This window comes from Podarcis tiliguerta, assembly GCF_965153285.1.
Source record: "Podarcis tiliguerta genome assembly, chromosome: 6".
Classification (NCBI taxonomy): Eukaryota; Metazoa; Chordata; class Lepidosauria; order Squamata; family Lacertidae; genus Podarcis; species Podarcis tiliguerta.
Window position 1 is genome coordinate 33,533,431 of NC_139539.1, and position 287,132 is coordinate 33,820,562.

Sequence of the window (287,132 nt, forward strand, 5' to 3'; positions counted from 1 at the left end):
CCCTCAGGCCTGTTGCTGCACTACAGCCCCCATAAGCCCCAAACAGCATGGCAATACACAGGGATGATGGGAGTTGTAGTCCAACTGCAACAATTGCCACAGGTTCCTGACCCCTGATTGAAGTTAACTGTTGTGTGAACAAGCCAGACTGGATTTGTTTCCAAGGACAGCGCTTTCTCCACGAATATTTCTAAGCACCACTGTTTGCCTGCTGAAGTCTAAGGTACAAATTCTCTGGCCAACATCATCAGTAATCCATCCTGGCTTAAATCATGTGGAGACCAAATCTTTGCTAAATATGTTCAGCTCATTACCAGCTCACATATTTTTGCCCAAAATGTAGCAGTTGCCCTTTGGGGGAGAAGCATCGGTTAGTTTGTTCCTATCTGTACTTTTCCTGTTGGGACAGCTCTGTGCTTTATTTGACAAAATGCAGCCATGTGGCTAAAAGAACTATTAAAAGCATTAAAGCATTAACCTCTCATAACCCCATTTTTCACTTTGTACACATCCATAAGTGTTTAATTGAACTGGAGTTAAACACAGAAAACTTGGAGAAGTCAACTTTATACATTCCCTTCAGTTTATACAAAGCCAGCACGATAAGAAGCCAAGAAGAACTAGAAAGAAGACAGCACCATGTGAAAAGCACTCATCATTTCATTTGCCTCCTTTACCGCTATGATCAAATTTTAGAAGGACTGCTTGGATTTTAAAGTAATTCTGCACGGACAAATTTTGGGGGTTATGCTGCTTTTTATAACAGATTACAGGGGGGTTTTTCCTGCAAAGGTGCCAGTTAAAGTGTGGATGCTTTTACAAAGAAAGTGCTCTGGATGAAAGAATTAAGATAAGTCTCTCAATAGATACTAAGCGACAAACTAGATGTCACTAAACTATGCATGCAACTACATATCTTGTTTTTTCCTTAAATAATTACAGGGGTGGGGGAGACCAATTATTCAACAAAGGAAGACTTGTCTCTTTACTCCCCCACCAAGATCAGAATGGACGGGAATGTAAAATGGGGACATTTTTTCCCTTTGGCTTCTAGCCACAAGAATGAACAACACCCCCCCCCCACGTGCTGCCTTCACAATGATAACTAGGCTCTCCTGCCCTTGTAATTTAGTGCATAGCTGCTTGCTATGTTTAACTACACTTCAAAATTAACATGATGTGATTCAATAAATGCACATATTACATTTTTGCAGAAGATCCACCTGTCTTTTCTCAAGTTTCCATTGGGCATTAATTTCAGCAGGACATTTTGGGACATGCAGGGGTTGGAAATTAATCAGTATGACCATCCCAAAACTTCCCAAAAAATAGTATTGAAAGCGGGATTGTGAGTGACCACCCTGCCCCGACAGCAGCATGATCACAAATCACCATGAATGCACAATGAAAAGGACGTCTGGACGGGCCTTTAAGCATAGGAATGCTGGTGAGCCTTTTAAAAGAAACTGATGAACAGAAGCAATGCAAGCTCCTTTCCCCCAGCAATTCCCTGACACCGATAATTTTTCACCCTCTTAATATCTCTATTGACACTTTGAAGGCAATGTGCTTCTCCTCTCCAGCACTGGGGCCCTAGGGTATCAACATTTTAATTGATCACTGTAGGTATGTGTTTAACAGTAGCTTGATATGGAGACATTAGCAGCTGATAATGTTTATTTCCATGTCAAGGCCAATTTCTGTGCATCAAACTGCTGTTAGAAAAGCAGGCAAGGCTGAACACCCCCTCCCCACACACACCCCACTCACTTTGCAAACTTTGGAGCAACCACAAATAAAAACCCTATGGGGTGTGTGTTAAGCTACAACAAATCCTCTGCATCTGGGCAATTCCTTTGTCAAAAAGGCTACTCCTTTATGTGGGGACTGAATATCATGCACTGCATATTTGCCAAGTGTTAATTTAGCAGTACTGTATCAGGATTGGAGGTAGAGGGCTTGGGTTGTGTGAAAGTTACTTTTGCCACCTTGTTGCTTTTCTTACAGATGTTACCATGCCAAGACAACAAAGACTTTTGTGCTTGATGAATACAACAAAACCTACATCCCTGATCTTAAGTGAACACAATTATTTGCAAATCTTGAGATAAAAGTTTCCTGTCTTCCCAGGTGAGCCTTATACAAGGAGATTCAAATATGTGTACTATGTTTGGTGCAGACACCCAGCTTACTTTCTGTCTTGTGAAAATACAAAAGGAAAGATTAGGTTCCAATTATGGAGATGTACTTCAATGTAACTGAGTCTGGGGCCCATCAGACATCATGCAAGAAAGTCAAAAGAAGCACAGAAAATCTACACACTGAACCCAAGCCAGTCGCTACCTCTTAGCCTAACCTACCTCTGGGGGTTGAACCATGTACACCACCTTGAGCTCCTTGTCAAAAAGGTGTAATAGAAACACAGTAAAAAAATGCAAGGGGAAAGTCTGTAATGCACTGGAAGAGGGCAAGGATGCGTCTTGATTTGAACCAGGGCCTTCAGCAGCTAGTCTTTGTTGCCTTCTGTCACCAGAAGGTTCCTTGACAAACCAGGAAGAAATAGCATTATGAGTTAAAGCTTCAGTACTGGACTGAATACTATCATCTGGACCCCAACCCCATACCCTAAATCCCTGCCATTCAACACCTTGCCATTGGGAAATGCTGCTGAAAAGACTTAATCTGCTTTGTCTTTTTGCTATAGAATTTAACCATTGGCCCATCAACCTCTAGCTCTCTGGATCCTGACCTGCCTGTGCAGCAACTGAGTATCCATATAATTTTAGCAGAAACCAGAAGATTAAACTTTTCATAGCAGGGCACCAGCAGCAGACAACATGATGGGGTGAACCTCCCAGTAGGTGGGTCCCTGCTGCTTGCCAGGGTGAGATGGTGGTGACATTGGTGCATTGCAAAAGCCCCAGTGAGGTCAGTCCTGTGGTCCTGACAGTGCTTTTGCACCACACTGCCCTGCCTGCTGCCTCACCCTTCGCAGTAAGCATCAAAGACTTGCTGCTCTATTATATCATGAATATTTTTAAAATACCAAAGCAGCAATGTTATGCAGTGGGAGAAACGAAAGTATGTATTGTGTGAGAGTTATTGCGCTCTCTCTCTCTCTCTCTCTCTCTCTCTCTCTCTGTGTGTGTGTGTGTGTTACACATCAGGAATTCATAACCTATAATGGATTTTAAAAGTAAGGTGTGAAAAACCATACTTTTAGCATTAGTGGGTGGGATTTAACTGGTACCCTTACACTCACAGAGGGATCCAGTGGCGGCATCTGCTCACAGAGGAGTAGGGGATTTTTGCCTTTTTATCCTTCCATTTGTAACTCTCCGTGACACCACTGGTTCTGGAAGGCCCCTTAACTCAGGAGCTGATTGTCAGGGAGCTGTTAGTGCAGGGGTAGGGAACCTATGGCCCTTGAAACATTGGACTCCCAACTTCCATTAGCCCCAACCAGTATGAGAAGTAGTCAGGGATGATGGGAGTTGGAGCCCAAGAACATCTGCATGGCCTGGAAGGCCACAGGTTCCTCTTATGTTAGCAGATGCCTTTTCTGCATCGTAAGCCATTTCATGAATGCAAGGGCAGCACTTAGACTCAGTCCCCTTAAATCAGAGAAAAACATCACAATACTCAATATAATGAAGGTGTGTTGTACACTTTCTTGGAAAAACAGCCTGAAGATCCTAACTGCAGAAAGTTGGAGCAAGCGTTGAATAAAGGTTTTTCAGTAATACTGTTTTTAAAGACCAATAGGTCTGAGCCATTACAAAAATGTCCCATTGAACAAAGTTAAATGAAGAATCAAGGACACCAGCTATCACTAAGAGTACCTTCTCTTAGCAAATAAGTAACAAAGACTCCAGTTTCCGTAACAGAATGTCTGGTTTTCGGTTTGTTTTTTTTAGAAAACATGAATAGAGGCTGTTTACTGTGAAAAGGAGCAAACAAGAATATTAGATAAGATGACATATTGACAAATCTCAGCCTGGAATTCATTAAACACTTTTAAAGGCAGTATTTAAATAGATAACCAGGGCCTGTCAGGTCAAGGATAGGAATCCATGTGCCATGCAAATATACGAGTCCAACTGTTTACAGTATAGCAAGAAAATGAGGCACAGTCCTTTGAGAACTAGGGCAGGAATGAATAGGCTCAGGGTTCTTTCAGCAAGCTTGTGTGTGTTGCAATGGTCAACATAACTATGACTAAAGAAAGCAGACCATATATCCATCTAGTGCAATACAGTTGACACTGACTGGCAGCAGCTCTCCAGGGTTTCATGCAGGGGTCCCTCTATATACCTGGGATTGAACCTGGAACTTTTTGTGTGTAAAGCAAGCATTCTGCCACTGAGCTAAGCTCTTTCCTAGTTGCAATTCCAGGTTGCACAACTGTTCAGCCAGTTCCTGGTTTTCACATCACAACTAACCTTCCTTGAGTTACCTCCCCTTCTTAACACAAAACTGCTCCAGAACAAGTTTTGAGGATAAGAAGCAAACAGCCCACAGCCAATAGGATATGTTTTTATTCTAATCTTCAAGGTAACAAACTCTGCAGTGACTTCCTTTAGTGGGCCTGGGGTGGGAAGCTCCTGAAATTGTTTTCTGAGAAACATCTAATTGTTTAGAAAATACATTTTTTGACCCTGGAAAGTCATTCAGAAAACACAAAATATTTGTACACAGTCTCTTAACAGTGGACAGATTTCTGGGCCCTCTTCTTGCCATATCAGTCCTTAGATGCAACTGCAAATGACAACACTGCACAGTGGGATTTGTTTATAAAAGCCTTTGTTTACAGAAATCCTTAATTTGCCAAATTCTAGTTTCTTGGCATGATAGTGGTTTAAACGCAACATTCCTTCTATCATTTTGCTCTCTACTTCCATGAGTAGGCCACACTAATATAAATACGGGGGGGGGGGCACACAAACATCCATGTTAGACAGAAGGAACATAAGCAATACTGCCAACGTTTGCTAGAGCAGTCTCATCACCACCCCTGCTCCAGATGTTACAGAAATTAGCATGGGGCTTAAGTTGAATTCTGTATATACTTGTCAGGCCACTGGATTCAATAGGACTTATTTCTGAGTAGACATGGCTAGGATTGCATTGTTGAACAGTTTTTAATTTAACTATTTGCACCATATGAATCCTGCATTTCCTTTCCCTACAATAGATCCCTTTATGAACCTTAGGTAGGAAATGCAAATCTCTTTTCAAGTGACAGCAAGGTTAGGGCATACAACTTCAATTACTGTAGTGAGCAAGCACTCATAACAAAGAGAAATAACAATTAAAAGTTCCACCCAGCCTTCTCTTCCTGTTCTGATTACAATCTTCCATGTGCAGGAGAAAAGTAGTGGAAGTAGAATTCAGTTGTAAACATGTAAATAACACATCCTCTTGGCAACATGACCACTGCCTAAAAAAGCTAATTTGCTCTGTCCTTGTTTTTTGGGACTGAATTCTGGGCTGTTGTTGTATTAAAGAAAACATTAGGGCTAGGAAGATAGACCAACAGGAGAAGTTAAAAGCAAGGATTTGTCAATCCAATTGTGGGGGTTTTTTGTGTGTTTTTTTTTTTTTTTTTTGTAAATACAGGTTTGCTAGAATCAGACTTTGGGAAATTCGGTGCTACTGTCTCCTCAAATCAAGTAATAATTATTTAAATTTTTTTTACAATGCACTTTAAAAAAGGGATCTTGGAACAACTTACAGATAATAAGTAATATAGTCACTGCTCTCAGGTTTGCCAAGTTAAAAGACAAGATCAAAATGCAAAAAACCAAAACAAAACCATATTAGGGTAACACCTTCAGGCAACCAAAATAATGTGCAAGCTTTCAAGTTCTTTTATCCGGCTAGGTGGGGAATCTTTTCAGCCAGACAGCTGTAGTCTCCTGGACATTCTCCAGAGAGCCAGGCACCAGTGGTAAGCAGCCCTAGCAGCAGAAGTGGACAGAACATCAAATGTAAATTTTGCCATTGTACCATAGGCTGGTTTCTACACACCCTCCCTCTTGTCCATCCAGACAAGCAAGAGAAATTCCAATCAAGCAAAAAATACTTGGGAGTTTGAAGCAGGACCTGGATGGTAAACAGAGTAATGGGGGAGGGAGTTGGGTGACACGGACACCACGGAATCAGCATTGGGGCACGCAAGGATAAGAAAATGAGGAGGGTGGAGGAAAACAGAAAGCTTGGGGACTAGCTACAATTCTTATAAGGACTTGCTGGAATGAAAACAGGGCAGTCAATGCAATGACTGTCACTAGATGGCAGTTAAAGGGAGGGCCAGAAAAAAAGCTAGCCTCTCAGCAGAGTTGATGGGACTAGTCCTGCTTCTTTTCTCTACTTCTGCTCCGCAGTTTGAAGGTCTCCAGCCGGCAGAATTTAAAGCAACATTTCATGCTGCAAACTTGGCAGGCAGAAAAGGGATTGTAAACGGACAGCTAGAAGGAAGGCAGGCAGATGGGATAGGTGCGCACATGGCTGGGTAACGGCTTGCTAAAACAAATGGAATTGGAAAGCGCTGCATTTGAACTGATTTTAAAGAGCAGCACAAGCCTACACGTGCCTACTCAAAAGTAAATCCATTGCCTCCAATGCAGTCTCCCCTACCCCCTCGCTGAGCACAGGATTCTCGTTTACAGCGCAATCCCTATACATGTCTACTCGGAAGCAAGTCCTACATGGCAAGTAGGTACAGGACTGCGGCCGTGAATAACGAAATCAAACCCACGGACGGGGTCGCGCGCGACCGATGCCTGCACCAGAACTTGACACGGAGCTTTCAAGCTACGAGGCTGCGCCTGACAACTGATCTTGAGCCTTTGGCTCCTGCTAGCGGAACCGCCGGGCCCCTTACGAGGCCGCAGGCCGCAGAGATGCTGCAGGCGCAGCCTTCCCCGGTCGCTGCTCCGCCAAAGGAACAGGAAGGCTCCACCTGTTGGATTTCCGCAACCCAAAGGGGAGCCTCGCCGCCTGCAACCGGAAACCGGAAGTTTCTCCGGAGAGCTATGAATTTCCCTCGACTCGGAGAGGAAGGAAACTTCATACCGGAAGCGGCGGCAGCGGCCGAAGCGCGGAGCCTGTGACCTCTGCGCCCCCTAGTGTGCCTCGGAGCCGGGACCCTCTTCGCTGACGGCCGGAGGGAGGGAAGCCGGAGCGGGAGACGCGGCCGGAGGGGTAAGTAGGAGGGCGCGAACCGGGGGTCGCCTCCTGGGAAGGGCGAGGGGCTGCCTCGGGGTCGCCCGGGACTGGGAACGGCCGCAATGCTATGTTGCCTCCTTTCTCCCGTTCACTCCATGTCGGACGCGGAAGGTGCTGCCTCCCCGGGAGGCCACTAAAACCGGACCCTGCTTGCCTGCCCTTCCTAGGACACAGACCTCCCTAGAGCACACAGAGTGGGGCTGGGGGCATCCGTGTCGTGTGGCCAGTTCTGTGCCCCAGCTTCCTCTAGTGCTTTCATATGAAGACACCTCCCCCCTCCCAAAAAACACCCCACCATAATATTTATTTATTACATTTATGTGGTGTACATGGTTCTCCTCTTCTCGGCTTCATCCTCTCCACAACCCTGTGAGGTAGGTTAGGCTAAACGATGGGGACTGGCCCAAGGTCATCCAGTGAGCTTCATGGCTGAGGGGGGATTCCATCCCTGATCTCCCAGGTCCTGCTCCAACACTCTAACCATTACATCACATATTTCAAAGCCTCACATACTCTGAGCCTGGCTTTGATAGCTCTTGAATCTTAACCCGATCCGTTCTCCTTTCAGTTCTCTGACAATGGCATGTACTATAGAGAAGATCCTGACCGATGCAAGGACCCTACTGGAAAGGCTGAAAGACCATGACAACGCAGCTGAGTCTCTCATTGACCAGTCCACCATGTTGCACAAGCGGGTTGTGTCCATGAAGGAGGCCGGCACGCCTCTTTCGCACAAGGTGAGTACGGACCCAGCAGCGTCGGTGTGAAAACGTGGGTCGGGGTGAGTGGAATGTTGTATTATTAGACTGCTCTGGGTTCACATGGACCATCTTTTCTTTACAAGTATCAAGAGGACGGAGCTGAGCTGAAGGACATGTCTAAATACAAACCTCATATTCTGCTATCTCAGGAGAACACTCAGATCAGAGACTTGCAGCAGGAAAACAGAGGTGAGCATTGTGTTAGCGAGGTAACTATGAGCCCTCAAGTGACTTGTTTGGCTGCAAGGGTTAACCAGAACATAATGCAAGCCTGCACCACTTATGATTGTCTTGAACTGAAGGATGTAAAGAGCACCCATGCCTGTGTGTTCTAGTCACAGCTCTAAACAGGATTAGTCCTTGGATATGGTTGCTCATTTCACAAGCACCCTAATCCTAAACATACATACTTTAAGTTCCATTGATTTCTGTGGGACTAATGTCTTAAGTTTGACTACTGATCTAATTTCTTCATACAAAGTGGTGTGTAGCACCTGATGAGTGCCACATTTTGTGCTGTAGCACAAAAATATATCTGAATACTGCCCAAATATTCTTCTCAGTATCGGCTCCTTACTCAATTGCATTCTTGGTGAAAGTTGTCTTTAAAGCTTGACAATAAAATTCTACTATTTCTGTGGCCTGTACACATTTCACCTACAGTCCTTTTTTTAAAAACTGGCACCCATTTACTTTCTTTAACCTGATCACTTTCCCCACTGCCTCCAAAATACATTCTGAACCTGAATAGCATGGCAGTATTGATGTTTATGATCTATTACTGTATCTTAAACTTCATGAATTGATGAGTTTTTCTTCTAAAAATTTAGAAAACTTCAGGGTGCTGGGGCCAGTAAAAGTTCCAATATATTTTAATTGATAGCTTCAGCCAATTGTAACTCATCTAAAAATTTAAGTTGTTCATGTTTTGGGGCTGAATTAACAACTAAATTATTTGAAATGCAGTTTACAGCCTTTGTGTACTGGACATTACTGTACGGTATGTCAGATGCATCGGCTCTTGAGAGCATGATAGCGACAGTAGGATTTCCCAAGACTGCCATCCTGAACAGACACATCTTGAACAAAATGGGGCTTATATCCAAGTAGATGTACACAGTATTGGTCTGGAAACAACACTGAATAAGTGCTGGACATATATCCAGAGTTTGAATCAATAGGTGAAGTACTGTACAGTTAAGGAAGGCCAGACCCATAAGGAATTTCTTGAAATTTCAGAAAATTGAATTCTTATTATAAGAGTAAGAAATTGTGTTCATAAGGCACCAGTGGGCTAAGAAATGTAAGGATTTGAAAATTATTGTATGTATAGAAGATGGAAAGGTAGGATGCACAGGGAAGTTGTACAGCCTTAATGTGATCTTAGAATATGGAGTTTCTTCCTAGTATTTGCATTGAATTTGTGTTATATTTTTCAGAACTGTGGGTTTCTTTGGAAGAACACCAGGATGCTTTGGAACTTATTATGAGCAAATATAGGAAACACATGTTACAGCTGATGATGAAAAGAAAAGATGTGGATGCTCAGCCAATTTTGAAAGTGCATCAAGCTCAGTCTGCAGTAAGGAATTATTCTATTATTCTTTTTATTCCAGAAAGAAGATAAGTTTCCAATAGGAAGAAAGATGAGTGGCTTAGTTGTTGTGCTCTGTTCCAATGATTTTTTTTTCTTGCCTCTTTTACATTTTCCTCAAGTTTGTTCTCTGAAACTTCTTCCTTCCATTAGTGTTCACAGCTCACAAGTGCCTTTTCTTTGTAAAATAAAGTGTTGCAACTCAGCCACAAGGTACCTTCTTTAGAATTCTTATAAAGAAAATTACCTGGTATATCATTCATATATATATATATATATATATATATATATATATATATATATATTTGCAGTTCTTTGTGACTTCAATATTGTAAAATGAGATACCTTTAATTTGTTTTTGTACTGCTTGCAAAAATACAAACCAGTTATAAGATCCAAGAGATTCTCACCACCACCACTACCTTAAAGCAGCCAGTATGTTGTAATTAATTCTGTCAGATTGCAACCTGAAGATCTGACCTTTCCTCTTAAACCTTCTGGGATAGCAGGAGAACATGCAGTTCCAGTACCTCCTGCCACATTCTGTAACAATCCCTCTCCTCTGTTTGTGACAGCAAATGAGACTTTGGTTTTACCACACAGCCAGTTAAGGGAACCAACATGGGAATATGACAGAAGGCACGGTAGAGCAAAGTTCAGGAAGAAGCTCAGATGTACAATATGGCAGCACTAGGTCCAGTGAGGGAAGGATGTAGATATGACTCTTTGGTTCCGTGTTCTTTTACTTTTCTTTGGAAATATCTGATTTAACTTGTTTTTCTTTTTATTAGTTTATAATTTTGCTTTCAAATCTGCTTACAGGAAATTGAGAGTCAAATCGACAGGATCTGTGAGATGGGAGACGTAATAAGAAAAGCTGTTCATGTGGACAATGACCAGTATTATAAAATACAAGAAAAGCTAGCACAGTTAGAGGTAAGATGCTGGACAACTGTAGTTGGGGATAGAAAACGGGGAGGCTTGTGCCTAACATTGTCAAAGGGTTCTTTCAGCCTCCAAGCCTAAACGAAAGTTGGTTGCTGCTTTGTTAAAAGCTAATGCCTGCCTTGAAGTTCTGCTGTGCTCTTGGTACAGCTGATGAGATAGGAAAACTGGCAGCTGAGCATCATGAAAGTAGAATCTGCACTTGCAGAATCCTGCTCCATATCAAAGCCCTTAAAACTGCAAGTTAAGAGGCCGCAACTCTTGGAGTCAGGCTTGAATTACTGAAAATTCTGTTGCTTCACTCTGAAATGAGACACATGAATTTACTGGAGGGAAAAGGGTAACGCTGCGTAGTATGAAAATACGGTTTCAAGTTAGCAATTAAGCAGGTTCATTGGGGGATACAGCATTCAGTAGAACCTTACGACTAGGTACAGCAAGGAGCACCATGCAACCACTGAAGCTTTCTCACATGATTAAGAAACAGCAGTCGAGGTGGATAATGAAAATCTTAGCTTATCCCTCCCCTTTGAAAGTCAGGTAGGTGTTAGTCTGACGCAGTAGAAATATATTTAAAAAATTAAAAAAATGTCCAGTAGCTCCTTAGAGATCAACTAAGTTTGTTCTTGGTATGAGCTTTCATATATGAAGAAGTGTGCATGCACATGAAAGCTCATACCAAGAACAAACATAGTTGGTCTCTAAGGTGCTACTAGACAATTTTTTATTTTATTTTATATATATATTTCTACTTTGAAAGTCAGTTGCAGAGGGAGCCTGTGAGAGTAGAATGGCACTGGATGTGGACACTGAAAAGCAAATAAAATGAAACTTATAGTTCATTTTATTTTCCTTTCAATTCCCTCCTTAAGGAACTGCCATGACTCCAAGCTCCTCAGGCATGTGCCAATAGTGCTAAAGTTTCAGCACCTCTAAAAATTATTACTATTTTGTGCACTTCTTTTTACATGAGTCCGAAGGCAGTTTACAGACATACAATAAAAACAGCTAAAATAGTTTTAAAAGCTGAATACAATTAAAGATAGGTTTAAAAAAAATAATGCAAAATAAACCTCTAAAACAGAAACCTTTTCATCCAACTGGAAAAGCTTGTTCAAACAAAACTATCCTCAGTTTCTAGAAAGTACAAATAATGGGTGCCTGTTATACCTCAATAGGGATGTTATTCCACAAAACAGGATTCAAACTCAGTTTATTAACCCTCATCCAACCCATCACTGCACCCAGACTGTGGTCTGGGGTCTATGCAACCACTCCCAATTCTGATGTTGCAGAGAAATGGAGCTTGGTATCACCACAGTACTGATGACTCCTCACTACAGTTTATTGTGGGAGGAGCGGGTAGTTTTCCATTGGCAAGGAGGAGTGTTGCCAGATGGCCCTAGGGCCACCTAGTCAGGTGGAGAGCTGCCACCAGTGGTTCTGCCTAGATAGCCAACAGAAAGTTCTTAAACAGGATGTTTTTGTTTGGAGGAGGAGGAGTTTGGATTTGATATCCCGCTTTACCACTACCCTAAGGAGTCTCAAAGCGGCTAACATTCTGCTTTCCCTTCCTCCCCCACAACAAACACTCTGTGAGGTAAGTGAGGCTGAGAGACTTCAGAGAAGTGTGACTAGCCCAAGGTCACCCAGCAGCTGCATGTGGAGGAGCCGAGACGTGAACCCGGTTCACCAGATTACGAGTCCACTGCTCTTAACCACTACACCACACTGGGGTATCTGTGGCTTTCGATGTTCTGGACCAAAGCCCCATGAATCCCCTAAGGGGTCTAAATTCAACCACCCCATTCCAGGGCTTCAGATGATCCATAGTGGGTTCACCGCTCCCCTCCACCCCACAGCACCCCAGATCATTTGGATTTCTCTGCATTTATGTGTAGGAAACTTAAGCAAAGCCTCCATTTTTAAAAAAGACCAAACCAAGATCAATTACTGCAGCCTCTCCAAATAGTTGCTAGATATTTTTTTTTTCTAGCTGCCTTTAAGGGAATCTTAAATATGAAGGTACAGCATTGTTGTGAAATACTATCTCACCAAACCAGCAATATGAGGATAATAACACTGGATAGCTTTTGTATTGGCACCATTTTAGTGTATTTTTTAAAACTTCATTCTCCAGACAAGTTGGCCTTGGTTTGAAGAAGCATGCTGCTGCTAAATTAGGACAACAATTTAAGTCCTGGATTTCTCTATGAGCAGTTGTCCCTGTTTGTCACTCTTAATGAAAGATAATCATGACATGCAAACCAGGAAACCAATCTCCAAACAAAGGATCTGTCAGTCTGATATTATAGTCTGGCCATATGCGTCCTTTTGCTGTAGGAAAACAGCTTCCACAGAAGATGGGGATTAGAGTCCTGCTCTTTAGGAAAACATTCAGGATTGGACAGAATGTGTGTGTCCCCCTCCTGATAAACTGGACCAATCAATATCTTAAGTGGCAAGCTTATAGAAAGCCACTGAGGGAGTCTTATGTTAACAGAGTTTCGCTTTGGTCTAAACACTAAAGCACTGAACAATTTAGACAGAACCAGGAATAATAAGGTGGCTACTTGGCACCCATGGGGTGATCCTGACTCTCTTGAAAAATTCTTGCAGACCATTTAAAGGACATTCAAGGTTGGTGGTCAATAAATAACTAGGCCAGGAAGCTGTGTGTGTGCTTGCTAGGTTCTTGTTGTCATGGCAACAGAGAAGAAATACATATAAGCCCCAGGCTGTGTCCAGAATAGGAGTTTGAGCAGTTCTTAAAATGGATGTTAGATCACCAAGCTGGCAATTACCAGTCAACTTGGCCAACACAGGTTTAGTACAACACAACCTGTGAAAGTGCTGATAGAAATGGACCTGTAAATCATTAATGTTTTCTCTTGCTATTTTTGTCTAATAAATGAGACCAATATTTATTTGTTTATTTACATTTGCCAAGGGTCTGGATTTAGTACTATCTTATATTAGCACTTATATAACTGTCACTGCTTTGCTCATATGTTTGAAACTGTTTTTATTGGTTTTATAGCTTGAAAATAAAGAGTTGAGAAAACTCTTAACAATCAGCAGAGAATCTATCGAGGTGAGGCAAGAAGAAATGCCTGATGATGCTTCTCAATCCACAAAACAACTGCCTTTAAATAGTTGATCTCTGAAGCTGGTAAACTGCACTGCAGGAAGGAGTGTGCTTATTTTACAAGCTGTTCTTTTAATTCCCTCATGTCTCCGTTTGGGTATCATTCCAGCCTTTTGCTATATTATAGACTGTGTTTTGTGCATAGCTGCCGAAATGACTCCCTCTGCAGGCTAAGCTTTGCCCTGCTTAATCATGCACAGGAGTAGTCGTGCAGCTAAAGTCCTAAGCAAATGCTTTCTCAGGGTTATCCTTGTTTTCAGAAATCTCAGTTGGATAGGACAACTTGATCACTTTTGGCTTTTCCAGTGTAAGTACATTTCTTTAAAAGTCAGACCTTTATAGGAAATGCAGCAAAATAGTCCGAACAGACTTATTTTCTTAGAAGTTCATTTACTTTCAAGCAAATAATGCCTAAGATAAATTGTCGTGGAGAATTTAGGCACTCTCGTTCTTAATTTGATTTAATTAAAAGTCTAAGCAGTATTTTGGTTCCATTTAACTACTGTTTACCAAAATTACTTGTCTTTAAATACATCAACCAATATAGAAAGTAATGCACAATTATCTGTAAAAGTATTCTCTGAAACCCTACATGTGCACTGGCTGCACACAGAGAGATATCATAATGTATAACAGAATCTTGCATTTAGAACCCTGTCTAGCATGCCAAACCATTATGGAGGTCCTTGAATGCCTCATGTATTTCCATCCATTCCTCTTTTCCCTCTCCCTCTCCCTCCCCAACGCAAGGAATCTGAGCTCATGTTCATTCACTGAGCAGAGGTGGCATGTACAGACCACAAATTCCTTGTAATTGCTTGTCTTTGCATGCATGTTGAGGGTCGGGGGGGGGGGGAAGATATCTGTTAAATCCCTTGGAGACTCCTCTGTGTGCAGGCATTGCTCTTGCATGGGGAAGAAATCATGCCCCATCTATTCATGTTTACATAGTACTGAAATGATCTAGAATGATGACTCTTCCAAAAGCAGCATCCTTTGGAACTTCATGCTAAGTATTTCAAAATTTACTCTTTGTGAGGTATTGATAGTAAAATGCTGCTGTTTCTAGATCTCCCCCCCCCCCTTTCTTCTACTTGAGACTTCAGATGGGTGCTGCGTGGAATCTTGTTTGTGTACTTTATTGAAGATCTTGTCTTCATGCTGAGTAGTTAAGGAAAGCATTCACCAAACAGACTTGAAGACAAATTATAAAGTGATTGTATAGGAACCTAGCCAAGTCCTGTCTTCATTTATAGTGCTCTGCAGTTTATTGTGTGTTCTTCTTAGCTGCTCGCTTGCAGACTCTCACATCCTCATACCTGATAGATTCTATGACTGTCTCAACATTGTGCTTGTGATTGTAGAGCTAGAACTGGAGACATGTCTAGCCTGTGTGGTCACATCTGTATAAATGTATTTGTCCCCATAGCATGCTTCCATCTTGTACAGCATATTGCCTATTGCTAAAGTGTTGTAAACCACAATGAATGGGAAAGAAGATATTTCAATGTTTCTGCTTTCTGCTGGTAAGTTTCAGAGTAGGATCGATTGCTCAGTGTTGACTTGAGCTTGCGGCACATGTCGTTTCTCCATGTTTATCATTTCCCCCCATCAGTGTGGTGGAGAGGAGAGCCGGGTTTATTTTTCAAATTCATCTTTTGGTGTTTTTAAATCCTTACCAGTCAGTTTTACTTTGAAGACTGAGCTGATAAAAGAGCTGCTGCTTTTGTGCATTATGCAAACATAACCTAATCAGCAGGACAGATTCACCTGTATATCATCACTTTGCAGTGTTATGCCTTAAATATATGCCATCAGTGCCACCTTCAGAATCAAACAGGCTCTTGTTATGAGCGGCAACATGTGCTTAGTCCGTGCATAGATTCTGGATTATTTTGTAAATACCCTTGAGGGATGTTACAATGTACATAAGTGAGTTACAGAGCTGTTGCGCTATTGTTTGCCATCTTATCTGCCTGCTCTGATCAGTGAATTCAATCTTGTCTTTACCTCTCAGGTATTAAATATGTATATTTGTTCATTTTCCTGAAATAAATGTTTTGAGGCAATATTATGTGTTGTGGCACTTTTTGTACCGTGGGTAATTTATGGACTTACCTTACCATTGGCCAGTACCATTGTTTGCTGATTAACCACTTGGACCATTGCAAGTTACGTTCTGTATTTATCTGCAAATTAGGCTGAGTAAAGGGAACTGAAATTGGCATATGCTGGCTATAAATAGGTGTCTAGTGCAACCATGTTTATCAAACCAATTAAACCCTTAAGAATTTCATAAATGCCTATATTTAACTTGGTAAAACCAAGTTTTATTTCAGTCATTGGCTGAAACAAAATGTACACATTCTCCTTCATACATGAGAATGACAAAAGCGAGCCTGTTTTCAAACCTAATTAGTAATTAGCTTTTCTCTAAAATACAGTCTAGGACACACAATATCAAATACAGTTAAGTAAAAAGTACAATTCAAGCTGTTTCCACTGCAGCAGTACAATCCTATACATATATACTCTATGAGGCCTCCTCTCCCTCAACTACCACCAGGCAGCAGCCATTCCATCAGGCTGCCACAGTGGGAGAGGTAGGAAGCAGGGCTCATTCCATCAACCAGCCAAAAGACCAGCTCCATCAGGTGCCTCTTGCCTCTGAGCTGTTTCTAGGCCAGCTGGTCATTGTGAAAACTAATCTTTAATAATTGGCACCTGAGTTGCTTTTTGGTCATTTCTCCCTTGCCTCTTGTGTTTTGAGATGGTAAGCCTGCAGGCAAGGTCTGTCATTGATTATATGTAAGCCACTCTGTGAACATTTTTAGCTGAAGAGGGGGGGGTACAAATGCTCCAAAAAAATGAATTGTTTTTATTTAATTTGGGTCTTTGAGTAAAGCAAGGTTGGGAAACCATTTTTAGCCAAATGACATCATATCCTTTTGGGCAACATTTTGGGACTTGTGTGCAAGTCAACAGGTCTGGAAGGAAAAGTGGATTGATGAATGGAGGTAAATGTTACAAAGGGTCACAGTCAGCTAGTTTCTAAATGCACACGTACTTATCTGGACGTAGGACAGAGGTGTAAGAATGCATTCCAGCCAGGCAGAAACTAATGCAGAGTGAAGCAGGGCCAGGGAGGGGTGTGTCTTGGAGAGAGTTTCGAGGCCCAGATAAAGGAGCTTGGCCTGAAGTTCTTCCCTGGGCTAAAACAACATAATCAAAAGTGTAAATGTCAGTCAGTATTAGCAACAGGAGATGAAAATGCCTTCACTTGCCAGTAGGTAAGGTAAAGGTAAACAATAGCATCTGTGTAGAGAGACGGCCAGTCAATCCTCCCTAGTCCAGCAAAGAGAGATCCATGACATGGAAAATACATCAGATATTGTATCCTTTGGAGAGTATTGTCTGGTTCACACCTGATCATGACCCCTTCACCATCTGTAGTTTAATTGGAGATGTAGCCATTGGAAAACAAGGTAACCTGCACCTTTGCCCTTCAAGAAAATTACTTTGGGCCATAATGAATTGAATGTGGAGATCTATCTATCTATCTAAAGAGAGCAATTTGGTTAGGCATTTAATTCTAACTTGCAAACACAACAGTTTGTGATAATATTTGGCTTCCTCTAGCAGCTTTCTGCTATCCTGCTAGGCACTGGCTGAAATTAGAAGGGAGAGAGAACCTGACAAAGTAGAATGTTCAGTATTTTTCAAACAGAAACAAGTTTGTTTCAGGTGGCAACTGAGTAAAATTATCCTTGCCTCTTATATGTACAAATGTGCTTTCTTTGTTTATCAGCCTTTTCCTATAAGTCATGTTTTGCAAATAATCTGTGGCTTCCTACCTCTCACAAATCAAGAATCAAGTTTGTCTACATTTTTCATAAGTGTGCCTCTAGCTGAAAATTGCTTTGCAGTTAACAGCCACTGCAAGAATAAAATAACACCTTTGTTTTAGAAAATAGGCATTCAGTTACCAGCCCAAGATTGCACCTAATTTTACAGTGATGCTCATAATGGTTTGGACCTAAAAGTAGAGTGCTTTGGCTCATAATAGGGGGGCTTGTTTGCACTCTTCATTGCAGCAACACCATACACCCTTAAAAATTATCTCCTGAAGGTTGGAGAACGATCCAGTGGCTTTGGAGGGTGAGGAGAGACTACATTTGCAGAGGGGGGAATCTGCAACCCTATCATGAGTGTGCAGAAATACCTTCTGTGTGTGCATATTGGGACTGGAGTCCAGGCCTCGGATTGGTTCACTAAAAGCACTGCCTTTGAGTCAATAAGGATAGGGCATCCCAACCTGCTTCAAGGGTTATGTCAACAGCCACTGTTGCTAGATATGGCATGCCAATATCCTGCATAGCTGTCACAAAAAGTAATTTATGTGCGCTCCTAAATCCAGTTAAGGAAGTTGCATACCATATTTTGCTGATACATAGTAATTACTATTATGGAGTTACAATTATAATCCAATGCAACAGGCTAAACTAGTCTGACTAGCCTTGGTTTATTTACTCTACTTCCAAGCAAAGTGGTGTACCATGCAATGTTGCTGTTGTGTGGGAGATGATAGATAGATGTGTGTGTGTGTGTGTGTGTGTGAGAGAGAGAGAGAGAGTGTGTGTGTGTGTGTGTGTGTGTGAGAGAGAGAGAGAGAGAGAGAGAGAGAGAGAGAGAGAGACTACTATGTGACACCTTGCGCAGAGGACCCAATTTGTTTGTGTTTTATAGAAAAGGGAACTGGAGGCTTCTTGGTGGTCAAAGGTGTAGGAAGCTGCAATTCCAATTTGGGGATCAACTGTAGCTCAGACAGAGCATCTGCTTTGCATGCAGAAGGTCCCTGGTTCAATTTCCAGGTGGGACTGAGAGAGGTCCCTGCCTGAAACCCAGGAGAGCTGATGCCAGTCAAGGTAGACAGCACTGAACTAGATGGGCCAATGGTCTGACTCAGAATAAGGCAGTTTCCCATGTTGCAGGTAGTTCTACAGATACTCTTATTGTAAATGGAGGCAGCCACTCAGTAAGCTAGAACTAAAAAGGTAGAGCCTATAGGCAGCTCCTAAAGTGCAAGGATGTTTTCAGCATGAACCTTGAGATATTTGTGGTGGTGAACAAAGGAGGATTTAAAATGTATTAGAGGAGGAAATGATAGCCCTGTGAAACATTATAAATCCTTTGTTCGCTGTCTTCTTGTCTCCGTTCATTTTTCTTACAGCCACCCCGTTCATGTGCCTTTTGCTTCCTCTGCATAAAGAATTGTTAATTCTTCCTCTGCCATTCCCTTTTTCTAGCCCCAAGTATTTTTGCAGGGGCCTTAGGGCATGCCCAAGCAGCTATTCCTCTGTGTTAATGAGACTCTCTGCTTACATAGGTTATTACACAAGCTGCTTTGACTCTTCACATTAGTCTGCAGCTGAAATAGCTTAGTTTAGACTGCTCAACCTGCCCTATCAATGCTTCTTACTTCCAGGAAAAATAAGAGTAACGGAGGGATGAGAGGTGTGGAAAAGCACACTATGCCAAACTAGGAAAGCTGACAATAGTTATGCCAATGCAAGGTAATTCCCAGTGCCTTAGGCTACAAATCCCTACACATCATTCTGAATTGGACACATCTACCCATCTTACGTGAGGGAAAGGAAGTAGATGCAGGGCTGGCTGAGGGAAAGGACAAGATGGTTAACAGGTGAAGCTTATTCCTGCATGGAGATGGGTATAGCTTCCCCTGCTGAATCTTGTGTCTGTTGTGCAGCTGCTTAGAAGTACAAGAGGCATGCAAGAAAATAAATAGTAGTGGTCGTAGACTGTGGCCTGGAAACGGCCGGCATTGTAGGCATGTGAAATTATGCGGTGGGGTGGGGTAGGTGGTGCTAGCAGCCAGCCATATGCCTATAGACATCCTGGCAATGGGGCTAATAGCCATAGGCATCTGATTAGCCAATATTGGAACAGGATGCTGGGCTAGACCGGCTCTTGCGTGAGGGATGATGGGAACTGGGAGTCCAGTCCAGCAACATCTGGAGGGTCATAGGTTTTCCGTCCCTACTCTAAAACAACTGGGCAGTTCACATCCTTCTGCGGTGGGTTTGTAGTGTTACTGTGTCATTGTGCTGGTTTGATTAGGCGCCTTCCGTTTGCCGGGCCCATGGTTCTCATGACCTTTGTTACACATACACCCATCTTTTCACATTTTGCAATAAAGATGCAATTCGTGCATCTCAATATCGCAGGGCGTCCCTTTAAGCAGCGGCTGCCCCGAAAGGCGGCCAATAAGTAAACAGAGAGCAAAGGCGCGCATGCGCTTTTGCGCGGCTACTTATCCCGAAGCCTCCCTTAGAGCCTGAGCTCCCGCTTCCACCCCCCCGCCCGGCCTTGCTGCGCACGCGCGGAACCGCCCTCCTCTCTGCCCGCGAGTCTCGCGAGAAGCCGGGATTTATTCCTACGTGCTGTGCCGTGCTGCTCATGGCGGCGCTGGAGCGGGGGCGCTGAGCTGTTGGGGTAAGTGGGGTTGTCCCTGCCGGGAGGCCGGCAACCTCCTCTGCCCGCCCGGCGCGACCTTGACGGTGGCGGGCAGGGAGAGCCGAGGGGGCTTGGAATGTCGCCTGTCACTCTGTCCCAGGGACCAACGGTCTAGCGCGGGGGGAACCCCTCCCCCACCCGCCGTGTGCCCTGCTCGTTTGACAGACGGGCGCAAAGAGGCGGGGGGGGGGCGGGAAGGGAGGGAGAAGCGAGAGAAAGGGAACCTTGCTGGGCCGAGCGGGCTCCCTCGCTCTCTTCTCTCCCCAGCTTCCGTTTGTCTCCAGGCAGGGGCCTAAAGAGAGGGAGGGAAAGGGAGCGGACTGGTGGGCCCGAACCCCGACATCACTACGGCTCCCAATGTGCACCGCGCGACTGGCCTCCCCTCGCAGGGGCCGCTGGGGCTTGGAGTTCAGGGGCGCGGTGCTCTGGGCGGCCGCGGCGATGGAAAGCACTCCAACTCCCGGCGCGGCGGCTGTAAGCTGCGCGGCCACTGGGCCTTCTGGGGGGTGGAGTCCTGGCACCTCGTCTTCGGCGGAGCGGAGTGGGAGACGGGAACTACCTCTCCCGGCATGCAGCGTGCGGGTGCGGGGAGGGGAAGAGGAGGTCAATCTTCCTTTGTGTGAGGGGGAGCGGTCGCCATTTTCCTTCTCTCCCTCGCTCTACCCCCACCGCGCCCCAGCCTCGAGAGAGGGGCAGATAGTGGACACGCCCCAGGCGCCTGAGGGGAAGAACGTGCCCGTCGGTGTAACCGGCCGGAGGGGCGCCCAGGGCTGGGTTCCGGCCTTGGCTCGCCCCCAGGCGCAGCAGGGCTGGGGCTTTGGGTTTCCGCATCCTTTCCTTTTCGGATGCGGACCCCCGCCCCGCAAGCGTTAGATCGCCCCTCAGTAGTAGGAGCCACCATCTTGCTGCCTCAGTGCCATGTGCTGTGGCTTTCTTTAATGTGATGCTGCGGCACAGGGTGGAATGGCCACCCGTAGCTCCTTTCGCTCATGTGGACAGCGGTAACGAAGCTGAGGAAACAGACGATTGTCTGGCACCGCTCTGCGGGCGTCAGAAATCCGTTTTGAGTGCTAACCTTACAACTAGGCAATTCAATTCATTTGCTGCAATATAGAACTATAAAGCCATTGTAATCGCGCATTCAAATCTCTCAGAAATATTTTGAGGCTTTCTTCAATTATTATTACATGCTGCCTAACCAACATATTCGCCCTTTAGGTTATAAGCTTTAAATATGGGTGCAGTCTGATCCGTAAGCCCCCTTTAAGAATAAAGCCTTCTTAATTCTATTGATGCCTTTGATTTGCTGGTGACTTTGTCTCCAAACGATTACTATTTGCTGATTTACTCAGTGGGAAAGGGGTATATAACAATACTGAATAAAAGCGATATTGAATTGCAATGCACTCCTGTGTGTGTGCATATATATATATATACACACACACACACACTCTCTCTCTCTTGGGAGTAAACCCACTAAATTTGGTGGTCCTTTATCCTAAGTATATATGCATGGTTACAGCTGAAACCCATACATGTCTGTTCAATAGGATTGAACACTCAAAAATTACGTTTAGGATTGCATTCAGCCTCCTGTATAATTTCCTTTAATTACTGCTATCTCTTAATTGCATGTGGATTCTTCTGATCTTGATTACCAATATTATATTTAGCTGATACCAAACAATGTTTTCAAAGACAAAACTCTTTGGTAGATGTCTCTGGAAACATGTAGCAATGCCTTGTTAGTGTTGCAATCTAAATATGGCTGCCACAGCTTACATCAGCTGTGTAGACAATGTACAGAAAACTTGACTCATGTCAACAAAGTACAAAAAAACAAAGATCACTTAAGTCATAAGGGGGGAATACAATTGAACTTGCTTTTTACTGTGCCTAACTTGAGCTAATCCTTTGTGGATTTATGTGTTATCCCAGAGTCTGCTGCATTGGAGGCTTGGCAGCTGCACTGGGTGTTTGCCATTGGGAGGAGTATTTATAGCAGCTGAGCTGAAAAGTAAAGAATTTAAAGCACAGACATGCACACTACTGATTTCACTGAACTACAGTCCAATGCTTCACAACATGGGAGGATCAACATATTTTGCCACCAAGTACAGGGAATAGTTAGGTTTAAACTGATTTAGAAGCAAGCCCTTCTGAGCTTGGGAGTTCTGTGTAAAATATGCATAGGAATTAAGACTACATTCAGTGGAATGGGCACTCTTAAGCATGCTTATATTGAAGTAATAACTTTGTTTTAGTAGTACAGCATAACAGCATTCTAGATTACACCAGCTAAGCTAAGCTGGTTCTATTCTTACAAAAATGTTCAATTTTCTTATCCTGCATGCTGACCTTCCTACTTTGATTGGCTAGGAGAGATTTGGGATGTTCCTTTTTTGCCTTACTAAGTTTCTTGGTCTGTTTTTAACTGTGCTAACTGTACAGCAACAATAATATATGGAAACACTTACTATTCAAGAGATGTTGTCTTTCCTCCATGATATGTTGTCTTTCCCCAAAACATTGTGGGTTAGGAAAGACTACAGAAGTATAAAAACAAAGATTTGGGGTTTTTGGTTTTTTTAAACAACTATTTACTCATGTTCTCTAGCTCTTCCTGCTCATTCCCCTCTCAAGATCACAATCCCTTTTCACTCTCCTTCCCTTTATGTTAGCTGGCTCAGCTGTTGCACAGCATCATTCTGCATTCCATGTCCAGTGAAGTTTGGATGCTGGAAGAAATTATCACTAGGGCCAGATTTATCTATCCGTTACTGTATCCTGACTCTATCATATAGGAAAAGAAATATGTAGCCCCTTCATTAATGAGAAAATACATTACATAGATGCTATTGATTATTTATTATTAGTGTATTATAAAAGACAAAGTAATAAAAGCTAGTTAAAAACCATAGTTAGAATACACCAAAACATATGTCTAGAGACAATGAATGAAACAAACACTAATAGATTACTGCTGGATAAGTGTTTAATGGTTATTGTATTTGTTTAAAAACCAATTAAGAATTGTGTGGTTTGGTTTTTAAAAAAACACACTCATTAAGACCAGCAGTAAAATACAGTTTGCCATGGCAGTGGCCCAGTGGTCAGTATTGTCTGCACCTTAGTTTTCAAAGTCCTGTTTGAATAGGAAGGTCCTGGCCTGCCAGCGGAAGAGGAAGCCAGTCTAACTTCTCTTGGGTGGGAATCCCATAATATGGGAGCAGGCACAGAAAAGGCTCTCTTGTGTCTCCACCAACCATGTTGGTGGAACCGAGAGAAGGTGTACACCTGAGGTTCTTAGCACCCAGGCAGGTGTGTGTGTGTGTGGAATGTACTGTTTCTTCCTAGTGCATTGGGATTGGAAACAAATTCAAATACACAACTTAAAATATAACTTTTGCATTTGTCTTCTGCTATAACTGGCAGGCTCAGGATGAAAAACAAATGAAAACAAAAATATACTTGCATGTTTCAACTCTTAAATCTTTTAGCAGTGTTCTTTGGTATTGGCCCAGATAAACTGCAGGGATTGGTTTGGACAAGCAGTTTACAGCAATTTTTTGTGCTACCTGCGTAGTAATGCTTGTTGTTGATATTATATAATAGCTTTAAATATTACAAATTATTGTACTTTTACGTTAGAGCATGATAATATCAACATTTTTAGATTACCATACTGCTTTCCTAGAAAGCAAGTAAAAGTTCATTTAGGAAAGAAATAGACATTTCACATATGCTTTTGCATCTCTGTCGCGATTCGTGTTTGTCTCTGATCTCTGTTCCTGAAGCAACAGGAGTTTATATTCTAGTTGTGAAAATGTTCACAACTCATATACATGCTTATAAACGTATTGAAACTGGTTAAGAAGGCCTGATTAGTACATAAGCATTAGAATTTACTAGTAATTTCTGAGATTCTAACCAGATGTTATGTTCAGTGCAATTTAGCATTTGAGCTTAGTAAAAAGGTAGAAGCTTTCTTCAAGCATTAGTAAAACTTTGGAGTTGTGAGAAAGATCTGCTCAGAAGGTTGGGATCACATCTGTTAAGTGTCCAAAATGTCTAAAAGTTGTGGCATAATAGACTTCTTATTTGTTTGTTTTCTCTCCAGTATGAAGTGTAACAGAACAGAATTTACCACCTGAAACTGCTGCTTCAAGTTCAGATCAGGAAAGGAACACATCACATCGTAACAACAAAACAAGACCAAAGAAGAGTAAAATTTACACTGAAGACACAACACTTGATCTGAAACAAGAAGTTTGTGCCTACTCAACAGCTTCAAAAGAGCACGTCCCAACGCTGCTAGTAGTCTTTGTTTTCTTCAGTGCTGTGCTGAAACTGCCCAGTGCAGCACCAGTTATTCCTTATTAGCTTGATAGATCACTTGTCTCTTGCTATCTCTTTTTTTTAACAATAGCAATCTTCAAACTTTGAAACGTGTGCTGAAACGAAGAATTCGCGAATACTACTGAAAGTGCAATATTAGAATATCACTGCGAGGTTGGTGCATGTACTCGTTAAAACAGTAATAGATACTGGAATTAAAACTACTGTTTGATATGAGTTTAAATAATGCTTTTATTTAAATCCTGACTGCCTTCATTTGGTCAGAATATCAAAAGCAGAGCTAACATCTGGCTGTGGTGCTTATGTTTTTAAATGATTCGAGTTCATCAGTATTGCCATTTGGTTATATTTGCTGAGCTAACTGTGGAATGCAATCTTATCATTGTAGCTATTTCATTAAGCTTTCTGCTACTATTTTCCAGTTTCTCCCTTTTGAAATCAGTTTACTCTAATGCTATAAGTCTGGATCTCAAACTTTCTCCATATCCTTCTCCCAATTACTAGAATCGGTCAGTGAGTCTCCATTTCATAAGCTGATAGGTTTAAATGTTAATTGTCTGCTATAAGGACAGCTGAATTAATAGTAACCATGAGTTCAGTTAGCATCCAGCTTCTGCTCTCCATTTCAGAACCCCTCTTGAGGTAAAATAAAGCTATTAAATGCTTCCTTAACTAGCACATCAATCCCTTCTTGTCTTAATATGTTAGGAGGCTGCCAGAATGGCAGCTTTTTATGACACTGGATAAGTGGCAGATATACATTGACAAGGTTGTCTTGTTTGATTTTGTTATATGCAGCATTATAAAATTAAGTTGAAACAGGCGTAAAAATATGGCAAGCACCTGGAAAGAATTTGTTGAATTTTCCATGCCGTCTTCTCCCCCTACTGCATACGTTAGTGCCAACCTGGGCAATGCATCTCCAGTCGGACTGAATTTATCACCTTATGGCCAATCAGTAAGTTCTTTTGCCATACTAGCAATATTCTTAAGGGTAAAGCCAAGCTAGCTCAGATGGTGTGATGCAACAACCTCCTTTGAGCAAAAAAAATGTGGCCAGTTTGCAGATTACTAGCAGAATTGTCTGCTCATTTTGGAACCTCTTATTAAACAAAGCATCCAATAACCCTGCCAGAGTGCAGTGAGCAGGCTAAAACACTCTTAATTTGACAGTTTCAGTTTGAAAATCATTTCACACTCACCCCTCATTCCCAACCATTCTTTTCATTGGTCATTGTACCAGGCCTAGTTCCTGTTTCAGGGCAATTGGTTACCTCTCCAGCTGTTTAAAATCAAAACTACCCTAATACTTAGATAATTTTGGGTTTCTTTTGTTATTTCTCTGGTAAACCCCAAAACAGAGAAATCCAAAGCTTCCTTCAAATGGCCAAAGGTAGTCGATTCAAATTTTGATCCTTTTTGAAAATGAGCAGAGTATACATCTGCCAAATTTTCTTTTCTGTGACAACTCAATGTCTAGCTGGAATACGGTTGATAGCTAGTTAGTTGAAACATGTCCATCCTCAGCCTTTACTAGCATGGAAATTGTTCAGGGGTTCTCCCTAAAAGCCTTTAAGATTGGCAGCAAACTACTAAGTTTAAAAGTTTATGTCCTTGAGAGACAATGTGTTTGTTCTCATGTCTAACATAGTTAAATGCTGGGGAAGGGGCTCTCTTCAATCCTCTAAAGACTTGTTTATTATTCAGTAATGAAATGGAAGAGTAGTTGTGATGCCATAAAGCATAATTAGGAAAAATTCTCAAGCCTCAAGATCGTATTTCAAAATAATTGAGGGCTGCCAATCCCTGGCAGCTTCAGTTAAAAAGCCCTTTCAACAGGGCTGAGAAAGACTTTTGTTTTAAATAACATTCAGTAGCACTGAGCTAGATGGACTAATATTCTGATACTTTATAAGGCAAATAATATTCGTAAAATAAGAAAAAAATCCAGAAAAAAAGCTTCTAAAATATCTTGTTCATTGCCCTAAAAACCCTGAAAATGACTGCTACTGTACATCAGTGTAGGAATTTCTTTCCTGCATTATGGATTTGACATAGTAAACAGTAAACCAGCAACTGTTCATGAATACAATACTGGTGCAACATGCTCTGTAGAATAGAGGCCGTAAATTGTTGCTGGAGCAATTTCACTTCAGTTCATCTCTGTGCAATACAGTTGATGTTTGCTTAAATTTATTAAATAAAGGTTGAGGAGAACTGAGACCAGCTGTTATCTTGCTGCCAATGTTCCTGGTGTCCTAAATTTAGTTAATGACCAGTTTTGAAGTGCTCATTACTTGAAATTCAGGTACTAGTCTCTCTTCTCCAAATCATGAGAAGGAAAGAAAGACTTCTCCTGAACCCTTAGGGTTAATGAGCACAGATAACATAGCGTTATCTGTGTAAAATTCCAGTTTTTGAATTGTTACTTTGTGAATGTACTCTCTAGAACCTATGTAACAAGCAGTTTTTCTGTGTCTCATTAATAGTGCCAGTTCTTCTATCCCTTTCAAATGGGAAAATATAAAAGTTATTATAATTCTATCTGGACATACTGTTTGCTGCAGTGCAAGAACATGCAACGTGTTCCAACTCTTAGCTCAATTCATTACTCAGTTATTTCAAATGACACTTCTCTCTTGTGAGTACTTTTGTGTAAGAGCTGGTCAGAGTTCTGGTAGTATGAGCAAATCAGAACATTGTTGGAGAGGAATTGACCTAGAAATAGTGCTTGCTAATACTATTTATACTGTAATCCTATTTTTAAAAAAGAAATTTGGATTGATTGCTTTCGACTTCCAGCTCTCTTGAGAAATGGAATTTGATAATTACTTGGATGTGTTTAAAGATGTGCTAACTATTGACTAGTTATACTGTGTACTATGTTATCACAGCTGTATGAGATGGAGAACCATTATACTGTGTCATCAGATCCTCTCCCCCCTCCTGCAGCTCCCCCTCCTTCTCATCCTTTACCTTTCTCTTCATCTTCTACTTCATCCGGGTCTAAAAAACAGAAGAGGACCCCTCTTTATCAGAGATCTGTAAGTCAGGGCAACTTGACAGACATGGAATCTTAGCATGGGGATCCTTTGCAGTTAACTCATCTCTGTATATGTTCTCACTTCTAACTTCACTGATATTAAATCTCCTCAACAGGTTAAAGGATAAAATTCCACTTGAACCAGCTGGAAATCTTGCTGGGTTCTTAAAAGGTGCTTTCCTGTATCTGTTTCAGAAACTTAATGAAAGCTTGGTCATGTGCGTGTATGTGTTGCAACTTCATTTTATTCATTCTGATAAGTTGATTGAATGTATCTTGCCCACTTAGCTTTATTTTCCTAATTATTCGAAAGAATGATGGCATAGATAATATAAATTCTACTTGACACACTTGTAATAGGAAACAGTTTATAGCAAGCACCTTCTCCAGATGCATTAATTTCTAAGTAGGGAGTTGTTGCATCTTATGTTGCCAAAAAATGAGTTGCAGTATATCTTAGTGCTTTTTGGTTGGCATGTGTACAAGGGATTTCTGTTCTTCTTTCTTTGCAAGAAGAGAAATGACCACTATTCTGTATTTCATAATGTTATCTTAGTGCCTGTACTAGTTGACAAAAAACCAAAGCCTCTTTCAGCCCAATCCTATACTCAGAAAACCCACTGAGTTCAGTGGACCTTGCTCCTAAGTAATTGTCCATAGGAGAATTGCCCACATGGATCTCCAAAAGCTATATGTGGGCTTAGAATCTGGCATTGTCCTTGGTGGGTAGGTCAACTCTGATTAATAATGATGACAGCAAATGGCATTATTTCCAGCATAATGAGTAAGGATCTGTTTGGTTATAACTGTGCTGTTAGACTATTGTGTTTAGAGCTTCTTACACATGGAACTTTTGTACACTTAATGGCTCCTTGGAGTTGCAGGAATTTTAGGTTTGCTTTCTTAAACAGATACACAGGAAACTGCAACATATCTGTAAAATACATGGTCTCAAAATGCATGATTTTGGCAATTTCTTGCCTTGAGCCCTTTGACTTGCATGATATGTTCACTGATTCTTCTAACAGCAAAAGTTAAATGATACCCTAATACTAACTTATCTCTGGATTTGATTTAACTTAAGATAGCAAAATTGTTTTTAAAGCATATTTATATCTATGTGTTTCTAGAAGATTAGTGAGAATTCAGCAGGGCAGTTTTCCCTGTTTTCTGGCATTAACCAATGCATTTATGGATAGCGAAGGAGCATTTAAGCTGAAGGAGTACAGCAAAGAATTATGAAAGTTCATAATATATTAGGCCTCCAGTTCAACAAGGGTAGAGTAGGTGCTAATAGAAATTGCCTTAAGATTAGCAAGCTTTTGTCTTTGCTTTCTTGGTAGCCTTCTTTGGCAAAGGCAAGTTTATACTAATGACTAATTTTGAATAAAGTATTAACTTTATTCTGTATATAATGGGAAAATATAATGCTATATTAACCGCATATAGATAAATCCTACAAGGTAAATGTGGTTTCGTTACTGATGGATCTCAGCTAGACAAATAGTGTACACAAGCTGTGCCTTAGCTGCCAGAAACTTGCTTGCTTATCTGATGCTCTTTAATGCACAATATGTGTTCTGTGTTCCCTTAAGTATGAAAGGTGATGGGAATTGCTTTGGGAGGATTTCACAAGTTATCTTTTGCTTTCAGATGAGCTTTGATCCAAACCTTCTCCATAACAATGGACACAACGGGTACCCCAATGGTACTTCTGCAGGACTGCGTGAAACTGGGGTTATTGAAAAACTGCTGACCTCCTATGGATTCATTCAGTGTTCAGAACGGCAAGCTAGACTGTTCTTCCACTGTTCACAGTATAATGGCAACCTACAGGAGCTTAAAGTGGGAGGTAATTCATCTGGTGGAATTCTCTGGGTTCATAACTGAGGCTCTTTACATGTGTGATGAGGATTAGCACCTCTTAACACTAGAGATGTGTCTGCCTAGTCAATAGTAGTTAAACCAACCATTAGTTGAGAGAGCCAAAGTGAGGCCTTGTGTTTCAATTTATGATAATTTTTTGATTTAGTTTCCTATTTTCTGTGGATTGTTTTTATGTATACTGCTTAGGAATGCAAGTAAGTAATATAGAAATGTCATAAATAAATAAATGATTGATTGATAGATAGACAGATAGATAGGCTTAACTATATGGATGCTTCTATGATGAAGCTATATTGAGTAGAGTATCGTAGAAACTGGTTTCCCATACTGTGTTCTGGGAAGCTCTTTCTTGTTCTTCAGTAGAATGGCTGATAAGTTTGCTCACCACTACAGACTGCTATCAGGGTGGGATGTAGGGCTCATGTTAATCCCCTTATTTACTAACTGCATGGCCAGGCTATTTGTTTCCTGTGTACAGTTAAGTGCTGTTTTTAACTTCTAAAGCCCTAAATGGTTTGGAGCCAGGCTATAATAAAGGCCACTATCTTCTGTATAATCCTGCCCAAGAGCTGAGGTCTTTCACAGAGGCCCTTCTCACTGACCCTTCAAAAATTTCAAAAAGTAATAGTCCTTGAGGGCCATTTCTGGGATGGCCACCACCTGTAAAATTCTGTCTCTCAGGCAACACTTAACTGCCTGTCTTTAGGAGGATAGCTTAAATAGAAAAGTTTTATCAGACATTTGTGCTCTTGCTTGGGCTGCTGTGAGTTTTACTGTGTGAGTTTTCTATTGGTTTTTAGTGCACACTGCTCTGATCTCAGAAAGAAAGAGGGTGATACAAATTATGTAAAATAAATAAATTTTCCATTGCACTGTGTAGTTACAGGAGGCAGTTGTGTGTGTTCTAGAATGCACTCAGTTTCTCTCTGGCAGGGCTGGAACACCTGTGGCTCTCAAGGTCCGACTGAGCTACAATTTGCATAACCCATTACCATTGGCCAAACTGGCTGGGCCTGATGGGAGTTGATATCCAACATATAGAGGGACAGAGATTCAGTATCCTTAAGGTAGAGCAACAGTGAGGCCCAATCTGTGTGGCCTCACACAAGGTAATTATGGCCCTAAAAATTCAAGAACCCTGCTGGATCAGACCAAAGGCATATTTAATCAATTATTCTTCTCTCACAGTGGCCATCGAGATGCCTTTGGGGACCCTAGAATTTGCTTTAGTTTTTTATAACACTTAGAGTTGTTTTGGTAGATGAAGAAATGTTAGAAATGTGGTGGAAAATACCTCCGGTGTCATAAAGTTGTGAAACCAGTGGACTAGAAGAATGGGCTGTGAATGCTGTACAGAAAGAGCCTCTCATTTTGCCTACTCTGAGTTCATGAGCCAGAGTCACTGACCGAGGAGAATACAGTCATGTTTTAAATTGTTATTTTGATCTTAGCATGCACGTGCAAGATAAATGCCACTGACTGAGATCCAGGGGAACCATTTACATGCAAGCAACTCATTGGGTTTTTTTGTAATTTTCGAGAGTTCTAGCCTCAGGCAATCCTCTCTGTCTCCAATATTACACATCCTCAAAAGCAGTCTTAAATTTGCATGCTTAATGCAAATTTAAGACTACTTTTGAGGCTGTGTAGTATTGGAGACAGGGAGGATTGCCTGAGGAAAGGTAAAGGTGTGCTTGCGAATTATTCCTGTTAAGTGTTTCTAGACCGGTCCTGTGTCATTGATAAAACTTCAATTGCTTTACAGATGATGTTGAATTTGAAGTATCTTCTGACCGGCGAACTGGAAAACCGATTGCTATTAAACTGGTGAAGATTAAAACAGAAACATTACCTGAAGAGCGAATAAATGGACAAGTTAGTGGCTATGATAAGCTTTTTCCATGCATGCGATTTGCATCTGCTGTGGTCAGACAAACAAGGGCAGAGTTGAGTGTAGCATGCCTCTCCTTGGTTGCATAGAAATATTTTTCTCAAATTTAATTTTTTCCACTTGTTTTGGCAAGCGCGTAAAAAATGGGGTTTTACCTAACCAAGAACAATTCTTACAGTTAACAAAAGTACTGTAAGATATAAGCTTTGCAGCATGGCATACTGTTGTGGGTTACCTGTAAAGTGCATCCCCAAGTGTATTATAGAAAACTAACAGTCTGATGCATAATGCTGCCTCTGGAAATAATTAGCAATGGATTTTTTTTTGACTGGTAGGTTGTGTGTGCTGTTCCTCACAACTTAGAGAGTAAGTCTCCAGCTGCCCCGGGTCAGAGTCCAACAGGGAGTGTATGCTACGAACGTAATGGGGTAAAACTTATGTATTTACTTAAACTTTTTGACTGATCCTCCAATATGATTTAAACTAAAATACTTGCCAGAGTAGACAGTGAAAAAACTGTACTTGCTTTAAAAAGTTAAAATTTAAATTGCTAAAAACTTATTTATTGAAATAGAAAACATCTGACTTCATGTTTTGACTGTAATTATGAAATATTTTCACAACTTCAGTCTAGAATTATATGGCTAGTTAAAATGAAGCAGAAAAGTTAACTGTTTACTAAAGTCTTCACTGTGACTATTTTTTAGTTTCATAAAATGCTAATAAAACGTCAAATATTCTGCACACTTCCCAAGTTCTGAAACGCAGAAGTTTAAACTAACCAGGACTTTATAAATTTCTCTACTCATAGCAAAATATTAATGATATCAAATTTTAATTCACAGGAAGTGTTCTACTTAACTTATACCCCAGAAGATGTTGAAGGAAATGTACAGCTGGAAACCGGAGATAAAATTAACTTCATTATTGATACAAATAAACAGTAAGTAGGTACCTTGTCATGACTGAATCCATGTTGGCTCTAAGGTAGTAAAGTTCTCCAGAAACTAATGTTACTACTTGAGTTGAAGTATACTTCGCAAACTTTGCAAAGGCCATTCAGATCAAGTTTCTGAAGATGCTTTGTTTTTGAGTGGTTATTAAAATTGCTAGTCAGTTTGTCTTTTTCTTTCATCGACAAATGGATAATCTGCAGTACAGCTATCTAATAGGAAACTTGCTTTTTTTTTTAAGACCTAAATGTGAATGTGTACTTCAAGTGAAGAGATTGTAGCAGTGTGATGTTTTCATCTTAAAATATCCTGGTCATAACGAAAGGAGACTTATGTATTTCCAGTTTGTAGAATAGAATTTAGCACATTAAACATATAAGGTGACCCAGTATTGCACCAACTCATGTAACTCATCCCTCCTAGCCCGTCCCAGTCCCCCACCCAAATCTGCTCTGGTTTCCATATGTCTGGGAATTCCCGGACATGTCCTTTTTGGGGGGGAAATTTACATTTTAAAGCAGATGTCCTGGATTTGGGGTTTAATTTTGTGTGTGCGCGCGCGCGCATGCACGTGCTCAGGCAACCTGGGCTTGGCGGCGGCAGTGGAGCTATCAGGCGATAGCCCTAAAAACATCAATTTTTGTGTCCGAATTTTTACTTCTTGAAATATGGCAACTCTAGATAAACACAACTGGAGTCACTCATAGAATTTAAGAATCATTCTGTAGTTGGTTGTATTGTGATAAGTCATTGAATTATATTTTCCTTGTGTGACCTTCATCTACTTTTTCCCATAGTACTGGTGCTGTAAGTGCTCGTAACATTATGCTTTTGAAAAAGAAACAGGCTCGGTGTCAAGGAGTAGTTTGTGCCATGAAGGTAAATTAACACTTAACTACTTTCTGTAATTTACTTGTACAGTTATGGAACCATGTAGGTGTGGAGGAGAAGGTGTATAGACTTATTCTAGTACTTTTGAGACAGAACTTCCATGTAAGGTTGCTTGGGAGTAAGTCTCATCGAACATTAGATCTTGCATCTGAGAGAGCAGGCACTAGATTGGGCTTTATATAATTCACTCATTCCTCCTGTTTTTATATATGCACATTTTTAGCTGTAGATCTTTCTTATAACTATTAGTCACCAAAAAGAAAAAGAAAAAAATGTTTTATTCCAGCTAGGTGGAGATAGATCAAGATAGCATCTCTTTGCTTAACAATCCTATTTTCTTCTTAGGAAGCCTTTGGATTCATTGAAAGAGGTGATGTTGTAAAGGAGATATTCTTTCACTATAGCGAATTTAAAGGTGACCTAGAAGCCTTACAGCCTGGTGATGATGTGGAGTTCACAATCAAAGACAGAAATGTAAGACCAAATTTCTTAACTCCAACTTAAATTGTAAATGCATGACATTGCAGGAACTTCCTTAAATGTCTCCATTAGATTTGTATGTTGTTTGACCTATTGTTGGTCCTTAACCAGTTGACTATTTGGCTTAATTTTCTGCTTATAGGGTAAAGAAGTTGCAACTGATGTAAGACTTTTGCCTCAAGGAACTGTTATTTTTGAAGATATCAGCATTGAACACTTTGAGGGAACAGTAACCAAAGTAATTCCAAAAGTACCCAACAAAAATCAGGTAGGAAATGTCTTACATTATTGTGTACAGAAATTTATTTGTAAAAGTTTATTTTAAAGTACTTTGATAGTCTGTGACACTGAGCAAATTCAGTAACGGGAAACAAATTGGGTAAATCATTAATGAAAGAGGCATCCTTGGGTGCTACAATGGAAGATGGAACTTGTTCAGCTCTCAGTTGATGTTTTAAAACTGTAAAATCCTGGAAAGCTCTAATATGGCCTTTCTTTTGTACTCTGATCAGAATGACCCGTTACCTGGGCGTATAAAAGTAGACTTTGTGATTCCTAAAGAACTTCCATTTGGAGACAAAGATACAAAATCAAAGGTGACGCTGTTGGAAGGTGATCACGTTAGATTCAACATTTCAACAGATCGGCGTGACAAATTGGAACGAGCCACTAATATTGAAGTTCTTCCCAATACTTTCCAACTCACTAATGAGGCTAGAGAAATGGTAAGTAATTAAAATGCATGCCATGTCTACTTTCATAGGAGTATGTTCCATTGAACTCAGTGAGAATTACAGCACAATTCTATAGAGATCTACTCGGATGTAAGTGTTCTACACAGAGAAATAGGATATAATTACTGTTGCCTCATTTAGCATTGCTGGTACTGTAGAATGATGCTAGATTTATGTAGCAATGAACACTGAAATAGTCCTGAGAAGTTGTCTGAATCTTCAGCATGTTGCATTTCTTTTGGCTACGTGAGGAATTATTTTCCAAGGAAGCCTTTGATAGAAGATGCAGCGAACTGCAGTTTTACAGAATTCTAACTTTAGTTCTGTGGGACGCGGGTGGCGCTGTGGGTAAAACCTCAGCGCCTAGGACTTGCCGATCGTCAGGTCGGCGGTTTGAATCCCCGCGGCGGGGTGTGCTCCCGTTGCTCGGTCCCAGCGCCTGCCAACCTAGCAGTTCGAAAGCACCCCCGGGTGCAAGTAGATAAATAGGGACCGCTTACTAGCGGGAAGGTAAACGCCGTTTCCGTGTGCTGCGCTGGCTTGCCAGATGCAGCTTGTCACGCTGCCACGTGACTCGGAAGTGTCTTTGGACAGCGCTGGCCCCTGGCCTCTTAAGCGAGATGGGCGCGCAACCCCAGAGTCGGACACGACTGGCCCGTATGGGCAGGGGTACCTTTACCTTTACCTTTTAACTTTAGTTCTATATGTCTATATACATACTATAAATACATTTCTATGTGCACAATAGAACATCCTCATTCTCTGCTGTCCCCTCCTGCCCTTGTGCACCCTCAGATTCCCAATCTCTGGGTGGTTGAGATACCCTCTGGAGCAGATTTGGGGGTGGGGTCCTGGTGGTGGAGAGGAAATGGAAGTCATTTATTTTTTAGATAAGTGACCAAGAAATATAATAATAAGCATGACAATGGGAGGGCATTCCAGTGCTGAATTGCTCCCATGGAGAAGGGAGTACATGAAACTTGCATTTGTAAAATAGAAAAATTTCTGATTTACAAATCCCATTTTAAAGGAAATGTGTAGCAGGAATTGCATTGAAATCCTTCTGTTGCCTCTTTCCACTTTATCTCAGTTTTCAGAAAGTTTTGCATCTTAAAAACTGATGTTAAAATTCAGAGAGCAATTTGAGCTTAACCTCAAAGGCTTGCAAGTTCAGAGCCATGTTGGGACTTGTACAGCTAGTTGCACAATGTTTTGAATCCTCCATCTGAGAATACAGTTATTTTCAGTGAATAATGCCTCACAGTTTTTTCCACTCTAAGGAATTAGAGTGAGAAAAGGAAGAAAAAGCTTTGTGGGAAGGAAACAGTTCACTGAGATATTGTCTGCTTGCTCTGGATTTGTCTTAGAGTTTTCCTAAAAACTACCATTTATCTGAGTCAATAAGCTTTTTATGCTCTTCCATTGTAGGGTTTTTCTGGCCGGGGGAGGGGGGAGTGCTGGGCACAATTACTGCCATAGACGTGTCATTATTTTATAACATTTATTTTTCGCTTGGTTCACATGTGGCTTGAGTTCTCTCATTGACTTATTAGGCTGATGACTGTTTTTTAAGGCACGGAGAGAATGCCTAGAGTGGGGGTAGGCAACCTAAGGCCCAGGGGCCGGATGCAGCTCAATCACCTTCTCAATCCAGCCCGCGGATGGTCCAGGAATCAGCGTGTTTTTACATGAGTAGAATGTGTCCTTTTATTTAAAATGCATCTCTGGGCTATTTGTGGGGCATATGAATTCGTTCATCCCCCCCCCCTAAATAGATAGATAGATAGATAGTCTGGCCCCCCACATGGTCTGAGGGACAGAGGACCAGCCCACGGCTGAAAAAGGTTGCTGACCCCTGGCCTAGAGCATTGTGGACTAGATGGTATTCTGTTGTACCTGACAGATATCCTCTAAGTCAGGGTTTCCCAAACTTGGGTCTCCAGCTGTGTTTGGACTACAGTTCCTATCATCCCTGACCACTGGTCCTGCTAGCCTAGGGATGATGGGAGTTGTAGTCTGAAAACAGCTGGAGACCCAAGTTTGGGAGTCCCTGCTCTAAGGATTCTTCAGCAGCTATAGTTACTAACCTATGTGTTGCGTCCACAGGGTGTGATTGCCGCAATGAGGGATGGCTTTGGTTTCATTAAATGTGTTGACAGAGATGCCCGCATGTTCTTTCACTTCAGTGAAATTCTAGATAGCAACCAGCTCCACATTTCAGATGAAGTCGAATTTACTGTGGTTCCTGTAAGTACAATTTTGTGCAATTTAAGTTTACCAACTTCATGTTGCTTCAGGTCATTTATTTATATTTGCTGACTTACTATGCTTCATTATTATCTTTCATCTAGTAAGATCTCAAGATTGCTTACTGTACTAACTAAAGCAGAGATAAAACTTATAATGAAAACAGCCAAATAAAATAGAACAATACAGTATCAGCTGCAGAATTCAGTCACTTTTTATCAATTTATCAATTTCATGACCTTCCTCTTCCAGGATATGCTGTCTGCTCAAAGAAATCATGCTATAAGGATTAAGAAACTTCCAAAAGGCACTGTTTCATTCCACACCCAGTCAGATAATCGTTTTGTGGGCACTATAGAAAAGGAAGCCACTTCTGCCAAATCCACTAGTCCAAATAAAGGCAAAGAGAAGGTAATACTGCCTGGGTTTTTTCTTCTGTTTCTCTGTAAAATAATAACTGAAAACTTCTATAAAGATTAGACAAGGAATATATTTATAAACATTATCTGGCTGAAGATAACAGTTTCCATACTTTTATTTTTCATGTGTCCTTTGATGGGGATAAACACACATATTCCAACAAGATAATGGAAATACAAAAGCTGGTCTTGCAAGTGTGTCTAAACTTGATTTACTTAGTGTGATTGCAAGGTTTGAGTTTTCTATAAGCATAATGTAGATTCTTTTTGGTTGTAGAAATAAACATAGGTGCTGAATCATAGGAGCATCTCTTCTATGAACTTATTCTTATACCAAGTATCTAGTTGAAACATACCAGTTGCATTAATCTTCCTCATTGCTAAAATAGTTTAGGGCTTTTAATGAAATCTTGATTACACTAATGCTAGCAATATCTCTGTTCAGCAGAAACTAGGTAATATATATTTCAGAAACTGGTCATGAGTTACCTAATGAATACTAGTTTCCTGTATAATCCTAAATAGAAAAAGATAGGATAGGCTTTCTTGAAGTTCCAACAGTGAGGCATTTCCCTGTATAAAACTACATCTGTGTCAAAACTAGTGAATTTCATGATTACAAAACTTAAGTATTCAGTGGCAGAAAATATACTATGTTCATACTACCAGTTCACATTTGTATTGACTTTCAGACTGAGGTCTATTGGGAAAAGTTAAATTCCTTCAGTTTTGATCCTTTTATTTCCTCTCCCCCTGCCCCACTTTTAGGAAGCTGAAGAGGGAATAATTGCTTATGATGATTGTGGGGAGAAGCTGACCATTCCCTATCAGGCTAAGGATGTGGAAGGATCTACTTCTCCTCAGATAGGAGATAAGGTAATACGCATACTGTTTTTAAAAATGTAAGAATGCCCATGATTGGGTAAAATACTTCTAGAGACCCTTCTTGGTTTTTGAGTTTTCCCTATCTGTGTTGATTTGTAATTATTACCTCATTACCTCCTTAATATTATTATACTGAGAACTGGTGCATAGTTGTGGCCGCTCTTCAGAAGTTGAGAACCGTTCAGGCTATGAACCTTACACTAACATCTTGTGTCCCTGGATTAAGATTTGTTTCAGGCTGCTTTTGTGTAATACATTTTTTTTAAAATAAGATCTCAACAAAAAGCAATGGTGTCACTGTGAAAGACTGTTGTGAATTAGTATGTGAATTCCTTCTCTTGTTTGGCCAAAAATGAGACTGCTGATGGTCAACTTTAAATGGCATAATAAGAGAGTACTGACTTCAACCCTTGAGAATTGAATAGCCTCAGTGAGGGGATTTTCAAAAGAGAGCTAATACTACCATAAGTTGTTTTCACTTCTAGGAAAAAGCAAAATGTCCCATTAGATTACTTCCAGAAGTGCATGTGATCTTCCCAATCCTTCTAGAAGGCATTTTATTTTGTCTGATATCTTTTCCCTAATAGGTTGAGTTTACAGTCTGTGAAGTGAAGAGAACTGGATTGCAAACAGCTACATCTGTAAGAATGCTTGGTAGAAACTACAGTTCAAAAAGGCTTTTAGGATATGTGGCAACTCTAAAGGATAACTTTGGATTTATTGAAACAGCCAATCACGATAAGGAGATTTTCTTCCATTACAGGCAAGTTGATTAGTCTAAGAGTTTGTTGCACATTAAATCAGGTATGGTACAGGCCGGATGAAGCAGCTTCTACATGGTCCATACAGCAGCACACAGGAGTCTCCATATCACCACTGACTGTTCCTTGAGACTACTAACAGTAATGTGGAGGTGCTCTGTATATTGGAAGGGGGTCCATGTGGTCAGCTCTTGTATCATGATGTCATGTGCTGCAGTCCCCATATGGAAACCGTTACCATCTCATTTAAGTGTGCTCCAGTGGTTCTGAAAAGTGGGAACCTCCTTTGGTGTACATATAACATCTGGAAAGAGGATGAAAATTTCCAGTGAGGGCACAGAATTCTGAGACAGGTGGAGTCTTCCTTCACCAGCCATAACAATTGGTTGAGTTGAATGCCTGCTAGCAGAAGACTCATAATTGGATTTGTGACTGTAACTACTGCTCCCCAAACAGGTTTAGGATGATGTGGCAGAAGCTTTGTTCCACTTGTATAATGCCAGTGCTGGATTAGTGTCTGCATCCCCAGATCTTTGCACACAGTAGCAAGCAAGAGTCCCTGTGCATCCTGCTGTGGAACAGATGGTTAATACTGAGTTGTTTGGTTTGCAGGGTAGAATAGCATGCTTTGTCTGCTTCCTGCAGACTGCATGTTAACCTTAATGTGAAAAAATCTTCCTATAATCTTAAAAAAAATCTCAGGCCTGGGTGCCCTTCAAGCCTCTATCTGGCTCGTACTGTACAGCAGGGACGTCCAACTGCCAAGAAACAGCGATCTACTCCTAGGAAAAAAAAACTGGCAGTGATCTACCTTTGGGCAGGGAGTTCAGAGTTGTTGAGTGTGGATAATTAAAATGAATCGCTCACCAACAACACAGCCACTAACAGAAGAACACTCACCAAACACGACGCAGGGAGAGAACATGGAGGGGGGGAGAGAGAGAGACATGATTCTAAACGTGAGCTATAAGGATCCCACGATCAACCACGATCATCCGGGGATCGACCTGTCGATCATGATCCACCGGTTGGACACCCCTGCTATACAGCAACAGACACACCCATTGGTATTCCGCTGCGCCAGAAGCGGTTTAGTCATGTTGGCCGCATGATGCAAGATGAGCGCCACACCCCATATTCGCCTTTGACTGGACTTAACTGTCCAGAGGTCCTTTACCCTTTACCTTTACAAAGCTTATCAAAAGTATTATTCCAGTGTATGTATGTAACAAGTTAAAGACCTTTGAGTCACTGGCAATAGCAAAATAGTTACACAGTGGTACCTTGAGTTACAAATGCCGCTAACCTGGAAGAGTTACCTCGAGTTGAGAACTTTGCCCCAGGATGAGAATGGAAATCATGTGCCGGCGGCGCAGCGGCAGCAAGAGGCCCCCATTAGTGAAAGCACACCTCTAGTTAAGAACAGTTTCAGGTTAAGAACGGACCTCCAGAACAAATTAAGTTCGTAACTAGAGGTACCACTGTAGCTTTGATATATTGTTCTCTAAACTGGACTACAACTCCCATTGTCTCTGACTAGTAGTTGTGCTTAGTTAGGCTAGTGTGAGTTGTACAGCATATGCTGAGGGCATAGGTTTTTTGCTCCTATACTAGTGACATAAACATCCCCACTTTATATGTGCTGCATATTCACATTTTATAAGCTTATTCTGATTTACACAAATAATGTCTGGTGTAAAAAATACTCATGGAAGATCCATTTGTAATGTTGATAGTGGCATGCTATGGGTGTTGCATAGGGCTCTTATATAAAGTAAACATTTGACCTCTGATTAATAAATGAGGTCTTCTACATGATATGCAGCCTGCTGCACTGTGAACGCTTGAAAAGAAATTAGATTCTCAAGATCATCCCATTTGTATTGGTTTGCTAAAAATGTAAATTTGTTGGGGTGGCATTCTTGGTTACATTTATGCATACTCAAGATTTCTTTATAATTGCTTGCAGTGAATTCTGTGGTGATATCGATAGCCTGGAACTTGGCGATATGGTTGAATACAGCTTATCAAAAGGCAAAGGAAACAAAGTCAGTGCAGAGAAAGTGAACAAGACACATGCAGGTAAAGCTGTTTTTAAATTTCTTTTTAAGTCAAATATTGGTCCTCAAATGGTATGTACTTGGTGCTGACAATTTTGTGGATGCCTGCTTGTTGCATTTATCCCAGGTTTGAAAAACAGGAACTTAATTCCAACCTCGGACTGTTCCACTGTAATGGTTTATTATCCAAAACTAGAAGTGAGAATTAGATCTGTCTTGGTTGCCTGAGGGCAATTCTTGCTTAGAAACAAGGCTAATTAGAAACCTGTTCTATTAGTGTTTTGGATTAGATAAAACTAACACATATATGACATGAAAAGCAGGACAAAGGGGACAAATAAGTTGACAGCAGCTGCAACTTCTACTGCTGCTGTGAAAACAGTAAAAAGCTTGCATTTTAAAACATAGCCTTCTCGCTTGGGAGCCCCACAAAGGATTTTGTCAAGTGTGGAGTACAAATCAATCAATCATGATATCATAATGATGCATGATTGGCAGATGGCTGGCTCAACGCACCTGTCATATTTGGTCTGTGAGGCTGATCCTGATCAGGATCTAGCCCATGGAACCCAAAGGTTTCCTCATCCTTGCTATAAAGTGTTGTTTGGCTCTGTATTCCTATATGGTGTAGGAACCTTATTGTCTTCATATGGGTTGCAGATTCTGATATAAAATATTTAGGAATGCTGTATTGGAAACTGAATAGGAAGGATATAGAACTAAAAAACTTTACCCTATAATTGCCACAAAATGGAGAATTGCACTACTCAATATTGGGAAACACTGCAGTACTAAAATTGATAGTGTAGCTACCCAGTGAGCTTATTTAAACTTCCGTGCTAGAGATGTAGTGTTACATCGTAGAATGTATGTGGGGAGTTACACATTGGAATGTGATCCCATCAGGTTCCATATACAAGGAAAATGTGAAGTGCATAGTTAGGTGTACTTTGTGCCCTTCCCAAACAAATGAAGAAAAGCCAATACTGACAGTATGTGAATGAATTGCTGTTTTCAGAATTGTCAGAGACTTTCCCATGACATCTAGTGATGTACTACTGTGTTTCCAGATAGCAAATATTAGGAAAAAATTATTAAGGGCTAACTTTCTACCTAGATTCCCCCCCCCCCCGAATTTTGCAAACCTGCCACTTTTAGATTTCCATACCTTTAGCCATGATAGGAGAGGTTTTACTTGATACAGGGTGACTCTGCTAAGCTCCATAAAGTTCTTTGGGAAAGATTGCCAATTGTAATGCGGATGACCTTGTTTTATAGTGAATGGCATCACAGATGAGGCTGATCCAGCTGTTTACACGGGTAAAGTAATTCGTCCTCTCAGGAGTGTAGATCCCACCCAGACTGAATACCAGGGAATGATTGAAGTCATGGAAGATGGTGAGTAGTGTGCCTTTCCAGTAGTATGCTGATCTAATTCCATAATTGGTTTTGTACCCTAATGAATCTTTCTAGGAAAGTTGGTTGAAGTGAGACTTGCATGTTACAATGTGATGTCTAAATGACATGGAAGCTGCTACTTGAGAATTTTTAACCATGGCACATCTTTGTGTTATGCTTGCTTCTCCAGGAGAAATGAAAGGTGAAGTCTATCCTTTTGGAATTGTTGGTATGGCAAACAAGGGGGACTGTCTGCAAAAAGGAGAAACCGTAAAGTTCCAGCTTTGTGTCCTTGGTCAAAATGGACAAACAATGGCTTGTAACATTACACCTTTCCGCAGAGCCACCGTGGAATGTGTGAAAGATCAGGTGAGAGGTCTTCTTGAGATGCAAGCCATGTCTTTGCTGTTTGTGTGATTTTTTTGCGTTAGGGCCTCCTCTGTTTAAATACTGGAAGGAAATTATTAGAATTTAACATAGCGTTCTTTTCACTCAGCTAGATTTTGAAGGTCCCAAGTTTGACCTTCAAACATTGAATTAGCTGGATTTATAACTTTCATTTGGGTGTAAAAGACAAGATTACAGTTCTTGAATCTTGATAGAAGCCAGGAAGTATGAAAATATTATTGATCATGGAGAGACCTGTTACAAATATTTTCTCTTTTAGTATCTTATCGGGCGGGGCTAAAATGTTTTTCCAAAAATGAGGTCCGCATCCCCTTTTGTCAGGAAACATTTAAGATGATAGTAGAATCCATTTATTTCCGTGGGTCTACTTTGAGTATGACTATCATTGGATATCACCCTAAATAGTCTAAATTACGTGCTGTTTGTAAATAAATTTCAGCCCTACTTGTAAACAATTTGAGTGCTCATGTTGTGCAATTGATAAGACAATTTCCATTCCTTTTTCAGTTTGGTTTCATAAACTATGAAGTGGGTGACAGCAAAAAGCTCTTTTTTCATGTGAAAGAAGTTCAGGATGGTGTGGAACTGCAGGCTGGTGACGAAGTAGAGTTTTCAGTCATCCTCAATCAACGCACAGGGAAATGCAGTGCCTGTAATGTGTGGCGTGTTAGGTAAGCAAAAGATACTAATTTACCTTACTCTCTTGCAGGGGGGAAACCAAGCAATCTTGATCTGATTTCTTCATAGGAAATTGGCAGACATCCTTGAGCTGCCTCAAGCTGGAATCTTGAAAGTAGCTGCTGGTGAACAAATTATTGAAAATCTATTAAGCTTTGTGTATAGGGGCCTTTCAGTGCCCCTTCTTTCCCTTCTTTGTACCACATGGGATGAGTTAATGCTGAGGCTGTTGGTTTAAAAGGAAAAATTGGGAAAGAAGAGGAGGAAATTGGCCTACCTTGCCACCATATTGTTATACATACTCCATTCATTGATTCTCCTCATTTATAGCAGCCTTCCCCAACGCGGTGCACTCCAGATGTTTTGGACTAGATAGCTGTCATCAGCCTCTGTTAGCACAACCATGCTGGCAAGAGCTGATAGTTATAGCCCAGTAGTGCCACATCAAAGATGTATTTCATGAGCTGATTTCTTTAGCATTCAACATACATCTGTTTGGGTTTTCCCCTCTGTTCGTTAATAAACTTTTAATGTTCTCTTTCTTCACCTGTTCCTTTCAGGAACTCATGTTACACATTTGTAAAGCTTGAAATACTACTGTGCCACTCATTTCCAAAACCTTAAAAAAAAACAGCATCAGTACTCCAGATACTGTGCAAGGACCATTTCCTAAATGTATTAGTTCCTTGAGTAGTTACTCTTTATATATTTTGTTCTATCAGATCTTTAACATCCTATTCTCCCATGTTTTTTGGATCTGCGAAACATCATGATTTGCAATCCTAATGTTTTGTGAACAAATGATCACTCATGCAACATGGCTTACCTGTCCTCTTTTTTTGCATTTTAGCCTCCTTCATTCTCTCCCCCCCCCAAAAAAAAGGTGCAGGGGATTGGGACTCTCAGGAGAGGTCTGGGGTGCAGCATATAGGGACAGCAATGGGAAAACCAGAAATTGGGTGGGGCTATCTTGTGACAGCAAAGCTCCCGATATGCTGTAGTCATGAGTAGGGTTGGGAAAGCCAGGTTTTGTGAGCAGTCTTCTACAGGCAGCTCCCAGTTTACATGGGGATTATGTTCCAAAGCACTGTGTGTTTTAGGTTAATTCATGTGCATTTGAAACCTTTAAAAAAAATTCAAACACCCCATTCCACCCCTTTTTGTGACTTTTGGGGTCACTTCTGGGTTCAGCACAATGTGTGCGTGCATAGTCGTTCATATGTTGGGCACGCCTTAAGTGGTCCCTGCTGTACTTGCATTTGGACACAAACCATTGTGTGCACAAAAATCACTATCGTTTCATTACTGTTTTCCTTCTCAGTTCTTTCTTACCCCATAATTCAGTTATCATTGGTGGGCGGTTTTTTAACATTAAGGCTGAAGCACAGTTATACTTGCCCTAAAGGTTGTAGTATTAGTATCAGTGGAACCACTTCAAAACATTTTGATCTTATTCTACCATTCCAATTGTCATTCTTAGCACAAAATTGTATTTCATTTATTAGCTGCAGTATTTCTTTCATGTGCCTTTCTTGGCACTTTCATGTCTCCAACTTATGCTGTGGATTTCTTGCACTTTTTTGTTGTACTTCATGTTTTTGTAATCCTGTTTTTCTCATATTTTCTTGCTTCCTGCATTCCCATTACTGTTAGCTTTGCATGTGTGCAAAAACAGAAGATAGGCATTTCAAATTCTCACATAATTCCACTTTGTAATTGTGATGGGACAGTAATCATAGTTTATGAAAGGTTTTCACATGGTTTATGACTTCTGGGGGTTGGTTCAGTAGAAAGCTCACTTGCATTCCAAACAGCTTATCTTCTCTTTCACTTTGTATGTATGCTCACTCCCCTCCTTTGCCTCTTGGAATCCTCAGATTGCACATACAGTCTGAGATTTTATCTAGATTTGGGAGAGATGTGGGTCTTTGGGTGGGAGAAACATTCTCAGGGATTCCCTTTACCTAATTTGAAGCCCCCTGCATTGGTCCACAACTTACTTAGTGATGGGACTGTTCAGTACTGGTGTCTAATGAGACATGTGCAAATACAGATGAATAATACTTAAAGCTGCAGTCTTAACTCAGTGAAACTTTCACGCATGCCATGATTACTACCATGAGCATAATATTACTGCAGATTAGGAATGCATCTACCTGTTAGGATGCATTTTGATAATGGAATTTTATCCAACATCAAAACTACATTTGTCATTGTAGGATATCCATATATCTTGCACTGAATTCCCCTTCAAAATTAAACAGTTATTCCAGGGCAGTGTGGAAAAAGATAGTAATAACCAGCATGAATGCTGTTATAGTAGAAAGTTGGCCTTTTCTCTTTAAAAAAACAAAACAAAACATTAAAATACACATCTACATGTTTCCCCTAATGATTTAGTTTGTTTCTATTAACAGTGAAGGTGCTAAGGCCATAGCTGCTCCACGTCCTGATAGACTTGTTAATCGCTTAAAGAGCATTACTTTGGATGATGCCAGCGCTCCTCGTCTAACTGTTCTTCGTCAGCCAAGGGGACCGGATAATTCAAAGGTATGTTATAGGATATTTGCCTGATGTGTGGTCATAACACTGGGATTTCCGCTTCTGTGACATACTGGCTAAGAAGCCAAGCAACTTCCGTTTAATTGGTAGGAATTCTAGTAAATTTTAATTATCAGCAAAAGATGGAAGGACATAAAAATACTTGAGGAACTCAATTTTTCCCAAAGGCAGTTGAGACAGGATGCTGGATTTCTTAGGTTGCTGAGACTGTGAGTTGAACATGGAAGTACAAAGGACTTAAATGATAAACTGGAACACAGTGCAAGATTTTAGAGTGCCTCTTGTCTAGTGAGTGTAATTCCAAAATAAACGAAAGAGGAGGATAGAAAATGGTAGGAGTACATGAATGTGTGAGAAGATTTACTTACATATGAGAATGAAGGTAATGGGTCAGCCAAAAACCCTTTGAAAAAAGAGGGATTTGATGGGAGAGAAGAGGTACTAAATGTTTAAGTTATCTTAGAAGACCGAGAGACTGTCAGATTGCAGAGGATTCTATAAGAAAGTGCTGTCATTAGCAGGGATGTAACTGGCAGACCAAGGGCTAAAAAGACTTGGTAAAACTGGAGAGTTTTAACGGTAAAGATGTGAAGCCTCTGCTGATTTGATTTTTTTTTAAAGGATGCCAATGAAGAGATTTGGGGAATATTGTGTAGAGTAGTCTTCAAGGTTGGTGAGGGGACTAAGTGTTGTGTAAATTGCGGAAAAACTCCTCTGTGCTAAAGGGATCTAGTTGGAGAGGGCAAGGGCACCTCACAGAGCTTTAGGTTTTGTAGCAAAATATGATGTGTTATTTCTAGCAAAAGCAGTCAGTGGAGTCAAGAATAGAACTGGAAGGAAGGAAGGCAAGATTGCACGAATAAACAATGCCCATGAGTTTGGAGCAAAGGGGGGAAAGGAGCAAGCAGCTGGCAATTAGACGCTGAGGTTGAGTCAATGGAGGTTTCTATTTTTAGAAAATAGGATGTTTAAACATGGTAGAGACAGACAGAGAGACAGGTTAATAAGGAGTGATAGCACAAGAGGTGAAATAGCATCAAGGGGGCATGTGGCATGATTGGGTGTGGACTGTGGACAGATGGCAGTGGAGGAGAGCATGTTATGAAAATGAATAAAGGATTTCCTTCTAATATGCTCAGTAGCAATATTGATTATATGTGACTGCTTGCAGCTTTCTTTACTTTCCTTATTCATGATTTCAAGTTCCAATTTAAACTCATTCAGTTACTTCACTGTTTACAGGGATTTGGTGCAGAAAGAAAGATCCGTCAAGCTGGTGTTATCGACTAACTGGTCTCAAAGCAAATAACTATGTTGGAGCAAGTGGTGGGGTCTGGTGAAGGGTACTGAATATCCCCATATTCATCCCTTCCAAATTCTAAAGAGCTATTACACCAGTTTTAACACCTTCCTCATGTTATGTTTAAAAATAAATTGATGAAACAGTTTTAAAATATGCACAGTTGCATCCTGGAGAACCTAAGGTGGCGCCTTATAGTATCACGTGTTAGAAGCTTTTTGAATGGTGCATTTAACGCAACTGGTAACTGCAAATCTACTTTGCCTCTTTAAGTAAACATTATAGACAGTTCTACTCTGGTAGACCTTATGAAATTCTGCACTGAAAGGATATACATCTATCTATCTATATATATATTTCCTTAATTCACATCTTGCCAAGGTGTTACAATGCCTTAGCTTTCAGTTGCTTTACTCTCTCTTAAGACAGGAGAGGTTAAGTTCCTGTTCATTCTGCTCTAGTTTTGAGGACCATATGAGGATGAATACACCAACTGTTTATATAGAATCCTGTATGAGCACTCAAACCAGTTCCTTAAGTTGATGGCCAAATGTTAAAATGTTTTGTATGTCTCATTTAAACTAAAGTCCATATAGCAAGCAACGTTATCTCCTAGATCACATTGAAAGTATCTTCCAGAGTAGACTTGATAGTTTTTGTAATTATCTTCAATTAGCATGCACAGTGCAGAATTTCATAAGGATGAGGTGTGCCATCAGTGTGATAACTTAAAGATATTTAAAACAATGCACAAATTTGCTGCTGCTTAGAACACTGCAGCTTCTAAACCCAGTTTATTTTACTGAATAAAAAATTTAAAAAGTTGTGCCTGAAGTGAATACATTTTTTTTTTTTTTTTTTGCAGCCAGCACCCAGTGTACTGTAAAAGAATACTTAGGCTTTCCATAGCTGTATTGAGACTTTCATCAAGGTGAAATAGTTGATGTCTGTGTGCTTTTTTTTTCTCCCTCCAGGCCCCTTCTCTCCCCTCCCTCCCCTTCCTCAGCCACACTTTATCAAGCGAGCAAACTAAATGATTGGTCTAAGTATTACTTTAACCAAAAAGATCAGGAGTTATTTTCTTTGAATAGAGGGCAGTACTGTGTTTTTTTCCCATGTTACCTCTATTCTCAATTTAGGGTTTTTCTTCTCTGGGAGATGCATTATCTTTGTAAAACAAACATTGCTTTCTCCAATTTTTCTGTTAATGGCGAAGAATGGAAATAGAATAAAGTTTTACTGATTTTGAAAAACTGCCTCAATCTTGTAACTCCTTCATTAAGACTATTCCTAGTCACAAAATATACTCCATGTGGTATAGATCAGAGTTGACTAACTTCTGTATTCTCAGGCCATTCTAGACACTTTGTCCAGCCCCTGTAAGGATGATCTAGCTCAATGAAGTGCTGTAACCTACTGGTAAGGGTTTCACTGGTACAGAGCACATGTCCTTGGATGGTATGAGGTCAGATGCTGAGCACAGGTTGATAAGGAACAGTGGGTTTTTCCCCCAGGCGGGTCTCTTGCACACATCCCACAGTGAAATGGATGTCATACCAGTCACACTGGGTAGCTGGAGTTGAAATTGCCATGTCTAAGTAAAATTAGAATATGAATTAAGAATTAGAATATTTCAAGGAAAGTGTTGAGTTTTTAAAAGATAACACTTAAAACCACACTGATTGCACTTTTTTTAAAAAAAGTATAAAAGATTTCAGTTCAAACATTTTGGACTATGAGACAGAATCTTGAGATTTATGCAACATGTAAAATTAAAGATGTTCATACACACACACACACACACACACACACACTCTCTATTCAAACATCTCAGATTTGTTGTTGTTAATTTAGGGCACGTATTCCGATTAAAATTTGCCAGGAAACCTTTCTCACTGGTATGCTGAAATCAAACTTTAACACAACAGTGTGTTTGCATTCCCCACCCCAATAAATTGCATTGCTAAACAGGCAAGCTAATCTTAAGCTTGTCAGGCAATTGCATTAGAAACTCTACACACCACCTCAATGCAGTCATTTCTTGTGCATGTGTCCTAGGGCTGTGCGTATTCCTTGTCCGCCGCTAGGCCCCAACTAGATCTGGCCTGCAAATGGATTTGGGGACCAGCCCTCATGTATAATCAGGATTTTAACCTCTATTAAATGTGCCCAGGAGTGGGAAGACAAGGAAATGCAGCATTTCCTTTCCCCTGCTCTCCTGACCAACACTGTAGAGAGCAGGACTGAACCTTCCACTCAGCAGCAGGTGAGCAAAGAGTTAATTACTGCAGTGTGCTTCACCAGCACCATCTCTGCAGGGAATGCAAAACAGATGCCTGCAGCCAGTAGGATTGCATTCTGTTCCTCAGTTGGTAAGGTTGTGCTGGGAACTGGCAAGTTCAATTCAAAGTGCAATGTGGCAACAGTTTGAAAGCCCTTCTGCAAATTGTGTCACGCAGCTCTTCAATCTTGCAGAGGCTGCTTGCCTTCCCCTTTCCTCTTCCCCTACCCACCTGACCACTCCACTTTCTGAGATCGCCCCAATTCACTATGGATGGGCTGACTAGACACATGGCAGTCTCAACCAAATAGTCAAAGCCCAGATCTGCCCAATTCCGTTTGTGATTGGGTTTCAGTCAGATCTGGTGCACAACATTAATAAGTACATATCATCGTTGTGCTATAAAGCAGGGGTGGATGGATTAGGTTTGTACGCTTAGAACATACAGGGGATGAGTCTACAGTACCTCTCCACAATGGTACTTTAAAACATTTCTTCCCTGCAGTATATTAGGGTTGAGAGAGTTCAGTTCTTGTCAGCCAAAATTTGGGAGTAGCTTGAGAAGTCTGTTGTGGGGAATAAATCCAACTTCAGATTTCTCTGTATTTGAACAAAAACACATTCTTTTCCAATAAAAGTAGTCTACTTCCAATTCCATTCACGTTTTCTTTCATTTAAGCAAAACACTGCAAATTATATAGAAAAAGGGTGCCCCTTTAAATGACTTGATATCAATTACACTTGCTAAACAATAGCAGGTACCAATATTCCACTGGGAACAATGCAATATGATGTCTATTAGATTAGATAAACCAAAATGTCACAAAGATACTAGCATGCCATCAACTTCAGAACTCTCTAAATAAGCCAAAGGCGTTGTCTGAAAGCTTACTTTATTTGGAAGGTGGGGGGTTGGTAGGCAGGAATACTCCTAGGAAAAGCATCATATATCTTCAAATAATGGTACCAAGTGATTAGTTACTTCCATAGCTGATACATCCTCATCATGGGTGGTATTCAACTAAATTTTACACCAAGCAGATGTGCTGAAATTAATGTACCTAACTTAATCTCATGTTTGTTAATTTCGATGGGTCTATGCTTGATTAAAACTGAATTTTTCTACTAACCATAAATCCTTTCTACAATGAAATGATCAGACTGATAAATGAGTTCATAGACACAGATTCTGACACAGATTCTCAGTGTGTAGTATATATGCAGCTATTTGTTTATACAAAGTATAAGTGCTTTGGTAAAAACTGATCACTCTAAAGTTGGTCAACATGTCTAGCATGTTGCCAACTAGATGTTTCCAGAAAGCACAAGAACAGAAATCAATAACAGACTCCTGTTCTGGTGCATGTGTGTACACAATGTAGCTGCTATTACTTTCTCTGAACAGTTTTGAATTAATGTTTTATTTATTAAATAAAATTTATACACTGCTTGATTGTAAAAAAAACCCTCAAAGTAGTTTACATAGGATATTGTTAATTATATTGTAAGAAAGTAACTTTATTTTGGCTATCCTGAATTTAATGAATTTCAGCTTCATTATGTAACTGATTTCAAGTGTTTGTGGATAAAGGTTCTCTTTATTCACTATCTCTATACATGATTTCGTAAAACACTTGCTTATGTTAGGCATATATACTATTTTTGCTATAATGGTGATCACTGGGTGCCCACTGTGATTTTACAAGTGTCATAAAGTACCTATTGGTCATTATGGGTTGGGTGTTTGGTGTAAAATATGTGTTTTCAGTATAGTATCTCCCCCTCTCCTATCTTAAGAGGCTTGACTAGAAGCCAAGTCTAGCTGGATTCAGAGGTGACGGGAAAAGAACTGTAGCACTGGTCCGTTCACATAGTGAGAAAGGGGAAGAAGAGCGAGGGTGGGACACCATGCAAAGAGCACATTTTCACAAAAGCACACTATCTTCTAGTGAGAAGGGATTTTCCAATGGAACCCGTGCTCTGTAAGTGATAACATGTGCAAGGTCTTGCATTCAATCCCCTGCCATGACCACTTTAAAAGGGCAGCATGAGATCATAGTGAGAATATGTAGCAGCGGCTACAATGGACACACAGGGCAGGGATGATGATGTTGGCCTCCATCTGCCTGGAGAATGGAGTGTGACTCAGGGTGAAGTCCAACCGCTGCAAAGTGACCTCCCCAGGGCGCAAGCTTGGGCATTGTGTATGGAGGTCTTGGGCTGCCCAGACGACAAAGCCTCCGTCCCAGTTTTGCTGATGTAGCCCAAATGATGATGATGATACCCCGCCCATCTGGCTGGGTTTCCCTAGGAAAGCAGAGCACTATGTTTGGGACTAGCTTGGCCGTAGGAGGTGCAGCTAAGCTGGTGCAGGAGGTGGCGGCGTACAAGGCGCCATCCAACCATCTTAGGAATCCTACTCCCGATCCGTCTAGTCCAACAACAGACGAAAGGCTACAGTTCAGCGCCACCTGGCTCCATAAGCCACTGCTGTGGTCCTGAAGAAAGCGACTTCCATCAACTCCCGGGGGCTGGAGCGGGCATTGCGTTTGGCTTAGGAGTCCTCTCGGAAAGAATCCGGCGCTGTCCTTCCTTCCTACTTGCCGCAACTGCGGTGGGAAGCGTCGTCCCGCGAGCCCTCCTCCCACCCTGCTCTCGCCAGGCAGCAGGACAACAACACCCATCCGCCCAGCGCTCCCTGCGGAGCCCTTGCTTTCAGTTAGCCCCGCCCAAGCGAGCGACGTCTCCGAATGCTTCCGGCGCCAGGGGATGACGTCAACCGTACGGCGGGTCGGAAGGACCGATCTTGAGAAGGGCGTTCTGGCGGCTGCGGAGCCTGGAAGTGAGGTGAGAGGCGAGTCGTAACAAGGAAAGGGGGAGGCAGGGCAGCCCCGTCTCCCCTTCGGGCTGAGGGGCTGGTCGGGAAGGTGCGGCGCGGTCTTTCTCCGCCTGGTGCCGGGAGACGCTGCCATGGGCGGCTCTTGGTTCTCTGCCCGGGTTGGGTGTGCCCATCCCTTCCGCTGGAGCTGCTTCTCCCCTGGACTTCCATGCGGGCTGCTGGGGGCTCTATCTCAGCGGCTCTATCCGTTTGGGGGCCGGCAGCCTGAGGGCTTGGTGGGCGACCCCCTTTCGCTGCCCTGCTCGTATGGGGAATGGTCCTCGGGGGGCTGCCCGGCTGCCCTTGGTGGTCCCAAGGCGTGCAGAGAGATGGGGTGTTGGGGCTCGCCTTTGCCCCCCTCTGGACATCAGATGGTGGCAGTCGCAGGCTAGACGCGAGTGAACGTAAGAAGAGCCCTGTTGATGGATCAGGCCAGTGGTCCGTCTAGTAGTCTAACATCCTGTACCCACAGTGGCAGGACAGGTGCCTGTGGGAAGCCCGAAAGCAGGACACGGGCGCAACAGCACTCTGCCCACCTGCGATTCCCAGCCGCTAGTACAGTGATACCTCAGGTTGCATATGCTTCAGGTTACATATGCTTCAGGTTACAGACTCCACTAACCCAGAAATATTACCTCGGGTTAAGAACTTTGCTTCAGGATGAGAACAGAAGTTGTGCTCCGGTGGCGCGGCAGCAGCAGGAGGCCCCATTAGCTAAAGTGGTGCTTCAGGTTAAGAACAGTTTCAGGTTAAGAATGGACCTCCGGAACGAATTAAGTACTTAACCCGAGGTACCACTGTATTTGGAGGCGCACCGAATGCTGTCAGTGGAGGTGGAAGATAGCCATTGTGGCTTGATAGCTTTCTCTGCCACAAGTTTGTGTCCTGAAATGTTTACATTTTGACACTAGACACCGCCTAAATCTATTCACTGTATGCTCTGTATTGAAACAACATTTCTGTTTATAAAATCATTTGTATGCTAGCCTTCTGTGCAAAGCCATCCAGTGCAGACTGCGACACCATAAAACCGTACATATACAAAATATAACAGCAGCAGTATTTGCAGCCATTAAAAATCCTACGCTACTTAAAAACAGTTTAAAAAATCAGTATAAATTGCTAATAGACAGAACTCTCTGCACCAAAATTACCAATTCTAAAAGAGCAACCTTTAAGAGAAATTGGACCACAAGAGAAGTTTTTAGGGACGACATAATGTTGAGGCCATACAAATCTGCTAACCACACATGTCAGCTGCACTTCAAACTACAAATTTTGATGTCACACCTCAGGAAATGCAATACAACCTGAGGCCAGTTGTACCTCTCTATCCAGATCAGTCAGATTCCCCATTCAGAGCAGCTCTATGTTATCTGAATTGAGTTTCAGCTGGGTTATCGCCATCCATCTCAAGATTGTCTCCAGTTTCCTATTCAGAAATCATTTACATATTTTTCATCTTATTCTCACATCAGTTTAGGTTGTGCAGTAGCTTGCCCAGCACCACCCAGTAACTTTCTTTCCACTGTAAAAGTTCCTTAGTGGACTTATGCAAGCTGCTGCTCAACCTAAACTGCTTCACAGTGTTGTGATAATAAGGGGACCCTCGGGCCCAGGGGCCATATGTGTCTCTCCAGGCCTCTCTACCTGGCCCACAAGACTCTTCCTAGGCCACACAGACTCCCGAGCCACACCCCTCCTTAAATATTTTTGCCTGTCTGGAATGTGCCTTTCACTTCTGATAACATTTCTTGTTTGCCTGGCTGGAATTAAGAGAGGGATGTGTAACTTACAGTACAAACATATATCTACAGTTGCTACCCCCACTAATATTCTGGCCGTGCTCACTACTGGCATGTGGCCCCAGGCAGGTTGCCATGAAGGGAATGTGGCCAGAGGCTGACCAAGCTTCTCCACTCCTGTGGTAGAGAATGGATTTGAGCCAGTGGCTACCTAGGCTAATAGTGCAATCCTGTGCGTGCCTACTCATAAGTAAACTCCACAGAACTTTCAGGTAAATATGTACAATATTGCAGCCCAGGTGTAGGATCTTACTTATTATCTTACACTGCTGAGCCTGTATTGGGGGGGGGGGGGGTCCAGATCAATCATCCATGAATTCTCAGACTGGGTTTGGCCTTGTTTTGTTTAATTTAACATCTGCCTTTGAGCCTGTGGTAAAGCCCTCTAGGTGACTACTACAGTACCAAACATGGGTGTTCAGAATTTTTATTCTGTCTCTGCATTTGCTATGTGTTTCTGAAAGACACTCTCTCAGAGATCTTGGCTCCGCTAATGTATTTGTCCTGCCAACAGGTCCCTGAGGAGGGCGATGACTGAATACAAGCTGGTGGTGGTAGGAGCTGGTGGTGTTGGGAAAAGTGCCCTAACCATCCAGCTCATCCAGAATCACTTTGTAGATGAATATGATCCCACTATAGAGGTGAGCTCCTGCAGGCATTTTCAGCCTTGGGACCTTATTGACTGTGTGTGTATGATATGAACCTATGTTTCTTGTGTTTGCTTTGCTACCAGCATACAAGAGGTGCAGCATCCTGTCATCAGTGCTAAGTGTTAGAAACCCAGAGTCTCACACTCATTAAACTTATCCCATCTTTAGAGAAGTGGACAGAAAATATGGATTCATTTATCCTTAAAATATCAGAAAGCTCAGAACTTTTTTTGCAAAAGTATTGATATTTTTTCAAATCTGCTTAACTGTTAATCAGTGGTATCTTTTTAAATCATTGAAATCAGTGGGATTAAATTACTGTAGTTATGCTAGCATAAATCCATTGGTTCCAATGGATCTACTCTGAGTATGATTTAGCCACCCAGTATGTGTAACCAAATTAAAATATTTGAGTTTTGGGAATTATTTGGCAAAGAATTGGGAGAGATTGGGGGCAGAGGTTGCTGCAGGATTAAAAGGATGAGGGACAGAGCTCTCCCAGAACTGGGACACAGATTCCTCCCTTGTTCTAAGTTTGGTTTCTGGAACTTTACCAGAAACTCCCATGTTTTCAAAATCTCAACTGATGTCTTTTCTTGTTTGAAAAGAGATTGTGAGGTTCTTCAGTTGACTGAACAAATAGCCCGTAAACAGGCATGTGTGGAATCCCCCAACAGCTCATGCTTCTGGAAGCATGTCATCCTTTAAATCACCAAATACAGTAAAGACTGGAGAAGGGCTGATTTCGAAACTGTGGATCCTCACAGTGTGTTGAAGTGTGTGGCAAACAGGATTTGGTGGATCAGATCGTGCTTAGTCCTGAAACTATATTTCTTTCCCACAGGACTCTTACCGTAAACAGGTAGTTATTGATGGAGAGACCTGTTTGTTAGATATCCTGGACACAGCAGGGCAAGAAGAGTATAGCGCCATGAGAGATCAGTACATGAGAACTGGGGAAGGCTTTCTATGTGTGTTCGCCATCAACAACAGCAAATCATTTGCAGATATCAATCTTTACAGGTAAGCTGTGCTTGCAGGAAGGACGTGGGAAAGGCACAGCTGCGTGCTAGTGCTGAGCCAAAATCCACCGTGGCCCTTGAATAGACTGCATTGCTAAAGCAGTTGGTAGTCATGTCTAAAACAGAGATGGTAACTGGATCCTGCCAGCAGGTCAGATCCTGACCTCCTCCAACCCCCATAGACTGTTTTGACAATTAGGTGAGGGCTGCCCACCTGTCAGTCAGCTGCTATCTGATAAAGCATTTTCATTTGCCTGTGTGGTTTGAAATCAAACTGCGCATTCAAAAGCTCAGGAGTTTATGTACAGCTGAATATGCTGTTCAACAGGTTTTTGCTCAGAAATCAATCAAATACCATTACTTGATCAAAATAGTTCTGGAGAAATAGGGGACCATTGTGATAGCTGCCCTGGCGTAGGAGGGGATGGAGAGGATCATACTTAGGTGAATGAAAGGATGGTTGGAGCACCTTTCTGTTCTCATTACCTGGTTCATATAGTTAATGGTATGCTGATTTGACTTCTATCCCACTTTCAATTCAGAAGGACAGCTTATATAAAATTATGCAATCATGTGATATCATAAGGCTACCTTATGGCATTGCTCTGAACTGCAGGATTTTTCATTATCTGAAGTCAGAAGAGAAGCAGCCAGGTGCAGCTGCTGTGTTTTGGGACCAATGGCAATTTGAACAACATGTAAAATTGAAACATAGAGGCTGTGATCTCTTCCCACCCATTTCTCCAGAGAACAGATTAAAAGAGTGAAAGATTCTGAAGACGTACCAATGGTGTTAGTGGGAAACAAATGTGACTTGCCAACACGGACAGTAGATACCAAACAAGCTCATGAAGTAGCCAAGAGCTATGGGATTCCCTTCATTGAGACGTCTGCCAAAACGAGACAGGTAATGGATTCTTGTGCTTCTGCTTTGCTCTCTTGAGAACTGCCAGCACTGTTCTGGTACACTGATTGAGAAGCCAGCACTAGGCAGGCAGAGGGTTGGAGCTTGTTGGCAGGAGTACTATCCTATAGGCTGCATAAACTTGGAACCTTTTAAAAAAAAGAAAAAGCAAGCACACTTCCTTCATGTGAGGAGTAAGGTTCCATTGATGAAAGTGGAAGCTTATTTTAAACCCTATTTGTCATGTAGGGATGACCCTTTCTGGGGGGGAGTCACAGCTGGGGTTAACCCTTTTCTCCCCTCACCACTGCCGCAAATGCCATGCATGCAGCAATCAGGCCTGAAAAATTCAAATTAATGTCAATAGGAGGCTTTTTTCCAAGCCTACCTGATTGATGTCTTGGGGGCACGTTTGTGGCTTGGGAGGAAAGGGTTAGACTTCCATGGCACGTGTGGCACACACCCACCCCTTTTGGGTGTGGCAATTAGGTTTCAAAAATAACAACAGCACCCTCACGTTGGCTCAAAATAAGAAGCTCTTTTTAAGCCTATTTGCCACACAGGTAGGGGTGGGCTATCTTCAAGGTAATTACAGTTAGGGAGGGAAGGATTAGCCCTCCCCCCATGTGCTGTGTAATACCCACAAAAATCACCTCCTCAACCTCAGCTTCAGTATTTTATTTTCAAGTCCAATGGCTGCTGTTGTTCATTAGTGAATGTGAATGAATGGGGGTTGAGGTGTATGTATGTTTTTATGTGTGAATGGGGGGTGGGTGTATATAAGGGAGAGTGAGGGGGTAAGGTTCCCCTATTTCTTGCATTGATTCTGCCGACTACTGTAATGCAGTCCCCTGCTCGGTAAATTTGACATGAAACCTTTCAAGAGGGGTGTGTGGAGAAGGGGCAACAAAGAAATCCTAGGCCCAGAAGCACTTGTTTCTGACCAGAGTATCTTTCCCGTTCAGGGTGTTGAAGATGCCTTTTACACACTGGTGAGGGAGATCCGCCAATATCGGATGAAAAGACTCAACAGCAGTGAAGATGGGAATCAAGGCTGCATGGGACTCTCGTGCCTTGTGATGTGATCAGGTGGGTGGCAGTTTCTGCTAAACAAGTGATTGAGAAATATGAGGGCACAGCGTTTTTGAAGAAATCTCTTATTTTGAAGGACAGTGATAAAAACAAGTTTTGCAAAGTAGGTGTAGGAGACGGCGAGAGCCAGAAAGCTGAGTGGCAAACTGGAGAAAATGCAGATGAATACCTCGTAAGAAGGACTTGTCAGATTGCATCTTTAAAGCAGGCTCCTACAAAGCTCAAATAGAGAAAAAGGGCTTGGCAAAAATCTTTGGAAACCTCTGACATAGGGGCTGTAGCTTCCTAATGTTAAAGTTCATGTAATAGGTGTCAGGTCTCTATAGCCTCTTTTAAAAATAGATGTTTAAATAACATAAAAATCTACCAGTTGGACTACAGTCTTTCTGACAGGGATAAAATGCCTATAGCCTGTTCCCTCTGCTCTAGCGTCATTATCCTGGGCAAACTCTACAGCTTTCTTGGTTTTTGTGGGTTTGATTCACTGGAAATTAAAGCTGCATGTGGAGTTCTCCTGGGACTCTGCTTTGGCAGTCTTAAACTTCGCCCCGTTTCTGTTATAGAGCATGTAGTGGAGCCAAACTAACACAATGTATCTCTTTGTTTCAGCTGTCAAAAACATCTGGCCAAAGTGCAGCTAGAGGGTGAATCTTAAGTCCACTGTTGCATTTCACCAGTACCCTGGTGCCAGTTCTAATTCTTTTCTGCCGGCACCTGAAGAGAATGTCTCTGAACATCTACCTCTTTGCTCAGCTGAGCAAGCAAAGAAAATCTCCTCTGTTGGTGGTGGGATTTCCCCACCCCCACCCTCTCTTTCTCGGATAGGTTCAAAGAGAGGAACTGGTGTATGAAACTGTAGAGGCCGAATACTTTGAAAGGACCGTATACCTATTTCTGGAAGGAAAGCTGGAGAAAATTGTGATCACACTGTACTGAAAAGCCTGACTCTCTCCACCATTTTTGGACAGGGAAATGCTAGCAGCATGCTCCTGCACTGTATATCTAAAATATTTCTATAGCACATCAACTTATTGCACTTATTTTGGCCTCTAGCCCTTGGCTTTCTTTCTAGTAAGAGATCTTGAATAACCAAGTGCCTATTTGCAAAAGCAGGACAGGCCTTAAACTTACCCTGCAAAGTTCCTAGCTGTCCCATCTTGAGCACCTGAACCTGCCTCGGACCCTTGGTCTGCCTGCTCTTGACCTGCAGTGGGTCTCCAGTGTCCTCCTTCCCTGCTCTGTTCACTGATCCTTCTTAATAGGACTTTCAGGGGATTGAATGTGGAACCTTCTACACGCAGAGCATGTGTTCTGCCATTGAGCTATATCACCTCCCCAGTAATGCACAAGGACGTCTCTGCACCGTTGACTGAAATACACATTGATCTTTAAGACCTGTGGGGAACTCCAGCAGTCAGTCGCCATCCTCCAGTGTTAAATACATTTCATTTAACTCTTCTTGACAATGCTGGAAGCCATTGGTGCCTCTCACCAGGCCCAGTTAACAGCCGTGGATATTAAAACTAACATTTACTCCAATGCCGGTCATAAATCATGGCTCTGCGAGGGCTATGTAGAGAAGATTGAACTGCCCCAGCTCACTATGCACTTCTCTCTCTTTTTTTAAATTCGTTCAACATCTTTGTCAGGCACAGACTCTTTATTTTTGATCTGTGAAAAATGAACCAGGGGGAAACACACTTCATCAAGATTCTATACTTTGAAAGCTCTTTCCGGGTGACTGCTGTGCAGTTAAGCTACAGGTAAAGAGCTAGGGGAACAAAAGGGGAACACAAAGGGATTTAGCCACACAGTTTGATGCTGCTTGGATAAAGAAGTAAATTGCTGTTGTGTATTCAGCCTTACGAACTTTGGAACTGGATTTTTCATGAGCCTATGTGCCCCATAATTCTCTGTTCAAATGAATATTTGCTGGGAAATAGCTGATTGACTAGATAACCACTATTTATTTGAAAGCCATAATATCTGATCCTGGTTCTCATGTCTTGTTCCTGTTTTGCAACTGAATGCGTGAACTGCCTTGATTCCAAAGTGTTCTTGCTTGATATGATGGAAATTCGTACAAAAGTGCTGTCTGTCTGTGATACATACATGTCGTTGCTAGATGTTGTGGTTATTGCATTTATAAATTCTTCCTAAGCGGGGGCCAGACTGCAGTAGAAGTGGAGTACAGGATCATAAGTCCTTTATTGGTGGTTTTATTACGTTGCCATTTTACTGTACAAGCTCCAAGTTGGAGAAATCACTGTGCAATCACAAATAGCCAGAGGGTGGACACCTATTTCCTAAAACAGCTTTGCTCTTGCCTAATATGATGATGATGTATCGTTTCAGAGATGTGCAGTATTCTGAGAGGGTGTTAATATGTCTTGCATCTAGGTAAACTGTTAATCAGGTCTGGGCCTTAAGACATCACAGAACTCCCTTTGTTAAGGGGCTGGTATCACTTAAGCAATAAAGTGGTACATTGTTTAAGTCCATTTCCTTTGTTTTTACGGCCAGAGTTCCTATGTCCCTTTCTATTTGCATGGCATGTATAAATGTAAAAGGTACATTGATGGAGGGGGCAGTATTTGTTGATTTTCTGCTCATCTTGTAGCTGTTCAGGATGTTGAACATAGGAGTACTGCCAGATAAAAGTGGCAGTCCTTGTACCACTTTAGGAAGTCTCCCTCCACTTTTTACCATGTAAAGGTTGTGTCTGCAGAAGCCTGAAGATTAAGTGTCATTTCTGGCTTAGCTTTCTGCATATTAGCCAGCGAAAAAGCAGCAGTGAAGAAGATACTGGCCAGTTTCACACCCATTGTTAATCTGAGTCCACTTGCTGCAGATGATATTCCTTCACTAGACTAACTTTGCATTCTCTAGAGATAAAGCACTCTTCCACCTTCAGAATAATAATTATTATTGTTATTATTGTTATTATTATTTGCCCTGATGAACACCTAATCGATTAACTGAAACTAGTGGTCAGTATTTTTTAAAGCATTTGCAGTATTGTTTTTAAAAATACTATTTGAATTCTTGAATCTGTGGTACCCTGCAGATGTTACATCTTCCCATCTTCCCTGACTAGGGGGCTGACAATTGGGACCCAGCAGCATTGCCTGCCTCTGCTCTGTGCCTTTGTAAGTGGCCAGTTTTGCCACATGTGACTGAATTAATGGTTAGAGAAAGCACAGATATGGAGTTGAAAAGGGAAGAAAGTGCCTATTTGCTGCCTGGTGAATTTGAGTTCTGGGGTGTTTAAATATAATTTTAAAATGCTCACAATGGTGCTTGCCTCTTCAGATTCTCCAGCATAATACAGGATGGTCATAAGCTACGAGAAACAATAGTAATATACATGAGCAAATGGCAACGTGTGCATTAATAAGATCTATACTGATTTTACAGCTAATTGAAGAAAAGCTCCCTTGTATGTTCTTGAGTTATGGGAGTGACACTCTGCCAATTTCCTTCCATTTGGATAGTAGAAAAGGTGTCTTGTCTTAATTGGTCTCTAACATAACTGATTCTGCCACTGTTTTGCTCTTGCTGACAGGCAATCTCATTTCCTACAGCAGAATACCACAGTTAATATGGGGCAGTAGATTCTGTGTGGATAGGAAGCAAGACATGCTTCAGCTGTGATTGCACAACACTGAATGGGCTCTCTCTTTTTAATGAAGTATCAGAACCCAGCATTTAAACATGGCATGTCACCAAAGGACTAATGTCAACTCTATTACTATGTAATCCATTTCTCACTCATTTTGTGTTTTAATCAAATAATGTTTGTAAAAAAATTCTAAAATACATCGATATTATTCCTTGGTGTGTGTGCAATTCTTATTATCCATTTCATTTCTTAACTGCTTTATATTTTTAAGGGGAAAACAAATCTCAAAGCGGTTTGCAACCTTGGATTACTAGTAGTAACTTCTAAGTGGCAAAGAAGTATGAGGCTGCTTAAAAGTCAGTGTAAATCTATAAGTAATGACGGAGTGATCTGAACTGGTCTGAACCCTATATTACTCAATCAAACCACAGCAAGCCTGCTGCTGTGTCATAGACGCTGCCTGACAGTAAGGAAATTGATTTACACTTATCTGTCTTTATCTTCACCTCCCACTTGCTTTAGATAAGTCTCTCATGGGGGAAGTCTCTAGGTTTCCTGTTCTCTCTTCAGCTTAGAGGGTTTTCCCCTTCCTAAATCATACTTTGTAGCTGGACTAGAGATTCTCCATTAGTTATACATGGGTGATGGTGGAAAGTTCCCGAGTAAAGGCTGATATGAAAGCTAGCATGGTGTAGTGGTCAGAATGTCAGACTGGAGGAGATCTGTGCTCAAATCTCCAGTCAGCCATTATGCTTACTTGGGCCAATTACTCAGCATAGTCTTCACAGGCTTGTGAGGCTAAGCCAGAGGTCCTTGAGGAGAGCAACTTGGGGAAAGGCTGGGATGTAATAAATGAATGATTTCTCTTTTACCTTAAGGGGCATCGCTTTTCCTAAGGGAGCACAAAGCTACAATTTCTCCTGTGTCCACAGATTACAGTCTGATTAGTGGGATAAGCCCATCTGGGCAAACAAGACTTCTATTGTTGGGAATTTAGAGCCTATAATCCTCCCTCTGCCAAGCACTTGCACTTTCTGCTTTTGAAAGGGCCGCAGTGGATTCAGTTTATCTTCAATGTGAATTCAAAACTTATTTTGGGTTAGATGTCATGGATGACAAACCCTAGTCTGCTTCTACCTTGAAGTCACATTTTTGCACACGGGTCAGCGGTCGCTAAGAAATGTGGATTATCTGTTCCTAGGTGAGTAATACCTATATGGTGCTTAGTCAGATTTTAGTGGTGTTTGCCACCCCTTTTCTAGGTGCCCAGGACATTGAGACCTTTAATTCCTAGACTCGCTTGCCATGTTGACACATTTTCTCGGATTTGCAAGCTCCTCTCACAGGAGCTCAAGGGGAAAGCATAAATGCACTTTGGTGGGTACTGCAAAATGATAAGCAACAAAGCCAGAAAGGTTTTCATGAGAACACTGTTGTTTTACCTCTCTGTTGAAGAAGTTGTTTTCTGCTGCTCCAGAGAAGCGGACATGGAGCAATGGATCCAAACTACAAGAAAGAAGATTCCACCTAAACATTAGGAAGAACTTCCTGACAGTAAGAGCTGTTCGACAGTGGAATTTGCTGCCAAGGAGTGTGGTGGAGTCTCCTTCTTTGGAGGTCTTTAAGCAGAGGCTTGACAACCATATGTCAGGAGTGCTCTGATGGTGTTTCCTGCTTGGCAGGGGGTTGGACTCGATGGCCCTTGTGGTCTCTTCCAACTCTATGATTCTATTCTAAGTTTGGTTCTGTAGAAGCAGTGTGAAGAAGCTCATTTGAAGGAGAAACACTAACCAGGAAAATGTTATGCAGGACGTGTCCTACCAGCTTTTTTTGAATCGTAGTGGCTGGGTAGAACAATTACAGAACTGTACTGTTGAATTGGTACACTAAATGGGCAGAGGGTTTTTTGTGTTGTTGTTTTTGGTGACTGTAACAGCTCATCCCTTTCCTCTAAAGTAGGAATGGGAAACCTGTGGCACTCCAGATGTTCTTGAACTTGCCTCAGCCAGCATGGCCAATGCTCTGGGAGGACATAGTCAAAAACAACCTGTCAAAAGCAGTTCTCATTCTGCCTCTAAAGCTGCTGCAGGTGTGTTTTACTCTGGTATAAATTATCAGAAAGGAGCCAGTAGAATCTACGTATGTTTACTTCTCCCTAAATACTGGAGCTGGCTGGTGGCTTCCAATGCTTGCCACGCAGAGGAAATTCAATCCCTTAGTTATCTGATATGACCACATGCAAGTGTGACTTGGACAAGGGCTGTTGCTTCAAGAAAGAGTAGTAAGAGCTAGTCTGTGATGTGTGGACTATTTGTGCGAGTGTACAAACAGAAACAGCATTTCCCATACTTCTGCTAGAGATAACAATTAGTTTTTATGAATTACAATCACAGGCAGAGCACTCATGGCAATATCTGAATTAAAATGAAGCTGTGCCGCCAAGAGTGAGACCTTACGTTTGAACCCTGATTGTAGAGTTGGAAGTGACTGTGAGCATCATCTAGTCCACCCCCTGCAATGCAGGAATTACTATTGCACTGGGGAAATGTCTGTGCAGTGCACTTCTCCCATTCGTTTGCTTCCCTCTTTCTTTTTCCTAGTGTAAAGTATGAAGCCTTTACCTAGATGTACCTGAGCTGACGTTGTCCTCAGCTGCCACTTTGTTTCAGCACAGGACCCGGGTGGTGCTGTGGTCTAAAACCACTGAGCTTCTTGGGCTTGCCGATCAGAAAGTCGGCAGTTTGAATCCCCACAACAGGGTGAGCTCCCATTGCTCTGTCCTAGTTCCTGCCAACCTAGCACTTCGAAAGCACACTAGTTCAAGTAGATAAATAGGTACCATTGTGGCAGGGAAGGTAAACAGCGTTTCCATGCACTCTGGTTTCCACCACGGTGTCCCGTTGCGCCAGAAGTGGTTTAGTCATGCTGGCCACATGACTCAGAAAGCTGTCTGCAGACAAACGCCAGCTCCGTTGGCCTGAAGCGAGATGGGTGCCGCAACCCCATAGTCGCCTTTGACTGGACTTAACCGTCTGGGAGTCCTTTACCTTTTACCTTACCTTGTTTCAGCATGGAATATACACATTGGTCTCAGCAGCACCCTAGTTCTGTGCATCAACAGCCGCTTCAGCCTGAATGTCTAATCTCAAAAAGCCTGCCACATCTTGGTGTCATACGTGAAAAGAGCAGAAGCCTCAACTGCTTGGGTCAAGAATCTTGGTCTTAAAACTCTTGGATTTTTGCATATACATGTATGCCAGGAGATGTTAGGCAGTGAAACTTCCCAGCCAAGGAGGAAAATGTACTTTTAATACAGCCCTGCCAATGGGACACAGCCATCATGGAGCACAAGGGTCTATCTGCTCTGCTCATATCCTCACATTCTCTGTTCACCCTTTTCCTTCTGACCCCAAGGAAGCTTAGCTAGTTAATTTGATATTCTGGATAAAAGAAGGCGCAAGAACTCAAAAGAGAATTAACAAGACTGTAGAGCCTGAAGGTCATTCTTGGTTTCAGATGCAAATTTAATGCCGTTGACATTCAGTGCAGAAAGATTAGAAGCAAATGCACTCTTTATAGATAGCCATAGAGTGCAAATAGTTTGCGCATTCAAAAGAGTGAGCCATTGGGCTTGGCTGTAAGGTTTGGTTAAATTGATGGGGGATAAGGAATTTGGAGCGCCTGGTCAGAAGACATTGGTGACTGGAAATAGTTTTCATGCTTGTACATCAGAAGCAAAGCAGCGTTTTAGGAAGGCCACTCAAATACTTGGCCCTGTTTCAGTAGTCATAATACTCATTTCTTGTGCTATCCTTGCTTTAAAATTTGATTTTATATCCCACCATTCTAGCCCTTAGGATGACTAACACCAATTGAAGTTAGTTATAAAATACAATAACATTAAATAACGTAACATCATAAAACAGGGGTAGGTTCAGTAGAGGGTAGATGAAACAAATGTACCCCTGGCTACCACAGAAACATGAGCATCCATTCTCAGGAAGGAATGGAGCCATATAAAGCCATACAATAACATTTCAAAAAAGCACTAAACATATTTGGTATGTATTGATGGATTCAATATTTCTTAGTTTTGCCATGCAATCTTGCTCTAAGGGAACAGAGTACCCACTGCTAGCCTGGATGGATACAGATTTTGAAGAGGCAAAAAACTGCTTGAAAGGACGCTGCAGATAAGTTCCAGTGTTGAACATATCCCAAAGGATTGTGGTGCAAAGTCAGTACTTTTTTTATAAGTACAAATAGTTGTGCTAATCTGGTCTCCATTCAAGAGTCAGTGATAGGTGCCACCTGTGACCAACTCAAAAGCACCCAGTCCTGGCCATGATCCTGGCAACATTCTCTGATTTGTGGTGGGTGGAGCAGAGCTCCCAAATTTACTGCCCATGCATCTCGGGACAAACAGAGTTAACCCCCAAGCCTGTAGCTTCACCTGTTAACAACTGAGACTTTGCCTGGCTGCAGCTTTAAATAGTCTGCTGCGTATTCCTTCACTCCTTTTAGATGAGGAGAGTTGGGTTACAAGAGCAGAGATAAATAGTAAAATGAGTGTTGGGTGGTTGTGCAGCTTCGTTCTTCCACTCGTCCACGCCACACTTGGTTTCTCAGGACTCTCCTGACCTGAGGTAGTAGGGAAAATGCCGAAGGTGAAAGTTCCAGGTAGGTCTAAATTCCCACATAGCCTTAGGCAAGTTGGGAGGAAGCCTTCTTTTATGATGAGGCTGGTGCCAATAGCCGGACTCTCAAGAATGGATTCACAAAGCAGCTCTGATTGCCTATTTAAGTTGTGCAGGGCACAGGAGGTGGAAGGAGTGAGAGCTTGAGCCATTAGCCTTCCCAATATGAGTAGTTTGGATAGACAGTCAGGCAAGTGGCTTTTAGGCCACAGAAGTGAAATTGGATGAGACCAATCGATTCAGCAGAACCCAGTTTTGCTGTGTTAAAAATTTATCAGAGGTTGGATAAACTTATACAGGAGCACCCCTAGACATTGGTGTTTGCCAGATAAAAGAGAAATTGAAGGGTTTTCAGTAACCTTTAATGGCTTATCATTAGCAGCAAGGTAATTAAGACATGCACCAGGCTAGTAGCCAAAGGGGGGTTGGATTTAGCTTCTCTCTGTCGGCTCGTAAAAGACCTGAATAAACCCTCATCGGAACATGTTGCCTTCCAACTCTGTGGTTCTGTGCTGTTACTAGCAGAATAGCAACATGGTCCAAGGAAACTATAACAAAACTGATTAGATTTATTGCATTTTTTGAAGCAGCAGCAGCAGCAGCAGCAACTATCCACATATTAAATCTAAGCCTTTGATAAGCTTAAAAATTACATAAATAATCCTTTCCACTTGCTCTTATTTTGTTATGCTCCTAAAGGAACATTTCTTACAGCAAACAAAATGGATTTAAAAAGTGTTTTGTCGCTTTTCTCTTTGTCCAATATTTCAAGTTGTTATCAAAGGGTTCTGTTCTCTCCCCCCCTCCCACCATATTAGAGTACAAAGATGCTTCCCTTTTAAATAAAAATAATAAATATCCACAGCTCATAAATATTCCTACAATGTCCTTGCCACATGAACAGGTAGCCTCAGGTCTGTTGATTTCATTTGACAGAAAGCGAATGGTGCAATAGTTTCCCTTTGAGTATGACAGTTATATTCAACACACAGACCTTGGTTCCAGTTTGTACTTTTGCATGTTTTTTTAAAAGGTGAAGTATAGGAAGTTTTGCTGCTGTATCCTTTTACTTCCTTTGAGCAAATGAGCTGAGAAGATGAATCCTACTGGTAGACATGCTAATAAATTGTCAGGGGAGAATGAAGAGCATTGTAATGGTAGAAATGCTGAATAATGCCCACAGGTGCCTACTAAGAAGACCTGGACCACATTTTTGTGTTGCACTTTCAACTGATATATCGCACTAACTTTTTAAAAAAACTGTCAGTCTGTACCCCCTTCAGATACAGTGGTATCTTCCATGCTTGGAAACACTCCAGCCAAGGGGTCGTACACACTTCTGCTTGACCTGTGATTTGTAGGCATGGATCTGAACGGTTTTCCTCTTGCCTCGCTCTAGCCCCAGGGAAAACACACTCTCTAGTGCTAAATTGGAGCAAATGTCAATCTGGAGAAAACCTGAATTGCTGTTTGCTCTGATTGAGCGCTAATGAGTGGTTTTCCCTGGGGGAAAGCAGTGGAACAAAATCTAGTCTAGGCTGATTTTCTCCTTACCAAACAACTGTTCTAAGAAGTACTACATACTAGGTTTTAGGTTTTAGAATATTTGTGTGTGGAAACTACTGGACTAAAGGATTATCTTTTCATATTATTACTTTGGCATATATGGAAGGTGGTAATCAGAGCCATGCCCCAGACCACCATATGTTCACTTTTCAGAGTTACCATTTGCAAAGAGAGTATTACATTTGTAGGCAAATGTTCCAAATCATGCATACAAGAAACTATATACCTTCAGATGTACAAGCACAGAGTCTGTGAAAACAGTATTTTTGAATACATGGAGTCATTGAGTTCAGGCCCTCACAAGCCCCTTCCATATGCCCACTTGTATCCAAATAAATGCATGGAAAGGGATATTGGTGGTGCCAATCCCAGGTTCTGAGGTAGAATTTAAAAGGCTGCGTCCGTCATATCAGGATGTCTGGGCAAGTTGTCCCAAATTGCTTTCTTAACCGTTCTTCTTTCCCATTGTAGAGCTGTTAAACTACTATGGTATGTAGAGTATATATTTCTGCAAACATTTGCTCATTAAAAATGTTCATTTCTGTATATAAATGTGGACAAGGTTAAAAAAAACTTTAGGTGCTACATCCTGTGATCTGATTACATTTATTTTATTTCACTCTCAAACAGCAGACGAGAAACGTGAGTATAACTCGGCCTTCCTTGTGCCGCCTGCTGCTTTGTTAAGCAGTTGATCATATCCAAAAGACAAATGATCACAGCAACTCAGCGACTGTCCGTTTCTCAGCAGTCATTGCCAGGAGCTATTGATGTATCTGGGGTGGGGAAGAAAGCTTGTATGGGGCTTGGAGGAAGGAAGGGTGTCATAACGGGACCTGCATGGGGTGTGCTTTCCTCATGAGTCTGGATGATTCAGCCCTTCGTTAAACCTGCCTTTTCAAGGAGCTCAGATACCTTCCTTTGAGTTGCAATACTAGAAAGGAACGCTGGAGCCCAGTTCTCTCCACCAAGTCTTTTACCTGGGCACCAACTAAAGGCAGGGACGTGGGTGGTGTTGTGGGTAAAACCACAGAGCCTGGGACTTGCCGATCAGAAGGTCACAGTTCGAATCCACGCAACAGGGTGAGCTCCCGTTGCTCGGTCCTTGCTCCTGCCAACCTAGCAGTTCGAAAGCACGTCAAAGTGCAAGTAGATAAATAGGTACCACTCCGGCGGGAAGGTAAACAGCGTTTCCATGCTCTGCTCTGGTTCGCCAGAAGTGGCTTAGTCATGCTGGCCACATGACCCAGAAGCTGTACACTCTTGGCCAATAAAGCGAGATGAGCGCCACAACCCCAGAGTCGGTCACGACTGGATCTAATGGTCAGGGGTCCCTTTACCTTTACAACTAAGCTGGACCCTCAAAAGCACCCTGCTTGCTGGGAAAAGAGGAACACGAGTGGATGGTTGGAGTTACTTGGTAGTGGGTCCACTTTGACTCTTGGGTTATATAGTTGGACTCTAAGGTTCTCTGCTCATTAAGTTCCTGGTATATGACTACATTTCAGCCTAAAAACTGGGCATTGGCACAGATTGCCCTGCTGAGAAATGGCTGTCTTTCTGGGCTGCCTGGCTACCGCTGGGTGCACAGCTGAGCATGAGCCACATTGCCCAGCAACCCCTGTCCGCAAGGGCATTTGCTGGGAACAATGTTGCTTCCCTGTTCTTGTGGAATTGAGATGCGGATCACTGGCTGCTTTGACAACACAAGAGGTCTCTAGGCAGGACTTAGGAACTCGGAATAGGACGACGACCCCTTATGTCCAACCTTCTAGTCTGGTGTGAGTGTGGACTTCATTCCCCGCTCAATCCCCATGCACATTGTCTGTTTGGAAAGTGGCATTGCATGAACTTGCCATTTGCATGGCCTCTAGCATTCCCATCTCATTGTCATGATACCCTGTGCCCTTCCTGCTTATTCCACTTGCATATCTCCTGCTGAACCAGATTACTTCCCTGCTTCCTCAATGTCCACCATTAAAGCAGTGCTTGCACAAACATGCTCTTCTGATAGCCTACGTGTGTGGATGGATTACAGAGATTGAGATATTAAATTCTTATAGAAAAACATTTTCTCGGCAGCAAAATAGTCACTGATCACCAAAACATTTTACTATATGAATTTAATGTATCCAGTAACTAATCCCATTATTGCAAGGATTTCCATTTGGGCAATGGAACTTTCCCTCCTCCTCCTCCCCACCCCCGTTTCTTCCCCAAATCTGCTCCAAAGAGGTGGAGAAAACTTCAGAACAGATTTAGGGGACGCTCAAAGAAAGTAAGAGAGGGGAGGTTCTGTTGCACAGTCCAAAGTCCTTGCACTAAGAGAACCACTTCGCTGGGTACCACCCAATATCTCTGTTTTGTTAGTCACTGTAATAAATATATGCTTTTAATATCAATTGCATCCTTCCAAGATCCAGAGCAATACACACATGCGCGAGCACACACACACACACACACACACACCCCTGCAGCCTTTTGTATGATACAGTCGTACCTTGTTTGTCGAACTTAATCTGTTCTGGGAGTCCGTTCGACTCCCGAAATGGTTCAAAAACCAAGGCACAGCTTCCAATTGGCTGCAGGAGCTTCCTGCACTCAATTGGAAGCTGCGTCAGATGTTCAGCTTCCAAAAAACATTCACAAACCGGAACACTCCCTTTCGGGTTTGCAGCATTCAGGAACCACAACGTCTGAGTACCAAGGCGTTCGAGAACCAAGGTACGACTGTACTAAGGCTGCAGTTCTGGGCACACTTACTTGGGCAATGGTGACTTTTACTTGTGAGTAAACATGCATAGAATTGGACGATAAAATTGTAAGTCATAGCCAATGCTGGATTCTCAGCAGAAGTGACTGTCCTGCGAAACACCATAACCTGAAAGGTCTCACAACAAGCATACTCAGAAGGACCTGTACAGATCTGTATAACATGGGACTGTACCGGCATACACCATCATTGCTGACTACAACAAGAAACATCATGCAGTCGTCTCAGGCTGTTTGAAAGATCAGAGCCTGCCTTTTGGAGCTCTGACCCCACAGTTATTTGTGAACACTCCTTATTGTGCACCTTGGGATCTCTAAGCAGAAACATCTGTGACTGTTGCCCTTTCCTGTACACATTGCTCTGTGGCAGAAAGGTGATATCCAGGCTCTGATTTCCACAAAAACGGGCTAAGACTACAATGAGGAAGCCCAAAACAGGTAAGACACTTCTTTTCTAAGTCACCCGGTTTCACATTAGCTTGGAATTTAGCTTAGATCCAGTTCATAGTCCAAAGCAGGTTGCACCCACTATGATGATGCCATCTACACTTACTGGCTGAGAAAGCCAAACCTATCAGTCCCAATTCAGCTTCATTCTTATTCTCATTGCCATGGCATCATACTCAGTGTAGAGAGGCACAAACATTTCCAGACTATGGAGAAACACAGACTCCAGCCATCCAGAATCTAGAGCCATGAGTGGATACCAAGCTTGTCAGTCTTCACTTCCATGAAGCATTTATGCACCCCAACACATCCATGATTCATCACTGGTGTTTCACCTTTCCTCACTGAAGCCCTGGAATCTCACTGTAAAAGGTTATCAGTAGAAGTGCTAAGAATACTACCTGCTTAAAACCCTGCAGCGACATTGGGTCAAAGTAGACTATGTTGAGGCTGATGGATCAATTGTGTGACACATGATAAGTAAGCTTTTTAAATACTCTGCAGCCCTGTAGCTGCATTCTCCCCTACAACTATCAAGCTGCACCCAGGAATGTGGTGCAGGTAAGTCTTCAGTTTCAGAGCACATGTGACATATTGTTTTAGCCTATCAGTTCCCTGTCATGCGTACAAAGAGAATGCAGACATGAGGTGGCCTCTGAGTGTACACAGGGCTGGTGTGCTGAGTGACGCAATTGATCTATCCTCCCGCAGTGACCAAGAGCTGGCCTAGTGACCTTCTGCTTTCTCCTGACAGAAACGGATGATGCCATGCGCTCCTTCGCAGAGAAGGTCTTTGCCTCAGAGGTGAAGGATGAAGGGGGCCGGCACGAAATCTCTCCCTTTGATGTGGAGGATGTCTGCCCCATATCACATCATGAAATGCAACAGCATATGATCAAAGAGGAGGAGAGTTCAAGTGACACTGGGAAAAAGTGAGAGTTCTGTGTATGTGTGCATGCGCTGGTGGGATAATGGGAAACTGGGGCTGAGGAAGGAGGAGCCATGAAAGATTGGATGGGTAACCTAGTAAGGTGTGGCTCAGATAGATCCTGTGCCAGATGTGTGCTGATCACAGTACCTCTGAAGCAGCATAATGCAGGCGCCAGATACACTTGCACTCACACTAAGGAAAGGTGGCAACGAATGTGAAAAGAGCTGGTTCCTGAACCTTGGAAGACTTGCGTTTATGGGAAACTACAGAGTGGCTAATTCCAGTCGGAGCAGCCACCAGCACAGAGTGCATTGTCTGTACTAGCACCCCTTAATCATCAGAGCAGACCAAGTGATTAAATATTTTGATGATTAGCTTAAAGCGAAACCATTTGCTCACGTAGATTTTCAAAACTGATGTGGATATAAAACATTCCCCAAGGCACTTGGCTGGAATTGTTGGAAGAGTAGCATTTGCCCTATGTTTCTAGGCATTGAACAGTTTTGAGCAGATATATTCTCAGCCACATTGCCTTCCTATGGAAGAATGGAGTATTTCCATGTGATAATGATGGCAGATAGGTAGCTTTTCACTACAAGCAAGTGTGAAAGCCATGGTCTTATTTGTCCTTTTGATTTCCATAAGTGTGCCAATTGTCAGTACTACCTGAGCAGTGGCACTTTGCTCCTATTCCTCAGTGACTTACTCTGACCCCATAATTTGTATGCTCTGCTTCCTTGTGGAAATGTCTTTAGATGCAGATTACAAATTTGCTGAAGAAGCTAGTCAATTCAGAGAGAAGGTCCAAAACCACACCAGAAAGATGCTAGTTCTGAATATATTCATAGAATGTATAGTTCAGCTTCATCACAAGTGATCCTTGGGCAGATCACAACAACAACAACAAAAGACAATAAAATGTAATTAAAACATACCACTAACACTTCCTCTTTTTGAATTGGAGGAAGAGATAGATCTTCAGTTGGTGCCACAAAATAGGCATGGTAGGTGCCAGCCAGTCTTCAGGGTGCCATTACTGACAAGGCCTTCCACAATACAGTATATAAAGACATTTGTATATTCCTTTGCTACCCCCCTCCAGGATCATGAAATATCAGCCAAACTTTCAATGTAGCCAGAGCTATGGGAAGTGTATGGTGAACTGACCATGCAATACAGATGATTGCTGCCAAAGCATAGACAAAACTATATGAAATGAGTTTACAGTTGTGTTGCTTTCCTTTTCTTCATCCCTCCTAGGAAGAAGAGGCTCTTGCGGCTGAAGACCATTGCACTGCTTGTTCCTACTGCAGGAAAGTCTTCAACCAAACTGTCCACCTTAGATGAGGTCATCTCCAGCAGCGCTTCGTATCAAGCTGTTCCCAAATTCCAGCGTGTTCAGATCACGGGCGACTATGCTGCAGGGGTCAGTAGCTGGAGGTGCCAAACCATCTCCTATCATGGACGAGCCTATTCTGCTGCCTCTTCTTCCATTTTGTTAGATGTGGTACTCCCAATACTGACTTTTCAGTTGCAACATTGCAACATGGGGGGGGGGGGGAGGTAATCCTCCTGTTTTTCAGGGCTTCTCTGAATAATAATAATATTAAAAAGTCTGTTCAGGGCTGGTACACACCATATATTTAAAGCAGACCTCACTTGTAGTTTGTTAAGGATGCTGGGTTTTGTAGCTCAGTGGTAAACTACAATTCCCAGGTTTCTTTGGGGGTGTTTTAAATGTATAGTGTGTGTGCTAACTGCAAGTGGGATCGACAAGGGAAGTAAAATAAAGTGTGTTCAGAGAATTTAAAAAATAGCCCTCCAAAACAAAAATGTCATGAAGTGGATATAATCAAGCATTGTGCTTACAGAGCACTTGGAAAATGTGGTCCACTCCCCTCCTCCAGCACTGCCTTGAGAAAGAATATCTGCTGGCTTTATGCAGTAGATGGGCAACAAAGGCGCATTTATTGGGCACAAACCCCGATCACGTAGAAAAGGCTTGCTGTTCTTTCCAGATCTTCATCCCCCATACTCCCCCCCATTTCAAGTTGCAAGAAACACAGCCCCGAAATGGAATGGGAGGAGGCAGAGTTCAGTGGCACTCCTACAACTAACCTTAGCTGTGTCCTTAGGCTAGCTGTGTCTGTGTTTTGAGTGGCCTAACTTGAACCTGTTGAGAAATAAATCAAATATGGGGGGATTTGCTGGGTCAAGGGATATTGATGAAATTGAAGTGGGAACATCCTGGTGCTCAAAATAGCTCCAACAGCTGGATCCTGCCATGTCCCTGATCGCCTTTCATTTCCAGCCTTGGTGGGTTATTGGAAGACATGGCTGCTGCTGGAATATACTCTGTACTCTCTCCTTCACTCGAGCAACCATACTGGACTCTATCCCACAGACGGCTCCAGGTTTAAGCAAAGTTCTTGCTGTGGCCTCCCTCCTGGGTGGACTTCCTTTGCAGCATTGCGAAACAGTGGTTCTTCTTTCTTTCTTTCTTTCTTTCTTTCTTTCTTTCTTTCTTTCTTTCTTTCTTTCTTATTGTAAGGAGCAGAGAGGTTCCTGTGAATGACAATATCCCGATGTCGGCCATTTTGTTTTCCTTACCTTGGCCCAGGAGTTGTGATGGCCCAGAGCATTGTGGGGAAAATAAAATGGCAGACGCCAGCTAAATGGCAGCCACTAGAGCTCAACGAGGGCAGGCCCTGCCAGGGACATGGGAGCTGCAATAGCTGCCATGTGCTGACGCTGGGCCTGCTTCATTCTCATTGCTATTGTTATCCCCACCACCACCTCCAACCAGGCATGCTGGGAGAGCACTCTTTATAAGGATCTCACAGTGCAAGAGTAGGGAACGTTAGGCCCATGGGCCAAATGTGTCCCCCATGCCTCTCCATCTGGTCACTGGGATACTCCACAGGCCACTCCCTCCCCCTACCAGCCACACTACCTCTCCTCAGGCTACAGCCTTTGCCAGTCTTGCCTCACACTTTCCATGAGCATTTTGGTTTTTGCATGATTTGAAATCTGAGAATCCCCTTTCCTTGCCTGCTGTATTATCTGTATCATTTATTATTCCTATGACAGACCCTCCAAGGGTCTCTATTTTCCAGGGACAGTCCCAGATTTACAGAAGTCATCCTGGTTTCTGATTTGACCCCACAATGTCCCACTTTTCCTTAGGCTGTCCCTATTTTCACTGGAGAAATGTCAGAGGGTTTGGAATAGGGCATCCCCATTTTCATTGGAGAAATGTTGAAGGGGAAGTCTCTATTTTCATTAGAGAAATGTTGGAAGGTGTGGAATAGGGCTAAACTGCCCTTTTGTGGTTTTCAGCACACCTGGGTTTTCCCCCCTTTTGTTTTGTAATTTCTGTCTTTTTTTATCAGTGCAAGAAGTTTTAACAAATATTTCCACAGGTGACAGTGGAGGATTTTGAAGTGGTCTGCAGAGGCCTGTACCGTGCCCTGTGTATCCGGGAGAAGTACATGCACAAATCTTTCCAGCGGTTCCCCAAGACTCCCTCCCAGTTCTTGCGCACTATTGAAAGTGAGGTGTGGAAGTCAAATGACGACCTGCTTCCAGGTAAGTACCCAGGCAGGCTGTGCAGGCTGTACTGGGTGACTGGGCTTGTGGGTGTGTCCCAGAGCAAGACAGCAGGTGTATGGAGGGCACTGTGGAGAATTGCATTAGCTGCTTTAATCTTTTTTTAAAAAAACAAACAAACCACACTCCTGTCTGTGCAGAGCTGGTGTGCTGAGCATGCAGAACACTTACGAACATAGGGAGCTGCCTTAGACTGTTGGTCCAACTGGTTCAGTATTGTTTACACTGGCTGGCAGCAGCAATCCAGGGTTTCAGACAGGAGTCTCCTCCAGCCCTGCCTGGAGATGGCCAGGGGTTGAACCTGGAGTCCACTGCCTTCCATTCAGATGCTCTACCACTGAGCTATGGGCCTTCCTTACTTAGAAGTAAGAGCACAGTGAGAGCAGCTTTCTGCCGGGGCCAGTGAGAGCCAGGCCTTTGCAAAGACTTGAGGAGAGGAGCTTCCCAGATGGAGTTGTAGAGGTTTGGCACACACACCCCCTCCACCTTGGCTCACATTCTTATCTGAGCAAGTATCGTTTTGGATTTACTGTAATACTGTCAGGTAGTCAGTGAGTCTGAATGACATGTAGCCTTGGCCTTAGGGCTGTATTTCTTGTGCTGGACTTCTTTCCAGTGTGCAGTATCATGCCATATTTTGGCTTAGCTTTGGTGACTCACCCAGTCTACCATTTTCAATCTCACCCCCCTGTTTTCCCATGTTACAAAGAACAGCCTGGCCTAAGTGGAGTTCTCATGCTTCTATCACACAGGCTTGTTCATAACAGGTAGGAATATAGGAAACTCCCTTTCACCGCATCATCTAGCCTGCTGTTGTCTACTGTGACTGGCAGAGGCTTTCCAAAAGACATCTTAGCTAGGGTTCCTTCATACCATCCTCCATCTGATCCTTTTTTTTTAACTAGAGAGGGCTAGAATTGAGCAAGAAACCTACTGCATGAAAAACATGTGCAAAGGGGTATTTTTCTTAGTCTGCACCTGAATCAGACTTTAATTCTCTGGTCTAGACTTCCATGATATCAGCTCCATCTACATACAACATGAAAAGGGGCCTGTGAATCAAATGAGGATATGATGTAAAGCAGGAATAGCCGACAGGGTAACCTTGGGATGCTGTTGGACTTCAACTCCCATCAGCCCTAGCTACCATGGCCAGTGGTCAGGGGTGGTGGGAGCTGTAGTCCAGCAATAAATGAAAGGCACTGTGTTGGCTAGCCCTGGTGTGAGGTATGAAAAGCCTAGGCACCCATTATCTTAGGGCTAGAGCACTGACCGTGCTGCTTCTCCTTCTGCCTTTCTGGACTGCCACAGCAAAAGGCTGCACCTTTGAGGAGGAGGCAGGACTTTCCCATTTCTGGGAATGCTTTTCACTACACACTCAAAACAAAAGATATGTGCAATTACTAAAACACACCTAAGCTTGTTATTAGTCACGCAGAATAAATTGGATTTTAGGATTGTGCTACAAGAGGCGGCATCTTGTTAAAGGATACTCGTGCAGTCGGGAGCCAAAATTAGCTAAAACAAAGACAGAAATGGTAGCAAAAGCATCTGCATGCAGGGGATGGATAGTGGTGGCGTTCTCTCATGGGGATTTCAGCCAGTCTCAGTCCCGGCAGTCATGTGGTTTCCTTAGCTGTGCAGAATTTAATTCTTGTAGGTTGATAGTTGTAAGACAAGCATGCTAAAGACCCCCAAGCCTTTTCCTTTGTCCTTCTCTTGTTCAACGTTAGCGCATTTCCCTCTTGATTTTAGTGTTCTCTCCCCCTGTGAAGAAAGACGAAGATCCCTTCCAGTCTGGCAACTTGCCCGAGAATCTGGGCTACCATGTGGAAATGAAAGAAGGTGTGGTATACATCTATGCTGACAAAGCTGCTGCTGCCAGGGGAGAGCCCAAGGACCTGCCCTACCCTAACCTGGATGTCTTCATTGATGACATGAACTTCCTGCTGGCCCTTATAGCTCAGGGACCTGTGTAAGTGTCTCGGAGGTGTGGCCCCTTCGCGCATAAGCAGGGCCAGCCCAAGAGATCCAAAATCCAAAGGGCACCCAGCCTGCAATGAAAAATGTAACAGTGAGCTAACAACCAATGTGCTTCCTTTTATTGATGCCCAGGGTTTGCTGCCTAAGGTGCCTGCTGCTGTCCTGGGTTTGCCCTGAATAGGAAAAGGGCAAAAGTCAAGCCACCCCAAGGCAGCACGCATATATCCCTGTTGCAATGACTTCTGCTGTCTCGGGTCACTTGCTCTGGAATGTGACCTTTATCAAGCTGTCGTGTGACAGCAGCAGGGTTACTTCTGGCTGGCAAATGTTGGTTGCGTTGGCAAGCTGGTGAACCTGGGCTCGGTCACTTATTCTGCGAGTGGCTTATTCGAGACGATGCTCTTTCCTTTGACTGTTGCAGCAAAACCTACACACACCGACGCCTTCGGTTCCTCTCCTCCAAGTTCAGTGTGCATGAGATGCTGAATGAGATGGAAGAGATGAAGGAGCTGAAGAACAACCCCCATCGGGACTTCTATAATTGCCGTAAGGTGAGGGATCTGTCCAAGGTGTTGCCTCCTCAAGCAGGAGTGGCTGATCTTTGTCACCCTCTGGGGCTGCAGATCAAAGTGGGTGTGGCCAAAGTGTAGATGTGAGTGTGGCCAATATTTTTTTAAAGGGCAAATTTTGCGGGATCATAAAAATTACAGCAAAGGATATTTATTTTATTATGTGAACTGCCATGAGACCTCTGGGTATAGGGCAGTATATAAATTCAAATAATAATAATAATAATAATAAATGGTCAGTATCTTTTTTAATTTAATTTTTTTTTTTTAATGTTTATTCGTAATGGATGGATTTGGGGGTTTGGGGGATTAACAAAACCTTTCGGACCCAGTGCTGCCAGAAGAGAAGTAGTCAGTAAACATATTTTTAAATATTATTATTTTAATTTACAACATTTGGGGGGGCCTTGGATGGCCACAAACCCCCCACACACATGTGGCACCGTAATATTACCATAATATCACATTCTGGCCTCCCTCTGCAAAATCAGTGGGAGTGCATTAAGAGGTACAAAAATGTCTGGTGTCACAGTGGAAGGCCAATAGGGGCAGTAAATAAAATAAAATAAAATACAGCATTTAACTATTATTTTTTAAAGGCAAACTGGAGAGGGTTGTGGGGGATGAATGAGACCTGCAAGTTGTGGGTTAGGTACCCTGGCCTTAAGGTACAATGATGTACCTCATCAGTGCCTCCTCCAATATCATTGCTGTGGTGGGTTCTGTGGGAGGGAGGCATCTGCAGTCACCATCACCTCCTAGGCTGACCTTTCTCTTCTCTTAACAGATCGACACGCACATCCATGCTGCAGCTTGCATGAACCAGAAGCACTTGCTGCGATTCATTAAGAAGTCTTACCGGGAAAATTCTGAAAGGGTTGTGTACAAATCCAAGGACAAGACCTTGACGCTCAAGCAGCTTTTTGAGCAGCTCAATCTTCACCCTTATGACCTGACTGTGGACTCCCTTGACGTCCACGCAGTGAGTCCTGCTTTTCCTTTCCAGTACAGGAGATCTCCCACCCTTCCCCATGGTCTCTGTCATATGACTGGCTGTGGCTAATTACTCCCCCCCCCTGCTGTTGCTGCCCCGCCATCTCTACCTCCTACAAGTATTCTTTGCTCTGTGCATCTAGCCAATGACTTCTCCTCCTCCTTCTCCGTGTCACAGGGCCGGCAGACCTTCCAGCGCTTTGACAAGTTCAACGCCAAGTATAACCCGGTGGGTGCCAGTGAGCTGCGTGATCTCTACCTCAAGTCTGAAAATGCCATCAATGGCGAATACTTTGCCACCATCATCAAGGTTAGAGACTATGGTATGCAAGGGTTTGTGTCTGTGCGGCTGGTAGACTGAGAATAAGGCCAGTTCATGGAAGTAGATCAGGTAATCCCTTTCCCTTTTTATTTCGCAGGAGGTTGGCTCTGACCTGGAGGATGCCAAGTACCAGTACGCAGAGCCACGGCTCTCCATCTATGGGCGTTCACCGGAAGAGTGGCCAAAATTAGCCAGCTGGTTCAACGCACACCGTGTTTATTCACCCAATATGAAGTGGATGATCCAAGTGCCCAGAATCTAGTAAGTACTGGCGGGGGCAAAGTTTGATCAGGTCAGAAGTGCCAAATTCCATGTATAGATCTGATTAATCTAGATTCCTCCTCTTTCATTCATTATGGGCCCCTCCATGCACCCTACCCCTTCAGTACTTCCCTTCTCTCCCCTATCTCCTGGCCTGAAAGTGAAGGTTTCTCTTCCTTTCCATGCCTGTTTCCTAGTGTGTTGCCTATGGTCTTGGGCAGGTGCAGTGGAGTGGGAGAATATTGGATCCTTCAAGGGGACTGGACTCAGGGGATGCCATCTACAAGGATTCTGGCTCAGGTCTTATGACCACTAGTCTCAGGTTCAGTAGCAGGAGCCTGGCTCAGTTCCTTACCTGGTAGTATCATAGCCCTGAGTTTGGCTGGCTCTTCTTCCTCTGACTCTGATTGAGTTCAAGGCCAGGGCCATGACACTATCTGGATTTTCTTTGGTTTCCTTTGGGTTCTATGGGGCAAAGCAAAATGAGCAGGGAGCTGGGACACAGCTGGGACAAAGTATGTGCTTCAGGACTGAGTTCACTTGCTTCATCTCAGTTGCTTCTGCCATTTGCAGCCCGCTTACATTTTCCTTTCTCTCAAACGTCCCACGTAAGTGATGTGGAAATGAGCAGAAGTGTTTCTGTCTCCTCTCAGTGATGTGTTCAGGTCAAAGAACTTTTTGCCACACTTTGGGAAGATGCTGGAGAACATTTTTGTGCCAGTATTTCAGGCGACAATCAACCCACAGGACAACAAGGAGCTGAGTGTGTTTCTGCGCCATGTGAGTACTGTTGCCCAGAGGCACCTTGGGCCTAATCCTAGGTAGTGACAGGCTTTGCTCTTTGAAAGTAGGTGACAGAGTGGCCAATACAGCACCAGAAACCCGAGGGTGTATCTAAGTTAGCATATTGTCAACCAGATCTGGCCAAGGGTCCACCTCACTGAAGGTGATGCCTGGTAGATACTACATAAGAAATGACAACACCTAACCACTACTGGATTCCAGTCTTCCAGCTTCAACAAGGTAGCACCTTGGACAGAGGTGGCTACTCTGTCCCCCTGCAGCAGAGGGTGACTCTTGGGTGATGGGAATTAGAGGTTATCGGCTTCATGTTATTTGGTGAAGGTGGACTTGCTTTTGGAGTTGGTCCCTTCCTCAGAACCAATTGTACGATTTGCAGATTACCGGTTTTGACAGTGTGGATGATGAGTCCAAGCACAGTGGACACATGTTCAGCACCAAGAGCCCCAAGCCGGAGGAGTGGTCCCATGAGAAGAACCCCTCCTATACATACTATGTGTACTACATGTATGCCAACATCATGGTCCTCAATCATCTCCGACGGTGAGTCCCAGCCTGGGCAGAAGGATTATTGCCAGGTGAAAGGCTTCGATTACAAATAACCTGCGCCAACATTTAGTACAGTGTTTCTCAAACTTGGGTCTCCAGCTGTTGTTGGACTACAGCTCCCTTCATCCTTAACTATTGGTCCTGCTAGCCAGGGATGATGGGTGTTATAGTACAACAACAAGTTTGAGAAACCACGGCTTTAGCAGGAGTAACACTCCTAGTTCTGCTGGTTCTGATAAGACCTCCCACTAACCCTGACTAAAGCATATTGCATTTCAAGAGCTTGACGGCATCAATCCTTTGCCTTCATTGATCCAAAGCCCCAAGAGGCACAGTTCCAGGTTCTGCTAGACTTAAATGCTTGGATTCTAACCTGCCTTCTGTAAATGAAACAGAATTCACATCTACATAAAAGAGGTTTGCCGCCTCTTCTCTCCCTCTGCAGCCTCCTGCATTTCCCCAAAATCTGCTCTTGGGGATTGGGGGGCCCTTAGGAATGGTGCAGTAGGGAGCTCAAGATGAAAGGGGGAGTTGGTGAAAGCCACTCCTCCTTTATGTGAACTGAGGACTAAGTAAGGATCCAATCTAGTGTTGGCAAAAGTAATGACTTCATATAATAAGACCAGGACTGCTGAAATAATCTCTCTCAGATATTTATATATTTTTTCCTTTGCTAGTTTGAGAATGGGTTTTATACACCATAATAATACTATTAAAAGAGTTAATGAGACTGGGACCTAACTAAATATTATCTGCAGACAACTGTGATGAAACAAGACAGGTGCTTTTATAAAGAAGAGGAAAATGCTTTAAGAAAGGTCAATTTAATACAAAGAGGCAGTGAAGGATTGCTTAATCCTTTCTGTGCTTGCAGCTTCTCTCAACCAAACTGCACCCCCAATTTATCCCCCCCCCCCCGCCCTGCATGAGTTTCAAACATGTATTAACTTTGTGGGCAGAAAAGCAACTGGATTTATGTGGCTGTGGAGCAGAGAAGTTACAGTACACTCATCTGCATGTTAACATGGATTTTTATCATTCACCAATGCAAAGCACAAAAGTGAAGTCCCTGCTGCTTGCTAATCCCAGCATTACACCAGCATGTTTGGTCCCTTCAAGTAGAAAGCTGTCTGGGGCCATCTGATGGTTGCTTCCTAAATCATGCTAGATGTGTCCAGTGATCTGGGTTTTGCATAAAGGCTGCCTTGTCACCCTCAGGGAACGTGGAATGAACACTTTTCTGTTTCGTCCTCACTGTGGAGAAGCTGGTGCTATCACCCACCTGCTGGCTGCCTTCATGACTGCAGATAATATCTCCCATGGTCTGAACCTCAAGAAGGTTAGTTGCAAGATGTGCTGGGCTGTGGAGATCCCCAGGTGTCCTTTCATGCTCATGTTACACCAGTGGAGTTATCACTGATCCATCTAGCCCATTCTCGGAGCATCCCTTTTCAAGGGAGCCTTGTGACCTGGCAGAACTTGATGGGACTCCTCCACAAGCTGCTGATGTCTCCTAAGTGTTAAGATCCTGCCATGGATGTTTGGTGGGCCCAGAACTGGGAAAGTCTGGATTTTGTACTTGGCATGTGGTGCTGAGAAGTAACTAAGGAACAGTGCAGGCAATTCTGCACTGCATCTAGAGCACAGAGACAAAATGACTCCCATTTAGAAAGAACCTGGAAGCCCATTCTCATGATGTTTGTCGGGAGGGAATAGAGGTCCTGATACCTGCCTCGGTTTGATCTATCCTTGCCATGTCTCTTTGCAGAGTCCTGTGCTGCAGTATCTGTACTACCTAGCCCAGATCCCCATTGCCATGTCCCCACTCAGCAACAACAGCCTCTTCCTAGAATATGCCAAGAACCCACTTCTTGATTTCCACCAGAAGGGCTTAATGGTGTCTCTATCCACTGATGACCCTATGCAGTTCCACTACACCAAGGTAGGCTTTCCTAGGATTGCTGTTTGCTCTCAGAAATGTGAGGGCAGCTAGCGTTCAGGGGGATACATTGCAGCTTCTGCGATAACCTTTGCAATGGCTACACTTTGTATTTCACTTTTTATTCCCCAGGAGCCTCTCATGGAAGAATATGCCATTGCTGCCCAGGTCTTCAAGCTCAGCACCTGTGACATGTGTGAGATTGCGCGCTACAGTGTTCTGCAATCTGGCTTGTCTCATGAGGTATGGTGTTTAATGGAAATCTCAAAGGGGTATAGAGTGCTCCCTGATATGGGTGATTTAGCAGCACCAAGTCACTGCTGTTCTGCTTTGAGCTCCAAGTGGAATAACAATTCTGGTTCTAGACTTCTAACAATCTGTAGCCAAATGATCAGTACCACTTTCCTCAGCTGCCATTTTGGGAAGGGAGGTTCATTTGGAAAAAAATTTTTGGGGGGAATAGTGCTAAATACTGCCTACTCACTGCATCTAGTATGGTTCCTCACTGCAATGGTCTCCCCACTGCAATCTAGGGGGTGGGGGAAAGGAAAAAAAAAGAAAGACAATGCTATTTGGAAAAGGAAGCATTGAAGTAATATAGCCAATTCCTAGAGATGGAAATGGCTAGTTCGAATTCTGTAAAATTTCTAGGCCATCTACACCAGGGAAGACTGTGGAGATTTTTCACTGAATTTTCTGACTATGGAGAGAGGAAAAAAGTGAAAGGTGGAACATGACAGATTGATGTTTTATCTTACAGATGCTTTGTCAAAACTGAGCTAACTAAGTGTGGCTATTCCACAGTATGTACCCTGTGGCTGTGTGAAAGTAGATCACTGCCTCAGGGCTTAGTGGCTGGGAATATAACTAGGGTTGAGCAAACAAAAGAGGGAATATAACTAGGGTTGAGCAAACAAAAGAGGGTACAAGAAAGCAGTGGAAGCAATAGGGTTTTCTTTTTATGGAAAAGGTGATGGGAATGGGAGTCTGAGTGAGGGGGTGGCTCTCATTTACTGTATCATTTCCACAGGAAAAGCTCCATATTCTGGGAAAGAATTACCAAGAAGAGGGGCCTCAGGGCAATGACATCCGCAAGACCAACGTGGCTCAGATCCGCATGGCCTACCGCTATGAGACATGGTGCTATGAGCTTGATCTTATAGCCGAAGGGCTGAAAAGTATTGAATAGAACCATATGGCAGGCTTGAGCAGTGCCATTCAATGCCAGGCAACTGTAGAGATGGAGAGTGAGGGATTATTGGCCCCAACACTGTTGTTTCAAATTACATACAGTCTAAAAGAAATTACGTGCAGTGTGTTTACTAAACTCTTTGCGCTCCTTCATTCTGCGAGCAAGGTGCAGTTTGCGCTGCATCCTGGGTATCTCTTGCCATGAATACCACAAAGATATTTATGTGAAAAGGAATCCAGGAGCCCCTGTTTCCTGGTGTGAACTGTTGTATTTTATTTCAGTGCTTTGTAAAAAAAAAGTAGGAACATAGGGTTAAAGTGATCCACACAGCCCCTTGACAACGATGCAGGCAGGCAACACTGCAGGCACGTTAAACAAGTCATTGTCTCACTGCCGCAAGCCATTTAAAGGGCAAAAGGAGGCCACGTCCACAAAGAAAATGACTGGATTTTGTAGTGCAACAGGCACACTCTGGTCTGTATGAGGGACCCCCAGAGGCTTGATAAGGGCCTTAATTTTGATGCCTCTGATGAAGTAAAAATCCACTGGTGTTGACCCATGCAATAGCACAGACTGTCTCATACTACAGAGCACCCTGTACTTTGTATAGGACAGCAGATATGCTTACATGTTCCACCAACCTCTGTCTCCCTTCCTGGGGCAGAATGCTTATTAAATGATTTCAGGATGATCAGCTGGGTGGATGGGGGTTATAGGTTCTCAGCAGATTGGTGATTGAGTAGAGATTTGCATCCCTATTGTGTTACTGAGCTGGGAAGTGAGGTTTAAAGTTCTTAGCCAGGCCCAGCACCCTGATGAGGATGCAAATCTTTTCCTCCCTGCTCATCAGATTAGTTATCTGGTGTGTGATTTGTAGCTCAGCTCTGCCATGGAGAGGCACACTGCATTTTTTCTACTCTTGTAGCAGAGGCTGAAGCAGGTCAGTTTCTGTTTCACTCAACCCCAACAGACCTTCCCTTTCCCCTCTTGGCTGACACTCAATATTATGTGGCTTCTGGACAGAGGCAGCCCACCCACAAGGCAGGGTGAAGCATCTGCCTCAGGCAGTGGAAGTGTAAGAGGTGGTGTTCTGTCTGCCACATTTCTTCTGCTGCCATGAGGGGGGCATTACAGTGTGCCATCAGGGAGAAGCTGAGTGGCAAGGCTTGAGGAGTGCCCCGATTCCCGCCAGGTTCAGTGGGAGCCAGGGCATGGTGGTAGCAGACATCAGGGTGAGGACACAGTGGGAAGAAGAACAATTCCTGTTTCAGCTCATGTGCCGAAATGGGGTGGGCCACCCCTTCCTCTAAGCAGCCTCTGTCCTCACCAAGCTATCTTGTTTTTTGTTTTTAAATGTTTTGCACTTTTCATTATCCTCATCTGCTTATTTATTTGTATGCCGCTTCCCCATAAGATTGAGTACAGAGTGCCTCACAACGTCAAATGTACAGTATAACAATTCAAGACATTAGAAACAATTATATTCATCATATTGATAAGTACAGAAAAGCAATCCATACAACGTTGTCTAAAACAATACAAATAATCTATAACCTAATTCAACAGTTTAAACTAAGTGTTCCATAGGTAAAGGTAAAGGTACCCCTGCCCGTACGGGCCAGTCTTGTCAGACTCTAGGGTTGTGCGCTCATCTCACTCTAAAGGCCAGGAGCCAGCGCTGTCCGGAGACACTTCTGGGTCACGTGGCCAGCGTGACAAGCTGCCTTTGGCGAGCCAGCGCAGCATACGGAACGCCGTTTACCTTCCCGCTGATAAGCGATCCCTATTTATCTACTTGCACCCGGGGGTGCTTTCGAACTGCTAGGTTGGCAGGCGCTGAGACCAAGCAACGGGAGCGCACCCCGCCGCGGGGATTCGAACCGCCGACCTTTCGATTGGCAAGTCCTAGGAGCTGAGGCTTTAACCCACAGCGCCACCCAACAGGACAAATTCATTGAACTGAAACTAAACGGAAGAGAAAATGACAACAGTACAAAAATAGCATGGCATAGTGGTTAGAGTGTATGACTAGGATCTGGGAGAGCAGGGTTCAAATCCCAACTCAGGCATGAAGCTTGCTGGGTGACCTTGGGCCAGTCACTGCCTGTGAGCCTAATCTACTTCATAGGGTTGTTGTGAGGCTTGAATGAGGACGGGAAGAACCATGTACGCTACCTTGAGCTTCACAGAGGAAAAGGTGAGAGATAAATGCAAATAATAATAATAACATATTTCTGTTTTGTACTTCTGCACACCCGAGCATGCTGTTTCACAGGGCCTCCATTTTGTCTGCTCTTCTCTTGGCACTCAACCACCTGAGCTCAGTATTAGTAGGGAACATACGGAGTATTGTACAGTGGTACCTCGGGTTACATACTCTTCAGGTTACAGACTCCGCTAACCCAGAAATATTACCTCAGGTTAAGAACTTTGCTTCAGGATGAGAACAGAAATTGTGCTCCAGCAGCGTGGCGGCAGCAGGAGGCCCCATTAGCTAAAGTGGTGCTTCAGTTTAAGAACAGTTTCAGGTTAAGCACAGACCTCCGGAACGAATTACCATATTTTTCGCTCTATAACAAGCACCCGACCATAACATGCACATAGTTTTTAGAGGAGGAAAATCCGTAGGCATGCCCTCCATAACACGCACAGACATTTCCCCTTACTTTTTAGGAGGAAAAAAGTGAGTGTTATGGTGCAAAAAATATGGTAAGTACTTAACCCAAGGTACCACTGTATTGCATTTTCCCAGGTACCAAGCAGTCTGTAACCTTGAGTGGAAATGTGTAACAAAGAGCTTTTTCGAACTGGTAAAAACTAATTGTGAATGTGCAGAAAAGCCCATGGTATGTTTCAGCTGTGATCAGATTGTAAAATTATTTCTGACAGCTGCTCTTGTCTCTCTGAACTGTCATCACCACACAAAGTACCTGTTGCTCCAGATTCCTTTGTCTATATTCAGAGTTCTCATAATAGAAAGTTGCTCTCATAATATAAAAGTTGAAGGAAAATGGGAGGGAAACTTGAAACATCAGTTATATAATTTATAGTCATCTTAGGTTTCTGAATTGACATGGGAAATAAGTGAGGACCAGTGTGGTGGTATGATTCAAGTGTCTGCCTGGAATCTGGGAGACCAGGGTTCAAATACCTGCTCAGCTACAAAGCTCCCTTAGTGACCTTGAGCCAGTCACTGCCTTTCAGCCTAGTCTACCTCACAGGGTTACTGTGAAGATAAAATGGGGAGGGAAAAATTCAGAAAACACAAACAGGATGTGAGGCCAAATGGCAGTGAAATCCTTGGAGTACACATAGAGTTAGCACAGATTCTGCCTCTTTCATTTCATGGCTATGTTGCTTTGCAGTTTCGAATTTTCTCTATACCTGGGCGTGCATACATGTGTGTCTGCACACACATATATTCATCATGCCACTGATCTAATCCATGAAAGATTTTCTTGCTGTTGCAGCTGTCAGCTGCCTTACTGGCTGATATTTCATAGTTACACATTGCCACCTGCTGACTGCTGCTGCAGTAACTCACACAGAAGACTTGAATTCACTTCTTTGCTCAGAAGGTTGGATGGTACTGAGGGCTCAAAAGGGGCCAAAATTAACACCAATGTCTCAACAAATGAAACTGATCTGTAGAAAATGTATCTTGAAAAAAGAGACATTGCACATACTTTTGTAAACCAGGAAATCTTTAATAAAAATACATTTTTAAAAAAGAGGGGCCAAAAATTCAAGACTATTCCACATATTGTGGGTGATTAGTGCTAATGAGTGGCAAAACAGGAAGACCTCAGAAGTTTGAAAACTTGAAAAGATAAGTGTCCTACCTTCTGGCCAGCAACGTTTAGCTTTTGTTTTTGAAGCATGGTCATAATAAGCCGCCCTGTATAATTAAACAAAATCCTGTTTGGGCCTCCCAAACCAAAGCCAAACAATTCTACTACTAAGGAGATCAAAGGCAGAGGCTTCAAAATAGTCCCCTGGTGGCCCTACAAGTTCTTGAAGACAGCAGAGATCCACATCTAGGGACCCACCAAATGCAGCTCCCCAGATATGCAATATGACATACTAAGGACTTGACTCCCCCTACATTTTTGTACAAACAGCGCTGCTTTACGTTCTATTGGGAGTTGGAACCCTGGGACCCAGAGTGGCACCAAACTAGGAGGTTGCAGTACTGGCACTAGTCAAGTTGACTGTAATTTGTTTTAATTGATTTTAGTGTTGTATTTTGAAATGGTGGTGACTCACGCTGGGTCCTTATGGTGAAGGGCAGGTGAGAAATCAAACAAATCACCACCACCACAACCACTTCAAGTCTCAGTCACACATCTAATTCACACTTCACTGTTTGGATAGTGACGAATTAGCAGGCCACCTCCCAGCTTAATGAAAATAAACCAAAACTGCTCTAGAAATCACATCTGCACTTAGGCTGAAGAAGCAAGAAGTCCGAAACCACAGAATATCTCATAGTTTATTTTGGGTCCCGCCCCCCCCCCCCCGTAGGTGAAAACCTAATCTGTCTGATAAAAGAGGAGTCTGACGACATATGCTGTTGCCTAAGAAAACTCATGCCACACAAACAAGCAACACCCCCAAATAGTTTCTAAAGTGTAACCCACTTTTCTTCCTCAAATTTAGTCAGGTCAGGAAGGGTAATAGACCTCTCCTGGTGCTGGAGTGGCCTCAACAGGCCAGCCTTTGTGAGTCATGCTTTTGCAAAACAATATTTGAGACTGGCCCTTGGCTCCAGAGAACCCTGCTAGCTAGTCATGTGTTTTGCATTACACAGTGACATCTCACACCATTGCTCTAAACCAATGGTTCCCAATTAGCTAATTACTGAGGACACCCTATTTTTCAAAAGCCAAGCCACTGACTCCCTACTTTTGAAAATTTAGATAACTCTATGGTAAGTTACCTGTGCAAAGCATTTTTTTGAATAAAATGTGAGGTAGCCCCTAATAAGCAAAGGATTTTTAGTATACTCTAAAAAACAGGCCATAAAATTTGTGATATTATCACAAATTGCCTATCCCCAGACAGTAGGAAAAACTTGTCTCCGTTGCTCCACTACAACTGAATAAAAGAAAAGCAATTGTGTCCCTAACTTGCAAGTGTTCTGTATGCAGAAGGCTTTTTATATGAGAGTATTATAATAACAATAATTTATCATTTATACCCCGCCCATTTGGCTGGGTTTCCCCAGCCACTCTGGGGATTTCAATAGCATTCAAACATGCTATTCCTTATGAGATGCAAAACTTTGCAGCATATGATTCTGCTAACTAAGGCATCTTGCACCTTCAAGACATAGGTGAAGGCTTGGTCAGGGCTTGATAAAGTATTGGTGAAGACTGAGTAGAAAACAGCTGGAATTTTGTAATGTTGGTAATAGTAGTAGTAGGAGAAGTTATTATTATTATTATTATTATTATTATTATTATTAAGTTATTTATTTATTTATTTAGTCCTCCTGTGCCCAAGTTTCATCCCTGGCTTAAAGAGATTAATTACAGTAGTTTAATACAGTACCGTACATATTTGGAGTGAGGTTTTTATTCTTGCTGATTACCCAATAGGAACAACCAACTTTTTAATTTATTAGGATTCTGCCTTACATCTGTTTCCTTCCACCCCCAAATGTAGCCACATAGCTTCCCACAAAAAAACCAAGAAAACTGGTATTTAGCAGCTGATATATCGCGCTGTTGAAAAGAAAGTATCGCCCAGCCCTAGCACTAAACGAAATCATCAGAGGGTGAGCTGTTGTGCTAATCATACTGACTATTTGCTAAGCTAATTCCTGTGTTGGACTTCCAAGATGAGTCATGAATCCCAAATTCATAAGGCAAGATTCACTGAAAACCCCACCTACAAGCAGTGGGAGGGTCCTCAAAACTTGATAGCTGTTGAAAGCAATTGGAAGTTAAAAAGTAGAGAGCAAGGGGAAGGAACCCCTTACATTTTTTAAAATAAGCACGTGAGCCGTTTGCACTCTTTCCCCCCTCTCCCTTCCAATCACAAGAGCCTTAAGAAACTGTGTCAGAGGTTTGTGTCCAATCTCAGTTCACTTGCCATCCAGCAATTCTTTCACTAAGTTTCCCCCCTGCCAGCAAGTAGTTGTTGGTTGTCAGCAGAGGCTGGATGATCTGTGGAAAGCTTTCATGGTGCAGTTAACAAGATAAGTGAGTCCCTGTCAGGGGATGGTGCTGCGGACCCCCTGGGTGTGTTCTGCGGACCCCTAATTGGCAACCACTACTTTAAACAATAACCGTGTGTTATTACAACAGCTTGCTGCCATTTGCTTCTAATTGGTTTTCCCATTTGCTGACTTGAGCACTGGGTGAAATGGGCCTCTCTGCCTTGCCGGAGCCCTCTATCCTGCCTGATGGAGTCTCCCATGGGAACAAGAGGGAGCATGGAAAGGTATTTGCTAAGCCTAGCAGAGCCTATCTCACAGCTACACATCCCAGGGTGGGTCACGTGAGCCTAACTGGCTGGTGCCTGTCGGTGGGCATAGTGCCACTACAGCACCTGAGGATGAGTGTGCAGTGGGTGAGCCTGCAGGGCGTTTTGCTCATGGGTGTGTGGAACAAGATTCCAGGTGGTGTCAGTGGAAGCGTTGCTCAGATAATTTCAGCTTTGGCAACAAACGAAAAATTTCTTCCTGGAAGTGCAGACATTGCTTGAGTGCATTCTGAGCAAGATGTTCTAGGGAGCCATCATAATGTATATATTTCAATTGTTTTATATCCGTATTATTTATTGTGCTTAACTTAACAGAGTGCAAATTTAACCTATATAGATTTGCATGTTCTCGGTTGCTGTTTACGTCCGTATTTCTGGTCTGTGAGCGTAATAAATCGATTCATTCATTCATCATAATTATCTGTAGGGTTCATGTTTTTCCCCCCATGAGTTATCATGACAGTGGTTGAAAAGCCTAGTACTGTAGTTGTTTTTTAAAACAAGACTGGAATATAGCCTGAGGGTTTTAAAAAATGCTTTATTTGCCATCTCATGGATGAAAAAATGTTCATCATAAGCTTGAGCCTTCGAGTGTTTTACTGAAGACTCTTGTAGCACCAGTACTCCCATTCCATGATGCAGAGAAACTGCACTGTGCACGTGTTGAAAGTGGACTGTGTGAAGGAAGCCCGAGCGCGCGGCTGCGTGATGATCGGGCTAAGACATCCTCCTGCTCGCCTTTCTGTTCCCTCATCCTTATTCACCATCCCCGGGAGAGACGTGGGTTGACGCGGCGCTGCAACAAGGAGCGCAGGGCGCCAGAATGAGCCGAGCCTCCAGCTCGGCAGCGAAGCAGGGCCAGCGGCGCCCACGTGTACCGCGGGGTGGGAGGAGGGAGAGAGAAGCAGAGTAAGCGGGAGTCCACATAAGGCGAGGCGAGGGCGGGGCTTGAGGCCGGAGCGACGCAGGCGCTAGCCAATGGGGGCTTGGCCAAATGTGCCAGCTCCGGAGAGCGCGTCTGGTGGCTGCTTGCAAAGTTGCGAGCGAGCCGAGGAGCCCGGAGTGCAGTTGGCCGGTGGGGAGCGCGGGTGCCTCCGCTGCCGCCATGGGAGCTGGTGAGTGGGAGACGTGGGGGGCTGTCTGCCTGGGGCCCCCTTGGAGGTATCGCCTGCCTTGGCTCGGAGCTGGTTGGCGAGGCGCCCTCCGGGTTATTGCCCCCTTGGAGAGCCGCTTTGGGCGCTGCTGCCTGCCTCCCTATCTCCCCTCTGGGACACCGAGGCCTCGGGAGGATGAGAGGACCTGACCTGCCTGGGGAAAGATTGGGGCCGGCACCCCTCCCGGTCCCAAGGGATCTCCCCCCCCCCCCCCGTGGGGAGAGGCCGTGAGGACTTAGACACTCAGGAAACAGACAGGCGTTTTCTTCTCTGTGTGGGTCTGGTTTGTTTGGTAGGGCTTAAGCTGAACCCTTCCTCACAACCGGAATCTCTCGTGAGTGTTAAGGAGCCATGGGAAGTAATTCATGGAGGGCGCCTGAGCGTGTGCAGAGTGCCTTTTCTGCAAGCCCGGGATTCAAAGAGAGAAAGAGAGTGATAGCGATTTTCAGGGTTCGTAAACATGCCCAGATAAAATGCTGGTGGCTGCTTGGCAAATACTTGGGATGCCTTTATAAGCTGGTTTGCCTTGCTGCTCTTAACTAATCTGTGTAATAGGGTGCGTAACTGGTGTTTTATACATAATAACAGGACTTGTTAATGATAGTACCGAAAGGAAGTTCTAATTTGCACAGCGCATAAACGATGGGATTTACTGTCACAAGATGTGGTGAAGGCTACCAGCCTGGATGCTTTCTGAGGGGATTCGACAAATAAATGGAAGATAAGAGTAGCAATGGCCACTTGTCATTATGGCTGTTTAATATCTCCAGGACTGGAAACCCTGTGACTTTGAATATCACTTGCTGGAGAATAATGGCCAGAAAAGGCTACTGCTGTCATGTTGTGTGGGCTTCTTTTTGGGCACTGTGAGAAACAGGATGCTGGACTGATCCTTCTTCATAAGTTATTATATTAGCTTAATTGTAATTGCTCAGTTTTGAAGTATTACCAGTTCAGGCAGCCAAATAGGGTGTTATAAAGGAAAATGTTTTGCTATGAGTCTTTTGACTATCCTAAATAATCAGGGCACACATATGCCTTGCTAATTTGGGAATTTGTATGTGCTTGTGGTGTTTGAGCCCTGACAGTTCGCATGCGCACCATGCTGGTCTTACACCCATGCACACCTCTCCCAAAGTTAGTAGTGAGCTCTGCTGTCAGTGCAGGTTGGTGGTGGAAAAAGTTGACTGATTTCTCCAGGAATGCCTTCTGTCCTTCCAGTATAGTTGGGAACTTGGAATTTTGCTTGTGCATCTAGCCCCAAATTAATAAGAAGTCACTGACCACCACAGTGTTGTTGTCAAAGGAATATTTTGCTAATTCTTCTTACTGGGGTTGCCAAAATGGAAAATGTATCCCAAGTCTACCCTGATATTGAACCCTAGTACTATAGCATTTTAGGATGCCATATATGTTATTATTCTTGTGGTTCAAGATTGCCATATGGTCTACTGAACAAATGTTTAAAGTGGGGATTTTCAGATTCCCCAGAATCCTTTCTGAAATACTAATGCTGGTGTCCTCTGAGGAAGATTTATCACTCTGGATTAAATGGAGGCAGGTGACAGCTTTCTGAGTGAAGGTGAAGCCAACACTCTTTGCTCTAACATCTGTGCAAACTCAAAAGGTTTGGGTTGGAGGAGAGTCAAAGTGTCTAAACAGTGGATTCCCCCCCCCTCCCTGCACTGTTTTGAAGCAGTTTCACAGCAAAACCAGGAAATGGAGTAATGGTGTCCTGTGACCTTTTATTATATTTAGGAGAGAATGACAATGGTTCTTTTCCTAATAGAGAAACAAAGGGAAAATGTTGGATCAGGAGTTTTGAATAATGCCGCAACAGCCTGGTTGAGGGGTCAAAAGGGACAGGACTTTTATTGAGTTGTCAGATTCTTCAGCCTGCTGAGGGGGTATCTGTGAGCCTGGATACTAGGTTGCAGTTATGAATTTGAAGAGCAGACAAATGCAAGCAACTGCAACTCTCAATACTGTGGTGGTAGGAAAGATATATTGTTTTGCTGTGTGGAGCTTTCAAATAACAGAGGAAGTACTGAGGTTTTTCCTGGCTTTGGGAGCTTTTTACAGGAAAAGATGTGAAAGTTTTCTGTCCTTTCAAAAAATGCAGAAATATTTTTTCTTTCTTTTCATATGTACACTTGTCAGTTAAAAGAAATATGGGGAAGATGGAGGGAACTCCCTGTTTTGTTGGCTCTGGATTGGCTTGGAAAGTCAGATTTTTTCTCTCTCTATATTTTTGACCCATTACAAGGTTTGAGGTGATGTGGTGGTAGGTCTTCTTGAAGATTACCAATGTCAGAAAACAGGTAAGGTTATTTGCTATCTAAATTTCAGACCTATACGCATTTACTTGGGAATAAGCCAGCATTTATTCCCTTTTCAACTTCCCATTCTTTAAGATCTGCTGATTACTTTTTCCATGTTCCTCTTCCATCAGAGGTGCAAATACCATGTATAAGGGAGAGGGCTTTCTTGGCAGGGACAACCTAGTTATGGAATGCACTCTTCAAAGAGGATCACCTGGCACCAACACTGCTATCATTTTGGCAGCCAGACTTGTAAATAAACCCACAAAAGTTGCTAGTCTGCAAAACCTTTTTTTTAAAAAAAAAATTACTACCGTGCTGCAGACTGGGAAAGGGGATGGAGATAGTGCTGTCCCTCCTGCAGTAACCCACTACACTTTTGTGCTAGGTACACAGGAGGGAGAGACAGAGCACTTTGTGCCTCCTCCACCAGCCTGCACACCCATCTGCAAGCAATTCCATGCATATTCCTGCATCCAGTACCTTCTTACCTCACCTCTGGCTACCAGGCTACTGTTTAAATGCAAAGCACTCCCTAATTAAAAATAAATAAATATTCAGATGTTTTAATAGATTTTATTGACTTAATTGTGCAAGTTGTTGTCCCTTTAAAATTTTATCTGCTGTTTAATTGTGTTTTTTATGCTGCAAATACTGCCTAGAATTTTGGTATGATAGAAGGGTGGTATTGAATCATTTGAATTTAATGAATAAGGTCCCATTTGATTAATGGGACTTACTTCTGTAAATGTACAATGGATCAAAATATAATTGGACAAAGTAGTTTACCATTTTAAACAATTATCTCCTTGCTGAGAGGTAGAGCAGAACTATTGGTACTTTTGCATTTGGGAACTGAGACTGAAGAGAGGGTCTATGAGTTCATAGTACAGTGAAGATTCAAAGCTAGTTTTCCTGGGTCAAGTCTGGCAGGCTTTGTGTGCCCTTTTGAAATAGCCTGTGAAACATCCTTCATAATCACAATTTGTTTGTAGCTTTAGCAATATTATGTTTCTGTTGTGGGTGATGCCTGCATTGCTGCTTTATCTCTTTCATTGGAAAACTGGTTTGTTCATCTGTGGAGAACACTTAAAATGGCAAGGCTGCTTATTCTGCAAAATGTATATGCACAGCCACTTGATCTCACCTTCCATTCATGAGCAATTTTCCAGTTGAGTGGCTGTAGTTGAGGTTTGCAGCACCTGTGCTGGGATGACTGGTTTAAAGAACAGGCCATTTTGTATGGATCATGGAGGTTCTTCTTCCATCATTAGCTTGAGGTATCAGTCTCACAAAACTGTTACATTTCGAATCCCCTAAGGATTTGGCAGTCCAGAGAAAGATTGCTTTGATCTGCCACATCGTGGATTGGCAAGATTAACCCCTACTTAGACATACAGATGTGTTTTACTGGGAATTAGATGCTGTGATGGCTTTAAGTGACTCGTGATGGTGTTATGATAGCATTTGACTCTGATATCTTGTTTTTTAAAAGGTTTGATATTCCAGTGTGATATGAGAAATCAGCATTCAGAATCAGCAACCTTTTATGCGTGCTTGTGGAAGGAGACCTGCAAGCAGTGGCTGTCTCTAATTTTTGTGTTTGCAAAGTGTTGAATGTTAAGATTGTTGGAAGATCAGCCCAGGTAGCTGCTGTACATGGAACTGGGGTTTGTATGTGCGTTATCTTGTCATTCACCTCCAACAGCAAGATTAGGATGATAAGGTTGTTGGATCTGGCCGCAGGGCTGGCCCAGGACATTTGACAGCCCTAGACAAAACCAAAAATGCTGCATGCCGATGCATGCACACTGCTGTACACACACACACACACACACACACACACACGGTCTGCGGTGAGCAAGGGACTAAAAAGAGGTGCGCGGCAGGCAGGCATTTGTGTGGGTGTGCAGGCAGATCCACCGTCCTAGGCAACCGCCTCACCCCACCTCTTGCATACCAGTTTTAGGATACTATTTCCCTTCTCCCATCTTTCGCCCCACGTCCATCTTCTTGCCTGTAGAGTTAAGCACTCCACCACATCTGTTTAGGGGGATTGATGACCAAAGTCTGACAAAATCACTTTTGCTCTGTGACCTTCCTTGCTGGTGCAGTGCAGCTGTCGTCTTGTGCTGAACTGTGAGGAACAGTCACTCCAGTATGAGTTCACATTTGCCATTAGCATAATTTCCTTAGAGGGAAAAGCAGAATGATCTTAGACTCCGTAAACCAGGGCCAGGGAACCTGAGGCCCTCCAGATGAAGTTCTGTTGCATGGACAGTGTTCTGCCCATTAACTACCAACACTTTCTAGTGAAAGTGCTGTGCACTTTTTATCTCTTGATCCTATAACTACATTTCAGAAATAAGCGGGTCTTACTCCCATATAAGTGTGCAGAACATTGCAGACAGGTAGTCTTCAAGAGCATGATCTTGCCTTGTGTCCTTGCAGAGAGCTAAACAAAAACTTACTCATCTAACTGAAGCTCCTTTCTCTCCTAGCAGGAATAGTTTTGTAGTGATGGCTGTAGGATGAAAGGTTTTGGATTTTGCTTTTGGTATAAGGTGCCTGTTTATTTGCACATTGAGATGTTTTAATTGATATAGTAGCAACCAAACAGTGTGCATATTTGTACGGAGGGAGAGTACACAGATTACAGAATAGGAAATGTGATTTAAATCAGTTTGATCTTTTCTGGAAAGTTCCTTGCAGCTTGACTTGGGAGGAGCCAGTAACCCTAGAATGTGAGGGCAAGGATGATGCTCAGAAGAAGCTGTGCAGGATGACTTGTGTAACATGCTTCCACAGTACCATAAGACCCTATTGTGTTGTGTGTTCCCCTGGGAGAGCCCAGCCCTGCAAGTTTGTATCGATATAGATTCCAAGAGGTTGTGTTGTCTCAATGAAGTGCTTCCTTTCTGCTGTTTTGTGTCAACTGTAAATCTCTAGGCTCTTTGCCAAAGTATTAGCCTGAATCTGCCCTGGCCTACTGTCAGGAGGGAAAGGGTGTTAGCTAGCTAGCTGGATTGCTTTATATTCCTGTTCATATCACAGCTTGGAGCAGCAGAGAGCCAGCTTTCTCTCTGTGTGGTAGGATTTTCCCTCTTCCAAGAGGCTCATAGCAGAGTGAACTGGGAAATGATACCTCTGTTAGTTAGATCCTTTGCTGCTGTTAGAAATAACGTATTTTCTGTTTGCATTTTGTTTTCTATTTTATTTTAAATAGTCAAACTTTACGCTTCTGGGGAGCAGGATAAGAAAAATTTAGTAGAATTTTCCTTCTCTGGAACACATTTTTAAACTGGCTTTTTTCTGTATTCTAGAATTGACATTTCTGTCTTGGGGCCAAACTACACATGGCATTAATCACTTGGTTTTACACTGAGTGCAGGATTTTTCTTGTAGAAATGTCTAGTGTGGTATTCTGATGGGGACCCTGCAGTGGGCTGTGGGTGGGGCAGGGTTTTAGCTTTCTCTCTAATGGGATATTTTTCTCTGTGCAAATTGCACTTGTGGGGCTCCAGATGTGATCTGTGACTCCAGGGTGTGGCAGAGGGTGAAGAGCCCACTCCCAAGTCCTGCTCAGAATTAGGTCCCCCATACTGGCTGTTTCTGCAGGAAAAACCCTCCACTCAAAAGGCAAATAATTTGACTGGTATCACATATCTGTTTAAAACTGTTTTTTTTTTAATTGTATTTTGCATTACTGTGACCTGCCCTGTATCTTTTTGGTGAAGCGCAGGTGAAAGTAGTAGTAATAATAGTTGTTATCATTTAGATTATTATTCTGGTTGTTGTTGTTGTTATATTTATACCCCACCTTTCTCCCTGATGGGACTCAAGGAGGCTTACATATAAAAAATGAGAACTGTTAAAAACATAGAAAAAACAATTAAACATTGTTAGAAGTAAAACTATATATGTATATAAAATCTATTTAAAACCATACAAATAATCACAATAAAACCAATAAAAGTTTAGTCTTTATTGTGCTACTTCCTGCCTGCTATGGGATCGAAGTGGGAATTAAGCACTTTTTTTCTTTTCTTTGGGTAGCGCCTGAATAACTTGGGTTCATGGGAACATAGGAAACCGCCTTAGTCAGACCATTTGACCATCTAAGTCTACACTGACTGGCCATAATTCTCCAGGGTTTCAAGCGCTGAGTCTCTCTCTGCTTTACGTGGAAATGCTTGGGATCAAATAGGGGATCGCCTGCATGCAAAACAGATACTCTACCATTGAGCTTTGGCCTTTCTCCAGTACCCATGGCTTGGCTCGATTCTTTTCACCACTTGTCACTCTTGTGAAACTGCCTCACAGTTGGGGCTCCTCGGTTACCTGTGAGACACATGGCCTTTTGACAAAGAGAACTAGAGCTTTGTCCTCAAGCTAAGGAAGTGCTGGAATTCCATGTGCAGGCCAAGGCTGAGAACGCACCATTTCTTTTCCTCTGCAAGCAGGTGCCCCTCCAGCCCCAAGCCTAGCTAGGCAAAGGTCAGGCTTGCTGTTCCTGCCTCTGAGCCACTGACCTACTTTGTTGATGGGAGAGCTGTATATGCTTGTGTGTCTGCGTGTTCCGCTCCCTCCGGAGTGAGAGGAAAGCCAGACATGGAGGACCCACCCCTCATTATTAATGCAATCCAAGCTGTTGGTTTCTCACAGTTTTCTGCTTAAGACTAAGAACTCTTTTGCAAGAGTCTTCACCAAGACTTCCTCAACTAGGGAACAGAAGCTGTCCTCGGATAAGCACAGAAATTTCTGCACAGACTAGGATAGCCAGGTGCCATGGAGGAAAGGGCTCAGATAAACTTAGATAATTGTGTAGGAGGCAGCTTTGAAAAAAGCAGCATTCCTCATTTTTGAAGTACTGTGACCTTGCAAGAAGCATCTGCTGAAATCCAGAGAGAAAGAGAAAGCAGTTTCTCAGTACAAAGAGGCAGGGACTAGTGGTTACTAGTAGGAAACAGAAACCATTGCATAATAAAGCGCTCTTGCTTTTGGGACACTGAAAATTATTCTCTGGTTACATTGAGGCCAATTGTTTTTAGCATTGTATCACCTATGGTTGTCAACTTGTTTCCCCCCCTTTAATCTGACAAGTTTCTTGCCAACCAGAAGGAGCTCAACAGGTGTCACTTTCCTGGGTCTCAAAATATATGTGCAGCAAAAAGCCCCCACCCCTTTGGTGGTGGTAGTCCCAGAATGTTTTGTCAGTGACAGCGGAGAGAGCCATCAACCCTATTTGCAATTTCATTGAAAAGTGACCCAGTTATGGACTCGCCTTTTCCACTTTTAGGACACGTGCAAATTTTCAAATTGAATCAGACTTAGGAGCAATAAGTTCTTCCTATTTATTTCTAGAGAAACCAGCTGTATGGCAGAGCACTGATTAGGTGACTCTTGTGACAATCAATCACTTCCCTTCCATTTCCTTATCAAGCTGTGCAGTTTACTAATTAGCTGGTCCTTGTACGATGCTTCTAAACTGTCATTATGTTAGGTGGGATTCAACCACATACCAGTAAATTTGGATTAAAGCTGACTTGGGACTCTTGTACAACAAGCCTACTTCCCCAAAAAGATCAGAGTCTTTGTGATAAGGAAAGTAACAGTAAAGTCCACTGGAAAGTGTGAGATAACTCTTCCTTTGACACAATGTCATTTTTCCTCCCCAGAAATAAGTCAGAATGAATGTTCATTACACAGCCAAGGTTGTCTATTCTCCTTGTAAACAGGGTGAATACTCAATAAACAGGTCATTCGAAAACACATATAGAACCACAGAGTTGAAAGAGGTCTTGTAGTCCCTCTAAGCTTAACACAGGAAATCCAGAGATGGAGCATCCTTAACAGATGTTCGTCTTTGGCTTGAAGACCTCCTTTGGCTTAAAGAACAGTTCACCAACCCTCTAGGTAACTGTCAAGATCCTGTAACCTTCAATAAGTTTCTTCTCATATCAAACCAAAATCTGCTTGTAACTTAAGGTGATTGGAACAAATCCTGTTCTCTGGGCAGCAGAGTACAAGTCTTTGCCCTGTTTTGTGTGTCGATTCTTCAAATGTTTTAAGAGTTCTATTATGAGTCTACCTCCCTTCATGTCTTCTCTCCTCCAGGCTAAAGGTACCCTGTCCCTTCATTGGATCTCTTTTCCATACCTCTGGCCATCCTTGTTGCTGTCCTCTGGTCCTGTTCCCATTTGTTTATACCATTCTTAAAGTGCAGCACCCAAGACTAGACACAGTGTTCCAGATGGAGTCTGACCAGTGCAGAATAAAATGGACCTGTTACTTCCTGTGACTTGTAATCTGTGGTACAAGGGCACTCCTCACTGTTACCCAGAACATGCTTCCATCAAAAAATAAAATAGGTTTTTATTAAGGCATCAAATAAATATTTAAATACAGGTGCTTTAATAATAATAATAATAATTGTTTGACTAAAACCTTCAGGGAGATGAGAATATCCACACTGGAGCTATAACCAGATACCTGTGTCAGTAGAGGAGCAAAGGCAGGGAGAAGCACAAAGCAGGAAAACCCACAGTGACTGTTGGAGGGAGGGTTTGTCTTAGTTCTTAATGGGTGTTGCAGGAAATGAGGAGTGTTACAGGCACTCTTTTCCACCCGCTTGGCCTGGTGGTCTCTCCTTCCCCTGCCCAGCACTCCATGCCTATTGAGCATGCTCAGTTCTCATTGGGCTATCTTTCCTTCTTCCCCCTCCTTCCTTCCTTCCTTCCTTCCTTCCTTCCTTCCTTCCTTTCTTCCTTCCTTTTCTTTCTTTCCTCCATTTGGGTTTGGGTGGGGTGGGGTAGGTGCCCCTGTACCCAATCCCAACTACATGAAAAGTTTTAATTTCTCACTGTATCTCACTGGGCAACGCTCCCTTCATTGGCTGTCAACATTTAAAAATAGCTTTTCATTGTGAACCTGGGAGTGACCTTTCCAGACAGTGGGATGGTTCCTATATTCTCTTGTTCCAGCCACTTTTTGCTATTTTTTTTTTAATCCTGCTTTTCAGTCATTCTCTTTTCTCCTCCATTTGCCATTTTTCTGTGTACTGTAAGTGTAAATAAGTATAAAGCAAACTGTTACAGCTAAATCCAGTCACATACTGCATAGTGTCCTGTATTTACTGTATCTAGGCACAGTGGTTTAACCATCCCCTGCCTCCTTAAGAACAATCCAGGGTCCCAAGTCAGCCTCCCTTCTTTTCCTTGACCTAGGAGAAACCCTGCTACAGGCCTGCATTAGGAGCCTTGCCAGGGAGTTGCATCAAACCCTGCTAAAAGTTGCTGACACCTGTGAGGAGCCTGCATTTAGTTAACAAGGATTCAACAGACAGCGCATTGTGGAATTTTGGAATACTTTCCAAAGAGCAGTGAGCTGATGGACAATGTGGAGGAAGCAAGAGCCCAGAGGGAGAGAACTGGGGCCTTGCGGTAAAAACCTTGGATGCTGCCCAGAAACTTTAAAATCTGCCTTTTGAAATCAGTGAAAACTGAAGAGCACAGTTAAGTGCTCACTCTTCACTGATTTCCACAGGACAAGTTCAGCAGGAAAAAGTCAAGCTGTAGATTTGCTTTCTCTTTCCTGCATGGGAAGTTCTGTGGCATTTTCTGCTGTCATGATGTGATGGGGGAGGTTCTGTGGCTGTTGAACCTACTGCGGTCTCCGGCTGTGGGTCTAAGGGCAGAGAGTGTCAGGCGTGTGACGGAACGGGGAGGGGGAATTGATGGGTGATGAATTCTGGGGGAGGAACGTTGGGATTAGAGCCGAAACCAGTTCTATCCCTACTTAGTGCCCCAGATGAGTCACTCTTCCTGTGCCCACACCTTTGCTGGGAATGAGTGAAACAGGGTGTTTCTTATGGGCTGTCTATTTACAAACAGTGAACGATATTTTTAGATAAAGTTAAACTTTTATTCCCTCTGGTGGCTCATCCATGAGGATGAGGCGTCATTGAGCTCTCCTGATGCCTTTTGTTGGTTTGGCTTATGGTGAAGGCCTGGAGTGCTATTGAAATGGCTCCTGTTTTCTTTGAGACTATTAGTTAGTATAGATTAATGAACCCTTAACATGCTTAGCTTGTTCCCCATGCACCAAGAGGTGAAAGCATAGTTAAAGTTTAGGTACAGCTTCCCTTTTATAGTACAATGCCTCCCCCCCCCCCGCCACTGCTCCTGTGAGTGAATTACCCTGATACAGTGTGAAGATTCTTTTCGCCTCTTGCGTATTTATTAAGTCACCTGGCTTGAGAGCAGTACATGTGAAAAGGATCTAGGAGTCTTAGTTGACCACAAACTTGACATGAGCCAACAGTGTGATGCGGCAGCTAAAAAAGCCAATGCAATTCTGGGCTGCATCAATAGGAGTATAGCATCTAGATCAAGGGAAGTAATAGTGCCACTGTATTCTGCTCTGGTCAGACCTCACCTGGAGTACTGTGTCCAGTTCTGGGCACCACAGTTCAAGAAGGACACTGACAAACTGGAACGTGTCCAGAGGAGGGCAACCAAAATGGTCAAAGGCCTGGAAACGATGCCTTATGAGGAACGGCTAAGGAAGCTGGGCATGTTTAGCCTGGAGAAGAGGAGGTTAAGGGGTGATATGATAGCCATGTTCAAATATATAAAAGGATGTCACATAGAGGAGGGAGAAAGGTTGTTTTCTGTTGCTCCAGAGAAGCGGACACGGAGCAATGGATCCAAACTACAAGAAAGAAGATTCCACCTAAACATTAGGAAGAACTTCCTGACAGTAAGAGCTGTTCGACAGTGGAATTTGCTGCCAAGGAGTGTGGTGGAGTCTCCTTCTTTGGAGGTCTTTAAGCAGAGGCTTGACAACCATATGTCAGGAGTGCTCTGATGGTGTTTCCTGCTTGGCAGGGGGTTGGACTCGATTGCCCTTGTGGTTTCTTCCAACTCTATGATTCTAAGTCTCCTTTTCAACTCTTATGTATTTTGTGTGAATGAAGAAAAGAGAGAGTACTGCATGTTATGTTTTATTCCTAAGTGACACTTTGAATTCCCTTAAACAAGTTGCATCAGGAAAATTATTAGTCTCTTGAAGAAGGTGTGGGTCTAACATGTGTTTAGAACTGTGTGTGGGTAAAAGTGCTAGTGGTGGGGAAATGAGCAGGCAGGGAAAGGATTAAGCATCCTTGTGTTGCTGCCCCCTGCCAAAATTGGTTTTCCTTTCCTGATCATTCTTCATCAAGCTGTTTTTTTAAATTAAAAATAATATTGGGGTGTAATATATATCCACATGCAATATCTTTGTTGGCTCTAAAGTTCTTCTAACTTTGGTCTTGGTGACTGGGGTCATCTGATCCCCAGTAATGGAAGGAAGCCCTTGCAAAATTAGGACTCCCGGGTCTTTGTATTCCACTGCCCTGAGCATTCAGGTGGGGGTCCTTCAGGAAGGGCAGCTCCTAAAGATGTTTATAAGTTAACAATGATGTTTTGCATTGCCCACCATCCTTTGTGTTGTCCTAGAAGAGGAAACAACTCAACATAGCCCAGTAGGAGAAATATTCCTGAAAGAATTGGGAGGGAGGAAGACAATATGTTACTGCATGCAGCGCATCCCATCCCAGATCACTGAAGATAGATGGCTGATGGAGAAAGAAAGTGTTGCACTCTTTCACTGAGAATCTGCAGTTGTTATACACTCTATACTTCCCCTGCCCCACCGCTGTCATTTTTCCTGTAAGCGACAGTTAATGAATGACGGTGTGTTCTCCATAACAGGACAGATGGTAGCCTTGGTTGGGGCTTGGTTTACATTTGGAAAATGTAATGTGGGTGAAAAAGTTAACCTCCTTCTGCAGGGTCCAGATCCTCACCCCCTGGCTATCTTTAAAAGATATGTAAAGACATAGGAGATTTGTGATCAGATCTCCAACATTTCATCTAGTTTAACCCTACTGTATGTTTTCTTTTGGCCAAAAGTATTGTACCTCTCTATAGGAGCTTCCGGACTGTTACTGTTTTGGGTGGGATTGAATTGCATACTGGCAAATTTAGGTCATGCAATTATAGTTGATTGGGAGGTCTTGCACAATAAACCTGCTTCCCCAAAAGATTGGACTTTTTTCAAGAAGGATTGTGTGAGAAAGTTTTAAGACAATAGCAGTGTGGCTGGACTTTGGTATGTAGTTCTGCAGAATACGTTTGACTGCTTCCTCTTCTCTCTTATCTTGGCTAATTCACCTAATTCCTTGTTCTGGAAAAATGTTAGGTTCCTATATAAAGAGTGTGAATCCATATGAGTCTTTGTTTCACAGGTCTTAGTTCCCAAGCCTATCGAATATTTATTTTGGGTGGACGGTCTTCTCCACTTTGGACACGGATACATTGTGTGTGTGTATTTATGTATGGATCTGTTCAAGGCTTCAAGTGGAAAACTGACACATTTGTGAGGTTTTGAAGTCTGGGAGTGGTATTCAACTAAATTTTATTCAGCATGGACCCACTGAAATAAATGAACCCGACTAAGTTAGGTCCATTAATTTTAGTAGGTCTTTACTGAGTAAATCTTAGTTGAATACCACCCTGCATTTTCCAAATGATGAACCTTGGTTGAAATTTGACAAGGCAGTTCCATGCAGTTCTATAACATTACCTTCTTGCATTTCTGAGAGGAACCTGCTGCAAAAGAACTTGGCCTTTACCCAGATAACTCTGTTCCTGTGACTGCCTCAGCCCATATCCCACTGATTAATGGGATGGAAGAGCTGTCTCAAGTCGGCACTCATGTAGTAATTGGTGCATCCCTGGCCACGCTGGTGCACTTTCATCAGGCATGAGTGATTGGTACTGTCATTTCACTATGGTTGTGATGCAAGCCTCTTGTTTACAGTATTTAGCAATTCTTGCTACTTGCAGCTTAAAGATGCATCACAGGAAGTGCTGTTCGGCTCTTGTCCTTGCCTGGGCTGGCAGAGGTGAATTACGTGCTTCAGAGCCAGCATTTCTCTTCCTTGATTCATCCATAACCAGTCATCTTTGGCATTTGATTTCACTCTTTCCATAGCCACATGGGGCAACAAATGTTCCACTGAGAGGGTGTCTTGGATTGATACCAGCTTAGCTGAGGCCTTTTTCTTTTTTCTTTTTGGTTGGATTTGATGATCACCAAAAGAAACTGGGACCTTTGTTCCTTGAAAAGGCAAGTTGGGATGACTCGGATATTAGCAATGGTAGGAAGTCAGTGTTGGCTTTTAAAGTGCTGAGGGTTCTTCTGATGCCATACTTATACAAGGTCAACGTAAAGCATTACAAGATCCATGCTACATGCTCTGATTAGTTAATGTTGTGGGCATATTCATTGCTATACAATTGCTAAAGTGAAGAAGATGTGAACCAAGTCTCCATGCCTGGATGGGCAATCATTAACAACTTCAGGTAAAGCAAGGGCAGCCAACATTTTTGGACCAAGGGCTGCCCTTACCCTTGGCCAATCCTCTGGGGGCCGCATGCCAATGATGGGTGGGACCACTTTCACTTGCACATAGCTTGGGGCAGATGAGCAGGGGCAATATTATCACTCCATTTCCAATGATCAAATGATCAGTCTTAATGACCAGGGAGGAGTGATTTGCATCTGTGTCAGGAAGCTGGGTTTCACCCACCCCAGTGCTGTGTCTCCTCTCTTTTTCCCACCTTATTGCTACCACTGCCAAACTCAGTGGGGTCTTGAGAGGATCAGAAAAATGTGCTTGGGGGGAGGGGTTCAGATTAGGTTCCTGAATTATGAATTAGCCACTCCTGACATAAACCATTCATTGTTGAAATTAAGCGGATATGGATCGGTGAGTGCACTGAGAGCCTTGTATAAACTGCTCAGAGTTTTCTAAAGGAAGAGTGGGTTATAAGAATAATAAATAGAGGAAATGCATTCTGCTTTGTGTAGAACAGGGGTGGGGTGAAAAATCTGTAGGTGTCCAGCTGTTGTTGAACTCTAACTCCCATTGCCCCCTCCAGCACTGCTAATGTTCAGGGATCATGGAACTTGTAGTCTAGCAACATCTGGAAGGCTGTGGGTTCCCCATCTCTGATGAAAAAGCTAATCCTGGATCTATAATTCTGAATGGTGACACAGCAATTTTTCTCACTGTATTTCACTGGAGCAGGGTTGAGAGATCTTTGATTAGCCAAAGAATGTGACCAATCCTTGCGTATATGAAATACTCTGTTGCATTTTGCAGTGGGCAAGGGCAGTGTTTACAGCCAGGAAGAAAGCACCAGGATCTTAAACTGCTGGTTGGGATGGGTGCTGTGCAGTCAGATAAAAGCTTCACTGACCTCTTACTCCTATGGGAGACAATTTCCTCACAGAAGGCCACTGTGCACAACTGCGTCTGTGTGGCTTGTGTAGGCTGCTCAGCATGCCTGTGGTTTGGCCAGAGAACATTGGCCTTGCAGCTGGCAGGCTGATTTCATTTGTTTTATTCTCACTGAGACAGAATCTCTTATGGGCTATGGGCTGGTGTGCAGGTATCCCAGGATACGAAGCAGCAGCTGTTGCTTTAAGCTTCCCCAGCCTCTCATGGCAAAACAAGTAGCTTTGTGCAGAGATGGTGTGGTGCACCCAACTGGACACGGTTATCTAAATGTGGATTTATGGTCAGGGCCAGCCCAAGATATTTTGCCACCTCAGGTATAGGACAAGATACATAGAGAAGCTAACTGGACTTGCAGTTGAATTTTACTTCAGCAATGTAAATTGGATAGCATCATCCATTGTGTCTGAGAACAGGGCTCTCTACCTTAGGGGGCACACAGTGGGCTAAGTGGCACACCCAGTGCTGCCTATCATCTCCACCATTCCTTGTGTCCCAACCCCTGCTTTCTGAGGCAACAACTTCCCTCTTCCCAATGTTAGGTCAGTCCTGCTTCTGGTATTGCACAAAACAGATTCCACGTTTGTATCCTGCTCATACACAGCCCACTCACCAATACTTGCCTTGGTGTAAACACTGCTGTAGGCAGCCGGTCACATAGGTTGCCCAAGTTACAAGCCCTGGTAGGATTGGTGGGATAGGAGACAGTTGATTTCTGGGGCAGATTCCTAGACTGGCCTGTCCAGAAGAATAGTGCCAGCCAGGAGCTGGTGGAATGCAGGAAAGCAGAAACAAGGAAGGAACTCTTTGATCGAGACTAGGGAGCAACACAAACAAGGCCAGAATTTGGCTGTGTCCCAGGCAATGAAGGAACCAATGGCTTCCTGAGGAGGAAAGAGTTCTGGAACTTGCATTCTAATAGTTCATTGCATGCAGAGCAGGAAGATTCCCGGAACTCTGTTGATCTCTCATAATATGGAGGTAGGTACTCTGGCACTGAGAGAATTGCTGGTAAATGCCTCGTTGGCTAGAGAATGTGTGGGGAATCTACGGCCCTCTGGATTTTGCTGGACCCCAGCTTCCATCAGTTGCTGCAAACATAGCCAAGGAGTGAAGGGAATTGTAGTCCAGCAGTGTCTGGAAGATCACACGTTCCTTTCTCCTCAGCTAGAAAAAAACCTTCTTCTTTGACGATCACTTGTAGCCGAGTAAGATAGTCTTCCATAAACACGGTTTTAACAGTGAGTCCATAAGTGATTGTGGAGGCCAGTTCTGGATCCCCACGTCCTTCCACAGTGGGGACATAGGTTTCCGGGCGGGAGTTGATTATGGTGAGGGTTTGCCAAATGTTCCTTCCTCTTACCACGTTTCTCCCTTTCGTCCTGTGGTCTTCTCTGAGCAGTGATGAAACACAAAGAGACTAGCTTGAGGTTAGTGGTGATAAGAAATGAAAGGGGAAGATTAAAGGTTCAGTTTCCACTCTGGTTGCCCTCAAATAAATGGAATCACAGGTTCAACTCACATGATACTTTTCTCCTGCACACAAGCAAACTCTTTTGTCCCTGGGATCATACTCATTTGGTGGGATTTTGTGTGTGCAAATCCTAAGCAATCTACATGCATGATTGTATAGATTAACCTCAACATAAATTGAGCAGTATATAAATAAGCATCTCCAGCCGTTTCCTTAGTTGCTGTGGTTGAATAGGGCCTACCACTATTGCACAAATTGTTGCCAGTTGTCCCTATCCATTCCTGCTTAATGACAGCTGCAGATTGTTCACATGTAGGAGCAACATCCTGCAAGCAGGGAGATAAAGGGAGTAACAGGGCAATTGTTTCTCTGCTGGGATAAGTCTCTTGTGAATATGCGTTTCCTGACCGCTGGTCTCAAATGAAGCTGAGCTTTGATCTTAATGCTTCTCTTTCCTCTGCCACTTTGCTGAGTGATCCTGCAGACAGCATCCCCTGGGGCTAATGGCCTGGCTTTGAAGGATGGGTTGGTTGTGTTTCACACCTTGCCTCTGAACCTCCATGTTGGAGGAGTGGCAATTCAGCTTTGTGGATATAACTAAGCACAACTAAAGGAAAATTGATTTGAGCTGTGTTATTACCTCTAACCCCTATTCCTCTCCTTCCCCTCTTCCCCCTTCTGTTCTGTCATTTTAGTGCAAGTGTTGGGAATTAGAAGACTGCTAAATATGTTGTTGTTCTTGTTGTTAATTACATTTGTATACTGCCCTGTACCTGTAGATCTCAGGGCAGTTCACAAGTTGAAATAGTTCACTGCAGAGGTAGGGAACCTGTGTGGGAGGATTACAGCTCCCATCATCCCTGAGCATGGGTGATTCTGGCTGGGGCTGATGAGTCCAGCAACATCTGGCAGGCCACAAATCCCCTACCCATAGTATAGTGTCATGTGTTCAGCTGGAGGCAAAAATGGCAGAGAGCAGCAGGTCTGAGAAGGGGTTCATGTTTACTCAATCTGATTTGTTTTATGTATAAATGTTTCGCTTTCAGTACATGGCCTACCTGTGCTCAGGAAAAAAAGACAAGGTTTTGTTGCAAGCCTATGTAATAATTCTAGGAGGCCAATTCCAATTGATATGATTAGTCCCCTGGAATAGGATTCCTCAAAGTGGGGCTATGGATGCCATATTAGTGATGGTGGGAAGCACAGTGGATGAGAACAGGTTGTGTTGGATAGGCTTTAGTCACTGCACAGCTGGGTAGGGTGGAGGAATTTGGGAACATTTAGCTGCTTTTGTTCATTCTTCTACAGTTAGACACATTTCTCAGAGGCAGGCAAACTTTCCTTCTCTCAAACAGTTAAGCACCACAACCAAATTTGAAAAGGGAATCTCAAAAAGTGACTTGGAAAGCTAACGTGGTCACAAGGAATCAATTTGTGCACGTTCTGCTGGCTTTTGCAATTGCAGCCTGGTAATATGAGACAGTGTGTACGTGTGTTAATGCTTTGTTCTGCCATTCTGCTGTGATAGCAGGATTGTTGCAAGGGAGGGTCATGCAGACGCAGAAGTGCCTTCATTGGGTGGGCTTGACCTCAACAATGAGGAAAGCAGCGATAGCCAATGGTGCTGGCAGCAGTCTCGTTTTGGAACTCATGGCTTCAGGAAATTGAATCCTTTTGGGAATTTTCTCATGGAAAACATTTGAAGTGTGTTCTGGCTTTCAGTGCTGGAAAGATATTAGAACTGCCTGTCATGTGGCAAGACCACTTCTCAGCTGCCTTCTTTCGGGCAAAGATGTCAGGAAGGCCACTCTGTTTTTGAGACCCCGCACAGCTGCAGGTGGGTTGGTTGTTGTTGTTTTAATGCATTGCTGATTCATCTCCAGATTTGTGTCATCATTGTTGATGGAGGGCATCACCCATTACTCATTACTGCTGCTCAAAAACCAGCAATGTGAGGCAAACCTCAAAAAGTGTTGGGAAGCTTGTTTGCTGAAGCATTTGAGAATGAATTTGTTGTGCTGAACTTGATACATTTTGAGTATGATATAACTCAGAATTGAAGACGATGGACATTTAAACTCTCCTGCACATGATATGTCATTAACTTGAGAGAGACTTTGCTTCCCTTCCTCATGAAGACTCCGCAGGACTGCATTCCAATTAAAGAAATTTTAGTTGATTTAATTATATGAGTTGATTCGTTGATTGATCTATAGACCAAGGATGGAGAAGCAGATAGTGTTGGGTTTCAGCTCCTTTCATCTGTCACTATTGGCCATGCTGAATGGGATTGATGGGCCTTGGAGTTGAAGGGCCACTGGTTCCCCACCCCTGCTATAGATCAGCATTTCCCAACCTTGGGCCTCCAGCTGTTTTTGGACTACAACTCCCATAATCCTCACCTAGCAAGACCAGTGGTCAGGGATGATGGGAATTGTAGTTCGAAAACAGCTGGAGGTCCAAGGTTGGGAAACACTGCTATAGATTAAATTTGCATATGGTTAAAAATAACATGTTTGAAATTAGAAACATAACTTCCTTTGGGCTATATCCAATGAAGTTGTACCATTAGCTTAAGAATTTCCACCTGTGCCATGGTATTTTGTATTCCCACCCCAGTTTGCTCCAAAGGGTGGGGTATCTTTAGAACAGATGAGGCGGGGAGGTGAGGTGAGGAGATTTGCCTGCACAAAGGAGAAGTCATTATGCTAATGGAATAACTTTGTTGGATAGATCCCCCCTTTTAAAGTAGTGCATAGATGTGCCTTGGGAGAGGCATTCTCTCTCATGTGAGGGATAAGGGGGGTGCCTCATTTAAGATGTAACATTTGTGATGGGTATATTAGTATTTAAACATCTGTAGATGGTTTAAACTGGGGGCTCCTTTTTAGCCAAATAAATGCTTCATAAGTGATTAATTAGATGACCTGATTGGCTCTACTGCTGCTGCAAGGAACACCCAACTGCTGCAGCAAAGGAAGGTGACAAAAACAGCCCTCATTTGGCATCATTTCCCCCCCTGCCTTTTCATACCAAGTGGGCTGCAAAAGTGCTTGGACATTGAACCCACAGGCCACACACTGCCTTGTCACATGGGGCAGGGGATTGAGGCCAAAAATTCACGCCTCCCCGTGCCCTCACACTGCCATGCTAGGTAAGTGAGGCCCTGGACTTTGGGAAGGATGCTCTGGCAGTGTCCCAGAGCCCTCTCACCCCCTTCCCAAAGCTGAGAAAGTACTGACTAGGCTTTGGGAAGGAGGAGGGAGGACTCTGACCCTGTCAGAGCCCTCACAGCTCCTTCCCCAAAGCCAGCACCTCACTTACCTGGCTATCGGAAGGAAGTGTGAAGGTTTGGAGGAAGCATCAAGTGTTGCTGAGGGCCACCCAAAAAGGCCTCGAGGGCCGCATGTGGCCCTTGGGCCATGTGTTGGACCACCCTGTTTTAGGAGAACATCAGTTGCCAGCCATGGGGGACAGGGACAAAACCAGCTGTCCAGTTTTCCAACATCAATAATTTCCCATATGTTGATTTTAAATGTTTGTTATTTTTTGTTATTATTTTATTTACTTCATTTATAAATTGCTTCCAATGAGGCAATCTGAAGCAATTTACACTACAATAAAAACATAAACAGAACAACTGCATATACAGAAATAGCTAAAACAATACACACACACACACACACACACACGAACGAGTCATACCTTGTGTTACAAATGCTTCAGGTTGTGCATTTTCGGGTTGCGTATCGCGCTAAACCTGGAAGTTCCGGAATGGGTTACTTCCGGGTTTTGGTGCTCGCGCATGCACAGAAGTGCTAAATTGCGCTTTGCGCATGCGCAGAAGTGCTAAATCGTGACCCGTGCATGGACAGGCACGGTGTTGCGGGTTGCGAACGTGCCTCCTGCATGGATCACGTTCGCAACCCGAGCGTCCACTGTGTATATATATATATATATATATATATATATATATATATATATATAGATCAGAAAGCAAAGTCCCCACCGGAACACCTATGTTCAAAGCAGTGATGTTCTCTGCAGGTGCTGCGTTATGAAATAAGAGACATAGAATCATGCCAGATAGGGCTGTAATTTTCTTAAATAAGGGAGAATACTGTCATAACCTAGATGACTGGCTGTTGTCATTTCTCCATGGTATTTCAGGAAGCCTAAGTATTTAAGAGCACAACTTCAGAAAAACCTATCTATGCCACAAAACATTGTAAATCAAAAAGCTCAATTTTGTGGAATCAAAGCTGAACAGGAAGCACTAGGTTCTGTCTGTCTGAATAGAACCTGAACATTGTAGTCTCTCTCTCTCTCTCTCTCGGGCAACAGCCCACCTTTATAAAATAATGAATTTACAGCATTTCTTGGTATGTATCAGATTAATCTGGATTACTTTGTCTCCAGTGGCTGAAGAAACCTGTTCTGAACCAGCAAACCTGGCCACAAGTTTCTCATCTGCAGCCTTCAGCGAGAAGGTCTGAATCTGATGCTCTCATTGGTGCACTTACACTGGTCTTCAAGCTGGATGAGCCCTTGAGAAACATAAGCAGCCAATCAGTCAGTTGGTCCTTCTTGCTCATATAGTCTGTCTGGCAATGGTGCTTCACAAAGGAATCTTTCACAACCCTATCTGGATGTGTCTGGGATTGAACCTGGCCCCGTAAACTTTTGCGTGTTAAGATTGTGCCCTACCTCTGCGCTACACCCCTTTGAAAATTGCAACGCCATTATAATAGAAGGAACTTTATTATTACAGCTGGGGTTTTCCCACATGGAAACTAGCATAGGAAATATATGACGGGGTGCGGGGAATCCCTGCATTATTTAGTAAAGAGACAGAACGCTGATATAGCTATATCAGCTCTTCTCCTTGGATTCTGATGTATCTGTTATATTAGCAACTCTGGTTCAGCCTCACCTCAATCTGGGAGGGTCTTGCCAGTTGTTAGAATAAAAAGTTGTAGGTCAAATGTATGGGGTGGGGAACCTGTGACCTTCCATGTGTTGTTGGACTCCAGCATCTATCAGCCCCAGCCTGCATGGTGAATGGTCAGGAATGAGGGGAGCTGTAGGCCAGCAATATCTGTAGTCCAGCCTTCAGACTCAGAAGGTTGCAGAGTTTTGAGTGGTTCCAAAATACATTTGTAAGGTCCCTGCTGCCTAGGGTGTCCTATCGAAGGAAATATCTGTGAGCTGCATCGCTCAGAAAGTATTTGGGAGAGACTGCATTAAATTCTTTTGGAGCGGTTGTCTGCCAGTGTGTCTGACTGCATGTTATAACAGCAACGCTCCTTTAAAATCAAAGACTGGGTCAGCTGCTCTCTGCTAAGCACATTACCAGAAGAGAAAAGTAGACAAAAGTCACTTGCCTTGATGGCAACCACAACTACTTAGTCTGCAAGCCTGTGCAAGTCCAGACATTAGAGTTCTATTCTTCGCATTGGGTGTGGTTTAATAGACGCCCATGCAGGGCTGTGCCTCAAGCAAGAAGAATAGCCAGCTATTTTAGTTAGTTAATTCTCAGAGATAGATGGGAATGTGAGGGGAATGTGAAGTATTTGGGAACCTTATCGGTTTCCAAGAGTAATACACTAAATATGAGTTGAGAAGCCTGCTTTGAGAAAGACGTTTTTCCTAAAGTTGTGAACAGCCAGGCAGTCAAGGACATGTCATAGTCTGGAAAATGTCCTTGAACAGAGGACAGCTGAAGAATAGAGGCAAGGAGGTGCCAGAGGTTCCTCATCCCTCCTGTAGATTTTGGGTGCAACAAACAGCCTGTTCTTTTTTCTTTTTTTAAGCTGCTAGAGTCAGGGGCGATGGGGTTGAACATGTATCGTGTGCCCAGGTTTCCGACAGCAATTACTGTAGGCTAGTTCCATCTTGGAAATGATTGGTGCCTGCTGTTTTAAGTGAGCTGCATATGCCAGGAGCAATCCTGGAAGTTCTCCCCCACCACTGCCAGAGAAAAAGGGTGGAAGACTTATGTGCAAGAAGGAGTTGGGTAGAGAAGGGAGCACCAGTTGGGGGCCAGTGGTGGCTTGCTTTTGCCTTGAGTAGCTGACACTGGCTCTATATCTAGGGTGCCAGGGTTTAGCCCAGTGCCAGAGCTGGGTTTTGGAAAGTGTGTGAAGTAATGCTAAGTAGTGGCTGTGAGCAGTTTCCCTTCACTAGTGAGTAAGCACAGCCCATCCACCCAACTCTCCACCCACCTACATATGCACCAATCTTCATGTATCTTTCCTTTCAAAAGACGAGTCAAGGACGCTGGCTGCCTGCAGTTGGAGGAATGGGAGGAACTTGCTTATTAAACCTAAACTCCCCCTCATTCTGCACATTTGCTGCCAAGGAGCTGGGCTTCCACCACAGATGGTCGGGTCTTCAGCCAGTTCAAAGCTCTGGCAGCTCTCTTTTTAGAAGTTGGCCACACTGTCAACATAAACCGTGAGCATCTTGGTAGAACAGCCTTCAACAATCTAGTACCTTCCAGATATTATTGGATTACAACACCCAGCAGCCCCAGGAAGCATGGTTGGTGGTCAGGGATGATGGCTAACAGGTTACCCATCCCCACTGCACTGATTCCTTGCTGAATTGATTCCTTGCTGGTATTCTCGAGGCAGCTATGCAAGAGGAGGAAGAGGGAGTACTGGGTGAGGAAATGATAGAGGGAGGCGAGAGACAAGATGGAGAACTAGCATTTGATTTGCTGGTGTGCCCATCTGACAGTTCAGCTGTGATGATGGGCTTGCTGTGCTGTGCATCTTCTTTTTGAATTAACATCTGCTTTTGCCATATTGGAGAACTCTTTGAGGACTCTCATAAAAGCAACAGATCCCAGGATGTGTTGTTGTTGTTGTTGTTGTTGTTGTTGTTGTTGTTGTTATTAATAATTTATTATTTGTACCCCGCCCATCTGGCTGGGTTTCCCCAGCCACTCTGGGCGGCTTCCATAGAAACCAAAAATACACTAAAATATCACACGTTAAAAACTTCCCTGAACAGGGCTGCCTTAAGATGTCTTCTGAATGTCAGGTAGTTGTTTATCGCTTTGACATCTGATGGGAGGGCGTTCCACAGGGCGGGCGCCACTACCGAGAAGGCCCTCTGCCTGGTTCCCTGTAGCTTTACTTCTCGCAGTGAGGGAACCGCCAGAAGGCCCTTGGTGCTGGACCTCAGTGTCCGGGCAGAACGATGGGGGTGGAGACGCTCCTTCAGGTATACTGGGCCGAGGCCGTTTAGGGCTTTAAAGTTCAACACCAGCACTTTGAATTGTGCTCGGAAATGTACTGGGAGCCAATGTAGGTCTTTCAAGACCGGTGTTATGTGGTCTCGGTGGCCGCCCCCAGTCACCAGTCTAGCTGCCGCATTCTGGATTAGTTGCAAATATAGTGGTGTTATGTTAAGAAAATATAGTTAATTGGGATGGGGAAAAACAGTCGTAGCTGGCTTGTGTGTATTCTCAGTGGAATTACTGTATGTGTATGAATGTTGCTGCTGCTTTGCCTTTGACAACATTATTGAACAAGGAAGGCCCTCAGTTTTCTTGGTGAAACTGAAGTAACATTTTTGGTGGCAAGTAGGAGAGGATCAAGGTCTAAATATATTTCAGTGAGAAGAAAGGCTCCCCTTTCTTGCCGAGTTCTTTGAGAGTGTGGTGCAGGCCACTTGCACTGGATCAAGCCCCATGCAAAGCTAAGCTCTGAAACTGTAAGGCTCATATGAGACACAGATGTGGCAGCTCTTGTTTTTGCACAAGATCTATGAGGCTATATCACATTATTTTTTAAAAAAATTGATGTCCTGAGTTGTTACCTGTGTGATGTGCTGCAACCTGTAGGAGCTGAACCTGCTTTACATGGTATTACTACTTGACTCAGCTTCTCACGCTCAGCTCCAATCAGAAGATAAGTTAACAAAGATCCACGCTGGTGTTTAAGCCATAGTAATTACCACCACTCAACTGCATTTATATCACTGTAGGTACGCAGGGAGAGCTAATTATTACACATGAAGAGCGCTGTCCCTGTAATGTAGCATATGTTTTCCTTTGTTTCACATTGCTTTTCAACCTTTGATGATGATACTGATAAAAATACTTAATATTTACTTTAGGACAAGGGTGGGGAACGTGTGGCTCTCCAGATATTGTTGGACTCCCAACTGCTTAAGCCAGCATGGCTGATGATCAAGAATGATGTGAGCGGTAGTCCAACAACACCTGGAAGAGCACAGCCCCCCCCCCCCGCCAGCCTCCCCTGCTTTCAAGTGCTTGAGCTGTTTGATGTACATTAGCTTAGTAATACTACTACTACTACTACTACTACTAATTTTTTATTATTTGTACCCCGCCCATCTGGCTGGGTTACCCCAGCCACTCTGGGCGGCTTCCACAGAAACCAAAAATACACTAAAATATCACACATTAAAAATCCTTACAAGAGCATTATAAAGTAGGCCAGTGTAATTATTCCCATTTTGCAGATGTGGGTGGATGGAGCTGAGACTCAGATTACATATTATCTTGACAAATACATATTTCCAAGGTCATGTTTGCTGAGGTAATGTGGGCGTAGAGATACCATTTGCATGGGGTGTTTTGGTAGGAGAGAGTGCTGCTTCCCTGATTAAGTCTTACAGGATTTCCCGCCCCCTCAATCAGACTTGTTTCTGGTTTTGGACCCTGGGCAACTGCCTAATGGGGACCGATGAATTATTATCAGGGAGTATCTATAGTGGGAGGTCTGACTAACAGCAGGTTCAAATGCTTACGGAACCTTCTTTGACTCCGCTGAAGATGTCAGCATGGCAGAATCACCTCCATGATAGTAATAGTTGGAAATTGCTGTAGGATGCCTTTGCTGAATTTTGCCTTTGTTTGCTTCCATCTTTTAGAGGCTGCTTCCCTTCAGAGAAGGACAGTTGGGAGGGGAGGCAACAGAATAGGATGGGGTGAGAGAGCAGAACTTACGTGTTCAGCAAAACAACAACGCATGATAAAATTCTTTCTCTACTGTAAGCACTTCAAGCTCAAGCAGCATGCCTGAATGCTCCCACATGTAAAAACAAAAATCTCTTCTACACAGAAAGATATATCATCATATTTCCTGATGCCAAACTGCATGAAGTACCCTTCTTTTTAAAAGTGGGTGAGTATTTTTTTACATGAGGAAACCATAACACATTGATAGGACACCCCTTCCCCCAGTATGAAATGGTACAGGCTCTGAAAGATCACCTGGTTTTGCTGAGTGTATAGATTAACCAGTCTTCATTTTGTGCCACGTTTCTAGGCACAGGTGTGGGCTTTAAAGCTCTGTGTCTGAGTGTGTGGTGGTTTTTTGTGTGCAGGCGCTTTCTCTAGGGAAAACCCATGCCTTACCGCTGAATCAGAACAAATGGCAATCTTGTTTTCTCGCTATTTGGGTTCCTTTATTCATAGTCTCTCTCCCACCACCACCCCAGCTAGCCAGACCCCCCCCTTGCTTCTCTTGGGCTCCATGACCTCCAGAGATGTCAGCAGCTGTTCCTTTGGGGTGGGGGGGGTGGGGGAGAATTATCACTCAGTGCCAGCCTGTTACTTTGGGGAGTGGCCACATTGTTGCTGCTGCTAATCAAGGCCACACCAGGGTGTGTGGAAGAGGCCGACTCCCAGATGCTCAGGATGCTTTGAGGCAGGCCTATTTATAGTAATTTTCTGCGTAGGACTGGATAGGAACCTCCTGAAACCCTGGAAGGAAGGGAGCCCCAGCTGCTTTGCAAAACAGCACAGCCTGATGGAGGAGGGGAAGGGCTTTCTTGGGCCTGTCAGGGTGGGTCTTGCAAAATGTTGACCATTTCCATCTGGGTCAAAGCACCGGGCAGCAATGTGGGCAGCAGTATGGGTAGGTGTGGGATGCTTGTTGAAAAGTAAAACTAAAATTCAGTGCAAGGAGTTCTCCACAGACTGGATAGCTCCCGCTGTCTCTGATGCCCTTGTCCTAATCAGGACTAAATTAACCATGGCTCATCCTAAGGAAAATGCTGAGGGTCTTTGCCATTTTAGAACCCCCATCGTCAGCACTCATCTGTACAAGTTACTAGAGCTCCCGGTTAAAGAGGGAAGCTTGGAAACGTGATCTGTGACTCCTGAAGTCTCTGAAAGCAGGAACCTTTCTGCACCTGAGGCTTTGCTCAGTTCCCCCTCCAGGTCTCTCTTGAGTGTTGGTAACAACCTGGTAGCTCTGTGAGCAGAGAAAGGGCTGCTGGCTTGAAGACCTCTGCTGCTGGTTTATGCCACTTCTGGTGGGTGGTGCAGTTGTTGTTGGTTGTTTATTTGCTGGTGTCAGAGAACACTTGCTCTGGTCTTGTCCTATGGAGATGGGAAAATATTATCGGTGTTTTGTTCCTGCAGTGTTGTGCAACTGCCCTGGAGAGTGCAACCACAAAGATATATATTAGTACCGGTAAGTACGCTGTAGCAAACCCCAGAACACCTGGTGCTCTTTCTTCAGTTTCTTTACCTTAAGGGCTTAAAAGAGCATCTTGGGCAGCCTTCAGAGGATCTTTACTGGGATCTGAAGCAATACTGGGCCTGGGAGGATTCTTTCACCCACCTGTGCAAATGATGGGAAAACACAGCAATCGCCCTGTCATCACCATGCAGGGTGTGGGGCAGACAGAAGCCTGTGAACCAGCTCTGTTGGGTCCAAAACTCGCCTCTGCCACCTCCGCCTGCAGTGGCAGTGGGTGGGTTGCATCACTGTCTCGACCTGTTTTCCTGTTTGTGAAATACAGACAGCATCAGCCTCCAGCTGTGCCTTGGGACTCGGGAGGCCTTGTTCATCTTTTCAGCAAGTGTGCTGAGTGTTGCTGAGCAAAAGAAGACTGTGGTTGTGGTGGGATTTCATACTGAGGAAAACCATGTCATAGTCCAAGCAAGCATAAGCACTTGTGCAAACTCTGGGGCTGCAGCTCGTTCTGTTGTAACTTAGTCGCCTTTCAACCATGGTGGTTCAGATCCCCAAAATCTGATGGTGGCAGAGGTGCTGCTTTCCCACTGCTTTCCTCCCCCCCCCCTCCTGTTGAGGATCAGTGGTAGACAGAGCTGGAGTGAGCATGGGTGGGGCAGAGCCAAAAAGGAGAGAGTGGGGCCACCCCTTCTCTCTCTTTCTGAAACCCCCTTCTCTCTGTGTGTCTCTTTCCTTCTATCTCCTGCCTTCCCCACCCCGCAGGCTGCCAAGAGAGGAACAGATCACTCTTGCCAGTGGTATGAATTGATTCCTTGCAGAGAATTCCACCCCCCCATCTCCTTTCAGCTTCTCTCTTCCATATCCCACTTCTTGCCTACCCTCCCTCTGGGCTCCCCCCTATTGCCCCCCCCCCCAAATTAGACTATGGGCTGCAGTCCCGTCCCCCCTATGCAATTCCCTGGCTATATTCTGCCTCCATTGTTGGAGGCAGTGTGCCCTTGAATGCTAGTTGCTGAGAATTACAAGTGGGAAAGTGGTGTTGTACTCAGGTGCTGCTTACAGACTTCCCATAGGCATCTGCTCGGCCAATGTGAGAACAGGATACTGGACTAGACAGGCCACTGGTCTTTTCAGCAGGCTCTCTTTATGTTGCCCTCAGTTCTGCAGCCACCCAATAATATGCAGTGAACTAGCCAGAAGTTTCATTTTTTTTTCTTTGCCCTCTCCCTTTGCACATTCTATTCTCTTTATTTCCTGGATTGAAAGAAGAAAGGCTTTTGCATAAATACCTTCACAGTAAGAGCACCCGATAGGTTGTAACAGCAAAAGGAACATAGAAGCGTTCTGTAAAATGAGAATAATAATGACGTTTCAAAATGCTAAGTGCTGTATTCATTAAGAGGGTTGAATATATAGTTAATAGTTACGAAAGGTGGCTGGGTGCAGAGTTTCACCTGGCTGCTTAATTTCTAGATCTGAGGGAAGCTGAAATGGGTGAGGTGTTCAAAACCAATACCTGACACAGCTTGGGAATGTTAGACTTCCGTTTATTGCTCATGCTCAGGAAGTTATTACCTTATGTGCAGAGGCGCACATTTGGTTTGGTTATTTAGGTATATGCTTAAGCTTTTAAGGTATACCTAAAAATATAAAATGTGTGAACAAGGCAAACATGTGGATTGTACACTTGTCAGAGAGTTGGGACAGGCTGGAATTCCAGGTCAGGTGTACATTCAGTTGGAAATCTGGGTTTCCTGCAACGTACAGAAAGACCATTGGAGTAATTTAAACAAACCAACAAACCAAGAGGGTCTTGTGACACCTGAAGGATGGACTGGTTGATGGTGTCCAAAGCATATGTTTTGCACCCCTTCTGATGGATGTCCCGTTTCTCTCTTTTTCTTCAGGGTGCCATCAGAATATGTTTCCCCTTTCAGCGCAGTTGTTGGATTACTTTCCGAACTGGATTTGACTGGAAACCCTCAGCATCTTGACTCTGGAATTACAAATCTCACTCACTGCAACTGGGAGGCAACGTGCTGTGATGTGAACTTACGCTGCCGGCCATGCACCCCACGGGCAGCACAGATCCTGGCTTTTCCCGCACTGCTGTGCAAACCCTGTCTCGTAGCCATTGCCGGAACATAAAACAAAAGATTTCTCAGTGGGAGGGTCGGACTCAAGGGGGTTGCCAGGAGGAAAGACAGAAGCCCCAGGACTTTGGGGTCAAGTATGGTCAAGAGAGCAGGAGACAGACGGTGGGACTTGGGCACAGCAGGCATTCAGAAGGACTAGCAAACATTCAGAGCCTTGGCTTAGATTTCCGGGAAAACTCTCGCCTCTGCTGTGTGACTGAGGAGGAAGAGGAGAGGCTCCAAGAGGCTCCAGAGAGCCCCTTGGTTGAGCAGCTCCCCAATGGTGTTATATCTGAAGGAGAGGATGAGGCGGACTGGCAGGGGGAGAGGCTCCCTCCAGGGAACTTCTACACCTCACGGGAGCTGTGGAAACAGATAGAAGCCCTTCCTCCCGACCAAGTCCTTGCTCTGGCTTTGGACCTGAAAAGGAAGCGGGAAAGCTGTGGCTCAACAGAGAAGGAGCTGAACCTGGCTCCGACAAAGAGCTTGGAGAACATCTACTGTGACGTTGAAGGCCAGGAGGGGCGGCCAGCTATCAATCCGGTACCCAAACCACGAAGGACTTTCCGATACCTGTCTGAGAAGGACCACACAGATTGCCCTAATGGAGGCTATGCCGAGAGGAAGGCGCCAGAACGTCAGTCTAATGGTGGCTGTCCTGCCTCAACCTCTCATGACACTGGGCAGAGAGTGGTCAGCAGAGGAATCCGAAGCAGATCCAAGAGGTGGGTGCCAGGTTGATCTCTCTGGTTCCTCTTATGCAAGTAGGTAAAGGTAAAGGACCCCTGGATGGTTAAGTCCAGTCGAAGACGACTATGGGGTTGCAGTGCTCATCTCGCTTTCAGGCTGAGGGAGCTGGCGTTTGTCCACAGACAGCCTTCCAGGTCATGTGGCCAGCATGACTAAACTGCTTCTGGTGCAACGTAACACACGGAAATGCCGTTTACCTTCCTGCCAGAGTGGTACCTATTTATCTACTTGCACTGGCGTGCTTTTGAACTGCTAGGTTGGTGGAAGCTGGGACAGAGCAACAGGAGCTCACCCTGTCGTGCGGATTCAAACCGTCAACCTTCCAATTAGCAAGCCCATGAAACCCAGTGGTTTGGACCACAGCACCACCCGCTTTGTGGTGGATATTGCTCATTGTAGCATTGTAGTTTCTAATCATTGCGGTTTTCCCCCATCTTAGGGAACAGCTAAGCATACTCTTTTCTCAGTTCCCCCCATTCATTCTTCCATCATCAGGAAATCAGAAAGGTTCTCCCCCACCTTTCAATATTTCTGTTTTCAATTGTAACAGAAAAAAGGGGGGGGGGATAGATTAAAGAACAAAAACAAATTTCCAGCTGACTTTCCACAGTAAGAGTATTTCAGCATTCCTGTTTTAGTATACATTAATATAATCAGTCTAAATAGTTGTCTAGATGAAATTGACTATTACAACCCATATGTTCAAATGTAGATGTATGTTGGGCTACAACTCCCATCATGCCTGCCCACTGGCCATGCTGGCTGGGGCTGATGGGAGTCCAGCAACTCCTGGGGGCAGGAACAGGTTTCCCTATCACTGCCTTAAGGCATGAAAAACAATTTCTGAGAGAAATTATGTTAAAAATGATCTCACCCCTTTTTATTGTCTTTATACGTTCTGAATGGAGAAGAACTGAAGACGGAGCTTTTCTGAAAACTTGCATAATACTACTTTTTCTAAAAGAGCAGTTTTATGCTGAAAATTCTCCAAAAGGAAAACAAACATTTCAGTCAGCTCTAGACAGGGGCAGCAGCCCTTTAACAAAACATAGGAGATGGGCATGTTATTGCTTGTGAGGCTTGTGTGATGATAAGGCAACTCTATGCTTTGTTTGCAGAAAGTCCTTTGAATTTGAGGACATCCAAGGTTACCGAAACCGGATAGCAGCCATGGAGTACCAAAAGCTCCATGAAGAATTGAATGGCACCACAAGTGTCCGCCTCTATTGCACGCAATCGGAGGACAACCTCTATGAGGACATTATTGGTATGTTGCAAAGTTCACTTGGAGGAAATGAATTGTACTACTTTGAAGCTGACCTGTTGAACATGTTTATAGATGCCTGTTTGTAGAGTGATATCAAATACCACTTCTCTGCTGCATAACAGCAAATTGAAGAAAAGCGGGTGTGGGGATTTGCAGAGCATGCTGCTTCTTTGTGCTTTCTTCCTCCCCATTTCCTTTCTATTAGTTCACAAGTAGGCATCCTATGGGCCCTAATGCCACTTTATGCAGCACCCAAACCTGCTCAAGCTGCCCCATTCTTCCATCGTATCAGAGTTCCTTCAGTCCTGTTCATTTCCTCCTTATTTTTCCTGTTTTCTTTTTAAGTGTCTCTTCTCCCCCACCCCATTTCTGTGTAGTTTCAGAACAATTTGAAGGGCCACATTTTATTTGATAGAAATAATTGATGTTTTCTCAGGAGCGTTTTCCTGGTTGTACAGCTTTGGGAAAAGGATGTTTTCCTCTCAGCTCTCTGAGAACAAATTGATAGATTTCTGATGTTTTGGTTTGTGTGTTTTTGTGTGTGTGTGTGTAGCATACCAAAGCCAGAGAGTAATCATTTTCAAAACAGTAGCTGCATTGGTCTGTTGTATCAAGAAAATCCTGTGCATGACCTTTGAAATCTTAATGACAGGTGGGTTGTCCCTCCCACCTGCCAAGTTTTGCCTGTGTGGTTGGGCTTCAGCTTCACAGCAGGACTGAACCTGCCCCCCATCAACCAGTAAGTAGTGAGCTGAAACCTGCTATCTGCAGCCACTGGCTCTGTGCATGAGTTCCCTGTGGTGAACTTGCTCGCGTAGCAGAACAAGGTTGAATTCACCCCTCTGCCCATCAGCTGATTGACAGGTGGCTGTGGTTTTGGAAAATGGTCCTTGTGGGCTGAATTGGAACCCCTGGTGGGCCAGGACTGGCTTTTGGGTCAGAGGTTCCGTTTCTCTGCTGTAGACATGGTCCCAGTTTGTGCCTTTTGTTGTTGCAAGCATGTTGGTATTCTGCCTCTCTCCTTCATGATACTCCTTTTTCCTAGATCCTGCTAAGGAGAACCTGTATGAAGACATCAAAGTGAAGCCTCTATGGAGGATCCCCTCTGCTTGGAAGCTGCCTCCTGCCCGGAGCACCATCAAGCCTCCCAAGGTGAAGGCCCATTTCTCAATGTCTGTTCTCTGCATCCCCACCTAAGGCTGGATTTTGTCCCTGCATTTCACAGGAATTCAGTTGACTAAGATGGAATAAGTTCAGACACGCACAGACTCAATGGCGTTCAGCTAAGAGTTTGGATTTGATATCCTGCTTTATCACTACCCAAAGGAGTCTCAAAGCGGCTAACATTCTCCTTTCCCTCCCCCCCCCCACAACAAACACTCTGTGAGGTGAGTGGGGCTGAGAGACTTCAGAGAAGTGTGACTGGCCCAAGGTCACCCAGCAACTGCATGTGGAGGAGCCGAGACGCGAACCCGGTTCCCCAGATTACAAGACTACCGCTCTTAACCACTACACCACACTGGCTCTCTAAGTGTTTGAACTGCTTCCATTGAAATGTTTTGTGTGTTTGGGGTGATTGCAAACCTGTGGCACTGTGGCTTTCACCACTGTTGACAGTTATCGACTGAAGATTGCACATGTGTGTGAATTCACCATTAGAGAGTAAAAAGCTGCTTCGCTATGCTGTGTTAGCATTAGCTTGATCTCTCCTTGTCCAAAGACAATACTGCGCACTCCCCATGCGGTGAACAAAAGAGGAAGGGGGAAATTTGTGCATGCATGCTGAAGCGCATTCACAATCTGTAGGTTAGGAGCATACCTCCACACACATGCACTAGGGTACTCTTTTGTGGAGGGGAGCTTGTGCTGCCTGGGGATTAAACCATATGCCCAGTATCTACAGCACCACAGGGGTCTTTGTAGCAGTGCAGGGGAGGCACTTTGTTGCCTAAACATGTGCACCTGTGTATGCTTCCCTTTTCAGACCTCCCACTCACTGTGCTTTTACCACCTATAAAATAGGGAAGTGCATTTGTTCAAGACTGAAAGCTGACGCTTCCTCTCCAGCTCTCCCACTTGTGAAGGAATGAGCCTGAGGCGCATTCACAATGCTAGCCTTTCCCATCTTGTGGCCCTCCAGCCCTGAAATGTTGGTCTTGCTGGCTGGGGCTGATTGGAGTTCCAACAACTTTTGAGGAGCCAAGAAAAGGTGTTGGCAGGCACTTAAAGCCTGTGTCCATGGTTCCCATTATAACTGACTTGAAATGACACCCACCCTCTGCTTCTCCATTGACAAATCAGGGAGATTGTGTTAGCTGCTATTTTGCCCCCAGATGATTTTAGGGGAAGAGGACAGTCACTAAGCTAAACACCTGCTAAATGCACAGGTGTGTAAATCGGGAGAATTGGACAGGCGGTGGAAGAGGAGGCAGGCCTAATTAGATTTCCCCACTGCTCAACTAAGGGGACTTTCTGGCCTGTGCTCTTCTCCAAACCAGGGATTGTTCCCATGCCTGTTAGACACTTCTACTTCATTGTCACTACCATAAAAAGCAGGCAGCCTGTTTGCAGAATTCTTGTTCATTATTGGTGTCTGCCCACATTCAGCTTAGTGGGAATCACTTTCCTAGTGAAACCTTTTCACTCTCAACCATGTTTTTATTTTATTTTTGGGTTTGTGCAGCTACCCCCGAAGCCACACTTCCTTCACCGCAAAACCTTGGAGCTAAAGACCACAAGGATCTGCCTGCGTGGGAGGCTGCCAAAGGACACAACTCTACCTGTTACGCTGACGGAGTGGAAGTTCTTCAAAGCAGGCGAGGCTGGAAGCAGGAAGAGGAAGAATCTACCTCGGGTGAGGAAGCACGATTCAAAACTTTGAGGGGTTCCCCCCGGGGGGGAAGCAGCAAGAGGAGCTAGAGTCTTTTCTTTCTTTCCCTGCTCATGCACCACACCACTCAGCTCTGGGTATGGTCCTGAGCATGAGGAGATCTTCACCCTTCCTCTGCAGCAATGCTGAGCAGTGATTTGAACCTAGTTCAAACCTAGGTGCAACATTCAGCTAGCTAGTCCTCCTTGTGGAAGCCCATGCCTGAATTAATTTCACTCCTTTGTTTATTTGGATGCTGCTGTCCTGCTGTGCATAATTCAGGCTGATTAGCAAGTGGGCACAGGCAGTATGTGGCAACGTGCAGTTGATACGCAGCTAACCCCCATTCACTTTGGAAGTTTAATTCTGATTTTAAACAAGTGATCAATGCTGCTTGTAAAGGCTCAATATGATCCTGAGTTCATTTTATTCTGCCTAGACTCATGTAGCTTATTCCTCTGGAGTGGCTTACTCCGGATTTAACATTTTAACCTCCAAAGTGTTTTGTGGCTTAAAGCTGCTGAGCAGTTTATTAGGAATGAGACAGTTCCATAAAACTTGAATATCATTTTCCTGATGTGTTTCCTGCCGCTCCCTCCCGTGGGTGAGTGAGTAACAGAGATGCATGACTGGTGTAGTCGGCAAACTAAGATTCGCTTCTGATGCTGCCTACGCACTGGAGAAATTGGACTCCTGTCCAGCTAGGGGTCTTTTTATATCACCTCGCATACATCTGTATTTTTAAAAAAACACTGCACATCACACACCAGTTCTCTTGGTAACCCTACAGTAAGAAAGCATTGCAAAAAAAGATGTGATTCAGATATTGTTGTCTAGCTAAAGACCTGAGCAATAAAAGCTCCCAATTCTGGCATCTACTTTAGGCTAAAGGACTGAGCCAGCCCACACAGCCTAGTAGAAATCTCTTTCTTCTGTGGCAGAGGGAATTGGGGGTAGGAGGAGGGAAGGCTAGCATATTCCCCAGGCCAGACTTGTTGCCTTTTCCAAGTGTTACACATCAGCATTTCTTGGAGTGTGCAAAGATGATTATAAACGTTGTGCCAAGAGGAATGATGAAATGTCCCACATGAGTGCCCTTTGTTAGACAAAGACCCCCTAAACAACCTCCACATGTAAAGGAGTAATTTACTGACAGGGAAAATGCATGTTGTTCTCTCACTCTGAACTCACAAGATTGCTGGAGTGATGCCCAAACACACTGTGGCAAAGAATCTTGGTCAACCCCACCAGAGAAGCATGTGCTACGTTCCAGCATCCTGACGCCATATCTGCAGCTCTCAACCACTTTCCCTGGGTTCTTGAAGCTGCTGACAAATGTAACAGCCCTGTGACTGCCAGAGTTTGTGGCAGCTGGCTTGGAAAGTGTGTGGCAGGGGAAAACGTTTCCAAATCACAGTGCTTCCGTGGCAAAAAGCTGTGGAAAGTCTCAGCTACCTGGCATGCACACACACACACACACACACACACACACACACACACCTTTTCCCCTTTGGCATTTTGCATGTTTCGTCTCAACAGACACCAGTGTAACCCTGGGAAAACTCTGCAGGAGCGGAAGAGAGGCAGGAGGAAATGGATGGAGGAAGTGCAGTGCTTCCTGCAAAAGGGCAGCCGTGCTTTCGGGTTGTGCTGCACGCCATTGTGCACCGCCCTGGCCCAGGGGCAGCCGAGCAGATTGCTGCTGCGGTTCCTTCTTCCTCTGCCCGCCTGACCCTGCTTGGGTTTGCTGAGGTCAGGGAAAGGGTTGGGACTGTGAGCGGATTTACCTGGCGCTTGCCTCTTGCACTTGTGCATTGCTGGTGGTGATGGGAATGACTGGTCCCCACCCTGTGGCCTGTGCTTGGAATGTAGAATGCATTCTTCAAGCCGGGCAAGAGGGAACTTGGCCTGCGTGCCGCACCTTTCAGGCAGCAAAGCAGTTCCGCAGGAGATGAGAGCGCCAGCAGGTTATGACTTGACATGCTGAGCCAAAGAGCTTTCTGTCTGCCTGTGGCTTGAGACGCCTGATACTACACATGGAGCTGGATGGGCTTGGCTGCTGCTGCCACCACCACTCATCTCTTAGTGCATGGTTTTTTTTTAGAACAACATAAAGTAGGTAACTCAAAAAAGGGGCACCCAGTAGCTAAGTGCCAGGCGCCTCCAGATATGGAACTATGTTCCCCTCTCTTTTATTTGAAGGGTCAGTCCTTCCCTTCATTTCCAGGACCAAACTGTTCCTCAGTCCCGGCAAGGGAGGTCCCTTGCTGCCATTTCCTTGAGAATCTGTGGCCCTCCAGACATTGTTGGATCGCGGCCAGCGGTGATGCATGAGGGGGCCAGAGCATCAGTGGTTCCGTCTCAGCAGTAGCGCATGAGCAATCAGGTTCTAGAATGGTGAACATGGTTGTAATGGAGCATGAATATAGATTTTCATGTTCCTGATGCTCTAAATAGGCACACCTTTGGAAAGCCAACCCAACCTATGTTATGAATCTTGGGTCTCTGTTCATGGAGTTGAATGTGCCTTTGCGTAAGACTTAGATGTAACAAACACTTCATGCTACAGAGTACTGTGGGAAGTTCTCTAGTGGCTCACAGGTTTCACTGCTCCCTGTGACCTGGTCCCAAGATCAGGCCCACGTCAGGACTCCTAGTGGCATGTATATGCAGTGTCCATATACATCCCTTACACGTTTGTATGTTTCTTCTGGAGGTCAGATGATTCAGTTTGCCCTCTAGATGGATCAGATCATCCTTGACATGGGTTTGGTAGCTGCCCACCTCAAAATTTTCCAACATGGCTCTGTGAGTGGCCAGCTTTTACAGTCCTTGTCTGGATACTTAGGAGACATGTGGCCCCTCTTGATTTCCACTTTGTTTTTTGGGTTTCAGCTTGTGTTGAAGATTCAGGAAATCTTTGACTCCAAACGAGGGAAGAAGAGGGTGAAGTTGGTGGCCCAGACAGGAAAAGAAGTTTCTCCAGCCAGAGGTATGGATTTTGAGTTATGTAAAGTTCTACCAGTCAGATATCCAAACATTGGTGGGGATAAGCATGTACTTGCCAACTCTTGAGTATGTTTAATATTTGCTTACTCCTTTTTTATCCTGCCCTTCCTCTAATGACCTTAGGATAATGTAGAAGGTTCTGTACTAAAATTGCAGAAGAATAAAGTAGTCCCCGATTTTTAAAAAACTGTGCTACTACGTTTTTCTGTGCGGCTTTTCTTCCCGGCATGTGCTGAACTACCTAGAATAGAGCCATGTGTTCTTTGTGTGACCTGCATTTTGCAAATCAGCATTGTCAAGTTGCCTAGCAGTGCTAAACAATTTATGGTGATGCTTCCTTACATTGCACAACATGGAAGATGCCTCCTCAAAACCATATGATGAGTTTTATTTGCTTTGTTTAACACTTGGAGTGTGTGTGGCAACAGATGCTTTTGCCAGATGTTGCACCTGTGCCCAGCTTTTGGTGCCCTTAGGCCCATGATGGATCATCAGTGCGTCAATTCCCTTCCAGCATTTCCTATTCCCACCCAGCTGGCAAATTCTGATGGAAATTCTCTATCGTTTCAGGTGAAACCAATGGGTATGACAGTGAACCGGAGAATCTGCCAAAAAGTGAGTGAGTCACAAGGGCTGAGCCAGCTCATGGGGCATAATTATAGTTGCTGGATCACCTGCTGGTATATTTACTAGAAATGGCCAGGCTGCATATAGCTTCTGTGAACCATTTGAGTATTTGGAATATTGATCATTTGTTTGTGGCAAAATGGGCTCACTATGAATGCTTAGAGCAGGCATGGGAAGCTGTGGCCCTCTGGATGTTGTTGGTCTCCAACTCATGTTACCTCCAGCCAGGTTGGCCATCAGGGATGGTGGCAGCTGTAGACCATTAACAACTGGAGGGCCACCGGTTCCCCATTCCTGGCTGCTTGTGGAGCTCAGGGAATGCATATTTCTTCCAGCACCGGGGAGAGCATAGCTTGCTTGGGAGCTATATCTACTAAAACTTTGGCATGAGGACTTCATGCCTAGGATCCCAGTGAAGAGAATAAGGATTGGGGTGACTAACAGGAAAAAAATATCTGAAGGAAGTGGGCATGTTTAGAGCTCAGGTGGTGGCTTTCAAACTGTGTCCTCATGAACTCTGGAGTTCCAGGTGCTTGATGGGAAAATCAGCAACTATGGAAGGCTTTCTTGAAAGACAGCCTGTCTGTCATCATTACTATTTTCTTGCAAAGGATAGCCTCTCCCTACTGACTGTTTGACATGTTCTAGGGCACATTTGATTTTTACAGGGCAACAGCAAAGCCCAACCAGCTTAGCTGTTGCTCCGCATAAACCTTGAAAGTGGACCAGAATCCTCTGAGAAACCTGGTAATCCCATGGCAGGCATGAATGGGTGTCGCTGCACATAAGCCAGTGTGGAATGAGTTCCCTCAAAGGAGGGAGGTTTCCCCTCAAAAAACCCAACTCGTTTAGGGAATAGATTCCATCCAAAGCAGTTGTGTCCTTTTCCAAAGGTGAAGAGAAGACATCCGTAAAGAAAAAAGTTAGAGTTAGGGCATCTAGATGCTGCAGAGGCTGCTTCTCTCCAGTTCCATGGTGCTACGAAGTAGTCACTGAACTTCTTGTGGTAAAATATATTAAGAGGCTGGTCACACGCCCCTCCCAAAGGCATCTCCAGTGTCGCCTCTTTAGCCCATTCATTTCTGTACTCTGTATGGCCCTGCAAGATTGTGAAACGCCCTTTGCTGGGAAAAAAGGAGTAACTGGAATGAGATTATACATAATGAGTTTGGCCCTTTATCCCAGGCTTGCATATAAGCACTGGAGGAAGAACAACTAGAGCAACAGGCTCCAAACTGGATCTGTGTCATGACTCATCTGCTCTAGCTGGCACCAGTGGCTCTGGACACACCAGCATTTCCTGCTCTCCATGCCTGCAAAGCTTTCCCTGTAGCCTAGCACGGACACACTTCAGTAGTGCCCACCAATGTCAAGTCATGTCTCCATCCACCCTGCAAACTGTCTTGTGTGGGTACTCAGATAAGCACCCTCTCTTAGGTGCTAGAGGTGGGGAGGGAAGACATTGGAGTCAGGTTTGGAATAAAGGAAGTGCAACTTTTTACATGCAGGCCACATGAAGCCTAAGTCACTGCAGTTGGTGCAGTTTTGAATACTGCTCCAATCCCATTCAGAATGGGATGCTTTGTGATAGCTCACTATGGTGGAGAGGAGGAAACCAGTTCTGTCCTTGTGCTGTAGCTTTCAGATGTTAGTATGTTTTGCCTCAGATTGGGCAGCGTAGATAATTTGCTACCAAGCTGTCTCTTGCTTACTGCTCCTCCCAACCTTTACTGGTATGCAGGAGAACAGAGCTTGCCTTGTTCCCAACTTTATCATTGACCGTCTGCATGACCTTGAGTAAATTCCCTAATCCAGGCCAGGTCAATGTATTGCCCTCCAAATGTGTGTCCAACTACAGCTCCCATAATCCTTGAGCTTTTGCCATGCTGGGTGGGACTGATGGGAGATGGAGTTCGACAAGAACTGGAGGGCTAATCTGCCCCTAACCATTCAACTTTCTTCCACTCTGTTGCTGCCTCCCCTTCCTTCACTCAGGATAAAAGGCTTTAGCAGTTAAGAGGTCATTTGTCTTCCTTAGGTCGCCATAAGCGCCTGCTGCAGGTACAGGCTCAGTCCAAGAGAAATCCACACTACCAGACTCTGGAGCGGGACCTCATCGAGTTCCAGGAGCAGCAGCTCTTTGAGCTCTTTGTGGTGGTGTCACTACAGAAGAAGCCATCAGATGCAACATACACCCCACAGATTATACAGCAGTTTCCTAGCAAGGTGAGTGGCATAGCAATGCGGATGTCTGTCTCCATTGTCCAGAGCTTAATGTTATTGTGAATATGTATTGTGAGCCCCTTTGCTCTTGTTGTAGCAGTATAATACACACTGAGATGAATAGAAGCACAAGTACACTAGCTGGTCTGTGAGTCCTTGGTTGACGTTTTTGTATCTCTTAAAATAATTCCACTGTGTAGTCTCAATGACTTGTAAGGGAATGAGACTTATCAAAGGCCCATAGCGCAGTGGGTAACTGAGATTGATTTTGTGGCAGTCATCGGGATTTGTCCTAGGGCCCCTCAGGAACTGGAGCATCCTTGGAGCCTAATTGCATTTCATATGCAAAATATGTGCAAAAAGAGTCCAACAGCTGCTTTTCTTTAAAAAATGCAGCTTCAGGAGGGAGATGCAAACCATTTCCCTACAAACCTCTATAAATCTCTAGTCTATCTATCTGTAAGTGATGTTTTATCCCCACCTTTCAGTTTTATTTCTAAAACACTCAAAGATGGCCTACATCACCTGAAATAAATTGGACCTCCAAAATACATATTTTTAAAATGTGGTTTAAAATGCATGCTTGCTTCCTCAAAAGTACACCTGGAATCTGACAGAGGTGTTGCGATGCAAGCAGCTTGGATGGAGCATTGATTTGGGGGCAGAGAAAGGGTTAAATTCTCCCTCTCCAGTTCCATCCCCCTTCCCAGTCCAAAACTCTTGCCTAAGAAAAGCAACCATTGGGCTTTACATGTTTGCATGCATTGGGGAGCAACATGTATTTCCGTCCTCAGGCTGAAACATTGCCTGCTGGACTGTGGTCTAGAGGAAATGCCCAAGTGCTGACCTAGCTGGCTGTGCCCAAGTCCCTGTGCAAAATCTGGGCTTGGACGATTGCTCAGCTCTTTGCCAGAGAGCCAGAAAAGAAGCTCAGCTTTGTTTGGGCAAAACATGCACCAGTTTCTAGTGCTGTGCTGCTGGGGGCAGCCCGCAGACAGAGAGAGGAAGTGCAAGTGAGTTTTAATGGTAATCCCAGAGCAGCGCTGACTTCATCTGGTTGCTGTTGATAACAAAAACAGGGAGGGGGATGTGTTGGCCTACATTGCTCAGGAGGCACAGTGAGCAACATCCCACCGCCTCCCATGACCTCTGTGTGTGTGTGTGTTTTCTCTTTGTGCCATTGCTGACAAAGTGGATGGCGCCCTGCCAGTCTGCTAGCCTTCCCTCTGCCTGGGAGATATTTGGTAGGATGTTAACAAGATTTGCACGGGAGGGTCTTTGAGGCTGGGATCCAGCAGGAAACATTGCCCTAGTAATTACGAGGCAATGATTATAACATGAGCACAGTGATTACAGGCTATCGCCAGCTCCGAAAATAGTGCTGTTTCCAAACAATGTGCCAGTCACTCCCTTGCATGGGAGTCTGCAGTGAAGCAAAGCTCCTGGAAAGTCTTTACTAGTCTCAACAGTAAAGCAAGCTAGACTGGAGTGGGCAGGGGTGTGTTTTTTTTACAACGAAGACCGTGCTGTAAATCAATCAGGAAATAGCAAGGCATGTATATATTAATATGCCTATTTTTTATTTTTATTATTATACACTCTGTTTTCTGATATTTTAATTGAGCGCTGCTTTGGAATCATTTGTTGCAAATTGGTTAATGAATTCTGAAGGAAATCAGTAACCTGCATATCCTTACTGCAGAATTGATCTGATCATACCAGGAAACTGTTCCTCTGCCTTTGAAAAATTGTAACTTATTTTTATTTGGGGGAGTGGGGCACCCTTTTCAAGGTATTCAAGTCAAAAGCAGCTCTTGGAGGAGAGGAGAGGATGAAAAATTGATGTGGGAGCAGGGCTGGTGTTTGGGGTCCTTGGAGGATAGTTCCCCATGTCTGCACCCAGAGAGAAACTCTTTGCTTGCCTGGCTGTGTTCAGTGACGTGGCGTGTCTTCCCTCTGCAGCCTGACCACTCCTTTCGGCAGTCTAAGGACACTGAAGAGAGGCTAAAGGTCATCCCCAAATTCTGTTTTCCTGACCCCAAAGACTGGTGCCCGACATCAGAGTTAAAGAGGTGAGAGACTGTAAAATGGATTGTTTTTATTTAGTGAGAATCTAGGCTAAGAACTGGATTACTTGGGAGCAGCGGTGGGGAACTGGACCTAGCCAGTGGGCCTGGGTCTGACCTCCTCCAACCCCTCTGTGGCATTTTGACAGATCGGTGTGGCTACCAAACTGTCAATTACCCAATGTCACCATGATATCAGGCATAACAGTTTCATTGCCAGTGTGGCCAAAGCTCTGGGTAAGCAGGCTGATTGTTGCCCAGGAGGTTTGAAATCAGTTTGCAAAGGCACAGGGGTTTAGAGGCGCCTATGATCAGTAGGTCAGCGGCACCTTATAATCCATCCTTTTGGCAGGAACCCGCCCCAAACCCGATGTCACTTCCTCTTGAACTTCCAGTGCTTAATGAAGCCTTTTTTTTTCATTTCCAGCAGGCTTCTAAACTGAATTCTGATATTACAAATTTAACACATTTTTAGTCTTATTGCATTGGGTCTCCTGTACACCGACCACTTGGAGTTGACTGATTAAGTGGTATACAAATTGTTCATAAACAAATGATGACAGCAGGTGTTGGGCATGACTTATGGGAAATGGTCTTGCAGGCCCGAGGTCCCTTGCTACTGGTTTTCCATCTCTTAGGGTATCTCTTGTTGAGGACTGAATAGTGACCCTAGGAGTAGAAGTGATTAGCATTGAAGGGTGGGGTTGGTTGCCCTTGGTAAGGGCAACATGTCTCCCCTTTCATGTGGTTTTGCAGCTCTCAGACTGAGATGCGTTAGGAAGTGTGTCCTTTTGGCTAGTTGAAGAAATTGATTTGATTTTTAATTTTATTTTAAAAGATACCCTACCTTGAAAATAGTGTTTAAAAGCACAAACAAAACTACAACCCTTTAGCAATCTTTTTATTTGCTTGTTACTTTCTGCCCACCCTTCCCCCAATTCACTGCAGTGTTGCAGTGACCTAGATATTGCTGACCATGAACTGCTTACCTACCCCAGTGGGACCCTTGCAAACAAGGGTGGGGTAAGGAGGTAATCTCTTGGCGGCCAGTTCTGGTCATTTCTGGGTGGGTGGAGATCTTGGAAGGCAGCACACTGATGAAATATCTGCTGTAAACAGATTTAGGAACTGGACAAGCGCTGTGTCATTTATGCCCAGCAGTGAAATTCACGTTGTGAAGATGGGGCCCTCTGCAGGGTAGGCTAACTCCTGCTGTGCTCGCTCAGTCAACATGGCAATCTACTTTTTTCTCTCTTTCCCAGCGAAACGTTTTCCTTTGTGCTGACTGGTGAGGATGGCAGCCGCTGGTTCGGATATTGCAAGAAGCTCCTGGTAAGTAGCTCCCTGTCTTGGATGCTACCGTGAAAGCTCTGCAGCTGCAGGTGAAAGATGAGTGCATGTCCACAGTCCTGTGGATGGATTGGCTTTGAGGGCCACTGCAGTGGCTAGCAGGCTATATGCCTGAGCAGTTTCAAATAATTCTTAAGCCTGGCATATTGAAGGAAAAGGAGGGTGGAGGGAAGATACACTATGTAGAAGCTGAAACCAGGGATGCTCAGGTGACAGTAGCGTGAGAGATCCTTAGCAGTCTAGCCTTCTTGCACGTTCCACTGCTTTGCACCTAAAGATCTGCTCTTGTCGCCTTTTTAGCCAGAAGGGAAAGGCAAACGACTGCCTGAGGTATACTGCATGGTGAGTCGCCTCGGCTGCTTCAACCTTTTCTCTAAGGTGAGTGGGTTGCCCTGGACCTCATAGAGAAAGTGGTAAAATGCCTTTCTAGGGTTGCTGTTGGTTGTTGGGATGGCACATCTTTTCACAGCACCTGCCGACCAGGGTGGGGAGCCCGTGGTTCTACAGCAGTTAGTTGCATTCCATCTGCTCTAGCCAGCAGGGCCAGGCCAGGGATGATGGGAGTTGTAGTTCAGCAACATCTGCAGGGCTACAGGCTCCTCAACCCTGTAGTAAAGGAAATGAGGGGAAGGGTTGGATCTTAATGCACCTTTAGTAGGGTGGAAGCAAAATCAGCACCAGTAAAGGTTAAACCAAAGCCAACCCCGCTTTCTCCAGCCCCCAGAGTTGTGCCTGGAAAAGATGTGGTTTCTTGATTTAAAGAAGCTCTTAAGAAACAAGCTTTCAGTTCCCTTCTTACTGGAAGAGAAGTGTAATGCTTTGAGGAAGACTGCAGAGAAAACTGCCTTGCTGGCTGCAGACTGGCAAAATGACAATAATTTGTTCAATGTGGTTTGTAACGTATTCTGAAGAGACTTCATCATATAACAGCTGTCCACTCCCTAGAATGCTTGTTATTAAATTTGTATACTGCCCTTCATCTGACGATCACAACATAAAAGTACGACATGAGAACACAAAATACATAACATAACAAAACAAATTTTAAAGGACACATTTTAAAGGACATAGAATGTTATGGGCCTGGTTATAGGGAAACGGTTTTTTTCTGGTGCCTAAAGATACGTAATGAAGGCGCCAGGCGAACCCCCCAGGAAAGAGCATTCCACAAATGGGGAGCCACTGCAGAAAAGGCCTGTTGTGCTGCCACCCTCTGGACCTCTTGTGGAGGAAGCGCACAAAGAAGGGTCTCAGATGGTGATCTCAGGGTCTGGGTCAGTTCATAAGGGGACAGATGGTCCTCGAGGCACTGCAGCCCTGAGCCGTTTAAGACTTTATAGGTCAAAACCAGAACTCTGATTCACGTCCTTCATTATACGTAGTCGCTGTGGCATTGCCAAACTGATCTGTGAGATTTGCACAAGGCATCCTGATTGTTTGCCAGCAGCTCCTTTTGGACTTCCCATAGGCATCTGGCTGGCAACTAACCATGATGGCTATGTTCTGCCTCCAGTGTCAGAGGCAGTATATCTCTGAATGCCGGTTCCTGGGAATCAAAGATGGGGAAAGTGCTGTTGTGCTCATGTTTCGTTTGTGGGCTTCTCACAGGCATCTGGTTGACCCCCGTGAGAGAAAGATGGGCCATTGGTCTCATCCAGCAAGGCAGTTCTTAGGTTTGTCTTCGAAAAACTGTTAACTTCTCTCTGCAATATTATCAGTCATATAAAGGAATGTATAACTGAACATTAACATTTAATAGCATTTCAATTTTAAGCATCTTTGGGCCTTCTCTTTGAACCATTTACATCCTCCATGCACCATATTGATGGATTTTAGGTGTGAATTCATGAGCAAGGAGGAAATGCGCACTCATTGTTTTTTGTAGGATTAGGGGGTGATTTGGATTGCCTTCTGCTTTGGCCCCAGGGTAAAACTGCCACTGCCCCATTTGTCTTGAGATGCACAGTGTAACATACAGTAAGATCTCAGATCTCATTACACGATCAGTATTACTCCAAGCACACTAGCGGCCACTTAGAAAAGTAAAAGAGACAGCCGTGGAAAACAAATGGGATGTGTGTGTATTTAAATACGTTACACGACTTAATAAAGTATTGTGAAGGAAGCGTAGGCGGCTGGAGTCTGGAAGAATGCTGACAACAAACTTTGAAAGTGGCTCACAATGAGCTAGGGGAGGTGAAGGAATGAGGAATTGAATGTGAGGAAGGTGGAATTGGGGGGGGGGATGCACCTAGGGGTGTGTCCTGGATGGGTGGGGACCGCCCACACTTGGTGACACGGTGACTTACTCACTTACTCACTTTTCTAGTGAATTAACTTGGAAAACTGGTTTCTCTGGATGGTTGTGCCATTACAATGAAGGACACATCTTTGCTGGGGGAGGGAAATGAATGTGCCTTTATATCATGTGCCAATAACACAGCACATCTTATGAGAGGACATCAGCTGAAGTGCTGAAGTGTCAATCCTCTCTGCTTTCATAGAATCATAGAGTTGAAAGGGATCCTGAGAATAATCTAGTCCAGTCCCCTACAATGCAGGAATATGGAACTGTCCCTTGTGGGGATCAAAACTGCAATCTTGGTGCCCTAAGCACTACGCTATAACCAGCTGAGCTATCCATCTGTTTCTCACTTGTGTTGTGGCCAGGAAGAACCAGTCTTGTAATAGTAAATTCTTCTCATGCAGATATTGGATGAAGTGGAGAAGAGGCGTGAGATGTCCCCAGCCCTGGTGCACCCATTCATGCGCAGCGTCATGGAGGCACCATTCCCTGCTCCTGGGCGCACCATCACTGTGAAGAGTTTCCTGCCGGGAGCAGGAAATGAGGTAACGGCAAAAGGCACTGTTGCCTAGCAAAGGCGTGAGGAATGATCACCATGATTGCAGTAGGAACCCGGAGGAAGGCTTGCTTCACTGCCCAGAATGTGCAAGCCATAAAGCAATTTCCAGAGGGTTGCTGGCATCCTTTATCTGTCCTTTTGGGACACAATTCAGAGCTTGCCAAGTCTATGAGCACACACCTACCTAAATAAATGCATGAGCGGAACGACTTCCATTTGCACAGTGGGACTTCCCTTCCCCTTTCTGCACCCCCTTAAATCTGTTCTGGGGGTTCCCCCAACCCTTGTATCAGATTTGGGGGTGGCATAGTGCATGTGTGGAGGGAGAAGAGGAAGCCTTTCTGCTCCTATAGTTATTTAATTGAATACAGTCAAAGCTTGGTTGTCAAACGCCTTGGTACTCAAATGTTTTGGCTCCTGAACACCGCAAACCCGGGAGTGAGTGTTCCAGTTTGTGAACGTTTTTGGGAAGCTGAACGTCTGACGTAGCTTCCGCGGCTTCTGATTGAGTGCAGGAAGCTCCTGCAGCCAATCGGAAGCCGCACCTTGGTTTTCGAACCGTTCCGAGAGTTGAACAGACTCCTGGAACGGATTAAGTTCGGCAACCAAGGTACCACTGTACCCAGTGGCGTAGCGTGGGTTGTCAGCACCCGGGCAAGGCAAGTAATTTGCGCCCCCTAACCTGTGGATTTTAGCACTCGAGTCTCTTCCATGCCCCCCCCCCAGATGTTGCGCCCGGTGCGGCCGGCCCCCCCCTGCACCCCCCCACGCTACGCCACTGACTGTACCACCTCAACATTTTGGGTTTCAGGAGAGAACACAACAACAAAATAGCTCACTTCTTGTCCATAACTCATTTACAATTGTCTGCTCTCAGGTAATTGAGCTTTGCCGTCCCCTGGACTCGCGTCTGGAACATGTTGACTTTGAATGCCTGTTTAAGTGCCTCAGCGTCTCTCACTTGATCCAAGTCTGCGCTTCTCTCCTGCTGGAAAGGAGGGTGATCTTTGTTGCTGACAATCTGAGGTGAGACTGAAATGACAAGTCCCCTGCCTGGCTTGGCAAGATCTTTGTGTGTGTGTGTATCACTCCACCCTTTCTGAACCTTTCATGCCACAGAATAATTACAACTTTTCTTGTTAATGCATATACAGTATAGACTACCATCATCATCATCATCCAAATTCAGCCACCATAAAATGCAAACTCTGGAAATGTGAAGCAGATATTCATGAATTACTGGGGAAAAAGACTATTGGTCTACCCTTACATAAGTGTGCACATAAGGTGTAGCTTGCATGGAACCTGACACCAAAATCTGGAATTGCAGGGCCAGCTGGGGAAGGGCTGTAGATCAGCGGTAGAGCACCTACTTTGCATGCAGAAGGTCCCAGGTTCAATCCCTGGCATCTCCAATCTTGTCTGAAATGCTGGAGAGCCACTGCCAGTCAGTGCAGGCAATGCTTAGCTAGATGGACCAATCGTCTTACTTGGTATAAGGCAGTTTCCTATATTCCTATGCTCCTTTGTACTCGGGAAAAGTGCATTACACAGTCATCTCGGAACTGTACAACTTCATAATTGTGGTGGAAGATCAAATTTTCCTCCATAAAAAACAAATTGCACTTAGAAAACTTCCATGCCATGGAAAAGCCTGTATTCTTTCCCACTAAGATTCTGGCTTTCTGGAACCAGGGAGTATTTATTATGGGACAGCATTCATTCTTGCAGTTAACTACCTCTATTTTGCAGTGGTACTGTTCCAAAAGTATCACATATTTTCTCTTGCATGGGACCATTACATACATCACATTTTAGCCTTTACCTGTACTAAATTAATTTCTCTAAATTAGGGGTGCTTTTCATCAGTCAGGGACTTCATATACTGACTAATGCTTTTGTGTTTTATTTCCCTCACTTAGCACCTTGTCCAAATGTGGTCATGCTGTGGTTGCAGCACTCTACCCATTCACCTGGCAACACACTTATATCCCTGTCCTGCCAGATTCTATGATAGACATTGTCTGCTCACCCACCCCTTTCCTTATTGGCATCCTCTCCTGCTCCTTAACTCAGCTCCAGGACCTGCCCATTGAAGAGGTGAGATCTGAGAAAACCTCAGGAGGAAATGTAAGGGGTGGTGGTGCACCAGTTATTACACCATATTAGTGAGGAGAAGGTGAAAGTTTTAGTGATGTGTTCTGGGGTGACCTATTCATTTAAGACAATAAGCTTAATTCTTACGCTTGCACGAACCTTGAGTCCATCAGTGATACACTGTATCCAGTGTAGTGCTAGTGAATGTTCATCAGCCCATGGATTTCTGCTTGTGCAGTAGAATGTTCTGTCCCCCTCCTCCCACCCCACACCCCCTAAATCTGATCTAGGCATCCCCCCAACCCTCCAGAGCAATTCTTGTCCTGATGGAACATGTTAGTTGAATGCTCTCCATTGGTATCAGCATAACTCTTTGCTCAATAGCCCATTTACACAGAATAACTTTTTAAAGACTCTGATGGGGCTGGGGATCTGAATTTTTATTTGTAGAGGCCGCTCCCCCTTCCTTCTCTTCTCAGTTGGAATGTGCTGCCATTGTAGATGTGACTCCCTCCATGTGCAATAGCTTCCACCAAAGTGCTTGAACTGAAGTCAGAGCTATGAAGCGATAACTTTGTCCTATCCCGGATTGCCAACGATTGATGGATACCACGGTCACCTGATAAGAAGGGTTGCGCTTATGTTATCTGATCTGTGTTATCTGTTCCATGCAGCCAGACAATAGCCTGTTGTCACAGTGTCATATGAATCAGGATAGGGCGACTGTGGGTTGCACAAGGGGTTTGTGGATTATATGCAGTAACCATCTATCTCTTTCCTTAGGTACTGATTGTTGATCTGTGCGCAGATACATTTTTACAACAGGTGAGTCAAATTACTTAGCTACTGGCTGCTTCACAAGCAAGCAGAATAATTCCCCCCCCCCCCCGGAATGGGGCCTTACAGGCAGTGGAGTGGGGATAAATACACAAAAGAAGCTAAGGACCAAACTGCACATTGGCGATCCATGTTCAGATCTGCTGACTCTTTGTTTAAGCTTAAAAGGAACAGGGAACAAATTGGATTGAGACTGCAAAGCTGGGGGAAATTGGGGTTTAATCTGTTCCCATTTGCCATTTACCTGATTTCCTCTGCCCCAAACTGTCTACACTTGATGAGGAAAAAGGACATCAAGGATTATTAGTTTTGTCATTTTGTGGTTCTGAGGACTGGGAAGAGGGGTCGCAGAATGCTGGGCTTCTAGGGAGATAAGATTGCCCAAGGGAGTTTTTCTTTTGTCTGTGCATTTGAGTGGCTTAGGTATCAACAAATGTTTTCTGTGGGGAAGTGGTATTTCCTAAGACAGCTGAAACTTAGTAGGGGGCTGTGGCCAAAATTTCCAGTTGGCCCACTTCTCACATAATGGGATAGCATTTTTTCAAACTATGTGCATGAGCAGGAAGGAGTCACCATGAATTCCAGACTTTAGTCAGTTTCTAAACAAACTTAACTTCAAACAGTAGATTACAAAGTTGGCTTGCTTAATTAACCAGAGTGTGTTTTGAAACCACAATATTAGGTTTGCAGCTAACAACAAGCCAGGTCTTGTGGAAAGTGAAACTAAACACTTTCCTAGACACGCTTGGGAAGAAGGAGGATGAGCATATGGGTCTTAAGTTCAATGGGGTTCCCTACTGCTTGAGCCCATGGTCATCGTGGTTTAGCATGATAGGAATGAACCTAGCTCCCCTTGGACTTCTGTGCTCTCCATCGCTCCCCCACTCCCAGCATGGCTGCAATGAGACTGGAAGCTTCTGCTTTAAATTAACCTCAGTTTACTGTGTTGTCCAATCCATAAACTGTGGTTATTCTTGGAAAATAGGAAGCTGCTTTATATCAAGTCAGATGTTTGCCTGTCTAGATCAGGTTTAAGGCAGAGGTCTTTCCCAGCCGTATCTGGAGATGCTGGGAATTGCATGGGTGGAGATATTTTAAACCTTTTCTTCCCATGCCATAGTTCTGCTGAAAATCTCTCCCCCCCCCCCCTTGAGTCACTATTTGCATCAGAGAAGCTTCTGCTGGGACCAATGGCAGCTTTGCTTCTCACACAAATAGCTTTAAGGGGATGGGTGCTAAAGGTTTGAGTCCCTTCCCCCACTTTCTTCAGTCCTGGTCCTGATCGTTGCTGCCTGCCCCATGATTGCTGTTCTGAAATAAAAATGCACAAGGAAAAACTACAGTGGTACCTTGGTTTACAACCATAATCCATTCCGGAGGTCTGGTTGTAAACCAAAGCAGGCTGTAACCCAAGGTGCGCTTTTGCCAATGGGCTCCCCCCCCCCCAATTGATTGTAATCCAAAAGAAATGGGTTGTAATCCCCCCCAAAAAGGATCTGCACTTCCGGGTTTGACGTGGTTGTAATCCCAAATGGTTGTAGTGCAAAGCGCTTGCAAACCAAGGTACCACTGTATACTTGTAATGTGACTTGTATTTTGGTCTTTAGAAAGCTATTGTCTCTTTTGCATCTTGCTGCTTCTATTTTCTGTGTTTCCTCTCCACAAGAGTTCTTCTCCTCATTGTCTAGAGTCTAGACAGTTGAGAGTTTCCTGTAGTCAGCTGTTCTTAAAATAATATCTAGTGGTGTCATTCTCTGCTGGCTTCCCTTTTCCCCTGTTGCCCGAAGGTGCTCCCCCAGGCAAAGCAGGGGAGACTAACAAACTGTTCAGTGCAAACTGTCCACCAAGCAAAATGAAACGTCATTAGGCTTTATAGTTCTAATGCACAACTCCTGGCTAAGGAGTACTCAGGAGTAATTGGGTCATTGCATTTGCCCAATATCTAGTACTTCAGTATATTAGAATGTTTGAAAGGCATTGCTAATCTCAGGCCGTTGTTGTTTGTGTAATGGTATCTCTGTCCATGGCAAAAGAGAGGTCTCTGCCCAGAGGAATTTACGGTTTTAAACTTCAGCAGTGGCCAAGGTGGGTGGAGAGGCAGCAGGCAGAGAGGGAAGGAAGGGTGGCTTGCATGAGAGCGAAAGCAGGCAGCTGTATCTAGATTTTGATCCAACTGAGGACAAGAATTAAGGAGTTCAGGCCAAAGGGTTAAATAGGCCAAAGGGTTAAATAGAAGCAATTTGCTAAGATTTTTTTTCGGTTTCAATTATAGAAAGCTATAAAGGTCCTCAGGAGTACATCAGTTTCTCTTATCGTCTGTCTGTTTATCTGATCCTCTGTTCATGGTAGTGGACATTGCCACATCTTATGGTAGCAAATTGCAGGCTGTAGTTCATGTGATGTGTGACGAAGCATGCCCTTTTCCCCTTTCTTGAATCTTCCACCTTAGTTTCTAATATAACAATAGAGGAAGAATAACTTCTCCCTATCCACACTCTTCACACCGAGCAGTCCTCCTTTTTTCGCTCCACTGGTCTGTTCTGCATTGGAGCCAGTGCATGGGAGTTGTTTATTCAAAGGATCTGTCTTAAGATGTGACCTTATGATATTTATTTGATTTTAGTTTAGTTTTTGAATTTCTAGGGGCTAGAAATCTGTAGTGGTTGTATCAACATCTGCAATGCTTTTTAAAAAATATTTTTGATAATGAGTTGTGTACAATTAAGTTATACACAGAGTAGATCCCCTGAAATAAATGGATTTCACTTACTTAAGTCCATTGATTTCAGTGGGTCTGCTCTGTGTATGATGAACATTGGAAACCACCTCATCTGCTTTAAACATAAAATTTAATTGGTTCCACACTTTAATTATGTATAGCCATGAGGTGTGCCCTCTTAAACTGCATGCTGAAATAATTTCATGTGGTAGGTGACATAATTACCGTATTTTTTGCTCTATAAGACGCACCAGACTGCAAGACCCACCTAGTCTTTGGAGGAGGAAAACAAGAAAAAAAATATTCTGAATCTCAGAAGCCAGAACAGCAAGAGGGATCGCTGCGCAGTGAAAGCAGCAATCCCTCTTGCTGTTCTGGCTTCTGGGATAGCTGCGCGGCCTGCATTCGCTCCATAAGACGCACTCACATTTCCCCTTACTTTTCAGGAGGTAAAAAGTGAGTCTTATAGAGCAAAAAATACGGTACTTCATGAAACATTTTAGTGATGTCACATGCTCCTGTTTTGGAATACATGTTAACTACCACCATTCTGCTTCCTCCCCTTTTATTTTAAAGGTTTCAGATGAAGATGAAATCCTACCTCACAAGCTCCAGGCTGCACTCGTACAGATCTTAGAAGAGAGAAATGAAATCTTGTCTCGGGAGCGGAATTACACACAAGGTGACTTGGATCAGAAAGATGGTGTACAACGAGTTAAAGAAAATCTTCAAATTTACTTACCCCAATAAAACAGAAGCATTTCTTCTGGGTGTACTTGGGAATGAGTTACCAAAGAAAGCCCACAACCTGTTTTTATATGCAACAATAGCAGCAAGGATAGTAGATGCAAGATACTGGAAACAAAGAGAGACCCCAGGGAAAGAACAATGGCTATACAAACTAATTGAATGTGCAGAGCTTACCAGTATGGCATTTAAAATAAGAAAGGAGTGAGTGGGAGTATCTAGGGGGATATTTACAAAAAATTGACCTCAGATATAGATTCCAGATAAGGGGATACTTCGTGACCAACAGTTGATAATATGAAAAATATGAGAGTGTGGAAAATAAGGTGAAGGAATTAATGTATATGCAGCTAAGCAAGATGTAAAAAGAACTGTCATGGGATGCTGGGTGGGAAGTCAAGCAGAGTTATTGTGTAAGAATAGGAAAAAGGCGTAATTGTAAAACTGGAAAACTTAAAATAAAGTAAAATAATCATAATAATTAAAAAGGAGAAGCCCATGAAAATATGGTGGTGTGGAAATCTCCAGACATCTCCACTGCAAAGTGGCAAAGTGGGGTGGGGGGAAAGTGGTTGGCAGAGGAAAAGGTGTCAGGAAGGGGCTTTAACTCCCCAGTGTCGAAGGGGAGAAGAGGAGGTTGCAGTGGGGAAACGGTGACTGGGAAAAGCATGTGCACAGTGCTTCCCACTTCCAGCAAACTGCACACTCATCCTACTGCTTGGCAACAGAGAAGTGGTTGTTTGGATTCCCAGACCCACCCTTACTGCTGCACATCCATGTTGATGGTTACCCAGCTCCCCATTAAAAGTGCAGTTATTGTACCCACTGAAGCTGTTGACATCCTGAGCTATGTGCCAAGTTTCTTTATCTCTGTTTAAATAGAGATATGTAGGTCGAGATTTAGGTTCTGACCCAGCCAATAGGATGCATGGTCCCTTCATAGCCTTTAGGAACGAAGTTGAGGTTGATCTCTCCAAAGGTTGAGATGTGACTGCTTTCTGTGCCTTCTGGTAGGTGACGTGACTCTGGACTTGTTGGTCTCGGAGGCTTTTGTGCGCTTCTTCGTGGAGATTGTGGGGCACTACTCCCTGCACATGCACGTCACTGAGAAAGGAGAGCGGGTGTTCCAGCGGGATCCCTTCCGGAAGTCCCACACCTCCCGCAATGTGCGCCATTTCCTAGACATCTTCATGGAGACGCAAATGTTCGCTGGTTTCATACAGGATCGAGAGCTACGGAAGAGCGGGGTTAAAGGTGATGCTTGCCAAATCCAGTCCTTATTCTTGTTTTGTGTAGAACAATTGTGGTACTTGCACAAGAATCTAAAACAGCCAAAGGGGAATCCAAGTTTGATTGTTTTTCAATATCTGGTACCTTCTAAAATGTTTTGCTACTGCAGGTAACCAGGACCATTGACCACCTGCTTTCTCCTCATTTTGGAGGGACACGTTTGTTTTGGATAGCCATTTATTTTCTTGGCCCTATCTATTGTGTATGGTGATTTTTTAAAAATGACCCTGTGTTTTGGGAATTTTCAATGAAAATCGATTTAAATAAACCAAGTGAAAATGGTAGAAATGCAGAGCTACTTTGTGCCCGCAGAATGTCCTGTGCTCTTCTTCTGGGATTGCCTTCAGTTGTGAGCCCTTCCAGGTCCTGAGCTTGGAAACAGTGACACTCCTTTGCTGCCTTCCCCAAAAGCATTCTTTATTTAGTTCTAGGGAAGTGGGGTGAAGGCTTATCCACACTTCCAAGGAGTTGTAGATTAACTTTTAAATGAGATTGTAATGAAATTCAAATGCCTTCAAACAATAAGGCTGGCTTGGCTTTACTTTATTAAAGAATTAGACAGGTAGCTGTCGGCATTATAAACAGGAGAGGAGGCCCCTTCCCTTCACTTAAGTTAATACCAGAACTGGAGGTGATGGAAAAGCTTCAGACTCTCTTCCAGCTCTTGTACCAGCTGCCTGGGTAGTGAACCGGGAAATAATTAAGAAGCTGAACTTTTCCTTTGCCATGGAGGAGGTAAAGGCTGGAGAACGTGAGAACATCTCTAACCCAGAATAAGAGGCTATAAACAGGATGCCTGGCTGCATCCATGCACTCATCCCTTTTAGGCAATGTATGGGTATTTCCCTTCTTTGGGGCACATGTGGGCTTTCTCATGTGTAATTTTGTTTGAAACTTCATCCCAAAAGAGAGAGAGCAATGCATGTCTAAGTGATGCTTTCCTTTTTTTTCTAGGCTTGTTTGAAGTCCGTGCCTTGGAGTATTTGGAGACCATTCCAGAGTCTGAGCCAAGTGGGATGAACAAAATCCTCCGTAGTTTGGGTAAATAATGCTCAATCTTGTTCTTGGCTGCCTTGGTCGCTTGTAATTTGTGTAACTATGAACTACCAAGGAAACCTTTCAGCCTTGATAATAAGCCTCCTTCTCTGCCTCCATTGCACCCGCTGTGGAGCTTTTCCAAATGGTGAATGGGCTGGTGAGATGTGGCCCTGGGCAGGATGCAACCAACCGCTTGGAAGCTTGCTGTGAGAGTTTTACAAAATACTTTCGGGTGAAAATCAGCCCTATCCACACCAAACTTAAACACCACAGCTGATACAGGCCCTGTAGAAGTGTTTAGAGCACCCTCTGGTTAAGGTTTGTGCAGATACCATCTCATCCTGAGGTTCTTTCTGCACAATGTAGAAATCTGGCTTTTGGCGTGAGGGAATCTCCCCTTTAGAACTTCCTCCAGACAAGTGTAATTAATGTTATCTCTTCGGCACTAGCTGAAGGCCTTCATTTCCCAACAAGCTTTTAAAGTAGAGATTCTTATCTCAGCCTGTTTATGTATTGGATTTAAATTGTTTCTGTGTACGTTTTGTTGCTGACGTTTTTATGGCTGACTGCTTCGGTGTGTTTCATGGGAAGCGATTAATGAATGCAGTGAAATAGGCATGCCCATGCATGTCTCAGCCTTACCATTTTTCTTTATTTTATGCTTTTCCTTTTAGGTAGCAAAATGAAATTTCTGCAAAAGAAGTGAGAAGAAGCTGAGTGCAAAATTGCTGCTAAGAGTGGTTTCATGTTCTCGCCTGGCTGTCAGAAGGGGGCGCCACATTGCCTGTTGCTGCAGCGTCAGATGGGATGACTCGAATTCAGGCTCAGATACCCTTCAAATAATTGGAAGAAAGGACATCAGATCTGGGTGGAATTCTCAAATCTTTGCTGTGCCCAGTCCAACGGGACTATTACTGGGAGAAACTAGGCTTCTGTGTCTTTGTAGAATTGGTCTACAAAGGAGAATCCAATTAGCTGTGTGAACTATCCCTGTTTATGCTGCTTGGCCTGAAGAGACTTCCTACACCCTGTTGTGACGTGGGGTTTGTGATTTCAGCTCTCTTGACATAATCTGCTGGAGACAGTTCTCTAGTAACACTTCTTTATTACAGCAAACAAGACTGAAGACTGAGGAGGGGAAAGCTACATTTATAGGGACAGGGGACTAGCTAGAAAGGATACATTTTGGAGGGAACAATATCAGGCAATCACAGTCCTGCCTTTTGGAGGAAACCAATAAGACAGAGGATCCAAATACAGCAGTTTAAATGAACCAATAGTAGCTGTACCCCCTGAAACCAAAAGGCAGTTACTTTACCCTAATGCAAATATAGACAATAATAATACAGATATAAAATCCTTTGACTCAATACACAACACCCCTCCCCCCCTAGTGAGCACAGCAGACGTAATCTCTCAGGTACTGTGGGGTCCTACAACTTCTACTTGATCTCCTGACAACAGGCGTTGCCGGTTCTGGATTGGGTGTTACCTGTGGTAGAGGGGCTGCTATAGGGGTTTCCTCAGGAACAGATGGAGTCCCAGACATCTCAGGGTTCCCTACCTGTACCTCGTCATCATGAGGACTAGCAGACCCTGGTTCATTTGCTGAAGCCCCTGGTGACTGCACCTCTGGGCCATTTTCACTCTGGTCTTGCAGCTCTGCGTCGTTAGCCAGGGATGAATTATCTGACTCCTCCCTGCTGAGCGCCCGGCGCCTCAGCTGATCTATATGTCTCTTCCAAACTTGCCCATTTTCCAAGGTTACATAATAGGACACAGGTCCACTAGCCCGGGTGACCACACCAGCCACCCACCGCGAACCTCGTGAATAGTTCCTCACCCAGACCAGATCTTCAGGGGCGAGATACCTTGTTGTGTCAGTCTCAGCCTGGGGGGTTGCTCTTGAATTATGGTTTGGCATTTTATCCGGGTGGACATAATCCAGCACCGTTACCAGTCTTCTACCCAAGAGCAGCTCAGCTGGCGACTTGCCCGTCGCAGTACACGGCGTCGCATGCTGCAAAAATAACATTCGCGCGATGCGAGCTGACCAGTTACCCTCCATTAAGCGCGCAATGGATTCTTTGGCTGTTCTTACCATGCGCTCAGCCTGCCCATTGGAGGATGGGTGAAAGGGCGCGGATGTGACCCCTCTTATGAAGTTATCAGCCAAGAATGCCCTGAATTCTTGGGATACAAAAGCTGCCCCATTATCTGATACAATGGTCTCAGGTAACCCGTGGGTTGCAAACAGCTGCCTCAACACCTTGATTACGGCAGCTGATGCCATGCTAGGGACCATCGCCACTTCTAACCATTTGGAATATGCATCGACGACAACCAAAAAGACCTTCCCCTGGAATGGCCCAGCAAAATCTAAGTGCAGCCGGCTCCAGGGAGATCTGGACTGCTCCCACCAGTGAACTGGTGCTCTGGCCACTTCTGGCCGCACCTCTTGGCATGCCTTACATGTTCGTACCCATTGTTCTATGTTCTGGTCCATTCCAGGCCACCACACATAACATCGGGCTAGCGACTTCATCCTGACCATTCCCGGGTGTCCCATGTGAAGCGTCTCAAGCACCCTGTTTCTCAGTGGTGCTGGGATGATCACCCTATCTCCCCACAGGAGACAACCCTTATGCATGGACAACTCGTGCTGCCTTGTCGCATAAGGCCTGAATTTGTCTTCATGCGGACCACCTGGCCACCCCCTCCCCACCCAAGTGAGCACACGGGAGAGAACAGCATCTTTCCTCGTTTTCTCAGCTATATCAGTAGCCGTTACAGGAGCCCCCGGAAGTGTTTCCAGCATCATTATGTGCTCCGCTGGAGCGGGATCCTCATTGCTCCCGCCAGGAAGGGGCAATCGACTCAGCGCATCAGCGTGGCACAACCGTTTCCCCGGCACATGGGTCAAGGTGTACTGGAACCCGTTCAGGAATATAGACCAACGCAACATTCTGGGGGAGAGAATTTGTGGCGTTTGTTTGTTCGGGTTGAACAACCCTAACAGTGGTTTGTGGTCCGTTTCAATGGAGAAATGGCGACCGTACACATAATCATGGAACTTTTTGATTCCTGCCACAATTGCAAGCGCCTCTTTGTCAATTTGAGCATAGTTGCGCTCCGTGGGCGACAACGTACGGGAATAGAAAGAGATGGGCTTTTCCGACCCATCCAGTTCCCTATGACTCAGCACCGCCCCCAGGCCGTATTGAGAGGCATCACATGCCAGGACCAGCGGCTTTGACTCATCATAATGAGCAAGGACGCTCCCGCTACTCAGCATTCTTCGCAAGGAGTCAAAAGCCTTCTGCTGCCCCTGCCCCCATCGCCACACATTCTTTTTCTGCAACAGTCTATGTAATGGTTCAGCTACCGAAGCTTTATGGGGTAAGAACGAATGATAAAAGTTAATAAGTCCCAGGAATGACTGCAACTCCGTCTTGTTCTGTGGTCGTGGTGCCTCGATGATGGCCTTAATCTTAGCATCTGTGGGGTGGATGCCTGATGCATCAATTTTAAACCCCAAGAAATCCACAGCTGGCACCCCAAAACTGCATTTTTCCTTTTTCAGTTGCAACCCCACCTCCTTGAACTTGAGCAACACTGCACGGACACGCGCAACCAGTTCCTGTGGGTCTTTTCCAGCAATCAAAACGTCATCAAAAAATGGCAAGACCCCCGGCAGACCTCTTAACAGGCGTTCCATGAGCCCTTGAAAAATCCCTGGGGCCACACAAACTCCAAATTGTAATCTGTTAACTCTGAACGCCCCTTTATGTGTGACAATAGTCTGTGCTTCCGCTGATTGTGGGGTTACTGGCAGCTGTTGGTAGGCTTGTGCCAGGTCAATTTTGGCAAACACCTTGCCCCCAGCCAGTTTAGCCAACAGATGTGATACGACTGGAATGGGGTATGAGTTTCCCCTGAGTGCCTTATTGATAGTACATTTGTAATCTGCACAGATCCTGACTTCCCCATTTGCTTTAAGGGGCGTGACGATTGGAGTCTCCCACTTAGCAGAGTCCACGGGTGAGAGAACTCCCTGCTTGACCAATTTATCCAGCTCTGCTTCGATCTTGGGTTGCAGTGCAAATGGCACTCGCCTTGGTTTGAGTCGGATTGGGGCCACCCCAGGGTCCAACTCGAAGTCAACTGGGGGCCCTTTATAACAACCCAGTTTTCCATTAAAGAGACCAGCAAACTCTTTGCATAATGCCTCGCTCATCTCAGGGCAGGTTTGGATTGAATTAAGCCCTGATATACTCAGTCCCAGGGCGGGGAACCAGTCAGTGCCCAGGAGACTGGGGCGACTGCCCTTCGCAATCACCAGTTTGAGTACAGCCTGTTTGTCCCGGAACTGAACTCTCACGGCACACATTCCCATAACATGGATGCGGCCCGCTGAGTATGACTGCAAGGTTGCCGGGAAGGGCTCCAGAGGGGGCAACTTACCCCTGGGGAAGAATGTCCTCGCGGTCTGGTCCGACACGATAGTGAATCCAGATCCGGAGTCCACCTCCATGTCGCACTGCTGACCCTCAATCTTCACCTTGACGTGTGCCTTGCCTTGCGCTGGGAACTGCACGACCCTCCCGTTGATCTCCGTTACATAGTGGCAGTCCTTTAGAAAATGGGTTGCTGTGGGCGGTCTGCGATGCTCCAGTCTAGGTGTTCCTGTCGCTCCCAACGCCGCCGATCTACAGACCCTGGCGATGTGACCTGTCTTTCCGCACGTCCGGCACATAGCATCCCGGAAACGACAACTCTTCCGCTCATGGTTTCCGCCACAACCTGGACACCTGCCTCGGTGATCTTTGTGCACTGTGCAGGCCTGACGCACTGACTCGACCCCACGGACTGGGCTCTGGCTCGGAGTAGCCTCTAGCTCGTCCATGGCATGCGCAACTTCTATCTGTGGCTTAGGGGCCTTGCGACTGGCATCAAGCTCCTCTCTTTCATAATTCTCCGTGGCGGTGGCCTCCTTCAAGGCTGAAGCAAGGGTAACCTCTTCTTTAGCCACGATGCGTCTTCTGGCTTTCTTGCTGCTCAGACCACCGATAAACCGATCCAGGAGAGTCTCTTCCAGATTTTGGAAGTCGCAGTGCTGAGCGAGCTTCCGCAGTTCAGCTAGAAATGCAGATACAGACTCCCCAGCACGCTGCTGCCTCTCATGAAACTCCATCCGCCGGGCCATCTTGGTCTCAGTAGGCGCCAAATGGCTTGTTAGGCAGGCAAGAATATCTTTGAGAGATGTCTCACTTAGCTTCGCTGGAGCAAGCAATGCCTTGGCCAGCTTGAAGGTCTCAGGCCCACAGTAGCTCAGGAATGTGGCCCTTCTTTTGCTGGCATCGGTGATCCCTTGAGCCACTGCGAAGAACTCGAAGCGTTCGACGTAGTCTTCCCACGTGTGGGGCTCTGATGGCTGGAAGGGCTCCAATACCCTTGGACTCTCCATTGTCCTGTGGCAGGGTCGTCTTCTCAGCTGGCCAGTGAGTCTTGTTCTTAGCTGCAATCCGGACTCTGAGGCAGGGCTGCGTTTAACCGCTCCTCAGCATTCCGGATCCCATCCTCGTCGCCAGTTGTTGTGACGTGGGGTTTGTGATTTCAGCTCTCTTGACATAATCTGCTGGAGACAGTTCTCTAGTAACACTTCTTTATTACAGCAAACAAGACTGAAGACTGAGGAGGGGAAAGCTACATTTATAGGGACAGGGGACTAGCTAGAAAGGATACATTTTGGAGGGAACAATATCAGGCAATCACAGTCCTGCCTTTTGGAGGAAACCAATAAGACAGAGGATCCAAATACAGCAGTTTAAATGAACCAATAGTAGCTGTACCCCCTGAAACCAAAAGGCAGTTACTTTACCCTAATGCAAATATAGACAATAATAATACAGATATAAAATCCTTTGACTCAATACACAACACACCCTTCTGTTTTTATAAATGACTCTTGCTCAAAGTAGCCCTGAGGGCTAAGCTGATACCTTTTAATAAGAGGAATGAACCAGAAATTAAAAAAAAAAAACACGAATTCAGGAACTGACCTATGACAATACTGCACTGCAGAGATTCTCTGCACCTGGGAACTTCCTCTAAAACTGGAAAGGCAAACCTGTACTCTAGGGCCTGTTCATCCGTCTTCCTGTTACGTCCTCTGTTACTGGCCCAGGTTTAGCCACATTCTCTTATTAACTGTTGGCTTTACTTATGTCTTTCAAAGCTTTCTGTTTTTCAAATATTGAAAGCAAGACGAGAACACCCACTTCTTTGTTTGTTCTATTGGTTTTTATACTGCAAACTTCAACCTGCTGCAAATATACAACTTCTGTGCCTTTTTGCAGACCTGCTTTTGCTACATCAGGGGATATACCTCAGTCAAGACTGGTGTTTACTGGCCAAGAAAATGGTGTTTAAACCCAATTTGGGAATATGAAGACTTTTGAAAAAACAAAATCAAAATCAAAAAGTGGTATTCAAAATGAGTTTGTTTTGGTATGATACAGAAGTATGGTAAAAGAAAAGTGAGTTTCTTACCATTGCATTTTGTTGTGAAATGGGTGGGATAGAAATGGGTTCTTCCCTGTAAAGCGTTGCTCTAATTTACCACAGCTGAACATTCATCAAAAACATTTTCTTCCTCATCTACACCAAGGTCTGTTGTTGTCTGCTTTTAGGGAACCCTTATTCCTCCTGGTAGCTTGCACACTATTTCCAACAGCTGTTTAGAGTGTAAAGGCAAATACCTGTGTCACTTCCCTAATCAACTATGGCACAGCATGTCCTTTTCTTATTGGACCAGCCTTGTATTTAAGGACTTTGCAGGCAGGCTGGCAAAGCAGGAACTGAGCACCCTGTCCCTCTTTTGAGCCCAGCATAGAAACCAAGCAGGTTGCTAGAGGAGGGAAAGTCCCTTCCTCCATGCCCAGCATAGAAATGCTGCTTCCCATCCTTTTGCCAGCCCCCAGGAGACTACAGTGGTGCCCCACAAGACGAATGCCTCGCAAGACGGAAAACCCGCAACATGAAAGGGTTTTCCATTTTCAGAGGCGCTTCGCAAGACGAATTTCCCTATGGGCTTGCTTCGCAAAACGAAAATGACGAATTTTTTTGAGTTTTTTCCCGCTCCCCAACCCCTTTTTCTGAAGCGCTAAGCTGCTAAGAGCCTTTTAGCAGCTAAACCGCTAATCCCTTAAGCCTTAAAAAGCCGTTAATAGCCCTTAAACTGCCAATAGTGCTAATAGCGCTAATCCGCTAATGGGCTTGCTTCGCAAGACGAAAAAACCGCAAGACGAAAAGACTCGTGGAACGGATTCTTTTCGTCTTGCGAGGCACCACTGTATTAACTTTTTTGGGGTGCTGGCAACTTTGGAGGGCTTATTTACAAGGCAGTATTAGACTACTCCAATTATTCTTGCCTCTGTGGACCTGTTGGATGTAGCCAAAGACTACACTCCGGTGGCGCTTTACCATATGTTTACATGTAGGAAATAGACTCAGGATGAATGCATGGGACTGTTGTACAGCCTTGGAATCATAACAAATGATCACACGAGAAATTCCTTTGACGTCCAGAGCGCTGATGTACCAAATTGCCTTTTCTCTGCCTTACAGTCTCATTGACCTCTGGATTTGAGTGAAACGTGAATTTCAGGTCTTCGTAGTTTTTTAAAATATATTTATATATTAATGCTTGTATCTGAAAGGTGCTTCTTTTAGTGGGGACAGTTCCTGATTTTTATTTTTTTTGCTGTGCCAAAAAACATGAAGACAAAACGTCAAATGTATATATGACAATAACATCAGAGAACTTTTTACATTTAATCCTGAGTTGGTTGTACAAGGCCAACAGCCCATCCCATATATGTTTACTCAGAAGTGAGTCCCTCAACATTCAGTGGGATTTGCTCCTTAGAAAGCATTTGGGATTTCAGCCCAAGGCTAAAATCCTATGTGCACCAATTTGGGAGCAAGTAAATCTCAGGGATGTGTGTACTTATGAGTAATCATGCACAGGATCACATCGTAACAAGTGGGTCCCAGACACAAAGGAAGTGATTTTGTTCAATTTCTGTTCTCACGTGTTTTAGAACCATTGCTGCGATTCTGTTTCGAATCTCTCATGCTTCCATCCTTACAGAACTAGATTCTTGATGAGAAGAAGCGGATCTGGTCATTGATTTTGTGGGAGCTTTTCAGCACTTAAGACTATTGCACTTGATCAGAAGACCAGGAAGAAGAGTTCACCTGTGATTCTGTTATTCATATCCACATTTGGGTTACTTTAGGCCTCAGGGTATGAAACCCACTTTAATAATTCCTGTTGCATACTCCTGGATGCGAAACATGCATCTTTTCCTCATCTCCATAAAAACACTTTCCTTCAGACCTTGCGTACTTCTTCTCAGTGGTTGTCTTTCTCCTGTGTAGCACCTATGTGTGTTTTTGCACCCTGTTTGCTCATTCTGGATAAAGCCATATTTTGTGGTGTTTAGATGAAACCAAAACTATATGTACAGTTACAGATCTGTAATAAACCAAGTTCTTTAAGGAACTGGTTCAAATAAAATACGCTGTGTTTTTGTGTATTGGATCATCTCTTTTTCCTGTCTGTCAATGATAACGACACCATCTGTGCTCTATGCATGTCTAGTTCTTCCAGAAAGACTGAGCTCTTAAAGTCAGAGGGATGTGTTGTGCCCTTGCCAGAAGTAGAACTTTAGCATTGTAAACGGAAGGGCCTGGATGCATGTCTGGAAGGTGCAGCTTGTACAGAATATTGTGGTGTGTTTATCTGCTAAGAAGTACTGGTTACCAGATGTGCACCAACCCAATATGACATCACTGAACCTGCTGCCTTGTATAGCTTTATAGACAACAATTCTAGGAGTGGAGAAAGACTGCAGCTCAGTGGAACGTAAGAAGCTATCTTATACAGTCAGATCACAGCTGTGTCTAGTTCAGTGATGTCTACACTGACAAGCACTGGCTCTCCAGGGTTTTAGACCGTGGACATTTCCAGTTCTACTGTGAGATACTGGGGATGAACCTGGGCCTTTCTGTAAGACAGATACTCTATCACTGAGCTATGATGGTAAACAACATGCTTTGCAAGCAGCAGATTTCTGTTTCAATCATTTGCCTCTCCAGAGAGGGCTGGGAAAGACCCTCTTTGAAATCCTGGGGAGCTTTCGTTAGGACTGTTGAGCTTGATGGGTCAGTGGCAGTGGCATAGCATGGGTTTCCAGTGCCCACGCAACGAAATGGGAGGAGGGGAAACAGACGGAGTACACATGCACATTCAGCTGCCCAACAGAGATAAGAAAATAAGAGTCATTCCATTGTCTGGAGTGGTCACTTCCTGGTTTATATGGAGCTGTTTTCAATGGAGCCCAGCAACAAATAAGCAGTTTTCCATACTCATCTGTTAGCAGAGATCATGTAGTACAGAACCCCTTGCAGAAAGTGAATGAACTGCAGACCAGTTCTCAGAACCACTTATGGCTTTAGAGGTGCTGGATGCCCACTAGTTTCCTCACAGCAACAGCTTCTTGTTCCTATCATTTCTTAACTCCAGCCTATGACTGCTTAGCTCCTTCCCTCATGGGTTGTAACGGAAAAAGGAAATGGACCCTGTGACCCTGGTCAGTGGAGAATTGGTATTGAACAGTGTGAAGTAGAAAAAACACTGGTTTAAAAGGGACATCATTTTTGGGAAAAGTTACAGGTTTGTGCAGTGAAATATATGTCTGTTAAAACAATAATACCATATAGAGAGCTTGCACAAAGTCCACTGCACTGTGGCAACAGATTAAACCGGATTGGTGTGTGAATTGGGGAAGTGGGCCTGAAAGGAGGGAAAAATAAAAATCCCAGCGGCTGGGGACACCATTTATGCTGTGGGCACGTGTAACCCATTAACCAGAGGCCTTGGAAAGGAGAACGTGTGTATGTATGGTATGTAGTGTTACTCTCCAGCATTGAAAAAGATACACCGCTTGAATCACTGTTGTTTGCATTAATCTGTCTCTGTTATTTCGGTGCCGCTGCTCCTGCTGTTCCTTACGCCGCCCTGCAGGGGGAGCAGCAGCATGACTTGCCGGGCCGTGTAGTCGAACACGCGCAGGCGCCGGGAGCCGCGAGGGGATTCCTTTCGCGCCGGAGACCTAAATTTGCGCAGCCGCAGTGGCACAAGTGGATGTCGGGGAGACGGCGGCCGCGCAATCTTAACGCGACGGAAGTTTGAGGCGCGCGGGCGGGCGCTGGGAGCTGCGGCATGTCGGGTCCGGGCTTGGTGGCCGGCGAAGTCGCCGTGGACGCCCTGCCCTATTTCGACCAAGGCTACGAGGCTCCGGGCGTGCGAGAGGCGGTGAGTGGGGCGGGGGACAGCGGGTGGGGGTGGGGGGGCGGCGAGGACGCCGGGTCTTCCCTGCGTCCCTCTGACCGAGTGTCTCCCGCTTCGCTCGTTTGTCTTCCCCTCAGGCCGCGGCGCTGGTGGAGGAGGAGACGCGGCGCTACCGGCCCACCAAGAACTACCTGAGCTACCTGACGGCGCCCGACTACAGCGCTTTCGAGGTGAGGAAGGCGCCCGCCGGGCTCAAGTGTCTTCGGCAGGGCCGGATTTACGTATAAGCTAAACAAGCTATAGCTTAAAGTCCTAGGTTCAATCTCTGATGTGCCCAGGTAGGAAGGGCTTGCCACCTGAAAAAAAACAAAACAAAAAAACAAAAAAAACCCCACAAGCTATAGCTTAGGGCCCCAATCTCTTTGGGATCCCCCAAAAATGTAAAGGAAAAACACAACTGGATGTACATTTCAGAAATATAAGGTAAAAAATACTCGACAAATAAAATAAAAGCTACATACAGCAACAGTGTTTTGTGTTGTGTAGGCTCCTATGATGTAAGTCATTGTATTTCAGTTCAACAATTACTTTGATAAAATATTTTGTTGTGTGCAAATGGCTTTAGCATATATAGCATATATTCAACACAAAAAACTGCGACAATTTGTTGTTGACAAAGGACAGATGGACATATAAAGGGCCCCATTACCTTTAGCAGCTTGGGGCCTCATCAAACCTAAATCCGACCCTGGTCCTTGGGTTCAGAGCTGGGACTTGCCGGTACTTGGACTGCAGCTCCCAGCATCCATGGTCGCTGGCTGGGGCTGATGGGAATGGTAGTCATAACTATCTCTGGTGAGCGATAATTTCCCCATCCCTGTCACGGAACTACGAGAAGTGGCCGTGCGAGTATTTGCAATGCCCGCAACGACAGTGAAACAGACTTTTGGCTGGTCATGATGGAATCATCAAGCTGTAGGGTAGGCAGCGACCCTCAAGGGTCATCTACTCCAACCCCCTGCAATGTAGGAATCTCAGCTGAAGCACCCATGACAGGTGGCCATCCAACCTCTGCTTCACAACCTCCAAGGAAGGTCCAAAGGACTTAATGTGGCACAAGCCTTGGTGGGCCAAGATAGCAGACTCAATGCTTCCCGCATATGAGAAGTTACTTTGCAGGGGTGTGCTTCTCTTTGCAGTGTAGCAAGATTCCCCGAAATCCACCGCCTGGCATACAGGACCCCCCCCCCCCAATTTAACTTAAGGTCAGGGTTGAGTCTTTAAGACGCACCTTTTGGAATTGTCTCAGTAGGCAATAGTTTGAAGTGCTTGTTGGTTTTGTTTTACATGTGTAGCCAGTTTATAAAATATCCAGGGTTGTTTACAATAATTAAAAATACACAATAAAAAAGCAGTTTAAGGATGTTAATCTAGAAAAGCTATTTAAAATATTTAAGAAATTTCTAGGCTGACTTTTAGGGTCAAGACATTGCAAAGTTCTTTTTACATTGCAAAGTTCTTTTAAATACCTTAATAAAGCAGTTAACTGTAGCCTGGCAGCAATAAAGGTACGAATAAAAATAAGCCAGTGTTCAACTTCAAAAGTAGTTAGCGGTATTTCCAACAAATGTAAAACAGTTTTTCCTGCCTGTCTCCAAGTGAGCAATGAATATTTTAATAGAAATCAAGCCGCTAGAGGGCACTGCCGTAACTATTTTGTATTGTAGGGTCCCAGCATAGCAAAAGCTTCTAAAGTAACAGCTTCACCTGAGTTACTAGTTTTAGGTATAAACATGAAACCACCTCTGGTTTCTGTTAACTTGTTTAATAAATTTTAAGGTAGCAGTACTTTATTGGATACTTAAAATAAAAGTAGAACTCTTAATTGTGGGGCCTGATTTTGATTACTGTGATATAGTTCCATCCTAAAAAATGTGCAGGGATAAGTATGTTTTGCTTGAAGAGAAATTGGAGTATAAGTGTTGTTTTTCTCAAAACATATAAGGAAAGATGCAAAAGTAGAAAAAAGATTCTCAGTGTTTAGGGGCAAGTGAATGGAGAACATCTCATATTTATATTACATAGATTTTTGCAATGTTCAAGATACATTACCTTGGGAATCTTTATATTTTCAGCTGTTCTGTAAGGCAGGATAGTATATTATCTCTATATTGTAAATGGCAGAGACTGAGAGAAAAGTGGTTTGCCTAAAGTCACATTGTGACTTTCTGGACTAGGTAAAACTTGAACTGGGAGCTCCCTGATTTGTAAGTCCTAGAAGTGCTTTGAAAAATACTATTTTTTGCCAAAGCGTGGGCTGAGCCCTAGAATACATGAAGTACCCTGAATGTGTTCAGGAGTTCCAGGGACAAAGGGGACCTCTCTTAGAACGAAGTGATTTTTTTGGTGTCGGGTTGAGGTCTAGATCTTTGTTTCTTATGTGTGATCATATTTAGAATTTTTAGGTTATCGTCTTCCGGACTGCAAGTAATTCTTCTTGTGTTTCATAGACTGAAATAATGCGGAATGAATTTGAACGCCTAGCAGCCCGACAGCCCATAGAACTGTTGAGCATGAAAAGGTAACTCAGAGACCTTCTGTGGGGTGTACCATCTATGCGAAGTCATAATCTAGAAAGAACTAAGGTTTGGATGCAGGAGTCTGAAAAGTATTAAAATGTGATGTTCTAGTTCTTGCCTCAGGGTGGCAGGCATACTCTGTTGGAACAATAGCTAGTGGTCTGTTATGTCTTCAAGGAACTTGTAGGTCTGTTTGTGGAATTATAATACAGTACAGCATTTTAGCAAAAGAGATTAAGTTTCTTCATGCTGATAGCATTGGAGAAAGCAGACATTGGGTCATACTTCTGCAAATAGGACTACATGTGCCTGAAACTAGACAAATGAACCAAAATTGTTGTGCTCCCCAGGTATTTTAAATAGCCTTTAGCGTTTATTGAGCTATTGAACGCTGTTGATACACATCTATTTCACTGATAAAAATTAGTCATGGACATGATCAGTGCAATGACTTTTTTAAACTTCAAACCATCTAAACTGTTGTTCCTGAACTATAATTTCTCTTGTTTTCTTCACAGATATGAGCTGCCTGCACCATCCTCTGGGCAGAAGAATGACATCACAGCATGGCAAGAATGTGTTAATAACTCAATGGCTCAGCTGGAGCACCAGGCAGTCCGAATTGAGAATTTGGAGTTGATGTCTCAGTATGGCTGCAATGCCTGGAAAGTGTATAACGAGTACGATATTTGTGTCTCCTTCAAGTCATTTCTTAAAAAGGGCTAGCTAGTTGTGAAATGCTTCCAAAGTGATAACGGAAAACCTTTCAAAAAATCAGTCTTGAAGTCAATGGAATGCTGTCTTTCCTGCTACTGAGAACCGAACCTACCTCTCCTTCCTTAGCACTTTCACACCTGCAAGTAAAAAATAAGAGCCATATACTATTGGATACTTCATCATTGAAAAAGGTCAAGAATTGGTTTTATTCCTTCTTTCAGTGGATCTTCATTCACCACATGAATGTTTTTTAAGCTGAAAAGATTAGAGAAGATGCTGCAAGTCAGAACGTCAACTTTGCAGTGGGGCAGTGGTGTCCAGACTTTTTTCAAAGAGGGCCAGATTTGATGAAGTGAAGGGCCATGAGGGCCAACCAAAATTGTTGACCGCTTTTAGGGTTGAAATTGTTGAGCTTTTTCATGATTTTACCCCAAAGTTGAGCTTTTTTTTAGGATTTTACCCCAGGAAATAAACTGCCACGAGGGCCAGATTAAACCGACTGGTGGGCTAGATTAGACCCCCAAAACGTCCGTGCTGCTGTAGGCACATGCCTGCTGTAGGGAATTGCAAAAGCTCTAAGCCCTGGATTGAGAGTTAAGAGTGTGTAATGGTGCTGGTGGGTTCTGAGTTCCCTGCCCCCCTTTACCATGTCAGACTCCCCCACACTGGTCCCTGAAAAATTTCACTGATTATTAGAAGCTGGCATAGTAGAAGTTGCCTCCACTCAATCTCAGGGATCCCATTCTCTCACCCCTTATTTTCAGGGAGCTGGAGGGGCTGCTGCAGAAAGGAGGGGACAATAAAGTAGTTGTTTTATTTCAGGATTTCTGTGCTCCTTTTTACAAAATGTATCAAAGTGGTATACACCAATGGAAAGCAATAAGAAATTTCATAAAACTACACAAGACATACACACAGCATGCTTTACTGTGAATCCTACCATATTTGTTTCTCTCAGTGAAATATTGAATTTTCATGACTTAAAAGTGTCTAATCTAGAAAAAAGTTTCATGTCAGCTTGGTTTACTAGTAATTAATTAAACAAGAATGGACACCAAGTGCCATATTAGCATTACTGGGAATATGGGATGGGCCAATTAATGTGGTTTGGGTAAACTGATTTTCTTTAAACTACTGTGGGTATTAAGTTGGTATCTGAAGTTCAAACATAGAACTGTGTCCTGTGTACCAAATTTTATTCTTATGTTTCAGGGATCAATAGAGTTACAGCACTGTAAAGAGACATACGAACAGAGTTAAGCTAAAGACCCCAGTTAGCTTAAGTTATGCTTAAGATAAAATATAGATCAGTACATTGCATTACTTGAACTCTCTACTGGAATCATTTTTTGAACTAGTGTTCTTCTTTGCTGATAGGCATTTAGTTCATATGATTGAACAGGCACAAAAGGAGCTGCAGAGTTTGAGGTGAGTCCTGTTTTTCAGTTGCCTTTTGGAATAAAAATGGAATTATAGTTTATGGGGCTCTAATGTATAAGAGTTTAGTCTTTGTTGCAGATTGCAAAATATGCATTCTAGTACAGTGTATTTTGAATTCTTCATGTATACATGGGATTGTACAAGAAATAAACGTTTAAATATGTTTTTCTTTCATTTTGGAATTTGGGGTTACTGCTGTTTTTAGACATTCTCTTGGTTATTATGAAGGTCTCACTAGTTCATCGTTTCCAAATATTAGATACAAAATGGTTAGATGGCTCTGTTTCCCTTAGATAATTTTCTGGAGACAACTCCTTGAGAAGCAGCTCAAGAATGATAAACAGCTCAAGAATGATACTCATTTCTGGGAGTGAAGCTGTTTGTTGTAGATTGTTTGTTTTTTTGAATGACATGAAGTTAGCTCTGTCAGTAGTTTGAATCAGAGGGCCAGATTCAACTTACGGGTCCCTCTAGCCAGTGCTATTTTTCTAGAAAAAGACATGCTGGAAGTCCTCATGAACACCTCCCTTGTTCTCTTAAAATGGCAATGACGCCCACCTGAGAGGTGCTGGAACTGAGCTCTGGTGAGTTCTGTTTAAAAAAAGCCTTGCTTCTAGCAGAACCCCATCCAAGGACTTCTGCTAGTACGGGGGAGCTTCCCCCTTCCTTCTACATGCTTCCACACCTCCCTCAAATTGGCTCTGGAGGAACTGGGAGAACCCCTTTGTGGGGGAGAAAGGGAGATCACTGACAATCTCCTTTGTGCTGCATTGAACTCTTTCCTGGATCTCTCTTAATGCACATGATTAATTTACTTTGAAAAAGATGTAGTTTCCCTTTTTCCTAACCATCAGTGCCATAAAATATTGTAGAGATCCAAATTGCAGGGATGAGCTCATGTTTCCTGCTCCTGAATCCTTGTCTGTTAAGTTGCATGGCTAGCTAGGGCCACCGTTAAAACTAAAAGGTCATTCATAATTACTTATAAAATGCTTTTTGAGAAGAAATTCAGAAGAAAAGAATTAGGAGTGCCATACAAGGACTAATTCAAGAAGCATATGTACATTGTTTTTTAGAGATCTGAATGGTGATGGAGTCCACAAGAGGTGCTACTTCTGGATAATGGATCTAGATCAGATGTGGCTAACAGGTCTTTTTAGCCCGAGGATCACATTCCTTGTTGGCCAGCTCTGAAGGCTGCATGCCAGTGATAGGTGTGGCCAAAGCATTAAAGTGTTGAATCCAGAGTCTTTCAGAACTCTTAACATTGCTTCTGAGATAGTCCAAAATAGTTGTCCAAGCTCCTGCTTTTAGGGCTGAATATGTGATTGTACAGTCTATTCCACTTGTCTGTGGACTTAGGAGGGCAGCAGAATAAATGACTGCAAGTGATTCAGTATGTCACCCTTTTCTTCAGGAAACACATTCAAGACCTTAACTGGCAGCGGAAGAACATGCAGCTCACAGCTGGTGCTAAACTTCGAGAGATGGAATCTATGTGAGTTTCTTGAACTTTGCTCCCTGCCTCTTCTCTTTCAGGGAGGAACACAACCTCATACAAAACCAGTTGGAAGTCTCAATAGAGATTGGCTTCCCTCAACCAGTGTGCTTCCAACTTGTTCCCTTAACTGGTAACCTAGCATTAAGGAAGCCTATGGTAATTTAATTTTTGTTCTCTTTCCCCCCTCAGGTGGGTGTCCCTGGTCAGTAAAAACTATGAGATTGAACGAACTATTGTGCAACTGGAAAATGAAATTTCTCAAATCAAGCAGCAACATGGAGAGGCAAACAAAGAAAACATCCAACAGGACTTCTGAGACTTGCGTTGGCCTTTAGCTGCAAAACACAAAAACTGAAGTCTGTGCATGGCTGTAAATTCTAATTTCTTAGTGTGTGTGGGGGGGGGGGAGCTGTCATTTGTGCAACTGATTGCTGAAAAACTGATTGCAAGGAACAGAAGTGTTCCTAAAAGGATTTACTGAATTTCCCAATTTCTGGCGTGAATGTTGCAGATTTGTTGTTTGTGTATGTTTCCAGTTTTTTAAAATAACTAAAAATAAACATTTTTCAACTTAATTTGTGTTCTAGTAAAAACAAAGCAATGAAAAGTTACTACTTCTAAGTTATATTAGAGGTGCCAATGCTGCCAGCTATAGCTGTTAGGAAGGAATACAAGCTTTCGGGTGTTAAAGGGTCTTTGTCAAATCCGATTTCTTCAGAGTTTCAATTATTTGCACTACTGTAGCTCAGACTTAAGTAACTTAATAAACTTAATAAAAAATGTAACTTGCATATTTTTCAGAAATATGCAAGGTGAGACCAAACATATGTATCATTCAGGAGTTTGTACATCAAGCAGTTGGTTAAAATTGTATAACTGGTGGGATTCTTCATGTGTCCTTACTTAAGAAGTGAAAGGTATACCTTTGCTTCTAAAAAATGGGTTACAAAGGTGAGAGCCTGTTTCATGACCCTCCTGCCATAGCTGCTGAACACGTTGATGGTAGGCTACTAGTATTTTGAGCAGAGTTGGTTGTGAAGTTTGGCAATAGTCTCAAAATCTTTACTATGCCACTGTAATAGTACGCATTCATAGTGACGTACTCAAGAGCATTCTTAGCACATGTTGCTGTGGGGATGTATGTTCAGTTAACATTAAGACAAGGAAGGACCAGGGGACATCAATGGACCTGTGAATAGAAGTATTCAACAGCAGGTAATGAATGGGTTATGCTTGTGTATCACACTAATGTCTAATATTAGAAAGTGCATCTCTTGGTAAGCCAGGCCCTGTCTCACTGACTTCACTAATCCTACACCTCAAAAAAGTTTACAAGTACGATTCCTGGTCTGTAGAAGCATTGACAAAAAGTGGACAACTTTGTTATCAGCTGTCCCTAAGCCTATTTCTTCTAGTAAAGGTAAAGGACCCCTGGCAGTTAAGTCCAGTCGCAGACAACTCTGGGGTTGTGGCATTCATCTCGCTTTACAGGCCGAGGGAGCTGGCGTTTGTTTGTTGTTGCTCCTCTGCCCCACTGATGGATTGAGGGCAGGAGTTTGTGAAAGGACAAAATTGGGGCAGGACTCAGATTTTGATCTGCATGGAGGAATTAACGGAGTGGTGGCTGGAAGACTTCCCATTTTGAGATAGGTTTTTCAAATATCCAGTTAGTATCTGTATCATCTGTAATCACGGCCGTGTACTAGGCACAGAAAAAGGGAACTGGTTGATAAGAGTAGTCTCTAATGGTAGTCCTTACCTGGGCAGCTTTGGGAAAGGTTATGCTACTGAAGAAGACATTAAGAAGGGGCTAAAATATGAAAAAGGAAGTGTGCCAAATAATTGGAAATTACAAGTGCTGGACAGTATTGTAGAAGATATGACACCAAGAAGTAGGAGAAGGTGGACTTCCTTCTGAGGAACAGGGAAAGTGAGTGGGGGGTATAAAGGGAGATGAGTTGAAATGTTCACTGGGGTTGGCTTGGGTGTCCTTGTTGCTAGGATCTAAAAGGTGGTGACCTATCTATTTCATCCATTACAATCCACTTACCTGTATTAGCAGCTTATCACCTAATCAGTTACAAGCCATCTTTTCACAGTTCCTTATCCAGAGGTTTCTTAAGGGCTTGAGGAATTTTAATTCTCCATCTGCACTGCCTGCGTCAACAGGAGATCTGGATTTAGCCCTCTTAAGGCTAATGCTTCCGCTGTCCAAGTCTCCAACCACACTTTCTTTAAGCAGGAAAGTAGGTTGCACTGTCTGTGTACATACCACAAGAGCAAAATCAGAATTGTTCATCAGTAAGTCCAGTTTCCAAAAGCATGTTACTAACCCGATAATTGGGAATCAACTGGCAGGAGGAAGGTGACTGTTTTCTTGGTGGATAGACATTGCAGGATTCCACCAATAATACTTGGCAGAAGAAAGTCACCTGCATTTTTTATTTTAAAAATCTGTCTTCAATAAAAACTTAAGTCTTGGAACTGTTACCTTAACTGTTACTCGTCTCTGTCATCATTTGAAAATCTGATGAGCACCCCCTCAATACCTTCACCCAAGTCCACCGTGTAGTTGCTGTACCAAGTGGACCTGGTATAAGTTTCTTTGACCTCAACTGATGTGTTGCTTTTAGTCATTTATCTCATTTCTTTTCCCGACTAGTGGCTTTCCTAACCACCCTTTTGCGCTTTGCTGTCAGTGTCACCCAATTAACATTTCTTCATGACTTCCAACTTGTAAACCATCTCTGGTCTCTTTTTCATGGTTCTGGCTTTTAGAGAAAAAATGGCTTGTTTCTTACAATGACCTGTGTAACACTTGAACTGGTGATGAATGATTACTGAAATTTCTAGGAGAAATCTGGGCAGGATCAAAGAACATACCAGGCAGTTATAGTACCTGCACCCACTCGAGGGTGTGTAAGTGAAGCTGGCGTGGATGTTCTGCAAGAAAATTCATCCTCCTCACATAACAACTTTCTGGCCTCAACAGTGCATCACTGAGCTTGGAGACTTGGCCAAGAAAGAAAAACTCGTCCTTAATTATTGTTCAGAAGCACTCGTTGTTGTTGATTTTCTTGGCAGGTCACACTGCCGTCAGCAATCGTGCCACAACATTCTGCACTAGCTGCTGTTTCCATATCAAGCCCAGGGAAAGCCCCACTTAAAAGACTGGATTACTGCAATGTACTCTTAAGTAACCAATTCATGAACTACTCTGGCCAAACTTTCCCAGTCCAGAAATGGTAATAGCTATTGTACCAGTTGCAGCATTAAAGGGTGCTTTTAGTTGTTGAGGTTACCTGGGCCTCCAGTGACACAACTTGATCCAGAAGCACCCCTAGAATGTGAACGTGCTCCTTTAGGGTAGCCAGGGTAGGCAACTGACCTGTTTCTCAGGTATGAGAACCACTCTACCCGTAGTGCCTATGTTTTGCCAAGATTAAGCTCTTATTTGTTTTTCCTCATCCATCTCACCACTCCATCCAAGCACTGGTCCATGAACTCTCCTGATTCAGATGTTAAGGAGAAATTATTACAGTGATTAAGGTCATTCCATATATGATTTCCCTACACAGGTAAAATAATAACAATAACAACAACAACAATAATTTTTTAATGTATGATATTTTAGTGTTTTTGGGTTTCTATGGAAGCCGCCCAGAGTGGCTGGGGAAACCCAGCCAGATGGGTGGGGTACAAATAATAAATTATTATTATTATTATTATTATTATTATTATTATTATTATTATTATTATTATTATTTATATGCCACTCATCTGACAAGGTTGCCCCTGCCACTCTGGGCAGCTTCTAAGAAATTAAAATATCTAACAGTAAAACATCAAACATTACTGCTGTTCCATGGCAGGTGAGCAAAGGTACAGATTGAGCTGAGGAGTGCTGGGGCATTAGTCCAGAACCCTTTTAAAAATAATTGCTTTAGTGCACTCCGGGTTCTCTCTCTCCTAGGACTGCAGGAGTAAGTGGGAGGGTGGTGGCAGCAATTCCTGGAGTGTTAGACCCATTGGCAGCAGGGCTGTTGTGATGCAGTTGGGCAACAAAGGGTGTGTGAGAAGCGCTCTGGGCCGGAGGTAGTCAATGCCAGTGATGGGGGGGGGGGGGAGAATGCATCTTTCAAAATGTGATGGAACCTTTTAATATATGTTCAAATAAAATTGGAAAAGGTCCGAGAGATGATATATCTTCTCATCACTGAGATTAGAATTTTTTGTCATATTGATGCAAAACTTAAAGCTTCTACTAGGATATATGAATCCTTTCACAATATGCTGCAGACTGGAATCCAATGGGGTAGCTTACTATGCAGCCATTTGTCTAAATTTTATATTACAAAACCCACAATAAAGTTTCTTTTCTTTTGTAAACCTTGAATCTTTTGAAGGAGATGGCAGTGTCTAAAGAATGATCACAGGCAGTGATGTGGGTTTTCCAGAAAATTTGAACTAGCTCACTTAGAGAAATCAGAAATGCCTTATAGTGATCTAATTCAGCTTGTAAGGGGGGGGGGGGGATTGCCAGCTTGTCTAACACTTACTTGAAACTGACATTCACAGTTACTAATTAATCTATGAAGCAGAACATTTTCAACAGAAAAAATGAAACACTGGAAGATTTTCTGTCCCACATTACTGATCCCAGGTGATGCTGCAGACTATAGTGGTTGTATTAGTCCCTGCCCCCCATGACCAATAAATCCTCCTTATTCTCAGCTTTCTGAATGCATATGTAACACCCTTATGGGGATTTCCCCCATCTCATGAGTCATTATATATATTAAGCAGATTCCTCTGTGAAATCTAAAAATAGATCAAACGTTAGATGTTTTGTTTATTAATAGAATATAAGTAATGGATTTCCCAGCCAAAATACATCTCCAAAGCAGTTTAAATGAAACTATCATTTCACTATCATTAAATATGATAGAATATATACAATACAATAAAATAGAACAATGAAACAAAGAACAAATGCAGTAAAACACTGAGATGTGATGTCAGCTCAAAGTTAGTTGATAATAAAGGTGGTGTTTTTTTAAAAAAGAAAGGGCTAGATTAGCCTCCTTAGCACAGGGAGAACACAAAGCTGGAGAAAAAAGGGCGTTGACTCTTCTAAGGTGGTCTTCCTGATTGGAACTGCCTATCTCAGTTGCCTCCAACCACATGGACTTGGACCTTGTGCTCCACTGCCTGTTTATGCATGCCTTTGCCACCATGTTTTCTGTCTTTATCAGGACAGGTCTCCCCTGGGGGTGTGGATCAGAATGAGGTAATGCCAATTTAATGGCCCTGAATTTTAATGTTCTTGAATGCCTCAAATCACACTCCCTGTGAGCACATCTCACACATGCCCCCACCCCATTTCCCAGCCCCATAGGGCAGGTTGTCCACTCACTATGCCACAGAGTGTTGACACCTTAGCTAGTAGGCTGAAGCTAGCTATAACCTGGTATTTCTAGTCAAGGGGGAAGGTCTGGAATAGCCTGCTGAATAGCCTAGTTTCAGGCAGAAGATACTTTCCCCTAACAACTTGGCTTGCTGTAGAAATCACATTTTAGCCTTGGCATGTACCAGAATAATCGTGGAAAACTGGTGTTCAGGGGATAGGCTGTTTCTGCCCACCTCAGTGTTGAGCCTACTCCCAGGTGAATCAACATTTGGGAGGGGATCAGGCTGTTCTATGTCATGTTTGTCAAGATACAGTGTATCAGTAGGTCGTCCAGAAAGGTAAACCAATATATCCTGGGGCCTGAGGAGGCCAATGTGGGTCCCCAGGGGTTTGGTGGGGAAAACCACCATAGGGCTGAGGTCAGCCTGAATGGGAGGGTTTGGAACTGGCACTGCTTTTCTCCGTAACTGGCATTAGTGTGTAGCAAAAATGTATGGGGAATTTCAATTTAGTTGTCTTTCTCACCCCACCCCGGTGCAGTTCAGAACCATTTAAAACATGAATGGATTACTTAACAAGCCCCTGACCTAAGACCTGTGATATAATTATTATGAGCTGTCTCTCTCTTTTTTTTTTACTATGATTTAAAGGGGCCTTTCTTAGCAGCCTGGTCTAGGAATATGATTTCATAACACAGTGCTGGATTTCAATAGACCAGTGCTGAAGAAAGTTATTTTTTATTCAAATTTAATTCAGAAGTGAAATCTATTATACATTGCAGAACAAAAAAATGTGTAAATGATCCATCGAGAACGCTAGCAAGCTTCAAGTAGTCCACAAAAAGTTTGAAAATGGGTGTGAATTCAGAAATAAGAATGCAAAACTGTTCCAGATCAGGCAAAATTAGTTGTCTCAGAAGTACTTCACAGCTGTAGCCAAAACAACATCACTTATACCCTCAAAGGCAAAGAAGTCTTGAAATTAGCTTGGCGAGATAATTCCAGTTAATCCAATTATAGTTGAAGCAAAGGCTGGACTCATGTTGGATTCACACCTTTCTATAGCATTGGTGAAGTGTTATTCTCTATTTCCTAGAGCAGCATTTCACTGCCCAGCTGTTTACAATTAGTTATACATAATCTAACCTAAATTTGGTTAAAACTTCAACTCATTTTTCATCCTTCTTAAATGAATCCATTAAATATATAAAAATTAATTCCACATCCTCTTCCCCAAGCTACTTTTCTTTAAGTGAAAATGTCTACTGCCTTCTGCATGCTATTCTCAACTCTGAGTTTGTCTTCAGAATCTTCTCGTTTGTTTGTATAATTAAAATGTGAACACATGATGCAGCACTTCAGAGACCTATAATAAGCGTCACAGCGAGAAGTGTCATTACCTCTTATGTCTTGAATGCTTCTCTTAATAAATTCAAAACCGGATTTGCTTCTTCCTCTTTTTTGCAGCATCACCACTTTGCTGACTTGCATTGGGCCTACAATCACATTAACCTGTACATCCTTCCTAGCAGCCCTAGAGCCCAACTAATAATAATAATAATAATAATAATAATAATAATTTATTATTTATACCCCGCCCATCTGGCTGAGTCTCCCCAGCCACTCTGTGCGGCTCCCAATCAAGTATTAAAAACAGTACAGCATTAAATATTAAAAACTTCCCTGAACAGGGCTGCCTTCAGATGTCTTTTAAAGATAGGATAGCTACTTATTTCCTTAACATCTGAAGGGAGGGTGTTCCACAGGGTGGGCGCCACTACTGAGAAGGCCCTCTGTCTGGTTCCCTGTAACCTTACTTCTCGCAATGAGGGAACCGCCAGAAGTCCCTCGGCGCTGGATCTCAGTGTCCGGGCTGAACGATGGGGGTGGAGACGCTCCTTCAGGTATACAGGACTGAGACAGTTTAGGGCTTTAAAGGTCAGCACCAACACTTTGAATTGTGCTCGGAAACGTACTGGGAGCCAATGCAGATCTCTCAGAACTGGTGTTATGTGGTCCCGGCAGTCACCAGTCTAGCTGCCGCATTCTGGATTAGTTGTAGTTTCCGGGTCACCTTCAAAGGTAGCCCCACGTAGAGTGTAAGAGCTACCCAACCCAATGTGCATCAATTTGGGAAACCCTCCAACCAAGTATGTCCCATTGTTTCCATGGGAGAGCTTAAATCACGGTCACTGTGGACCTCTGTATGTTATTTTAGGCGAAATATGGATTTGATTCCCTTACTTCTGCTTAAATTGACTAAGGTACACTTTCGTTATAGGGCACCACATTTTTTAGTTAGCTGCGATATTAATACATCTGAAAAAGCAGGGTATATTTCAATGGCAATGAACTGTATTTACAAACATGGTGTGACTTGGGTTTCACAATAGTGCAACCTGATAGACATCTATTCAGACCAGAAGCTTAATGAGACTTAGTCCCATGTGTGTGTGTGTATATGATTGTAATCTGACTTTCAAAATACCTATTGGGAACATTCTGTGATGTAATTTCTGACCAAGAGTAGATAACTCTAACAGCTCCTACTCAAAATCAGTCCACTGGCAGATTACCTTGTATGATTCCCCCTCCCCCAATTATGTTACTTCAAGATTGTCCATTTTCTACTCCCCAACTCAATTTTTAAAAGAAATGGTGAACATTAGCAAAATTTCTTTCCCCACCCCATTACACATACAGCTATTCTCTGTGTTTGGTTTTATTTTGTATCTTTAAAGGAAAGACAGAACACCAATACATTTGAAATGACTGTGAAAAAGGTTTCTTTATAACCATGTTCACCTCCTGACAGGCAACAGTCATTACCACCACTTCTCATGCCACCCAATGGCTGGCCATTGGTGCATACTCCAAAAACGTTTTACTCACCGTATGCTATCCAAATAATGGGATCTCATTTATTTTTTCTCTTAATTTTCACCTAGGTGATATCAAACGGCTACTTTTCCCTTTCTGAGACCAAAGAGCCAGGGTACAACCTTATGGTCCTTGTGAAAGCATCTGAGAGGTTATGCTGGATAGCTTCCTTCTAAGAAGCCATAATCCAACTAATTAGAACTCCAACAGGGGTTGGGCCAAAAGGTGACAATCCAGAAAGCAGCAGAGACCCAAGAGAGCCTAAGCTTTTAAAGTCCCATGACTTGCCTTCAAACCAGGAGATAATTTAAATATGCTTTTGATTGTGTTCAAACTTTGAAGACAATTGCAGGAGAGAAACTGAAAAAATAAAATAAAATCCTGAGGCCAGAAATGGGCAGAGGTCTCAGTTCTGCCTTGCTGGTGACAATGCAACAAAGTTGTCTGTTCCCCGACTTAGCACTGTGATTTATTCCTTACTTCATTCAAAGGAGGGATGCGGGTGGGGCTGTGGGTTAAACCACAGAGCCTAGGACTGGCCGATCAGAAGGTCGGCTGTTCGAATCCCCGCGACGGGGTGAGCTCCCATTGCTCGGTCCCTGTTCCTGCCAACCTAGCAGTTCAAAAGCACATCAAAGTGCAAGTAGATAAATAGGTCCCGCTCCGGCGGGAAGGTAAACGGCGTTTCTGTGCGCTGCTTAGTCATGCTGGCCACATGACCTGGAAGCTGTATGCTGGCTCCCTCGGCCAATAACACGAGATGAGCGCCGCAACCCCAGAGTCAGCCAGGACTCAGCCTAATAGTCTGGGGTCCCTTTACCTTTACCTCATTCAAACACGTTTAGGTCAACGCAACTCACATGGTACAATAAAATACATCTAATTAAAACAGCAACACACACATGGGTGTAACGGTAGCCCACCTTACCTAGGAGTAAACCCCACTGAACTCAACTGGGCCTATTCTGAGTAGGCAAGGTTTGGACTGCACTGTAAATCATTTCGAAACGTGGCAAGCCAAGCGCAGAATCAAAACAACCCAGTGCAAACTGAGGAGATTCAAATATTGCCTTTTTTGCGATGCGCACATAATGGACTAGACCTTCACACTTGCCGGCGTTATGCTTCCTATCTTCTTCCCACTCAGGAGCCCCAATTCTTTCAGCGAGAGACACCGCGGATGAGAAGCCGGCAAGTGTGAAGGGCCGCTCTCCGCCCCGCCCTCGCCCTGCCTCGACTCCTCTCCCGCCGCACCGTTTCTCGGCCCCCGGCACGAGCCTCGTTTCCCTCCACACACCAACCGCCAAACGCTCTCGAGACACCCACGCTTAGAACGTGAATCTCTGTCTGCGCGTGCGCCGCTTCTCTTACAGACCTGAGCGTGCGCGCTCGCGCTCTCCTTTACGTCCGTGCTATTTCCTTTAAACACCATACAGAGAGGGAGGGGAAAAAACTGACCCCCTTTCGCCTCTCAACCTCGGGCCTCTCCCACCGCCTTCCTCGTCCGCTACTACCGTCCAAGCGCGCGCACGCACACGCCCAGCACCGCCCCCTCCCCACTGGACGCGGCGTCCCTCCGCGGACCTCGCGCCAGATGTACGTCGGCCGCGCGCGCGCAGGCCGCTAGCGTGCTTGCGGGCGCATGCGCGGTCCTGTGCGTGAGCAAAGCGGGGAGTCGGGTTCAAAGGAGGAAATATGGCGGAAAACAAAGGAGGAGGAGGCGGCGGTGGCGGGGAGGGGGCTGGGGAGGCCGGGCAGGCCGGGGGTGGTACCGAGTCTGTCACCTCCGCCGCGGCGGCCGTTGTCACCTCAGCCGCGGCGGCCGTTGCGTCCCCGTCCCCTCCAGCCCCCGCCGCGCCCGAGGAGAGGGAGAGTCCCGGCGCGGTGGTCCTGGCTGTGGCGGCGGTGGCGGCAGACAAGGGCCCCGGGGAGGCGGAGGCCGCGGCGCCCGTGTTGGTGAGCGTAGGCCCGGCGCCGGGCCCCGTGCCGCTGGCTCCGCTGGGCCCCAGCCCCGCGCCCCCCGCCCTCTCCAGCGCCGCGCCGGGCCCGCTGTCGCTGCTGGACACCTGCGCAGTGTGCGCGCAGAGCCTGCAGAGCCGGGAGGCCGAGCCGAAGCTGCTGCCCTGCCTGCACTCCTTCTGCCGGCGCTGCCTGCCGGAGCCCGAGCGCCAGCTGAACGTGCCCGTGCCCGGCGGCGCCAACGGGGACATCCAGCAGGGTGAGTGGGGAGGTCTAACTGGGGAGGATGCCCCGCTGCCTGGGGTGGACCCGGCCGGAGGAGTCGGGCCAGGTTACTAGGCGCCCCGTTACTAAGCTGCGACAGCTCTGGCTCGAGTCGCGAGTGTGGGGTGTGGAGGGTGAAGACCAGAAGCCCGGTTCTCATGAGAGGCTGCGGGGAAAGGGGGCGGAAAGCAAGCAAGGGCAAGGTGGATAGAGCTATAGGAAGAGGATCCAGGGAAATAGAGATTAGGGAATGATGTGTTGCTGGTGATGTTGAGTAGCGAGGAACGATATGCTGAAGTTACCCTAGACGGTCTTTTCCCTTGCAGATGTTGTGCACTTGTTGGTTTACAGCAGGGAGACGGCGGGTTCGCAGCATCAGGGCCATGCACTGAAGAATATTATGTGTACAGTATCTTAAATTCTAGACAGTCAGCTGTAGAGAGAGCACATGTTGAATCCGTTGTACAGAAAAGAAATTAGGATCTCCAGCCACTCTTTTAAAAGCAGTTAAGTAAGAATATTAATAACTGGAGATGGTACTCTTGCTACTCTATGCAATACAGTTTATGACATGATGAAAGGTTTGTCAAACTTGGCTGGATTTATTATTTGTAATAATGCATTCTCCTTCGAGGAAATTGCCCTCGTGTTACTCTAGGTTTTGCAGCAGTTCTCAATCTCTCTCTCTAGCTGTGATGTAGGTTTTCTGGAAAAGAATTGAAATTAGGGGGATTTGCATATGGCAACTTAAATCAGAACTTTTAAATGCCTGAGATCTAACGTAGAATGCTTCTTTTACTTAGTAAACAAAGCTAAAAGCATTGAATGCCAAGTTTGCCTAATAGTGTATTTGGCACCCATTTGTTATTACTAATCAACTTTTGAAACACTAAATGTTCTGCAGAAAAATAAAGCGTTGGAAACTTTTCTGATTTGGAGAATTTTCTGCTTTACATCACGTCTCTTTAGTAATGCTAGGTGCCCCTTCTTCTGAACCTGTTTTCAATATATCATTGTACGCCACCCCAATCTCTGAGCAGTGCAAGATTCCAGGGGTTGCAGGTGCTCACCCAATGTTTGTGTTTCCTTTTGGAAATGAGGCACAGTGGAGACTGTGGTGTCTTTGTGACATGGTTTATTTACACATATATGCAACCTGAGCCTACAATGGACAGGTTCACAGTATTGAACACCCCAAAAGGGTCTTGTTTCTCTATAACCACAGTATTGGATTCAAGCAGGCATTAAACATTGCTCTTGGACTCTCTCCCCCATCATATCACTGATTTCCTCACCTCTCTACTCTAAACTCTGGCTTTATATTTTGCTGGTGGGTGCCTCCACCCATTTGCTATCTCCAAGGAGCCCCTTGATCCTTTGTTTTCTTAATAACCCATCCAGGAGATCTCCTCTGCACAGGAAGGTAGCTTGGCTTAATTAGCTGTTAACAATTGCTGGATCTAGGGATTAGATGTGTCCGGCCCTCAGTTTAACACCCCAAGAGTTGATTAAATTCTAACACTTGCTGGATCCATGGATTATACGAGTCTGGCACCCATAAACTCATAACAACACCCACCATTATTTTCAATATTCACTTGGGCAAGCTACACTGGGGACTGTGGGAATGAAAATAGGGCCATTGCTCATCAGCTCAAGATAAAAAGTCTGGGGGAAACTAAAATTGGAGGGGTGTGTGTGGACTGAATCACTGTCTTTCTGAATCCAGAGTCTCTGAACTATGTGATACAAATATGTAATATATGGGCATGGTGCAGTAGTTATGTTTGGTTTTACAGCTTTTGGAGACGCAAGTTAAGTGGATGTTAAAGGAGACATGCCCAGTATATATTTCCATAAAGTGGGTGGGTATGAAGCAGCAGATATTTTATTGACTTTTGTTTCGTTGGGACCCATTTGATTGGGGGCCTCTAAGTGTTGATGCCTTTCTTACATTGAAGCATACTCAATAAGAAAATGTTTGGAGCTATTATATAGGTCACAGGTGGCAATTGTGTATGCTTCTTTTTTGGCAGCCTGTATGTGCTTAGAAACTGTTGTTGCTTTCTAACACATGAATATCATGTATGGCGGTATACATGCAGCTTTCATGCACTTTTTTTTTACAAGAAAATGCTTAGTAGTGTTTAGTTGTCATATCTACCGTATTTACTCAAATCTAATGCTCTCCTTTTTTTGCCAAATTAAATTGCGAAAATTAAGTTGTGCATTAGATTCAATGGCACATTTACATTTGCCAGCAAATACTTTTTTTGGTTTCATGGTTCTGAAAATTGAGGTGCAATTATATTCAGTGATGCATTAGACTCGAGTGAATACGGTAAATCTGTCTTTACCAGCAGTGTCTGTGAACTGCATATACAGTGGTGCCCCGCAAGACGAATGCCTCGCAAGACGGAAAACCCGCTAGACGAAAGGGTTTTCCGTTTTTCAATGCGCTTCGCAGGACGAATTTCTCTATGGGCTTGCTTCGCAAGACGAAAATGTCTTGCGATTCTTGTGATTTTTTTTCGCTCCCCACCCCCTTTTCCTAAGGCACTAAGCTGCTAATAGCCTTTTAGCAGCTAATCCGCTAATCCCTTAAGCCTTTAATAGCCGCTAATAGCCGCTAATAGCGCTAATCCGCTAATAGGGTTGCTTCGCAAGACGAAAAAACCGCTAGACGAAGAGACTCGCGGAACGGATTCTTTTCGTCTTACGAGGCACCACTGTACTTTAAATAGGCCTGGTCACAATCCCATTGTGTTTTCCAACTTCAATTTTGTTAGTTATTTCAGAGAAATAACTAATACCATAGTCCATTTTGGCTCATTATTCTGGATAACTACGAAAATCTTAGATCAAGTCAAGCCAGCAGATTACTGAACAAGTAGATCATTTTATAAGCTGACAATAATTATTGGTTAGTTAGCCAAAATGGACTATGGTATACTATTTTATAAAGAAATGTAGCATATATTACATATGGACACTGTTCTAATACTCACTATTTATATAGCACTGCTAATGTGTTTGTAGCACTTTGAACACTCTTGATATCCTTCCAACAACACCCTTGTAAGTTAATCAGTATTATAGCCATACTGCAGAAGAGATCGGAGGTTACAAGACAGTAGCTTGCTGAAGGACATTAGTGAATTCATGGCATGGAGGACATTTAAACTTGGGACTCAACTGCTATACTGCTCTAGCAGTATATGTATTTTGACTTTTTAAAAATCTAACACATTCATTTTCTGTGACCATATAGGCTTGAAATTTTTAAAAAATGAAAGCTGATATTTCTGTTGTTAGTTTTCAGATCTCAATCAATGTGGTTAGGATTCATTGTATATTACAAGACTATCAAGCCTGGATTTAACTTTTATGAAGGGCAGTGTACAAATAACCTAAGTGAATAAATAGCATACTTTAATGTGCTAGTCTTGGATCCTGAGAAGATTGCAGTACAATGACCTGGTTAGATAAAAGGTGAAACCAAATTTTAGCGTTATGTTCATGAGTTGTTCCTCTTCCTCCTTGTCTTCTGTTATGCCTTTGAGTAAATGGAAATTTACCTTTAACTGTGTTTTGTCTGTGCAGCCCAGGGTCATAAACCATAGTTTGAAGTTGGTTTTTTTGAAAAAAAAATGCTTAAAATGCTTAATCTGTTTGTTCCAGTTCGTACATAACATAAACCACAGTTAGTTGAAAACTAAGGCGAATGCTGCTGATCTCCAAGTAGCTGCCCTAGATGGGAAGGGAGAAGGACGTGGGCATAGCCCTGCTTGCTTATGTAGTAGTATATGATGAGTTAGTGTTATGTTTGAATACAGGCGCTGTGTTTCAACACTGTTCCAGTTTATGTATATATGGGGGGGGGGAGCATTTGTCCCTGCAAATAAGTAGGGCATAGGCAAACTCGGCCCTCCAGATGTTTTGGGACTACAACTCCCATCATCCCTAGCTAACAGGACCAGTGGTCAGGGATGATGGGAGTTGTAGTCCCAAAACATCTGGAGGGCTGAGTTTGCCTCCGCTTGACATAGACAAATGTAGAGGAGGGCTGCCTTTAGTGAGTTATTAAAGTGAAAGCAGTAGTGTGTTTACTAAAATATAGAACCTTCTATAGAAGGTTGCCTTTTTTCTTTTCCAAACAAGAATATTTGTATCGTCAACTGATATAATAGGCATAAATTCATCATTCGTTCTGGCATGGAGACAGGGAAAACCACAGTTTTTGAGTTTTTATTCTATTAACGGGGCAGAGCCTCTATCAGGAAAAAGGTGGTAGCGCTAACATATTCCTGCAAGTATAGCTGTTTGTTCATAACTCTTGCAACTGGTCTGCCGTGAAGTGAAAGTCTTGGAAAGTGTGTGTGTGTGTGTGTGTGTGTGTGTGTGAGAGAGAGAGAGAGAGAGAGAGAGAGAGAGAGACAGGCTGCCTCTTCAACTATGATGCTGTCGAAGAAGTATGCATGCACACGAAAGCTCATACCAATAACAAACTTAGTTGGTCTCTAAGGTGCTACTGGAAGGCATTAAAAAAAAATTTTTTTTACTGTGGCATACCAACACGGCTACCTACCTGTAACTAGAACTATGATGATGTCTGTTTTGTGTGAACCATTATGTGAGAGCATTAATTAATTAATTAATTAATTAGTCACCTAAAAATAAAAATCTCTAAGGCATTTGGCATTTTCACAAGAAGGACATTAGAAGCATCCACCACCACAAATCACAGTTTGTCCTGGGATAGACAAGCAACATATGAAAAGTGATGAAAGTCAATTAAACCTTATCAATATTAAAATTGTAAAATAGACATAAAGAAAAAGAAAAGTCAGTAAAAGAGTCTTTCCCAGTCCTATGTGGAGATGCCATACATTGAATTTGGAACATTATATGTGCAAAAGAGTGTGCAGTATCACTGGGTAGAGTTATTCCTTTCCTTGTAAAAGTCAGTCTAGTAGATTACAGGTCTCTTCAGTAAAGGCTTAGGTTTTGTACCTTTAGCCTACAACATGTGACTTTAGGAGGAGAATGCCTATCAACTGGCAAACAAGTTTTGGATTGACGGAAGGATAGTAACATTTAAGCTATCCTACTGTGTCTGTCTGGGGAGTAATGAGTTTGTGCTTCTGGTTCTCCATTACACAGGTCCAGGAGATTTTTCCTGTGTATTCTTTGCAGATTTGAAATAACAAAAACAAAGCACTGTAAGTAAGTAAAACCATCTTTTCTGTGCACTTGGATGTTATTGTTTCTAAGGTGCAAATTTTGGTGTACCTCAGGATCTGCTGTGATGAAAATAATTTGATACATGGATAGATCCATTCCAGACAATGAGTTAAAGCTTTAGGGTAGCAGGAGGCTTGGTGCAAGGTGTAGTGAATTTTATGAATAGTTTGTCAAGGTGGTCTTGTCCAATTCAGTTGGGTATGGAGCAAATTTATTTTTGGAAAGCTGTTGGTTAAGTTTGCTGCATAAACACACCGTGTGTTCTTCTGTTCATAAGAGTATTCAAATGAGCCATACATCTGTGGACTTTCCAGGAGAAGTTTAGTATAAGCTAGTCATTAAAGCTGTAGTAATCCTTCAAAATGAATTGGCTTATCTAATTCTTGGTTCTGTCTGCGGTTCAGTGCTCTCATTGGATAAATTTGAGGCTGATTTAGCAGCATTTAACAACAGATTTGTAGAATTTTAAAGATTTAAGCAAGGGCTTAAAGGGCTTAAAAATTATTGATAGAAGTGATAAACAATAAGGCTAAAATGACTGAAATATTTTGTGTGTGTGTGTGTAATTGGACTGGGGTGCTGCTTGCAAGATGCCATGTTCTGCTTTATAATGGGGTTCTCTCCAGAAGCAGACAGTTCTGTAGTTGTGACTGCTCACTTCCAGGTGCAACAAGCTGTAGTGTGAATGGTGAAATAGTTAGGCCATAAAGGCATAGCATGGCAATGTCTCATGTAGAGCCCTTTGCTTTTCACAATGTGGCAAGGGTGTTTGGTTAAGGGTGTTTGGTAAGTTAAGGCCATTTAATGAAATATTCTGGAAGTAGTGCACAGAATATGATCTGCTCTATATAATTAGCTCTTCATTGCTTAAAGCAACATGTTTATGCTGTCCTTTTAGGCATAGTTATGTAGAAATAATAAAATGCATCCAGTGTTTATGCATGGGCCCTATTGTGCATATTACATGTTTCACAACTGGAGTTTGTCTCTTTGGATGGGGTAACTACTTTTGGTGTTGTCAAAAGTAATAAACTAGCAAAACTAGCTGCCATAATTTTTGATGTTACATAGTTTTCAGAAATGTTCTTACTGTATTTTACACATATATTAAAAAGTTCTGCTGCCATTTCACTTGCAAACAAGTATTTGAGTACAGTTGTCCACCATGGCTCAGATCTCCTGGCTTTCCCCTCCTTGTAACTATATGTTTTCAGCTATGTGTTTTAATATATTGTTGTAAATTGCCCAGAGTGGCTGGGGCAACCCAGTCAGATGGGTGGCATATATCGTATTTTTCCATGTATAAGACTAGGCTTTTTCCTAAAAGTACAGTGGTACCTCGGGTTAAGTACTTAATTCGTTCCGGAGGTCCATTCTTAACCTGAAACTGTTCTTAACCTAAAGCACCACTTTAGCTAACGGGGCCTTCCGTTGCTGCCCCGCCGCCGCTGCACGATTTCTGTTCTCATCCTGAAGCAAAATTCTTAACCTAAGGTACTATTTCTGGGTTAGCGGAGTCTGTAACCTGAAGCGTATGTAACCCGAGGTACCACTGTAATGTTACAAATTAGGGGGCATCTTAAGCATGGATACATCTCTCCCCATTTTTAAAAATCTGAGTCCCCCAAAATAGGGGGCGTCTTATACATGGGGCCGTCTTATAGACGGAAAAATGCAGTAAATAAAATTACTACTACTAGTACTACTACGCTGTCTCTTTTCATCTCTCCACCTCTCCTCCTCCCCAGGAGAAAAAGGGGTGAAGGCAGCAAAGTAAAAGCCCCTTTGTCTCTGCTTGGCAAAGGGAAATACAGCAAGGGGGATTTGGCTGTTATATTCCTCACTGTGTTTTCTTCTCACCCTTGCCTGCTGGGGCAGGATTGCAGCCAACAGTTAGAGGGACTTGCTGTGTGTTCTCAGTTGCAGAAAGCACAGTGCTGTGATGGTGCTGAGAGTGACACAGGTAGATAGGGAACAGCAGCAGGAGTAGTGGTCAGTCTTGTGCCTTTTCTTTTTGGCGAAGGGCATGAAAATCAAGTGAGAACTGGAGAAGTAATCACTTTCACACTTTTTTACATCTCCTTTCCCCCCCTAATGTTCTCTCCTAGTGCCTTCTGTGTTTGTGTTCTGGATTGATTTTATTTATTCAATTTACCAGCTCTTCTTCCTGAAGAAGCCCAGGATGGCAAAAATCACAGTAAAACAACTTTTATCAGTTAAAAAGTTATGAAAATCAAAACATTCAAACAATGATCTCAGGGTTGCCAGATATTTTCAGCCACCAAATATCTGGGGAAACAGGAATGTTTTAAACTTCCTCCTGAAAGTCAGTAATAATGAAGGCAAATGCACCTCAGTCGCCATGGGGGGCTAGAACAGAAAAGGCTTTATCACAGGTCAGTGCCAACCAGACAGGAACAAGTAGTAGCACAAGGCCTTACCTCCCAATCATAGGATCTTACATGGCTGATACAGGGGAACATGCTTTTTTAGTTACAGTGGTGCCTCGCAAGACGAAAATAATCCGTTCCGCGAGTTTCTTTGTCTTGCGGTTTTTTTCATCTTGCGAAGCAAGCCCATTAGCGGCTTAGCGCTATTAGCGGCTTAGCGGGCTTAGCGGATCAGCTGTTAAGCGGCTTAGCGGATCAGCTGTTAAGCGGCTTAGCGGATCAGCTGATAAGCGGCTTAGCGGCTTGGGAAAAGGGGGGGGGAGGAAAAAAACCCCGCAGGAACTCGCAAGACATTTTCATCTTGCGAAGCAAGCCCATAGGAAATTTGTTTTGCGAAGCACCTCCAAAACGGAAAACCCTTTTGTCTAGCGGGTTTTCCGTCTTGCGAGGCATTCGTCTTGCGAGGCACCACTGTACTTGGCTTCTAACCTGCTTAGGCCTTGATACAACATAAGCACAAACTCTGTTTCTTGGACCCAGTAGCTCACTGGCAGCTGGTTACACTTTCAGGACTGGTGACACTTGGTCCCTTTGGATTACTGCTTTTAACAACCTAGCAGCCACATTCTGTGGTAACTGCACCTTTCATAAATCTCCAAGGGCAATCCCATATACAGTACATTACAATAGTCCAGATGGGAGGTCACCAGATCATGGAAAACAGAGACCAAGTTATCCTGGTCTAGAAACAGCTGTAGTTAACAAATCACAACAAAGCTGGGCATGAGCATTCATAACCACAGAAGCCAAACAAAACTCTAGTGACAAGATAGAATCCAGGTGTACTCCCAAACTTGTTTCTTCAACAGGAGTGCAACTTCTCCCAGAACAGGTCCTACACCTAACTTCTGGACTCAGGCATTAACTACTCATGACACTTCTGTCTTAACAAGATTCAGGCTCAGTTTATTGGCCTCCATCCAGCCCACAACTGTCTCCAGACACCTGTATAACACATTCACAGTGTCTCCTGATTCCAATAGAATTGAGAAATGGAGCTGCGTGTCATAATACCAAAGATACCGTGCTCAGAATCTGCAGATGACAGCTCTCAGCAGTTTAATTTAGATGTTAAATAGCATAGGAGGCAGAATGGATCCTTGCAAGTCCTCACAGTTCAAAAGCTACGGGGCTGAGCAACAATATCCGAATGCTACTCTCTGGTAGTGACCTTGCAGGCAAGAGTGGGACCAGCATAATTCAGTGCCTCAAACTTCCACCTCATGTTTCTCCAGCAGGACACCATGGCCAATGGTGTCAAAAGCCACTGAGAAGTAAAGGACTACCAACAGATTTTCACTCCCTCCCTCTCTCCTGATAAAGGTCATCACGATGACCAAGGCTGTTTCAGTGCCAAAACTGGACCAGAAACCAGACTGTTAGGGCTTTTTTTCAGAGGGAACTCCCAGGAACTCAGTTCCGGCACCTCTCAGGTGAGCACCATTGCCATTCTAAGTGAACAAGGGAGTTCCGGCACCTTTTCCACCTACATGGAGAGTTCTGGCACCTCTTTTTCTAGAAAAATAGCACTGCTGTTAGGGACCTAGATGATCCATTGATTCATGCTTTGCCTATAATGACTGAATGCAATAAAGTGAAGGTTTTTTTCAGTCTTAACATTGAAGGTTTGGGGAAATGATTTCTAACCCACACGTAGCTATCACATTTTGAAACTAATACAAAGAATAATACAATTGTTCTTCCTTTTGTTCATTGCATACAAAAAATTATCTTCCTATCGTTTCATTATGAGATGTTAAGCCACCTTTTTGCAGTTACTGGTTACCAGGATAATATAATGGCATTATGGGATAAAATATCTCATGTGCTTAATCCTGCCTTGCAAATAAGTCTCCTCAAATTGCCAGATCACACAAAGTTATACTACCTCACATTCCTACACATACTATGAATTAAAGCAACCCTGTTATATTTCTTTAGGATCTACTCCTGTACAAATTTACCTGAGAATACATTCCATTGACTGCTGAGTAGATGTGTACAAGATTGTACTGTTAATCTCATCCCTACTAGTAATGAGTATAAAAATAGTTCTTCTGTGGTTAGATGGTTAAAGAAGGAAGAACTAAATGGATGAGGTTTGTTTAGTTTTTAGGTTTGTTTTTTTAAAGATTTCCTATCCCACAATAGTGCAGCATTTTTTTGTTTTCTGCTCTGACTTGCAAACCAAACAAACAATCAAATGTGTGTTCACAATGTGGGTATAGGATTGCAGCTAATTCAAAATTGCTCCCCTCTACCTGGGAGTTGCCCCCATTGAACTCAGTAAGGCTTACTTCCAAGTAAAACTGTATAGATGATTTAAAGGTCCAAACCTGGCAGTCATGTTGACTATTCCTTTGCTCCTTACGCTTTAGAAGCACTCAAAAACTATAGGCACTTGTGTACCGCCCCAATATCTTTTGATGAAGGGCATTATATAAATCAAATCACATCAAATCCAGTCAATCAATCAATCAATCAATCAAACTGTGGTGTCAAAGACATGAGCCTGGAATTTATGGGAGAGACTGAATCAATTTCTTATGAGATGGATAGGGCCAGTGGTAAACTCTAATAATTTTATTTACTGTACACACCCGACTTTTCGGCCATGCTTGGCTACCAAAGATGCCTAATACTCATGTCCAGTATTGCAATAATACTAAATTCCACCAACTACCTTCCTATTTAAGATTTGTCTATTTTTTAATTTTTATTTTTGTCGTTTTCCAAGGAGCTTGAGGGGCATGTTTTACTGGTGACAGTATTAGAAACTCAGATTTATAAGCTAGGCACCAAATGGCTCCTTAAACCAAGATTACAATAAAAACAAAATGTTTAGTTGTCATTTGGGGGCAAGACTTATTTTTTTGAATGATGGACTGACTGTGATTGATTCTCAGTTAAACATTTGTCTAGTTGTATGACAACCTTGAGCAAGGTTAAGAACTTTGAGTCACTTTATCCAGGGACAGTCCACATATATATTTGTCTACTCCAGCTCTTTTTCTTAATGGTGACACAGACCATTCATAACCTAAGAATATTTTTCACCACTGTGAGCAGGACACTGGGGTAAGTGAAGACACGTGACAACAGTTAACTATAATGTTGTTCGCTGCTCCTGCTCAGGCTGCACAGAAAAAGCATTTTGGTTCCTGAAATTCATTCTGATTGTGCAGATAAAATATAACTGATAGAATTCTACAGGATGTGGTATTAGTGTGTGAAAACAGTCAAGATCCAATGATCCACAGGCATATATCTCCAGATGTGGAGATGTCAGACACAATCCGGGCACCTGGGCATCTTTACTTGGTCCCAAGTGGTCTATAGTCAGGCTAATTTCGAACACTGGTTGGGCGCTGTTCTATTGTATCTTCACCACAACCTGTGACAAATGCTTGAATGAGAAATAGTGACTTGCCCAAGATCACTCAGTGAACTTTATGGTTGACTAAGACAATAGTTGCAGCTTCATAGTACAGTTGCCGTTATGTAAGAAATGTGAGTAGTAACTAATTGGCAGCCTTGCTAAGAACTAAATGTTATAAACATAATTACAATTTCTCCTGGGAATAATTTGAACTCTTGCTATTGTTATGCTATCATTAAAACCTATAATAAACTCAGTGCTTCATAGGTGCGTCTATTATTATTATTATTATTATTATTTTTTATAAACCATGCTGTACACAAATGGTCTGCTTTAAAGAAGTGGCTGCATAGCATCTATGGAGGCATACTTCTCCTTTAGGATATATCAGGATTGTCTCTGTTGAAAAGTGCTTCAGGAGACCATTCCTTTAATCTACCAGAATGTTTGGGCTCAGTGAAAAATACCAAAGTGGAAATGACTAGGAAAAGAGGCCTTAAATGAAGGGGAGTGGGGATGAGAACACAATATTTCTTCAGAAAGAAGTTTGGGGACTCAAGGAATATGTTCATCAGAGCAGAAACTCTCTCATACCAGATCTGTGCACAATGTTCCTTAATAATGAGGTCACATACTCAGAGATAGTCATCTCCCAATTACATCTAAGGCTAAACATTAAGCCTAAGGCTACATCTAGTGAAATAATCCTTTTAGTATAACAAGTTCAAGGGTGGGAGGTTGTCCCCTGGCCTATTTTATCGTTGCAGCAACCTTTTGAGGTGGACTAACTCTTAAGGAGGCATCTCCTTCTACATGAACCTGCATGAGGTCTCCTTTGTGTCTGAAGCTTCCACACTGTCTCTTCACTAATAGACATGTGGCTGGCACAATTTTGTTGTGCAGCTTGGGCATTGTCTTCATTATTAGATTACTTGCCCCAGTTTTGCTGCCCATCGTGCCTGCACATGGCACACACACCACTGATCTGGGAAATGATGGTAGAAAGAGCCACAAAAGAACTGTCAAAGATAGTTAGGAAAAGCTGTTTGGGTTCAGAGTTTTGAGAATTATCATGCAATAGTGAAATTTTTAAAGATAAGTTTTACAGCGGTACACTGCAGCTCGAAAGCCACATAAGATCTGTAATGCTTTAGAATGCATAATGGTGGTGACAATGACAAAATGCAGTCAAATTTTATGCATTGTATAGTAAATATGAAAGAAAACTAATAACTTATGGAAGATGGTTACTAAAACCATGTGTGCAATGTTATTTTTTCCTGATGTATGTTGGCTAACTTTTATAAAGGAACATGTTATAGAAGTAACCTAAAGGAAATCTTCCAAAAAGTAGTGACTGGATGAAGCTTGAGGTACTATTAAAAGAGTAAAACAAGTTGTTGCCTTGGAGTTGATCAGGAGAGGCTTCCTGGCTTAGAAGGAGGACTTGATATGATGGTAAGAGTTAGGGTGTATGACAGGGAAGGGCCAGAATATGCAGCAACACCTCTGACATTTCTCCTTTTCAGTTCAGCTATTCCTTCTGCTTTCTTCTTCCTCCTTAATGTTTCCTTGCATTCACATGAATCTGAGTGGCTAGTTGTTTCCTCTGTACAGTGGTGCCTCGGGTTACATACGCTTCAGGTTACATACGCTTCAGGTTACAGACTCCGCTAACACAGAAATAGTACCTTGGGTTAAGAACTTTTTCCTCTGTATCATACAAGGCAAACACAGTTTTCATATTTTATAAATTATTGTTTAAATGGTGTTTAACACCATGTAGGCTTAGCCATATTTATGTTGGGGTAAACAAGAAATATTGCACATGTGGTTCCTGTAGAGGAAATATCTTATTCCATGAGATAATGCCACAATATATTTAAGGTGCAACAAGACTTTGGGTGGGATTCACCTAACAATCCCTATCAGCAGAAGCCCTGCACAATGGGGATTTCTCCCCTCTGCTCCCCCTGTGCACCCCCCTGGCTGTGGGCAGGTCAGGGAAACCCGCAGAATAGCACATGGTGGGGAGGGAAGGAGAGAGGGGATTGCTCCTCTGGCAAACAGATGGGCTTGTGCAGATGTATCATTTGTAATAGTGTGATGTTGAATTCTTCCGTTTGCTTTTGTCCTCCTAACAATAGTTTTTATTTATTTCTTACTTAAGGGCCCACTCTCTGCCCACTATAATATGGTTGCGTGCCATCCCAATCTCCAAGATTCCAGGAGTTCCAGATTCTCCTGAGATTCCAGGAGTTCTAGACACTTACCCAGGGTTTGTGTTTCCTTTTGGGCACAGTGGAGGTTGTTGTGTCTTTATGCTATATGGTTTATTTACACACACACATAACCTGAGACTGTGATGGAGTCCCCAAAGGGTTATTGTTTCTCCTATAGCCACAGCTTTGGACTCAAGCAGAGGTCTGGAATGGCACACTCGCTCTTCTTGCTTATTTCTTTCCAGGGCGCATTTCCCCTCCTCAACTGTAAACTCTGACTTTTCTCCTTCTCACTTTTTTTCCTTGCACCTAATGAGCCCAGTGTGGGAGACATGTAACTTGAGAGAGAATTTTCATAATTTGGGGTGGGAGAGGGTCAGGTTATGTCTGAGAATGCTCTGTATATTTACTCCTTTTATTTATATGGGAAAGGGGGAAATGAATTAGTGGCCACATAGTGGGGTGGGAGAGCTGAAAATAACATCAATATTTCACTTCTGGCAACCAATGCCAGTTTTCAGATAGTACATGGGTAGACGAGTGTGCTCCCGATTCTTTCCTTCTTCCTTTGCAGGTGCAGCTTGAACCACATCTTGAATTCAAGTATGGGATGCAAAGGAAGAATGTGAGCGCACTTATTGCACTCCTAATACTTCCTTGTTTTAGCTGTCGCTTCATGCACCTGAGGTTATATATGACATCAGGCCCTAGAAAGGTGGGTGTGGTTTCCAAACATCCAGATGTGCCAATCTCCAAGGCAGGCAAGCCTAAATAGGCCTGTGGGCTGGAGGTTTCTTTCCACTGGACTAGAAGATAAGCAGATCTTTGATTTTGGGCCAGATCTCATTAGTGACAACAATGTTTCTCTTTCCCATGTGTGCTTAATGTTCCTCGTTTGTCTTTCTCAATGCTATAAAATGTGCTTTTCAAACATTCTCTTAACTTCATAAAACATATATATGAGTTGGCATGGAAATTGAAACAATTTAAAACATTTTATTGGCTTGCTGATGTCATTGGATATGATCTAAAGTTTTATTTGATCATCTAGTCATTGAATCAGAAGTAAGTGAATAGTGTAGTTATCCATCCAAAGAGATAGAAATATATTGCTAATTCTCATCCGCGTGAATTGCCGGTGCCAGAATGTTTATCATTCCCACAAACACTGTTAAAAATGTCATTGTAACAGTTTTTAATTTCTTCATTTTACAGTCTCCATCCCCCCCCCCCCCCCGCACTGGCAAGCTATGCATATTTATACCAGCAACTCAAGAAAATCCTTCAGGCATCTGACTATGTGGATTCTAGTCCATAAAAGCTGTATGTCACAATAAATTTATATCATATTTCTTTTGCCGTTCATAAATAAAATATAAAACAAATGCAGGTAGCAATAACAGTTTTAGTCTTTAAGGTACCACAAGATATTTGGGTTTTTAAAGAGTTAATTACTTTAAAAAACTATTTGCTAGAGTTAGTTTACTTGGTCCGACTTAGGTCCATTGTGATTAAAAATACCAGTAGTATATTTAAAGTATTGAAGTGGTGGGGGGAGTAGTTTTGATTAAGGCAAATTCATTTTTCCATGTAACAGGTCAAACCATTTTCTGCAATGAACTTTAGGTGATAACTTAAGCTGCAATCTTAACCCCATTTACCTAGCAGTAAGTCCCATTGCATTCAGTAGGACTGACTTCTGTGTAGAAATGGCTAGGATTGCACAGTTATGCATACTTTAGCATATTCTCTATTCCCTGTCTTCAAAGAACCATTTCAGAAAGTCTCATTGATAGACACCAGTACTTCTGTCCCTATAACATTACCCTTGAAAGGCTTAGGAGTGACATAACTGCACAAATCTTTCCTTATAGGAGCTGTTAAGAATCGTCTAACATATCTACGCCTAGCAGCAGCAGCAGCAATGCACAAGAGGATTTGAGGGTGGGGTGGATCTTATCTGTCACTTCTTGCAGCCCTACAAAATTTGAAAGATGTTTATGCCCCTTTAGTGCTTTTCCTTTCCCCACTGTTGGTTGCAAAGAGACTTGACTTCCACTTCACATTATGCACTGGGGAAATAGCAAGGAGGACTCCTGTCAGTTCTTTCAGTCTTCAAGGCAGGGCACAAAGTGATGGAAAATATTTTCCCCCAACAGTCTGCTGCCCAATGATGATGGGGACGTGGGTGGATCTTATCTCACTTTGGGCAGGAATTTTGCTGAAAGTAGTGCAAGCCTCAGTCACTGCTTCTGTCAAAACCTCAGCATGATGTGAGGGATTTCTCTTGCTAGATACCTCCGTAGTTTATGGAGAAGTGGGAATGGGTGCTGGCAACTGGATTTATGGAGCCCAGCCAGTTTTGCAACCAAGAAGACTAGGAACTATTTTCTCATGAGTTGGTAGGTTCCTGAGAAGCCCAACAAAGCTGAGAGTTGTGTGTAAGAGCTTTAAGATTCACTTGTGCTGGCTTTTCCTAGCTCAAGCAATATATTTCTAAAAGGCATCATAGGATGAAGTGCAGATCAGAGAAAACAAGATAGGGTTGCCATATATCAGGACACAAAAATTATTGAGATTTTTTTTTCCTTTTTCTTTTTTGCAGAGTTGTTGAGCTTTGCAAAAAAAGTTTTTTTTAAAGAAAAGAATACGTTTTTAAGCTATTCTTCAGGAAATTTGCGGAAAAAAATAAAAACTTCCGATATGGACTGCCATATGCCCGGGTTTCCCCGAACATTTTAACTGCTTTTCGAAAATTCCGTTAGACATCATTTTTGACAGATGGATCCCAGCTTTGTTCAAGGAATTCCAGACATATGGCAGCCCTAAAACAAGACTAACTTTACTTCTTTTGCCATGTTGCTTGTCTTGCTTTTGATATACCAGAACAGTTCTCTTTCTCTCCATTGTAGTAGCCTTGAACTGAAGGGTGGTATATAAATAGATTAAATAAAATAATGACTTATTTTGAAAACACATGCCCCTATGCTTCTGTCCCTCACTCCTAGCAGTGCAACCATAGCATACTTTGTTTTGTTGATAGATGTTTATAAAATTATGCATCATGTGAGAGAAGTGGCGAGACACAGTAGTTTCTCCCTCTCAATACTGGAGCTTCGGGCAATTCAATAATGAGAGAGGACAGCTTTCAGTTGTTGTTTTTTTTACAATCAAGAGGTGTATAAATTTTACAAAATAAATTAACAGTGCATAATTTCTGGAATTTGTATCTACAATAATATTTGGTAATGGCTCATAGAAAACTTTTTAAAGGAATTTGACCGATACATGGAGCACAGGCCTGGTGGGTCTAAGGAACCTCCATGTTCAATTATGAAATGCCACTGAACAGTTGCTGGGGAGCAAAAGTGTGGGAGGTGTATTTTGTTTATGTCCTGCTTGTGAGCTTTGTGAAGCTATCAGTTTGGTTGCTGTAGGAAGCATCATATTGGTATAATAGATAGGGCTTCTTTTATGTTCTTCAGCTGGGAAAAATCTAGCAGTGTGCTATAGCTGCTCCCCATTTCTTACATCACTTCTTGGTTTTCCCTACCTAAGTACACTCAGATAAGCTTGTACAAAAATAAGCAAATATTCAGACTGGTACTAAATCTGTTCTATGTATTTGACCGATACATGGAGCATAGGCTTTCCATTTTTATTTTTATTTTTCCTGGTGAGTTGTTGTTTTTAATGTAACTTGAAAGCTTGCCTGTTCCTGTGCCAGCAAAAAGTTTGTCCAATTAAAAAAAGGTTGCTTTACCAGTTTTATAGTATTGGCTGGTACCACACAATTATTTGTATTTAATTGTTCCATTTGTAGCTTAGCTTTTATCCAACAATGCTCTTGATATTTCTTCAATTTTATGTGTTTGCTGTAGGTTTTTTAACAATTGGAAGATTAATTACACAAAATGTTTTTGAGTTGTCACTTGGCTCCTCTGACCTCCTTGTGATCTTCCACAGGGGTTAATTATGAAATAGTTTTGTTTTTTAGATGCACAATTAATGCATCAACCTAACTTCAACCTTTAATACTTTGATGCTAAAGAGACCAGCTCAATTCCTTAAAAACAGCTCTATTTTGAAATAGGAGAAGACTGTATCCTCAAGATATGCAGCAACATTTGGCTAGGAGAGGACTGCTGGAAAACTTACTATATTCCATGCTAAATGCACCACAATTCTTCTACCTCCCTTTGGTCACTAAGATCCTCTGGCTATCAAGAAAGTAGCACAGGAAACCATAGAATGTCAAGATGGAAGGACCCACGAGGGTCATCTGGTCTAACCCCCCTGCAGTGCAGCCTGGCATTCAGAGATTTCCACATGGCCACAGTTGAACCCACACCAGTCACAAAACACGATTTGTGCCTGGGGAATTTTCTGCACTGATGATAAGCTCTTCCCAGAATGTGTTTGCATAAAGCAGAACAGTATCTGTTGGCACATATCCATTTTGAAAATGTAGAGTCCTTGTTTAGGAACTGTTTTACTTGTACTCTCAAACGTTATTGAAAATGGAGCAGAAGAAAGCTCAAACTAATAGCATATTAGTAATAGTATAAACATTCATTAAATGTCAAACTCCTGTTTTTTCATATTTAAATCCTACTGATGAGTGCTGTAAACTATTACGGTCTTTTATCAAAAGACACATCAGCATATATTTGATTGTGATTGCTATTTTAGTAATGTGACATAGATCTGGTTCTTGTATCGTGGTAAGCCAGATAATGATTTACTGTGACAATGTGAACCTGCTAGCTCCTAGAAAGATGCATTTTGATCCTCCTCAAAGGCAGCCTTCTGAGGCCCAGAAAGGTGCTGGATATTTCCTCAGAGGTGATGAGCAGTTCTTGTACATAGAACTTTGCACTTAATGGCTTAGCTGCTGGCTTCTGGGAGATTGCAGTCACTTTGTTGCTCCCTGTCTCAGCGCAGCATGGCACCTAAGCCTAGGTTTGGCTTTGCATGTCATCCAAACTTGAGATTATGGTTAAGATCTCTCCTGCTTACCCATAACCAGTAGCCAAGGTTTTTCCTATGGTTACAGGTCATAGTTCGCAAGCAGATACCTTAACTATGATTATGGGTTCATGTGGCACTGCTGTGCAGAGCTAAAATGCCCAGGGAGGAGCAAAGTGCCTGCAATATTGTCCTCAGGAGCTATCATGCTCATACATTCATGCCGAGCCATAGTTCGACTTCACAATACATGTGAATGTGACCATAGACTTTGACTCAGTTCTCATGTCATATTAAACTAAAGTTAAACACTTTGATTTAACATGACTGTGCATGATGTTCAGTGTGCTGAAAAGTTCTTATTCCATTCCTTGTTGGTCTTGCTGCATCATGAGTGAAACAAGCCAGATTTGGGCTTATCCTGTTGTCTGAACCTGGGCTCATAGTTTGCTTCCCACCAAGCAAGCTGCAAACATCAACCAGCATTTGCTCATGCCTTACTGCTTGTTGTTTTGTTTTGTGGAAAAAATGGGATAGATCCATATTAAGTTAGTTGTACTTGGCTTCCATTGATTTAGGTGTAACTGAAATTAGGGCCTACTGAAATCAAAGTTATTAAGCAATTTTAACTTCATTTAACTTGGTCTGGATCCAACCCTCTAAGTGGAAAGGATCAAAAACAGCTTGGAAGAGTTATTCATAAAATGCCACTAACCTGTATTTGTTGTTCTGCTAATCATTTAGTTTCATAAATCGCAATATCCCTGAGAACTGGTGAAGTATGGCATAATAAAAACCAACTGTTCTGAAACTTTATGGAGCACTGTTAGTGTGTTAGCTCCCAGGTTATTGATATACTTAAAAATAAATAAATGTTGTGCCTTATAGGAATTTGAACTATTTTGTGAAACACATTATCTTATCTGGCCCACTGGAGCTGAAAGTGCTCTTATGCATTGTCCTTGGACATATTATGCTTAATAGGTTTGGAAGAAGATTCTGTATTTTAATTACAAATATTATGATGATTTTAAAAATCAAGTTATGGCAATCCAGGAAAGTGTAAGAAGTACCCTTTTTTTGTTGCAGTTGGTGTGATCAGGTGTCCAATCTGTCGCCAGGAATGCAGGCAAATAGATTTGGTAGATAACTACTTTGTCAAAGACACATCTGAAGCACCCAGCAGCTCTGATGAGAAATCAGAACAGGTATGACACTTCTACTCTTTTCTCCTTGCAATGTGATTTGAGTTTTGTCTTGTGTAAGATAAAATATTTTGGTAATTTTTGGATTGACGTGTCAAAGCTTCAGCATTTGAAAATATTCCCCTCCCCCGGCTTTTAGGTGTGCACCAGCTGTGAAGATAACTCTAGTGCTGTTGGTTTCTGTGTGGAATGTGGAGAATGGCTGTGCAAAACCTGCATAGAAGCTCATCAACGAGTTAAATTTACTAAGGATCATATGATTAGAAAGAAAGAAGATGTCTCTTCAGGTGAAATTTCCGTTTCTAACTTAATACATGCCTGTCAAGAATAGCTCTGACTCTATAGATAGCCTAGGATACTGAAAATCCATGTCATTTTTGTGTTTTGGAACAGAGAGAGGCTGTTGAATTGCATCTACTCAGTTTGTGACTTCATTGGAAAGCAAATAACACAAAATACTTAATTTCATACATGGTTCAGTCCTTTGCAATTGGGCAGCTCAGTTGCTGTTGTTATGTAGCCCATGGTACAATTCTGACACCCTTGCTGCTAAGTTCAATACCTGGCTACCTTCTGCTGTCCCCTTTCTGATGCCCTTTCCCATTGGAAAACTAAACAATTCTTGGATATTTCTGAAGTACAATAACGGTCCAGTCATTAATAAAAAAACATTTAAACATTGGCAGTAAACTTTCACAAAAAGTCTGTCCACACATGTCTGTTTCCTTAATGTAATTTGGCAGTATCAATAAAATATATGAAGATGAGTAATTTCTGGCAGTTTATTAGTCAGAAGACAGATTGTTGTAGGTGGGTTAGTGGATACACCCTATTAGTTTTGTCCCTGCTATTGCAATCCTAGACCTACTCACGACGTGCAATGCTTGTGTTTAACCATTTATAAGTTATGAAAACTTACCTAGGTTGTTTATGCTTGCTTGCATCTTATTCCTCTTCTATTACTGAGGCTCAGCTGAAGTATATGTAACTGAACAGAATCCATACTCTTCCAATTTACACTTGCCTCCTTCTCCTCTCTTCTCCCTCTTCTAACATTTCCTCCAGCAGCGACAGTGTGTCAAATATTTGATTACATGTTCCACAGGGCAGAGGCCTACTTTTTGATGCCGCTTTATAGTGGCATATAAATTAATAAATATAAGAGTGTTTTAAGATGAAAGTAAGAAAAGTAACATTATTATGTTTATTTGGATCTGGAAATGGGTGGTTTTGACTAAGGCAGTTTCAATGAACTAGGAAGTGGAAGGCAGTTTGTTGAAGGCTGAGAAAAGAGTTGGTTGGAGTAGCTGGAGACACAAGGTAGTTGGAGCAAGTGAGATTCTCTCAGAGGTTAGAGATAAATAATTGTAGGAAAATAGGACAGTAGTTAGTGAGGCAGGATAGTTTTAATTAGTGGGATAACGGAGATGTGGTTCCACCATCTTAATACCTTCCTCTGGTTGAGATCTAGGCCAGAAACATTCACCAAAAGCAACACCCCCTTTAATGTCTTGCAAGGCAACTGCCAAAGGTGGATGTTAATGCTGCTGGATTCTTCCCTTAATGCAGGACCTAAATGAAACTGGGAAGGGATTTTGTGCTGAAGGCAGAAGTTCAACAAAAGTAACACAGTGTTTGGTTCTTTTTTGGAGGGGAGGGGTATTTGCTGAGAAAGAAGTGAGTAGCCAAAATAGATGGGAAGTGGAACATAGCACTTTCCCAATCCAAAGAAACAGAAAGACATAAATGGTGGGACCTGATACTGTTCCTAGTCAGCAGTCTGTGCCTCTGCATGGGGAACTCTGCCATGGCATTGACCCTCCTTGAGCTCTGGACGCTCTTCTGCTAGTTTCGATCTGTAGACTGACTTAATCTTTACATTAAAATACAAAAAATCTCTCTCTCTTTTTTTTAACACAGAGGCTGTTGGAGCATCTGGTCAGCGTCCTGTTTTCTGTCCTGTGCACAAACAAGAACAGCTAAAACTTTTCTGTGAAACTTGTGACAGACTGACATGCAGAGACTGCCAGTTACTGGAACACAAAGAACATAGGTATGGCTCTTCTTCTATTCCTATGCTGTATCTTCACACAGCAGATGCATTTAAAGTAGTGTACAGTCCTCAAGTATTCCTGCTATAAAATGTGTGAACTTTGTGTCTGTAGCAGATAGATTTGGGCTGGTGGTGCTTGGGCTCTTAACTCCAGTACTGATTCTAAGTGGCAATAGATCAGTCGTCAGATTAAAGAAATCTTAATCACATGAATTTTAGTTGCTAATTTAAATTACACATTTGTTCATGAATAAAGCAATATTTTTGTGGGGAAACATATCTTGATTTTACATAATGTGTGCAGCAAGTACCATCTTAGAAGAGGCATTTCCTCCAGTGTGGGGTAGAGAAGGGAAAGTGTGTTCAAAAGGAGGGCATCAGCACCTGCCATTTTTGTAAGTACATCTGTTAAAAATAATTGACATTTTCAATGTATTGCCCAATTAATCAGGAACTGCTTTTTAATTGATCAGTTTTAGAAATAGATTATTTTATACAAAAAATTATCTCCCACTTTTTCCTTATAAAAGGAAATGCTCAGAGCGACTGACGAAAGCCTGATTCACATGTCATATTAAGTCATAGTTAAACAAAATGGTAGTTTAGTCTGAATAAGTAGTGTGCTGGTGCATGTGGTCCAAGGTCCCCACTTGTTCTGCTGCCTTGCTGGGGACAAAACAAGTTTCTTGTTGTAGCTCAAGCTTTGTTTCTCTCTAAACAAACTATGAGCAAAGATTCGTTTTTGGCTTACTTCTCATATTTGGCTTGGAGAGGAACAATGAAAAGCCAGACTGTGGCTTGTTTCCTCTCTGGTGTGGCAGCATCACAGTGGGGAGGAGTGAATTGGGAACTGGAATTTTTTGAGTAGCGTGGACCACATTAAACTATGCTGCTCCTTCACTTAAACCATAGTTCATTTAACTGTGATTTAATGTGATGTGTAAGCAAGGCCAGAGTATGAAAAGGAACAGAATATTAACAGTTCATGAACTGATGTATGCAATTAGATGCTAATATTTTAATAGAATTGGCACTGATGATGCTGACACTTTAACAAGGATTAGGCTATTATTGCATGAGTTCATTCTGTAGATTGATGCAACACTGAATGTTAATTGTTTCAAAATCACTGAGGTTATGAAAGAAATATGATTCAGCAAATGGCTACCTCTGGTCAAATATACATGTAGGCATCATTTAAGCAGAAATACTTGTCTTAGCTTCCATGATTAGTACTTTGAAGGATGCATCTGCAACATTTCTGCTTCTGTAGCATTAATGCAGCTTAATGAAGACACTTATCGTTTTCCAGCTGAATACATTGATTTGGTTTGAAAGATCGCCCTGCTGAACTTTAAATTGGTGACTTCTTAGAGGTATAGGAAGCTGTGCATAAGGAAAGAAAAAATCAGTGTAGTAGTGCCTGCCTCTGTATGCTAGGATATTTGTGTTCAGTCTGTTATCTTTGCACCTTCTAGGGCATACTTCTAAGGTAATTTCCTTATTTAAATATTTTAGTTCTTCAGGGAAATTCTCATTATGTTGTTTCTGGAGCATGAACTTCTTGAGGTTAAGATTGGTCACAGGTTTTTAGAATAACATGCTATTTCAGAAACTTTGACAATATTAATTTGACATTAATTATTAGCAGTATATGGATAGTTGATTGAGCTTTTTTTGCTAACCAGTTGGCTGGATCTGGTTTACTAAAATAAAGATGGCAAGCTCACAGTATTCTTCTTGCCTTATAGATGGACCACTACAATTGCTTAGATTCATATGTAATGCAGATTGCAATCTGGGCAAGTACAGTACAAATTTCTGAAACATGAACCCTGGTAATAAAATGAGACAACAGATATAATACAGTGTGGAGTTATTATCCCCCCATTCACAGACTTATGTTCATGAATAATATTTTCTGGCATCTGCAGCAGAGAAGGATAGCAAAATTTGACGTGCAAGGGATTCTGCAAAACCTTGACCATTTCATTGTGACTCCATATATTTGACTATTATTTAATATCTTTATGCTTCTTTTCCAGGGTTGAGCTCAGAGCTTTTTATTCTAATAAAGTATTGGAATAACCTATACATAAGTAGTTCATAATATTAAAAAAAAACAGTAAAATAACAGTGAAGCAAAAACAAACCATTCAATGAATGGACAATTCAGCACGAACACATAATTCGACCTTCCTGATAAAATATTTGTGCAGAATGTAAATGATTTTTCACAAAATCACCACATAGCTTATATACTTAGATACCAATAGTATTAATGCAGCTGCCACTTTTCACGTCAGCAAGCTTATGTTTCAATCCAGTGTTTCCTTTTACTGCAGCGCTCCTGTTAGATAATTGCATGTTGTCTTTTGCTTCGGAAAGGTACCAGTTTTTGGAAGAAGCGTTTCAGAATCAAAAGGGTGCTATTGAGAATCTATTAGCCAAACTCCTTGAAAAGAAGAATTATGTTAACTTTGCAGCTACTCAGGTGCAAAATAGGTAGGTGTTTATTATTATTTCTATAATAATGCTTATACTGTATTATTTTTCCTTCGGATGGGCTAGTTTATAGGATTACTAAAATTCTAGCCTCTGAAGATGGAAGTAGAGCAGCTATTCAGCCTGATCCAGCAAACAGAATTCACATGTACAAATAGATTTCTGCAAATGTTATCTGTTGTACCAGATTCGCAAGTGCCTGTTCAATGAACAGTGTGCCCATGTACTTTGCAGCTTTGGCAGGGAGAGCCTTCCTCACTAGCAAGTTAGAATGTCCAGGCAACCTCCCTGGCTTTTTGTGGCTCAAGATGGAGAGTATGTGCATACCACCTGTGCAGTTACTGCAGCACTGCAGTGTGTTTCATTACTCTGGGATCTCAATTGATGAAGAGTAGGTTAGAAATAGGAGTTAATAATGCCCCAGGGAGCACAACACATCAATATGGCACCAGTGGCACGATAGGCCGGTGCTTATAGGAGGCCAAATAAACTACCTGCTTCAGGCAGAGAGGTGAACATTAAATTGAAATAACAGGTTGCCCCTTTTATTAATTAGTTTTTTAAAAAACAACAACAACAACTAAGTTTCTCTGTGCTAAGTTAGGCCTCCAAAAAGCAAAGAAAGCAGTAGAATAAACATTTCATAACACATGAAACATAAATATCTAACAAACGTAGAAGGATATTTTAATGTTGATGGAAGTTGTCCCATATGGTAAAACGAAATTACTTTCAAGATTTTCCTCTTAAGAATGAATGGAAAAGATGGTTGGATGTTATGTTGTATTGAGGTTGAACATACTTCATATAAATCTGTATCTATTTACATAATATGTTGAATTTTTGCTTGAGGGGGGAAAAGGTTAAAGATGTTACAATGCTACTGCCTGACAGTACATTTCTCTCTTTCAGGATAAAAGAAGTAAATGAAACTAACAAACGAGTAGAACAGGAAATCAAAGTGGCTATTTTTACCCTCATTAATGAAATCAATAAAAAAGGAAAAGCTCTCCTACAACAGCTTGAGGTACAACTAAATGCAAAATAAATAAGTAAAAATATTTGGCATGAATCCTGCTGTGATCTTTGCACGTATATGGCTTCTTCTGTCTTGAATAACCCTGTGGTTTGCTTTGTCCATTATGAAATTCTTGGCGCATTTCACACCCAATGCTAGCAAGCATGATTACATTCAAACTTTGTATATCTCTGGTTAGTTTAAATTACGCAGCAAGCAAGCCAAGAGTCAAACTGTGGCTTATGATCCTGGCTTGTTAACAGACTGTAGTTTAACCTAACCAGATTTCCCCCCAGTTTGCACACAATGGGGAAATCTAGTTAATTGTGTTCATGGCTATGCTGGAGGAAAGTGGGGAGCATGTGTGCCTGAGGCTTGCTGATGCTTGTTCATGTAGTCCTAAACTATGGCTTAGCTAAGTGCAGAAAGGGCTTAAAACCGACGTGGATTGTAAATATTCATGACAGTTCAGTAAGGCACAAATTGCAGAGCCACTTGGTTACATGACTTTAAGTGTGCTGCTTTCCGTGTGATGTCTCATAAAAATCTTACCCTTTGTTGAATGCATCATTTTAAAATTTGAAATCTCTCATTGATACTTGTCCTACCCTTCAGATTTGTGTGATCGCATCCATACCAAACATTTAAAGCACTCTTATGCCACTTAAACAATCATGGCTTCCTTCAAAGAATTCTTGGAACTTTAGTTAAGAGTGCTTATAGCTCTGTGAGGGGTCTCCTAATGGCTCACAGCATCCTTGGGAAAGTACATTTTGCAGGATTCTTTTAGTGGCACTAATTGAATCTGTAGTTAACAGTTAAAATACTTCTGACTTGGATGCAGATTATTATTTTTTCAGTGGATGACAAATTAGTAGTCATCTACATTGCAGCTTTGTGTCTCATTACAATATTGGGTTGTTCATTGCCAAGTCCCCTGTCATAGGTTGAAAGGGTGTTGGTGATGTGGGTTGCTCAGAACATTTTGAATCGGACAATTTTCTGATGACTTCAATCAGTCGGGATGAGATTTTACATGTTTGGCTTTTATATTTCATAAAGAAAATGTTTTTAAAATGCTAATCTTATATGTGGTACCAATATCTCAAAATGGTTTCCATAGCCAGATGTAGTTCAGTGGAAATATTGAATAGGAAAATAATTCACAAAATGCACAATGTGGTATAATTTTTATGGTCAAATTATTGTTATGGGAATACTTGTAATTTTTAAAAAATGCAATAGCCTAATAGAATACTCTTCTCCTTGTTAAATTTTAAGGAGAAAGACTAAGACACTGAAAGGCACTATTAACAGTGCAGTCCTATACATGTCTTTTCAGAAGTAGCTTCCATTGAGTTCAGTGGGGCTTACTCCCAGGTAAGTGGGCATAGGATTGCAGTCTAATTTTAGTACACCCAAAGGTACTGTGCTCCTAAAAAAAAAGTTAATTGCAATTTAGAAATGGCACAATTTGAATGGTATTCTATCCATTCATTATGCTACTAATTAATTCTTATGAACAAATGAAATTTTAGAACTAGATGATTCTTTACAGGAAAATAAAATTAGTAATTTATTTATTTATTTTTTTGTAAAAATGTGACCTATAACAGTGATGTTGCTTTTGTAGAGTTCTTTGAAACTTTACAGGACTTTCAGTGTTTCAAAATTATGATAAATCATATTCATATTCCACGTTGTCTTCCTTTGTGATGCCCAGAGGTATAGATTGCCCCACTTTTTGCTTTAATTTTGATAAAAGTATAAAAGTACTGAGATGCCTGAAAGCAAGGCTATTAAATCCCTAAGCTCTGTGGTAACAAGCACCAAATGGGATGGGATGGGGGATGTTTATTGCTGGTGCTATATTTATTTGATAGGTTAAGTAGGTGATGGCTACTTGAACCAAACTCGGTCAAAATGTAGATAAAAAGCTAGCTTTAACTACTTGCATCAAATTAGCACTTTTTGAAGAAATAAATCATAATGCAAAATTATGGAGCAGTTATTGTATGTTTTACCCTTTTTTGTGAACTGCCTTGAGCATCTTTTAGGTGGATAATGTATAAAATAATACAATTGTATATAAGGAATGTAGCCAACATTGTGTGAGTAGAAGGCAGGCTCACATAGTAGATCTTTTCTTTCTGCCCTCTGTATCATCCCATCTGCATCATCCCACCACCACCCCAAAACAAACAACTGCTCTGGAGGGCTGGGGATCACTCCCAAACATCACAGGGCTCTCTTGTCCAGTGCTACAGTGGTAGGAAGAATTGCCCATAATCGGGCAGAACAGGATTTTCCCTTCTTCTCCTCTGAGGCCCCATCAATCCTCCAAACCAAAGGGTCCCCCAACCTCTGGAGCAGATTTTGGAAGCATGCAAAGGGCTATGGGGAGCAGAGATAAAGGGAGAGGGTGAGGTAATAATAATAATAATAATAATAATAATAATAATAATAATAAATAATTTATTTGTGCGACTGGAATCTCAATCTGCTCATGCACAAACATCACTGGATACAACCCAGCATCTATATTTTAAAATAATCTAAAATAAACTACACTTTTCAGCATTATAGGAAGGAAATACATCTGAAATAGTTGCATGCAGTTTAACTAACACTAATGATTACAATCATGGTTACTGGGAAACTGAGAAAGTCATGTCTAAAATAAATCCATCTGTGAGACTGAAGTGTGCAGTCATAATTAAACTGAATAAAAATTGATGGCATTGCCAATGAGTATAAATATTATTTATTACAATTATATCCAATTTTCTTCTTTTTGAGTTCTGATAAAGTCTCCCACCCAACCACTTACTTAGCTTCAACAAGTTTTCAGCAGTTACATTTTCAGATCATGTCCATGCCAACATGATAATTGTAATTTTAAAAAACAATTAACAGAATCCAATGAATTGTTTTTGTTCTGCCCCGTGACCTGTCAGCACTCAGTGCCGGTACGGCACAAAGTTAATCTACAAATAAATGTCCACTCTCAAAATGTTGGATTTTACCCACTATTTGTTATAGCCACACTTCTGATTTATGTCTCTACTAAGTATCCACACATTGCATAGATAGATGTTTTAATCATTGCACTTGGTATTATTTTTTAAAAATGGATATGTGTGCACTGTTTCTATTCAGACTGTAACAAAGGAGAGACAGATGAAGCTAATACAGCAGCAGAACGATATCAGTGGTCTGTCACGGCAGGTGAAACATGTGATGAACTTTACTAATTGGGCCATTGCAAGTGGCAGCAGCACTGCATTACTCTATAGCAAGCGACTGGTAAGGAAAGCTTTGAATTCCAGTATAGCATAGATTATACTCTTATTCTTGCATTGAAACAAAGAATATTGCATCACGGGGACCCATGTATTTCTTACTCTCAAAGCTCTCAGGTAAGTACAGCTAATGCTACTTTGCTAATATTTGTACAAGTGTTTCCAGTCCACACTTTATTCCAAACTTGATATTTAAATTACTGTAAAATTTGGAAGTTTGTTCGTTTGGCAAGCCAGCTAGCACTGACACATGCTGCATTTTGATTAGGTGAATGTAACACTGCAATACATAGCGTTGACAATTATTTAGGTCTTTCTAGCAGGTGCTCAATGGTTTTTTACCTGTTCCTGAATCTATACAGCAGTTGACGTCAGGCCAGATAGTTTCTGGTGGTTACCTAGGCTTCATGATGGTCAGATGAGGGGCAATTTGTTGGCTTCTTTGCAAAGTTCATGGAGTTAGATGTTGTTTGAGACAAACAGTTTCACTTGTATAGACAGTCACGGAACCTTTAGTGCCTTGTAGCTATATGTAATTTACTCAGTACCAGTGAAGTGAGTCTGAAAAGGGCTCCACCATAACCATTGATGGTGTGTTGGTAAGGCAGCTATAGCAACAACTTGCCTCCCCAAAAGCCTATGGAAGAATGTGATGCTAACAACCAATACCAAGAGGAAGGTCTACCAGGCTTGTGTGTTGAGCGCACTGCATTATGGAAGTGAGTCGTAAGCAACTTACACCTCAATGCCTTATGTGAGCGCTGTGTCAGGAAGATTTTGGGCATCACATTGTAGGACAGAGTCTCAAACAAATATGTGCTCTTCCAAGCCCACATTCCCACCATGTCCACACTTCTGTCTCAGCGACGTCTACTGCGGCTTGGTCATGTCCACACAATGGAAGATGGCCAGATCCCCAAAGATGTGCTTTATGGGGAGCTGTTTTTAGGCAGCAGGCCTGTTGGCAGACCAACTCTGTGTTACAAAGATGTCTGCAAATGTAGCATGAAGGCTGGCAATATTAACCGTGCCATGTGGGAATCCCTTGCAGATGACCGCATTGCCTGAAGACAGTCAGGTCATGTATCCATAGTAGTGACCAGAGGAGAAATGACTGCTGGGAGAAGCACAGAGAGAAGAAATGCCATGGTGCTTCTGTAACAGTGAAACCAGACACCTTTATCTTTTCTACCTGCAGTAAAACATGTTTCTCCCATATTAGTCTCTACAGCCACAAGAGGCACTTTAACTCTCCAGTGGTTTGACTTTACCCACCCGATGGTTCACTCTTCCATTGTCTCTTCAGACAGACAGATGCCAACAGTTTTAACAGTTATATACCATCCAATGAACAACTTCATCTGGGTAGTTAAGTTAAAAACCATAACAGCAATCACCAAGAATTCTAAAGAGTAAAACTTTTCCCAAGGGAATTTTTCCATTTCTCCTCTCTAGTTCTAGTTATCTGTAAAAACAAAACAGAACACTAGGATAAAGTAAAACCAAAAAAACCAGAAATTTCAGTTGATGAAGTTGTCACTTGATTTGCTTCAAGTCAAAACCAGTTGTTTTAATGATGGACTGCAAATCAGAACTAAAACCCTGATTGCATAAAACCATATCTGAATGTGTTTTATTGGATTAAGTTTTACCTTCCATATTGGACTACATTTGGCAGCTGGCTTAAATGTTTAGCGCATTTATATAGCATGGAAAATTAATACAGTATTTATAAAAGTTGTGTTTTCATGATAATTCAGATGCCAGTTGAAGTGGGCCATCAAATTTTTACTTGCATCACTGCTTACCACCTTGGATCAGTATCAGCAGTTGCTGTGAACTGATCCTGCTCAGTTCTCAGTAATTCCTGTGTCTGTTTCAGCGAAAGGCAGGAAGCACATTTTTCCATTAAAATTTTGGTACTGGAATTTGGCATTTAGCTTGCTGGAAATGCTGCTGGAAGATAAGGGGAACAAATTAGGGGGAATTTACTATCATTTTTGAATGTTGGTATGGCTCTCTCAGTTTGTAATTCCAAGTGATAAAAGTCTAGCACCTTGCTCAGGGTGTATGTCTTTCACATTGAATGACTTGAGCTTTGGGTGACACCTTAATCATTGAAGCAAATTGTGTATGTTTTCTGTGTTATCATTTGAACATTGGTACAACTAAAGTCAGGCATGTATAAAAATACAAGTTACCACTTACAAACTCTGGGTGGTATCAGACTAAGCTATTCCTAAAGTAGATCCATTGAAATCAATGGGTTTCAGTGAGTAAGTATTTTCATTCCACTGGGTATACTCTGAATGTGGCTTAGTCCTGTGCCACCATCTATTTGCTTAAAATCTACCTTCTTGTATTTTAGAAGTAATGCACTCCAGTAGTAATTCTCTTGCGACCTCATGTTTGTATCCTGCAATTCTTCGCGACTGAAAATAAGGTTTAGCTTATTTCTATGAGATAGGTTAGGATAAGAGATGGCAGCTTGCTCAAAGCCACACACAGTTGTTGACAATTTGCATTTTGTTTTGTCGACTTCTTTTTGTTGACTCTCCGCACAATGTCATCACTAATCTGAGAGTGTTTGTCTTCTCACAGATCACGTTCCAGCTGCGACATATTTTAAAAGCACGATGTGATCCTGTCCCAGCTGCAAATGGAGCAATACGCTTCCATTGTGATCCCACATTCTGGGCAAAGAATGTAGTCAACTTAGGTGAGAGGGTGTTCCATTTTTCTGAAAGCTGAATTCAATGTGAAAAAATTCTTAATATGATGAGTAGCATGAACTAGATAGAATTTCCTGTAGACTACCACTAAAATTGGTGGTAGTGTCTTGGATCCATTCATACCAGGAAGCTTTTTTTCACTGTATAATTGTATAAAATTATCTGACTTTAAGCAGACATTAAGCCAAACTCCCCTTGTTTGGCAAGTCCTCTCCTCTCCTGTGCACATGATGAACTGTCATCTGTTTGCTTGTATGGGGTTGGATCCGAGCCAAAGCTTTTATAACATATGCAGCCACTACCCAGATGCTTCTCTCAAACTATGCTTCTGCTTTGCATGCAACTCCCTGTCACTAGAATAGTTCTCTCTATGGTCTGGATGCATCGTTATTCACTTGGAAATTGATATGCCTTAATAGGTAGTGCTGCACTACTGTTAATCATCGAATACGGTGGTGTTAGGCTACTTCAGAAGCTTCTCCAGATTGTAGCTTTAATAGTCTTCTAAGAAAGCACTGTGACAAGAGAGGTGGAGTGATACACAGAGCGGAGGGGAGGGTCATGACAGTTGTGATGATGGAGGAGTGGAGTGGAGAGTGTCTCCTGAACTACATGCAAGATTGCTCTGTATAGATCAGTAGTGATTCCATGTACTCTGTTGGTCATTCCCTTCTATTCCTCTCTGGTAATAAATGACACTGGAAAGTGTCAGTCTACAATCAGTGTGCTTCCTTGAAGGGGAAAGCAATTGAGGGTCAAATCTGGTAGCCCACATTCAGGCGTTGAAAGAAGACTTGTTTGTTCCAAACTTCTTAGTATGTTAGGCTGCAACTTAGTTGCTGTATTTCTGTAAACAAAGAAGTAGAAAACAATAGGAAGATGTGGAATACTCAGTCTAGTATTTGTCCTGTAGACTTAGTAATATGAGTAATAATTTATATCAGCTAAACAGGGCTGAAAACTTTCCAGAACTTTTAGCAGCACATTTTAGATATTCTAAGAGAAAATTGGGCACCAGATTCCAACTGGTCCCAAAATACTTTTGCATGGTATCGGCAGGACATGTTGGCTTTAAAGACTTAATAACTTTCCTTATAGTGACAGAGTAGAATGAGTAAAAACAAGATTCCTTCAGTGACGCAATGACTGAGCAAGGTGCATGCGTTCTTTGGCATGGCAAAGCTCTATCAAGTGAGAGACAACTTCACAAGAGAAAAATCTATACCTTCATGCATGGCTTTCCAGCTTTTGGCATGTATAGGAGAAAGGGCAATAGCAGGCAAAATCCCATTTAGATCCATGTTTGTGTATTAAAATCCCTTCCCTCATGTGTTAGACTTATATACCTCCCCATAGTAACTACAAGTAATATAAAAGAACAGAGAACGTTGATAAGAAAATTTGTTGGTTGGATAATTAAGAGCCAGTATAGGATACTGAGCAAAATAGATTAGAGCCTCTTAGGTGTGTACAAAGGCTTACATGTCCATACCAGGTTTTTCCCGTGTTCTTCTCCAGCAGCAACTCCTCTTACTCTGTTGGAGGACACTTTCGAGGTTCCTCAAGCTTCAGGGCAGCTTGTTGGGCACTGTGAGGGGATGCTTCTGGAAAGGGAGAGGTATCGGAACCCCCCACTACATGTGCAGAGCTCATCATGCGGCCCTTTGGATTGGGGCTATACATTGGGAACTGAAAAAGGTATTGGAAATGAAGTCTTGGAAACTACATTAAAAAATAAATAAATTTCAGAGGAATCCTAGAGGGAGCAGAAAGTAAAAATAAATCAATAAATCTTGTCTTTAATTTACTGAAGAATGAACAGTGATGAGGACGGTCTTTGACAAATACATATGACTAGAACAAATCTCTAGAATCAATGCAAGGATAATTCTGAAACCGGGGAAAACCATGGGTGCCATTGTCAAGTTCCTAAATAAACTGTTAAGAGAGGGGTCTCCTATTGTGGTTAATGGTACTGGAGTGCAAGCACTGATTTGGCTCCAGTAACACTGAAGAAAAGATTTCTAAGTTATAATTAATTTTAGACCTCCATTCAATAAATAGTGGGTGTGTGGTCTTGCATAAAACAGATTGTCACCCTTCCAGGAAGTTGTATTTGTTTTAGAATTACTAAAGTTGAGTCGAAGTTGTGATGCAAGAAAATCTATTTTGATTAAGAATTATGGTTCATGTAAGAAATAACCAGGTGCACAAATCATTGCAACTTACAGTAAAATAGCTTCAAGGAAGTTACTAGTTTTATAATTCAGATGATCAAGAAAAGGTCAGACCAAGAACTAGGCAAAAGAAAACAGATCTTGCTTGTTTAAAAATGCAGAGAGGTAGTTGCACATTTATCAGACAATTCACATTAATTTGCAGAAAGTTTCTTGAGCAACTAACAAATGCAAAACTTTTAGCTAGAATGGAGAATTCTGTTTTGGTGACACAAATTCAGTTCATTAATCTGGATTTCTGTAAAACCACCTTAGAGACTGTCCAAGAGACAAGTGTCTGTTGGGCGTGTGCAAGCGACTCTATATGCACACTAGGACTTCCTATAACTCTTGCTACTTCAGCTGTGTCAGAGGTCTGCGGTTTGAAAAATTGTACTGCAAAGGCATTAGTACGTGCTCAGAAGCTTCCCATATAGTCTTTTGAATCTGGGGCACAGTACTTAAAATGTAAAATTGGGGATGGGGGACCTATAGCCTTCTAGGTGTTCTACAACTCCTATCATTCCTGAACTTGGCCATGCTTGCTGAGGCTGGTGAGAGGGAGTCCAACGACATACGGAGGGTCACAGTCTCCCCATACTTGTGTTAAAGTTGTGAATCATTCAAATTCCTGTTTGAAGGATGAAACAGAAAAATCATATTGCTAAACAGCGTGGTCTTATTTACAAATAACTTGCAAGCATCTTTGCAAGCATCTCTCACTGCTCAACTTAATCTTTGATAGCAAGGACAGAAGTACATAGCTGGCTGTTGTGTAGTTCTGAATTAAGGGACACTGCAGTATTTCAGCTCAGTATCACTGCACAAGACAAGGGGTAGAATTAAACCTTGCACTCTTCTGATTGTTCCGTCTTCTGAAGCATTTCAGCAATCTCCTCCTTCCCCTCCGCACAATGTTCTGGGGGTTCCCCCAGTTCTTCAGAGTGGAATTGGAGGAGGTGGCAGGGAGGTGAGGGGAAAGCCCTGTTGCACTACTGAGAGCCCTTGTGCTGACTTCTGCTAGCGTGCTGGCTTAGTTGAATCAGAAAGATAATTTGTTTAATGTGATTATAATTGAAAGACACTTACATGTAAAGAAACACAAGGCCCCTATTATCCTAAAATGGTTATAAATGTTCTGAAGTTTTGTTTTATACTTACAGCATTAACAGAAAACAGTAAATTATCATACTTTTTTAAAAAAAACACACACAACCCCACTCATTTTTTAATTTTACATTAATTTTTAATAAGTTTAAATGATCCGAATAAAGCCAGCAAAAACCAGAACAATGTTCTAATGGTCCCAAGGCACCTAAACATGTTTCTAAAAATGAAAAGACTGGGGGAAGGGTTTTTACCTGGCATCAAAAAAACTATAGCTTGGGAGCCAGGCAGCTGTCTCTGGGGAGGATATTCCATAATCCGGACACCACTTGCAAAAGGCCTCTGGTGTAAAAATTACAGAGCTGTATTTGTATGATTTTCTGTCTTCATCTTTTAGTCTCTTAATTATTAAATGTGTTTCCTTTAAAAATCTCTAGAATGCTTAAAGTTACAATATATAATTTGCATATTATGCACAAGCAATAACTACTCTGTATTTAAGTCTTTTTACTTCTAATGCTATGGAAATGGGTTCATAAAATATTGAATGCTTATTGATGACACAAAATTACTTTGTTGCAAAAATGTGTTACATGATGTTGATTGTGATGTATCTTTATGCATAAAACTAAGGTAAGATATGGGTACTTCAGGACCAATATCTTATTTAAAGCCAGTAAGGAAGTGCAAATGATTACCAGTCTCTGAATATATTGATTAAAAGTATATTTATTTTTAACTTTTTAGCTGCTGTGAAGCTAGGGTGTACATAGTGTAAAACTTCTAGACTGTTAACATTTAGCTTAAAATTAATAACTTTGTGATTGACCAATTCTCTCTCCTGTTGTTTAGGTAATCTTGTTATTGAAAACAAACCAACCCAAGTTTATACTCCTAATGTAGTAGTGGGACAAGTTCCTCCGGGAACAAACCACATCAGCAAACCTCCACCGCAAATTAATCTTGCACAGCTTCGGCTCCAGCATATGCAACAGCAGGTGTACGCACAACAAAAACACCAGCAGTTACAGCAAATGAGGATGGGGCAGCCTGCAGGGCAGATTCCTCGCCAGGCAGGCCCACAGATGCTGCAGCAACAGGCAAGTTTCAGATGATCTAAATTAAGACACTCATTGTAGACACTAAAGTGCACCTTTGGCACTTTGAGTTCTACCTTATTCCACAAAGTTTAATGTAGGATTTACAGCGCTGTCTTGTAAGGCACAAAGATGCATCTTCATTTACTTCACTTGGCAAAGAGGACTGCTTTTATCTCATCTTTTAAAATACATAATGTTTTGTAGCCTCCGAGGTTGATAAGTATGCAGACCATGCAGAGGGGAATGAATTGCGGTGCTTTCCAAGCCCACCAGATGAGAATGGCTCAGAACACTGCTCGTCTCCCAGGGATACCGCGCCACAACGGGCCCCAGTACATGATGCAGCCACACTTACAAAGACAAGTATATGCTGTGTGCACATTTTGTTTCCCATCTTTGATTCTGGACTTTTCATTCAGCTCAGCTTCTATGTGTATATATCAGCTGTGAGACCTCTTTTAAAGGGACATCTCCTTCCATGTTGCTGGCTGTTTAAAGAGCCGCATAATAGGAATCTTGTAAAATTTTGGATATTACTAGCCACATGCAGAGTATTTAAGCTAATGGAGCATCTAATGAAATGCACTTGCAGCCACATTTTACCTTTCACAACTTTATTGCCTTTTGGCTGGATGATCAGCATGTTAATGTGGGAATAATTTGTTATGTTCTCCGATTGAGGGGGAGTAGAAAGCTTGCAATAAGGTTTAAAAAAGAGGAGAAAAAAGTTGATGCTTATAATTTCTATGGAACCTTCTGACCTATAAAAAAGTGAATAAAATGCAAAATGTTTTAGAAGGTTTAAAACAATCATCAGCAATGGGAAAACTCATGGAGAGAATTGCAGGAAAGCAACAAGCTTTGAAAATTTCCAGTTTTGCATAGGAAAGAGTTTGCTCCTTATCATAACAATATTTTCTCTCTCTTGCTTCCCCCTCTCCTTTGTCTTGGCAGCATTCAAACCCAGGACATGCAGGTCCCTTCCCAGTTGTTTCAGTGCACAATAATACTATCAACCCAACAAGCCCTACAACAGCCACCATGGCCAATGCAAACCGTGGTCCAACAAGCCCATCTGTAGCAGCAATAGAGCTTATTCCATCAGTAACCAACCCAGAAAATTTGCCTTCCTTGCCAGATATTCCTCCTATACAGGTTAGTATGCTATATGAAATCAGATGAAAGCTAATAATTCAACATCAGAATTTCTAGATATCAGTTGTGTGTTTCATGTCAACACTTAAAAAACTGTATTGTAAAGGTACATTTGACTTGGGTCATCTTCTCATAAACTGACCAGAATCGTCTTGTTTTCCTAATCAGCTATGAAACTCACTGGACAAATCGCTGTGTCTCCTCCTAATCTGCTTTACTCTTTCATTGCATTTTACATCATTTAGTATCAGTATTCTTATTTAGAATCTTTTTTTGCTGGGGGGCGGCATTTATGATTTTTGAAACGTGTGTCTGAATTTATTCTGCACTGAAACTAAAATGCAGGAAATGTTTTCAGTTCATCTGTATGTCTTCTAAGGTAGGGATTGCTAACTCATGGGCCACATGGCTGTTTTTGTGTCCTCCCAGTTTTTCATTTAATGAATTAACACCCCCATATGCTTCTATGGGTCCTCTGCAGTGATGCCACAATGTTTTTTGTTCCCAGCCCACAAGCACATACACAAGGCTTTCCAAATGTGTCCATTAAAAGTGTGTTTTTAACTTATAAAACACTTCTACTATCATGCCAAAATGTGTGTTTTATTTGGGGGTTTCACTTAATTGCTTTTGTAACTCCCTCACAACCTCCCTAAATTGTGTCCTTAAAAAAAGGGCCACACAATCTTTTTCATTTGGGCCCTGCCCACCTTTACATGAAGTTCCTGTAGTGTTGATTATTGATGGGTCAGTGCTACCCTTGGACCTTGCTTGAAGGAAAAGCCCTACCACAAAATAAATGTATTCTTGTTTAAAACTAGATCAGGTATCCTAAACTATTTTTGCCATCCGCCCTGATCAGCTTTAAAAAAAAATTGATATATTTTCCATTCTTCTAGTGGCAGCCCTCTTAGTAATATTGAAAGCATATGGATTATCCCTGTCTATGTTTATTGTCCTATATTTGAATAAGATAGTTAAAACATACAAATCAGGGCAACTTCGTGAGTAAAATATAAGGTGCAATGAATGAGTTCCATAAACAGAGAGTGGAAGTTGTTCTGAATGTAGACCTCTCTCTGACACAAACCTATGCATCAGTATTGACAACTGAGTTTGAAATAAGCTTGCTTCTTAAAACTCACTGAATTCTAAGATTTTACTACAATATTCTATGCTAAAGTTTATTAATAATTTGTAGCCATGTCATTTCCTAGACTCCTTGATTATACATGCAGGAATATAGCAAATACAAATATGGCAAAACTGAGTATTCAGCTGTTTGTTTCCCCTTATTATGTGAGTAAGTGCTAGTGCTTTAAACTCCTTCCGTGAAAATACAGATGATCCTCAAGCTGTCATTTCTAGCATGCTGTATTTAGACTTGGCAGAATCACTGTGTGGCTGTCCTCCTTTATTTCAGCTGGAAGATGCTGGTTCCAGTAACTTAGATAATTTACTAAGTAGGTATATCGCAGGCAGCCATCTACCCCCTCAGCCTATAAGCAGTATGAATCCCTCCCCTGGGCCCTCAGCTCTGTCTCCAGGCTCATCAGGTAAGCTGGGAAGAGGCAGTGGGCATCTGTACATTTCTGCTTAAATTGAGACCTGCTTAAAGCAACCAGCAACTTTAATAATGACTGCTCCAAATACTTTAAAGAAATTTGATGTTTCCAGTACATTTTCTCAGGTCTTAACATCCCTGTTTTTAATTTCATCCAGTTATTTCTAGTAACTTCTGCAATAATGCCGATGAGCACTTCTTTCTCTCTTCCAGTGTCTGTACCTTTTATGTGGCTGTGATTTAGTCCAATTTTTATGCATGAAATAATTTCCCCTTCATGAAATAACCTGTAAATGAGAGGGCTATAAAAAGGAGTACAGCATTGTAGCCACCAGCTCACTAGAAAGAGTAACCCAGTCTGTGCAGCAAAAAGATTCCTGCTCAACAAGTCGCAAGTAGAAATAGATTTAAAACAGTATTATTGTGGCTCATGAGTGCAATAGTTTTAAAGTACATACCAGCAACTATTGCATTGTGACTACAGGCTTTAATCCTGTGAGCGTTAAAATTAAGTTTTCTGTACCACCCATTGTCATTGTTTCCAAGGCAGTTTCCAGAAAACCAAAGCAATAAAATCACAATATCATAATATACAACAATAGTTCATAAAATGAGTGCAATTGTCATGGCTAGTATGAAGCTGAACAGCAATCTCTTTTCATATCTGTTCCATTCTCTGGTGCTTCTGTACTATTTATATAGTCTTGCAGCTGTGTAATATTCTGTGCCAGAGTGCAATTGAAGTCCTGTTCTTGAAATTCATCTGCCACTGTGAAAATTCAGTCTAGCATAACTTGCCTATTTGTGCCACTGCTGTGGAATGTTGGAAGTAAGTGCAAATACAGAGAGGAGGAGAAACTGGGTTTATAGACCTTTCTCTACACACCTGGACAAATGGCAGCACTAAAATTGCTCTGAATTATACTTCATACTTCACAGTGTGTAAGGTCTCTTTAAAAATGTATTGCTAGTAAATCAGCATTCAGTCCCATTTTACTCTGCACTCCAACCTTTTCAGTTGTCTCTGATTATTCCCAGGGTTGTCAGCCTATATTAGTGTAGGTTCTCTTTAAATGTATCATATGTTTGTGGTTAATATGCAGTCATTAATAGTATTTTATGATAGTTGCATCAGAATAAAGTATTTGGGATTAGAAATAATTTAGGGCTTGACTTAAGACGTAAGGAATCAGAGCAACTATTTCATTTAAGGGGGGAAATTGTGAGATTAATTAATGTGAAATGACATTGAATGTAGAAGTTTTGAATTATTTTATTACCAGTGGTACTGTGTGTGCTGATACATAGGGTATCGCTTGCATAACTTTAGATGTTCAGTTATACAGCTCATGCTGCTGGTGTAAACAATGATTCATCCTTCTTAGGTTTATCCAATTCACACACCCCTGTGAGGCCACCTAGTACTTCCAGCACGGGCAGTAGAGGCAGGTGAGTTGAATGGCTTCAAAACCAGCTACTAAGTTATTAAACTGTATAGAGAACTAAATGCATATTACAAGAATTTTTAAAATCCCGTTTAAGAGACACATTGAGGCTTTTAAAAATTATGTGCCCCAAAATACGGAAATTGTAAAGCTCCCATTTTGACCACCGCATCACTTAAAGAGGAAATGCATTATATATTTTCTCATGTTTTGATCACTTGCAGTTTAGGTTCTATGCACACACACTTTCTTTTGGTCTTTCAGCCCCCACTTCTATCCTCTACCGCAGGGGAACAGAGTAGTTGATGACAGAACACGGGTGGCAGGGAGCCAAAGCACAAATTGAATAGGGCCAAAGGATTCACATTCTGTGTGTGTTTTGTGTGTATGTGTCTATATCTCTACAAACACATACACAAACACATACCTTGCTTTGCTTTCTGAGCTGTTCACTGAGACAGCTCCTTTCTCAGAATGGAAACAGAGCAAGCTGTTCATGGAGGAAGATTGCTCTTTTCTTCCCTGGGCAGCTGGTCAGGGGGACTCAGCCATGTCCCTTTCCCCCTGTTGGTCCTCTGTTTTTACCTAATAAATGGGGGGATCTCAGGAAGGGAAGGTTTAAATCTCCCCACTTCACATTTTTCACTCCCACCAATGCTGCTTAGCTGATCAGAAGGTAGTAGGTCAACTATGTGTAAGCAGTGGCCTAGGAGGATGTAAAACCAGTGGAGAGAGTGGTAGATTTGAGGTTTCCAATCACTGCTGTACAGGTTAGGAGAACAGCCACTTGGGGTAAGTTCTAAATCAATGTTTAATAATATATATGCTTGTCAATTATATATAAAAAGGTTGATAATAAACCTCATGCTGCAGAGCCCTGTCTGCGTATGTTGAAGCAAAATTAGACCACCAAAGTTATTATTTATGCCTTACATAGCCTGTTGTTCCTGAATGTGAACTAGTCTGTTCATATATGGAATGTAGGGGGCCAATGTGCAGCAAGGGGGCCACTGCCACTGTGGTGATTCTTAACTTCATCGTTGCTCCTAATCTAGAGGGTTGAAACATGAAGGGGAAATGCATGAAACGTTACCTGAAAATTAGCACAATATGTGAAAGTACAATAAGAGGAATGCAGTATTGCACTCTTCTGATAGTTCTATCAGTGAAAGCGTTTCAGCTTGCCAAATGGAATTATCTTCCCTTCTCCTGCTGCTGTTCTGGGGGTTCTCCTGACCATCACCACCCACCAGCCAGAGGGGAGGATGCTGGGGAAGGAGAGGGAAGACTCCTTATTGCAGGCTTCCTCAACCTCAGCCCTCCAGATGTTTTGAGACTACAGTTCCCATCATCCCTGACCACTGGTCCTGCTAGCTAGGGATCATGGGAGTTGTAGGCCAGAAACATCTGGATGGTCAAGGTTGAGGAAGCCTGCCTTATTGTGTAAACTGAAGCCCCTGCGTTGGGGTTCTTGTTAGAGCTGTGGTTATTGAACATCTAAAAAAGCAAGCGTTGATGAGGAAAAATCAGCTCTACATTCTTGAAAGGGAATTTCCACCTTACCAAACTTATAGAAGTATTGAGTTTCTCACTTTAAAAACAGTGCATGAAGTCCGTGAAAGGGACTCTACAGTGGTATACTTGGATTTTTGAAAGGTACCGGTATGCTTTTATTCAGCAAAAAAGATCAGGAAACAAGACCCTAACTCCTCTAGCTAGAATGTTTAAATTTCAGTGAGCAATTTTTCTGAAATTTGAACAGCTTGTATATCTCTCTCAAAAGATTCTCCATACCAGACTCTAATGACAGAGGCAGATTTGATATATAGGACATACTGATTTTATGTTTGGTAAAGTGCTAAAAATCCATCCCCTCTCTAATTTGGAACCACTTCTACAGCTGTAAAAACCAACTTGGTTATGATGCCTCCTAACCAAGTGCTTTATCCACTTACGGGCACAATTGCTTTCACTAATTATATGGAATTTTTAATCATTTTAGTTCTAGCATTTTGAAGTGCAATTTAAAATGTGTGCTTAATCTCTTTGCTTTCCAGCTGTGGCTCATCAGGCCGAACTGTGGAAAAGAACAATATTAGTTTCAAGACTGAACATGTGAAAGTTAAACAGGAGCCAGGCACAGAAGAAGAGGTATGCAGTTACTCGGGACCAGTGAAGCAAGAAAAAACAGAGGATGGCAGGAGGAGCGCTTGCATGGTAAAAATCTATTTGTATGTTGTACAATTTATCATACAAACTATCAGCAAAGAGAACTGAGGGCATTTATATTTTATTGTTTTAGGAGAGTTGTGTTACTTCCCAAGCCCTCCCCCTTAGGGCTTGCCCAATTTTCTCTCTCCCTACATTGCAGTAGTGGCCAGTGAGGTGATACAGGTGGGGCTCAGTTGGTCTCCTGGCTTTCCAACACCATGAGGGTCACTGCTTCCCTCCTCCTCCTCCTCAGCTGTTATTGTTCAGTAGGTTACAACACCACCTTTCTGTGACCAAGAGTGATGATACTATTAGATTTTTTATAATACGTTATAGAAAAAGTAGGCATGTAGTCATTCCAATGCGCATTTTCTAACTCAGGAGTTATTCGGAGAGTTTCACATTGGACTAGTTTGAAACAGATTTGCCACGTCAGAGATGACCCTTCAAAATTAGTAATTTCGGGCACAGAGGAAGCAAGCAATACAGTACCTACTTTCCATAGGAATTGTGTAGAGCCCGTATTGCTGGGTTCCCATCCCCTTGCACAATTCAAAACAGGCCTCCTATTTCAAAATATTTTAAGCTTGTTAAAATATTTACCAAATATAGTTCACTGAAAACTGTACAACTTATCTGAGAATTGTCTGTACAGGCATGTGCATGTTGACATTTCCCTTTTGTTGAAATTCTTTGTTTACAGTCTACCCCAACTTCATCTTTTTTAAAAAAATATTTTATCAGTTGATAAAATTTTTGACTGTAAAAGGTCAGTAAGATGTACAAATCAGTCAAAGAAAAAAAAACATAACAGTGACTTAGTGAAATACATGAGATGTTTATATCATGTTTTTCATCTTCAATATTAAGAAGTAAATAGGGAGCGATGGGCCCATAGCATTTTGATAAAGCTGAGCTGAATGGGGGAAAGAGCTGTGGAGACATGGAAGTACAGGTTAGAGAGACATGGAGAACAGATTAGATTGCCTATGTTAGAATAAAGAAGGTAGGCAGGAGCTGAAGGGGGGGAAGCAGAAAAAGGAAGGTGGAAAAGGCACCAGTCTCCTACCCAAGGCAATTTCTCATAGATTTTAATCTTTTGCCTTTATTTCAGCTTAGCAGTCCTGAGAGCAGCTTGACTCCACCACTTTCCACAAACTTGCATTTGGAGAGTGAATTGGAAGCACTGGGAAGTATAGAAAACCATGTTAAAACTGAACCAGCGGACTTGAGTGAAAGCTGCAAACAGTCCGGACACAGTCTTGTAAATGGCAAGTCCCCAGTGCGTAGCCTCATGCATCGATCAGCTAGATCTGGAGGAGAAGGCAACAACAAAGATGAAGATCCCAATGAAGACTGGTGTGCTGTGTGCCAAAATGGAGGAGACCTGTTATGTTGCGAAAAGTGCCCAAAAGTTTTCCACCTCACATGTCATGTACCCACTCTCCTCAGCTTCCCAAGGTATGAAAACATATAGGAACATTGAGTTAGTCACAATGAGTTAGTGTAGCCTTCTTAGACTTTACCGATTGGTAGGGTGAGCGTTGCTCCCAGAGCAGGGAGGAAGGAGTCAAATGACACCAAGGTTGGTTCAGAGAAAGAGTTTATTCTGCTCTCCGGATAGCAGAAGGCACTGCGTGATAGGTTCACAGCAAGCACAAAAGTAAGAGAAATTTCACACAGTATATATATCCTCCAGGCACCCTCTCCCCACTTCCCCAGGAATCCAGCCTCGTACGTTCATACACGTAAGTTGACATCCATGAACATAAACAGATGTTGCTGTATGTAAGTTGACATCCATGACCATAAACGGATGTTCCTGTTCCTGTACTCTTATCTTGGGGCTAGGAGGGTCACTCAGCTATAGGAGTTTCCCTTGACACCATCTCTATCTCCAGCTGTGGGGGCTGACAGACCCTGTCTTGCAGAGTCTGTGCATCAGTGTGTCAGGATATTTACAACCTTCAAGATAAGATAAACCCCAGCTCTGCTGTCCCGTCTCCACATCGGAACTGACAAGGCCATCCATTAAGCGTCACGGACTGATAAAGGAGAGGGCTTTGTTTATACAGCTGGGTTCCTGTTATACATTGGCTCAAGTGCTCAAGTGAATGCTTTTTAGCTAATGGACCCTTAGAGAAAGAAAAATGGGGATTTTGGGGCCCGTTTCAGACTGTCTGCACAGTCAGGCTTTAGATTTGGGAAACCCATTCCTTCATTAGCAGCATCAGCTATCTTCTGTCAGCCAACAGCAGGGATGGGAAGCCTTTTTCAGCCCTAGGGCTGTATTCCTTCATGGACAACCATCCAGTAACTGCCTGTCGGGGTGGCAAATTTGAGGCGGCTGCATTTGCCTCACTAGCAGCCATGTTTGATAGGCACCACATATTTGTGGCATCTGGGCTGGCCCAAGCAGGCATGATTCTGGGTCTAGTAAGGAGGACAAGTATGAAGAGATCTGTTTCTAGGTTTCAACAAGAGGCAGCGGTGGGATCCACCTGGATTGGGCTTGGAACCTGCCGGTAAAAGAGCAAGTCACTGCCTTTACCTACCTATTAGTTCCTACCAGTTGGAGGTGTTTTGTAGGGCAACTGATGGGCTATGTAATCCAATGGGCTGGGAACAGAGAAAAGATTGGCAGCGCTTTTGTCCTCTGCACATGGATCAAGACGAGGTTAAATGTCAGTGTTAGACAAGAATAGGAACCTGTTCACTCTAGAGCCTTTGGGCTCCATGAAACTTTCCTATTGGGGAATTTTCCCATTGGTTTCAATCCCTGAACATGCCAGGTCTTCCCAGTGCCTCTTTCCTATTTCTTGAAGATTTATTGGTGGTGGAAGAATGTAATTCCTGCCTGGAAAATGTGCAAACAGGATGACCATATAGGACCTGTGCATAATATAATTTATTCTAGTTACAAAAAAATGGATTTTCTACCTGTAGATTTCTGAATTTCTGAACTATATTTCCCCCATTTTTAGTGGAGACTGGATATGTACATTTTGCCGTGATCTTAGCAAACCCGAAGTGGAATATGACTGTGACAACTTGCAACATAGTAAGAAGGGGAAAACTGCACAAGGTTTGAGTCCTGTGGACCAAAGGGTAGGTTATGGATAATACATTTATCTTGTTTTGGAACTCTTCTTAACTAAATGCTCTTGGCTTTTCTTCTGCTGTGGTCTCTTGACTTAGTTTAAACTTACATTTACATGGGTAACTTTACTATATATTTTAATTAGTAAGTGGGTGCATGCTGCTATAGTAGGACTAGAAATAAATTATTATTGGACATAGTCCAGTTTTTAAATGGCAGTTGGTTTTAATATTTGTGGCTATATTGGGGGTCTACTCCAATTGTTTGAGCTTTCGCATCATGAACAAGAGATCAGAAATCATCTAGACTACTAGACTCCAAATAATCCAGATGACTAGAATGGATTGAAAATGTGACATTTTCACTTGGAGAAAAGGGTTTTTCCTAGAATTGACTTTTGTTTTCATGCTGATTGATTGATTGAACATACTGACTTCCTTCAGGGCAAAGCTTTCCTATGATGACTTACCAAAGATCATTACTTTCACGTGCATAGGATAATTTAGCTTCAGTGCTCTTCCAAATGATTTATAGTACAATCTTCTTGCAATGCTTCTAGTCTGTGCCCCTCATGATCTTCCTTTTTTACCCTTTCACCTGTGATCCAAAGAGCTGCCCTTTTCGACCAGTATAGTTCCCACCTTGGCTTCAGCTCCCTCCTTAGATGGCCCCCTTGTCTCAGTCTGTGAAACATGTGCTCTAATGATGAAAAGATTTGGGAATTTTGAACACTTCCTTTTAGGTATGATTAGACTGTCTTTACTTTCTGTTTTCCAAAGCTGTTCACATCTCTATGATAGGCAGTAATTCAGCATGTAATGGAACCATAGAATTGTAGGGTTGGAAGGGACCCCAATGGTGCTAGAAGCACAATGAAGCTGTTGCTTCTGTCTCTCTCTGTAGGTTTCAGTAATGGCAGTTGGTGGCTGCAGAGAGAGATGCTCACAGCTGGTGCTGTATCCTTTGGCTTTGGCAATTTGTAGCAGCTAGAATGCTTATTGGTTTGATTTTCATTGATGCTATATTTCATTGATAGCTGTTTTCATGCTTTTTGTACCTTTTGGGGAGGTGTAGAAAGCAGGTATAGAAATTGTAAAATAAGTAAAAAAATATATTAACGGTAAATTGTCTTGCCACCTGTGACAATGGCTTTTTTCCTAAAAGTTTTTGACATCAATGGTCTTGAACAACTGGTTGAGTTTTCTCCATAGAATTAGCAAAGTACATTCTGAGAAGAGTATGCAACAGAAGGTTGTGACACCTTCTCACAAGTGAAGGTGCAGTCTGTGAACCAGTTTCCCATAAAAAAACAAAACCCCAGAGGCAAAACTATCAAGGGGACTTTCTCTTAAGAAAGGCTTAAATAGTTGATTTTTTTTTAAACTTAAAGTTGGTTGGATGCATGATGAAGGTTTCTAAAGTTATGACTAGAGGGAGAGGAAAAAATAGAGAAATGATTCACTCAAACTCAGAACTTGATGTCATTGAATGTCATTGATAAATTTAATGCATTTAATAACATAAAACAATGTGTGGTAGGTTCAGGATGGGCAGAATACTTCAGACAGTGCCTTAGATGTTGCACTGGGTGTTGTGAATAGCATATGCAACTTTTAGAAAGAATTACATTTTTTGGATGATAGATCTGTCAGTGGCTCTTAGCTAGGAAGGATGCTTCTACGTTCAGAGGCAGTAAATAACCTGAGCACTAGCTTTGTGGAGGCGAAAAGGGTGGGTTGTCTACATGGTGCTTGGATTGTGTGCTTCCCTAAAGTATCAGGCTAGTCAGGAGCTCAAAAGCTTGTTGTAATGTAGTGGGCTCTTTTTGTTTCTTAGAATATATTCTTCATGCTGTATCAAACTACTGTCAAAACTTCCCGCAGCTCCAAAGGTTTTGGCATGTAGTACTGCTGGTTTGGGAAATAAATCCAAAAACCCCTTTGGCACATGGAATTAGTAGCCTGGTTCTTTGAATCTTAACCACAGGGTACACTTGTTCCAGGTAGTCTTGTTGAAGTTAGTGAGGCTACTGCAGAATAGGAGGTTTATTTGTTTCAGTTGTTGGGCTTAGAGAATCCTTTATATACTTGAATATTCCCCTGTAACTTATACATTAACTGAAATGCTGCCTTTTGGAATTACTTCTTTTGGAAGATCTCTTGTAAACAGTTCAATAGGTTTTATTGCAATCAAGTAATATATAAATTTTCTTACATAAGCAAATGAATGAATGAATGAATATTTACTGTTTTTTTTTTCTCTGCAAGAAATGTGAGCGCCTCCTGCTTTACTTGTATTGCCACGAGCTGAGCATTGAATTCCAAGAGCCAGTCCCAGCCTCGGTGAGTGACTTAATGCATTTTACCATGGAAATGATAGAATGTGAAATAACCAGCAATTGACAGACAAAATTGTCGTAATGAAACTTGGACTAAAATCAGTGTGATTATTATTTTGTTGGCCAGTCTTTTGAGTAGTTTTATCTGTTCACAAAGTCGTTTGGATGAAGATAGTTGACTGAACCAGAGAGCTCATGATGGCCACTATTTTTTTTTTTATCACAAGTTTTCTCAGAAGAAAGAGAGAGTGAATCTATCACGCGCTCTCTCTCTCTCTTAGGGAATATTTCACTGTTGCGTAAATGAAATACCACCACATTGGATATACACTTTACTTTGACTTTTGTGACTCCCTCCATCTTTTCTCAACAGATACCAAATTACTATAAAATAATAAAGAAACCAATGGATTTATCTACAGTGAAGAAGAAACTGCAGAAGAAACATTCCCAGCACTACCAGACACCTGAAGATTTTGTGGCAGATGTTCGGCTGATCTTCAAGAACTGTGAAAGGTTTAATGAAGTATGTTAACTTCCAACCTGCATAATCATTCTGGTTAATATGCGAAGCTCATTCCACGTTGCACCTTTTCCACGTAGACTTTAGTTACAACTGCTGTAGGAGTTCTAGACTTGTGGTTCATTTATGTAAGGGCTCCCACTCTATAGGTTGTATGTTTACATGGTTGGGCATAGAGCTGAGTCTTGAGCTCTTCCTCAATTGTGCATAGAACATTTACTGTGAATGTGTTCAAAGCATATAAATGCATATTCATGTGATCTGTCAACCTACCTTATAGTAGACAGATTACAGAGTGGTGCTTACTTGCATATTAATGTATGCATATAGGCTTTTTTTCACAGTTTTAAGTTTTGGACAGCCCACTCATATACAGTCTACTCTGTGATCTGTAGACAATTCCTTGGCTTCTCATATTTTCAGATTTCATGTTAGTGAAATTGGTACTTGGATGGCTCAAATCATGTCTGGAAGAGACTAATATCTGTGTATTGTCTAAATATATTGCAATTTTTGATTGAAGATTGCTTGTGTTTTCTGTAGAGCAAACTTTCCTATGCTGGCACATTATTGGCCAAACTGAGCAGACCCAAATGATAAAACTATCCCAGACAAGTTCCTTGTGGGAATCACTTAACGGGATAACTGCAAAGCTTTAAAAGCAGTGGAAAACAAAACAAGCCATTACAACTAGAAGTAATCTTACTTATAAATTAAATCAATTATATCCACTTATATATTATATCCACATAAATTGTTTCATTAAAACATAAACTCTTGTAAGTGAACTGTAAACAATTTGGGGAAGTGGTGGTGCAGAGTAAATAAACTTTAAATAAAAGTGTGAAAGGTTTAGACATTCATGGTTAGCCATTGATCAGCCAACATAGCTGGATGGAGCTTCCATGTTTAGGAACAGTATATTTTTGAATACTAAAGTCTGAGGATATGCAGCCGAGGACTGCTGTTGCCTCCATGCCTTATTAACTTGCACCTTAAAACATTTGAGTAGTTGTTCTTAGGACCAGATATGGACTAGATGGATCATTTGTCTGATCCTGCAGTGCTGTTCTAAACCTCTCTCATATATTTTTACACACAAAACCAAATTAGCTTGGGAAGACCCTTCATCTTACAAGGTAATCTGCTGGGCTTCATTATTTGTTGAGCTGCCAGCTGATAACACGACTTGAGTGCCCATTTTACTGTTGCATGTCAGTTCAAAAAATCCATTAATATAATATAAATAATACAAAACGTCTATGATTGTGCATGTCTGGAATGTGGCATTTCATAGATGGTACTTTCTAAAGTACTGTCAGACTGAAGCATAAAGTTGTTACACACGCATCCTACAAAAATGTGACTTATAAATTACATAATGGGGTAATTCATAAAATAATATAAAAATAATAAAACAATGGGAATACTTAATATGGACATGGGAGGTCATTTTGGCATTGGAAGACATTTAAAGATGCCTACCTGCTCGTGCAGGACGCGGGTGGTGCTGTGGGTTAAACCACAGAGCCTAGGACTTGCTGATCAGAAGGTTGGCGGTTCGAATTACCGTGACGGGGTGAGCTCCTGTTGTTCGGTCCCTGTTCCTGCCAACCTAGCAGTTCAAAAGCACGTCCAAGTGCAAGCAGATAAATAGGTACCGCTCTGGCGGGAAGGTAAACGGCGTTTCCGTGCACTGCTCTGGTTCACAAGAAGCGGCTTAGTCATGCTGGCCACATGACCCGGAAGCTGTCTGCGGACAAACGCCGGCTCCCTCGGCCCATAGAGCGAGATGAGCGCCGCAACCCCAGAGTCTGTTATGACTGGACCTAATGGTCAGGGGTACCTTTACCTTACCTGCTCGTGCAGTAGAAATTCACTTGTGCAGAAAGACTTCTGTTTTCTCTTATGCCCAGCCATCCAGAGCAGGAAAGCAGAGGCTGTAAGCGGTGAGGAAAGGAAGGAGAAGCCCAGTTGTGTGAGCAGATATCTCTACTCATGCTAAGTTGGATGCCACCCATAGTTTCCACACTTAAAACTAATCCTTAAAAAACTAAATTTAGAAACTTCTACGATGTGTGACCATACACTGTTTGTGGACATGCAGGGAATGAGACAGATCTTGATGGTGTTCTACAGTTTAGAATTTCACTTGTTTCATGATGCATTCAAGTATCCTGTGCTTTCTATTTCAAGACATAAGAACAATAAAAGTGTAAAGCCAAAAAGGGTATGAGTCACTACACATGGTAGACTTCTTGAAACCAGTTGGGAATTGACCTTTTTAACTGAGCTAAACAAGTGAGGTGGAAGAGCTGTGTGTCTCAGAGCATACTGATGTTAAGGAATAGTTGAATCATTTGCTATGGAAGGAAAATGCTTCAGCTCTTAAGGGTGAATAGTTACAGCTACAGTAGGAAACTACTGTAGGATGTCTGCCTCTTTTATTGCGGCAGTATGATCTCAAATGTTCAGGACTACTTTCTATGTGTGGTTACATTTTGTTTATCAAAGTGGACAAACACCCAACAGAAAAATTTAGGCCATTTTTTAGGAGAAATTTTCAGGCACTTGGATGAAAGAGATGACTGCCGAACTTCCACGTCACAGCTCTCACATCAGTTTGCTGAATAAATTTTCTGTGAGTCAAACAATACTGGTCTTCTGTGCTTGGTATCAGTTTCTGCAGTAACATAACTTGCTTAGGATTCGTGTACTGCAAATGCAGTAACACCTCATGAAGAGAGTCACCTCTACATCACTGAATTTTAAAAATAAATTGGTATGGTTGACTTTAGTCATCCAATCCTGTGCGGTCTCATGACTTTAGAAGGGATTATAATTTCCTTTTTTTTGACTCTGGTATCCTTTTTAGATGATGAAAGTTGTTCAAGTTTATGCAGAAACACAAGAAATTAATTTTAAGGTAAGCGTTTCAGACCATGCTCACTTGCTGAAGGGATGTGCATTACCAATGGGTGATGTGTTACTATCTTTTTACTTTTCAGGGTGATTCAGAAGTAGCACAGGCAGGGAAGGCAGTTGCGTTATACTTTGAAGATAAACTTACAGAGATCTACCCAGACAGGACCTTCCAGCCTTTACCTGAATTTGAGCAAGAAGAGGACGATGCTGAAATAACAGATGACTCCGATGAAGATTTTATACAGCCGCGTAGAAAACGTCTAAAATCGGATGAGAGACCGGTGCATATAAAGTAACCTGATTAAAACGGACCTAAACTATTGTAAAAAGAGAAACATATTTAAGTGTTCCTGGAATATTATCTTGCCTTCAGTGGCCATCTTATTGAAGCTGATAGTGTTCAGACAGTATTAGAATACAAAAAGCATTTGTACAGAAACATACTTGTCAAAAAGGGGGGGAAAGCTTTCAACTTCTGTTCCGGTTTTTTTGTTTTTAGTGTTTGAATTTTCATTTTTCACTTGAGAATACTTCCTCATTTCTCAGATTTGTGTGTGGGATGAATGTTGATAAAGAAGCGAGTTTTATATCACAACATTTGTATGAACAGTGAACTCTTGTCACTACTTAGTAACCATTTTTGAAAGACTGGACCAAGGCAGTCATGTTTGCTTCCATGCTAGGCAGCAGTTTAAACTGCAAGAAACCTTCCTCAAGATCCTCTTCATGCAACCCTAGGTGTGAATTGGATTGCTTTTATTCATCGTCTCATCTAAGTGGTATTGCGAGTATCATATTCTGCGTTGGGTCAAATAGCTGGGTTCTGCTTTCTTTTAACTGACTGTGTATAGAAGTATCGTGACTTGATCATTAAAACATTTTGAATTGGAGAATGCAGGAGTGCAAGTTCTTCATATGTGCTTCATTAAGTATGGTTGCAGTTAATGCTTTTCGTGGTCTTGAATGGAAGTCCTATGCACAGAAAACTTAAGTGAGTATCCTCTTGGAGTTTATTAATCCTATTTTTCTTCCCTTGAAAGGCAGGATGTTGGCTGCAATACTGGTTATATAGATCCTAATAATATCAGAATTAGACCATGAAGTTAATAGTTGGTGACTGTCCAGTCTTCCCTAATATCAGTTTCTGATAGACCACTATCAGCAAACAGTAACTTGTCAACTACCAAATGTGTAAAATTTTCTGTATTCACTCTGTCTTATTTGTAAATAGTGGTATTGTAAATCCTTTCAGACAGCAACATTTGCAGGTCTGTTTTTAAGCTAATATGTATTCTTACTAATGTTCCTAATCAAGAACAGATTTGTAATATGTTGTTTATTTCTAAAACTGAGTTCATAGTTTGACGTTCTTTTATTATTCTGTTAGAGCTACTCAGAGTTTTCTTCAGAAGCAGCTTAAATGACATGTGGAAGAAAAGAGTCTATTGAGACAGAGTTAGTTGTTCACCCTTAAAACAGAAAATTTGCATGGACCAGTGTATCAGACAAGTGATTTCTGGGTAGGTGATGAAAATGGGCCAGCCCCAATTGTGGTAATCTGCATGTAAGCAAGCTCTTCAGTTCTGCCTCAGTGGAAACACCGAGAGCCGAAATATTGCTGTGTTATTGTAATCTGATATCGAACAGGTAAAATTCCCTATCTGGTCTGTATTGAACAGCACCAGAGGATACAATTTCAAGCCCTTGTACAGAGCCGTACTTAGGTGATCTTGCGCCCCTGGCAGAACCGTCCAGATTGCGCTCTAATTTGCGCACGAACAAATGAGCTCTTCTTTCTGCCTCTCCTCCAACCCCAGCCCTGCACCCATTCTTTTTTTGGTAATGAATTCTTATTGAAGGAGGACACCAAGATGGGGAAGGCCGACCTAGATGACGGTATATAGCCATCTCCCTACTTACGCACAGGTTATGTTCCGGGCCCCTGCCGGCATAAGTGAAATCGCATAAAGTGGGGAGCACCCCACTTTAATAGGGAGAAGGGCATGGGAGCCAACTCCTTGGGGCCAAGGTTACTTGACCCCCCCCAAAAAATATTTGAGGAGCCCCCCCCCCAGTTAATGAGCATTGTCATTACGTTAGTGTGCATGTGCTCCGTCTTGTCGATTTTACAGGGCGATGCTTACCTGCCCCCCCCCATATATTTTATTCAAGTTGCCACCCTTGAGGGAGGGTGTGCGAAAGGAGAGAGAGAGAAGTGACTCTGGAGTAGACAGGCTTTGAGGTTGGCGGCTCTCCCCCGCGCCCAGAGAGGCTGGGGCGTAGGCAGTGAGGTGGGCCAGGCAGTGTCAGAGGCTGAGGCTGGTGGACCTTCCCAGCCATGACCCTGAGTGAGGTCCGGGAGAGGCAGAGCCAGCGCCTCATGGCCAAATGGAATGGGGCGCTTGGGGCATGTGCAGGCTCCCCCGCCAGACTGCCCAGCTGCCAGGAGGGGCAAGGGGGCAGCCGAGAGCAGCCACCTGGGCTTCGGGCAGGGAGCGCTGGCTGGACAGGGTGCCTGGCAGAGGGTCTCAGCAGCCAATTTTACACCCCCCGTCGCTTGCACCCCTGGCGGGGGCCCACCTCGTCATCCTCTAGCTACGGCCCTGCCCCTGTACAGCATATTTTTACGACAGTTTCAAAAATGCAGACCATACAATGGTGACCAAAATGTAAATTGCTGTAACACTGAGTAAATTCATCATGGGAAATGGTTCATAGCATATAAAGGAATTGATGAATAGATTCTATTGCACAATGTGTTGTCTCATTGATGCAGAGAATTTTAATAAAAATGTGTGTTTTCATTTTCTGTGTGCAGACAGGATGTAACTGGATCTGTAACTGGGGAAAGTAGTTAAAAGATACTTTATGGCTTTGATTCACTTTTTTGGATCATCATTAACATTGCATTTAAAGTAGGAGCATCCAACAGAATTTTTGGATTCACAAGGTGTTTTCCAAAGGTTTTTGCCTAACTACTTCTCAATTGTCTGTATCTGAATATAATTATCATTGCCCTCTGTAATAACTTGGTCAAACATTCCTTTTCCTGTTGGAAGGTCAGCTGTAACACATTGGGTCACCTACCACAGACACACACAGCACAAAAAATTAAAAGAAAATCTGGAAACAGAATCATGGAGCAAGGAAGTTCTTATGTGGAAAAAACCGGCACAGATGGGCTTGAATGTTACCATCTATGCTCAGTTGAAGTGATAATATGTAAAAAGTGAGAGCTTGTTCCATCTGTTAATGTGTTGACTTTCTCACAAGCTCCCACAAGTTTAGTAGATGCGCTTTTAACTGACATTTTGGTAAAACCGCTGCATGTCAGTAAGGCAGTATAGAGCAAAGTGCTTAATAACATACACTGTATTTTCTAGCGCCACAATTTGCAATGGAATATGCACCATGAATCTTAAAATTTATGTATTTTGTAGTTTCCATGGCATCTATATTTTTCCTGTACTTTGAAGAACATTTTGACATTTTGACAACCTGGCTTTCCATATTACCTGAAAGCTGCAATTTTGTCAGCATACTTTCTTTTCAGATCTCTTAGGCTAATCACCCATATTTCCATGCTACGTGTAAAAGTAGAAGACCCGTTCTTTTGAGGAATGTAACTAAACTATATACAGGAACCTGCTTTGCTGGTGCTGGTGGCATTTGGTAATCGTTTGACTTTTTTGCAGTCTTGCAACTTTGCAAAGTTCAGTGCAGATAGAGAATGGTAGTGTTCTGCAGTTGTAAGGATTCATTATATACAAAAGAATGAATAAATAGCTTTTTTCATACACGTTGGTTTTTGGGTTGCTCTTTCCCTTTGATTATCTGCTTGGAATGTAGTAGATCAGAAAGTTCTACACAAATTTTACAAATCACCAGGATGTATTCCTGAAGGATGTAGGAAGTAGACAAATACGTTTCGTGCCCCATTTTTAGATTGTGTACTTTTCTTAGTGTTCGCAAGATTTGTTCAGCCAGAGTAAATTTCCTGCCACCTTGTATGTTTAATGCGCATTCAAGATCAACCTGCATTTGGCAGTCCATGGATGTTTGTGCAATAACTGAGCTATACTGGGATTGAGAACACACTTTTGTATCTGGTTTAAAATGGATAGTGGAGCTTCCCTTGCATGCGATATGGATTTACCTGTGCTGCATAATTACAATATAACTTAAGTGTATTATGGTTCCCAATGGTCCCAAGATACTCTTGTCACTTAATTTGACTCTTGCGCTCTGATTTTAAATGTTCCTGTAAAATAATAATAATAATTCAGATCTCTCCTGTTGGTTGTATATGTTCTGAAAGTTTAAGTTAATCCAAAGAAGAAAAAAGGCAGTTTGCTTTGAAACAGGAAGGACGACAAGTATGCAGCGTGCTGACTGTGGACTTCTCAATTACCTCAGCAGGTCCCCTGCCATGTAATTACTAGTAATTAGTGTTAGTTTAACCAGCTAAGTATGTTCAGGTCTTACTTAACTGTGCCCTGGAATTAAGTGTCCTACCATATACTATTAAGGCTGAATTACTATCCAAAAAAGGGTGTTTCCCCGCGCTAGCTTTTAAAAGTAGAAATGCTGTTAAATGTAGATAGCCTTTTTTTTCATGTGAAAAGATTCCCATTAATACTACTTGATGTGGCATTGACTGTCGGCATACTGAGCACTGGATAGATAAGTGGAATGTTTTATAAACATTTCTGCAAGCCACTGCAACCAACCAATATTTTTTAACAAATCACCCCAATTTGCCGTTCTGTTGTATAACTTAGTTTCCTTCGCCAGTCCTATTGAAGTGTAGGTAATGGCAACAGTATGTTGAAGTTGAGTATGTAATGTACTGGTTGTAGGCTTCTTCTTTTTTCCGTTTTTTCCTCCTTTTCCTAGGAAAAAGCAATAAGACTGCTTTGTCTGTTGCCTCTTTAGCATGGCAGGAATCCTTTTCCTTTGGGTAGTGGTTTTATAGGAGAGTTTGTATGTGTATCACCCAAGTCTAGCTTTTAAAAAAATAATAAAGTGTGCAGTTAATAGTGTGGCATTTTATTTTAAAAATTGGGGAAAAGTTAACATATTTTTTTAAAAAGTAGGTGTTTGAGTAAATAACGGAGGTACTTTTTTAAAAACTTTATATGCCACAATTTAAATAGACATATTTCAGACTAATGCATAAGACTTGTGATGTCAGATATGGCCATCACTTTTCCTTTCCAAAGTTGCACGTGCAGTAACTCCATCCATTGTAGCTTTTGTGGTTTTTGCCTAATTGTCCCTCTCTCTTCTTTTAAAACGTGTCTGAATCAAAATAGCTTTGATAAATCGCTGTTTTGGTTCTTAACTTAGTAACTGATTTACAATTTAAAAATGCAGTTTGCCCCTTTCTATTTGAGTACCTTTAAAGCTGAGGAGCTGCTGCTTTCTTTTGACATGATTTGTGACTTTGTACAAAGAAATGCAAACATAGACCTCTCATACCCCTTAGTGTGAACATAAATTTCAAAATGGAAGGTGATGCATGTTTGTAAAAGGCCTGCAGATGTGGGCATTACTTCAGTTCAAAATACCATTAAAGATGTATATAACAGGTCTATAAAGATTTGTGCAATTGAAAGCCTGTTTTAATTTTATATGTAAACCTACAAATCAAAGGGTTCCATTCCCAATATTATTTCTGGTAATTAAAACTGGTACTTTTTGCACATAGTTAACTTTACTGATTCTTCAAAAAAAGTGCTGTTTCTGTGGTAATGTATTCTCTGAATAATATTTAATTTTTTTAAAACAAGTTAACGTTTCTAATTGTTCAGTTCCTGTGTTTTTTGGCTGGTGTGTAATAAAGGCATTTTTTCCCTTTACATGATTATTTAATACATTTAGCAGCCTGTAAATATTTCTTGTTAAATGCTCTGGAATGTGGTGTAGCAGTTGTACTTAGAACAGTTTTAAAAAGAATTGTTTTGAAAACCACTTTGTTTTGGTTATTTCTATTAAATTAGAAAAGGAAGAATCTTTCAAATGGAGTATTCTTTTGTAAACTGAAAAGCCTTCCTGAAAATATGGACTATTGTTTTAGAGGGTCAGTTGCAATGTAATTATTGGTATGGAACAGTAAACAAAAATGGGAGTATCTTCAACATTCCTTCAAAAATAATGTTTCCAGTTAAACTATATTCAGAAGACATCTGAGCCTTTTCATTATCTCAGTATCGATGGACGTAAAATGAAGTATCTTGAAAGTGCTGTATAAGAGTAAACTCTTTAAAGTAGACAATTCCCCTTTGTGCTTTGATTGCAAATGGGATTGAAGAGATCTCTTCTATTATGAACACATGTTGTGTTCCACTGCACAAGTGCCCTCCGCCTACACTTCACTCGCTGTTTTGCAACTGAGTTGCAAACGGGTGGCGGGTGGCGCTGTGGGTAAAACCTCAGCGCCTAGGACTTGCCGATCACATGGTCGGCGGTTTGAATCCCCGCGGCGGGGTGAGCTCCCATTGTTCGGTCCCAGCTCCTGCCCATCTAGCAGTTCGAAAGCACCCTTAAAGTGCAAGTAGATAAATAGGTACCACTTTATAGCGGGAAGGTACACGGTGTTTCCGTGTGCTGCGCTGGTGCTGGCTTGCCAGAGCTGCTTTGTCATGCTGACCACGTGACCCGGAAGTGTCTTCGGACGGCGCCGGCTCCCGGCCTCTAGAGTGAGATGAGCGCACAACCCTAGAGTCTGTCAAGACTGGCCCGTATGGGCAGGGGTACCTTTACCTTTACCTATAAATATGTGGGCCTTGTGTTACAACACAGACTGAAAGCGTGTCATGCACAATTCAGATTATGTACAGTCATTGGCAAAGTCTTGAGAGTATAAGAATGGAAAGCAGTTAGAGAAACTAATCAATGTTGTCTCATAATGAAATGCCAAGAACTTGATATGAAAGGTAGTCTTCCCATAATGCCTCATGACATCAATAGTTCTATTTCCTGCTGTGGAGGAGGGGACCATCAGATGGCTTGTCTCTCTCGCTCCAGGAGGCACAATCATGCAATTTGGTGACATCCTAAATTGAAGTTCACCCTTAATTTCTTCCTGCCTAGTTCCCAGAGCACATCTTGGGTGTCCTTCTCTCTTTCCTTGGGCCTTGGCCGTCTGTATTTCCTTCCTCTACCCTCTGGGGCAATGCGGAGAGAGATGAATGTCACTGTTGCTTTTGCTTCTGTTGTGAAGGTAGAATGAGCAGTCAGCTACCGCCTGAGCAGTGCCTGATTTACAAGAATTGAAGTCAGCGCTCTATTTTTGCCACTTGTGAAAGAGTGAGCAGTCCCATTCTGCCAATTGAGTCTTCCATGGAGGCAAGGGGAGCCCAGACTGCCTCAGGATTCTGGGTTTCTGCCTGGTGCAGGCAGACCTGTTGAAAGTGGTGGATGAGCTGCCGAGGGTCAGTAAGGCCCATCAGGTTCCAGACCACCCAGAGGGATCTGCCGGGAATCCAGGATGCGGGAAGTAAAGTGCACCCACAGCAGTATGACTTCCTTCCCAGAGCTTAGTAAATATGAAGGGTCCTCTCATCCCTGATATGAGCCACCTTTCTGCAATGCCAGTACTTCAACATGGTTGAGAAACTCAGCTCTGTCTGGTTGCTAAGAGGGGCTTAGCTCCCTGGATTGATCTAGCAAGGGAGAAGTCCTTGGAAGTTAACTCTGTCAGATCATCCTCCCTAGACCCCGAAACAGATGAGATGTGAGGAACTAAAAGAGTCCGGGGGCTACTACTGAGGAGAAGTTACATGCCCTCTTCAGCAACTGATAAGGGCAGTGAACTCTTAGGGTAGAGACAAATGAGTTTTAAAACTAAAATTTTTTAAACTTTAGCTCTTTGGAACTAATTGGAATTAGAATTATCTGATGAATCCATGAGGAGTTAGAACGGTTTCTAGATGCTAGCCACATAGCCATATGAGCTTGTCCTTTCTCAAGTCTCATGAGCCTTAGCCATAACCATCAAAACATTATGATTGCCTCTGTTTGTTAAATCAAGGTTTCATTCAGTTCATTGACCTAATAAACACCTGAAACCTGCATTCCAGTTCTCTGTAATTTCTATGTTAGCTAAGGCGGTAGATAAAAACTTCAATGCTGTTTTCTTTTTCCTGCACGAATCTTTAGTTCAATAATAAGGAAAGGGTATAAAGTTGTACTTTGGTTCTCAAACGGCTTAGTTGACGAACAAATTGGCTCCCGAACGCTGAAAACCTGGAAGTAAGTGTTCAGGTTTTTGAACGTTTTTCGGAAGCTGAACATCTGACGTGGCTTCTGCTTGAGCGCAGGAAGCTCCTGCAGCCAATTGGAAGCCATGCCTTGGTTTTCGAATGGTTTTGGGAGTTGAACGGACTTCTGGAACGGATTAAGTTCGAGAACCAAGGTTCCATTGTAGTTAAAATAAAAGGTAAACTTGCTTCTTTCTTTGACAGGAAATCCTTTGGGAAGCCTTGGAATATGTATTTAATAGAATCAAGGACAAGAAGATGCTGCTTTATTCCTTACTCTGTTCCCTCCATGCCTTCTTTTAGTCCCCTCCTGGCCCTGAAAAAGAAAAAGAAAGAAGCTTAAATGTGGGGGTTACTGCACAAATTCTGTTGAGACCGCGATATCTTGCTGTGGCATGGAAGTTTCAGCTAGCAATAGAAGCTTCTGCTACAGTTAACTGGCTGATTTCAAAGCTTTCAGGAAAGTTGTCTAACCCCACTGATTACCATTAGGTACATACTTTATTCTTGGATCTCGGGATACTGAGCAGGTTGTGGATCTGAAACTTATCCGGAAAACATTATTGGGTATTGACTTCATTTTCTTTGCCTTAAAGTAAGCAAACACATGGAAAACCTCAAGACAATAGTGAAGACACTCCTGCACGACAAATTCCTAGATTCTTTGGATTTTATAGAAGCGTATGGTCATTGTTTCCTGACTCCAGGAGCTTCACAGAGAACTCAGATGGGCTTCTAAAGGCAATCACCATTAACACAAGCTTTTCAGTTCTAGTGTTCATTTGTCCTGAGAGTTCCTGCCAAAGTGGTTTGCTTATCTTGTTGATTCACCTGCATTTGCGGGTGATTTGCAATCACCATTGCAACAGTTTTGCTTTCAACACTGGCTCAAAAGTATCCAGGGGTCCCTGTAATGTAGTGTCTGTGGGTTTTTAAGTAGTAAAATAATTGTCAGGTTCACGTTGATTGTGGGAGAGTAGATCTTGTACAGTTGGTACAATCACAAGCTCCCAAGGAGCTAATCTAACCATTGTCTTCTGGGCACGTTTTAGTGCACATTGGTTGTCAAATTCACTAGAGTTCATTTTAGACAGAGATGGTGGGCAGATAGTAAGGCATCTTCAACCTTTAGCTGGTCTTTAACCAACCAGCAGGTGAATCAGGTAGCAGTCCTGTGCCCCGTCCCCCCAGATTCCAGTAGAGAGGATGCACTTGCATCCCTATTAATGATCAGGGGACCTGTTGCACAGTCCCATGGTCCCTGTTGTTCCTGGTCGGATGGCAGCTTGTACACCTTCTGGCAGTCAAGTTGGTGCCAAACATATTGCTCTGCTTTCTTTTGGACCACATCAGTGAGGCGAAGAAGAGGTGTTGTCATCTGGGCAGCCCAGGACCTCCATATACACTGCCCAGGCGAGCATCATGTGCAGCTAAGGGAGTGGTTTGACTTCACCTCCAGAGGCACACTCCATTGAAACAAACACCTGCCAGGAACAACAGGGACCATGGGACTGTTTTTACTTCCCCCACTATACTTTTGTTCTTATTTCTACTCAAGTCTATTTTGATGGGTGCCTTGCTGTTCTTGAGTAGTATTTTGTTAGCTATGGCACTTGTGAACTGAGTGTTGGCTACTGTCTTAACTCAGGGTGCCACCCCACCCATCCCTTTGCATAATCTTCCCTAGTGGAGTGAGTGGCAGAGACAACCCATCCAAGGCTTCCTCCCTTGCAGAAAATGACTTCCTGTGGTAAGTCAAGCATTCACTTTGTGTGTGCGTGCTTTGACTATTAAGCTAGTTTATTCAAAATGAATGGATGCACATTTTATCTGCTGTAAAAGCAACACAACATTGGCCATTGAATACAGTTTGCGGTTGCCTGTTACCCATACAGAGTTATACAAACTCGCCTCTTGCAGCTGACCGCCATGCTGAACTGCTTGCTGCTGAAGGTGGCTCTGGGCCAGCTGGGCAGTGCCGTGAGTTGCTCAAGCAGCAAGCACAAGGCATTCTTCTCTTTGCAATTGAAGGGCAAGGCTTAGCCTTGCCAATCCATCTGCTCCTGCTGCTTCCAGCCCATCTGCTCCATCACATAATGCCATGTTCAGCCTGGCTACCTTTGTGGCCAGGCTTGTGAGCTTTCACCATTCTGTTGTGTTGTCTCGGTTTGGTCCCCTGGGAAAGGCCAGGCACCTCTGGTCTTGCTGCTTTACTAGGTACTTTTGGTAGGGAAAAATTTGAATTTTCAGCTTTTGAGTTTACATGTACAGATCTTTTCCCTCCTTTTATTACACATACATGTACAGATCTCTCCCTTCCTTTTGGCTGCTAGTGTAGTGTAAAATATTACAGGCAATGACAGAACTGGACACACCAAGATGCATGAGACTTTTCCAGGCAGGTGCTAGCTTTATCAGGGCTGTGTATATTCTCTGCCTCTTGCCATGGTGGGAAGAGGGCCTAGATGAACTTTTCTGACTCTTTTTCACCTTTACCCATTCCCATCCAGGTGTAGATACGATGGATGATATGTAGAGAGGCTGTAGGAGGCTGTAATGCCTCCTAATAATGCCACTTGATTGGGAATGAGCTGGTCCTATTATGTCCTATTAGGCTACCCAAAGAGGTCTGGTTGCCCACTCTGGAAAGCCAAGTGCTAGGCTAGATAGAGCCTTGGTTATGATCCAAGAGGGCTGTCACTCAGACAATGCACACACACACACAGGTCATAATTAATGTTCTGTGTTTAATTTATATTATGGCACACTGGTTGCAGCAATAGAATGGAATAGCCATTCAATGAATACCTGACTAAACAGGAGGGTTTAAACCTGGCACTGAAATGTCAGTTGACTTCCAAGCACATTCCATCATTGAGGAACCAACCCTGAGAGTTTGAGAGCTGTCTTCTCAAACTTTCAGCTACATAGTGGAGGATTTCTGGAAGAAGCACCACTAGAACATAGAATGGAAGTTTTGAAATCTTGTATTGCTTCTTGCTGGATTTTTGTTTTTAAAGTAATCTTCCTTTAGATTTGGCAAAAATGAAGTCTTGTGACACCTTAAAAACCAGTTTAATGTGGCATGAACTAGAGTCATGGACTAGAGTAAGTTTCATCAGATGCTTGAGGTAAAAGATTAGTATATTTGGGTTGCACCAGAGTGGTAGCATCTATTTTTGTGGACTTGTAGTTTAAAAGACACTGTCTGTTTTGCAGGAATGTGGCTCTCCTGAAACAACTGCTTCTTGGCAGCCTTGAGAATTTTGTATAGTTTTTTCATTCTCATTTTTATTGGGTGCACTTTGGGTGCTTACTCTGAAGTAAGCTTGGCTCATAATATTAAAAAACTCTTTCCAGTAGAATCTGGGAACTAAATTCTCAGATTAAGTTTTCAGATTAAGACTGGGAGGTGTGTGTATTTGTGTGCACATGGATGTTTGTGTGATGGTTGAAGTACAGCATATGTAGACAGCTAAGATTAACTGTTTTTGAGCAAAACCAACGAAGCCTTGTGGCACCTTTAAATCTACTATGTTTATTATGGCACAAGTTTTCATGGAGATACCCTTTAGGATGAAACATCATACAGAGATGCATTTTCTTCACGGTGCCAGCAGAGAGCACTCCAGGCATTCTGGACTTTGTTAAATCCAGAACTTCCTGAGAAAGAAGATTCCTCTCTGAAAGCATAGACTCATTATTCCTGGATCACTTGTTTTTACTGGAGCATGAATTTTTATACAGGGTTTGCTGGTTTTTAAATAAAATATTTGATAGCCCACCTGTCAGTTTTGAAACTCCTGTTTTGTTTTAAAAACAAGCTCACAAATAAAGCAATAAAAATATATTAATAAAAGTGGCAGGCAGACAAAAGAAGCAAATAGCATGAACTAAAAGAGCTCGCAACCATGCCTAATCATATAAATCTCTACCATGTATCCCCTTAGCTGCCTTTTTTCATAAACCAAAAAGGCCCAAATGTTATAATATTTCCTCATAGGGGAGATGCTCCTACCCCTTTGAATTGCTACTTAACAAACAATCATAACTCTTTTGGGGATTACAACAATAAATTCATGTGCAGGAAGAGATGTGATAATAATGACTCTGCCTGCCAGAGGATTGTGAACCTCTTATCCACCTCAACCCCCTACAGGCCCACTCCATGCTTGTGAGAACCACTTGCCTGAACACACTACAGCACTTAACTGCTTCTTCAGTCCTCGGAAAGAGTCCTCTGAGAAGAGACATATTAATTGTTGCCTTCATCTCTACTGGGCCTTAGTTGTGTGGCTCACTCTGCTTATTTCTCCCTTCTCTTCAAACCTATAAAAGAGCAAAATGCTAGAACCTCTTTGCAGTGGAAGGTTATGGCGTTGCACAAATGTGTATACACCCATGTGTAAAGGTAAAGGTAAAGGACCCCTGGACAGTTAAGTCCAGCCAAAGGCGACTATGGGGTTGAGGCTCTCATCTCACTTTCAGACCAAGGGAGCTGGCATTTGTCCGCAGACAGTTTTCCAGGTCATGTGGCCAGCATGTCTGAACCGCTCCTGGTGCAACGGGACACCGCGATGGAAACCAGAACGCACAGAAACACTGTTTACCTTCCCGCTGCAGCAGTACCTATTTATCTACTTGCACTGGCGTGCTTTTGAACTGCTAGGTTGGCAGGAGCTGGGAAGGAGCAATGGGACCTCACCCCGTTGTGGGGATTCGAACTGCTGAGCTTCTGATCGGCAGTAACCGAAAAAGCGGAACAAAATCCCCCCCTTCCAAAAATATACATGACACACATAATTATTGCAATGTGTCTTCAATCTACTGTCAAGATTATAAATATGGTGGTATGGGTGGTATGGGAAGATGTTTGTAACATAGGTGGACTGCTTTTGGAAGTAATTCCTGCTGAGCATGCTGGCAAACTATCAAAGCAGGTCTGTGAAAGATCTGCGAGAAGAAGCCACTGGGAATCAAATACCTTGCTCATTTGGATGTTCCTAAAAATTCCATATTGATGATCCCTCCTGACATGATGAGAGAGATGCTTAAAGCTGAATATTGCTGTTGACCCAGCACTTTCCCCAGCAACATTCCAAAGCTTTATACCCTTTGAGAAAAGTGAATGTTGGGTCCTTGACATTTTAATGACAAGTCTCGTGATTTCTGGCTTCTCTAGGGGCTTTTATGTACCATCAGGGAAATTTGAGTCGCTACTCTCATTTTAACTTGAGTGCAATACTCTGCAAGTCTCTTTAAAAGATACAACAGTGCTAAATCTCGTCTCTATGGAATTGGAAAGAAGGGGGGGAGAGGAACAGGCTTGCATATGAGCTGTGGCTTTCACAGAATCACAGACTTGTAGAGTTGCAAGGGGCCACAAGGGTCATCTAGTCCACCCCTCTGCAATGCAAGAATCTTTAACTCAACATGGGGCTCAAACTCATAACCCTGAGATTAAGAACCTCATGCTCTACTGACTGAGCTGTCACTTGTTTCTTAAGAGTGTAGATACTGAAAAGAACGAGTACCTGCAAAGAAGTGAACCTGAAATAATAAGCAATGGCTACAAAACCTCAATGCATTGCGTTTTCTGGTAGCCAGCTTGAGTTCCCCCCCTCCCCAGTATTGTTCCAGTTGGATGACACTGATTGGGGGTGCCCAGTTTTTTCCCTCTTGATAGGCAAGTTGACCACGTGTTCCACATTACAGAGGACAGGGTTGTTTTTGAAGGCCTTCCAGATCCAAGTCTGGTTTAAAGGTAGAAGTAGGAAGAGCAGAATTCTTGAAGTTAGCACCTGGACAACAGGATGAGCAGGCACCCAGGCACCTGGCCAAGGTCTTCCTCACAAGGACAGGGTCCCATCAGGGGAAATGGTGGGGTATATAGTAATAGTAATAGTTGCAAGATGCATTTTTATTTAAATTGTAATAATTTAGAAAATTGCATCTACAGCAGTGGTGTAGCGTGGGGGGTGCAGGGGGTGCCGGCCGCACCGGGCGCAACATCGGGGGGGGGGCGCTTGCACTCGCAGCTCTCTGCCCCTACCTGGCTCCACGGGTTAGGGGGTGCAAATTACTTGCCTTGCCCCGGGTGCTGACAACCCACGCTGCGCCACTGATCTACAGTTATCAACCAGCTTATCCAAATTAGTATCCACTCCTGTCGTCTTTTTCAGTGACGTGTAAATCCCCATCCCTAGACTGTGCCTGTGGTAGTTTGTGAGTGCTGTGTGGAACTAAAACAGACATACTATGACAGGGGTGGGGAACCTGTGGTCCTCTAGATGTTGCTGGCCTGCAGCTAGCTGGGGATGATGGAAGCAGGGGCCAATGACATTGGCTGCCCCTGCACTACATACCTTTGCAGGCAACATGTATTTAAACTGTTTGGGGCTGGGTACACACAATACATTTGAAGCGCACTCCCCACCCCTGATCATAGGAGCTGTAGTTTGTTAAGGGTGCTGGGAATTGTAGTTATGTGAAGGGTAAACTATATGATTTTTGGGTTGGGGGTGGGATGCATGCTTTAAATTAGGGTTGCCATATTTCAAAAACACAAACAACAACAACCCAACCCCACCCCACAATTTTGACTTGTCTAAGATCCAGGACAAATTCCTCCTGGACATCAATTCCGCCTTTGAAATCCCGGGAATGTATTGCAGCCTTGTTTAAATGTGGGCTTTGTCCATAGCCATGGAGTCAAGTATATCCCTACAAAGGAGTCCTGCAGGACAACCTGGACTTGGTTGGAAGTTCCCACTGTTCTGGTTCCCATGACTACTCCCCTGCAATTGCCCCCCTACTGCTTTGCAGTGAGGAAGCAGGCAGCTGAGATTTCATTTCACATGTTCGCATGCAATGCATAATTAACTCCAAACTGTTAAACTGCAAGACTTCAACTGTGAGAGTTTGTAGTGTACTGAAGACACGCTGCATACTAATATCTTCACTTAATGATCTCTCTTTAGCAGCTCTCTGCTTCTAATTTGACAAGCTGCTTGTGCGGCAGGGCAAGCAACATAGCATGGTTTCTTCTCGGCCTGAGGGTGCGTTCCGTCATGGATATCCTTCTGAGGGACCAGAGACAAAAGTGCAGGAGGCAATAGAGGTTGTTTCGGTACAGTTCGCTACATTCCAGGCACACAAAAGCCAGGGGCTCCTTCGCCTCCACTCCCACTTCTTCATTTGGGCAAGCAAGAGGCATTATCACAGGTCAAAGCTTTCGGCCAAGCAAAAAACACCTGAGGGGGCAGAGCAGGTCCAGGGAGGGATGAGATTTGAGGGGGAAAGTCCTGAGGGCCAGATAAAGAAGACTGAAGGACTGCAGAGTTGGCCCGCAGCATTGAAGTAGAGTCTCTCATGGTCACCTTAGTCACACAATGACATACCCCACATTCTTCAGATGAAAATAGGGACATATTCTATATCAGTCTCCTTCTGCCCCTGCTGCCACTGCTGTGCCACCTCCTCAGAGGCTGGAACCCAGGGACCCAGATGCAGTGGCCCAACAAAGCAAGCTGGAGCCAAATGAGGCCTCTCTTCGGCGCCCATGACCCCTCAGTGCTCTTTGAAGCCATGGCACTAGCGGTGTGGACAGGCCACTCCCCCTTCGCTCTCCCACACTCCACTTTCTTTTTGGGAGACAGACTGACCAAGGAGTGGGGAAACAGTGGAAAACTTTTTTAGGGGCATTCAAGTGACCTGGAGCTTGCATATGTAACACAGGAAGTGACGCCATATTGAGTGGGGGAAGGGAGCAAGAGGCATAGGTCTAAGAAATGTGTTTAAGGGACACATACTGAATTTCCAGTAACGTGTTGAAACGCTGTACTGAACAACAACAACAATTTTTATCCTGCTGATCTGGCTGGGTTTCCCCGGCCACTCTGGGTGACTTACAGCATATATAAAAGCACAACAAACATTAAAAAACAAAATATCCCATACAAGCAACAAACAAACCAATAAATCAGTAGAAACCAATAACAGCAACAAACAGGAAGAGAAGGCCCCTTGGCAATTCAGGACACTGTTTGAAAAAGTGAGGGCTTAAGGGTTTTCATGACGATCCCGGCATTTGCAGGGTAGTTGGAGCATATACAACAAAGCCCCTAAAGTGCACAAAAAAACCCCGGCCTGCAAATTAGCCTCTCTAAAGCAGAACATCTAGTAACCCAGTTTCTGCCCTGCAACACAGTCTGAGTCCTCCCTGGAGTCTTCCTCTGGGAGAGGAAGGCAACTTCCTAAAATCTACAACAAAAGGGAAAAAACCCTTTCTTAATCTGGAGTGTTATTTCCTCTAAGCGCTAGAGAGAGATTTGGGCCTGGATCAATGCAGGCCTGAGAGGTTTGTCAACGCTACATTGATTCTCCTTTCACAGTGAGTTGCTCAGCTCAAAGGTTTTTTTTGTGGAGGTTTTTTTCCTTGCCAGTCCTGCTTTATTATCCATGAAATGGTTTTCTTTTCATACATTATTGAAAAGTTTCAGTATAACAAAGCACTGGGTTTTAAAGGATCAGAAATGTGTGTGTTTGCCTGTTTTTGATACACTCAGAGGAGGATGATCTCCTTTAACTGAGTTGGAATGGCTGACTCTTGGGAAACAGGCAGAGGCTATAACAGGCGGTTTAACAGTTCAGGTGATCAAAGTATTTCACTCTGGTTCAATGAAGCACTGAAGAAAATTATGTGCATTCTCTGAAAATTGATTGCCATTCACTTATTTTATTTTACTAGATTTTCCCCCTGCCCTTCAATATGCACATATCAAGGAAGCTCACTAAAGTTAAATATAGGATGGAAATCCAATAAAAAACCATTTGGTCACTGTTCATATCTGCTAAAATCACAAAACGTGTTTAGGAGATGGAGGAACTTCACTATAATTTTTCTGTCTTCTGCTGTAACTTTTGGATACTATTTTCTGATTCCCAGTCATTCTACCTTCCCTTTTCTCAGTTCAGTTTCTACCATACCATCTGCAACCCTAGTCCTTGTAAATAAAAACATCAAGAAAAGTTACAAATCTAAATGATTTAATCACTTTAAATTCGTAAAATGATTCATGTTACCCTCTTTTAAATGGAGTGCATATGATCAAGCCTCCCTCTGCCTGTAGTGGCTTCCTCCTTATTCAGCCACTAAAGATAGTGATGGTTGGATTTCCCTGTCCTGCTTGTCCCTGTCTGATGAGTGCACCATTGTCACTCAGAGAAAAGCTTTGCCATCAGAGAGAGCAACAGAGCATGCAAAAGGTGAAGAAGGGCAAAGTGTCTGCTGTAAGGGAAATCTCTAGCAACTAATGTCTATACTACCTACTAGGGACAGCAGGCTTCCATGTTTACCTATGTAAGTACCAATACAGAAATGAGGAGAACTTGACTCACATCATGGATGGGGACACTGTGCCTATCATCCCTGATCATTGGCCATGCTACCTGGGGCTGATGGAAGGAGGAGTCTAACAACATCTGGAGAACCACTTGTCCTCCTCCCCCACAGGCCTTAAGTCTCAAGATGGTGAGTCTCAAGAAATTTGTAAAACCATGTTAAAATTTAAAAATCAGAATAAAAAAATAAAATGCAGTTGATAAACCAAGTAGGGTTCAAAATTAACATAATTTACTGGAATTAAGCACCAATACAAGCCTTGGCACATAAGTGCACTTTTAATAAGCATGAAAATGTCATCAGGGTTGATGCCTGCCAAAGCTCAGTAGTGAGGTGGTTCCATAATAAGGATGCCACAACAGAAAATGTTCTCCTCCTGGTTGCCATTTTACACAAAGCAATGTTATATTTAGAGTACAGAATGCTGAAGCAGAGATGAGTGTTTCCCTAAAATTCCCAGCTCTAGAAGGGCTATTTTATGACAGCAGTAGTCTTCCAGGTACAACTTTCCACAGGGTTGGCTTAGCAGTTGGCAAAGGCTTGGATACAAGCAATCAAGTCTTGGAGGAGGAGGAGAAACTCCCCCAAGGGACTCTGGGACCAAATGCCATTTGTAGACAATGTGGAAGAAAAGCTCGCTGAAAGTGGGATTCCCCAAGCAAAAGGAAGATGCATCAGGAAAACTAGAAGCTTCTGAAGCAGAAGAACCCACCCATAAGAAGGGACCAAGTGAAAAGCTCTCCAGGTGTCTGCTATTATAAGGATGGAAACACTGGTGACTGGGAGACCTCAGTGGCATTTGACTTGGCTTCTTAAACCAGCCTCACCCACTTTGAGCATCCAGCTTCGAAGGGAAAGACAATGGCTGTAGCTAGGGTTAAATGGGAGACCAGCAACTGGAGCAACTGAGCTCTCCGTGAATTCTAGAAGCAGCTGCTGCACATTGTGTCGGTTCCAGATTTGTTAAAAGCAACAGACACCCTCTCTGGGGCAGCAGCTGGCAGCCCTCTTTCCCCATCTGTAATAACTCCACTTTCACGAGTGTCTATTAGGTAATTACAGCAGACGGCAAATAAGCAACCAGTGACAACCTATGAGATAATTACAGCTATAGGAAGGCAATTGAATGACTGCTATGGAATGTCAATTTGCAGCTGAATAACTTCACAATACAAGGAAAGCGGTTAGAGAGTCCTTGCATTTACTAATGTTGGAGTGCCTGACGCTTGTTGGAAAGAATGTGCTTGGATGTATTTCCATAGAATCAAGTGGGATAAAAAGCCATTCAAGCTAATTTGCCCCTGATTATAAAAGCACTTGAATTGCAAGTGTTTCACATGTATCAGCCAACAATCCCAGAAACTAGAAGACCAGCTTTAGTTAGACCGTGGTATTCTGCTACATACAGAAATGACCACACTGGTGTACGGTGAGCTTGGGATAGTTTGGTTATCCCAAGCAGAAAGATTACAAACCCTGAACAGATGAGTTAACATACACCAGGGGGAAGAGTGAAGGAAAAACTGAGGCTGCAATCCTATATCCATTCGCGCAGTAGTTAGTAGACCCATTGAAAACAGGACCTAGTTCTGAGCAGACAGACTCATGTGTTGTCAGTCGGTCTTTAATTCTGGAAATTGGCTGCCACCACTAGCCCTATTCATGCATTACCCTAAGGGTAGAGCAGGGATGCAAGAATCCTTAACACAGTTAAGGGACATTTTAGCCAGGCAAAAGCCCATTATGAATCCTAGGGCCAGACAGAGAGGCTTGGAGGGCCACTGGTTTCCCATTCTTGGTGAGCAGTGTGGAGAGGGGAGGCATAAAAGTGGTTTGTGAAGCCTATCTCAGTTAACATCATTTTGTCAGTGCTTTATCTTGCTGGAACACCTGGGTTCATCCAGTCCTAGCATCCATTTCGCTTCAGCAGGCTAGACAAATAAAATGAATCAAGTGGTACTCAGGCCTAATTAAAGATGCTTCTTTGCAAAATAAACTGCTGGAGGCATCACTCGCATAAACACAGGATTTTCACTTGTGGCCATGTCGGTAATTAGCAGCTTGACATACACAGAGTGCCAACATTATTTTAAAAGAGTGCTTTCCACTTCACAAAAAAAGGATCTAATTTCTCAGCTTTATTGCCTTATTCAAAAGAAACATAATAATTCCAGGGTAGCTGATACTAATGGATGCTAGAATCTGGTGATTTTCCCTGATGGAGGGCTTAATGTCTAGAGTCTGTAACACTTGACAAGGAGCACCCATCCCTGTATTTGTGTTTTATTGTCTTCTTTGTGCCAAATTTAAACCCGGCAGCCATTAAAAATCCATTTTAATATGTTGACTGAGCTGTAGTTTCTTCCAATATTCTCTCTTGAACAACTGTTTATTATCCCACTGCTGCATTGAGGGGCTTTCAAATGCTTGTTGGAAACAAGACAAACAGGGGCCTTAAGTCAGAAGTCGGCGCGCTTTCCTAAAAAGTGAGTTTGAATGAATTCAGCAGGAACATTCCTTGAACTGTCCAAACTCAAAGTAGCAATGGGACAGTAAGCACCGACATGAACTGCAGACCAGGTTGCATATTTATATGGTTTTAAATAGGCTCTGGGTTTAAATGTGGTACAAAGAAGCCAGATTCCAGCAAGGGCTTATCCACACTTACATTCTGCCCCACTCTTTCCAGGCAGAGGTCCATGCTCTAAAGCTCTGTGTCCAAGCATCATCCTCCTCCTCTTGGCTCTGGAGCTTTTCCTATGAAAACCTGCTTTTTAAAGCTGAATTGGAGCAAATGGCAATTCGGGTTTCCTGCAGATTGCTGTTCTCTCCAATTCAGTTTTAAGGAGCAGGTTTTCACAAGGAAAGCTCTGAAGCAAAAGAAACGGTGTATGTGTGTGTGCTCAGACACAGAGTTTTAAAGTGCGGACTGCACCTGGAAAGCATGGGGAAAAGATAAGTGTGGATAATCCCTCAATTACAGGAATATGCACTCTTTTTTGAGCATTAGAGAAACCAGACTTTTCAGCACTCTCTTTTGAAAAATGCCTGAATCTAACATTGCTTTGTGCTTGCTACATAGGGATGTTTGTGAATGAGGTCTGACATATACAGCTATCTACACTATGAAAATCCCCCTATTTTGGAGGATCACTTCTGTGATGCCACAAAATGCTTCCCATGTGATAAGCCTCATCTTAAGAGAACATCTGCTTCAAAAGCTGCCTCACCCACACAGGCATATGCTTGCACATATGCCCAGCAGAATGTGTTAGGACTGTTAAACCCAACAGCTGTGGTGCACCACAGCAAAAACTTTATATCTCTGGGCTAGTATTATTTAAATATCAGAGCCAGTTGTAGTGCAGATAGACAAGTTGACTTCATTGCCCCCCCCCCCCCAAAGTGGGACACTATAAACCTTTGTTGCTTTGTCCACAAGGTCAGGGTTTGGGGTTTCAGCCGCAATTCTCTTGTGGTTTTGACTCATCTAGAGAAGAGCTGCAAGAAAATGATGAAAAACAGCAAAGAGAAGGTACTATATTCAACTATATTAAATCTGAGTTTGCATACCAATCAGGTTCATTACCAATGTAAATATTTCAATAGTCCTAACATGTCCTGAACATATCCGATACATTTGAATAAGGCTTCAGTCAGGAATAACCACACTTTGATAATGGCTCAACAAGCAAACACTTCTATTAAATTGGTTTTAGTTTAACATACTTAGGAGTTTGGGTTTGAAGGCAGGGTTTTAAAGTCTTCTGAGGAGGTTTCCTCATAGGTGATGAGCTGTTCATACACACAGAACTCATTGGCTGGCTTTGCACATAATGCTTAGCCAGGGGCCTGCAACCCAGCACCCATGATGGCTTCTAGTGGTGCCCTTGGGCACGTTCTCCAGACACTGAACTTATTATCAAGTAAGTCTCTAGTCCTCCTAGAAAGGAAGCAATGACACAAAATGTGCAGGTACCTTCTAAGCAGCTTCTGTGAAATGAGAGTGGTGTGTCTAGTATACTTTCCTGGTTCTGAGGCATGTTCCCTGTTATTAGACAGCAGCAGCAACAATGTCAGTGTTGTGTGATCTCCATAACCATGACATACAGGACATAGCTGACTTCTCATGATAAATTTAAGGTTGTAAAGGATGGTTGTTTCTCTCATTTTATGTTACGTCATGCCTAGAAAGCAAAGGACAAATGGAAGAAGACAAGGGAGGAGCCTATTGTCAGTTACGGCATATTTTTAGCTCTACACCTCATTACCATTTGTCCATGTGATCAATTGCATTCGTACCATGTTTCTGAGCAGCTAGTGTAGGTGCCAAATACTATGGTTTGTGCTGGGAGCACTGTGCCTGCTGCTCTGGCCAGGTAGGACAAGCCCATTTTGCCGAAAGCAGGGAGTTTGTGATGCTGAGCAACATCTACTACAATCAGCTTATCGGTGCTATTTCTTTACATCCTTGCACTTTTTTTCCCTTTGGTTGTTACACCGTTCCCTGCTGAGTGCAAGTTAGTTGCTTTGAGATTTCAGAAGCTGTGGGTTGCTATGGCTCATGGTTGCTCATTCCGGTTTCAAAGCCAATGCAAGACATATTGTTTTTCAACCCAAATGAAATGCAGTTTGAGAGATCAATACTCTGCTCGGTTTGGCAGATGCACTCCTTCTGTCACATTCTGCATTGTTTCCAAACATTCAGTAATTAAATCAGTCACCCTGTGGCTCTTCTGGCACCTACACAGCCAGCAGCCCTGGGCGTGCATTCCACCCTATCCATATTTTCTGCCATGACCACCATCCCAGTATCCTCAAGCCTGATTATCTCCTCCCCAGAGAGAAGGGGAATGCAGTTAGACAAGAGACAGATGGTGGATATATAAAGAAAGGTGGTACCAAATGAAATACACAGAGCTGAGACAAAACAGCAACTTTTTTTTTGTTTCACTGTTTTGTTTTTAGTTGAAAGCTCACTGATTCCCCTGCTCAATTTCCCAGTAATTTTTCAACTCCCCCTGCTCAACATTTTGTCTATCTGCTTTGTCTTAGTGTTTGTCAAACCTGTGCCAAAGATCCGCTGCCCCTATGGATGGTTTTTAAGGCTCTAGGAATAGATATGTTGATCAAAAAAATGGTTCTCTCCCTTATCAAACATGCATGTTTTTATAAAGAAATCAAAACTCAAGAAAATTTGGCTAGAAAGAAGCAGCAGTCCTCACACTTTCTTCAAGACAGCCTTTCCAGATTTAGGGGGGGGGGATCTGTTTCAATGTCTCAAGAAAGGTATTAAATGCTGGTATTTCATAGCATTGCCTACTCATGCCATAACCTCCAACATTTCTCCAATGAAAAAAAGGGGCATTCCATTCCATAAGGATAATTTTACTATTTATACCCCACACATCTTACTGGGTTGCCCCAGCCACTCTGGACAGCTTCCAACATATATGAAAACAAACTGCCTAGGTCCAGTATACCTGAGGGAGCATCTCCACCCCCATCGTTCTGCCCGGACACTGAGGTCCAGCGCCGAGGGCCTTCTGGCGGTTCCCTCACTGCAAGAAGCCAAGTTAAAGGGAACCAGGCAGAGGCCTTCTTGGTAGTGGCGCCCACCCTGTGGAACGTCATCCCACCAGATGTCAAAGAGAAGAACAACTACTAGAGTCTTCTTTAGGGAAGCTTTTAATGTTTAACAGACTACTGTATTTTAATACTTTGTTGGAAGCCACCCAGAGTGGCTGGGGAGACCCAGCCAGATGGGTGGGGTATAAATAATAATAAATAATAAATTATTATTATTATTAAACATTAAACATAATAAAACCTTCCCAATATAGGATTGCCTTCAGATGGCTTGGGGCTCGGAAAACTCCATACCCTCCAACATTTCTCCAGTGAAAATAGGGACATCCTAAGGAAAAGTGGGATATTCCAGGATCAAATCATGCTACCACTCAGTGGATTTGTAACTGGCTGACTGACCGGACCCAAAGGGTGCTCATCAATGGTTCCTCTTCATCCTGGAGAAGAGTGACTAGTGGGGTGCCATAGGGTTCTGTCTTGGGCCCGGTCTTATTCAACATCTTTATCAACGACTTGGATGATGGACTCAAGGGCATCCTGATCAAATTTGCAGATGACACCAAACTGGGAGGGGTGGCTAACACCCCAGAGGACAGGATCACACTTCAAAATGACCTTGACAGATTAGAGAACTGGGCCAAAAAAAACAAGATGAATTTTAACAGGGAGAAATGTAAAGTATTGCACTTGGGCAAAAAAAACGAGAGGCACAAATACAAGATGGGTGACACCTGGCTTGAGAGCAGTACATGTGAAAAGGATCTAGGAGCCTTGGTTGACCACAAACTTGACATGAGCCAACAGTGTGATGCGGCAGCTAAAAAAGCCAATGCAATTCTGGGCTGCATCAATAGGAGTATAGCCTCTAGATCAAGGGAAGTTATAGTGCCACTGTATTCTGCTCTGGTCAGACCTCACCTGGAGTACTGTGTCCAGTTCTGGGCACCACAGTTCAAGAAGGACACTGACAAACTGGAACGTGTCCAGAGGAGGGCAACCAAAATGGTCAAAGGCCTGGAAACGATGCCTTATGAGGAACGGCTAAGGGAGCTGGGCATGTTTAGCCTGGAGAAGAGGAGGTTAAGGGGGGATATGATAGCCATGTTCAAATATATAAAAGGATGTCACATAGAGGAGGGAGAAAGGTTGTTTTCTGCTGCTCCAGAGAAGCGGACACGGAGCAATGGATCCAAACTACAAGAAAGAAGATTCCGCCTAAACATTAGGAAGAACTTCCTGACAGTAAGAGCTGTTCGACAGTGGAATTTGCTGCCAAGGAGTGTGGTGGAGTCTCCTTCTTTGGAGGTCTTTAAGCAGAGGCTTGACAACCATATGTCAGGAGTGCTCTGATGGTGTTTCCTGCTTGGCAGGGGGTTGGACTCGATGGCCCTTGTGGTCTCTTCCAACTCTATGATTCTATGATTCTATGATTCTAAATCAGAAACCAGGATAGCTTCTCTAAATCAGGGATGTCCCTGGAAAATAAGGACTCATGGAGGATCTATCATGCCAGATGTGGAGCAATAAGAGAAAAACAAAAGGGGGGAGGGGGAGAAGAGGAAAATAAAGGGAAAGCTGATAAAAAGCAAATGTAGCCTAGGTGGTGCATGAGGAAGAACTCTTTGGTTTATGTGCTGAAAAAATGTTCCCCACTGTTCAATCCCTCCAAGGCAACTTGCAACAATTTTAAAAAGATGATACAGAATTCTTGGTGCCACTGCTAAAAAGGCCTTGTCATAGCCAGCTGAGCATCTGAAGGAAGGAAGAGGTAAGTAAGCCTAGGCCAGGGAGATCATGTCATCGGCTTTTGCTGTACTGTTTCGATGATCTGCAAATGAATGGGAATCACAAAGGTATTTCGAGCGGAAAGCTAATGCATTGCCTGATTCATAACTTAAGCTATAGTCCTAAATATTTTACCTCAAAACACTGGCCCAGTATGTTTTAAAAGTAATTTTGGGAAGCTGTAAAGCCTGAAGCTGAATGATGACCTTTTTACAGACATCAAGGCAAAAAGAGAAATATTGAACTGTACCAGAAGAATCAGTTTCCGTCTTGGGGTCTTTTTGAGTCTTACCTTTTTGTTCTTCAGTGAAACAGATGGCTTGTCCTGTGATACTTTGGTCTATGGTACGCTGATAACAGCTGCTGAGTTATGTTTCTTCTTCAAAGATTTCTTCCCCCCTGCAGCTATATTTTATTTATTGGAAAACCAACCAAAGTGTTTATGAGTTGGGAGGAATGAAGACATTGCTTCAAGATGACTGATCTCCACTCTCCTGCACAATGCTCTGGAGGTAATTCGAAGGGGAGGCATGCGCAGGAGGCAATGTGAAGAAAAGAACAGGCAATGGGTGAGAAAATGTGCAGCAAGTCATAAGGGGTGCTTTTTCAAGCAGTCGCTATTTCGGGGTGGGATTCATTCACATACCAGGAAATTTAGGTTTGCACAATTAAAGTCGATTTGCAGCTTTTGTACAAACCTGTCTGCCCCGCCCCCCCAATAAACAGAAAAGAGACAGGGAAATGCTTTGGAAAGTGTATCATCTAATATCCTCACCAACAAATCAGAATGAATACTTGATAAATAGCTGATGTTGTCTGATATCCCCACAGACAAAGAGGTTGTCCAGAAGCAACCAGTTTCCTGATGAGAAAAGGGGGAACGGCAGGTTAAAAACAGTGTTGCTGGGCTGCTTTTTCTTCAGCACCTGCTCATTGCTTTTCTATCCTGAGCATAGTTTGCAGTGCATCCCCAACAAGTCCGGTGATTTTTGCAGTTATGAAGAAGATGAAGAGTCACTTACTTTAGCATAATAGCAAACAAACGCGCAATCTTCCCTTCTTTCCAAGGCAAACTTCACATATTGATTGATATCGTTTGGCTTTTTAAAAGTCTGTCTGTTATTTTCTTTTGAAGAGAAGTGTTTTCATTTGTGGGGAAACTGTGTTGTAACCTGATCTGAGCACACAGGGCTCACTAGAATATATATAGAGAGATATATAGATATATAGATATATACAGTGGTACCTCGGGTTAAATACTTAATTCGTTTCAGAGGTCTGTTCTTAAGCTGAAACTGTTCTTAACCTGAAGCACCACTTTAGCTAATGGGGCCTCCCACTGCCGCTGCACCGCCGGAGCCCAATTTCTGTTCTTATCCTGAAGCAAAGTTCTTAACCTGAAGCACTATTTCTGGGTTAGCGGAGTATGTAACCTGAGGTACCACTGTATATATATAGATATTGTGTGTGTGTGTGTGTAAATAACATACCAGTGAGATGATGGGCTCAAATGTCCCCATGTTTTTGACAAGGTTTGTCTTACTCGTAGAAGCCACAGACTGAAAAGGAAAAACACAATGATCTCAATGATCTTGCGCAGGATGGGAGTGGTCATTGATGAATCCAAAGAGTCTTCAGTCCTAATACTATTTATTAGAATCAGAATGCAACAAAATGTACTACATAAATGCTATATTTACACAAAATGGTGCTTTACTCCAATTGGATGGCAATGAAATGACTATGTTAATAACAGTGTTCTGGTCTATTCGTAGCAGCCTCTGTGAGGCAGGCAGGCAGAATCCCAATCCTCAGATTGAGCAGAAGTGCCCTACTTATGTTCTGTCCCTTGTAACCTTGGGTGTTTATTGACATGCTAGAGAAGTCCAGGCATCAATAAACCTCTATTCTCTGCTTTCTTTTATGGGAAGGATCAATCGTCCTTTTCATTCATTTGAAACTTCTCCAGACCCGTCTGCATAAAAAACAGAATTCTGAATCTATTGAAATTTGGGGCGAGTTTTTATATTGCATTGCTCATGCTGTAAGACTACATTAAAACAAAACTTATGTCCACATGGACAGTAGTCCAGATATTATATTGCTGCCTACTCTTTAGCAAGCGGAGCTATAAAGGGCTGATGTGCATTGAAACCACCAGCTTTCCCATTCTGCCTCACTGTCACATCTATTAATAGTACTGGGCTAAATGGTCAATTAGATGGATTTGTTCTTGCTATCCCTTAGGTTTCTTTGTCCTTATTTGCTCCCTTTTCTGCACTTGATTGTCTTTAAACTGGGGGAAGAAGCAGGTTTTTGCAACTTATTGAATCTGTACAGTTTTGGAAACTTTGCTTTCCAATGTCCATAGGATCTGCCTGATGAAATTAGCTCAGCAACTGTACAGGAAGCTGCTGGGATTTAGAGAAGCAATACAGAATATATATATTTTTTCAATAATGAAAGTTATGGAATGTAAAGCCCAAGCAGAGCACAGTAATGAGTTTCCACCACCAGGGATTTTCTCCTGATAAATATGTGCACAAAGTAAAGGGGGGAAATATCATTTTTTCCTTTAGTGAAAGTGACACACACAAAAAACATGGCTTGAGAGAGGAGGGTACTGTCTGTACTGACCTAGGCAGTTGTTTTGGGTCACTTTATGTGAAAAAGCAAGTAATAAATGCAACAATAGTTCCAATACATGCCTCCCATTGCCCATTTAGGCTTTTGTGTGGTGTCTGCATGCACTCCATGGGGAATAATAGAATTATACAATTGGAAGGTACCACAAGGGTCATCTACTCCAACCCCCTGCAATGCAGGAGTCTTTTGCCCAATGTGGGGCTTGAACCCATAACCCTGAGGTTAACAGTCTCATGCTCTACCGACTGAGCTATCCCAGGTCAGGGAGAGAAGCAGGCCAGGGCTCCATTGTGTTATATATGACAACCCATCCAACTTGCTGGATGATGACATTTTTCATTTTATAGCAGCCATGTAGATTCTGAAAGAAGAAAAATTGATTGCATTGCATGCAGTGTATCAATGTATGTAGATCTATGCAAGAGAGTCCATCTTGTTGCAAGTTGGAATGGAAGGATCTATCAATTCTCACTTTTCCAGTCTTAAACTCAGTTCTCCCCATTCTGCAGCAATTTGATTTTTTTTACAAAGCCACATGAAAATTCTCCAGCATTTCTCCTAATAAACACATGTTTTGTGTGCAGTTGTGGCTGGGGAAGCGGGGGGCAGAGATTCCATACCTGTGTTTGGAGCACTTACTTTTTAGGTTAGAGAAAGTCAGATCCAGAACACCTGTGATTATTCAGGTGTTAGTAAGAGCCATTTCCTTTAAGACCCATTGATGCTAATTTCCTGCAATGACTGTGATAGACAACACCGCATCAGCAGAAGAGGCCTTAAACCCTCAAGAATGACAACTTTGGCAAACCACACTAACAAAATGTTAACTGCAAAAGGGAAACTGGTTTAACAGTGGCCAGGGGATTAGACTCACTGAGGTTTAGGATGAAGGTTTTCTTGAGCTGCCAGGTATGTTCTGAAGGTGCAGATCAGTGAAGCTGGTGCAGGAGTTGGCTGAACTGCTCATTAGGTGGAGTTGGTGGGGCTGACAACAATGCTCATGGCCAGTTTGGAAGGTCATTTCCATCCTCTAGGAATGAAAGTTTCTTTCTTTCTTTCTTTCTTTCTTTCTTTCTTTCTTTCTTTCTTTCTTTCTTTCTTTTCTTTCTGCCTGCTTGTTTCCATACTCTCCGCAGTGTGGTCGGGAATGCAGAGAAACTTCTATGAGTCCCCTTCTACTTTTTATTGTGATCACTCTAATTTGTGCCACACAAGGCTGCAACAGAGCCAAATGCTTACCTGCAGTTGCTTGATGTCCCGAGGAGCTGAGCACTGATTAGTGTTGGAAATAATATCCGGCAGTTTGGTTTTTGCTGATCATTGAAGCATTTGCTTGTTGCAAATATTAATTGCACAGCCATCATTTCCTGTGTCTCAGCAATTCTTTGCAAGAGTTAGACACCCGGAGGCCTCTCAGCAGCAGGATGCGATTTCAATTTGAACAGGCTGAATAATTGTGGCGAGTATTTCAGAATAAGTGAATTAAACGCTGGCAAGAAAAGTGGCAAATGGGTTTTGCTTTGTTCAGACAGATGGTGGATGTGGATGACCATTTACCAAGTGGCCCATCTTGATAAAGGCTGCTTATAATTGCTGGGTAAGGCAGTCAACAGCATTATCATGGCAGGTGGTCTGGAGAACTTCACTCCTCCGCACCTGGTCAGAAATTTGGGGAAGCCTAAGTGTGGTGCAAAACTTCATTCCCCCCCCAGTTTTTAATAAACTTTAGATCTTTCCCCCAAAAAAACTTGGTATGTGGAAGCCTGGAAGCCTATGCTACCTTGGAAGACCCCAGGAAGGTAAGTGGAAACCTGATAAACAACAAATTTCTTACTTAGTGATTGTGAGTACCTCAAATGGGGGAAGGGAAGGTACAAGAGAGGGGTGCATGCTGTTGTGGTCAGGCCTCTCCCCCCCTCTCTCTCTGTGTGTGTAAAATCTGGAAGCTCTTGTTAATGTAGTCACGATTCATTATACTGAGATAACAGCCCTGCAACATTTTGTGCCCATTTTACATTTCTACTCCCAAAAGAACTACTGATAAGACCTGTGAGATAAAGAATCTGAGGAACTTGACTGGGTAAACATGTTTCAAGAGCTTGCTGGCCACAACTGTTGCTGTAGCTTTGGGAAGATAGTGTGGTCCTTCCTCCTTGTTCAGAGAGCCAAGTACATCTTTTGGCAAATGGCTGCTGCTGTAGGGTGAATTATGTCCCCAGATAAATCTCTGTTCCTATGTAGGTTAGTGATGGATGAGACCAAATTGCCTTGGTCTGATATTATTTTCCCTCTGCCCGTCAACGTTTGATGGATGGCACTGCAACTCTCTTTTCCTTAACAGTATCTATGCCTTGCAAAGCAATTGACTCCAGGAGAGTTCGTGTTTGGGGGATGTCACACGGGGATCACAGATATTAATGTGACTCTTGCTAGCTTCTGTTCCATTCAGCCCTTTATGAAACTTTGGCTAGATGGTACATCTCTTGGTCCTGACAAATGATCTGATTAAGGGAACTTCCACTGGTTTTATTTAAAAGAGAAGCATTTCAGCCAACAATTGGCTCCAGTTACTGCCAGACCCCTCTTCATTTAGTTCAGAAAGTTGGTGTCCTCCTACAGAAGGGGCCCCAAAGCCACATTCCCTTCTGGGCGATCTTTCAGGGCCACATGACAGTGGTGGGCGGGGCCAGAGGCAAAACTGGATGAAGCAAGAAATAAAATTTTTACCTATGTACATTCGGCTACTTTCCACACACCCACACTCTATGCTCCATCCAGACATGGAAGAATCCTTATGGGACACATTCCAGCCTTGCAAAAACACTCATGGAGGGTGCGAAGGCCAGTGAGGCGTGTGGTCTGGGGAAAGAGGCTGTGACTAGGAGGCGGTATTGCCCAGCAAGCATCCCAAGGCCCAGACAGAGAGGGCTAGAGGGTCACAACTGGCCTCTGGGCCTGAGGTTCTCCACCCTGTTTTAAGACAAACCACTGTGAGTAAAACTATGACTGAAGCTTATTTACTTGGAAGAAAGTGCCTTCTTCTTCACACTCTCCAACATTCCTCATGAAAAATAGGGACATTCCACTCTAAAACATATAGAATGTCCCTATTTTCATGCAGTAGTGTTTCATTACAGCATACAGTCCAATCGTATGCAATGCATATGGACTTACTCAGTAGTAAGTCTGAACACCTTACCTCTGAGTAACTACATATTGCATCCTTATTTCAGAAAGTATTCTTGAGATTGCAGCCCCAGCCTTCCTCTAAAGCCACATATCTGACATTTAGGGGTTATCCACAGTTTCCTTTCCCCCCATGCTTTCCAGGCATGATCCATGCTTTCAAGTAAATTTGTGGAAAACCCGAATTGCCATTTGTTGTACTTCAGCTTTAAAGAGTGGGATTTTACAGGGAAAGCTCCAGGGGGCAGGGGAGTAAGTGTGGACAAGCCCTTAAACAAGTTAATGGTCATTTTATCTCTCTTTGTTAGCAATATCAAGCTTCCTGTGCAAAACTACGATACCCAGAATACCCTGGAAAGAGAATTTAGTTATTTAATGATATGATTTTGTATGGACGTGCCCTGTTTGGCTACTGAATTAGAAAGATACTGAAGATGCATATCCATACATGAGCATGGTATGGACAAGCTGAGATACAAAAGTAATAATAATTTTAAAATTACATGGAGCCGGCTTTTGAAGTGTTAATTCTTTGGGACTTGGGGGCTCTGGAGTGAGTATCTGGTTGATAGAATAGAATACAGACTGTATTGGTGACAACACACACCAGATGGTGCTATTTGCTTCAGTTTGCAATCTGTGTGGGCATGTATATATAATATATACATATTTAATGTGGTGACAATTACTAGAATTTCAGACTGATTTAGTCCCTGGAACCACCATGGGCAGCATGAAACCCCTCTGTGCTGCTGGCCTTGTAAAATACCTTGACCTAGACCAAGACGATCAAGAGACCATACAGCCAGCAAGTTCAGGAGGCAGAGCCCAAAGAAAATGCTCTGTTCATTGAAGCTGAGTATAGCCGTTGCTTACAAGTCGCCTCCCACCCCTGAAACCAACAACATACATAGGCTATAAGTGATTTCAAGCCAGTACAGATCAACCTCACACACCAAGGATGGGGAACCAGTGGCCATGTGGGTGTCATTGGAACAGAACAGCTCTCACCATCCCTGACTATTGGCCATGCTGACGGGCACTGATGGGAACTGGAGGGCCACACAGGTTCCTCATTGTTGTAGTACACAATCCACACTAGCATGTCACAAGCACAAAGCAAGAACTAAAAGTGCATAACTCACTTTTCTCATTGCGTTGTCTCTAATAGATACCTACTTTCCAGGGACAAAGGAAATTGCCTAGTTCTGATGTAAGTCATCATGGTGCCTTTCAGACATGGTTGGACAACAACTCCCATCAGCCACCAGCTAAAGAATGAAAGGAGTTTTAGTTCAACATTGTTCCAATCATTTCTAGAGGAACTGAGGGCAAAGCATTGAGGAGAGATGAAAGCAGCTGAAGGGGTGCAATCTTCAGCAGGGAAATGGTGCCAGGGAAAAGGGTTAAGTGTCTATCTTCCTGCGTCAATTTCCTTCTTCAAACTGAGTGTATTAAGAATGAAAGACTGAACAGCAAGTCACAGAACTACACAGAGTTCTGCCACAAGGGTGGCCCAAACCAGGTACTCTGGGAAATTTCTTCCCAGAAGAGGTAGAAATTGAGGCAGATTCTAAGCATTCTGACTAGATGACCCAACTCTACAATTCTAGGATCGTGGAATGATGATATTTCCAGTGATTATTTCTGCAAAGTGAAACAGGAAATAGCTCTAGCTGTTTGGGATTGCCTTTGCAGGTTTCATACAATGATTGCTGTCCCCAGTTCATCCCCTATACACATCTGCTGGTATATAAGAAAAGCTGAAATCAAGATTGTAAGTGTCTGACATGTCAGCATGCTAGTCACCCACAAAAACACTTCAGAAAACCAATGTCTGAAGGCAACATCCCTAGTCCTCTGGTTCTGAGCCTCAGAATGCAATATTCTTAGAGATAACATTGTGTCTGCGCTTCATTCCCAACCCACCCTGTTATATACCTCATTCATGACTTCTTACTGTTGAACTATTGGATCATGGAGATGGCCTGCCCATCTGGTTTGCGGCTTCCTACCTCTTTCCACTCCTGCACAGCAACTAGGCTTCTTACTGAGGTATTTTGAGGGGGTTGGTGGATCCTAACTCACTGCATCTGCTATTGAGGATTTAAGAATGATATCCGCAATAAACAGATGCAATGATTTAGGGCATATGGCTAGGTGTGAGTGCAATTGCCTTTTCCGTTTAATCCTGTCAGTCTCATTAAACACTCTCTGTATAGTAGCAGGAAAGAGCTCCTGCAAAGTGTTTCTTGGGCATTGCTGAAATCCTGGATTAAGGATAGTACATGAATAATGGATTTGGATGATATGTGTGCCTGCTCATTGCTAGCACATTAGCAGATGCTTGTGTATTGCTTCGCTCACCCCTTCTGAAATGAATATTTTACAAAAACTTTTGATCATTTGTTAAATGTGCTGGTTGCAGCTTTGCTTATACAGATTTCTAGCTGGATTCCAGTGGGAGAAGCTGCTTCATTCCTTGGCTGTTCTAACCTAATAGCCAGCTACAGGTCGCCACCTCTTCTGCCCTGCTCAGCCATCTTTCAGTAAATGCGCTGGCCTTGTATACAAAGTATGATTGGTTACTTGTTCCAGGAATGACAGTGGACATGACTGCATGGGGATTTTGCAGGTGGAATTGTCAGCGTTTTCCTAACAGAGGTGCTTTGCATTTAACAGGTACATGAACGGCAGAAACTCAATAGGTGTGGTTTTTCCTGCTAGAGAGATTGATTTTCTGCCTGCTGTACAAGTGTTAAAGGTAGTGCACACCTGCTACTTTTACTTCCTATCTCCCCCACCTCTCTAAAAAAAAATCACTGCTGGCAAACCTTACAAGGGAGTAATTAGAATTGGTGGCTATGTCCATTTCCCCCTGAATTTTCTGTGTTATTTTTTACCATGAGGGTAGCTAGGGCTTAATTTGAGAAACTGCACACAAAGTAAAACTAAGGAAACTGCACAAAAATACAGCCATGAATAAAACAACTCATGTTTTAAAGCAAACTTCATGCTGGAAGTAGGCATAAGCAGTTGTGACAAAGCGGCTGCCACGTGGCAAGCTAGAATAGTTTCTGAGCATGTTTCCCAGTACATTTCCAAGCACAATTCAAAGTGTTGGTGCTGACCTTTAAAGCCCTAAACAGCCTCGGCCCAGTATACCTGAAGGAGTGTCTCCACCTCCATCGTTCAGCCCAGACACTGAGGTCCAGCGCTGAGGGCCTTCCGGCAGTTCCCTCACTGTGAGAAGTAAAGTTACAGGAAACCAGGCTGAGCGCCTTCTCAGTAGTAGCACCCACCCTGTGGAATGTCCTCCCATCAGATGCCAAGGAAATAAACAACTATCTGACTTTTAGAGGACATCTGAAGGCAACCCTGTATAGGGAAGAAGAGTTTGGATTTGATATCCCGCCTTTCACTCCCTTTAAGGAGTCTCAAAGCGGCTAACATTCTCCTTTCCCTTCCTCCCCCACAACAAACACTCTGTGAGGTGAGTGGGGCTGAGAGACTTCAAAGAAGCGTGACTGGCCCAAGGTCACCCAGCAGCTGCATGTGGAGGAGCGGAGATGCGAACCCGGTTCCCCAGATTACAAGACTACTGCTCTTAACCACTACATCACACTGGCTGAAAAGGGAAGCTTTTCAGTGTTTAATGTTATGTTTTTATATATGTTGAAAGCTGCCCAAAGTGGCTGAGGCAAGCCAGTCAGATGGGTGGGATACAAACTAATAATAATAATAATAATAATAATAGAAAAGGGGTCTGTACCTTTAAGCACTACAATCAATGATCATTTCTGGTTGATGTATCCCATCAACACCTTTGTCATGCTTAACAACTTCCATCCCTATAATATCCTGAAATGCAAGCTTTGTCTGCATTTTTACACCACTAAGCTGTCTCTCACCCAGGGGAATACTCCAAGCAATTAATAACATTTAGCATTCAGTAATTTCTAACATTCACTAACTTCTTAGAATTATATATGCTTTTGCACCCCCAAACTCTGGTACCCCAAATCTTTAACAATAGTGCTAGGAATGCTTGTGATTGTTTGTGAGTGTCTCAGCTCATTTAAATGGTGAATAATATTCTTGCTTATCATTTTGATGCAGTGTTACCACTGAGCAGTACGGAAGTGATCAAATTATGTGTGTTTATTATTTTATCTTCTCCTTTAGTTATGAGTTTAATAAAGGTTTCTGTTGTTGCTGAAGCAGATCTTACCCTGTTCCTGAATCATGGGCCCATATTCTAGCTAAATTGAAGCATGGATCAACAACAAGGCAAGAGGGGAAGTGCTTGAGGAGGACTGGGCTGAACCTATGAGAACAGCAGGACCAGGCCCTTGTCAAGAATTATCAGTAGGCGAGGCAGCCTTGTGGGCTTCAAGCCAAAAGGGCAGCACCAGAACTGCATGTATCTGCTTTTAAGTGGGACCAGGCTGTGATGGATGACCTTGCAGAGCCTGGTGAGTGCATAGTGTCTTCATTTTTTAAGACCTCCTCTTTCCTCCTCTAACATTTATACTTAAGAATTTTAAGACACTTTTCAAAATATAAAAATTATAGGTTTCATTCTTTGTGCTACAGTCACAGTAGTGCTTGTAGTATGGCAGCTTGGTGCCTCATAGAATGTAGTGGATTAAAGCCATCTTGCTACAGGACATTTTTCTTCTTCTGCTTGTTCTAAGAAGAAATCAAGGTTGATGTGAAATAGAGAGGGGTATATTGGAAGGGGCAGTACGTGGCTTCAAATAAAAATCAATAAATGATGGAGTGTTGCTTCAGCGGGAGGTGTTGCTTTTGTGCTCTTTAATAAAAGGCCTAACTGTGCAAACCTATGCTTGTCTTCTCAGAAGTAAGTCCCATGGAGTTCTGGGTGGCTTACTCGTAGGTAGGTGGATTACAGCCTAGATAAGCACTCAAACACTGAAGTGGTACGGTGGAGGAGAACATAAACAGACCTGAATTAGTGTAAATATAAAAAACACACACTAAAAGTAGAAAACAAAGCCTCAACAAAATCTGCAATAGTGAACATGTGTACATTGGGGGGGGGGAGAGATAGGAATTCTAGTAACGTCACAGACACCATCCAATGACACTTGCATCGCCCTATTTCACTCAGCACTTGCTATAACAAAAGGCATCCTCGTGGAAAAATAGAAACATTTTTTCCTGCACTGGAAAATAATGTGTGTGCGCAGCATCACTGCAGCAAAAGCATTTCTTCGAGGGAAGTGCCACCACTTCGTATTTGCTGCAGAAAAAGCCATAATGGCAGTGGTTTCTGGAAACCATACGGTTCATTGGAAGACTTGCAGTTTTCTTATTGAGAAGATCAGTAAAGGGGAACCAACTTTCCTGACACACAGCTTGCCCACTGCTACTGAAGTGCTGCAAGCATGCTCTCTCTTCACATCGGCGATGTCCAACAGGCCCTGGCCAAGCCTCTGCTTGAGCACAGCGTGTGCCCCAGAATCCTCTACAACATGCAGTAATTCCATGGCAGAAAAAGCCTTGCTCCCAGATCGCCTTCCTTGCCTCTGAGCCCCACCACTCCTGGCAGGTCTTGGCTTCTTTCATCACACTCTTGGGGTTGCACTTGGTGAAATTCAGTATCAAAAAAGGTACACACTCCTTTCTTTGCTTAATTTTTGTCCCTTGGTTCAAACCAAACACTTCAAATAATCCCAGTTAGCAAGCAGCCCATGTCCATTAGTCTCTGAGAGGTGTATTTAAAGGCTGGCTGGCTAATGTGGTGAAATTCATTCTGTTAAAATATGAAACAGTGGCTATGAGTGAGAATTGTTTTTTTCTAATCTCTTCCGCTTTGTTTGAACAGCCGAGGCAGCAGCTCCTGGAAATTGAGCTCTTTGAGCTGCTGGAACTTTGATTAATGGAAAGCAATTTTCGGATATCTTTGCTAAACAGCCTAAACACCATACATGTGGGATATTCATGGAGGGCTTGAATGCAAAAGAAGCTGCCACCTGGCCCCTCTTGGTCCAATATCTATGACATCCCCTTAGTTATGGGTTTCAGTGTTTAATTGTAGCCCTCCTGTTCCCAAGGTTTTCTATTTTGTGAAGCAGTGTATAGTTGCTCAGCCAGGCTAAGGTCAAGTCTTTTATGTGGGTGTGAAAAACCAGGTAAATCTTATGTGTTGAACGAATTGTGCATTATGCAGCTGGATGTGAATGCTGGGCTGGAGCAGTATTAATACTATTACTACTTCAAGCAGGAGAGGGCTTGAAGTTGGGTTAGCATCTGGTTAGAGGTCCCATTCACAATACAGTCATAGCTTGGTTCTCGAACGCCTTGGTACTCGTATGTTTTGGCTGCTGAAGGCCGAAAACCCAGAAGTCAGTGTTCCAGTTTTCAAATGTTTTTTAGAAGCCAAACATCTGATGTGGCTTCTGATTGAGTGCAGGAAGCTCCTGCAGCCAATCAGAAGCCGCACCTTGGTTTTCGAACAGTTCCAGGAGGCAAATGGACTCCTGGAGTGGATTACGTTTGACAACCAAGGTACGATTGTACCATGTTAACAGTCATGGCTTCCCCCCAAGAATCCTGGGAACCACAGTATTTTAAGGGTGCTGGAAACTACTCTGTGAGGGGTCTCCTAACAACTCCTAGTATATATGTATGGTTTGAATTTGCTAACAAATCCACTATAGTAAGATGTATTGTTGTTCTACTTAAATTATAGCAATTATGTCTAAATTTGCATCTATTCAAATTATCATATGCAATTCTTATGCAAATCAGCATCATATTTCTCTCTCTCTTTCTCTTAAGAAAACACTTGTGAAGCAAAGTGTTCATTTCTTACACCTAGTTTGTCACAACTAGGTTGCCAGGTCCAATTGCCTGGTCAGTTCCTCCCACATCCCCAAAGAGAAATCCATGCTTCATTCCATGAGGAAAATAGAACTGTCAGGCTACAAACTGTACCTCTTCTGAAGACCCGGTGAGCCCTGGAGCACTAATTGAAATCAGAAAGGTTGAGCATCTATCATTCATGAGATATCCCTCCAGATAATCCCAGGACTTGATGCTTAGAGGAAGCAGATTGCATATACCTGTGGTGTGCAGGAGATTTCTTCTCCAGAGTGCCTTTGTGTTTTTTACTAGGACTAACACTAAATGTCACTCAAGGCCCTGTATTCACTTCAGTTAAGCAGCATGGGAGGGAAGCAAGGCTGTTCCACATGGGGCCCCCGTGATCAGGATGGATTAACATCTAAGTGGATAAGAAACCTGGCTTCATGGAACAAGACACATATCTATAATTTCCATATTTCTAGCTATAACCTGCTGTGGTGGGCAGGTCTCCAAGTGACCTGCCATAATAGCAACTCAATACCAGGCCTACCATTAGGCAGGCTGAGACAGCTTACCTCAGGCAGGCATAGATAGTTCTGTCTTGGCAATCTACGGGTGGAGAACCTACGGCCCTCCAGCAGTTGTTGGACTATAATTCGTAGCATCACAGTTTATTTGACATCAATGGGAGTTGGAATCCAACATCATCTAGAGAGCTTCTATTTCTCTAGCCTTGCTAAAGTGTAGCGCCGTAAGTCTTTACTGAACCTTGAATATCATGGCTCAAAAAGCTCAAATTATTGCAACATATTGTGAGAAACAGCTATAGTTAATAGATGGGTTCAACTTCCAGAATAAACCATGGGAATTGTGGGATATGGTTTGGGGTTCATATTAGGATAACTGCTGGAGCAACTCTTTCACTCTGGCTAAACCATTTGCTTCTTTGCTTGAAATCTAGCCGCTCCAAACAGCCAACTCTCTCTTGTTTCAGGAAACAATGGATAAAATTTTGCTGCAGAAGGACTCGTGTTCATGAAATAGTGCTTCAGTTTATGCTAAAAGGTTATTTACTCATAGTACACAACTCAAGCAACTTTGCTAGAGGGCTGCTTGTGATTTAAATGTCATGACTAAAGCAATACCCTGACTCACAGATACTATGAGCGGGAAGCAACGTTTGCTAGATGTGTTCTTTTTGAAGTGTTTATTAAAAGTAACAGAGAGAACTCAGGAAAAGGAGTCTACTCCTCTCCTGTTGTTGCGGTGGGATTATGGTTGCCAAGTTGCAACCCAGAGATCTGCACTGTAAAATTCCCCGATGAGGCAAAAGTCAAGGCATCTATAGCTGCTCCCACCCTTCATTCCCCACGTTCGTCTGCTGTCTGCCTTCTCCCACCTGATGTCCAGCACATCTAGAGTTCTGGTCATTACAGTAGACAGGAGAGGGCAGGCAACAAGTACCTGGGGAGGTGGGAGAAGCCACGGATGTCTCATCTTCTGCCACACTGAAGAATTTAAATAATGTGTTGCTCTGGGTTGTAAGTAGGGAAGTCTTGCCCAGTTTGGAAGGCTGGATCACAGTGAGACCCTTGTATGCTCCATTCAGATAGTTAGCAACATATTCACAAATATTTGGAAATTTGGTGAATATTCAAGTGTCACAATTCAGTTGTTGTTTTAATGAAAATGTTCCAGGCAAAATTTGAACTTGTATTTTGAATGGGAAGATTTTATTCTCAAAATTCAAGTGCTTTAGAATTATTCGTGACTTTTAGTTATTCTGATCTGAGAAGGTCTCAACTGTGCATCTCATTAATCTCATAAGAATGGTAATTTGTACTTGACAGGTTGACCAGGGGAGGAGCTGTAGCTCAGAGACAGAGTGTCTGCTTTGGTTGCTTGGTGGCGGGTCTAACTTCCCTGGTTCAACTCCCGACACCTCCAATTGAAAATGAGATAGCAGATGATGTGACAGACCTCTGACCGAGAAGCCTGATAGGACCGACCCTATTATTAGGCAAAGTGAGGTGTCTGCCTCAGATAGCTGGTCGGGAGGGTCATGAACAGGCAGCAAACTGTTAGTCCTGTCATTTATTGTTGTTGTATTTTTGTTGTTGGGCATGGGAGAAGTGCTTGTGGGATTTTATATTATTTATTTTCATTTCAGTTTTTATAAATGGGTCTACATTCAAAGAATTATGTGAGTGTGGTGTACAAAAACAGGATATAAAACATAATCACAAAAATGTTAAGAACATGTGTCAACAAGAATTACTGTAAAAGCTGTGGAAATAAAATGGACTAATTTGGCAAGCCTTTGGAAAAAACAGAAGTTTTCAACGAAGGCCAAAGACGTAACAATATTGGGACTTGCTTCATTTCTAGGGGAAGAAATTCCAGAGAACTAGGGTCATGATGATAAAACTACATGCTTGGATTCTCCAGGTGCTAAAAACATGACTGGCGTCTGGTCGGCTCTATGCACTTTTACTGGCAGCAATGCAGCATTTGCAGGTCTGCCTCAGACAGCAAAAGGAGACAATACCAGACTGGATGGAGGAATAGTCTTATCTGGTGTAAGGCAACTTTATATGTTGCATTGCACGTTTTCTTTCAAATGCAGCCAGAAATGAAATACATTGCATATTATCAATCAAATGCAATTGGATGAAATATCTCTACATTTCAGCTATCAAATACTATCTTATGTTAACTAAAGTTCTTATCAAATGCAATATACAAAGTGGTTTCAAAATGATTCTTCTGGTAGTCCTTTCTTCTTTTGAAGTTTATCGTTCTTCAGCAAAAACAATAACTAAGAAACCATTTGCCTATTGTCATTGGTTTTTCTCTGCAATGCACAGCCAACCTCAGGTTGTAGTGGTGAGGTTTAACATTACCTAACAGGGAGTGATGTGCATTCTGGAACCTGCCCCAGAATCCTCTGCAATGTGCAGAGGGCAAGTGGCAGCAGCTCAGTGGTAGAGCACATGCTTTGCATACAAAATTTCCCATGTTCAATTCTTGGTTTTGTTGTTGTTTAGTCATGCCCGACTCTTTGTGACCCCATGGACCAGAGCATGCCAGGCACTCCGGTCTTCCACTGCTTCCCACAGTTTGGACAAACTCATGCTGGTAGCTTCAAGAACACTGTCCAACCATCTCATCCTCTGTCGTCCCTTCTCCTTGTGCCCTCAATCTTTCCCAACATCAGGGTCTTTTCCAGGGAGTCTTCTCTTCTCACAAGGTGGCCAAAGTATTGGAGCCTCAGCTTCACGATCTGCCCTTCTAGTGAGCATTCAGGGCTGATTTCCTTCAGAATGGACGTGTTTGCAGTCCATGGGACTCTCAAGAGTCTCCTCCAGCACCATAATTCAAAAGCATCAATTCTTCAGCGATCAGCCTTCTTTATGGTCCAGCTACTGGGAAAACCATGGCTTTAATTATATGGACCTTTGTTGGTAAGGTGATGTCACTGCTTTTTAAGATGCTGTCTAGGTTTGCCATTGCCTTTCTCCCAAGGAGCAGGCGTCTTTTAATTTCGTGTCTGCTGTCACCATCTGCAGTGATCATGGAGCCCAAGAAAGTAAAATCTCTCATTGCCTCCATTTCTTCCCCTGCTATTTGCCAGGAGGTGATGGGACCAGTGGCCATGACCTTCGTTTTTTTTGATGTTGAGCTTCAGACCATATTTTGCGCTCTTCTCTTTCACCCTTATTAAAAGGTTCTTTAATTCCTCCTCACTTTCTGCCATCAAGGTTGTGTCATCTGTATATCTGAAGTTGTTGATATTTCTTCCGGCAATCTTAATTCCGGCTTGGGATTCATCCATCCCAGCCTTTCGCATGATGAATTCTGCATATAAGTTAAATAAGCAGGGAGACAATATACAGCCTTGCCGTACTCCTTTCCCAATTTTGAATCTCCAGTTAGATCAGAGAAACATCAGTGTGAGCAGTACTGAACTAGATAGACCAATGCTTAGATGGTCTAGAGCAGCTTCCTATCTGCAGGGGGTCTGTGTGGCAGACATACAAGTTATTTGTCAGCCATTGGTGTGGAAAGTGTTCCTTGAAGGTAGAGAGTTTGAAAGGCCCTGTTTATAGGCAATAGTATATCAGCAATTCCTTCTGTCAAGTACTAAACACTATTGCTTGTCAACTAACAAATGCTGCAATATATCTAGATCATTAGGGCCAGCACCATTTGCAACTAGTTGCACCGAGTACATATCTGAAATTTCACACCCAACTTTTGTTTTAGGCCCATTATGTAATCTTCCCAACCCACCCTTGAGTGTTGTCTTGTCTCTAGTTCCATTATAAACGCAGAGGTGGTAGAATTAAATAAATGAGAGGTGACGGCAATCAAAAGGAGTAGGAACATGGAGGATTTTATAGCCATTAAATAATATTTTATTACTATGTTCTCCTAAGAAGATAGCCTTCTGAGAACACTGAATAAAAATGAGAATGCTGAAAACAGAATAATTGAATGAGCGGATGCAAAATATCAAAGACAAATGCTTATGAGAAAAAGCCTTGATTAACAAATCGGTTGCACAGCATACCTCTCTGGGAAGTATAAATTTTCCTCTTGGCTGTAAAGGTTTGATTGTATGCTAGGGAGGACATGAAGACAGAATGTGTTTTTGCAATAAAAGTCTGAGGGTTGAAAATTGTCTGAAGAAGAACTCCCATCCAGGACTTGTAAATACAAAGAAGCACTGGCTGTGTACACATTAACCTGTGTATAGCACAAAAATGTAGTTTCCCCTCAATCCAGATTTGTTCTTGTTCAGCCTCAACATGCTACTTTCAATCTAGATTAATTCTAGATCCTGCCATCAGAAGGGTAGATGTGGTTTGCTGATACACGTTTGAAAGTCCAGCCCATGATTAGGCTGTTCATGTCATTCTTCTTCTTCTTGTAGTTTTGGCCCAGTCCTCCATTCTTTTAAGGTCACCTTGAATCCCGATTCTGTCTTCTGCGGCATTCGCTACCCCTCCCTGTTTGGTGTCACTGGCAAATTGGCAAATTCAAACTGGCAAATTCATTCAAGTCATTTATAAAGATGTTGTACAACGGGCCCAAGACAGAATTCATAACAGCACCCCACTTGTCATTTCCCCCCAAGATGACAAGCACTCTTTGGGTTTGAAAGAGCCTCAACTAGGCAGTTGGTTGGCTGTTATAATTTATGTAATGTTGTTAGCCTGATTTTTCTTTATACCGTTTCCCTCTAAGTCACACATTTCTCCACCTGTGAGGTCTGCAGCTACCCACACTTTCACAACATTGCAGCAGAAAATGTATAATAGACTAAAATGTCATTTATATGAGGTCTAGAGATCTAGAGTATTCATTCAAAGTCATCAATACCATATCCAAAATGGACTCCACTAGAAAGAAACTTGGACAATCTGCTCTCTCGGGGTAACAGGAAGAAAGAAACCAAATGCGCGTGCATGCGCGCGCGCGCACACACACAGCTATTTTGTATCCCTATTGACTTTCAAATGTACTTAAAAGTATCTGCTGAGCTTTCCCTCCCACTATCAATACTCAAAGAAATGTGTGAAGTCCTTATTTCTTCCTAGTTTAATGAATCCTCAATACTGGTGGGAGGGAGCTTTTATAATGCCACAGTTCTTTTTAGCACTATCCCAGCACTCCTGATAAAAATACATTGCTTCTTTTTACTACTTGAGCCTTATGATTAGTTTGCAAAGAATGTTTGAAGAGTCGGAGAGAAAGAGGCAACTGTGTAGTTTTTGCATAGTAAAGATTGTGTATTACTTTAACTCTGGACTGCAAAGGTGGGCCTGGAGAAGGAAGATCTGTATTTAAGGCAGCGATATGGGCCACTTGCACTAATGGAATAAGCTCCCTTGAGCTGTCAACTCATCTGCTCTGTTTTCCCCATACCCTCTTCTGATATAGCTACAAGGAGGAGATTGGAACCATCTGCTTCCTAGTTCAAGCTAACCACAGTTTGCTGTTATGTCCGAGCCAGGCCACACTGGTTAGTTTAAACCAGGAATCATCAAATATTTTGGACCTTTGACTGCATTTTCAAACAAGAGAAACTATAAAGAGCACCATGCATAGGCTGCAGCAACACACTTGCACAGCCACACACACTCTCCCTCACTAGAAACTAGGCTTGAAAGAAATGCTTTAACTTTTTTTCAAACCTGATAATTGAGGGGGGAGGGTGATCTTCCTGGATAGTGTGGAGGCAAGAATTAACCTTCTAATTTAGTCAACAGAAGGCTCTTCAAAGCTATCTTCAGTAGATGGAAGGAACCTGTCAGGGAACTGCCATCGGAAGGACAGGAGGTGCAAGGGCTCTCTGAGGCTGAGAGAGACGCAGCAGCGGAAGAGGGAACCAGTAGGGGGAGAGCAGGAACTTCAAGGGAAGATGAGTTGGAGGAATGGCTCAGAGACGCTTCCAGCGAAAACAGCGGGGAGGTCTCAGGACCTCCCATAGGGACACCCATTCCTCGCCGGAAACTGTCACGCCGAGAGTCCAGAAGACGTGTTTCCGTTAAGGAGCTTTTATGTTGGAAACGATTCCGAAAGCAACCACTTTCGGATTCTGCTAGCGATTGACGCAGCCATGCTGGAGGGGCTCCGTCACAGGCAGAGGTTTGAGAACTTGATCAAACTCTGAGGGACTTGCAGTTTACGCACAAGCAGCTCTTCATCCCATCACAGCAATCCGAAAGTCACCGAAAGCTAGCTTGTGACAGGGAGAGGCATCATGAGCGAACCAGCCGGAACCGGAGGAGCAGGAGCAGCTGGAGGAGGTCCAAGCCTGGAGGAAAGGTACAGAGCGTTGGAGATCCAGCTTGCCTTGCAAACGGCGAGGCTGGAGGAGAGGAGGGCTCAGGATGCAGAGAAGGGGAAGGAGAAAACCACCCCGCTCACCAGAAAGATGCCAGGATTGGTGCAGAAATTCGGGGGGGACCCCAGCAACTATCATGCCTTTAGAACAGAGATGCAATACGCTCTCAACCTGCAGTTTGATGACTTCCCCGACGAGGAATCGCGAGTGGCTTTTGTGATTAGCCATCTCGAATCAGGGGCGAAGGACTGGGTTAGACCCCTGATGGCAGCGCATAATGAGATCCTAAAGGACACAATGAAGTTTTTTCGTGCCATGGACCTAATGTTTTCCAGCGACATTGAGCAGGGGGTGGTGCGAAGGCAGTTAATGGCTTGCAAACAGGGAAGCCGGTCTGTCCGTGAGTACTGGACTGAGTTTACTATGTTGATTCATAGATTGGGGTGGGACCTATCAACGGAGCCCATTCAGATGCTTTTCGAAGAGGGTCTCTCTTCGTCCCTTAAAGATGAACTTTCCCGGGGCCCCAGGGCAGAGTCTATGGACCAGCTGACTAAATCCGCGCTGGCCATAGGAGCGCGCCAGGAAGCGAGGGCTTTGGAAAGGCGGGAAGGAAAAGGAGAACGTTGGAGGGAGCTCCGCATTCCAGACATTCCAGAGCCGCCTTTCCCGCCGGCAGAGCCGATGGAAGTTGGAACAGCGCGGGCGCGTGCAGTTTCAAACCTCAGTGAAGGGCGGAAGAAGGAGGGAAAGAGCGCCAAGAAATGTTATCTCTGCCAACAGCCAGGACACTTTGCCAGAGTCTGTCCACAGAGAAAGGAATGGCAAGGGATGGCAGGAGCTGTTGGGGGAGAAGAGGAGGAAAGCAAGGAGCAAGTAAAAGCCAACGCCTGGCTGCCACCGTCGGGGCACAGCAGCCAGGCCACAAAGCAGTGAAAGTGCCCACACCAGAACCTCCCAGACCTGCTTTAGTGATAGAGGTGTTGCTAGAGCTGCCAAACGGACACCCACTACAGATCAAGGCGCTTTTGGATTCAGGCAGCTCCTGTAATTTCATGAGTAAGGAGTTTGCAGCTGAGCACCAGATACAGACCATCCCCTTAAGTAACCCCCTGCAGGTGACCACGATTGACGGCAGAGAGCTGTTGGGAGGAGAAGTGAACCAACAGACAGTCCCCATGATAATGAGGGTGGCAAGGCACACCGAACGGATAGCGTTTAATGTGGCCACCTTGGGAGGAGCTCCCATCATTTTGGGGATGAGCTGGCTGGCGCTACACGATCCGCTAGTGGGCTGGCATCAGAGGGTGGTCTCCTTTGGATCAGCGCATTGCCTGGAACACTGCAAGCAGGGGAAGGTCCCGGGAGGAGCCAGAGTCACCCTAGCCGGGATGGAAGTAATGGATAAAGGGAAGGTGCCCCCGCAATACGCAGATCTGAGCAACGTATTCAGCGAAAGGGAAGCAGACAAACTGCCGCCGCATAGACCCTTTGACTGTCAAATCAACCTACTCCCTGGGGCCCAACTCCCAGTGGGCAAGCTGTACGCCATGTCAGACAGGGAGATGCAGGAGTTGAGGGAGTTCATTGACAAAAACCTGAAGCGAGGTTTCATCAGAGAGTCCCGAGCGGTGGGGGGCAGCCCAGTGTTCTTTGTGGACAAAAAAAAACACAGATAAGCCGAGACTTGTAGTTGACTTCAGGGCCCTAAATGCCGTGTCGGAACCCCTGGCTTTTCCTATGCCCCGAATTGATGACATTCTGACCAGGTGAGGAAGGGGAAGATTTTTACAAAACTGGACCTGAGGGGGGCGTACAATCTGATACGCATAAGGAAGGGGGATGAATGGAAGACCACCATGTTCACCCCTTTGGGAGCATTTGAATACCTCGTAATGCCCTTCGGTCTCCAAGCAGGCTCAGCATGTTTTCAAAGTTTTATGAACCACGTCTTGGGACCTTTGCTCTACAAGAATTGTGTGGCCTTTTTAGATGACGTGTTGGTGTATTCGGAAGATGAAGAGCAGCATGTGAGGGACGTGCGAGAAGTGTTGGGCCGGCTACAAGCCAATCAGCTGTGGGTGAAACTGGAGAAGTGCCAGTTTCATACCAAGGAGGTGGAATTCCTGGGGTACCGCTTGTCAGACAAAGGATTGGCCATGGATCCCGGCAAGGTCCAAGCGGTACTGGAATGGAAGACACCGAAGACCAAGAAGGATGTGCAAAGATTCCTGGGGTTTGGGAACTTTTATCGGAAGTTCATCAAGAACTTTGCACACTTGACGGCGCCCATCACCGACTGCCTCAGTAGCAAGAAGAAATTTGTTTGGACGGCGGAGGCGGAGCGAGCATTTGAAGAATTGAAAAGGGCTTTCGCCTCGGAAGAACAACTTCTGCATGTGGACTTACGGAAACCCATGAGAGTGGAGACAGACGCGTCTGACCGGGCGGTAGGCGCTGTACTTCTTCAACCAGGAAGGAATACGTCAGAGTGGAGACCGTGCGCCTTCTTCTCGAGGAAGCTGAATAAGTCCGAGCGGAACTACACGGTGTATGACAGGGAGCTACTCGCCATTCACGAAGCGTTCCGGAGGTGGAGACATTTGTTAATTGGGGCACAACACAAGGTGCAGGTGTGCACCGACCACAAGAATTTGGAGTATTGGAGAACGGCTCGAGTACTGAACCAACGACAAGTGAGATGGGCACAGGAATTCTCCAAATTCCACTTTGAAATTTGTTATGTGCCAGGCCCAGAAAACGTCAGGGCGGACGCTCTCTCACGCAAACCAGAGTATTTGGAGGGGGCGGGGGCAATCGAAGAAAGACATATCATCCCTGAGGACCGGTGGGTGTGTGGGGCGGCGCTGGTGGGGCGACGAGAACTTGTAGAGGAAACGGAAAATGATGAGTATGCCCAGGATAAGCTCAGAGGTCTCAGGGGAGAGGGGGAGAGTCCCGAAGGTTTTGAGGAAAGAAATGGGGCACTGTATTACAAAGGGGCACTGTATATACCAGGAGGGGAATTGAGGGGAAGAGTACTCAAGCAGTTGCACGATAGTCCCACAGCGGGACATTTTGGACAACACAAGACCATGTGGATGGTTACCAGGGAATTTTGGTGGCCCAAGGTGAGGGAAGATGTAAAGGAGTATGTAAGACGGTGTGACCAATGTCAGAGAGCCAAGGGGGAAAGAAGGGCGCCGGCAGGGTTATTAGAACCATTACCCACACCAGAACGGCCTTGGGAAGCGGTATCAATAGATTTTATGACGGATCTGCCAAAATCCAAGGGGAAAACAGCCATCATGGTAGTAGTAGACCTGTTAACCAAGATGTGCCACTTTGTAGCATGCTCACATGCAGTCACAGCGGAAGAGACAGCTAAGTTGTTTGTTGAACACATTTTTAGGCTGCACGGCGCCCCCTTGAGGGTGATCTCAGACCGCGGCAAACAATTTACTTCCAGGTTCTGGAGGAAGCTCATGAGCTTACTGCACGTGGAAGTCAATTTTTCGACTGCCCGGCACCCTGAAACCAACGGGCAGGCGGAAAGAGCAAATGGCATCCTCCAACAATATCTGAGGTGTTATGTCAATGACAGAGAGAACGATTGGGTCGAAAAGTTGGCGCTGGCAGAATTTGCCTACAACAATGCGGAGAATGTGTCCACAGGGATGAGCCCCTTTTTGGCTAATTACGGGTGTCACCCCAGGGCTTTTCCAGGGGAGGGAGGCGAGAGATGGAGCGTCCCAGCGGCCGAACATTTTGTAGAGGAGATGGAAGCGATCCATCGTCAGCTCCAGCTCAACTTAGAAAGAGCCAAGGCTCAATATAAGAAGCAGGCAGACAAGAACAGAAGGGAAGGTGAAACCATAAGGGTGGGGGATCAGGTGTGGTTGTCAACCCAAGGGTTGCCGTTCAAAGGGGGTTGTAAAAAATTAAGACCCAAGAGATTGGGACCCTTTGAGGTCATTCAGCAGGTCAACCCAGTGGCTTTCAAACTCCGGTTACCCAGCCACATGAAATTGCACCCAGTGTTCCACAGGTCGTTACTGTCACCGTACAGGGGGGGACGTGAAGGGGAGCACACCAGGGGACCACCCTTGGAAGAAAGGGAAAGAAGCAACCATGTAGCGGAAATCCTCGATTCCAGGTGGAAGGGAAATCAGGTGGAGTATTTGGTGGCGTGGGAAGGGGAACCGGAGTCAGAAAACACCTGGGTGACTGCAGGGGAGGTTAATGACGAGGTTTTAACAGAAACGTTCCACCAAAGATTCCCGAGGAAACCACAGCCGGTAGCAAGGTTTAGGAGGGAGTATTTCGGCACCACCGACGAGGAAGAGGAACTGGAAGGATTCGCGGAGTTGGAGTTGGAAGAGGGAATGGACTCCGATGACGAGGAGTATCGCGAGACCAGGAACAGCAACCAGTGGAGGAAGGTGTTCGAAACCTCGGACGATGAGGAAGGTTCTTTCAGGGGTTTTACCTCCTCACAACCCGTAGGGAAGGAGACGGGAGGGGGTGAAGGGGGCCCTGGAGGGGAGGTGGATGTCAGGGAACTGCCATCGGAAGGACAGGAGGTGCAAGGGCTCTCTGAGGCTGAGAGAGACGCAGCAGCGGAAGAGGGAACCAGTAGGGGGAGAGCAGGAACTTCAAGGGAAGATGAGTTGGAGGAATGGCTCAGAGACGCTTCCAGCGAAAACAGCGGGGAGGTCTCAGGACCTCCCATAGGGACACCCATTCCTCGCCGGAAACTGTCACGCCGAGAGTCCAGAAGACGTGTTTCCGTTAAGGAGCTTTTATGTTGGAAACGATTCCGAAAGCAACCACTTTCGGATTCTGCTAGCGATTGACGCAGCCATGCTGGAGGGGCTCCGTCACAGGCAGAGGTTTGAGAACTTGATCAAACTCTGAGGGACTTGCAGTTTACGCACAAGCAGCTCTTCATCCCATCACAGAACCCTGCCGGCACCTATACCTGCCATCATCAAGTTGGTGACCATGGTTTAAACAAACCATTATCATCCTGTGGTTTCCAATCCTTCTTTCAAGAAATCACAATGTTGCAACTAACCAAAGTTCTCAGTTTGGCTATAATGACAAACTGTAGTTAGCTTAAACCAGGAAGTGGATGTTCTCCATCTCTTTCCGTTTGACCATACTAGAGGAAAAGGAGAGATGAACCCAAGACCCAAGGAAACTTGTTCCCAGAAAGCTAAACTATTGCTTATTGTTCTGTCTGAACAAGGCTATAGAGTTGTGCTTTGAATTTTTGTTTGGGCTACAGAACAGAAACTGCGGTTTAGTGGACTACAAGTAGAAGCAAGGAGAAGTTAAATCTGAATTGTGCTTTGCTTGAAGGGAGCTGCTGCTGCTGACAGAACTGGATAATTTTTGCTATCACTTTGTCCTATCCTGTTTTTCTTCTCCTTGCTTTGTGTAATGATCTCTTGCTTCAAAAGAAGCTGGAAATAATTTGGAGAAGATGAATATTTAATGATCCAAGCTAACTTTGTGGGGAAATATTGCCAGCTTTGTATGATATGACCATTTATTGATTTTCTAGTGCTAGCAATGTACATGGCGCGTTAGTGCAAGGGGCAAGGACCCTGCCGGAGGTCCTTACAATTCATATGGGTAAATCGGGGTAAACATTCCCAGCTTTGTATTGCCTTGTCATTCTTCTCCCCGCCTCCACTCCCTGATTTCTTTTAACTTTCCAGCACTCATTAAAAGTCATAGCTCTTTACTTTGGAATATATTTCCCCCATGTCAATGCAGCTTTCTCTTCACTTGGGCTACTCAAGCATGTTGCGATGCCACATATATCAAGGAGCAGCAAACACCTTTGTTATTTATGGTTGGCTTTAATTTTCATTTGCTTTTTCCTCTTATACTTTGGCATAATTATGTATCATTTTTATGAGGCAGTATAAAATGTATAAGCCTCTCCGGACAGTTTTATTGCCCAGTCTCTTAAATCAAAGTGCTTGGCTATGATCCCTTATGGGAACTATGTAAGTAAGAAATTAAGCCAAAGTGACCCAGAAGGGCATTGTAAATTATAATGCCTAATGTAAGGCCACTTTAACATGTCACAGAGCTGTCCCAAATTCATCTTACCTAGTTAGGTTCTGAGCAGCTCTGGGCTAATGATGTCGCCCTGTCCTCCAGGTGCCCCATTTTCAGCCAGGACTGCCACATGTACATCTCAGATTAGTGCTCTCCAACTAATGATGACTCCTAATCAATCCTTTCTAATGCTGCTTCATTGAGTCCTAATTTAGACTTCTGCCATCTTGTTGCTAGCATGTGGCACACAAGTGTCAGGATGAGAACACTGTGGCCCTGAAAACTCATCCAGGCAGTAATCTAAGAAAATTTGGCAGCTCACATATCCTCCAAACGCTGAATGGGGCCCCCTCCATGTCTTTGATATCTGCCTCTAAATGAAGGAATAAGAGCCTCTTAAATGAAGATAAACTGTCTCCCAACTGAAGATCTAATTAGTTCACTGGAACAGGAAGAGTGTGTATAATTTAGTAAGCTACAGCATCTGTCATCTGGTTCTTGCAGAATCCTCTCCTTGGGCCATATTGCCCTTAATAACCCACTGTAGGAGTCCAAGTACTTGCTGCTTGAGCTCCACTTATTTTGGGAAGCAACCTTGCCACTGTTTACACAGGTTACCAGCGCAGGAATGCCAAAGCACATAACAGCACTCCTTGGGAAAACCTGATTCCCTCATAAGTGGTACAGTCATCTGTATGACTGTGTGAACAACTTCTTATAATGTATGACTATACGAACAACTTCTCATAATATATTATGCTACATTTTTTTGTACACAGCCTTGTGTTTTCAATTTGCAAGTGAGTAAGAACTGCTGCATCAAGCCAGTGGTCCATCTAGTCCAGAATCCTTTCCTTACAGTGGCCAAACAGATGTCTATGGGAAGGCTGCAAGGAGGACATGAGCACAACAGGACTCTCTCCACTTCTGATTTCCAGCAATAACAGAGGTAGAATTTAGCCGTCATGGCTAGTATTTATTGGTAGCCTCCATGAATTTGTCTAATGCTCTTTTACAACTGTTTGAAAACCAAGGTGGTGGCCCTCATTACATCCTGAGGAAGTGAATGCCGTAGGTTAATGATGCACTGTGTGAGGAAGCTTTTTCTTTTGTCTGTGTGGAATTGTCCATTCACTGATGGTTCCCCCGTTGCCTTTTTTCTAAACTGAAAGCCCCCTAATGCTAAAACCCCACAAAACAAATAACTAAGTAGATGTGTGTGTCTGTGTGTCATTTCATTTTTCCTTCTTTTTCCTTTCCTATTGTGGAGTTGTTCTTATACTGAATTTTACCTGGGTCCCAGGAGGAGAGCAGTGGCTGAGGAATGAACACCAGAGAGATGAGAAGAGGTTTTGACATCGTAAGTGGACCCACAATGAAATGCTAATACAATTGTTCCATTATCATAAGCATTTCTGCTTGCTGGATGGAACCATCTCCCTTGTCTTCCCCATGAGCTGTTCTGGGGGTTCTCCTGACCCTCCAGAGTGGAACTGGGGGAAGGCATGGGGGGTGAAGAGAGGAAGAATCTCCATTGTGCCAGAGGGATTCCTTGTGCTGTCTTCTGCTAGTGCACCGGGTTATGGAATTTCCAGCCTCATGCAATTCTCCCCCTTGCCTCCCACATTTCTCTTAGCTGTTCCACCATGGTAGTTTTATATTTAACTAGTGTGGTGTAGTGGTTAGAGTGTTGGACGAGGACCTGAGAGTTCAAATCCCCACTCCACCATGAAGCTCACTGGGTGACGTCGGGCCAGTCACTCAATCTTGGCCTAACCAACCTCACAGGGTTGTTGTGAGGGTAAAATGGGGAGGGGGGAGAAGAACTATGTATGCCACCTTGAGCTCTTTGAAGGAAAGATGGGATATAAAGGTAATAAATATATTTTTAAAAAATCAAATAAAACTACTGTAAGTCACTGGACAAGGAATCCTTTAGACCAGGCATCCCCAAACTCGTCCCTCCAGATGTTTTGGGACTACAATTCCCATCATCCCTGACCACTGGTCCTGTTAGCTAGGGATGATGGGAGTTGTAGTCCCAAAACATCTGGAGGGACGAGTTTGGAGATGCCTGCTCTAGACTAAAAAGTCAGTTACAAATAAAAATAACAACAAAGTTATATAATTTTAAACAAACAAATGGGAGTAGTTGTTATAATCAATCATTTGTTGGGTTTCTATACTAGATAAGGCCTTACAAAACCATTCAGACTTTTAAAACAAACCCATCAATGCAATCACTCCTTCCTCCTACAGAGCTGGCAAACCTTCTGCCAGCTTCACAAGGTTAGATCCTTATGGTGATCACTTAATGGAAATTCTATGTGTGCCTGTGAAATAGTCATTTGTGCCAAGCCTGTCTGACCACTAGATGCTGCTTGTGTTCTCCTTGCAATCTATTGCCTTTTTTTTTGTTACCTAGTACGCACTGCCTACAATTCAATATCTGGCTTTGTTAAAATAAAAATTGCCATTGTGATCTTTACTTGCATCTGTCTACCACAAAAAACCCAGTGCATTTCGCTTAAGGCTACAGACAAATCTAGAGAAATGCTGGATTTTATTTTTCCAAAAATGGGGAACTGGCCATAGTGTTTTTCTTTGTCTCAGCATCCTTAGATGCAGTCTGAAATCTGCATAGAACCAAGAAGAGTTTAACTCATGGATGAATCTATGCCTTCTTCCTGCACTCCATTTTAGGATTGAGACCAATGCAGTCTTACTATCTTATAACACCAAGCCAATTTACTTTTCCTCACTTAACATCCCGCCTGATGAAGAGCTCTGAAAAGCTCAAAAGCTTGCTCACTATGTCGGTGACATTTTTGTTAGTGTAATAAAAATAAATGATTTCCAACTTTTTGAAGTTATATTGCATATTGATATTATTTTTTATTTTTTATTATACATACTGCTTGCTGCAAAAAGGAAGCTCATGTTAACTGTGCATACCCTAAGGAGGTGAAAATCCCTGTGAAGGAACTTGCTTTCATTAAAGGTCAGAGAGAGAAGGACCACATCAGACTGGCTTGCCAGATGTGCCTGAGCATTACAGACAAGTTAAAAAGCCAAAGTGGCAAGAAGACGAGAGAAGACTTGCTGAATATAAGCAGAGAAGTAATCAGGATGCTTTAATGCCATCAAACGAAATAATTTTCTCTGCTGATGAAAATGAAGAACCAATAGCTGGTGCCCAAGATGGAAACAATGGAAGTTATGAATTGACATTAGGAAAACCAAGCACACTTTCCACTTCTAATAAAAAGAGTACAACACATTAGAAATACATAATAGTTGGCCTGCATGCCATCAGTGCCATCACCACTGCTGCCTTTATGGATGCTTGCTGGATCACTGAAGAACACAAGAGATTTGTAGTTGATCATAATAAAGTCAAGACGGCCCAAGAAAGTTATGAAATCCCTGGACCAGGAATTTGATTATCTTTGTCAGAAGGGTGAGATTGACTGCATCTTCTTTGACGGCCATGAAGATACGACTAAAGCTATGCTGAAAGCAGACAATTCAAATCAGCAGTCCCCCAGCATCATCCCAGAAAAGCATTATTATGTGTGCAGGGAGCCAGGTGGAATATATCTGTACCACTTCACTCCAGAGAAAGGCTCAAAGAGAGAAAAACCAGCTGAAGTTATTGCTATTAATCCTGTAGATTTCATGAAGAAGAAGGACATTGAAAATATCCTGCAAGTCACTGGAAGCGAATCTACAAATGTTAAAACTTGCTGGGAGGGTGGTATCATGCATTGGGGTAGAGGTCAAGCTTGGTCTCAAGCTGGTCTGGTTGGTTTGTGCCCTGTAACACTTGATCGCAGCACTCAATGGGAAGACACTGCTACAGAACTCAAAACTGATCCTTCATCCACCAGAATCTCAGTTGGAAAGCCTCTTACGACAATGTCGTAAAGGATCTTCCTAATGATCAAGCTCAGGGGTCAGCAACCTTTTTCAGCTGTGGGCTGGTCCACTGTCCCTCAAACCATGTGGTGGGCCAGACTATATTTTTTTTGGGGGGGGGGAGAACGAATTCCTGTGCCCCACAAATAACCCAGAGATGCATTTTAAATAAAAGGACACATTTTACTCATGTAAAAACATGCTGATTCCCGGACCGTCCGCAGGCCTGATTGAGAAGGAGATTGGGCCGCATCCGGCCCATGGGCCTTAGATTGCATCTGAAGGCATCTGAAGGCAGCACTCTTTAGGGAAGTTTTTAATGTTTGATGTTTTATCATATTTTTAATATTCTGTTGTGAGTCGCCCAGAGTGGCTGGGGAAACCCAGCCAGATGGGCGGGGTATAAATAATAAATTATTATTATTATTATTATATTACTACTCCTGCTGTTTCAACATCAAAGTACAGTGGTACCTCTGGTTAAGAACTTAATTTGTTCTGGAGGTCCGTTCTTAACCTGAAACTGTTCTTAACCTGAGGTATCACTTTAGCTAATGGGGCTGTCATGCTGCCACCACGCGATTTCTGTTCTCATCCTGAAGTAAAGTTCTTAACCCAAGGTACTGCTTCCAGGTTAGCAGAGTCTGTAACCTGAAGTGTTTGTAACCTGAAGCGTTTGTAACCTGAGGAACCACCGTAAAACACTTTTGGGTGGAAGGCCAATGCCGCATCTTGTTCCCGCTGCAGTGAGTTAGGCTGTAAAAGAAGGCTGTAGTGGATGCTGTTTTACCAAATCAGCATAGTAAACATTCAGCAAAATGATAACCCAGACACTCTTGTGCTCAGATGATGGTGAGGAGGAGAGAGCTGGTGTCCAAAAGACCATTGACTTGAGGGGTGGAGATTATGGCACACTGGGATATCTTTCTATATGTCCAAGGAAGACACCTCCCACCAGCCCCAGTGCTTTGTCCCTGTTGCAGCTACTAGACTGATCTCCTTTGAGGCTTATTACTACATGCTTACTACAGCAGAAGTAAATAAATTCACACGAGAAACAGCTACATAAGAGGCCAAGAAGCAAGTTGGCAGCTGATGTCAAAGCAAGATTTGATGGAACTTGTTGTTTAAATATCTTATCAACTGAAGCCATTACTTTCTAATATTGTTTTACGATTACAGTACAATTGTGTATGCTTAGCATATGTTTTATGCAGAGAAACTATTTTTTAAAAATAAATTCTGAAATCCCAATTCTCTGAAATCACCCTGAAATATCAATTCTAATGAAGGAAAGTATATGGGCATTTTAAGTAAAATGGGTATACAAATATTTAAATGCATTTACGTGCTGATATATGTGATTTTTATTTGTATTTGCCAATTAAAGTAAAAATGATACAAACAGGCTGATGAGTGATCCTATGCCAAAGCGACTGAAAAGAGACTGATTCGTCTTTCCCTTCATGCCAAATAACAAAACCAAAACTTCTAGAGATCCTAATTGTGGCTCTCCCAACATTATGTTTGGTTTACCCTCAAAAGTGATGGGTTTAAAACTTGCCAAGCTTGTGCAAGCCTGAAATATTCCTGTGCTTCCTTCCGAGATTTCTCTGTCTTTCTTTAAGCTGCTCATACAACGTGCTATTGCTGCACTTCCGGACATAACTGTTGTATATGCATAGATGCGCTGGGATTTCTACGCCTGACATTCACACTTTGCAGTGCCCCCCAGTTGCTGAGTGAGCTGCTGTTGCAATGTGTGGCCTTCTATCACTCTGACACACAGGCCGCTGGAGGTAGCCTTCTACATTAATCGGGCATCCTTCCTGCCGCGCTGGGCAGCTGCTTTGCCTTCGAGTGTTTTGCAGTTCCACTGAAATCAGCAATTAAGACTTCAGAGCCCAGATGGGGCCTTTCCAGCTTCGCCATTGTAATTAATGTTGGCACTTTAGCCACTTACCTCTTCATCGGGGAAACGGCAAAAAGCCTCAGCAGCCAGGCAGCCAAAGCTCTTTGAGCGTCCTCAGAAAGCAGAGCCATCGCCTGGGCTGTAGACAAAGGCGATATGCGATGATGATAAACCTAGGTGTCAGGAACCCTTTGGGTTGCAACAGTGCCTTCGACATCCACATTCCCCGTGGCTCTTAGTGAGAACAAAGGCGAAATATAGATGGTAAGTTAACCTGTTGCATCCAAGTCTAGGAAGCACATATAAGAGACAATAATTTTATAGAGAGATGATCCACATTTATCATATTCTGTGATAACACATTTCACAATGGTACCAGTCTCTATGTCAGGAATGGCTGACTTGTGGCCCTCTAGATGTTATTGGATGACATCTTCCATTCTCCTTGACTGTTGGCCATGGAAATTGGGAGGGCTACAGGCTAGTTATCCTTGCTCCATGCTTTAGTTATGTCAACCCAGACTGAAAGAAGTACATTGGAGGTGCTTATTGCTTTCCCTTGTGACCCACTATTTCCAGACAGGCTGCACAGATAGGTTAGAACACAAATAATAACGGCATTGCAACCATATTAAAGTGCATTATACAAAACAAAACAACTGCAAAAGAAGAAGCATTGAGGTTAAATGGTAAAACGAATACATAAAACCTCAGTGCGTGTGCACACACACATCATTAAAAGCTGGCAGTGGAGGGGAAGTCTGGGCCTGATGCCTAGAACTCTTCAGGCAGGACAGTGGATGGGCATCCTTCGAAAGAGTTTTACATAAGAACATTAGAAGAGCTGTGCTGGATCAGACCAAAAGCTTTGTCTAGCACAGCATCTTGTTTCCCACACTGGAAGCCACAAGCAGGACATGAGGGCAAAAGCTCTCTCCCGTTGTTGTTCCCTAGCAATTGGTATTGAGAGTTTGGGCTGTGCCAATTCAGTCCAGACCATGGCTTGGAAAACTGTCCAGTTTGGTCCTGGATTTGGAAGTGCTTTGAAGGTTGTTTGACTTACTTGAGGTCCAAAATCCGTTTCAGAAAGCAAAGCTTCATGCCTACTTCATTTAATGTTATTTATTTATTTAGAGTACAGTATTTATATACCTCTTTTCAGGCAGACCTCACAGAGTAGTTTACACAATAACCATTGCTTTAAAATAAAATAAAATAAAATAAAAAGCTACTATTCCTTGCCTCTGCCCTTATGACAGAATTCAGTGAAATTTGCAATTATTCCTGAGTGGAAGAAGTCTAACAAAGGACAGACAAACAGACCCATTAAACAAGAAAGAAAATGGTCATTTACTGCTTCTTAATTTGTGGGGAGGAATAGGATGGAATTTCCTAAGAGAGTGAACTGTGAGGCAGGAAGAATCTTACTTCAGTCCCGATCTTGCAAGGTGGGCTTAGACAATCCTTCAGGTCCTCCATATGCAATATTGAAATGATAATACTGGTCTGCCTTGCGGGATTACTGAAATAATGTATGTAAATTGGTTTGAGGCATCAAAGAGCTGATAAATATTTAGGAAGGAACATGGAGCTTGAGTCAGTATATTCCAACAGAATTTTCTACAGTGAGCCTTAGAATCCTTTTTACCTGGATTTCGTATTTCTTGCCTCATCTGGCGCCCTAGGCATCAGAGATACTTTCCTACTGGGCCCTAGGACCTACTGCCACCCCCTTTCTGCATCAAATCAGACTCTCTTCATCATGCTGCCTGCTGATCATGTTCCTGTCAAATCAACTTAATCTTCTCCGGCCCAATTATAATCAATCTAACTCTCCTCTGGATACCCACTGAGTTGGCATCCTATCAGGCCCAGCCAGTGCGGTGAATGTGTAATAGCATCAGCTTTTTCATGGTCAGTCAGGGAGGGGTGGGAAGATGAAGTCTACAGATATGACAACTCAATTCCACAGTAGCTGGCTGTCACAGAGCTGTTCCGGGGACTCTAATCCAAGGGGAAAGTGGCTTCCAAGCGACATTTTGTGCTCTGAGAGCTAGTGGTTACTTTTAAAAAGAAATGTAAATGTTGCTCCAAAGAACTGGACACGTGCTTATTTATTTCACAAGATTTATATGTCCCTTGATTGTAATAAAAGCTCAAAGTGGGTTTGCAAAAAAAAAGAACAAAGAAAAGAAAAGTATCAGGGGAAACCTGTTAAAAACAACTATTTAAAACATTCAGAAATAATAAAAATCAGTAATCGCAACCTCCCCCCCAAAAAAATACATGTCAAAATTCTACATGCCTGTCAATAGGTAGGGAGTTCCAAAGTTTGGGTGAGGCAGACTGATGTCTTATAAGTATGGATTGTGTGTTATATGGCAGCAGTAACAGTGCCAGTTCTGCAGACTGAAGCAGTCGAGTGGGCGGATGTGGGACTAAGGTGATCTCACAACTTAGAATCTTAGAACTGTAGAGTTGGAAGGGACCCTGAGGGTCATCTAGTCCAACCCCCTGCCAAGCAGGAATATGCATGTGTCCCATATGTGAATCAAGTCTGCAACCTTGGCATTATCAGCACCATACTCAAACCAACTGAGCTATCCTGTCACTGATGTGTTTCCAAAACTGTTAAGGGCTTTATATACAAATAGTAACACCTTAAAATTGGCCCTGTAGTAAATTTGCTACTAGTGCAGGCCTCCGAGGAGGAGTTATATGCCGGTCTCACTTCTATTGCATAAGGAATTTTGAATGAAATAAAAGAAATTGAAACTTGCAGTAAAAGCCTACACACACACACACACACACACACACACTCAGAAGTATACCACACTGAGCTCAATGGGGCAATATAGAATTGCAGCCTCCGTTTCCAGCTCTGGCATATATATGGCTCCAGTAAATTATATTTTGAATGATCACATAAGCCCTGAGAGCAATCTCCTTTCTATTCGTAGCCTCCGCCTCTTCCTTTTGTGCACAGAAGACAGGTGAGGTTCAGAATGTTAAAAAATGAACATTTCACAATAAATAGCTTCATACGCAGAGAGCTGCTCTATTACTTTTTTATTGATGATTTCATTTAAGTCTGGCTCATGTTAGTACCGATATAAAAATAAATATTTAAATTGTGAGTTTTTAGAAAATGCAGTCATGCTGTTAAGCGTTTTTATTGCTCGGTTTCTGATTTACAATTAGAACGGAATGAGAACTCTGAGCTGGGCGAGATCTTTCCCCCCAACCTGCTAGCCTCACATGGCCCTGCTGGGCTGCACCAGGTCACTGAAAGCCCTGAGAAAGCAAACATGCCAATTGCCCAGGTCTGATTAAATTAATCCATCATTGTACAGAATCATTGAATGCTATAGACTGCATTCAAGGCATCAGACCTTTAACAGCTGAGCTTGCAGCTGAAATTTAGCAGCAAGCATTTTAGCTGGCTTCTTGCCAGGCAACACAGTGATGGACTATTGGGGAGCGCTATAGATAGATGATAGATAGATAGATAGACAGATAGATGATAAACAGGCACCCTTTCAAGTTGTAATCAATCCTATGCTACATCCATTTCTATGGAAACTGAAATCTGAAGCCAGCAAAAAGCACACCCAGCTCATGTTGTAGGCAGTACTTGGGCCAAGATGCTAGTGTAATATTTCTTGCAAGCTACAGGATTTCGGTCTGGGATGTGGATGACATGCACAGCTTAACTATGGTGTGTATGTGTGTTTTCTCTTAGTGGCTTGCATACAAAGTTCTGAACTGTATGATGGCTTGGAAAGGCAGTTTGGCCAATGTATAGAATACAGGTGTATCAATGGCTTTATCATTATACACAAATTGGGCCCAGAGGGTAAGGCAAACAAATGGGCATCAGTTATACTGGCAGCAGTGGCAACGGAGGGCTGGTCCATTCAGGGAGGGAGGCCCACATAGAAAGCATTTGACCTAAAGTGCCCACTTCAGACTATCACTGAACCAGCATAACCCCCTGAATTCTGAACTTTCTGTATTTGCTCAAGGGCCTCTGTATTTGCGCAAGGTGAGGTTTTATTCCAGTGTGGGGGAGCCTTGTATAGCCCAAGGGCCAGATTCCTTTCTAGGCAACCTTCCAGGGCCACATGCCAGTGTTCAGCAGTGAAAAAAAATATTAATATTACCTTTATACATACACACATTGCATCCTCCATCCACACTAGCAAAAAGCAGTATTTGTCCTGAAACTCTGGAGAGCCACTTCAGTAAGTGTAGCCCAGTGATGGATAACATATGTCCTACCAGCTTGAGGACATATGTCCTACCAGATCTTCCTGGACTCTGATTCTCAGCAGCCCCAGCCATCATAGCCAATGGTCAAGGATGATGGGATTTGTAATCCAAAAACGTTTCTGTCTGTCTCCTTTGGGACTCTGTTGCTGGTGCATGACAGCCGATTACCTTTAAAAGATGTGCTGCTTGCCATGCTTTTCACCTATGTTTTGATTGCTTTGGACCCTCCATTTTGAGGAAAGAACTTTTTCCCCTTGTGTATAAATGCTCAGAAGACAAGACAGCTTTCTTTTCATCTTCCTGCCCTGCTCCCATTCAATAAGCTATGTGCTGGTCTCCATAGTCTTCTCTTTACCAGCAAAGCAGAAGTAATCTAATTGTGGTGTGGAATATTGCTTGATTGCTGGCTGAGTGAATACAGCTGGGGTGTGGTCTGGTCCAGGGCCTGCTTTAATATAACAACAGTCCCTGCCTCGCTTTCTCCCCTTAAGAGCAGACCTACAGAGACACAGGGAGGCTTTGGCTGTGCACCATCCTGGCCCTGGTCCAACTATTATTACTATTACTACCACCTCTGCTACTGAAAGCCTTTTATTCTACTACGTCTGGTAGGCATAAATGTTCTTATTTTAAGAATGTTCTATCTTGCAATTAATCTGAAAAGAGCTGCCTAGCCTTACAACATAGTAGCTGGTGCTGAAGTATAGAATTTGAGGTGTGACATGAAAGAAGGTGAACATGCTCATGGGAAAAGTGCTGTGCCTGGGAATTTAGAGGAAGCTTGGGTGGGCCCAGCCTACCTGGTTATTTGAGTAGGCCCAGCCACCTATTACTTGAGGGCTGTCTTCCCCCAAGAAGTCAGTCTAGGTTAAACTGGGTTGGCAGGCAAGCCCTTTAATTTCTGTCTTGTGTATGGTTATCTGCTGCCCAGGATCAGAGTATCATTTTAAAAAAATAAAAATAAAATTCCAGCACAATGGTTTGGGTTTTGGATTTGAAATAGTTTTTATATAAGGCAATGTGTGTGTGTATGTTTGTAATTGTAATTGTGATAATGCTTCTAGAAGTTTCATGGGAAGTAATTTTTATTTATTCCAGATTTTATTGGTTTACAAAAGTATGTGCATTGTCTCTCTTTTCAGGTTGTGTTTTCTACAGATCAGTTACATTTGTTGTGAGACATTAGTGTTGTATGAAGTATAAAGTTGGGAAGAAAAGAGCTGGGAGAGGTGGTGGGTGGGGTAGTAAAGCTTATATTCTTCCACTTAGTGTATATGTGGGGTTTTATGTCAGCGTCCCTTGCGTAGGTTCTCTTTCCATTCACTTGTTATATTTCCTTAGTAGTCCGAGAGGTTGAGGGTGGCCTACTGCATGGTTCGTCATCCTTGGTTGCCTGCAGTGAGATTTGTTTGTGGGGAGTGTTGTTGTTGAGTCAAGTTAGCCATATTGATTCATATGCTGCAGTGGATTCTTTTTGTTGTCTTGTTGGCCTGTGTATGTGATAAAAGGGAGCCATACCAGGGTGAAGGCGTCATCTTCTATTTGTCCTTGTGTCAGTTTCAGTTTATTGGTTACTATTTCTAGTAAGGCCGTTTCCCATACAATTTGATACCATTGGTCCATGTTTACTCCTGACAGGTCTCTCCAGTGTCTGGCTATGAGGCTTCTGGCTGCTGAGAGCAGGTGGGTTATAAACTCTTTATAATGTGAGTAGTCATTATGATCTTGGAAAATGTTCAGTAGGGCCAGTTTTGGGGTGAGTTCTAATACCTGCTTAGTTATTTTGCATGTCTCTTGTAGGACTATTGTCCAGAAAGGTTGAATTGGGGGGGGGGGAGCATTTCCACCATATGTGGAGATAAGTGCCTGTGGAAGTGCAAATTTTCCAGCATTTAGGTGAGGTTCCTGGGCATATCAGCACCAGTTTACATGGTGTTAGGTAACACCTGTAGGTGAGTTTTAGAATGAGTTCCCTTCTTTTGGCTGAGATGGATTTAAAGGGAGGTTTAGACCACATTCTAGTCCATTGGGTGGGGTTAATTTCATAGCTTATGTCATGCTCCCATTGTTCTTTGATTCCATCAAAGGGGTTTGTGGGATTTTGGAGCAGCATTTTGTGTATTGCGGATACCATCCCTTTGCTGTGTCCCGCTGCTGTTAAGAGAAGGTTTTCGAAGGTGGTCAAGGGCCTAGTGGCTGCTGATGTTACTGCTGGATTGTTTAAGAAGGCGTGTAGTTGGTGGTGTGCTTCAGGGTATTTGGGTGCCTTCTAGTTTGTCTTGTATTGCTTGTGTCAATATGGCTTTGATATTTTTGTAGAGGTGGTGTAGGCCTTT

At 43.0% G+C, this 287,132-nt stretch overlaps 7 protein-coding genes and 2 long non-coding RNA genes across 43 annotated transcripts; 7 read left to right on the forward strand and 2 right to left on the reverse strand.

Annotated features, from left to right (window-relative positions):
• Positions 1 to 4,525: 4,525 nt before the first annotated feature.
• Positions 4,526 to 15,747, forward strand: SIKE1 (suppressor of IKBKE 1). Of its 2 annotated transcripts, none has more exons than XM_083444600.1 (6): positions 4,526 to 7,206; positions 7,799 to 7,967; positions 8,075 to 8,180; positions 9,431 to 9,573; positions 10,408 to 10,521; positions 13,571 to 15,747. In XM_083444600.1, the coding sequence occupies exons 2-6, from the start codon at positions 7,809 to 7,811 to the stop codon at positions 13,688 to 13,690; spliced, it is 642 nt and encodes a 213-aa protein (XP_083300726.1). In that variant the 5' UTR covers positions 4,526 to 7,206; positions 7,799 to 7,808; the 3' UTR covers positions 13,691 to 15,747. The 2 variants fall into 2 exon arrangements, with proteins under 2 accessions (XP_083300726.1, XP_083300725.1); XM_083444599.1 differs by lacking the exon at positions 4,526 to 7,206 and adding an exon at positions 7,515 to 7,604.
• Positions 15,748 to 19,991: 4,244 nt separating this feature from the next.
• Positions 19,992 to 48,421, forward strand: CSDE1 (cold shock domain containing E1). 21 transcript variants are annotated; one of them, XM_083444301.1, is made up of 22 exons: positions 19,992 to 20,191; positions 24,333 to 24,724; positions 25,370 to 25,529; positions 27,466 to 27,615; positions 29,268 to 29,466; positions 31,267 to 31,376; positions 31,728 to 31,820; positions 32,238 to 32,335; positions 33,143 to 33,224; positions 33,582 to 33,710; positions 33,859 to 33,984; positions 34,229 to 34,441; positions 36,557 to 36,697; positions 36,950 to 37,108; positions 37,885 to 37,992; positions 38,589 to 38,764; positions 40,732 to 40,844; positions 42,101 to 42,220; positions 42,411 to 42,589; positions 43,136 to 43,299; positions 45,724 to 45,856; positions 47,111 to 48,421. In XM_083444301.1, the coding sequence occupies exons 3-22, from the start codon at positions 25,404 to 25,406 to the stop codon at positions 47,156 to 47,158; spliced, it is 2,667 nt and encodes an 888-aa protein (XP_083300427.1). In that variant the 5' UTR covers positions 19,992 to 20,191; positions 24,333 to 24,724; positions 25,370 to 25,403; the 3' UTR covers positions 47,159 to 48,421. The 21 variants fall into 21 exon arrangements, with proteins under 21 accessions (XP_083300427.1, XP_083300430.1, XP_083300444.1 ...); XM_083444305.1 differs by having other exon boundaries at positions 20,056 to 20,191; positions 27,524 to 27,615; XM_083444316.1 differs by having other exon boundaries at positions 20,056 to 20,191; positions 27,589 to 27,615.
• Positions 48,422 to 52,183: 3,762 nt separating this feature from the next.
• NRAS (NRAS proto-oncogene, GTPase) lies at positions 52,184 to 61,638 on the forward strand. Its single transcript, XM_083444621.1, has 6 exons — positions 52,184 to 52,296; positions 54,647 to 54,773; positions 55,627 to 55,805; positions 56,552 to 56,711; positions 57,674 to 57,797; positions 58,410 to 61,638. The coding sequence occupies exons 2-5, from the start codon at positions 54,663 to 54,665 to the stop codon at positions 57,791 to 57,793; spliced, it is 570 nt and encodes a 189-aa protein (XP_083300747.1). The 5' UTR covers positions 52,184 to 52,296; positions 54,647 to 54,662; the 3' UTR covers positions 57,794 to 57,797; positions 58,410 to 61,638.
• Positions 61,639 to 65,943: 4,305 nt separating this feature from the next.
• On the forward strand, positions 65,944 to 84,165 carry AMPD1 (adenosine monophosphate deaminase 1). 8 transcript variants are annotated; one of them, XM_083444346.1, is made up of 15 exons: positions 65,944 to 66,106; positions 71,659 to 71,836; positions 73,096 to 73,261; positions 75,258 to 75,423; positions 77,200 to 77,419; positions 77,849 to 77,978; positions 78,784 to 78,978; positions 79,168 to 79,299; positions 79,409 to 79,572; positions 80,226 to 80,352; positions 80,753 to 80,916; positions 82,141 to 82,261; positions 82,691 to 82,864; positions 82,994 to 83,104; positions 83,892 to 84,165. In XM_083444346.1, exons 2-15 carry the CDS (start codon positions 71,673 to 71,675, stop codon positions 84,048 to 84,050), a joined length of 2,193 nt encoding a protein of 730 aa, XP_083300472.1. In that variant the 5' UTR covers positions 65,944 to 66,106; positions 71,659 to 71,672; the 3' UTR covers positions 84,051 to 84,165. The 8 variants fall into 8 exon arrangements, with proteins under 8 accessions (XP_083300472.1, XP_083300470.1, XP_083300469.1 ...); XM_083444344.1 differs by having other exon boundaries at positions 65,944 to 66,102; XM_083444343.1 differs by having other exon boundaries at positions 66,009 to 66,102; positions 71,635 to 71,836.
• Positions 84,166 to 91,552: 7,387 nt separating this feature from the next.
• On the forward strand, positions 91,553 to 147,217 carry DENND2C (DENN domain containing 2C). Its single transcript, XM_083444300.1, has 19 exons — positions 91,553 to 91,657; positions 120,208 to 121,160; positions 122,304 to 122,452; positions 123,498 to 123,604; positions 125,136 to 125,306; positions 128,217 to 128,313; positions 128,901 to 128,945; positions 130,996 to 131,183; positions 133,143 to 133,252; positions 134,509 to 134,578; positions 134,897 to 134,974; positions 137,306 to 137,446; positions 138,338 to 138,486; positions 139,383 to 139,560; positions 140,341 to 140,382; positions 143,690 to 143,795; positions 144,875 to 145,114; positions 146,105 to 146,191; positions 146,863 to 147,217. Exons 2-19 carry the CDS (start codon positions 120,367 to 120,369, stop codon positions 146,892 to 146,894), a joined length of 2,784 nt encoding a protein of 927 aa, XP_083300426.1. The 5' UTR covers positions 91,553 to 91,657; positions 120,208 to 120,366; the 3' UTR covers positions 146,895 to 147,217.
• Positions 147,218 to 152,221: 5,004 nt separating this feature from the next.
• On the reverse strand, positions 152,222 to 154,790 carry LOC310679425. Its single transcript, XR_014512247.1, has 2 exons — positions 153,539 to 154,790; positions 152,222 to 153,175 (listed from the first exon to the last, which is right to left on the reverse strand). It is a non-coding gene; the product is annotated as an uncharacterized lncRNA (long non-coding RNA).
• A 1,594-nt stretch (positions 154,791 to 156,384) lies between these two features.
• On the forward strand, positions 156,385 to 163,360 carry BCAS2 (BCAS2 pre-mRNA processing factor). Its single transcript, XM_083444603.1, has 7 exons — positions 156,385 to 156,572; positions 156,686 to 156,778; positions 159,059 to 159,129; positions 159,646 to 159,807; positions 161,222 to 161,272; positions 162,702 to 162,782; positions 162,975 to 163,360. The coding sequence occupies exons 1-7, from the start codon at positions 156,480 to 156,482 to the stop codon at positions 163,099 to 163,101; spliced, it is 678 nt and encodes a 225-aa protein (XP_083300729.1). The 5' UTR covers positions 156,385 to 156,479; the 3' UTR covers positions 163,102 to 163,360.
• On the reverse strand, positions 160,385 to 172,641 carry LOC310679414. The gene is made up of 3 exons (XR_014512229.1): positions 172,003 to 172,641; positions 166,174 to 166,294; positions 160,385 to 160,624 (listed from the first exon to the last, which is right to left on the reverse strand). It is a non-coding gene; the product is annotated as an uncharacterized lncRNA (long non-coding RNA).
• Positions 172,642 to 172,737: 96 nt separating this feature from the next.
• Positions 172,738 to 226,863, forward strand: TRIM33 (tripartite motif containing 33). 7 transcript variants are annotated; one of them, XM_083444250.1, is made up of 21 exons: positions 172,738 to 173,292; positions 192,650 to 192,768; positions 192,905 to 193,052; positions 194,686 to 194,818; positions 197,207 to 197,323; positions 198,236 to 198,350; positions 201,501 to 201,647; positions 204,245 to 204,362; positions 205,894 to 206,073; positions 208,551 to 208,798; positions 209,003 to 209,170; positions 209,753 to 209,953; positions 211,377 to 211,509; positions 212,903 to 212,966; positions 215,020 to 215,179; positions 216,288 to 216,634; positions 218,158 to 218,281; positions 220,541 to 220,615; positions 220,985 to 221,137; positions 224,010 to 224,060; positions 224,143 to 226,863. In XM_083444250.1, exons 1-21 carry the CDS (start codon positions 172,770 to 172,772, stop codon positions 224,353 to 224,355), a joined length of 3,537 nt encoding a protein of 1,178 aa, XP_083300376.1. In that variant the 5' UTR covers positions 172,738 to 172,769; the 3' UTR covers positions 224,356 to 226,863. The 7 variants fall into 7 exon arrangements, with proteins under 7 accessions (XP_083300376.1, XP_083300377.1, XP_083300378.1 ...); XM_083444251.1 differs by having other exon boundaries at positions 205,897 to 206,073; XM_083444252.1 differs by having other exon boundaries at positions 172,755 to 173,292; positions 209,003 to 209,161.
• The last annotated feature ends 60,269 nt before the right edge of the window (positions 226,864 to 287,132 follow it).

Bases quoted from the DNA above. Each gene is read 5' to 3' on its own strand.
- TRIM33 (XM_083444250.1), top strand. From the start codon at position 172,770: ATGGCGGAAAACAAAGGAGGAGGAGGCGGCGGTGGCGGGGAGGGGGCT. The intron at 204,363-205,893 runs GTGAGAGGGTGT...GTTCTTCTCCAG, and splicing joins AAAGAATGTAGTCAACTTAG to CAGCAACTCCTCTTACTCTG. The intron at 215,180-216,287 runs GTAAAAATCTAT...CCTTTATTTCAG, and splicing joins GCAGGAGGAGCGCTTGCATG to CTTAGCAGTCCTGAGAGCAG.
- NRAS (XM_083444621.1), top strand. From the start codon at position 54,663: ATGACTGAATACAAGCTGGTGGTGGTAGGAGCTGGTGGTGTTGGGAAA. The intron at 55,806-56,551 runs GTAAGCTGTGCT...CCATTTCTCCAG, and splicing joins GCAGATATCAATCTTTACAG to AGAACAGATTAAAAGAGTGA. The intron at 56,712-57,673 runs GTAATGGATTCT...TTTCCCGTTCAG, and splicing joins CGTCTGCCAAAACGAGACAG to GGTGTTGAAGATGCCTTTTA.
- AMPD1 (XM_083444343.1), top strand. From the start codon at position 66,081: ATGCCGAAGGTGAAAGTTCCAG. The intron at 66,103-71,634 runs GTAGGTCTAAAT...GAGCTGGCCTAG, and splicing joins GCCGAAGGTGAAAGTTCCAG to TGACCTTCTGCTTTCTCCTG. The intron at 78,979-79,167 runs GTGAGTCCTGCT...TCCGTGTCACAG, and splicing joins ACTCCCTTGACGTCCACGCA to GGCCGGCAGACCTTCCAGCG.
- CSDE1 (XM_083444301.1), top strand. From the start codon at position 25,404: ATGGCAAGCACCTGGAAAGAATTTGTTGAATTTTCCATGCCGTCTTCT. The intron at 25,530-27,465 runs GTAAGTTCTTTT...ATGTTATCACAG, and splicing joins TATCACCTTATGGCCAATCA to CTGTATGAGATGGAGAACCA. The intron at 33,711-33,858 runs GTAAGACCAAAT...TTCTGCTTATAG, and splicing joins TCACAATCAAAGACAGAAAT to GGTAAAGAAGTTGCAACTGA.
- BCAS2 (XM_083444603.1), top strand. From the start codon at position 156,480: ATGTCGGGTCCGGGCTTGGTGGCCGGCGAAGTCGCCGTGGACGCCCTG. The intron at 159,808-161,221 runs GTACGATATTTG...CTTTGCTGATAG, and splicing joins GCCTGGAAAGTGTATAACGA to GCATTTAGTTCATATGATTG. The intron at 161,273-162,701 runs GTGAGTCCTGTT...CCTTTTCTTCAG, and splicing joins AAGGAGCTGCAGAGTTTGAG to GAAACACATTCAAGACCTTA.
- DENND2C (XM_083444300.1), top strand. From the start codon at position 120,367: ATGCACCCCACGGGCAGCACAGATCCTGGCTTTTCCCGCACTGCTGTG. The intron at 122,453-123,497 runs GTATGTTGCAAA...CCTTTTTCCTAG, and splicing joins CCTCTATGAGGACATTATTG to ATCCTGCTAAGGAGAACCTG. The intron at 134,975-137,305 runs GTGAGTGGGTTG...CTTCTCATGCAG, and splicing joins GCTTCAACCTTTTCTCTAAG to ATATTGGATGAAGTGGAGAA.
- SIKE1 (XM_083444599.1), top strand. From the start codon at position 7,549: ATGTGGTGTACATGGTTCTCCTCTTCTCGGCTTCATCCTCTCCACAAC. The intron at 7,605-7,798 runs GTAGGTTAGGCT...TTCTCCTTTCAG, and splicing joins CCTCTCCACAACCCTGTGAG to TTCTCTGACAATGGCATGTA. The intron at 7,968-8,074 runs GTGAGTACGGAC...TTTCTTTACAAG, and splicing joins GCACGCCTCTTTCGCACAAG to TATCAAGAGGACGGAGCTGA.